The sequence below is a fragment of the Narcine bancroftii genome, chromosome 5 (genome assembly GCF_036971445.1).
Source record: "Narcine bancroftii isolate sNarBan1 chromosome 5, sNarBan1.hap1, whole genome shotgun sequence".
NCBI classification, from domain to species: domain Eukaryota; kingdom Metazoa; phylum Chordata; class Chondrichthyes; order Torpediniformes; family Narcinidae; genus Narcine; species Narcine bancroftii.
This window is the reverse complement of record NC_091473.1, coordinates 76,224,091-76,512,448: the sequence shown is the minus strand read 5'-3', so window position 1 is coordinate 76,512,448 and position 288,358 is coordinate 76,224,091. Positions and strand designations below refer to the sequence as shown.

Sequence of the window (288,358 nt, the reverse complement as noted above, 5' to 3'; positions counted from 1 at the left end):
TAAACTGGTTGACCTTTTTGAGTTTTGTGTGCCCGATGGAGATGTGGGGGTGGCTGGTAGTCATGGTGGGAAGCTGGCTGATGGAGGACCTCAGTTTTCTTCAGGCTGACTTCCAGGCCAAACAATTGGAAGTTTCCGCAAAACAGGACGTCAAGCTCTGAAGAGCTGGCTCTGAATGGGCAACTAAAGCGGCATCGTTTGCAAAGAGTAGTTCACGGACAAGTTTCTCTTGTGTCTTGGTGTGAGCTTGCAGGTGCCTCAGATTGAAGAGGCCTTTCATGGCTTGGTTCAGCATCATGCTGAAGAAGATTGAAAAGAGGATTGGTGCGAGAACACAGCCTTGCTTCACGCCATTGTTAATGGAGAAGGGTTCAGAGAGCTCATTGCTGTATCTGACCCGACCTTGTTGGTTTTCGTGCAGTTGAATAACCATGTTGAGGAACTTTGGGGGGCATCCGAGGCGCTCTAGTATTTGCCAAAGCCCTTTCCTGCTCACGGTGTCGAAGGCTTTGGTGAGGTCAACAAAGGTGATGTAGAGTCCTTTGTTTTGTTCTCTGCACTTTTCTTGGAACTATCTGAGGGCAAAGACCATGTCAGTAGTTCCTCTGTTTGCGCGAAAGCCGCACTGTGATTCTGGGAAAACATTCTCGGTGACACTAGGTATTATTCTATTTAGGAGAATCCTAGCAAAGATTTTGCCTGCAATGGAGAGCAGCGTGATTCCCCTGTAGTTTGAGCAGTCTGAGCAATCCACTGAAGAGGTACTGGGCTTCTCCTCCAGGAAAAACAAGGACTGGTTCGACGAAAACAGCCAGGAAATCCAGGAGCTGCTGGCAAAGAAGCGAGCTGCCCACCAGGCTCACCTTACAAAGCCGTCCTGGCCAGAGAAGAAACAAGCCTTCCGTCGCACATGCAGCCATCTTCAGCGCAAACTCCGGGAGATCCAAAATGAGTGGTGGACTAGCCTCGCCAAACGAACCCAGTTCAGCGCGGACATTGGCGACTTCAGGGGTTTTTACGAGGCTCTAAAGGCTGTGTACGGCCCCTCACCCCAAGTCCAAAGCCCACTGCGCAGCTCAGATGGCAAAGTCCTCCTCAGCGACAAGATCTCCCTCCTCAGCCGATGGTCAGAACACTTCCAATCTCTTTTCAGTGCCAACCGCTCAGTCCAAGATTCCGCCCTGCTCCAGCTCCCTCAACAGCCCATAAGGCTAGAGCTGGATGAGGTCCTCACCCGGGAAGAGACATATAAGGCAATTGAACAACTGAAAAGTGGTAAAGCAGCAGGTAAGGATGGAAGGCTGGCGGCAAAACTCTGCATGCCAAACTGCATGAGTTTTTCAAGCTTTGCTGGGACCAAGGAAAACTGCCTCAGGACCTTCGTGATGCCATCATCATCACCCTGTATAAAAACAAAGGCGAGAAATCAGACAATAAACACATAAAATTTTTTAAAAATACAGAATGAACCGTGTACAATGAGACTGCAATATTCTAAACATAAATTGTTTAAAAAAAATTACTGATTCTGAAAGATAAGTGTGGCATTGCTCAACACCATGCATCAGTATTTAACATTATTAAGGCTTTATGAAAAAAACTCTTTTTAAGTCTGGTAGTTCTCGAGCGAATGCTCCTATAACGTCAGCCCGATGATAGCAGAGTAGGTAGTTCTTGGTTAAGGAGTGTGGGTGCCTTTAGTGATATTCCTCACCCTGTCCAAGCATCGCCACCTATAGATAGCAAATTTCATTCCAACAATCCGTTGGGCAGTTTTCACTACCCGCTGGAGGGCCTTCCTATCTTGAGCAGAACAATTCCCAAACCACACCAAAATACTATATGTCAGCACACTCTCAATAGTACATCTATAGAATGAGTGACTCATTCCTGTTCAGAAATTATTCCTGCAGCAGCCCAAGACAATTTTGCAGACTGCCTGCAGTCTAAGCTAAACTGCAGGCAGGCCGCAACAATAAGTTGATGAATAGGGCCCGTATTTGTAAGTCCCACCTCTTTACATACCATACTTGCGGTATTCAGTATAAAATTGAGTAAGGGACCAGAGATTTTGAGTTTTGATTGTTCTTGTGTGACTGGCCACACCGGAAGGTAGGAAAAAATTTTGAACGGAAAAAAATTGTAATTTCTATGTAAAAAACATAACTGACTACTGTCCATAGAAGAGTTGTTAAACAGAAATACAGAGGCTACACTGCAAGATGCAAACCACTAGTTAGCCACAGAAACAGAATGGCCAGATTACAGTTTGCCAAGAAATACTGTACATTTCAGCATATAAAGTCGAGTCATAAAACCCTCAAAAAATCACTCAAAAATTAGGGATCAACTTATATGCCAGATATACTTTTGAGACCTTAAATTCAGATCAAAAACTATCTGACACTGACTTGGCATATAAGTCAACCCTGGAATTGACAATTCAGCATATTAGTTGACCCTGGAAGCACCTCCCCACTGCCTGCACTGCCATTTACCGACACCTCCCCACCACCAGGCGTTGCCATAACCCACCCAGACATTCTACAATTATAAAACCCAAGGTCCCCACTCCTACCCAGGAGCTTGAGGTTGTCACTTCTGCCACATCGACTGAGATTGCTGTTCCTGCCAGGAGAACAAAGTCGCCACTCCTGCTTGGGAGAATGAGTTCATCACACCTGCCACATAGGTCTGAGGTTCCTGGTCCTGCCCGGTAGGCCGAGATTTCTTTTTACTTGCTTTCGGTAATTTACAACTTTGCTACTTGGTGAGTGAGTGTTTTAAATGTTTTTGGGTTGCTGGGAGGCCCAGACAGCCAGAAAATGAGGGATGACCTGTATGCCAGATATTCCATTATATAATTAAAATTAGGCGAAAAATTGGTGGCCGACCTATCTGCCGATCGACTTATATGCCAAAATATACGGTACTTAAAAGAGCCTGCAGAATTCTGGAAAAATGTTTTTTAGACAGTTGAGACCAAGATCAACTGGTATCAGTGTGATGGTAAGAGCAAAGTGTGAAGGCGTAAAAGAACTGCCCAAGACCCAAAGCATACCACCTCATATGTGAAACATGAGGGTGGGGGTCTTATGTCCTGGTTGTGTTGGTCTGCCACAGTTACTGATGAACTTATTTTCTTGATGATGTAACTGCTGATAACAGTAGCAAAATGAATTCTGAGGTGTATATAAACATTTTATCTGCTCAAGTTCTAGCAAATGACTCCACACTAATTAAATAGCGCTTCATCCAACAGCAAGACAATGATCCCAAATATACTGCTAAAGCATCAAAGAAGTTTTTCAAAACTAAAAACTGGAAAATTCTTGAATGATCAACTCAGTCACTCAATCTAAATCCAACTGAGCATGCTTTCTTTATGCTGAAGAAAAAACTTAAGGGGACAAGCACCTGAAACAAGCAGGAGCTTAAGAGGCTGCAATAGAAGCCTGACAGAGCATCAACAGAGAAGATACTCAGCATCTGGTGATGTCTATGAATCACAACCTTCAAGCAGTCATTGCATATAAGGGATATGCAACAAAGAATTAAACATGACTACTTTAATATATATAACAAAGCTATGTCCCAAATATTATGGTGCCCTGAAATGAGGGGCGTAGGTATAAAGAGTGCTGTAATTTCTACATGATCAAACCAAAATGTACACAAATAACCTTGAATAAAATCTGGAATGTGCACTTTAATCACATGTGAACTGTTTGATTACAAATTTAAAACTGCGGAGCCCAAGGCCAAATAAAAGGAAAAAAATGTGTCTTTATTCCAAACATTATGGAAGGCACTGTAGATGCTCTCAATATGTGCCTACACATTACTGTCAGACAACCTGCTTCCAAAAAAAATTTTAAACGAATAAAATGCAGTAGACACTCCAAGCTCAATCAACTCTTGACTTGGTTCTCCAAATCCTTTCATGGCCCTTTCAGAATTAAACAGCATTATCCAATGCCATAACCTTATGATGATTCTGCATGAAAGATCATTTTAGTTTCCTGACTATATTCTCCCCCATGAAGACTTCAGGTCTTTGCCCATTTCCTTTGTCTCTGTGCTTTGTTCCTTGACCAGGATCACACCCTCCTATTATGCAGCCTCCCAGGTCCTCATGAATTTTTTTTCTCCCTTTCAACCTTTTTCCTTTGCTTCTCTTTTTCCTCTGAACTTTCTTTTCCAGCCTTTCTTCATCCAGATAACAAAGAGAATGGAATTGTTGTGTAAGGAGAGTAGATCTTCACTGCCGAGTCAAGTATTGATAATCTGAATCACCAGTTACTGTCAGAACCTTGTGACTGAAGAGCAATCCATCAACATACCAATCGTGACTAATCTCATTCCATCCAGAGATTAATCGACCTCCAACTCCATCTGCAGTTCCCATCCACAAGAAGACCATTCAGCTTCCTACCTTAGATTCACAAAAATGCAAAACTTGCTTTGCGGAAGTATTAGCACTGTGGATACACACATTTTTTTGTTATTACAGGAAATAAAGTTTGATTCTCCCCAAAACCACAACGTTCTGCAAGGTACATGGAATTTTAATCAACAGAGAAGTGGTTTCAAGCCTGAAGAGCTACAACACTGTGGATTCTCTTTCTGTTCAGAGAGTTGCATGTTACAATTTGCAGTGAACAGCCAATCAGAACAGTTTTATACCCCATGCACACATTGAGCATGGCTCCATGACACTAGTACAGCCAAATAAAATTGACTCTTCTTATAGACTTGTGAAATCACTTTGGCTTCTCATTCCAAAGGATTCCCCAGCTCCAGAAACTTGATTTCCATCCAATGGCCTTCACCTCTACTGCATTTGTTCCAATATTTGAGTGCTGGCTCTAGGGAATGGTCTAATTACCATGAATAATGAATGTTGCCAGATGATAGTTCCCAGATGGAAAGTGTGATCATTGCATTTCATCCAAAGGAAAACAGATAAACATGGGCAAACGGCCAAATCAGCTGTGGGGTCAGATGGCAGTACCTTCGCCTCAATGTCTGTGGATTGCCAGAGCCTTGAACACTGAAATCCAGACAGACTCTCCAATGGACTTTTGCAATTTTGGGGTGTGGCATTTTTCTGATCATGTATAAAATGGAGCTCCACCAGCTGTCTCGTGTGATATCAAAGTCTCCACAGCACTGACTTAAAGAGGAGCAGAGAAATTATCTCATTTAACCTCAAGAGAACAGGTAATTTGGGAAAATGCTTGATTACCAAAGTGAAGGATGACGTTAAAATTTTGGTCCATATTTGGTTCATAATTCATTAAGGAATGATATAGGTTTATCATTGTTCAAGGGAAGTCATAACATTTTATCGATAAAATGGATGGTTTTATGAAGGTAAAGTCATGCCTTACAAGCCTAATTGAGTTTCTTGAGGAGGTAACAAAAGAAATTAATGAGGGTAGGGCAGTAGATATGGTCTATGTGGATTTTAGCAAGGCATTTGAAAAAGTCCCCCATGAGTGAACTGTTCAAAAAGTCATGAGGCATGAGATCCATGGAACCTTGGCTATGTGGATAAAAAAATTGACTTGCAGGTAGAAAGCATAGAGTAGTAGTGGAGAGAAAATATTCTGCCTGGAGGTCGGTAACTAGTGGGACACTACAAGGATCTGTTTTGTGACCCCTGCTCTTTGTCATTTTTATAAATGACCTGGATGAAGAAGCGGAAGAATGGGACAATACGTTTGCAGTTGATATGAAGGTTGGTGGAGTTGTGGATGGAGTTGAAGTTTACAAAAGGATGCAGAGTTGGGCAGAAAAGTGGCAGATGAAGTTCAATCAGGATGTGTGAGGTGATGCATTTTGGAAAGACAAACTAGAAGGCCGAATACAGGGTTAATGGTCATTTACTTAAGAGTATGGATGAGCAGAGGGACTAAATCCATACATCCTTCAAGGTTGCAGCACACATTGATAGGATAGTTAAGAAGGCCAATTGGATGCTGGACTTCATTTTACTTGAGCCGATAATAAAAAAAATCTATTCCAGAATAAGAATCATGTCAAGATTAATAAAACAGAAAATCTTTTTCCTTAGGATTCAACCTTCTCCAAATATCATCTAAATCATTTCCTTCATTAATACTAAAATTTGTTTTGCCATTTTGGATCTAGTCAATATTTTTGGAGCTTTATCTAATAATGGATCCCGACAATAATTAAAATCCCCTCCAATCATTACCTTTTCATATGCCTGCGCCAAATTAAAAAATGAATCTTGAATAAATTTCTCATCATCAACATTTGGCACATAAATATTCATGTGTCCAAAATTCCAAATAAATTTGACAATGAATCACTAAAAGTCTACCCACTGAGTCACAAAAAATTGATTCTAATTTGAAAGACAATTTCTTATTAATCAAAATAGCAACACCTCTCACTTTTGTATTGAAAGAAGAGCTATAAGTTGACCAATCCAATCCCTTTTCAGTTTCTGATGTCTTTCAGTAAAATGAGTTTCTTGCAAGAAAGCAATATCTACTTTCAACTTTTTAATACAAGCCAAAACTCTCATTCTCTTAATCAGATTATTGAGCCCATTAACATTAAGCGTCAAAAATTTAATTTACTCACCATCATATTTAATATTGTGAATGTCAAACTTCTGCTGCCCGCTGGGATGGGACCCCTGCGCATAGTTAAACTGCAAAATAAAATATATCTCCTTGATAGAAAAGAAAGAAACCCTTATAAATATATATTTAAATACCCCCCCCCCACAAAAGAAAAAAACACCGACAAGCAGAACCAATGTCACCAAGTGGCCAATGACTTCGGAAGCAGAAGCAAACAACTTCCTCCCCTGAGCAGAACAATTAAATAAAAATAACAATACTTAAAGAAAACATTTCAAGTATCATACATAGCTTGCAAATCTGTTAACTTGGTCATCATCATCAATATCAGTTTCAGTTAGTTTTGTCATTCCACCTTCTGTGAACCATCTTTCTCTTCTTGGGCTGGCTTCAATTGTTGTGAAAGTTAATCTTGACCTTTTTTCTGTTTATTTTCAGGCAATGAATATGCAAATAGAAGAGCATCATTTTCATCATTAAAAAAACTGGGTTTGATATTCACCATAAAAAAAACTTGAGGGTAGCAGGGTATCTAAATGCAAAAGTATATCCTTTCTTCCATAATACAGCTTTAGTAGGGTTAAATTCTTTACACTTCTCAATAGTAGTTTGGCTCAGGTCTGCATAAAAAAAACACTGTTATTCTTGACTAACAAAGGGGTCTGGTGCTTTCTTGCATTTTGAACTGCAACTCTTAAAATCATATTTTTATCTTAATAATGTAGGCATCTAATTAAAACAGAACGTGGAAGTTGGCCAGGAAAAGGTCTCTGTGTGCTCTGTCTAATTCCAAACCCTTCGGGAAAAAAATCTCTTCCCAAAGCTTCAGGAATCCAATTCTGAAAAAACTGTGTCATATCTGAGCCTTGAAATTCTTCTGGTAAACTGACAATCTTAACATTATTTCTGCAACTCTGATTTTCAAACACATCAATTTTCTTTAATAAATAATTTCTTTATACTTCCCAAGCAGTAAAATAATCCTCCATCTTATTAATCATACATTGTACCACATCTTCACGACAGTCCTGAAACTCCTCTTCACTTTTCCGAAAGTTCATTTGCATTTTATCCACCAGCTTTGCATGTTTTGCCACATCAGTCTTAATAGTTGGCATTTCATCCTCCAAACTACTAAACTGTTCCTTCATAGATGAAAAACCTTCACTCATTTGAGTTGATAAAGTTTTCATTTATTTAATTAAAATATTAAACTGACTTTATGGGTCTGTATAAGTTGCAGGCCCAGGATTACTCTCAGTATATCAGGGCCTACCCTGATAAATTAGTTTCCTCTTCTTCAGCCACCCCAACGATGTCTTCTTCCTCTTCCTTTGTTGACACAGTCAGTGGCTCCATCTGTCCGTGGGGTCTAGGCCTCTCCCTTAACAGCCCAGCACTGCTGGATTGTGAGAAGTCCCCCCCACCACCACAGCGAGAATCAGACTTTGTGAACTGTGCATACGCGGAGTTCCAAGCACGCGCAGCTGCTCCTGAGATTTAGGAGGAGGATGTCTCCGAGCTCCAGTGCCATCTTCCCCAGAGCGATGAGGAGACGGCGCCAGAGTTACCTGACCACTAGGCAGCAACTATCGCATCGACCGGTGGATGAGGAGTCAGCACCGCAGGCTCCATTTGCAAAGGTAGGCCCAAGTTCTTCAGTAGTTGCTATTTGTTTCAAAGTCATTTTTTCCCCCAGTCTGTTGTTTTGCCTTTCTCATGATTGCTTCCAGTAATATTTATAATAGTTCCAAGAAATTTTAGCATTGTTATTTTATTCTTAAAAAAAAACTTGGTTGGGTTTTGAAAAGTTCTGCCGGGAGAGGTGTCTTCCCATGTCTCCCACTTAGGGGGATTGAGTTCAAGAGTCGAAAGGTCATGTTGTAACTCTACAAATCTCAGGTTAGACTAAAGTATTGTGTTCAGTTCAGGTCATCTCATTATATGAAGGATGTGGAAACGATGAAGAGGGTGCAGAGGAGATTTACCAGGATGTTATGTGGATTGGAAAACAAGTCTTATGAGGCATGGTTATCAGAGCTGGGACTTTTCATTTTGGAGTGTAGAAGGATGAGAGGAGATTGAATAGAGGTCTACAAAGATTCTGAGAAGCATAGAAAGGGTGGACAGCCAGCACCTGTTTCCCAGGGCAGGAATAGCAAACACCAGAGGTCATGTGTACAAAGTGAAGGGAGGGAAATTTAGGGGAGACATCAGGGATAAGTTCTTTTTTAAACTACAGAGACTTGTGGGTCCCTGGAATGCCTTGCCAGGGATGATGGTGGAGGCTGAAAGATTAGGGGCATTTAAGAGACCCTTAGACATGTGGATGAAGGAAAAATAGAGGGTTAGAGGGTAGGGAGGGTTTACAAGGAATACGTGGGTCAGCACAACATCGAGGGATGAAGGGCCTCTACTGTACTGTAGTGTTCTATGTTCTATAAATTGGTTATCTACAAGAGAATGAAAAAGGGTGCACTAGTCCCTTGACACTGATTCCATTAACATCAGAGCAAACTCACACAGTTAATGCAAGAGCTGCATTCATTGCTAAATAACGTTTTATTCTCAAACCTGAATGATGGTTTATTACCTGTGGCAATTGTGGAAAAGTTCATTGTGCTTACATTCATGAACATGATCACAGAAATCTAAAGAAAAAAAAGAAACTTTGCAATTACTTTTGGATACTCACCTCAAATTTGCAATGGTCAAATCTTTTTTTTTGATGTGAAAAATCAACATTCATTCATCACATACCTACTCAGATGTCCGAGGTATCTGTTCCTGGAAAAAAAGTAGTAGAGCTGAGCTGGAGATATCACTCCCTGAAATCCCCTGTTATATGTATACAACTATTGCAATAAAGTAAGTTAATGCCTCTGCTCCTCATTCCTTGGGATAGTTTGCTACAATTTTACCCAGGTTTCAACTATTGAAATCTGCACTGAGCTTTGTTGATACATACCTGGCTCCAGGATGTACCAAAGCAAACCCCAAAGTGCAAAAAGTGCTTCCTTTCTGAATTTTTTTTTAACCAAATAACATTAAAAGTGAAATTGAAAGTGATAGTGTAATCATCTGTCTCAATGTAGTCAAGATACTGGTTCAAATCATCAATGGAAGATTTTCAGTTTTTGCTGGATGTGTATGCAGAACTTATATATATGACAACAAACTCTCATTATTCATTAACTTTCACCCTCTGGTTTGCAGCCAACTGTTTCAATGTTTTGATTTGTTATCCAGACTTTATTCATAAGCAAAACTTAAAATCTTAATTTAACCCGCCCCTTGCAACAGAGACATTATCTCAACGATGGCACAATATTTGCGTGCATTGTGGCATCACAAGGCTGATAATGGAAACAAGACAAATCGTGCACGACACATAAACTCTCCATATGCAGCACCAAATGCAAAAACCTAATCATTAGAAAAGAATCCCATGTCATAAATAAAGTGACATTTATAGATCAACAATTATTTGAAGGAATTCACCTTAGCATTTATCAATATGTTCCAAGTGGTAAGTCTTTAGATGCGCAAATAAACCACCTTGATCATTATGGCCTCCTCTGGTAATCCAGAGTCATTTATACGTCTCCAAGAAACAAAGGCTGAGAACTTTGGTTTTCGAGGGATATTGGAGTTATGGTTTGGAAAAAGAGAGAGGTGTAAAGTAGGTATAGGCAACATGGAGCAAATGAGATATCTGAGCAGTATTTTAAAAAAAAGCCAGAAAAATCTAAGAAAGAAATCAGAAAGGCAAAAAGAAAAGACATGATGGTGCTTTGGCAAATAATGTGAAGGAAAATCCTAAGAGCAAAAGGATAGTAAAGGACAAAATTGGACCCCTTGAAGATTGGTCGGCTTTCTATGGAGCCAAAAAAGATGGGAGAGATCTTAATTTTTTTTCATCCGTATTCACTCAGGAAATGGGCACATAGTCGTGGGAAGTAGGGAAAACAAGCAGTGAAGTCATGGAACCTATACAGATTGAAGAGGAGGAAGTGCTTGCTGTCTTAAAATAAATAAGGTTGGATAAATCACCATGGCCTGAAAAGATATTCCCTCAGACCTTGAGGGAGGCTAGTGTAGAAATTGCAGGGGCTCTGTCAGAAATATTTAAAATGTCCTTAGTCACAGGTGAGGTGCCAGATAATTAGAGGGTAGCTCAAATTATTCCATTGTTTATAAAAGGCACCAAAAGTAACCCTGTAGCATGGTGCAGTGAATAAAGCACAACAGAAGTTGTCGGTGAACTGAACCAACAGAACTGTTTAATGGAATCTTCATGGGCATTTAAATAACTACAGTTGGTGCGCTATCACAATCACCCAACCTCTGAAGTCACGTGCATCCCAGAGTTATTTGTACCCTCTGGCGACGGGGACTCCTGATCCTGCAGGGGCCTGCAACTACGGACGCTGCTTTGATAATGGAGTGGTGAAGTTCACCATATAACCCCCCCCCCCCCCTCCAGTTCGGAGGTGACACCGCAGTTTCACCTATAAGGCTAGAACAGGCCAGTGGACACCCCCTGCACTGGTGGCATGCCACCGGTACAGGGTGATCTAGGTCCACATGCTGGCTTAAGGCGATCTAACATTGCCTGCCGCCAATGTCAAAAACAAAAGTAGAACCATCATTCCATATCACCTTGAAAGGACCTTCAAATGGCCATTGCATTTGAGTTCAGGTGGAATGAATAAAGTCGAAGACCCATGCCGGGTAGCTATGATAGGCACCAGTGAACCTTCTCCCTTAAGCATGTGAGTACCAAAGTGGGAGATTCCCGCTGCCCACGTGCTACTGGAATGAAATCATGAAATCCACTGGGATCTTTGTGGGGAGGGGGGGGGGGGGCCTCTGTAAACCAACTCTGCAGAGAATATAGATAGATTTTTCTTCAGTGCAATTTAGATACCTAGAAGTACCTAATCTGGTCCCTTAAGACATGCCATGAGAGCCATTTTCATATGACAGTGAAAACGTTCCACTAAACCATTGGACTGGGGATGAAAGGCCATCAACTAATGCAGTTGTGTAGCCAGCAACTGTTCAATTGTGGACCATAACCCAGACATAAATTGAGCTCCTCTGTCAGAGGAGATATGCATGGGTAGTCCAAATTGTGCTATCCATTTGGTGATGAGGGCTCTCACACAAGCTGAGACCGAGGTGTCAGAGACCGGGACAATCTCTGGCCATCTTGTGAACATGTTTACAATGGTAAAGGGAGCAACGGGCCAACGATATCCATATGGATGTGATCAGATCTGCACTGTGTGCATGCTAAAACCTGTAATGGGACTTCGGTGTGACTCTGAACTTCTGAGATTTGGCACTGGATGCATATTCTTGCCCAAGCACCAACTTGCTTGTCGAGGCCATGCTGCATGAATTTGCCCACCACAAGCCTTGTTGTCCTAATCAAAGGGTGAGCCAAATTGTGTATGGTGTCAAACACCTGTCGTTGCCACACAGGAGGTAAAATGGGCTTCGGTTGGCCGGTGGATACGTCACAAAGTAGGGAGGCATTTGCTTCACCAAAACGTATGTCCTCCAGTTTCAGTCCCAAGATGGCAGCGTGATACATGGCCATCTCTTCATCTTCCTGCTGAGCTGCTGCCAAAGCCATGTAGTCTATACCAGGAGCAGGTGAATGGAGGGAAGTGATGGTGGTGCAGGCTAGTGTGTCGGTGACTTGATTGTTCTTCCCAGTGACGCATTTTATCATAGTCATAAACTCTGAAATGTAGGAGAGTTGTAATTGTTGAGGTGCTGACCACAGATCTGACATCTTGGTGAAGGAAAAAGTCAACGGCTTGTGATCCGTGTAGACCATGATCTCTCTGCCCTCCAGGAAATAGTGAAAATGCCATATGGCCAAGTATAGAGCAAAGAGCTCCCTATCAAAAGCACTGTACTTTTACTCCGATGGTCTCAAATAACAACTAAATAAAGCCAGGGGCTTCCAGATGGCGTTGATGAGCTGCTCCAGGGCCTGACCAATTGCAGTGCCTGACATATCCACTGTCAGAGCTGTGGGCATGTCAACCCTTCAATGCACGAGCATAGCACTCCTTTGGCAGTCTCGAATGCAGCCGCGGCCTTGACATCCCATTTCAGTTCCTTGGAATGGATGGACAAGAGTTTGAAAAATGGCTGTATAACTTTGGCAGCAGCTGGCATGAAATGATGGAAAAAATTACTCATGCCAACAAACTCCTGTAGGCCTTTAATGGTAGAGGATCTTGGAAATTTGTAAATGGTCTCGACCTTGGAATGTAGTGGAACCGTTCCGTGCTGATTGATGCGGTGGCTGAGAATATCAATTGATGTGAGGCCAAACTGGCATTTGGCCAGGTTGATCGCTAACCCATGGTCATCTAGCCGCTGACATAATTGATGGAGATGGGCCCGGTGCTGCTGGCACAAGTGGCTGGTGTTAAGGATGTTGTCCAAATAAATGACTACGAAATCCAGGCCCTGGGTAACTGTGTCTATTAGATGTTGAAATGTCTGGGCTACGCTTTTTAAACCAAAAGGCATATGATGCAACTCAAATAGCCCAAACAGGGTAATCAAGGCAGTCTTAGGAATGTTGTCTGGGTGAACTGTGATCTGATGGTACTCATGCACCAGGTCAAATTTAGAAAATCTTAATGCCATTAAGGAATCCAGAGAAATTCTGTATATGGGGAACTGGGTAGCGATCTGTCTCTGTGATGTCATTCAGATGCTGATATTCCCCACAAAGTCTCCACTCTCCAGACACCTTAGGTACCATATGCAGTGATGATGCCAAGGGCTGTTGAAGTGATGAACAATCCCCATTTCCTTCATGTGTCAGAATTTGTCTTTAACCAATCACAATTTATCCAGAGGTATCCTGCGCGCTCAAACATGCAGGGGACATCCATGAGTTGGAATGTGGAGCTGTACTCCATGTTTCAGCTGGGCTGTCGAGAACTGCAGAGTAATAATGCTGGGGAATTCCGCTATGATTCTGACGTATTTATTGTTCAAGAGCATCACCGAGTTGAGGCGAGGTGAGAGCAATGCCATGGGGTGCAAGGCAAGGGACTTGAAAGTCTTCTAATTAACTAGGCAGAGACCTTTGAGATCTACTAGAAGGGTATGTGCTCACAAACAATCAACCCCCAGGACTGGCTGTGATACATCAGCAATGAAGGACTAGCTGAACGGCGACGAGCCGAAATTGAGTGGAATTGTCCGAGACCTTTACATCCAGATGGTGTTGTTATTGGTGGACGTGAGAGGAGGGTACTTCTTTACTGAATGTACGTCTGGGTCAGAGGAGGGAAACACACTAACCTCCGCTCCAGTGTCAACCAAGAACCAATGGCCTGAGTGTCAATCCCAGAGGAAAAGGAGGTTGTTCTTGTGGTCTGCTGTCGTGCTCACTATCAGTAGCTGGCCTCAGCATTACCCAGATGCATGCAGTGGGGACGGCACAGACTAGAAGTGCTGAAGGGACCTGTTTCTGTGCTGTAATGATCTGTGGTTCATGACCTGGGGTGGTGGGGATCCTTAAGGATAGAGGCTGCTTTCTTAAGACACCACTTCTTTTAGATGTCCTTTATGGAGTGAAGATTGGTGCCCGTGATGTCACAGGCCAGGTTAACAACACTCTGGAGTTTTTTTCTTATCCTGAGCATTGGCGCCTTCATACCAAACAGTGAAGCAACCAGATAAAATATTCTCCACAGTACATCTGTTGATGTTTTCAAGAGACTTTGTGATTGTATCAATGTGGAGGCTCAAAGTCAGAAGCTCAGAGAAGTTGACACCCAGGAATTTGAAGTTCGAATGCTGACTCCTTGATGAGGACTGGGTTTTGTTCTGATTTCCTCCTGAAGTCCACAAACATCTTCTTGACTTTGCTAATATTAAGTACAGATTGATGTTCTGACACTGTTCAATTCGTTACTATATCTCCCTCCTGTACGCTTCCTCATAGACATCTACTATTCTGATGACAACAGTGGTGTCATCAGCAAATGTGCAGAGAACATTTGAATTGTGCCTGGCTACACATTCATGGGTATAAAGTGAGTACAGCAATTGGCTAAGCACAGATCCCTGAGGTGCGGCTGCATTGATCGTCAGTGAGGAGGAGACATTGTTTCCAATTCCTACTGACTGTGGTCTTCCGATGAGGAAGTCAATCCATTTGCAGAGGGGATGAGAGGCTCAAGGTTTGGATCTTTATAACCAGAATTGAGGGAATAATGTTGAAGGCTGAACTGTAGTCAATAAAGGATGTACAAGTTGCTGTTCTCATGTCATCCAGAGCTGAGTGGAGTCCAGTGACATTGGGTTTGCTATGACATTGTGATGACCTTTACTTAAGTATATGTTAATTCTGACAATGAACAAACTCTCAAAGAATTTCATCACAGTAGATGTATGTGGCACTGTGCGATAGTCATTGAAACTACTCACTCTGGTCTTCTTAGGCACCGGAATGATTGATGTCCTTTTGAAGCAGGTGGGAACCTTCGACTACAGCAGTGAGAGATTAAAAATGTCTGTGAACATTCTGACTAGTTGGCAGGTACAGATTTTCAATAACCTGCCAGGTACACTATCAGAGCCAGAACCTTGCACGGGTTCGCCTTCTTGAATGATGTTTTGTCGTCGGCCTCAGAGACAAATATCACAGGGTCGCCTGCCTTTGAAGGGATTCTCGTAGGCACTGTTAAGATCTCCTTCTCAAACTGACCATTGAAGGGGTTCACCTCATCAGGTTGTGAAGCATCATCATAATTTATGGTGTTTCACCTCGTTTTGCAAGATGTAATGTTCTGCAATCTCTGCCGTAGCTGGAGAGTATCTGTCTCTTGCTACCTCCAGAATTACTTCTTTGTTGCTGAGATAGTCTTCTGCAGGTCATATCTGGACTTATTTTGGAGAATTGGATCATTGGCTTTAACTGCCCTTGATCTCACCCTCAGCTGGTTGCAAATCTTCTGATTTATCCAAGGATTCTGGTTGGGAAACTCCCAGTATGTGTGTGTGGACACACGCAGATCTTGACTAAGTTGGTGACACATGCTGTATATTAATTTGGGTCTAAGGGTGAGTCCTTAAATATGTTCAAATCCACCAATTCAAAACAATCCTGTAGGCGGTCCTCTGCCTCCCTTGACCATATATCTCTGTCTTCACCACCAGTGCTGTAGTCCTCGGTCTCTGCATGTATGCCAGAAGTAGGTACATTAAAAGTAAAAGATTAGTGAGGGATAAAATTGGACCCCTTGTGTCACGTTTGTGGCCCGAAATGTGAAGTTAATAAAACATTAAACACAAGTTTTATCAGGTAAACTTCTCAGTGGCTTTATTTTCCCGTTTCCTTTGTTCTCCTGCTTGTGTTCTTATCTCTCTCTCACACCACGTGACTTCCGGTATATCTCATATATATTCATTATCATGACATCCCTCCTTTAATCAGAAATAAACTATACCTTCACTAACCAATATCCCTCGGAAACATACAAACATCGTAACTAATGGTAATACTATAACTCAACTACATAAAATTTACTTCCTACAGTACTCATACATGCACTTTATGATATAAGATTAAAATACTGTCCCAAAGTTCTTATTAAAATTATGGCACAAAGTCTTCGTATCGTTTGGGCGCTTTCCGGTTTCATTTCGGCCTGCCTGCGATATTGTCGTCGTTTCTCGGTTGTTCACTCTCAGCGTCGGAAATACTGCTCGCCACGGCTTCGGGTGTTTCTGGCGCTCTAGTCACTTCATCATGAGTGTTTGTAACTGCCTCTGGAACATCATCAGGTCTCTCAGTTTCAACATCTCGTATTGGCCTTTCAACCTCTTCGCTCGATGTATCTCTGGACTGGTACCTTTTTACACCTGATACATTTCTCTTATACAGGACTCCAGTCGGAGACTTGACTGTCACCATACTGCCACTTCTGGATACGACAGGTTTGATGGTAATAAGGTGTGTCTAGCTTACCACCAGTTTCATGCCTCACTAGAACATTATCTCCTGGCATGATGTCTGAGTACTTGGCTCCACATTTCGAATCTGTGTACAGTTTTGCTGCACCTTTCTTTTCAGCATCATGGTCCTTCATCTCCTGGTCGTCTCGGATTTCCTTTATTTCTGGCATTTTTGTGTGGATTTTTCTCCCAAAAAATGCTTCTGCAAGACTTTTTCCAGTGGTTGCATGAGGCGTTGCTCGATAGACAGCCACATAAGATAGCAATGCTTCTCGCCAATTTTGTCCTTCTGCGTGTGCAATCCTCAATCGTTTTTCAATGGACTGATTTTGTCTCTCTACTTCCCCGTTGGCTTGCGGCCATTTCGGAGTTACTTTATGATGGTGGATACCTGTGGTCCTCATGTACTCCGCAAATGTCTCTGAAATGAATTGTGGACCATTGTCAGAGTATAATGTAACAGGTAATCCATATCTTGCAAATATCTCTGCTAGTGCTTGTATTGTTTTTTCAGTGGTTGTGGACTTCAACACCACGTACTCATAGTATCTGCTGTAGTAATCTATCACTACCATAATTGATTCACCCGTCGGTAAAGGTCCAAGAAAATCAACAGCTACGTCGATCCATGGTCCTGTCGGGAGTTGCGTACTCCGGATCGGTTCTGGCGGATTACTCCTACTTGTGATTTGACATCCGTGACAAGTTTTAACAAATTTCTCTGCGTCTTTATCACAACCTGGCCACCATACCTTGGTCCTGAGGTTTTGCTTGGTACCAACAATGCTTAGGTGTCCTTCATGCACTAAGGATACGATCTTCGGTCTCAATATTTGCGGTATCACCAATCTGCAACCTCTTAATACACACTGTCCGATGCAACAAAGTTCGTCTCTAATGGGAATGTAAGCCTTGTGAGTACACTTGTCCCATTGTCCACTCTGTATGCATTCTCTTACTTCCATGAGTTCTGGATCACGTTCGGATTCTCTCTTGACTTCCTTCGTAGTCACAGCTTTCGGTGTCGACTGAATAGCTACAAAGCGTACAAAGCTCTCTGTTTCTGTTCCCAATTCTGACTTGGATTGTGGACCACCATCCTTCACCAATCTGGACAGCGGATCAGCAATGTTTGCTTTCCCTGCAATGTGGATTACTTTATATTTGTAGGGTTGTAGTCTGAGTACCCATCTTTCTATTCTGGCACATGGTTTGGATCTAGGTGCATAGATCACCTCTAATGGCTTATGATCTGTGATGAGTTCAAATTCAATGCCGTATAAATATGCATGGAACCTCTCACAGGCCCATACAAGTCCGAGTGCTTCTTTCTCTGTCTGAGAGTATCTTCTTTCCACATCTGATAACGATCTGCTGGCATAGGCAATGATTCTTGGTCCTCCATCATGCATCTGGACCAACACGGCTCCTAAACCAACCGGGCTGCCATCCGCTATGACTTTGGTTGATGCCGCTGGATCATAATATCCAAGAGTTTTTGCATCTGTCATGCTTTGCTTCAGCGCTGTGAACGCTTTCTTCTGCTCAGATCCAAAATGAAATGGTACACCTTTCCAGGTTAGTTTCCTTAGTGGTTCTGCCATTGTAGCGAAATTAGGAATGAATTTTGCACAAAAATTGACCAATCCCTGGAAACTCCTCACCTCTGTTGCGTTCTGAGGTGCACGTGCCTCTTCAATAGCTTTCACCTTGGCCTCTGCAGGGTTTAGTCCTTCCCGTGTAAGTCTGTGTCCCATGAAGTCCATTTCTGACACACCGAACTGGCACTTGTTTCCATTCACGGTAAGGCCTGCCTCCTGTAGTCTAGATAGTACACGCCTCAACCGTTTGTCATGCTCTTCCTTCGTTGGTGCATGGACTATGATGTCGTCAGAAATGTTGGCAACTCAGCCTTACATTAAATACAATAGCGAAAACCTACCGGGGACAAACATTACCTAAGTTGATGGAAGGAGAAGGAAAGAAAAGAATGGACTCAGTAGAATTTCTGGTGTATTTTTGTTGAATGACAACATTGTCTGACTGGCTTAATGCAACCTAGATTGTATACCTAAAATGGATGAGAGGGGGGGGTGGGGGGGTGGCTTGGAAGGAAGGGGGAGGAGAAAAAGTCACTGTATATGTGTGAAAAAGAAATAGTGTATATCATGGCTAATGTGATTTATGGTGTGAAAAATAAAAAATTAAAAAAAAAAAGAAATGTTGGCAACTCCAGGAATGCCTTGAATCACTCGATGGATTTCATACTGGTAGATCTCCGAAGCTGCATTAATTCCAAATGATAGTCTCTTGTAACGATACAATCCACAGTGAGTCTCAAATGTTGTCACATCTCGGGAACCTGGATCCAGCTCTAATTGATGATAGCCCCACTTCAGATCAATTTTTGAGAATACCTTGCTGGTAGTTAGTTCTTGAAGTATTTCCTCCACTGTTGGTATAGGGTGTCGTTCTCTAATTATAGCTTCATTGGCCATTCTCATGTCAACACATAGTCTTATGTCACCCTTTGGTTTGGGCACAATCACTACGGGACTGACCCATTGTGTCGAATGTTCCACAGGTTCAATAATGTCTTGTTCGATCAATTCTTTAATTTTGGCTTCGACTTTCCCACGAAGTCCAAACAGAGTTTGGCGCATTGGTTGTGCCTTGGGTTTGACCGTTTCATCTACCGCTAGCTTCAATTGTCGACCTTTCAGCTTTCCTACTCCTTGGAAGACTGCGGGGAATTCTTGCTTCATATCCTCGTATGACTGAATTGAATTGACACAAGCTCCAATATGAAGTATTGCCAGGTCTTGCGCTGTGCTTCTACTCAGCAATGGGTCTCCCCTCTCTTCTATGACCATAAACTCTGCTTCAGTGTACTTATCTCCAGCTTCAACAGTTGCAGTAAAACATCCAATGGTCTGCAATGGCTTGGTTGCTGTGTATGGATACAGTTTCTTGGAACACTTCTTTGAGGTACAGATGATCTTTTTCCTTTTCAACTTCTCCCATAAATGTCGATCAATCACATTACTGTCACTGCCTGAGTCTACAATGACGTGCATTGTCACTCCACCAATGATCACTGGGACCTTCTCATGATGTACTTCATTCAACGTAAATTGGTAACAACTCTGTCCCTCCTGGGTATCATCATCGTCACCGTCTATCTGGTGAATGGTATCTTTCTTTCCAGGATACTTTCCTTTCCCCCAGGCTTTGCCTTTGGAAGTTGTACTCTTCCTCTTCTGGTCTGCATTGGACTTGCTTTTGCACTTCTTTGCAAAGTGGTCCTTACCTCCACACTTTCTGCAAACTTTGCCTTTGGCCGGGCAATATGGGTCTTTTCCAAAGTGACCTCGGTTTCCACATCGATAACACTCCACGTCCTGTGTCGACGTATATCTGGGCTGGTTATGGCGATGTGAGAGCCTCTTAATTTGCTGGCTTGAGTTGTCTTTCAGGGTCATGGTATGAAATTGCCCTTCAACAGCCTCTAATGCAGCAGCAATGGCTAAAGCATTGGTGAGTTCCAACTCACTCCCTCTTTCCAGTAGACGTCTTCTGAGTTTATCTGATCTACAGTGCTGTACGACTTGATCCAATAATTGGTTGTCCAAATCAGCTGGCATGTAATTGCATCCAACAGCTAGCTGGCGTAGTCTCGTCACGTACTGAGCAATTGTCTGGCCATCTTCTTGTCTCGTTCTCCGAAACAAATGGCGTTGAAATGTAGCATTCGGTGTCACTACATAGTGTGCATTTAATGCATCTACCGCTTTCCGGTACTCATCCTTTCTTCCAGTATTCAAAAGTGTCTTAAATGTTTCCCGAACTGCAGGTCCCGCAGTGAAAAGAAGTAACGCCCTTCTCTGCGCTTTTTGTTCAACTGTACCGGTATCTAAAAATAGGCCACGACTGTCGGCGTAGGATTCAAATTCTTCCAGCCATGCCTTCCACTTCACACTTACAGTACTTGCATCACCAGTCGGGTCAAAATGAGCAATTCCACTATGCGTTAGAAAGTCTGCCCCAGCCATGAGGAAATATTCCAGACCCAAAAGTACTGAGTCACAGAGAAAATTCTTATCACCTTGAAGTTGTCTGTAATCCTCTGTAATCTTGTTTAGTCTTTAATTTTCTTCAAGCTTCTTTCATCCTCATCGCCAATGTCACATTTGTGGCCCGAAATGTGAAGTTAATAAAACATTAAACACAAGTTTTATCAGGTAAACTTCTCAGTGGCTTTATTTTCCCGTTTCCTTTGTTCTCCTGCTTGTGTCCTTATCTCTCTCTCACACCACGTGACTTCTGGTATATCTCATACATATTCATTATCATGACACCTTGTAGATAGCGAGGGTAGGCTGAGTGAGAAGTCAGAGGAAATGGGGGAAATTTTGAATGATTTCTTTGCCTCAGTATTCACTAGGGAAGAAAATATTGAACCAGTTGAAGTAAAGAAAAATAGTGGGGAGGTCATGAAGCATATAAAGATAACTGAGGAGGTAGTGATGGCAGTGTTGAAAAAGATAAAGGTGGATAAATCTCCGGGACCGGACAAAATATTCCCAAGGACACTCAGGGAGGCTTGTGGACAGATAGTGAGGCCATTAACAGAGATATTTAGGATGTCACTGGTCATGGGGGTAGTGTCAAAGGATTGGAGGGTGACACATATGGTTCCTCTGTTTAAGAACGGGTCCAAATGTAAACCTGGGAATTATAGGCCTGTGAGTCTGACGTCTGTGGTGGGCAAGTTGATGGAAAGTGTTCTGAGGGATGCTATTTACAAATATTTGGAGGTACAGGGATTGATAGGGAGTAATCAGCATGGTTTTGTCAGGGATAGATCATGCTTGACAAACCTGATTGAGTTTTTCGAGGGGGTTACAAAAAAGGTCAATGAAGGGAAAGTTGTGGATGTTGTCTATTTAGACTTTAGTAAAGCTTTTGACAAAGTTCCCCACAGGAGGTTAGGAAAAAAGGTGGAGGCATTACGTATAAATAAGAAGGTAGTGAAATGGATTCAGCAATGGTTGGATAGGGGGTGTCAGAGAGTAGTGGTAGAAAATTGTGTGTACAATTGGAGGCCGGTGACTAGTGGAGTTCCTCACGGATTGGTCCTGGGTCCACTATTGTTTGTTATATATATTAACGATCTGGAAGTAGGGGTGGAGAATTGGATAAGCAAGTTTGCAGTGGTGTTGTGGACAGTGAGGAAGATTACCGTAGATTAAAAGGTGATTTAGGAAGGCTGGAGGTGTGGGCTGAGAAATGGCTGATGGGATTTAATACAGATAAGTGTGAGGTGTTACATTTTGGAAAGGCAAATCTAAATAGGTCATATGCATTAAATGGTAGGCTATTGAGATGTGCAGAGCAACAAAGGGATTTAGGAGTGATGGTAAATAGTACCCTCAAGGCTGATACTCAGGTAGATGGTGTGGTGAAGAAGGCATTTGGAATGTTGGCCTTCATAAATCGGAGTATTGAATTCAAGAGTAGGGAGATTATGATGAAATTGTACAAGGCATTGGTGAGGCCAAATATGGAGTACTGTGTACAGTTTTGGTCACCAAATTATAGGAAAGATATAAACAAAATAGAGAGAGTGCAGAGAAGGTTCACGAGAATGTTGACAGGATTTCAAGGTTTGAGTTACAGGGAAAGGTTGTGCAGACTAGGGCTTTTTTCTCTGGAGAGTAGAAATTTGAGGGGGGACTTGATAGAGGTGTTTAAGATTTTAAAAGGGACAGACAGTAAATGTGGATAGGCTTTTTCAATTAAGTGTGGGGGAGATTCAAACTAGAGGGCATGGTTTAAGATTGAAGGGGGAAAATTATAAGGGGAACATGAGGGGAAATTTCTTTACGCAAAGGGTGGTAGAGATGTGGAATGAGCTTCCGACAGACGTGGTCGAGGCGGGTTCATTGGTTACATTTAAGGAAAGACTGGATAGTTACATGGATAGGAGAGGACTGGAGGGGTATGGACCGGGTGCTGGTCAGTGGGACTAGGAAGGTGGGGATTTGTAACGGGATGGACGAGTAGGGCGGAACTGGCCTGTTCTGTGCTGTAAATAGTTATATGGTTATATGGTTAAGTAGAAGTACAGCCAGGTGATCAGACTTGCTGAAGTGTGGTTGTGGTATTGCTCAGTAGGTGTTCTTCATGGTGGAGTTGCAGTGGTCAACTATGTTTGCTGTTCTGGTCTCTCAGGTGATGAGCTGGTGATAGTTTGTCAGTTTTCAGAGTGACTTGATTGAAGTCCCCATCAATGATGGGGAAGGCATCAGGGTATTCTGTCTTGTGGCTGCTGATCACATTGCTTAGTCCCTTCAGTGCTAGCCTTATGTTAGCCTGAGGAGGAATATACACTGTGACCAGGATGATGATGTTGTACTTGCTCATCAAATAGAATGGGTGGCACTTGATCGCCAGATGTTCCAGACTGGGGGAGCAGGACTGGGACGTGACCATCACGTTTATGCACCAAATGAATTGATGATGACATAAACACAACCTCCCCTGGTTTTCCCTGACATCGGTGTCCATTCAGCACAGTGGAGGATGAAACTTGTGGGCTGTAGCGCCATGTCCCAAATGCCCTCATTTATCCATGTCTCGGTGAAGCACATCACACAGCACTCCCTGATGGCCCTCTAATGCTGTAATCTGGCTCTGAGTTCATCGCATTGGCCCACTGTCTTAGCACCCCTCTCGTGTACTCATGGTCAGGCCTTCTTTAAATGACCCATGGGTCAGTTGCTCATAACTCCATAGTGTTTAATGCTTAAATGACCCATGTTTAAAACTCTCATGGAGTTTAATCATTTTGTGCATTGACTACTTGTAACTCCCACAGTGTTTAAATGGCCCATGCGCTGGGTGTTTGAAACTGCTGCAGTCCAACAGGGTCTGCCATTCCTGACAATCACAAGCTCTGCTAGCATTCTTAGAACATCATTATTCACAGGTAAGTTATTTTCTGTGGCTGTGAATTTGAATTTGAATTGTTCTGAGTGGGAATATGTGATAATTCCCTTCGTTGTACTCAAAGTGTCGCTGCTGTAAGGCGCCATTTTGAAAAAAAAATGTTCCTGTTAGAATGAAGGGAAATGTTGGCAGGATTATGGAATCCCTGTTAATGAGGCCTTAGTTAGGATAAAGGACAGGGTATGTGTTGGGTACAGACAGCTGGGATCATGTAAATGATCAATAGAAGGGATGCAGGAATACATTTAAAAGGAAAATAAGGATAGCAAAATGAGGGTAAAATGAGCATTTGCAAATATGGCAAGGGGGAATCCTAATGGATTCAACAAGTACATTAAGTGTAAAAGGGTAACATGGGAGAGAATAGGTCCCGTTAAGTACCAATGTGACCATCATGGATGAAGGAACAAGAAATGGGCAAGGGCTTAAATCTTGTCTGTATTTACCATGGAGAAGGTCATAGAAGTTAGGGAAGTTGGGGACGAGCTTGAATCATATCCAGATTACCAAAGAGAGGTGCTGCTAATTTTAAAAGGACATTAAGGTTGATAATCCCCAGAACATCACCAAGAGTATCTCAGAACAATGTGGAAGCTGTGAAAGAAATTGCTGGGTCCCTGCCAGACATATATGTATTATCATTAGCCACGGGTGAAGTATCAGAAGTCTGAAAGGTGGCTTCACCTTTAAGCCATTACATAAGCCCTGCAAGGACAAGGCAGAGAATTATAGGCCAGTGGGAAAAGTCCTAGAGAGGATCTACCTGCATTTGGAAAGGTAAGGGCTGATTAGGGATAGTTAATTTGGCACTGTGTATCAGAAATGATTAGGTTTTTTGGACAAGGTCACAGTTTTCTTCCCAGGTGGGAGCAGGGAAGGAGGTGGTTATCTAAAACTAGAGGACATCAATTTAAGCTGGGAGGGGAAAAAAAAATTAAAGGGGACCTGAAGGGTAACCTCTTCACACAGATGGTGTTGGGTATTTGGAACAAGCTGACAGAGGAAACGGTAGAGGTGGTTAGAACAACAATGTTTTAAAAAGTTTTAGAAACATTAATGAAAATGTTTTAGAGGAAAAGGGCCAAACACCAGAAAATGGAATTAGTTTGGGTAGACAACTTGGTCAACATGGACAAATTAGGCTTAAGGATCGGTTTTGATGATATATAATGCTATGACTCTACGATAAGCCTTCATTTTCTAACAAAGATGGATTTGGTTTAACTCCTTTTAATTAAAAAAATGTCCTGTAACAGATAAGGATATATCAGACATTGATTTCTCTGTATTAATTTGTCAAAATCTTTTGTCTGCAGTGTGATTTTCTTTGCTCAAATACAACTAATTAAGGAATCATTCCTGTAATTGATTTCAATTAATCCATGCAAGTGTCATTGATTGTCCTAAGTAAACCCAGTTAATCTATTAATGATGTTTAAGATAATGGACCAGTGAAATAGTTCAGATTAGGGTAAGCGCAATGCAGTATTGCTTCAAGACTATAACTCAGTGGTTCTCAACCTTATTCTTTCACATACCATTTTAAGTATTCCTTATGCCATAGGTGCTCTGTGATTAGTAAGGGATTGCTTAAGGTGGTATGTGGGTGGAAAGAAAAAGTTTCAAAACCACTGTTTTAATCGTACCTAATTGACTCGTTATGTGCACGGCTTCATAACTCCAAAGGAAATGGGCCAATGACAATTTCTCTCAAGCAAAATATTTCAGTAACAATTGGGTTTAGAGCAGTGATTCTCAACCTTACCTTCCCTTCCCACTCATATACCACCTTAAACAATCCCGTATCAATCACAGAGCACTTATGGCAAACGGATTACTTAAAGTGGTATGTGAGTGGTAAGAAAAAGGAATAACTGATTCAAATAATTGATTCAAGATCACGTCACCAAATGTACTTGGCATTGTTCATGGTTTACGGATGCTTCCACAACTGGACAAGTCTGATACTAGTTATCCATATCAATAAGTATAAGGTTCAAGGTAAATGAAGATGGGACCGGAAGACAAGCAATTGGGCTCTGGTTTCCAGAATTGATTTTTTTTCATGGATCAAAGGCCATAATTTAAACAAACATATTTAAGAAAATTATTATCATTCTTGCTTTGTAAAAAAAAAACTCTCTACTTTTCTGCACAAATATTTTAGCCAAGGTTTTTGAGAGCTGAATAGGCCTCAGGCAGAATATCCTGAGGCCTTGCCACCAGAATGTCCAACAGCCTTTCTACAGTTCACTGCTGCAAAGAGTTTCAAATGTCTCTCAATCTGCAATTTTTAAAAACCCCAAGATACCAACAAATAACAAAATTTAAAAGTAAAATAACTCAAATATTTACCTATATCCAGAGTTAGATGAGATGGCAGCTTTAATAATGTCTGTCTGAAGGCTTCAGACAAGGTCAGACATGAATAAAGTAAAAACCCATAAAATAAGCTCTTTTTTGTTGCTGTTTGCAAATACAAACAGCACCTTCCTTAGAATGGGAGTAAACTCTCAATTAAACAGAAACATCTGTGTGGTGGAACCACTGTATAACTATTACCACTGTCTGTATGAATGTATTGTATGGGCTGGCCTGCTCCCTTCACCTGTGACTCCTTCCCTCAGAATCCTCATAAAGGCTGTTACGCCCAAACTCCTCCCTCAGCACCTCCCTTGGAACCGGGCCAGCAACATGTGAGATGTGTTGATGTCTTAAGGTGATTAAAGCCTATTAATCACAACTCTCACTCCAATGTGATTGATTGATACCGTTACAATCTGATACAACATGACACGAAGGCAATACCTTGTGGTATATACTGCTCTGAACAGCAGACCTACGCTTGTAGATCAGTGACAGGATGCAAAGGATTGTACCTGATGGTGTTTTTGCAAGTTGAAGGCAGTTCCCTGTCCTTTAGTCTTTGTAATATGTTAACTATACAGGTTCAGATACAAGTCTGAAAATGGAAGTTTGCAGATGATACAAAATCTGGATGTGTTGCTAACAGTGAGTGGGAAATCATTAGACTGCAGGAAAGTCTGGATGGTAGGGAGTGGCAAATGGAATATAATCCAGAGAAATGCAAGGTAAAATGTTTAGGAAGGTTCAGAATAGCAAGGGAATAAACAATAAATAGAAAAGTAAGTGGCAAGAAGGTGCAGGGGAACCTTGGAGAAAACGTCCACAGGTCCTTCAAAGTAACAGAAGAAATCATTTAAAATATACTGGGGAGTTTTTCTTAATTCACTGTGACTTGGAATGCAAGTTCCAGAAGGTTGTACCAGAGTTGTACACGTTATTATTTAAGTCATAGCTCAAATACTGCATGGATTTCATCACCAAATTACAGAAATAAACTGGAGAGGGAGACAAGAGAACATGGTCAGAATTGGAACATTTTACTTGTGAATCAACTGAGATTGTTTTCTTTGGAATAGTTAAGGTTTGAGATGTTAGATGTTATACACCCAAATAAACAACTAGAGGACGTATTTCCCTCAGCAAAGGAGTACAAAATCAGTGAAACACTAAGTTTGCAGGTGCTGTGATTGGAGTAAAAACACAGAAATGCTGGAGGAACTCAGCAGGTCTCGCAGCAAACATAGGAGGTAAAGGAAATAATAACCAAGGTCTGGGTCCTGAGCCTTTCTTCAAGGTATGAGTAAAAAGCAGGCAGGTGTCTGAATTAAAAGGAAGGGCAAGGGGAGGAGTACAGACTAAAATACGTGTAAATTAGATAAGCAGTTGAGGCCGTGAGAGGAAAGGTGTGAATTCATGGGGGGGGGGGTGTTGGTTCTGTGACTGCAGAGCTGGGGTACAGACAGAGGAGAGAGAGAGATACAGGGAAATATGGGAGGCCGAATAGAAACTGAAGAAATCGATGTAAATACCATCTGTCCAGACGGAATATGTTGTACTGTTCCTCTATTTTGTGTGTGGTGTCAGTCTAGCAGCATATGACCAAGTGGACAGACATATTAGCATGAGAATGGGGCAGGGAGTTGAAATGAATGGGCACTGGGAGATTGCAGCAGACAGAGCCGAGGTGCTCGATGAAGCAATCTCCCAGTCTGCATCCAGTCTCTCCTATGTAGAGGAGACTACAATGTGAGCACTTGATGCAGTAGGTGACCCCAGCGGATTTACAAATGAAGTGTTGCTTCATGTGGAAGGAGTTTTTCGGGCTCCAAATGGTGGTGAAGGAGGAGGTGTGGGCACGTGGAGCACCTCCTGCAGTCACAGGGTTAGGTGCCAAGGGGGTGATTGGTGAGACAAGGATACAGTCCTTGTGAAAGGCAGAGAGAGGATGAGCATGTAAGATGTGTCTGGTGGCGGGATCATGTAGTAGGTGGCAGAAATGTTGGAGGATATGTTGGATGTGGAGGCTGGTGGTAGCTGAGGACAAGGGGAATCCTGTACTTGTTGTGTGTGGGGGTGGAGGGGACAGGGCAGAAGTGTGGGTAATGGAGCATATGCAGGTAAGGTCCAAGTTGATGATGGTAGAGGGGAGGGCACAATATTGAAGAAGGAGGACATCTCTGATGATCTAGTATGGAAGTCTTCGTCCTGGGTGCAGATGAGATGGAGATGGAGGAATTGAAAGAAAGGACTGGAATCATTACAGGACACAGGTTGTGAAGAGGTGAAGTTGAGGTAGTTGTGTAAAATAGTAGATTGGTAGAAGATGTCTGTCGAGAGTTTGTTTTATGAGATGGAGCCAAAGAGATCAAGAAAGGCAACAGCATAGCTAGAGATGGACCAAGTGAATTTGAGATCAGGGTCCAAGTTGGCGGCAAAGTGGATAAAGTCAATGAGCTCATCATGGGTCCATGGGGCTGCAGCTAAGTAGTCATCAATGTAGCAGAGGAAGAGTTGAGGGGCCTTGCCTGTGTAGGTTAGCAGCATGGACTGGTCGACACAGCCAATAAAAACGCAGGCATAGCTGGGGCCTGTGTGGGTATCCATGGCTACCCCTTTGACTTGAAGAAAGTGAGATGAGTCCAAGGAGCAGTTAATGAAGATCAGGGCAGGTTCTGCCAGCTGAGGGAGGGTGGTGGTGGATGGGGACTGGTTGGGACTATATTCGAGAAAGAAATCCCCTTCAATAAGGAGGTTGGAGCTGTATAGTGATTGGACATCCATGTTAAAGATGAGGTGGTTGAGTTCAGGGAACTGCAAGTTGTTGAAGTGATGAAGGGCATGTGAAGTATTACAATGTAGGTGAGAAGGGACTGCACTGGGGGGACCAAACAGAGTTGAGATAAGTGGATAGCAGTTTGGTGGGCCAGGAGCATTTGGAATCAATGAGTCTGCTGGGACATTTGACTTTGGGAATTTAGGTAGGAGGTAGACCTGGGTAGTGCAAGGTTGGAAAAAATGAGGTTGGAGGCTATACATGGATTTTAGATTTATTGTTAGAGTCTATGCATGACATCACATACAAACCTGAGATTCTTTTTCCTGTAGCAGAATTACCACTTATTGGTAGTGAAAAAACACCTGTACACAACATACACATGTAAACAAATAATTAATGTAAACAACTCTGCAATTGAGAGAGAATGAAAAGAAAATCAATAATGTGCACAGGTAAGAGTCCTTAAATGAGTCCCCTGATTGAGTTTGTTGTTGAGGAGTCTGATGGTAGAGGGAAGCAGCTGTTCCTGAACCTGGTGGTGCAAGTCTTGTAGCACCTATACCCCTTTCCTGATGGTAGCAGCAAGAACAGAGCATGTAGTGGGTGGTGCAGATCCTTGATGATTGCTGCTGCTCTCCGATGTCATCATTCCCTGCAGATATTCTCAATGGTGGGGTGAGTTTTGCCAGCTGGGAAGATGATCAGAAGTTATGAGTTTAGAGAGAATGCATGAGACAGTGGTTTAAAGAGTTTTGGTGGAGTCCCATTGGAGGAGTAAGTAAGATGAGGTGATTGAGAGTTGTCATCTGACTTCTGCAAGATAGAGGTCAGTACACCAGACCTCAACAGTACCGCCCTTGTCTGTGGGTTTGATGGTAAATTTGGATTAGTGCAGAGAGAGTGGAGGGTAAGGAATTCTGAGGGGGTGAGTTTGAAATGGATGAGGGGAGTGGTGAATTCGAGACAGTTGATGTCTCAACAGCAGTTGGAAATATAAAGGTCTAGAGCAGGTGAGAGGGCAGAATGAGGTGCCCAGGAAGAGGAAGAATGTTTAAAGTTGAAGAAAGGGTCTATAGTGCAGGGAGAATCCTGGTTGTAGAGGTGGAGACTGTGCCAACAGAAGAAGAGTTTGGCATCATGGTGTGTGCCGATCTCATTGAGGTGTGGACAAAGGGGAACGAAGGTGAGGAATCTGCTGAGGAGAGAGCGTTTCTTCTCAGAGAGGGAAAGGTTGGGGATAGTAAAGACCATACAAGAGTTGGAATGGAGATCAATGGGGTGGAGGGTGTTGAGCGGGGGAGGAGGATGGTGTGGGGTGGAAGGTAGGAATGACCCAGGGGAGGAAGGGGGAGGGTTGGGGACATTAGAAGGGGGAGAGCAGAGGGTAAGAAGTGCCAGAGAGAAAGTTCACAATGGATGCTTGGTCCTATGGGCTGCCGGGGCCAATGTGAGAGTTTGTGTCATTGGCTCAGACCTGTAGGGCGCCGGGACACTCTAAGTTATTGGTGGAAGGATAAATGAGCAGATGAAGAGAAAACATTTCTACCAGAGGGTGCAGTGGACCTGGAACTCACTACCTGAAATGACAGGAGACAAAATTCCTCATCACATTTATTCAGTAATGAACGTTATATCTGAAGAATCCTGAGCTTCAGAACAATGGAGCTCGTGTTGTTGGGTGAGGTCAGACTGGATAGCTCACTTGTGAACTGCATGGACATGTACAGAATGGCCTTCTAAATGTTCTGATTGTGTGATCTGTAGCCTCATTTATAATTGTACTCTACATCTAGGTGAGCCCTGGCATTCGATGCTTGCGTCACTACCGCAGTATTCCATCACTGTCTCCAGCTGTGAAGTATGAGCTCAGGTGCACCAGCAACTGTGTGGACTTCTGCATTGGACCAGTGTGTACTGATGTTTGAAATAACACAAGTATCAGTTTGATTCTACCTATCACAACACAAAGGACAGGAAATAGCAAAAATTTACTTTGCACAATATTAATGCACAGTTCAAGTCACATAAAACTATTGTAATCCACCCACTTAAAAATTCCCTTTGCAAAATAGCATATGTAAATAATTTAGAAGTATGGATTGGTTGTGCCACTAACAGTGAAGAAGAAAGATTTAGACTGTAGAAAGATACAGTAAATAGAATCTGTTTAGTTGGGCAGAAAATCAGCAGATGGTATTTAATCCATGAATGCCTGAGCTGATGTATTGGGGAGGTTCAACAAGGCAAAAGAATGTACATTAAGTGGTAGCATACTGAGATGTGTGAAGGAAGAGAGGGTCATCATGGCACAAGTCAACAGTTACTTCAAGATAGAATCTTACAGTATAGAAGCAGGCCACTCAACCCAACTGGTCTTGTGAGTGTTGATGCTCCACTTAAGCCTCCCTCCATTCCACTTCATTCTTCTATTCCTTCCTCATTCATCTTTACTGAGCATTTCTTGAAATCCATCAGTGCTCCTTGACTCCATTCCTCCACCGCAGCCGCAACTGTTTATGTGCAAACAAGTTCCTCCTGAATTTCGTCTCAGGTTTGTTAGTGAGCATGCTATATTGTTGACCTATGATTTTTCTCATTGGAAGACCACAGTCAGTACAAATTGGAAACAACGTCTCCTCCTCACTTTATCAACATAGGTGCACTCAAAGGATGCTTAGCCCACTGTTCTCTCATCTCTGAGTGGCCAGGCACAATTCCATTTCCATCTATAAGTTTGCCAATGACACCACAGTTGTCGGCAGAATCACAAACGGCAATGAGGAAGCGTACAAGAGGGAGATGGATCAGTTCATTGAATGGTGTAACGACAACAACCTTGCACCCAATACTAGCAAAACTAAGGAGATGATTGTGAACTTCAGAAGGAATCAGCAGAACATGGCCCAGTCCTCATCGAAGGCTCAGTAGTGGAGAGGGTCAAGAACTTCAAATTCCTAGCTGTCATCATCTCTGAGGATCAGTCCTGGAGCCTCCAGTTTGATGCAATCACAAAGAAGGCTCGGCAGTCGCTATACTTTGTGTGTTGTCTGAGGATATTTCGATACATCACTGAAAACTCTCGTAAACTTCTACAGGTGTACCATGGAGAGCATTCTGGCTGGTTGCATCACTGTCTGGTATGGAGGTGCCAACTCTCAGGACAAGAATAAATTCCAAGAGGTGGTTAACTCGGCCTGCGACATCACAGGCTCCATCAAAGACATGAGGCAGTGTCTTACAAAAGTAGCCTCTATCCTCAAAGACCCCACCACCCAGGCCACGTCCTCTTCACTCTGCTACAGTCGGGAAAAAGGTGCAGGAGCCTAAAGACGAGCCCTCAATGGCACAAGGACAGCTTCTTCACCATTGCCATTAGATTCCTGAATCATCAGGAATGAACCAAAGACACTGCCTGACTTTTCATGCATGGCTATTTTTATTTTTGTAATTTACAGTAATGTTGTAAGATGGTTGGAATATGAATGTTTGCACGATAATACTGCCAATAGACACCAAACTTCGTGACCTGTTCGTGAGAATAAATTCAAATTTTGATTCAAACTCCCTCCAGGCAAAAATATTTCCTCTATTTTTATTCCATAAAGCAGGTTCAGAATTCTGAGAAGAACCACTCCTCCTCCTTACAAAGAGTCTGCTCAGCTCTTCCCTCATATTCATCAAGAATTAATACTTGAAGATTTTCAATTATCAAGGTTTTCATCATCAGTGGTCAAAATTAAATGATTTTAAATTACAAATCAAATAACAAACATAAATCACTTGGTGATGCGCTATCGAGCAGAAAGCAGGCATAAAACATAAAGTCTGTTCAACAGGCTTTATTCTACACAAACTTCCACAGAGCTGGCTGTGAGAGTAGCTGTGCAAGCCCTGAGACTGACATCAAGAGGCCGGATCAAGCTTATATCCCGGAGGGATTGACAGGTCGGCTGATTGACAGCTGGCCAGGTGTTGCCTTGTCCTCCAGTGTTCTTCTGCAGGTACACAGGTTGCCCCCTGCAGTAGGCTAGTGGTGTATCACTACATTCACCCTCTTCTTTAAAAATTGTTCCGGGGGTGAGGTTACATTCCATGTTCTACCAAAGCCCCAAACATATACACATTATTTACATGTTTAGATGGGCCGGTGACCATTTGAGTCTCTGCGACTGTCGAGGGGTTGGCTCCTCATCAAAGGTCGGCAAGGGTAATTGGGGTCTAGTCAGGGGTGCAGGGGCAGGGGTTCGGAGTGGCTGGCGTGGTGCAGTGCGGTGGGGTGGCTGGGGCAGCCGGAGTTGAAGTTTGTGTGAGGCATTGGATGGGTGGAGGGTGGGTTCATCCCCCACAGTTGGAGTGAGTCCAGGGTGCTCGGGGTGGTCTTGGGTGTCCCACAGCTGTCTGGGGTCAGGGGAGTGCGTCAGACCAGCATGGTCCTGGGATGAAGGATGCTGTTGTGCTGTGATGGGTGCTCCTTGTTGGTGCCAGGGTCCCTGGTTGAGACAGTGTTCTTCCTGCCACTGCTGAACCTAATGTAGGCGTAGTTATGGTTTGTGTGTAGTAGGAACACCTGCTCGACCAGGGGTTCAGCCTTGTGGACCCACACGTGTCTAAGCAGGAGCCCAGGTCCCAGGGATGTGAGCCACGCTGGGATTGATGTTCCTGTCATTGATCTCCTGGGGAACAAAAACAGGCATTCGTGAGGGGTCTCATTGATAGCCATGCACAGGAGTGACCTGATGGCATGCAGTGCCTCGGGATGACATCCTGCCAGTACTCTATGGACCACCCCTTAGACTTAAGGGCCAGGAGGACTGACTTCCAGATTACCCCATTCTCGCACTCCACCTATCCATTATCTCTCGGGTTGTAACTAGTCATGCAACTAGTTGTGATTCCCCTTGTTGTCAGGTACTGGCGCAGTTCCTCACTCATGAAGCTAGACCCTTGATCACTGTGGATGAATGCGGGGTAGCGAACATGGTGAATATCTGCGTGAGTGCCCTGATGATGGTGGCTGTGGAGGTGTGTGGGCATGGGATGATGAAAGGGAAGTGGGAGTACTCGTCTATGACTACAAGGAAATAGACATTCCGATTCGTGGAAGTCAGGTGGCTCTTGTAGTCTATGCTGAGGTGCTCGAAGGGATGAGTTGCCTTCACGACGAGGGCCTGGGGCGGGCAGAAATCTGGCATGCCTTGGTCATGGTCCTGACATCCCTGATGGTGTATGGGAGGTTTTGCAACTTGATAAAGTGGTATAAGCAGGTGACGCCTGGGTGGAAGAGGAACATGTGCAGTGCCTTCAGCTGGTCATCATGGAGCAACAGCAGATCTGGGAGAGGGCGTCAGGGGAGTCATTAAACTTCTCTGGACAGTACTGAATGTCATAGCTGTAAGTTGCCAGCTCGACTCTCCAGTGAAAGATCTTATCATTCTCGATGTTGCCTTTGTAGATGGTGTTGAACATGAACGCCACTGCACGGTGGTCAGTGAGGAGGGTGAACCTCCTGCTGGCCAGGTAGTGGAACCAGTTTCGGAATGCTTCCATGATTGCCTGGGCCTCATTTTCAACGGTGGAATGTTCTAGCTTGGAACTGTAGGGGGTCCTGTAAAAGAACGCGACAGGGTGCCCCTCCTGGTTAAGGGCCACATCGGAGGCATCGCTCTCCACCTGGAAGGGGGAATCCTCATCCACGGCATGCATAGGGGTGTCTGCGATATCCTGCCTGATGTGCATAATGGCTGCCTGTGCCTTGGGTGGGAGAGGAAAAATTGTGGCCTAGGCCAGTTGGCGGACCTTGTCAGAGAAGCAAGGAACCCACTGTAAGTAATAGGAGAACGGGTTTGCATCATGGTCCTGCTGGTCATGGGCGCAGATGGTGATATTATCCAGATATGGGAAAGTCGCCTTTAGCTTGTACCGGTCTACCATGCAATCCATCTCCCGCTGGAAGACTGAGGACCCAGTCCGTGACCCCAAATGGAACTCGGCGGAACTGGTAGAGGCGCCCGTCCACCTTGAAGGCAATGTAAGGCTTGTCTCGCAGGTGGATAGGGAGTTGGTGATAGGCCGACCTCAGATCAGTCGTGGAGAAGACTCGGTAGTGTCATTGGCTATGTTGGCTATCGTCGGTAAAGGCGTTCAGCTGGATGTAATCCATGACCATTCTCAGTTTGCTGCCCCCCTTGACCACCAGGACTTGGGCTCTCCATGGGCTGTCGCTGGGCTCTATAACACTTTCCAACAGAAGCTCCCACACCTCTGCCCTGATGAAATCTCTGTCCTCGGTGCAATAGCACCTACTTCTGGTTGCTATTGGCCTGTAGTCTGACATGAGGTGTGAAAAGTGGGAGGGAGGGGCGATGTGCAGCGTGAAGAGGCCGCAGATTAGCCAGGGCTGGTTGGACCATGCGCTGTGGAGCATGAGTGGGGGTACGGTCCCCCCAAAGGTGAGAGTGATGCTCTGCAGGTGGCATTGGAAGTCTAAGCCCAGGAGGACTGGGGCGCAGAGTTTGGGCATGACCAGGAGCCTGAACCCAGTGTATGTCTCCCCCCACACCACAGTTGGATCGGCAGACCAGCACCCAAGGGTATTAATAGTTTAGTCCTGGGCGGCGAAAGTGATAGAAAAGGTGGTGGGGTGGATTTTGAGTTTTAGAGAGTGGGGCACACTCGGCTGAATAAAGCTTTCGGGTGTTGCCACTGTCGATTAGGCATTTCGTTACCTGTCCGTTGATTGTGACGTCCGTCATAGAGCGCCTGAGGCCATGAGGGATATTCCTGGTCAGTGTGGTGACTGCTAGGATCATCTTGGGGTCAAAGTCATCATTCTCCAACGGCAGAGGCAAGTTACGTCCGGTGGCATCTACTACAGGCATGGGGTATGTCGCGAAAGGTGATTGTTGGCCAGTGGCACTCTCTGTAGCCGCGGGGTCCCTTGGTAGGGCAGCCTGGTCAGTGCCCATGTTGATCACATCATCATCATCATCATCGTTGCTGTGCTTGTTGTAGGCCTGGGAGGGCTCAGTCTGGCACAAGATGGTGGCGCCGCATAGGTGTGCATGGCAGCGGCATGGTTGGCCTTCTTCCTCAGCTGTGCTGGTTGTGCTGGGGGAATTGACGTCATGCCATTGGCTGTCTGTGCTGGTAATGTCATCACAGGCGGTGGACGTGACGTGGACCGGAAGTGACATAATTGTAGTCCATGGGCATGGCATCTTAGCAGGGCAGCACTGGCGAGGTTGAAGGCTGGTCTGGGCACATGGTGTGCACACAACAATCGTTGCCAGTGAGGCCGGAAGTAGGGCTACCGAGATTGTGGAGGCCGGAAGTTGCTACAGGGGCAATGGTGTCGCCCAGCAATCGCATGTGGCCGGGACCAGGTGGGAGGGGGCTGCTCATAGAGGGCCACTAAGCTGCTGGCAGGTTTTGAAAGACATACTTTAGCGAAATGGCCTTTATTGCCGCATCTTGAGCAGTACTGATTTCTGGCCAGGCAGTTTTGGCTCTGACCTACACCGGGACCCACAGAACTTACAAGGGCGTGGGGCGCCCGCAGCAGCGATGTTCTCGTCCACCATCTGGTTTTGGGACACAGCTGCTCTCTGGGCTGACCACGTGAGACCTGGGGGAGCCTGGAGTTGAAGGTTTCTGTGTGCAGGACTGGTGACTCCAGAGTTCAGACCACCTCTATTGTTTTGGCCAGGGAGTAGATATTGTCCTCCAGCAGCTTCTGCCTGATGGCTCTTGAGTATAGACCCTGGACATAAGAGTCCATGATCAACATGTCGACCTCCCTTTCATTCATCCCGGGTTCTGCCAAGTATGGTCGGGCTAACTCACGTAGGACTCCCAGGTAGGACTCGGCTGTCTCTCTGGGCAGCTGGGCATGAATACTCAGAAAGTGTCTTGTGAAGACCATGTTTGTGGGAGGTTTATATGGTTTCTAGGGTGTTCATTGCTTCAGAGCACTCGATGCAGTCTTTGAGGGCTTGGAAAGCTTGGGGACCCAGGTGCGAGCAGAGTAAGATGAGCCTTTTTCTGTTGGAGTCTAAGATGTTGTTGGCTTGTGCCTCGATGATGGCTTCGACCGTGTGCTTCCAGATCTCAAAGTGTGCCTGTGCTTCTGGATGGCATGGGTCATCTTTGAGGTTCCTGGCGCTCAGGAGTTTCTCCATTATTCCAATTCTTCAAATTTTATGTAGAATAAATTGTGATGTGCTTCAAGCAGAAAAGCAGACACAAAACAAAGTCTATTCAACAGGTTTTATTCCACACAAACTTCCACAGAGTTGGCTGTGAGAGTAGCTGTGCTGGCTCTTCGACTGACCTCGAGGGGCCGGATCAAGCTTATATCCCAGAGGGTGATTGTGAGCTGACCGGATGGGGCTTGGCCATTCAGGTCAGCTGATTGACAGCCGGCCACGTGTTGCCTTGTCCCCCATTACTCTTCTGCAGGTACACAGGCTGCCCCCTGCAGTAGGCTAGTGGTGTATCACCACACTCATGTTCCTGCAATGTTCTGAAAGCCCACTGCTTCCCAGGTATAGGTGTGTTCCTTAAAATTGTTCAATACAGTAAAACTCCTAAAATTTGCACTGCTCAGGTATTGGGTCGGTTCAGATCTTATGGCTTCTCGGGCAGTACTATTAAAATACAAATTTATGAAGAATAAACAAGAGATGAACAGGTAAATTTTGAGTTTATTAACAATAAATTTTTCATATACAATACAAAATATGTATTCATTTATTTCTGCAGTTTATATTTATCTGTGGTGCTTACACACCACCACCCCACCAGACTAAATTTAAAAGTTTGAGACTTTTCAAGAAGTCCTGATTCTTAGATGGCCTCGATTTCTGGCATCCAAATTAAAATATTTTTTAAGATGCTAACCGAAGTCCCACCAATGACACCACATAATTGGCTTGTTAGTATGGCTCTCTTAAATGTATTAATTTTAAAAATTAATGCAAATATAATGATAGTACAACTCAGATTATCCAAAATTGAAATATCCAAAATTCTCATTTATCCAAAATTTTTATGGACTTGGAAGTGATGTCTGTTCACCTCCAAAAAAATTTGGATAAATGAGGATATCCAAAATAATCAGAAATCCTCAGTTCTCAGAAATATTTTCAAAGCCAAACTGACCTCAGAGGTTGAAGAAAAATATTCACCCAACATGAAATTAGAACAATTGTCCTTGTTTCAGGAAACTCCCTCCCCTCTCTCTTTCCATTTCTTCTTTACCTACCCCTATTGACTTTTCTCTCCAACTCTCCCTCAGAAACTGTGTGCCACCCTCTCCCAGCTACGTGGTCGGAAAAATCCTTTGTCCCAGCGTCATCAAGGAGTGTGGCATCCTGGGCAGGAGTGGGACCTCAGGCTCCTGGGCAGAAACAGGAACCCAGTGGGGAGGTGTTGGTGATTGTCGGCATTGGTTGGGAGAGGCATTATGCGCAGGTGAAGACTGGGTCTGTGATGCGCTCCAACATTGAGAACCAGGATGCGAAGCTGGAATAGACCCTGCCGGAATCATTCTACAGGGAGTCAGGTAGGGAACCCTCCCTGGGCATCGGCGGCAGCGGTGGGGTCATGTCGGGGATTGGTTGCAGGGGTTAGGAGGTCTTGGTGATTGGCGGTAATATTGGGGACATGTCGTGGATCGGCAGCAGCCACCATTTTTTTTGGTTAGTATTAAACATTATTTTAATGCTTTAAAAGTCTCCCCTTGTTGCTTGTTGCTACTGGGCTATTTTTTTTAAAAAGACCAGTTATCAGAAAATTCAGTCATCTGAAATAGATCTGGTCCCAACCAGTTTGGATAACTGGAGTTGTACTGTATATTAATTTAAACAGGTATTGTCCAGAAATCTAATTTGCTTGTATTATTAATGGACACAATTGCAATTCTTCCCAGATGTTCTTAAATTCACAGACTTTAGTGGTCAAGAGTGAATCTTAAAGTCCAAAACCAACAAACATCATTTTTATATTTTCTTTTCTGATGCACACTTATCATAACCTGACAAAACTGTACTCCCAGCAAAATATTCACAAACATAAATATGTCTTTAAAACCAACAGGAAGTGTTAGATAAACAATTCAAAAATGTTTCTTCCTCATAGCATTTAAATTTGTGTTACTAATTCAAGACACATTGTTAATACAGCTTAAGGCAGGATATTTCTGTCTCATTAATACTGTTTAACTTACATGGCATTACCTAGCTTTTACACCACAGAACATTGTCCCTTGATTGCTCCTCTTTCCAAATGTCATAATCAATTTTGCATGTTGATGCATTTTCTGCACTGGGAAATAAATGAAGGATTTCCCCATCCTGAAATCAATACTTTTGAGGTTTATTTTGATGCAAGAATAACTTCTGAGGAATTGATAAACAAATCCAATACAAAAATACACAGGCCCAATATCATTGAATAATTTCCCACTGAAACAATATACATGCTTAATTTAATAATATTAAATAATAAGTTGATTTAATAATATCCTTCCATAAAACAAAAATAAGTAGTGAAGATATAGAGGACTTGTTCAAAACTACAGAGGAATAAAAATTTTGAAGTTTACTCATGCAATTCAAGAAATCATCTTTACAAACTCAAATACTAAAATAGGTTAAAAGTGAATAATCCACTAAACAACTAAAAGGCACTTCATTTGCTTTCACTTATAAGTACAACTCAAGAATTATGATTCAACCATTTTCATCAAACAATGGTGAAGTTGGATTATATGGAAATGCTTCCTTCTGTACACACAATAGTGAAAAACCTTATTTCATTTCAACAGCTCAAAACATTGCTCAGAACCAACACCAGAGCAAATGCATTTAAGAGAAAGGGTGACTGACAATTGACAAGGGATATCCTTTTGCAAATAATGATTCTCCCCAACTTGTGACCTATGAGGCTTAAGCCCATCCACACATTCGATGTAACCTTTTAAAAAAAACAAGAAAAAATATTAAATTTACATGTTTATGGTGTATTTAACAAAATATAATAGGGATACAGGCCATGTAAGATCCAAAATATGCCTTGTTAGTAGGTGTCTGGGTGTTCATAGGCTGAGCACGGCCATCTTGATTCCTGTGCGTACGTGCGACTCTTTGGCTGGCGCACGTGCGGTGGGTTCGTGTATTGGAGTTCGATTGGTGCATGCCCGAGAGTTAAGGGCATGAATTCAATATCGTCAGGGTGCTTAACTCTCGGGCATGCACCAATCGAACTCCAATACACGAACCCACCGCACGTGCGCCAGCCAAAGAGTCGCACGTACGCACAGGAATCAAGATGGCCACACCCATCTTATGGACCCCAGGACGCCAGCTAACAAGGTAGCATGGACAAGAACGCAAAAGGATTTGTCAAGATTGATTGACAAAATCAGGAAGCTTTAAGTTCTTATCATCAAATCTACGATGAATAAAAGATTAGATTAAAATTTGCTTAAAGATTTTGGTACTCCACGCATCAGAGCAAAATTCTGACTTACATCCATTTCAAGACACAACCAATCCTTTAGTCCCAATTAAGGTCATAAGTCAGGGAGTACCTTTACTGCAGATGATTAATTATATGTGCATGTGCAATTCATATTTTCTCTTAAATTTACATGGACTGTAAAATTTATGCAGGTTTTAGGAAATTGTGGAAGCAGAAATACTGGAGGAACTCTGCAGGTCTTGCAGTATCCATAGGAGGTAAAGATGTATAACCAATGTTTCGGTCCTGAACCCTTCTTCAAAACAAATTGTTGTCAGTTTTTGACTCACTGGCTGCAGGATAGTTAGTGATGATGTTAACGGACACGCAGCTCATTATTGATTCAACAATTGTGTTTTTTAATGAGAATATTCACTGAGAAACAATGTGCACCTCAAAAGCAGGAGCAGAGTTTCAACTGAAGGCACCAGAAGATTAAAAGGCCTCAACCTGCCATTTCAGGAATTCCTCAGAGGCTTCTGTGTTGATCTAGTGTAGACTATTGTTATCCTTCCTCATCCTTTCCTCATCCTTTCAGTGGGGATCTCCTGCCTCATTTGGGATACTTCTCCATTGGCTTGTGATGCATGATGGCTTTTCTTATCATCTGCCAGTATGCCCCAAAGTATGCCCCAAAGCAACCAAAGGATGAGATGGAATTGCAATTTACAAGTCTTTTTTTTGCATGTTATCAAACTGAAGGGCCAGATGGTCAGGATTTGTGATTCTAGCATGCACAACATTGCACATGCTGGAAAATCACTGCCCTTCCGATGAGGTCAATCCAAATCTGTGACGGCTCATGACCTGTGTGATTAGCAGGATTGTCTGGGTCAGTCTTTTCAGCAGCTGAGAGCATATCAGCAATTTTAGGAAGGGAATTCTGAAATTTGAACATGGAAGGAATACCAATACTAAGTCAACTTTGTGCACGAGTTAAGCGTGCCTGTTGGTTGTCGTGACTCATGGGGCTAATACCCTCATACTTTTGTAAGTGAAGGTTTGAAATTTCAATCAGTGGTGTAGCTATCGGGGGTGCAGGGGAGTGACTGCTTCCCCTGAGCACATTTGTCCAAAAGTGCTGCCGTGGTCTCAGTTCCAAAGCAGGCATCACTGATTTGCCCTGCCATCTCCTTGTGTGTGCTCCCTGCTAATTGGGCTATTAGCTGGCATGAATCACATGTTGCGCATGGGTGATTTGCCACAAACATGATGTGAAAAGAATTTGAGGTTTATGTTTGAGCAATAAATCGAAGAGAGAGAGCCCAAGAGGTGAGAGGTGTGAGTAAAATGTTTGATTTATCTAAAAACTGAATTGCACATTGTGCCCCATTTTAGGTCAGCTGAGGGGAGAGTTCAGACTTCAGAGTCTGGCATCATGATCTCAGATCACCAGAGCTCCCGACGCCAGAATCTGAACCCTCCCCTCGGCCTACACTAGAGCTCCTGATGGCCAACTCTAAACTCTCCCGTGTGTCCCCATGGGCTACCACAGATGCACACTGGAGTTGGGTGTACATGTGTAGTAGTAAGCTGAGAATGTTTGTTATTTTGGTACCATACCATTAGATGTCAGGCTCAAGGAATCATCCCAAACACTTTTGCAGAAAGATTGCTTTGCCTTGTATGATAGATCATTCAATGTAAGATGATGCCAGAGCTTCCCGTGGCCAATTTAATAAGCATACACGTGTGTGGTCATTTTTTTTGTGGAAACCTGCTCTGCACAGAGTGTCCACCATGTTTCCTCCATCAGTTCAGCTCCTTCCCCCTACAGGAACATCAGTGATTGTTCACCAGCTCGAAGGAATTGGGAGGGGCGTAAGAGAAAATTCATTTATTGTTTCTTTCAAGGAAGGACAGAGGAGGGGAAAGAGGACTAGAGGAGGGGAGGAGAGGGAGAGAGAGAGGGGAAGGAGGGAAGGGGAAGGGAGAGAAGGGGAGATGGAGGGAGGGAAAGAAGGGAAGAGGGAGGGAGGAAAGAAAGGGAAGAGAAAGGGTGAGAAGAGTAATAGCAAGGAGGAGCAAAGAGGGCATGGAAGCTTTGTGCACCAGTTGCAAAACCTGTGTGCGTGCGCACAGCTTTGGGCGCTGTGCCTTTGTTATGTGCACTCCCCACATCCCCCCTGCACCCCCCCCCCCAAAAAAAACCTGGCTGCACCACTGGTTTCAGTGGTGGAATAGGCTGTACATTTAGTACACACTTGTAACCGTAGTGGGACAGGAATGATGGAAATGCAACATGCAATTCTAAACAGTGCTGAGCTTATTCAGTCCTGATGGAACTGCAGTCATTCGGGTAGGTGGACATTATTTTATCACACTCGTGCCTTGGAGGTCATCTAAAACCTTGAAGGCAGATGCAAGTGGCCAAAATGGGGTGGCTTGTCATGAGATTCTCAGTCACTGTCCTGCTTTTGCAGTTCAAGTATTTACAGGACTGCTCTCATTCAGAATACATTGGACTTGCTGAATACTGCTGCAGATATTCTGTCATGTTGTTAACGTTGATGGAGAGGTTCTCTAGCGAGAAGCCATCACCGTCGAGCACCATATCCTCCTTTTTCTCTGCATACAAGATCTGTCTCTCTGGCATCTGAAATACTTTTCATTCATTTATTTGCCCATTGGGCATCACCACCTAATTCCACTCAATCTTGCCTTGCTATTGTACTCTGCTCAGAATCATCAGATAATTTGTTCACATCTTTTGTCTGTCTTCAGAGCTACACCAATCATCTCACATAAGTTACATTTACAGCCACTTCTCCTTATGACCACCCTTACAGCATCGTTCTATTTTTAGTAGAAACTATATTCCTGGAACACTCAACAAATCAAGCAGCATCCATGGAAAGAGAAATGGTGCTAACGTCCATGGTCAAAGACCTTTCTTCAGTACTGGAAAGAGTTTAAAGTTGGCATGAAGATGGGGGAAGAGAAATAGGACAAAATAAATTTCTTGTAAAAGAGGCCATAGAAAGCTGCAAAGTAATCCAATTAATAGATTCCCAAGGTAATTTGGAGAGAGAACAATAACAAAGGAATACAAAAGCCGCAAAATGTAGAGCTGCAGGAAATGCTCGGTATGTCAGGCTGGACTAATGGGGAAATAGTATTCTGATAGAAACAGTTCAGCTAAGAAAAAAATGTTTTTATTTAAACATTGTGTTAATGAAGGTGAGTGGATGATTTAATCTCCCACTCCCCCCCCCCCCCCCCCCCCAAACAGGCAAGGGCACAGATTATATATTTATTAGAATTTGGCTCCTGTTTTTATTTCTAGTTCACTTGGGCATTCTACATCCTTGATCTCAGTAACTTAAAAATTGCCTCCAAGTATAATGCCCAGAATATTTTATTTGTATCATATGATAGACTCGGTGATCCAAATGTGTTGCCCTTCAGCGAAGGTTATGTATGCTTGTTGTATATGGATTCATCAATAATAGTTATAATTAATAAAAAAGGGTTCCTTTATCCTTAAGGCTGGTCATGGGCTCATTGTAGTTATTATCAAACAATCAGTCTTGAAAATTTGTGGTCAAGTGCAAGATTCATTTATTCATAACCTGTCCAGCCATTTGTACATCCAACTTGGCAAGGTCAGGAAGAGATAATTAATTGTGCTGATATAGATGAGCGACAGATATTCGATTGTTTTGACAACAAGCATTGATTATGTGTAGCCCTAGAGCAGTTAAAGGCACTGGTTACGCATTTCTGCATGCAACTAGATTTCAGATATTCCCCACAATATAGTTTTCAATCAGGTTTTTTACATGCAAGGCAATGAAGAAGTTATATTGGACTATTTTCCACAATAAAATGCTGTGTTCAATTGGATATTTGCTGCAGATTTGCAAATTTCTACCTCCCATCATTACTCTTTTTTTCCTTTGTTTTTCTGAGAAGCATATTGTAATTTTTTTGAAGAATGCTGTCCCATTCCTGGGTTCTCCAAAGGACATAGTTTCCCACACTGCTATCAGATGCACTTAACCTAAAATTGGTGAGAAAACAGGGTCAGGATCATGTAAATAATTTCCTTCCCAATCCCTTGGGCTTTGATGTAGCCATTGGTTATGAAAGACTTTCACAAATGCCCTCCAAAGTTCAGATTAAGTAACTTCCAGAGGCTCTCGCCTATCCATTACCCGAGTTGGCTCCTTTAAAAAAACCATTTTTCTTAGTTGATTCATTCACTTCAAATCCCTATTTCTCCCTGCCCAGCAAAACAACTTTTTTCATAACATTCAGCATCTCCATCCTTAATTATTGACCAGTAATTTCCTTAAAACACACATTAGTCTCACTGGATTATTATAATCTTATATTTTCATGTAAAAGTTGATTTCATTTAAACTCTCTATTTTTGGCCAAAAAATGTGGAATTTTACATATATAGTCATCCCTAGTTCTTCATGGATAACAGATCAACAGTTGCAAGTACCTGTACAAAAATCTTACGATGAGGAAATTATTTTTTCTCCTTTGTTACTGTGTTTTGATGTACAATTCAGACAAATGTTAGGTTACAGCTTCCCTAAATGCATTTTCAACCAAGCACTAGAATTGCAATATCATGTAAAATTCAGACCATATTACATCCATTCAGAAGCACCCAACATTTCCTTTGTAGGATGCCATCGTGTGATTTTACTGTCAATCCCACTTAATGTTCTCGATGGGAATTAACATATGAAACATGTTGATCCTTTTTAAGGATCAGGCTTAAATTTGATTGTACCTCATCTGGAACATTATCAAATGGTCAGTGATTGTTCTTGATAGGGAAAAGGCATGCTGGATTTAACATGCATGTAAACTTAACTGACACAAATGATGCTGGGAAAATAGAAGATAATCCACAATATTTATCCTCTTGTTCCTATAACATTTTCCAACCCCATGCTAATCCTTTACCTAGTATACTCCTAGATCTGAACTCCTCCAACTTTGCAGTCACATAACTATTTATCATCACTTCTTTAACTTTGCTTGGGTTCACCTCACCTCAGCTCATCTGTTGCCATGCTTATTCCACCTACATGGGTGGTTTCCCCTCCCAGTACTGACCAGTTCTTGGAAACTAAGCAAGCTCAGAACTGGTCAGTACTTGGAGTAGAGACTGCCGAGGAATACCAGGTGCTTCAGGTTTCTGTGAAGGGCACTGAACAAAGTGGCGTCTCTTTGTCTGTTAAAAGTTAAAGAATTTCATGTATGTTACATTCTAAATGTAGTACTACATGACAATAATGGAACCGTTACCTTTTATTTCAACACATTCTTGGCAAATCCTAATTGAAAAATCCCTGGTTGAGATCATCTAAAAAAAGCTTTGTTCACATACTAAATAGTACCAAGTCCTGTTCATATCACCCACATGCATTTACCTGAATTCTATCAATTTTAAGATATTAAACTCATTTTCTCCAAATCCCCCTGCCCTTCTCTTCTGCTCTTGTGGTTTGGATGCCTTTCCTCTTCAATTCTGGTCTCTTGTTTACACTGATATTTTATTGCTACTTGGTTGGAAGTTGTGATTTTATCTGAGCTCTGGAATATTTCCTAGATCTCTTCCATTTTAAGAAACTCCTTAAATCCTACCTCTTGAACCAAGCTTTTCACATTTTGCAGTGTCAAATCTTACTTGATCCTGCACCCCTTGGTGGCTCGGGACCTCTTTTTTTTTTACATGAAATACATGTTATTGCGGATGTATATTCTCTGCTTTGTTCTGTACAAAATTCCTAAAATCAAAAGGCAAAGAAATAATTGAATGTAGCACCGTTTTTCAGTTTGAGGACTTTCCTTGGTTTCAGTAGCAATGAAGTTCTTCTGATGTAACAGCACATATTCCCGAATAACACCTGTGACATGAAATTACCTGCCCTTCATGAAGAGAACATCAGAGAATTTTTATGTCTATCTGAGAAAGCAAATCCTCATCTCAACACCTTCACAAAAAACCATCTTTGACGGTGCATCATGCCTGTGCACTGTGCCAATCTGGATTTGTGGTCGCCTGCCTTTTAACCTATATTAATTTCCTGTATTTCACCAGCTGAAGTGAAATTGTTCACATTTCATGGTTACATGGGGACCATCACAGCTGCATCAAATGCTGGTTAATTACAGCACCCACATTACTGTGAAAAGAAGGTAGTAGTCTTTTTCATTCTCTGCATATAGGTAGCTACTTACCCGCAGATTGCAAGAATATCCAGCACCCACTTTGGAAAAATTAAGAACAAGTGCATAGAAAATAACTATAATGATTATTTTTAAAATTTTATTGGGTTAATGATAAACTGACAAAACAGATAGGTCAAAAGTTACATACAGATTAAAGACAATTGATGAGGATAACATATTTTATTTGGAACCTGATATTACTTGTAAGGTGCACTTGGTGATTCAACTGGGTTATGTTTTTATATGAAACAAACTCAGGTTGATTAAACAATACCCTAAAGTGGCATAAAAGTTATAATTTTAATGATTAAGCACCTGCATTTAGAATCATAAAGAAAACATTTACTAACATTTGTCTGGATGTATACAGATGAAATATACATAAAATACTTTTTTTCAGTTACAAACAATACTTCATTTTTGGCAAGAGTTGTCTTTGAAGTGCAATGTAACCGTGCCACCACTAGGTGGCAATGAGATAGTAAAATTGTTATTGCCACTAGAAAGGATTTCCATGGCATACAAACTGTTGGGATTTAACAAAGCAGAAATACAATGGTATAATTAACCTTCCATACATTCAAAACATACTAGAACATCAAAAGACTAGTAAAACTCAGATAATTTGTGCATTTTAGGTCATGTCATTTGATTTTAATTTCACAGAACAAGCAAATGCATTTAATAGTCACAGTGTATGCATTAAAACTATTTGTCAGAATCAAATCTTCCTTTGCTTGTATGCTACCCTGTACAAATTAACAACATGCTTTCAAAATAATAACTTCTCTCAGAGAACGAATGCATGAATTCACAAATTTCTATTTAAGATTCAGGCACTCAAAATGATAAACTTGTGAAAAAAATGCACTCTTAAAAATATTTGGATTGAATCAAATCTCAGCCAAATGCAACTTTTCAGAAAGAAGCAAGTGTTTAAGTATTTACAGGTGACTTTTCCATCTCTAGAAACACTGCATCCTCAAAACTAGCATCATTATCCCTGCAATCCAGTGCTGGGTTACATATGGTTATACTCCATGCAAGATTCATTACTCCAATCAGCTATCCTTAAATAATAAAAAGTGGAATCAAGCAGATTTAACAAAATCAAGAAACACAAACTATATTAACTTTACTGGGAGCATTAGTTGTACCTGTACATTTCCTGATTATTTTCTTCTCTTAGTACTAAACAATCATGAAATATTATACAGATACAAAAATGCAAAGTAGTCATTTTAATTATGCATTTATACAATTTACATCACAGCAAACTATGCATTTACATTGAACAGTCCAAAACCATATTATGAATAATTCTAATTATGTTCATCATAAGGAAAAATTGAGTAGAAAAGTTTAAGTTTGAAGATCACTATTTAGTGTATATTGGCTTGCAAGGAATGGATTTACTCCAATGCAGACACAGAGGAAAAAAAAAGGGTAGCGTTTCAGTATTGGAGGGAAAAAACATATTTTCTTATTATGGCTGTATATAATCACACATCAAATAATGCGAAAACTGAAGAGTCACACAAATCAACTTGGAAACAAACCTGGAGGCCGGCTTTTGTGATCTCACTTGACTAAATTCCATTACAGATTATACAGAGAGTTTCATGAATCAATTAAAAAAATCCAGCAAAAAGAATTAGCTAACTAATATTAGTTCAAATAGTCCATGATAGGAAAAAGCATGAATTCGAAATAAAATCTATTGAAGTCTTTAAAAAAGGTACTAATATGTTGTACTGGATGTAAAATTATCTATTAATAATTACTAAGCATAAAAAGCAGTCTGTTAATATTCATCTTGCCATTTAATATCCCATATATACAGTATCTGATCAACAATTGCAATCAGATAACAAGTTTCCAGGTTTTTCTTGACAGGTTTCAGAAGAATATATGAATGCCATTAACACATCACCAGGTACTAGTATCAGTCCTGAAACTAGAGTGAGGTGCATGACGATGTTAAGAAAAACCTACCGTGCTGCAAAGGTTGCAATGACTTTCAAAAGTAGTTGGAACAGAATTTTGAAAAAAAAAAAATTATGGGCAAGCAGCATGTTAGATTTTGCCATGAATAAGAATAAATTAAAACATTAGCAAAATCCATCCTCAAATCTTACCTGTGGATTCATAATAAAATGGTATTTCAACAGTTTAAGCAAACTATTCACTGAATTTTTCTTGTTAATATAAATAGAAAGCCATGGAGATTTCTGCAGTGGAATATGTAATGCATATTCTTTTATCAACATGCATTTAATGATAATTAAGCACCATCAATAACATCTCTTTAAAACATATTATACTTGGGTTTTTCCTACAAAAATTCTTGCCAAGGAATATGGAAATCTGGAAATAATTTACACCTGGATCCATAAATAGCCCTAATCAATGTTGAAAATTAGAAAAAGTGTTTTCTTTTTCTAAAGCATCATTTAATTTTCAAAAATTATATTTCTAAATTCAAACAATAATTTGCACAGACTACAAAGATGCAGTACGAAGCAAGAGTTTAGAAATGAATGGTGTATGATCATGTGAGTCTATTAAATTAGTACCAAAAATGCAGAGACAAAACAAATTCAAATTTATCGCTACCTGCTTTTAAAATTGTGCACAGCGTCATATCATCTTGCACTACACAAAACAGTGTTTGAATGTCATCTCGCGCCATCCAAAACAGAAGCTTCTTTTGGGCTGGAGATGATCACTAAAAATTAACCTGTTTTGCTTTAAACCATGGAATACACATCATCAAAACCTGCGGAGGATGGTTTTTAGTAACTCCGTGTAAAATCTCAAAACGATGAGGGAAAAATGAAAAAAAAAATTAAAATGTTTGTAAACTGGACACGTGTTCTGAACTTTATACTGACTACAAGATGAACTTTTTTTGTCAAGACCTAGAACTAAAACCAAGAAATTTTAATGCTGTTGAAAGTTAACATTTCATTACTGCTCTTTAGCTATGCTTCTTTGCAAATGGTAACTTTTGGAAAGGCACTTCTTGTATATTAAACCACACTGCACATATAGAAACTAGTTCATAAGCAAGTGAATTTTACAATACTGAAGAAAATGCGCAGAAGAGATGTCTATCCTCCTAAATTCTCCAGTGCTGCTTTTTTTTCCACCTTGCTTCTCAAAAGAATCTAAGTATTGCACAAGTTCTGTCAACTTTACAATATTGTGTAAACAACTCATCTTCATCTGTGAATTCAGATGGCTTTTTTGGCTAGGATCATTGCAATTATGGATGTGAACAGTGATCTGGAGCAGAAACTATATTATTTTCCCTACTTAATTCAAAGCCATCATATCCCCCCAGAATTAAACTTAATGAGGTTAGGTCATTTTTGGCTTGCATAATTAAATACAATACATTGTAAGAAATTTTAGTAATGGATTATCAAGAAAGCCTTCCTATACTGACAAATGTCATCTTTTAGCTATAGAATGTTCTGTATTCTCAAAATAAAGCATTCTGATCTGGTGCACGACTATACCAGTTCCTTGCTGATTGTTCTATTTAATGAAAATGATCGCATTTGCTTGGCACCATTTTCATTCACTCTCATTCATTCAAATGTCTAACACTGTACAATTTATCCAAGTTCACTGCAAAAGCTTTACAGGAGTAGATTTTTAAAATTCAAGTGATTGCAGTGAAGTGAAACAATAAACATTTTTGTGTGAAAGTACTAAAAATAAAATCATGGTAAACACAAATCAATAATAGACAAGTTGAAATCCCCCTTTTCAGCTCAGTTACAAATCTCAGCAGATTCGCTGCAAGAACAAAAAAGAATGTCATTTCCAAACCACTCTTGTGCATTTACTAGCAAGCTAGCCCTGAACAACAATGGTGGAGTGTTGTTAGCACATTACCTGGTCTGAATACAGACTGGCAAATCAAAACAGGAAAAAAAAGTAGGCTCATAATTACAGCTAAATGTCAAGGTATAAATTTATATGGTTTTCTGTAAGCCTTTGAATTTATAAAATATTTGTAAATGAACAATAATTGTTCTTTTTGGTGGTTACTCATCAAAGGGCAAATAAAATTACTGCACAAATCTGCACATTGTGTTTAATGAAACAAAAATGAAGGCACCTATTAGAAACCATAAATGTTAATGAACATTTTGGTTAGCATTATGTGACTTACAAGGAACATTGAAACCATTGAGAATTTGGTCCATACAAACCAAATATAACATAATAAAACCTGCTGCAAATTCAAACAATGCCACCAAGCAGCAAAGGGTCAACGGAAAAAAAAAACTGCAAAGGCTACAGCATGCAGTTAATGCTATAAATAATAGCATGTGTTATCTAACAAGGCACAATAAAGTCTGGTCCAACAGGAAGTAGATTTGCTTCTGATTGTTAAAAAAAAATCTGTAAGCACACTGAATTCAATTTCAAAATATCAAGCGTGGAAATAGAAACTGTATAAATATGAACACTGAAGGCCACTGAGAGGATATAATTATATTGAAAAATGCAGTTCAGCAAACACAACCATGTCATTTCAGAATTTTTTGGGGCATTTATAACTTTCAATTAAACCAGTGAATTTTGAACAGCTCCCCTTAGACTAATGATAGAATACAGAAAGGCTGAAATCTTATGTTCAGATCTTCTGTTCTTCCATCTTCACAATGCTTGACTTGCTTTAACTTGCAGAAGAAAGTGCATGCATGCGCTTTGCTACCTCATACACATAGGCAATATCTGGTCTCTTCTCTGGGTCTGGATTAATGCAGATATTAACTAACTGACGGAGCTGGAAAATAAAACAGTTCATTAATAAGAAAAGAACCATTATCAAGAACAAATACCATAAAACAATACAGCAATGTTCTACATATTCTTGGGGCAGGGGTTCATTTCCTCAGATTGAGAAAAATATACATCACAAAGTATAATATTGTGAGTAAGATATGAAGTCTTTTCAAGAGTGCAATGCAGTTCCCAATCAAAAGCTCACCCATCTGGAAATGGTAAACTAAATCACTAATAGATAGCAAACTAGAGTCACCATATTTCTTGATATTTTGTCACCATATCAGATCTTTGGATTTGAAATGATCATAGGTTCCCTTTAAGATGCATTTGACACCATGACGAGCATAATTCTCCATTTCAAATTGTGACTGATTTAATTTCCATTGTGTTTCATTACAAATGTGTTAAGTAGTGAAAAATAACAGTCAACTGAGAGAGGAAAAAATAATTCCATGCAATCTATTAGAAATTCAATAAGAACAATCAACATTTCATCAGTTGTATTTATTTGGCAAATATTTTTATACTACCTCAATTTCATGTGTTACATTTGATTTTGAATTTAACATTTTTGATACTAAAGAAATCAGGGGAGTAGATAAAAAAGTGGAACTTACAATATCAGTCACAATTTTTCTGAACAGCAGAGCTTGCTCAATGAAGCACATTATCTGCACCTGCTCATTTTCTTCTGCTCTCATTCTCCTACAGTAGCACCCATGGTTATATTATTTGATATATTTTAATGAATTGCAGAGGCTGAATAATCCTGCCCTAATGTCACATGTATAAGCATTCAAAGGGGAGGCTGGTTTCAGAATGTCACTTATTGTTGAATCTGTTTTACACATGATAAATATGACTTGGGATTTGCACAGAGGACCAAGTCAATCTTCTCCTGTGTTATCTAACTTGCCTTACAACTGAATAAAAAAAAAATCAAAATTTTATCTTGGAGAAAATAGTTGGTATGTTATTCAAGTACCACTGTTGCTCTCCAGTTATATTAATCACTAATTATCTATAACCAGCAATATATTAATATTGCTACAGAGCATTCTAGCTCTTGCAATAATTTCACGCATTTGGAAAGGAACTCCTGATCACTCGGAACACTGCAACCAACTATAATGCTTTGAGTCCCACGTGTTGAGTTTCACTCTCATTTCACATCACAAATTGCTCTAGAGGAATCATTGGGTCATTTGAATCTTTGCATTTCACTTATCCTGTTATATGGCAATGAATCTTAGAACTTCCTGAATTTCTTCTGAGAAATATTGGACTGACAAAGTTACTCCTCTGTGTTGTGGTGTGCTCATCCCCACTACCACCATTGGACCCATGTAACAAATAAAAGCCTGCCTTAAGTGGGTAAAAACCATACCATTAGATTTTTTACAAAAATAACAAATATTTTGCTGCAAGACTGTGCCTCATTTTTAGAATTGGCCTTGCTTTTATATTTTTAAATATAACGTTACCGATTTTTGTAGTTACCCCAAAATTCAGAAACGTAATTACAGTTGAATAATATTGTTTTGTTTTCACCTTCCGAAGAGTTCCAGAGAAAGTAATACCCAAGGAAATCAGCAGCTTAATTATTTTGAGCAGCATCAGATGGCTCATAGAAATGCACACAATTTGGATTCGATTCAAAAGGCTCCATGTATTTCTGTTATCTGCACTGATGAAGTAGATGCCAAAAAAAATTAGTGTAGGTGCATTAATTGTACTTCATAGTGGGATCAGTTACATTTATCCCTTGACTCGCATTTTATAGTGCAACCCTATTAAATAAGATACCGAAACATGAAAATAATTGTAAAGAGTTAGATGCATAATATGTCAGAAAAATATGATAACCAAGATCCCCATATGTTTAGAGATCATCCAAATAGCTTGAAATAGGTTCAAATGTCAAAATACCAGTCTTTCTGATTCTTGCATATTGAAATGAAACATGCTTATTAGGCTACTGTAAAAACAAGCACAGCATGTATTTTTAAAGTATTTGCACTTTTTTCATAAAATAATGAGTAAGCGTGGATAGCAGTGACTACACAATAACTTCATATTTGGAAACCAAACAAAGTGAATCTTTCTCTCATGCCTCTACAAAAGAAGCAAATGCCAAGAATACTAACAAAACAAAGCCAATCTATTTCCATACACATTCACATTGTGTCAGGCTGGAAGGAAAGATAGGCTCCTGTTTTGTGCTAATTATCTCTCCACACTGGCATTGCTGAAGGTAGGGGAGGAATGGATCGGATTCAGCCTTTGCCAGCTCTGGGACCTTCCATCTGGGCCGGTCCCTGATAATTGCCCCTTGGCTGCGAATACACAACCCCCACTTCACACTTAGCCGCAATAAGAGGCTGAGCAGAGTAGCCCTGCAGGCAGGCCGACTTCAACCAACCACTAGTGGCATCATCATTAAATCCTGCTGAAGGTCGCTATAGCAACCGCCTGCTGAGGCTCCTCTACAACACTCAACATCTCCTAATCAGCTACCATGTGAAATGCAAATTCAGACAGTCTGAAAATTAGTCAAGAAGAATGGGGATGAAGATGCAGATACGTGAAATATTCATGTGCATCACAGCAAAAGCAGACAGTCTGAATGACACAATAAAGAACAACCTATGACATTTTTGCCATCTTTCACATTATTGTTTACACCTAGCTCTACCATCTAGACCACAAAATTCAGCAGGCTACATTGACAGATTATAATATATATTATATAATAAATTATATAAATATAAATATTTCTTGGAAATACAAAGAATTAAAAGGGATTTTCTGAACAACTAAAAAGCAAAAATATTAAGTTACTGTAGATGAAATACATCTTAATTCAAAAGTAATACAAGAAAAGAAAAACTGAAATTTTGCATCAAGGATTTCCTGCTGTCCACTTCTAAATATGGTTCTATACTGCTGCCATCACCCTAACTTATTAACTCTAAGTCTTTAATAGAGTTCTGTAAGCACAATTCAAATAGAATCATCCACAATTGCTATGGGATACATGTTTAGCTCATTTACATGTATGAGACATAATAATACATTTTACAAATTTCTGAAACAAGAACTATTCTATGAGTACATACTCATTTTTTGATAAACACTGAAGGAGACAATATGTAATTTCCATCACTCTAGAACAGAGCATCAGAGTAAGATTCTTTTTTTTTCCCTGTTTTGCCATTTTTTTCCAGATGGCCAAGCAAAGATCAGCTCAGATGATGAGAATACGTCTACAATTCAAAGCCTGACTGAAATCAGTGTGTATGTCATGAAGAAAATGTACAGGAAATGCTGTGCAAAAAAACACAATAACTGTGCTACTAGAATATTTATGGTGATTAACTTTATTACTCCCAATTTATAGCAAAATACAGTTCACTGCAACAAGGCAGAGTCCTTTCAATAGTTGATTTCATACCCCAGTATTATTTTTTCATCATAATTTATGTTGTTCAAGCCAAAAGCCTGTCAATAGCCTGAGCAAACTCGAACCTACCTCTTCTGAATAGTGGTCAGAAGGAAGAGGGGGATAATCACACTGTTCGATCTTTTTACATAGAGAATATAGGTTCATCTTATCACCATAGAATGGACTTTGGAGAGCAGCCATCTAAACAAAAATAAAGTAGAAATCATACAAAACATTAGTGCTACAGAAATTAAAGCATGTGAGCACATTGTGTTCAAATGGAATATTTGTTTTACTACGATCAGGATTGTAATGTGCTTTTTCATTATTCCTTTTCAAAACAGATCCCAATATTTGCTTTTCATTCATCCTTCCAAATAATATGAATAGATCAGGATACATTCTACTCAGACAAAGGGAAATCCAATTCAGAATCCACAATTTGTTCAATTCCACCTCTACTTACAAGTGGATATTTGTGATTAACAGAGTACAATAAATGTGTCATTTCTTTTCATTAAAATAAGTGTCACGGCGGCACGGTTGGTGTAGCCGTTAGCACAACACCTTTACAGCACCAGCAATTGGGACCGAACTTGGGTTCGAATCCACGCTGTTTGTAAGGAGTGTGCATGGGTTTTCTCCGGGGACTCCAGTTTCCACTCAACATTCAAAAACGCTCCGGGGGTGTAGGTTAATGGGTGTAAATTAGGCGGCACAGACTTGTGGGCCTGTTACTGTGCTGTATGCCCAAATTTAAAATAAAATTTAAAAATAAGATGCACCAGTTTGACAATTAGCACTTGTGCCATTGATGTTATGTAAGTAACCAAAGAATTGAACGAGTCAATGCAAAACCCAACATAAACTTCACATATCCTGGTTTGCTGAAATTTAAGTCATTAAGTTCATCATTTAAAATGGAAGATTTTAGAGTGGCAAGATTAGATTGTTGTGTTTCTAAATGTGTTTCTATTAAATCTACTTTATTGACTTTTTCACTTTTTAAACAGAAATTGTAAAGTTTCATTTCATCTTATGCTTAAGTGAGAGAGGCATGGGTTAGTTGAACCATGATTTGTGATGCAAAAAATTAATTGCTAACCAAAGTTATGGAAAGGCAGTCCAGATTGGTAATTCAAAGGACTGCTTTTCCTTTGCTGGCAATTTGACATTTTGAATCAACTTTCATTATGAGCACAAATGCAGCAAAGCCTTTGACCAAATAGAATTATCTAATTTGCTGTTCAACTACAATAAAAGAAATACTGCAATGTGGCAATTATCTTTGTAATTAAATGAGTAACTCAGGGTAGCCTCCTTTTCAAATCGATGCAAAACCCACCATTTTGCACAAGAATTCATGACCAATCTTTGTGCATCTGTGCATGTGTAAAATCACAATGACAGTATATAAAACATTTTTTCTGCCTTTTTATTTCCAAGCCTCAGTGTCTAGGCAGGGGAAAAATATAATCCAGAAGTCCCACTGACCATTCCCTGAGTTTTGTAAGGTTTTCCAGGGCTTATTCTTTCCTCTATTTAACGCAAACTAGATTGGAGAAGAAATTACAATCTACTCTTGAAGTTTTAAGCAAATGAAATAAAAAGAAGACATTGGGGAATATGTGGAATGACTAATTTATGAAAAAAAATGAAAGGCGGCAACAGATTTCTTACTTATTTCTGTTTAAAAAGTGAAAAGATCATAAGACCAAATTTGATAGAAACACAACTATCTCATCTCGCCACACTAAAATCTTCCATATTAAATGATTCTTTAGGAATAAAAAAAATGCAACTTACTGGTTTAAAAAAACACTGCAACAATTACACTTTTGCAACTACTCATGTGCCATAAATCACAGAACTATTAAAATAGACAAACTTTGTTGAACACATTATGCCATTATTGTACCATTGCAAAGAAAGATATCTATTTTAGCTCATCACTGTTTTGAGCTATCCCAACTTCTTAATGAATTGAGTTTTAAATTTCTATTATGCTCAGTAATACAATTAAATGAGTGGCACCATAGATTAGTGCACCCATTAAGAGATTCATAAATTCAAGAACTTTAAATAATAAATTTTCCAATTTAACTTAATACCAGCTATATCAGAACTGCAGGGGGTTTTAGATCAACTTGTCTGTGTTAACAAAATTTAATCCCTTAGATTTGGCCTCTTCATCTTGTTATTGGCTGGGATTTTGTTCTGAGGATGATCTGATATCAATGATGAAGTGATACATTTAGGGAGCTATTATTTAGTTCTGTATTCTTAAACTCTGGTCACTACAACAATTATGAAATGTCAAGAACAAAACCTCAGTTTTTATGGAAGTGGCTCTTTGTGACAAACATTTTGGAATAAAACTTTTGATTTTTTTTATATCATGCAGTAAGTACTGCACGTCAGACCTGTATTTTAAAATTGGTTTATTTGAATCACTGGAACTATATGAAGTAGATACATCCTTGAAAGATAAAGGAATCAAGGGTATGAGAAACTGGAAAGGAAAAGGACAAGAATACGGGCAGTTCAGTCATGATCACATTGAATAGTAGGGTTGGCTTGAAGTACCACTTGGTCTAATCTACTTCTATTTTTTAACATTATCATATTCTTGTATTTGATTTGGTCACAAAATCACCCAATAATTTATTCCTCTTTTTCAGTCGTACTATGTATACCATAATTCTTTAATCTAATTGAGGAGGTACAGTACACAGCTACTTGCCCTGGTTTCTCAAGTACTAGAAGCCTATTTCAATCAATGGCCTGGTCTTTCACCTACTTGCCATGCAAATGTTAAACTAACAAGTGCAAGTTTAACGAAAGGAGTTTGCAATGAGCCAATAGCAACTTGTACCACCTTACAAAAAAGATGCCATTTTTAAATGTGGTGCCATTTTGAAAACTGCTCGAGATAATTTCACGCACAATTCACTAAACCATACAAAACATTACGTTTTCTTTGAGTTCTACCGCTAGAATGAAGTAACATTTCCATAATGTAAAGTTGAAAAAAACTCAAATTGCTTCATAAAAGTGAAACATCATGCAAACTTAAGTAAGGTAATAACATACAAACAGCTAAGAAAGAAAGACTTAGGATAGGAGGAAGACTGACAAAATTGTTTTAAATACAGCAAAACAACAAAGCTGATGTTAAAAATGGTGAATTCTAAAACACAAAATGAGTTCTTCTCTTGATCAAACCAGAAAAATATATGCAAGACCAAGTGTTAAATATCCCGTTAACATAACCTTTTATCTTTGACATGGAAGGTTATGTATCATGTTTGATCACTATGGCTAAAATATACTTAATTAGTGGCTATTATTGTAAATGTAGCATTCAAATTCAGCAGAATAAGTTCAACAAATACATTCAATAACAATTTATTTGTTAAGAAATCCAAAATCTGTGGAGGAACTAAGCAGGTCAAGCAGTATCCAAGGGTAGAAATAGTCAGTCAATGTTTCGGGTCAGGACTTTTTATAGAAACAAAAGTAATAGGGGTAATATTAATTGTATAGAAGTAAAGAGGATAGGAAGGGGCTAGGAGATGTTAAGGTATTGGATAGAAGGCAGGAGAAACAGAGGGAGAGACCAGTAGGGGAGGGGAGGTGAGAAAAGAAACAGTAATAGGTAAAGATGAGATGGAAACAGTGGCATCAAGAGGCAGATGTCACCTAAGAAAAATAAATGGTTTTGCTATTGGATTTAAAGCTGTCTAGGAGGAACATGATGCAAAGTTCCTCAAGTTTATATTTGGCCTCACTCTGACAATGGATGAGATTGAGTTACAGACATGTCTATGTAGGAATGCTGCAAGAATTTAAATAATTTGCTGTTGGGATTTCAAGCTTAGACCCACAGATAGAGTGCTAGTGTTTGGCAAAGAGGTCACATTATCTACATTTGGTTTCACCTATCTATCGGAACCCACACAGAGCATCCCAAATCTAAACTCTCCAGTTCATAATCAAAGATGATTCTCAACACCTGCCCCATCATTTCTCCAAGAGCCTTCAAGTATTTTAATAGGATTACTTTAGTTATTTAGTACTTTAGTAAACTCTACTGAATATATTTTAATCTCATTCAATCTCTGTTCACGGTCATTTCCCTCCCATGCAAGAATCAAACTGCTCAATTTATACTGCATCAAAGAATAAGAAATGAAAGTTTGCTTGTAGAAATTTTTAAAAAGATTTGTAAATCTGAAATAAATATCACCATTTCATAGTCTTTTGTCAGAAGCCTAAAATAAAGGTGAAGAACCCAAAAAGTTAATTCTTAAAAATGATCCCCGATAAAGAAATAAGAATCCTTCTTTTTAAATTTCAAACATATCGCTTTTGATCAGGGAGATTTTGAGTTTAGATATTTGGGTCTCAACAAGACTGTCTTCATCCATTTTGTGCCCTCCAACTTGTTTCTTCAAAACACCAAGATAGCAGTTGCCATCTAATTGCTTTATCTAATTACCTTAAGGTTTACTTTCTGCGTCTCACAATGAACCCACTAATGTCTCTGTTCATTTATTAGTTTCTGACCATTTAAAAGTATATTTTACTTTTCACATGCAAAGTGAAAGATCTCACAAGAGACTCTCACATCCTTCTTATTCATCTGCCTCCATTTCTTTGAAGACTCTGCATCTTTCAGTTCACATTCACCATCTAGTTTACTAACTTCATCATTCTTGAATATTTTACACATACTCTTTCATGGAATTGTAATAGTTGACAGTCCAATTGCATACATTTTCTTTGGCAAAACTAGCAACAGACTACAAATCTGAAAACAACTCAATTGTCTCTGTTCTTAAACTCACCTTGTTTCCATGCTTTTAAGTCAAACCAAATACCTTGGGACCCTTTTCAAGCTATAATTCACCTGGCACTTTGTTGATAGCACTTTTGAACATTCAGATAAAGTACATTCACAAGTTCCCCGTTATCTATTTTGCTAATTAGACCTTCAAAGAAAATCTTGTTAGTCATATTAAGCATGATTTTCCTTTCAGAAATCCTTATTGCCTTAGCTTGAATGTGACAAGACATATAATGAGCAACAAAGCTTTTACTGATCCTTACTGGCATTATCAAGATCCTTGGATATTTAAAAATTTACATTTCTAGATTCTTCTCTGAGTTCTGAAATAAAAAGCTTCAGGTATTTTATTCCTGCCTCTAGTGTTAAAATTCCAGTCTGACATTCCTACTGTCCCAACCCCCACCCAAGTTTATTGTGAGTGTTAACAAGTTGAACTCGTCTTCAAAGGTTGATGAAACCAATATTTTGAATAACACAATTCAATAAAATTAAGTTGCTAAGTGAACCAGATAAAACTGAAACAGTAAAATGATATACATTTCCATACTTCAAGCAATTGTGAATTTGAAAATCCAAATTAGCAGTCACATCAATACAGACCAACTCATCATGTACATGCCTTATTTCAGTGTTTCAAAATGATACCTACATGTAGAATTTAAGCTTAAATGATACTATCATAGCTAGTACATGTGCTTAAAAATCTTATCAAGATTGTTAACCTCAAATTAGAAGAATAGTTCATCTCTTCCAACAAATTGGTTTGTTAAGTTCCTCCTGGCTTATTGCAACACATACATTTCTCTGTTTGTTTCTTTGACTTTGGCATTTTTAATGTCCATACGTCTATTAAAGTTGCATTTACCATCCAGTTTAATTCTAATCTCTAAGCCAGTCCAAACAATCTTCATAAATCCTCAGAATTATACTATTGACAGAACGCTGAATCAAAGAAATGCAATTACATATTTTTAAGTAATACACAAAAATATTAGGAACTGCTCTTTGCTGAAAACCAGAACATTCATGGGTTGTTGATACAAAACAGTGGTTGCTCTTTGGAAAGAAATATAATTAAATCTTGATCTTCTTGCTCATAAGCAAAACAGCGATGCCCAAAATTGCAACCAGTATAGTGCAAAATAAATAGTCTAATTTTCAGAATTTTAGTCAAAATATTTGGCAAATACTTCCACTTTGTCAAAGGCATTCTTATTGTTTTGAATGTGACTCCAAGAATAAGTTTAGCAAAGTTCGAAACTTGTAATTGCTGCATGAACTGTGTGGGCTCTAACATGTATGCATCTTTAAAGCAAAAATAGCAGCTGAAATCTTCCAGACATTTTTTTTTGTTGATGGTAACATTGTCCTCAGAATTCAGTTGTGGTACCCTTTTTATCCCTTGCCATGGACGGCATCAACACTGCAGTGTGTGATAATGATGCCCTAAAGTCAGTCACCCTTTTCTGCATGTGCTAATAAGTTTGATTTTCAAAGGACAATGTGTACATTCCCAAGACACGCAGACCTTCTGCGAAACACGCAGACCATCCTGTGCTACTCAGTGAGTTTTAGCAGGGACAGGACAAGCTGAAAATGGCTCTCATCTGTCGGCTGCTCTTTGAAACATATCCTTAACCGTTTGTTTCCCAGAATTAGTATTTATACTGAATCAACAAAAAGCATCTGTCATTAAACTATTCCACTGATGTAATCTTCTAATATCACTAAACTTTTAACTGAATCTTCAAGAAATTAGACTCCTAAACTTTCCAACAAATGCCTAAACATTATCATCTACAAGCATTTAAAAATATAATTAACAGATGAGAAGCTTATTCAATAAAGAGTTAAACTGGGTCTATTTTCATGCATCTTGTGCTTTGACAGATGAAAAATGTCAACTGTCCTGTTTTTATTTTCTAGCTTTTGCACTATTCATCTGGTTCATTAGTGCATATCCGCTGCTGCCCCTGACAGCTGCTTGCCCTCTCTTCCCAGCAGCTGAATTTTTCAGGCTAATTTGATTCTCCTCACTGAGACGATCACTGAAATGATTGACTTGCTCCCTGACCTCAAGGGCCCGACTTTCCTTATTAGTATTCTGGATATGTTCAAGGTAAGGGAGCATCCTGTCTGTCTTCAGGGCTGGTGGCTGCACTCTCTCTTTTACTGTAAGCCACCAACCTACAACCTTCTAAGGAGGCAACTGCTGCTCTGTACAATGAAGGAAACATGTAAAACCTCATCTTCAGATGTCAAGGTCCATGTAGATGAGTAACTGATTTATATTATCAATTTATGCAAATAATTTGTGACAATGAACAACAAGGCATTAATTAATACCAAGAATTATTTTATTGCAGGTTGTTTCCAGAGCAGTTACCTATACATTTTACTATTAAATCATCTTCATTTAAAATCTTGGTATGTTCATTCAAAATGAAAATCCTGTTCCATATTAAAAGATGATTACCTACTTTCAACAATGACTTTAAATTGTGTATCAATAACAGTCACGTAATTTAATTACAATATACTTGTGGCACCCCTCCCCCTCTATAATGCTCCAGCATTATAGAAATAAAAATAGAACTTTCCATCAGTAAAGTATGATTATGACCATTTCTAGGTTGTTTGGTGATACTGTAACATTCAATTAAGCATTTCCTGGTGTCAGTTACATATGATCCTGATGCAATTTCTGCATCAGTGCCACAGAATAACTATCTCCATCATGCAACACTCCCTTTTGGAGTATTCCCAGGGAACAGCGTCTTTTCATTGGGCACTTTCAAGACAATGTGGGCTTACTGTCACTGCAACGGTTTTGGTAACTAAATCCTAGCCTCTGCCTGAGACTGAATCTACCTCACAGAATTGCTTTATCCCTTCCCACTAACTCCAAGTGATAGTACAGATTGTATCACCAATGTGTATATGTACAGATTGTAGTATAGGATGACTGTGATTGGCTGAGAGTGTAGCCACGCCTACTGATAGGTCTTAAAGGGTTGCTCCTAGCCAGACCAGGTCATTCTGGACTGGTCGACCTACAAGTGATACGCTCCAGTCTTCTAGTTAATAAAAGTCTTGGTTTGGATCAACAAGCCTTTGATTCTTTCGACGTGCTCTACACCCCACAATAAACTACCAGCAAAATCCAAGAGTTATCCTCACTTCCAGTCCACTCCAGTCTCTGATCATTGCCCTCCTCCTCCTCCTCCTCCTCCTCCTCAATCATTACCAATATTGACCCTCCCTTTCAACACCATTAGTGCAATTTCTCCTACACGAATCTAGTGTTAGATTGTCCTCACTCCCTCCTTTGCACATTCAACTTCTATTCCATCCTATCAAAAACCACCAATAAATTCCTTAAACTCTCCATATTTTATGGAGGCTCAATTAACTTCCTCAAATGTACCTGAAAATTTCTCTCTCAACTGAATGTAATAGTGATCCAATAACCAATATGGTGGTTGAACCACTATTACTAATGGGTGCAGTAGAATATCTGGGCTGATATTTTATTTGCAGCAAAACATAATAATTCTTTCAATACGTTAGGAAGTGATAATAACCGAATGATTGAGTGAGATAAAGCAGAGGCATTTTGCCTCTTCCCACGAAACAATTCTATTATAAACATTGAAAAGTAGACTCTTGAAAAATTTCACAAATATTGTTTACATCAAACAAAATCTTCATGGCATGGTTTTACTTTGGTTTTAATTGCTATTTTAAATTGACCATTCATATGGCAGATTGAGATAAGCTTTCAAAATGAAATACTGCATCTTATTTCTTAATCTGCAATAAAAATTTACTTATCCAAATGCATTTTCAAACAAACAACAGGAAATTTGCATTTAAGTTTGTCCTGTTTGGCTTTACCCTGACATGTATTGTAAACTTCTGTACTGATGCTATTATTCAGTCCCAAACTGAGCCACTTTCTGTCTAAGCATGGCAAATGAGAGCCAACACAATGTTCTCTGTGGAAAAAAATACAATCAAATAAATATGCAGCAATTCAATACCAAAATTACAAAGAGAATTTTATGAAGGCCATTGTGACATGCTCCTGTAATATAAGTTATGCCCTGTACGGCTCAATTGCACATCAACTTAAGACTGTGGAAGTTCAAAATTATATCCCTTTCCTCTGTAAAAATTATTTCAACTATACCCTATAACTAAGATACCAATTTCCTATCAACAAAAATAAAAGATGCATCCTGTCTCTTCAATGTAATTTTAATCGTTCGTTCAGGTGCCTTGCCATTTGATGTGGGCAATCATATCTCACCCAACCATCACAGTCTCTGATCCTCCAAGTTGTGGTTGTTGCCTTCCCGGTTTCTAACCATGATGTTAATTCATCTCTCATTCTCATTCTCTGTCTGCCTCTGTTTCTTTTTCCTTCCAGCTTTCCTATTATAACTAAATGGTCTAATGTATCTCTTCATATGATGTGTCGAAAAAATTTTGATTGCTGTTTTCTGATTCGAATAATGCATGTTTTGTTTTCGTTCTTTGCAGAACTTCTTTGCTTGTAATCCTGTCCATATAATGGTATGCATAGCATTCTTCTAAGAAACCACATCTCTGCTGCATTGATTCTTTTTTCCCCCATTGCATTTGTGATGGTCCATGACTCACAGCATACTTCAAAATAGAAATTTTAATGGACATGTTAAAAATACATCACCACTCTTTTTTTTGTTTTTGTTAATTATACTTTGCGACCACATAGGCCACAATCTTCCTCATCGGCAACAAATCTTCACTTGAGCCAGTTATCTTAAAAATGAAAGACTGTCCCAGAAAATTCAATCACAGCTTGTCAGCTAGGAGCTGAGTGTCAAGGGGTTGATATCCTTCCATCTATACCTTCTTCAGATAATGTTAATCAAGTAATCTCACAAAAATAACCACCCACTCCAGTCATTGTTCTCCAATTAATCCAAATAAAAACATCAATTTGAATTAAACATCAGAATTTATTGCCATGAATATGTGCCACAAAATTTGTTATTTTGTGGCAGGATTACAAGTGCAAAAATTGCTATAAATTATATAATAAAATAAATATATTGTTTTCAAAAATTAAATGCTGTAGGTCCTGCTCCCAAGCTTTTTAAAAAAAAAATTATCTGAGGGAACCTCTCTTATTCTCAACAACATATCATAAAGGTTAGATATTGAACCATTATAGAAAGGTTGTAAATTAAAAATTGCGTCAATTAAATTCTTATCAGGACTCTTAGGAAATGTATTTAATTGAGATTGTAAAAAAAAATCTCTAATCTGTAAGATAACGAAAAAAAATGAGTATATGGTTGTCCATATTTAACTGAAAGTTGTTCAAAAGAAGTGAGACTTCCCCAAACAAAAAAAATCTTTAGCCCTTTTCACACTTGTGTCCCACTAAACTGGCCGTTCAGTGTCCCGGGATAGGAATGGGGGTTTGGCTTTTCACACTTGACCATTCCTAACTGGGACACTGAACACTTTCACACTTGCAAGGAGCCATCCCTGGGGTTAGGACTGTTCTACCTTCTAATGGTGATGTCATGACGCATCAAGTGATGGACGTGCCCTAAATCCTGATCAATGTATAATGATCTTATATTTGAAAAAAATTAATCGTGCCAAATCATAACATAATTAAGCTTTATGTACAGCACAGTATGAGCCCTTCAGCCCCTGTTGTTGTGCCAATACAGCTATCAATTTTTCCACACAGTTTAAAAATTGTCTGGTATTGCTATTTATTTCCTCTGTCTCTCTCTCTCGCTCTCTCCCTCCCCCACAGCAAAGTTTATACTTTCAGTTTAATCTTTTGATCCTTCACGTTCCTGCACTCATGTAAAAACTTGGGTCATTCCAATCCCATAATGCAATTGCTCGCTTCACACTTGCCTGATTGCAACGTTGGCGTCTGCAGATTGTACAAGGGGTCAAGGCCATCAATCCCCGGTGTGAGATAACATCATCTGACCACGATATTGAGCTGATTTTGATTTCACACTAGGTGCTTTAAATGCGGATTGTTGGTCAATTCCTGGGACCACTTGCAAGGGGCTTTTTAAACACTTAAACCCTAATCTATATCATTCTTTAAAAGTTTCATTAATTATGGAAGGTTTAAAGAAATAATTAGAAAAATTAGGACTAAAAAGAGAAAAATCTCTTTAAACCAAAAATGTTTTCTACATTGTATCCAGATCCTCAAAGTATTTAACCAACGGATTATTAGTTAATCTATTTAAAGACATATGGAGTGAGAATCTAAGAAGAGAAATAAGAGAAAATTTTGTAACAGAATTAGATTCCAAAGAGACCCATATTAGACAGTCTTCACAGTTAATAAATATAACCAGAAATGTAAGATTTCATATATTGACTGCCCAATAATAAAACCTAAAGTTTGGGAAGGCTAAACCTCCATTCTTTTTAAGTTTTAATGGAATAATGGAGATGCTTCATTAATTCATATGTTTTGGACATATCAGAGTCTTGAGAAAGATTGGAATGAACTTTCTCTGCACTTGTTAAAGTTAATCCCTTAACTGACTTATTTGATATTGTTGGAGAGAATGGCATAATTTTAACAACATCTGATCTACATGTATTAGCTTCTATTTCTCTTATGGCTAGGTAAGCAACGTTGATCAGATGGAGGGACATCATGTCATGTTTAAATTTAGAGAAGATTAGATGCTCAATTTTCAATTTGAATTCAAATTTTCAAACACTGTGTGGACCCTTTTTGAATTACTTTCACATACCAATCATATAAGAATGGATTTGACAAAACTGTGGCTGAACTTGACACTTCAATTCAAGGAACAAAATACAGAGGATTTTTGATGATTTACAGATTCAATTCAAATAAACCTGCTTAAATTACACAACCTGGCCAGAAAGGCCATTTGCATTGCAGTAACATTCAATTCTTAATTTTTTTGATATAATTTTTTTTAAATTAGGAAAAAAAGTATTAACGCCATAAGAACAAAATAATTATTGTAAACTAAGTCATGTTGCCAGGCATCTGTTTAATTATTACACACTTCCTTCATATTTGTTATTCAAAAAAATATTTTTATGAAGTTAACGCCAGTCAAAAAAAACGTTGTGCAAAAAGTTTTATAACAGCAATTACTATCGATTTTCCCCATATCTTTATCAGGTACAATATAAAAACACATTTTTTTCCCACAATGTGGCAAAGCTGAAAATTAGAGAATGAAACACAATATTCCAATATTGTGTTTGGTATGAATCTTCAATTATGCCTGAACATTAAAAAGAAGAAACAAATTACATTGTCAGTTTAAAAGGATACTCAAATAACTTTTCATCTATAAAATAGGCACAACTTGCATTTTGTACCTATTATTTATCTTGTAAATATTTTTATTTTGTCATTGGCAAAGAACATAATTGTCATGGCAGTTTTTATTTACATTTCATCCAATTTCTGTTAAAATGCTATCTTTTTCTAATTGTGTGTTATATACTCACTAATGATTAATAAACAAAAGGAAATATGAGAAATATATTTTAATATTCATTATAGGCTGGAGTTCATTTATCAATATTAGCTGAAGAGCAAAGCAGATACTAATAGCAATCCACAGTAAAAGGAAAGGTAATACTTTGGCTGGTTTATCAGTGAATTTATTCCTTACTTTGAATTCCAATAAATAATTGTGAAAGTTTTGAATAGCTCATTATAAAAAAAATCCTGGTGATGATTTCTGTGTGTCACCTTGAACTAATCTTCCCAGAATTATTTGGAAAATTTGTGTGAAGAAAGCATTTATGAGGCAATAGGCTTGCCAGGGTTTGGATGAGTTTTAACACTATTTGGCTGGTATCCAAACACTGAATGCACCAAGATGTCAGCAAATTCAATCTCACATGTAAGGAAAAGACAGAGAGCAAGATAAATACTGTTATGTCACCCAGCAATTAACACACTGTTCACTAATCAGGAAAAACAAGAGTGCATTTGTACTTTGGACAATCTTGACTTCCTGGCTAATGACTGCTATTATTACACTGAATGGGGGTGGGGGGACTCGTAAAAAGCAAGTGCTCAGGAAAATGTTATTTTACAAGAAATTTTGTTTTTTCTATTTTCCAAAAAATAAAGAGGCTCACTTCCGCATCATCCTATTTACCATTAAACTCCTGTAATCTGCGTACTTGTAGTGGTGGTTTGATACAACTGAGGGAAGGTGCTGAATCTTGTCAAAATCTAATTAATAATTAAAGAAACAGAAGTCAAGTTTGTCATCTGATTGCACAAGTACAACCCAATGAAACAAGGTTCTCTGGTCCTCTGTACATAACACACAGACACACCACCAGACATAACACACCTACAGACACACAATAGATATACAGGACAAGTATTCATAAATACATAAATATTGTTTTATGAGAATGAGTCTTGGATGGTTCATGTGAGCAGTTCCGTAACTGGTGTTCTTTCAATTCTTTCTGCCATTAAATACATTGTGGCTATCCTACAACAGGTCTATTTTCCAGACAATCTTCATATCCTCCCTTGATCTGTTTAACCTCCAAATATTTATAAAACTGAAAATTCTTGTCCAAATTTTAAATTGCTGAGCCCCAATCCAGAGATTACAATTGCTGCTTTCATACTCTCCAGCATGCAAAAGAGGACCATCAGTATCTACCCTGTCAATCGCCTTCAAAGAGATCATGTTTTAAAACTTGTGAATGTAAACTTGTGAACTTAACCATTGGACAAAACTTTAATCCCAGGAATCTATGTAATGTGAAGAAGTTTATCCCTTCCTTGATGCAGAGTCCAAAACTGTAAATAATACCCAGTAAAGAACCCTACACTTTCCTTTACTCTCTTTTTGCCCATTCATTTAGTAATTTATTCCCCTGTGTAGTTTCTGTTATTTGACTAATATATAATTTACTTCAACTCGGGTACCTTCATGATAACCACTTAGGAGCAAATCCAAATGCATCATATGCAACAAATGCTCTAGCACCAACAGAAAAGCTTTTCAAACTTATCATGATCTATAGCTATGTAATACTGCCACCTTCCAATTTTCTAGGACCCTTCCGTATGAAGATTTTATTTTATTCAATTTAGATATTTTATGAAGCTCATGATTTAGATTTTATAATTTGCAATTGTTTATCCACTGGAAAAGCTTTTAATGTAATTACCCACTCTACTTTGACCTAGTTGCCCTTCTTATTCAAATAATTACCTTTATTTAAATTCAAAATTCTAATTTCTAACTGAATTTGCCCCACTCAAACTGCATAAAATGTGAACATTTTTCCCTCTAGAATCCTTAGCTATGAGATTGTTAATTAAAAGTGCCTTGCTCCACATGTGCTAGAAAAGCATTTTCCTTAATTTGGATAAATAACTTAACATTTCACAAATTTGTCCTATACTATCACCTACCTGATCCTCCACATCAATTCTGCCAATTTGATTTCCCATACTCTTGTAATTAATGTCTTATCTTTGCAAATGTTCTTTGATCGTCTTCAGCTGCTATTACCAGAGGAACTACAACCAATGCATTCTGTTCCTTTTTATATCTTAACTCCATATTCTAAATGTTTTTCATTTGGTCCAAGATTGTTCCTTACTAGAAACCCTCATTCTCATTTATTACAAGGACTACCTTCCTCTTTCTCCATTTTGTTCTGAGTCATGAGCAAAAACAGGATTCCTTCCATCAAAATTTTTTAAAAATGTTAAGACTTCAAGGTTTTTCAGCCCAATGTTTGTTACCATGAAGATATAACACCTATCATCAGTCAAAACTCTGATTACCATTTAATGAACATAACCCTTGTATTACCATACTCTCATTTTGGATAGAAAGCTGAAGTGATTGGTTGATTTCCCCTCCAAATTAATTTCAGAAAAAGTTATTATTTCCAATTCAAAATGGCGCACACTCCTCTAAAATCAGAAATAATAATAAAATGGAAACTAATTACAAATTTATGAAACAAATGTATTGTTGAAAACTTTCTCAAGAAGAGTGTGTTCTAGACCAAACAATTATTTTCTAAATAGCCAGGACTGAGATAGAATACTTCACTCAAATGTTTTCCTCATTCTTGACAAAGTTAAAAGTCTTGACTGATCATACAATTTTCTCTTTTTGTTTGAATTGTTCATTACAATAAAATTGTGGATCTTCGCATGTTTTTCAGGTCAAGTCCACGAGATCTTTGTGACCACTGATAAACATGATGAATTAATGAAATAGGTGGGTGCATCTGGAAGTAGAGGAAAATATCCTTGGGTGCAATCCTTTGAAATTCCTTGTGCTATCAGCATTTATCTGATATCTGCAGTCCAGTTTGAATTCACCCAAGAGTTCTGCTGCCCAAGATGTGTCAGTATCACTTGATCTCAGCATATTAAGCCCATCACTTCACTCCCACAAGAAATCAACTGTCACTTCCATGCAAATGCCCTCACACAAGTTAATGACATGGGTTTTCATCCTTTCATCACTTAGTGTCTTACACCCTCTTCCTTCCCTTCCTGTTGAAGTTCTTTCATGTCATTGTCCCACACCAGTTGAACCTTTTTTGCACCTGTATTTCTGAAATACCATTTTACTCTTTACAGACCAAGTTTAAAACTAAAGCAGTATATATTGCTTAAAAAAAAAACAATATATAATTCTTTAAGTGTCATGGTGGTTTAATAGTGACTTAAACTCACATTATCCTTTTTCCTTCCTGCAATAAATGTAGTTTATAGTTTACGGTGCATGGGTTAGTGTTAGGGTTAGGGTTAGTCCAAGTCTAGAGACATACAACTCAGGGGAGGCGCTTCAGTTTAGCTTGGCACTTACCTGCATTTGATCCATATCCTTTTCAACCCTTTTTTAATCTGCATATCTGTCCAAGTGTATTTTGAATGGTAATATTGTTTTAAAACTTTGATAGCTTGTTTGGCAGCTCTTTCCAAATATGGACTACCATCTGAGTGAAAAAATTGCCACTGAGGATGTTCTTAAATTTCTAATGCTCACCTTAAAATGATGCCCACTCTTTGTAGAATTGCCTACCCTGGGGAAAAAGGCGATGAACACTTTATCCATGACCCCTCATGATTTTATAAACTTCTAAAAGGGCATCTCTCAGCCTACTATGTTCTGAAGAATAAAGAGCCAGTCTATCTGCCTTTATAATTCAAGCCCTCCAATCTCCAGAATCATCCACCACCCCACAACCCTTCCAACATATGTTGTCCTTCCAATAGCCAGGTGACCAGAATTTCACACAGTACTCCAAGTGTGGTCTCGTCAATGCCATTCAGCTGTATCTTCACCCCCATCTTTTGTACACAATATCGCACCTAATAAAGGCAAGCATGCCAAATGCCTTATTCATTATTATATGTATTCATTTTTCAGCTGTTGGTAGAAAGGAGTTGAGTGATAGCTCTCTATTGGAATCAGTTACAATAAATCAAACTTCAGCTTGTATTGGGCATGGGTCATTTACAATGTGGTCTTTGGCAAGATTGTGGCTCAGTTCTTCTTGTTGGCAAAATCATATCTACTTTATCTTTATTTTAGTTTTTAGTTTAAAAAACACCATATTTTTCTTTATTTCCATAACATGCCATTGCTGCAGACGCAAAGAAGACTACAGATGCCAGAATCTGGAACATAAAGCAATCTGCTGGAGAAACTCAGCAGGTCGAGCAGCTGTGCTGTATTCTGTCAGAGTGTATTACCAAATGTAGAGACCAAGGACTGAAAGGACAAAGTTATCAGATATGGATTGGAATTTTGGCTAGGCCTATAGGCATAAGTACATTTTCACCAATTAAAAAAAAAGCTTTGGTCGAGCAAACTTCCACACTTTCAATTTACTTGAGCAATAAAATATCTTATGCAAAAAAACTGCAAGAAGTCTGTACAAATTATGCGATGGAGACTCATGCTACATTTAACCAATTTTAAAATTCTGCTCATTCACATCGGCTCCAATCAGAATCTCTCATTCAGCCCCATACAAGGGTGATTTACAGTTGTAATTTAACATCCAACCTGCATGTCTTTGGTATGGAGGAAGAAACCAGAGCATGCAGAAAAAAAACCCCAAGGATATTGTGCAAACTTCACACATTCATCATCCAAGGTCAGGATTGATACTGGGTCTTTGGCACTCCAAGGCAGTGCCTCCTACTGAAATATACAGTTGTCAATCTGAGAGAAGTCATTGAATATATCTTTTGAAGAAAAGAAGAGAGCTTTATTTCTAGAGACTATGTTCACAAAGTGAACAATGAAAAATCAACACACTCATTCATATCTTTCGCTTTAAAATCTTACAAATTCAAGCCTCCAATGTGCAGCTTCACTTTATTCATCATTACTTATTGTGGCAAACTATCTGCATTATGGGAACAAAAAAAATCTTTTTTTTCCCCGAAATTAAGTTTTGAGCATTCATACACAGATCATTTCTGAACAAGAGTCCCAACAAAAATATTAAAATAAAGAAAAGCAACATTTGCTTCAGTTCCTTCTCAAAGTCACTGTAGCATCTCAAGAAAACCCCATGAGCACATTAAGTTCCTTCTACTTTATTAGGCCTACCTCATATAACAGACAACCCAATGACCAGATGTCAGATTTGAAGTTGTATCCATTTTCATGTATTCTCTCTGGGGACATGTAGTAAGGAGTACCCACTGTAAAAGAAAAAAATATATAATTTGTACGGCAATGGTTAACAAATACATCTCAAACTTGGTCATTTCAAATATTGATTTTTTTCCCTTGTAAGCTATGTCATTACTGTGTGCCATATACAAATACGTGTATACACAAGCTACTGAAATATAGATTTAATCAAATTTTTCAGCTATCTGTTAATATTAATGCATGCATTTCCAACTGAACATTCTTGGTCAACATTTCAAATATAATGCCTTAAAGGATCAGAGCAGAACCCAAACCATTTGCTGCAGTGCTACGAAGTATAGGTTATCATATCTAATATAACATGATTTAGTGACCTTTAAATTGATGTTCAAGGTCATGTGAAGGAAAGCATGCACAGTTTCAAGATTTGGGATAATTTCTGTTGCTTCTTCTCAAATGTCCAAAGTAATTTCCTCTTCAATTTAACAAGTTTCAGTTAACAAAAAACCTGCTTCAAGAAGTTTTGAGAAAATATAATTTGTAGTAATGGATAATTGCTTGAAATATTTTTGCCTGAAGCAACATCAGCTTTGATGCAATCCTTTTGAAACTGCTTTAAAACAATCACTATTTCTTCCTTTTGCCAAAAAAATGAATTGTAGACTATTATTAAGTGGAAGCCCTACACAAACAACAATTATGAATATTTTCATAAAATACAGATATACTGTAAAACCTTTACCACGTGTAATAAAATAGAATCAATGACAGGATAGGAGAAACAAACTATATTTAAGTCGAAGAACTGTTTAACCAAGAAAGTTAATGAAGAAAGCATTCTGGAGACAGTGACCACAACTCCCTGACCTTAATCATTGTTATGGACAAGGACAGAAGTAGACAAAATGAGAAAGTGTTTAATTGGGGTGGGGACTAATTACAATAGGATTAGGAACTAGGGAGAGTAAACTGGAAACAGATGCTCTCAAGGAAATGCACAACTTTGATTTTGACTGAAATGAAAAATTTAACCAATGACAATACTATTATCATACATTATTTTTATCTGTTGATTACATGAGTCCTTTGTCATATTGTCAGAGAATAGCACAGCTCAGAGATGGGCCCTTTGACCCAATTATACCATGGTGTCTGAGATGCCTAATCCCATTTACCTGCATTATGCCATACCCCTCCCTCCACAGCTCTTACTATCTGTCCAAATGCCCTTGAAATGTTGTGATTGATTCTAATATTGAGCAATCTACAGCCCAATGGCATGAATATAGAATGTTTTAATTTCAGGCAATAAGTCCACTCTCCCTCCCATGTCTGCCCTTCCTCTTCCCCCCCTTCTTTTTTTGACGCTTTCCCCAACCACCTCCACCCAGCAACCCCATCCATTCTCAATCCCTACCAACATTCTCCCACTGATTTCCCACCACACCCCTCCCCTTTGGTTCCATCTAGTCTCTCCACCTTCTCTTTCATCAAATTCCAATGATGGGAGCTTTGTCTTCTCATTACCCACTTCATCCTGTATGACTCATCTTCTTCCACCTGACTTCCTTGTTTTACTGCCTCTCTCTCCATTTGTCCTGTATCTGCTAATCTACTGCCTCTGTCTGTCATGTTTCACCTCTACCAAGATCACCAATCCCACATGGGGCCCTGCCTGATTCTTCCCTCCTCCTCTTGTCCTCTTGACACAAGTTGACATAAGCTTCCCTTCTCCACATCCCCTGTCTTGATGCTGCTTGACTTGCTGAGCTTTCCCTAGCTGAGCTGAGGAAACAAGTTGACAAATCGAGAGCCATAAAATAAATTTGTATATATCATGCAGTTCAGCAGCAAGTGAAGTTCCCTCACAACAAGCGCTGGACTATTAATGTACTGAGAGGACAATATAAATTCCACCAAAATTTTCCATATTGTGAATTTTATTTTAGAATGATTTTCAGGGAGATGAATAAATATATTAAATATTTAAAAAGGAGTGTTATAACAAAGCTTAGTTTCTTGCAGAAATGTGGAAACAACTGTGGCTCTGGAACAAGGTACAGTAGATATGGGATAAAGCAAATTGTCACATAACTAGGGAAGCCAGGTAACTAAGAAAATGCAAAATATAGGACTTTGCAGTTCCACAGATCTTCCTGAATAAATATTGAAGTCCATGACTTTGGATGGCGAAGCAACTAATCTTGCCACTTTTTTTTTGCTTACAATTTTACCAACTATTCTTTGCAGCTGAATAAAGTAGAATTTTTCAAACGTTGTCTTTTTTTTAATAAAAAATGACAAAAATTAAATGGAGGTGGGAAATTAAACATTTGAAAAATTGCAATAACAGTTGGCACATTTGTAAAGTAAAAAGCATATTCAGGGGCATACACAATAGATGATTTTCTTTCCCATTTAGCTCCAAAATTTACAACTGAGAAAGGACATGACAATAATTGATTTTATTTCCTGGACAATTTATTATCAATGTAGTACTTTAGTCATGTACACTATTTGTTAATTGTCTATTCCTAATCTGTGAAATCTTTCTTTTGCAGCCTCTTCTTAATAGTATAAATTTATGAATATTTAATATGCAGATGTAGCCAAAACAACTATCAAATTGCTCTTCTGACCATCCACTGAGGCTACATCCAGAGAATTTACCATTATTCCCAAGTGAAACTTCATATGAGCTTTGCCAGCGAAGTTACCAGCGAAGACTTACTAATAATTGGATAATGTGAAGGCAGGTAGTTTCCAGCACAAATCCTTGAGAATCGATGCTCCTTTTTCATGAGGATAACCAATGTTGGCATCAGAAGACTTGACTTACCCATGAATTTTTTTAAATAATTGTCCACAGAATTCATAGGGTAATGATAACACAGATTAGATTTACATTTAGTGATAGCCTCCTGCAACAATGCAAAACTAGGTTTTGATCACATTATAAAAGTAGATGCTCATAATAAAATTTGGAAGAGAAGGTAATATTGCCTTACCTCAGAGGAAAAAGCCTGATTGCATTGACTCTGTCTATACCCATAATAATTTTGATTTTTTTTCTATCAAATCTCCCCATATTCTTTTATGGTCTAGGGTAGTGATTCCCAAAGTGGGTGCTATTGTCCCCCTGTGGGCAGTGGAAAGATCCCAGGGGGTGGTGATGGTAAAGGGAGCAGTCTGTGGGGCCGTGTGGGAAATAAGGGCATTCCAAATCTTCAGTCTTGTTATTATTCAGTCTGCTGCAAAGTTTAATGAAGAAGCCAGTGCAGTAATTTTCTGGCCAGACTCACAATGCCAGTACTGAACAAAATAAATGGCGACAAGGCATTCTAGTGTTCTTAGTGACCACCAGGTTATACTGGAATCACTTCCCCCCTCTCAGCGCGGCAGCCACATACCCTTCCCCCACCCCCGCTCAGTGCCGACATTAACCCCCCTACTCAGCGCTGCCACTAACCCCCCACCCCCCCCACCCAGTTCAGTGCCGCAACAAACCCAATCCCGCACTGTTGAATGGGGGGGGGGGGGCGGGGGCGCTCAGGATGTGGCCTGGAGGTCAAGGGGGAGAGAGCCCAAAAAAGTTTGGGAACCACTGATTTAGGGAATAAAGTCCCAGCCTGTTCAACCATTCCCTGTAACTCAGTTCTTCAATTCCCAGCAACATTTTGTAAATCTCCTCTGCACACTTTCAATCTTATTGATATTGCTCCTGTATTTGGGTAATAAAAACGGCACACAATACTCCAAATTTGGCCTCACTAATACCTTATACAACTTCACTACAACATCCCAACTCTTATATTCAATACTTTGAATTATGAAGGCCAATGTATAAAAGGCTCTTCTTCTGACCCTACCTGTGACACCATTTTCAGAGAATTATGTATCTGCATTCCTAGATCCTCTGTTGTACCATATTCGTCAGTGCCCTACCATTTACCATGTATGCTCTTCCTTGGTTTGTCCTCCTAAAGTGCCATGCATCACCTTTGTTGGCATTAAATTCCATCTGCCATTTTGCAGCCCATTTTTTCCAGCTGGTCTAGATTTCTCTGCAACCTTTGAAAGCATTCCTTGCTGTCTATGACACTTCCAGTGTCATCTGCAAACTTGCTGATCCAATATAAATGACAGAACCGATCCTGAACCACGCACTGGTCACAGACCATCCAATTACACTACTACTCTCTAGCTTCTCCCATAAGGCCAATTTCTAATTGAATTTACAATCTCACTATTAACACCCAATCTTCCTTACTAACCTTCCATAAGATCCCACATGGAAGGTCAAAGGGCTTACTAAAATTCATATAGATGACATCCATGGCCTTTCCTTCATCAACTTCCCTGGTATCCTCTGAAAACTCTATATGATTAGTTATCTACCATGCATAAAGCCATGTTGACTATCTCCAATCCATTCCTCTCTATCAAATACTTGCATATCCAGTCTCTTAGAACAACTTCCAATAATTTACTCACTACTGATGTTAGACACACTGACCTATAATTTCCCTGATTATTTTCAAAGCCTTTTTGTTTACACAAGGGAACAACACGAGCTACCCTTCAATCTTCCGGCACCTCAACCATAGCTAAGGATATGTTAAATACATCTTTCAGAGCCATTGCAATTTCTACATTTGCCTCCTCCAGGTCTGAGGGAATACCCTATCAGGACAAAGGAATGTATCCATCCTTATTTGCCTTAAGACAACAAGCACCTCCTCCTCTTTAATCTGTATTGGTTCCTCATTTCCATGGACACTGTGCCAATTTGCTGAGTAAACAGAGATGTAAAAAACATATAGCTTTCCCGATTCTCATTTGGCTCCATATTCTTTGGCTTGGCTTCGCGGACGAAGATTTATGGAGGGGGTAAAAAGTCCACGTCAGCTGCAGGTTCGTTTGTGGCTGACAAGTCCGATGTGGGACAGGCAGACACGGTTGCAGCGGTTGCAGGGGAAAATTGGTTGGTTGGGGTTGGGTGTTGGGTTTTTCCTCCATATATAGTTGATACAAATCACAACCACTACCAGAATCACAATTGTGACAAAGTTGTAGATTCAGCAAAATTAGGCGGGAAACAAGAATATTTCGTCCTCTGTGCTTCCCTATTCACCCAATTAAATACTAACTTGCTCTCTCTCATACATATCGACCGCATCCAAAAGACCATTGGAATAAACAAAAGGAATTGTGCAGTGTCTCGTTCAGTGACGAGAGCATATGGAAAAAAAGGTAGGTATGCAGAGATTTCAAGGGATTCAGCATCACTCACTAGTGAGGGATAGTTACCTCATTAATATTACCCACTCCCAAAGCCAGGTTCACAGGATTGTTTGGACACTTCCCCACCACAGGTGTGAGAGGCAGAAAAGCAGCTCCTTGGTCTGCATTATCAGTGCAAGGTGCTGTGGCATTCAGTTTAGACTGCAAGGAAGGATAGTAGCTGGCCCTCAACCTGGAGTGTCACAACACCGTTATCAGTAAAAGACTTTAATAGGAATAAAAAAGATGATTTTGGTTGTGATGTTTATCTCCCTTGACTCTTGCCTGCTTCCCTTCAGAAATGAATGCAGCGAATATACTGAAAGCTACTGCTATTAATCATTTCTTTTCCACAATTTAGATGGTCTTGACAATTCAACTGTAATTTTTTGAAAATCATCATCCAATTCGGGTAAGTTCCTATCTATATGATAGTGAAGTTTTAAATTTAAGTTCATCTATTACATGTGTAAGGAACAATGAAAAAGCTCATCAACCCATACATGGTGGAGCAGTAAAAGCACAGAGCAAAGTCCCAGACCAAATTCACTTAGAACAGAGCAAATGCAACATTGTTTTACTGAAATACACAGAAGTACTTGAACAACTTAGCAGGTCATGTAGCTTCTATATGAAGCAAGGTTTAAGGGCTCAGGCCTGAAATGCTGGTGATATCCCTTTGCTTCTTAAAAGAAGCTGCGTGACCTGCTGAGTTTATCTAGTACTTTTGAGTATTGTATTGCAACGACAGCATCTGAAGATCTTCCTGTTTAATTGTTTTACAGGAGAGGTTCTTTCAAGAGTTTGATTATGGTAGAAAAGAAACTGTTCTTGAATCTAGTGCATATCTAGATTCTGCTTCCTGATCGAAGGAGGGTGAAGATTGTATGGCCAAGGTCAGGTGAGTTTATTATTATAGTGGGGTGGGGGGAGGGTCATGTGATGGTCATCTGCTTTCACAATTCTTTGTAGTTTCTTGCTGTCATGGACAGAGCAGTTCCTGTACCATCTTAATTCATCTTAAAAGGTCTGTTTCACTGATTGTTATAAGTATTACCACTTATATCAATACTTCTGCAAACTTATTTGGGAAAAGTAATTAATTCTTCCAAGAGAACCAAACCAAGCTTGATATACCAAATGGTATTTACTTACTTTTCATGTCACTGTCAGATACATGCTGACTCCCAGCAGAGCAATTCCATCAATCCCTTCCACTCTTCTTATTTACCATGCTGCTTAAAAATGTATTCTCTCTGTGACGTGCCCTTCAACTTCCCTTTGATTTTATTTTGTCTCGACAGTTTTAGTTTACAAATGCCAATCAACTTCTCAGCACATCATGGAAGGGAGTCTCCACTGTCACAGAGAAAACACCAAATACAGCAGGGCTCATAATCAAATCCTGGTCTTGGAGTTATGAGGTAGTACTATATGATCCTCTTAATCTATTCAAAAGATATGTTTTTTTTGTGTCCTCAATTTGGATTTTTGAATCATCATTAAAATAATCACTGTTTGTACCATCAAATAGACCCTGGAAGATGGTATTCGCTCTATTCTCATTATGTGAGACCTTCCTGTGTATATTTGACTGGGTATAACAGCCTGTAATCAGAAATGAAAACATCTATCACTTACAAAAGATTTATAAATAATCCATGGTGCCCTTGCCCTCCAACCATCCACTGCTGCTTGATAACATTTAGTTGTTCACTCCCATGCGAGGAAGATGTTAGTCAGAAATAAAATTGAAGTTTGAGAACCAGGATCTCTGAAATGTTCTGGTCCAAATGACCCAATGTCCAATACAACTCAATTTCCATGTGGATCAGGACTGCTGAAAGATCACTGTTAACTTCATTCTTTTTTATAGCTCTAGTTAATTATTCAGTGACTTGATTTAAAATTTTAGTCAAGAAGCAAAATATTAAATGCTAGTTGAACTACGTCTTGAAAGTTTGAAAAATAATGTAGCAATGCAATTAAAAAGAAAACTCTGTTCAAGAATTTCTGCATTATGAACCTCTAGAAAGATCAATGGGTCAGCCCAGCATGTAGTCTAAAAGCAGACTATTCATCATAAACTCTTTGGACTTTATTAAACTGTTGTGTAATCAGGGTTTTGTATCAGTAGCAGGACAGGACGTGTCACTTCCAGACATGCCCTGTGTAAAGGCAAAGGTCAACGAAACAGGAAATCTCTAACTGCACAATGAAATTGATAACCCAATAGTGGTTGGGGAGCTTGCCTTTTGTTGCTTACATATTAAAAACAGACACATGGTTTTGCACTCTTAATCAAATACATCCTACCTCTGTAATTAGATGGGTTCGTGTTGTGCAGGATTGCTCACCTAAAGAATGTGCTGCTGTAGTTTTCGAACTAAAAAATCTGCCCAATCCAAGGTCTCCCAGCTTCACTACTCCAGTTGCTGTAATGAATACATTAGCTGGTTTTATGTCTGCAAGGAACAGAAATAATTGTGTAAATGATAATGGAATTCTTGACATACTACTATTTTACAACAAGAAATATTTCTCGACATTAATAATTTCCAACTTCTGTTTTCAAACCAAATCTGCTTCCAAATATTATCAAAAGGCAAAGCATAGAACCTTGCTCATTCATACAAAAAATTTTGAATTGTGACAGAACAGGAAGTGATTAGATCATCATGTCCACACTGGCTCTTTGTCAAACAGTCCAGTTATTCCTACTTGCTCTTTGCTTGGAGCCCAGTAAATTGTTTTTCCCTTCAAGTGCCTATCTAATTCCCTTTTGAAACTACAAAGGGACCCCATTTCCACCAAACTTCCAGATACTAACTGCATAATGTATACAAATGTTTTTTCCCCTCATATCCACTTGTATCTTATGTTCAAGACTTTACTAACAGCACTCAAGTTTTCAAAGTTCTTTGCTCGCTTTATTTCTAATCTGTCAAAGAAATAAACATTGTTTTGCATTATATATATAGATATGCATGTTAAAAAAATACAAAACTGTTCCTCTCAACTGCTTCAAAATTATTTTACTTATAATTTATATTGCCAAGATTACAATTCCTCAGACATACAAGGGTACATACTAATCAATATCCAACATGAAATTGTTAACAACACAGTCGAAGGATATGAGCTGTTTTCCAGTTTGTGCCATGCAACACAGGAAAGCAAATTAAGAAGGCATTAATTATTGGTTGAGTGCTTCATTTTGCTCAGCACTGACACAAAGGGTCAAAGGTTGTCATAAATTCTCAATGATGCAGTAAACCTGGAATATGGAATGAGGATGGGATTTTCCAAAGTTTCATCAATTTTTCCTTCTCCCCCCAACAATGGTAACACTATGATAACATTATTAGAATTTTGTTGATACCTACCTTCTATCACTGATAGAAGAATCTAAAGCCCTTTTCACACTTGCCAGTAATCCCAAGAATCAAATGCCAATTGGCCTTTAAAGTGGCAAGTGTGAAAGCAAAATCTGCTCAACGACGGCATCAGATGACATCATTTCATTCCGGGGATTGCAGGCCTCAACCGCTAGTACAATCCCCGGCATCTGCAGGCGCCTGTGTTAAGATCAGGCAAGTGTGAAACAGGCAATTGCTTTGCAGGCATTTCCTATAAAAGGTAGAACAGACCAAACGCAGGGGATAAATCCTTGCAAGTGTGAAAATGTTCAGTGTCCCAGTTAGGTGTGGTAGTGTGAAAGGCCAACCCGGGACACTGAACAGCCGATTTACTGGGATGCAAGTGTGAAAGTGTTAAGAGTCCCCACTGTTGACTTCAGAAAAGTTTTTTTTAAAACCCCTATTGTGAGCCGAACTAGGTGTGTCTGATGGTACTGAAAGACATTACTGGCATTCAGATGTTCACATATTACAGATGTGCTGTAAATCTGGAACAACTGTTACAAATTGGGTTAATACAATGATGATAAAATATATCTTAAAAAGGTATAGATTGTGGGGGTTTAGTTTAGGTGACAAAAGACATCTCATTTAAAATGCGAGATATGCCTAAGGTGGAGCCTTGACTTTGCAGAGACAATGGAAGAGTTCTTGTGAGTTTCACAAGTAGGTGTTAATGGATCACCATGCTTCTCCAGCACCTAGGCTCAAGAATTGAAAATCTTGTGCTTTTAAGACTGGGGCTGGAAGGTTGAATTGCTGGTTGAAGATTGCTATTCTAAGAGGGGTTGTGTGGTTTTGCAGAGAGAAGGAAAAAACGTGATTCTTGGGGGGGGGGGGGAGGGGAGATGAGAGAGAGAGAGATAGAGAGTCAGGTTTATAGCAGGAGTTGGTATTGGAAGCTGCAAGCTTTGCACTCCTGCTTTAAGACCCCATTGAAGACGGAGTTCAGCCAATTCTCAACCCTTGTAATCAATTACAAGAGGAAGAGGCTGGTTAATGTGCTTTTCCTTGAATAGGGGAAAAAGATAACCTCTTCTTCCAAACACCAGGACCTTTATCATTATGCTGCCGCTGGTCAACATGGAATTGACCTCACACCATTTAAGAAATTTGTTTAAAACATTCTTTAATGTTTTAAGATGGTGTGTTTAATTTATATCCATCATGTACTTGATTCTTGCCTCCAGATGCATACTCAGCCCATATTGCTACTCTTCCCTACCATGCACCCTGCCAGCTCTGATCATGTCCCAAGACCCTAATTCGCTTTGATTCCTCTCCTGTCACACAACTAGCCGACCTGACTGACCACACCGACACAATTCCTAAACTTCATCTTACACACCTGGCTTTCCGTCTCCTCCCACTCCAGCCATACACAGCCTGCATTCCTGAATTCCACCTAGTTTGCCAAATACCAACAACCTCCACCCATGTATACTAATCCCCTCGAAACCTAATCAACCCCAACTCAAGCACCACTCCCCTCAAGATGTTCTGAATATACCATTACATATCTTTCCACAAAGTTCTCAAAAACACTGGACCAACATCCATGTTCTCTCCCAGCCCAAAATTCTCAGCATTGTGGCCAATTGCAGGATCCTCACACCTTTATACATGTGCTGCCAGACTCCTGAAATACACATTATATTCCATTCTCCTCTCTTGAATTACTCCAGAACACATAAAACCAGATTGGAATCAAGCCATCTTTGAGCCCAATGGACTGCCAATGGAGGAGGAATGTTTTTTAATACTTTTTGATAATAAAAATAATTCATTTTATCCATTGAAACCAATGTTAACCTTTATAAATAACTCCATACAATAGATATTATGAAAACTTTTAAGCCTTTGACAGAAAGTAAGGCTTGCATTGAGCTATCTCTCCTGTCAAATGATTCCAGGAATCACCAAAGTCACTGATTCGGACATTTTGGAGCCCGCAATTTGGCACCGGATAATTTGGCACCGCATTTTGGCGAAAAAAATGACTTTTGAGCCCTTCGGACATTTTGGCACTGGCCTGGCTCCCTGCCCCACTCAATGTCTACTACTGCCTGAACCCCTGGCATTGCAGCACTGCCTGAAATTCTTTCTAGACAATGGGAATGGTGGGGGGGGGGGGGGGTGACACTGGGTGAGCGGGAACTGGGAGTGGAGGGTGATCAGGGATCATGAGGGGATCAGGGTTCAGTCCCCAGCCCCAGGACAACCTACCCCGAAAGGGCTCGGCAACAGGTTCCCACCCATCGGTCGCCGCTTATTCATCGCCAAGCACTGGTAAGCCTCCAGCTCCCATGGTGCCACATCGGTCAGTTTGACATGATAGAGTGACAGCGTCCCACACCACAGCCTGAAGTGCCACTCCTCGCTTCATAATAAATGAATAAATTGTTGTAGCCTATTAGCGCCAAAATGTCCAGCCCCAAACTGTGGACGGCAAAATGTCCAGTGCCAAATTGTGGATGCCAAACTGTGGAGGCAAAAATGTCCTACACCCCCAAAGACAGACATGACCTGACCCACTATTGTAAGAAGTATGAAGCAGCAAAATTTACCTTATTGGAAGTTAAGGGTTGCAAAACATGGAAGCAGTAAAAATGATTTATCACAGCTTAAAAAAAGAAATAATTTCAACTCTGTTGACTATGGCCCACAGTGTTGATCAGAATTTTGAGTTAAAAAAAATTGAATCTATTGACATTATAGAATTAAGCTTATGGTTTGTCTTCACCTTTCTAAAGCCCAAAATCCTTTCCTTCCACATTTGTTCACCAACTCAAATTGTCAATCTTTATACTAGTTATCAGCAATGCCATTCAGGCATTGGAAATAGCTAACAACTGAAAGGCATCATATGCTAGCCAGGCAAGCTTCTTTTGGGCTCTCCATAGAACTAGTTTTGGATGTGTAACGTAACAATCATTCAATTCCTAGTTTATGATAGTGCAACAGTTTATCAGTGTAAAGATTTACAGTCCACCTTTATTTCTCAGTATTACCTCTATGCATGACACGCCGAGAATGCATGTGTTCCAAGGCACTGCAGAGCTGAACAAAGTATTTCCATATTGTTCTTTCTGGAATCAGCCGTTTCTGCTTCTTAAAATGCTATAAAATATTAAATTTAACAACAAATTGAATGCCATAATACTATGCATGACATTGAAACACTAATAATTCACATAACATTTTGAAAAAAATATCCTTTTTGAAACAGAGTTTCTATTGGAAACTAACATTTATAAAGTTGATAACTGTCGGGGTATTTATCCATTTTAGTTTATTTTTTAAAAAAAAACAAGGAGTCAGGTAGCACCAGATATAGTTTACTGCCAAGAGTTAGTAATTCCTGATGCCAAAGGCTGGATGACCTGACACCACTCACCAGGCAGGTGCCTGCAAAGTGAAAGAGGTTGCAGGTAGAGAGTAGGTATCAATTAGCATCTTATATACCTGTTTCTAATATATTCTTATAAACTTTGGCAACTTGTCTTTCTTAAAAAAAAGGCCTTACATCCAAGTACAGCCCAATGTGTACACTGAAATGAAGGGACAATATTTGTTTGTTTGGTGTGCAATATGCAATATTATGTAAAAACAATTCAAGTGACTTTAAATTAAGTTTTTGAAATTTTAAAATTCACAAGTAATAAAAATGTTAGACTGGAAAATGCTAAACAGGAATTCAAATCCGATAAAATAACTCAAACACAGAGTTCAATGCACTTCCAACATATCAGTATTCTAGCAGTAGGATCCAAAATGGGTCCAGGAATATAACAGGAGGTTAGCTACACTGACATCTCACCACAAGGTCATTTTTAGAAAAATGTGCCAAGTTCAAAACAGATAGAATTTAAATGATTGACCACTGTCAGCTCCTTGTGGAACCACTTGTTACCAGCCAACTGAAATTGCCCCACGCAAACTTAAAATTGTGCATTATTGATCATGGAAACGTGGATAGGAAAAAATGCTGTAAATACTAAACAGGTCAGTCAGCATCTGTGGAGAGAGAAATAAATTAATACTTCAGATCAATGACCAGGGATACTAAAGTTTTAAGCCACAGAGGTGGATGGATCAAAAAAAAGGTAAGGCATGCAATAGAGTGGTGGGCAGTGCAGATGGACAACAGTACTAGTCGTTCAACTGTAACAATGAGAGAAAGGGCTAGAGGGAAGAATTAGGTGAAGCTATTGAATTCATTCCAGAATAAGAAAAGTCTATTTTTCTCAAGACCACTCTTGCCACAGAGCATATTCCACTTATTTTAGCCTGGACATAATATTTATCCCTCAAAACATTGGAAATGTGTTTCCAAATAATCATTAATATCAAGATAATCAATCCTCCCCCACTGTTGATTGGGCCTAAAATTTTTAAAAGTTTATACATCTATTCAGAAACCTAATTCTTGGTGAAATTACCATTCCATTCTTTATTGACTTTGTTGAATCATTTCATACCACACATTTTAAATACCTTTCAACATGTTTTTAAACAGATGCACCAGAATTGATCTCTTTGCCTTCAATCATCTATTCTGGTCATTATTCCTTCCTGTTGAGTTGGTGACTATGGTGTTAAAATTAAAAAAATTCTGTTATCTCTTAGAATCTAAATGATCAAGTTTCCCACTCTATTTTCTTCTGCTTGTTCCCCCTCTTGAGTGTTCCAATGTTTCATCAATAAAGGTTTTTAGACTGCAGGCATGTAATAGCACAATCAAGGAATTTTGCCGCAACACAGGCAATTTGAGTCAATTCCTGCACCCCGATTTATCCTGCAGGACCCCTACAACTTTTTGGAGAAAGCCTGCAGTGAAAATCATACCAGAAAAATTAATTGTCATTCATTCTACTGCAAGTCCAACCACTGGGACTGTAGCACTCGGGTACTTGCAGTCTAAAAAAAAGGTGTCCAGTGTGAACGACCACATGAGCAGTAATTATATTAATTTTTTTCAGTGATTTTCCCGACATTGGAGTCTAAAAACATTAATGTCCTTGTTTAGCTTTTTTTGGTGCAAAGCTGGAGTTCCATTCTGTAAGTGATCAGTCAGACTAGACTGATATAATGTAAAAACTCAGTACCACCTACTGGAACCCATGTTTCACACTTGCGCCTTTACTCTATTGCCCTTGTTATTAGATCAAACAAAATAAAATTATTCCTACTTCTATTTCTGTAGACAAATTATGATCAAGTAATACTTAGAATCTTTTCTTCTTCACACCTCATTATTTTATGCAACATAAGTGTGCATCATATTATCCAAAATTATAGTCTTGAATTTTTAGTCTATTTTTCCTCCAAACTACTAATATTCAGTGACCACCTTCTCAATTAATTTCTACTCTTTATCTGAAGAAATATTTGCAACTGATGTCTGCAGTTATGAACACTTTTATCCAAACACATTTCTTTTCTTCTGGAACATCAAGTTTCTTCACAAAATGTGCTGTGCTGACAAAAGATATGTTACTGAATTATTTTCTTGCAACCTACATTTTAATATTTATGACCATGAAAGGTTGCAGGAAAATTATTTCAACACTAAACCTCAAACCAGACAGAAAATAATATTTATTCTGTCACCCAGAGGCAGCAATTTGAACTTCTCTAATGTTAATTTCTGACCTAGCAGAATCAGGATATGTAATTCCTGTATTGTAAATGATCGTCACATCAAGCGCTCATTGTAACCTGCATCATGCGCCTCTTTGGTAGTGTGCTTACAAAATATTAGCTATTTTATCATTTTTTCAAAGTGTTTTGCAGCCAATAAATTACTTCTTAATTGGAGTTAACGTTATTTTGAAAGTAGTTTATTCAGGTTAACAAAAAACCTTTAAAAAAACTCATTGGATGGAGGTGTTAATGTAAAGTTATCAGCACAAATAAACAAGAAATGGAAACAGAGACAGTAAGAATGAGCTAGAGGCAAATACAGAATTAAGAATAAAAAAAAAATAAGTATTTCACATACAGAATTTAAAAATGTTATCAATAAATAAATAGAATTATTTGGACATCCTCTAAGGCTGTTCAAGTTCACTGTTCATTCAGAAAATGTTTCAGCTTCTTTTCCCCCCTTTTCCATAGTCTAAGCTTATTTTTGTCAGTTCTGGTATAAAACTTGCTATCAACTTACTTTCACAATTTATTTTATTTTTCCCATTACGTTCGATAGCAAGACTTTATGTTGAGGTTAGGGTGACAAAAAGACTCAGCATTTTAGGTAACTGAATTTAGCTAATAAAAAGACAAAAGAAATCATTTTGTGATAACTCTGGCCAATTTTATCCACCTTAACTATGTACGTTAATTACAATATCACCAAACAGTGTATCAAGCTAACTCAAAACTGACTAGGAATTTAATCCAAGTCTTTCAGTTGCTTGTAAGGTGAACTTATGAGAATTTGGGAAAAGATCATAATTTATTTAAATTGTAACGACAGAGAGAATGTCTTAGACAGAAATATTGTTTAAGTTTCTTTATTATATTCTGCTCCATATTAGTTGGTCATGTTTCAGTGTAACATCAACCCAGACTACTAGATATTTGTCAGGTTTTCCTTCAATCACTAAAACAGTGGTTCTCAACCTTTTTCTTTCCACTCACATACCACTTTAAGTATTCCCTATGCCATAGGTGCTCTGTGATTAGTAAGGGATTGCTTAAGGTGGCATATGGGTGGAAAGAAAAAGTTTGTAAACCACTGTTTTAATCGTACCCATTGACTTGTTATGTGCACAGTTTCATAACTCCAAAGGAAATGGGCCAATGACAATTTTTCTCCAGCAAATATTTCAGTTACAATTGGGTCTAGAGCAGTGATTCTTAACCTTCCCTTCCCACTCATATCGCACCTTAACCAATCCCTTACTAATCACAGAGCACCAATGGCACAGGGATAACTTAAATTGGTATGTGATAATATAAAGAAAAAGATTGAGAACCACTGCTTTAAAATGAATCAGTACACATTTGGCTAAAGTCATCACTAAATGGTTTATATTGGCTAACTTCATTTACCTAAAAATATTGCATTTAGCTGTAAAAGATGTTCATGAAATGGCCCCTCACTAAGTTATTGCCATATTTTTCCCAAAATGGAGAACTTATTTTTTCTGAATCACACTTCTCTAATTATGTATTTCAGTCTCTTCAGTCTGTGATTTGAGCTCCTTCCTTTAATTCTATTGCTGCTTCGAGTTTGGTGTTATCCAAAAAGCTCATCAACTTATTATGGCATCCGAATCCAAGCCACTAAAATAATTTACAACAAATAGTGAGTCAGATGTCAAATGCTTCATGGACAGTGTTTCCAAGAACAATGCGTTGGGCACCATCCTAGTCTTCTCCACAAGTTCTCAGTATTCTCCACCATTACGTCTGGGGGACCTAATTTTGTATTCTCCTCAAATCAATTTGTGGAACTCTTCAATACTACACTAACTTGTTTGCCAATCACTCTGACAACAGATTTCTGATTAGTGACATGAATGTACATAGTAACCTAGATTAATTCAATGAGTGAAAAAAATCATGTTTTGTCATATTTAACCTCAGAGGCAATTATTAGAAAAAACAGCTTATTTACAATGTTACAAAAAAAGCAACTCTCAATCACACATCTGGTTTTCAACTGAAATGTAATAAAAATCAGCAAAATTGTCAAACAGTGGAATTATAAAAATACTCTTGCACAAATGCAATTAATACATTTAAATATTTGTATCTCAAAATGCAAAAATATCCCAATTTAATTTTTCTATTTTTTTCCCAAAAGGTACAAGACCACAGCAGTCCACCAGTCAAATTTTGCCTTCCAGTTGTTTTTTAACTTGGGTTCACATGTAAATTGTTGGTCAGCTGCTCTTCTCATGTTTCAAACACAATTCAAAAAAAAGAAAGTTTTGGCATCCATCCAAAATGAGGCTTTGCATCTATTCTTCCCAAGGCTGCATTTACATATCAGAGATTTGTTTGATGTCGGAAGGGTAAGGATATGAAACAGCTTTCCTTTCAGGAGTTCTATTTTATATAACATGTACAGCCAAATGAAAAATAAAAGCATCAAAATTGAAATTTCTATTGAGACTGGAACAAAGGATTTTCAACAAAAACTGTGAGAGAGAATATTGCACATAATAAATAAATAGATAAATAAATAAATAGAATCGCATTAAAATAAATATCGCATTGAGCAGGACTGAATTCAATCCTACATAAAAAGGGATTAGTACTCCTAGCAAGGGGTAAAAATTAACCTCTGCAAATGATACCCATTGCATCATCACAAGGTGTTCAAGTGTAGTCTGTAAAAAAAATGACTGGAGGCTGGTATTTTACAATCACTACAATTATAAATATAAAAGAACTGATAAGGAATATACTGTGTTCTCACATTTTGGTTTTGAGTGTTCCATCAAAACAACATGGCTCTTGGAATTCTGTGCTCTGGTAGAAAATTTAAAACTTAAGTTTCTAATGCCACACTTTATCTTTAACCACTTCAAAAGTAATGTCTGTGGGTTAACTGAAAATTATTCAACCAGTATAACCTTGACAATAGTGGACTGCCAATTAAACACATTTGGAGTCACCCAATACCTCATCCACAATGCAAATTACTTTAAATGGGATTAAATGTTAATGCAAGATCTAAATTAACATCACAGTTGTTTGTAATCCAGACAGATATTAAATTTGAAAATAGTATTGACTTTAATACCTGATGTATATTTTGATCTTTAATATTTGATTTAATCATGTGATACCTGCAATTTTGTTTTAAGTAGAGAACCCAGTAAAAGATAGATTTATGTATAAAGGAAGTCTTTTCCTGCAAATCTAACATGATCTATATGAAAATTAACTGAGTTACAGGCACTCAAAATAGCTGCATCGTGCTACTATGTAATTCCATGCACGTACATCGAAATTAATTCGATCTGAATTTCTTGTTTGTATGGTGAATCACTGAATTGTTCAGATCCAGCAAATAAGCTGCCTCTTGACAAAATAAATAACAAGATATTGCTGAAAATGGCCTGGAATCCAAGAGTTAAGGGCATAACAAAAGTAAATTATATAGTTGCTTTTTCAATAATAAAAAGTAAAATAATTGCAGGTAAAAACAAACAAAATTACATTTTCTTGGCTACCCTTTGGGATGAAAGAAAACAAATGATGCTGACTCACAATGGACCTTAATTAAGCGGAAGCACTCTCTTTTTTTTTAAATTTTTTATTTTTCACACCATAAATCACAATAGCCATGATATACACTTTTTCTTTTTCACACATTTACAGTGACTTTTTCTCCCCCCCCACCTCCTCCCAAGCCACCCCCCCATCCCCCCCCTCTCATCCATTTTAGGTATACAATCTAGGTTGCATTAATTCAGTCAGACAATGTTGTCATTCAACAAAAACACACCAGAAATTCTACAGAGTCCATTCTTTTCTTTCCTTCTCCTTCCATCAACTTAAGTAATGTTTGTCCCCGGTAGGTTTTCGCTATTGTATTTAATGTAAGGCTCCCATACTTGTTCGAATATTTCAATATTATTTCTTAAACTATATGTTATTTTTTCTAATGGAATACATTTATTCATTTCTATATACCATTGTTGTATTTTCAAATTATCTTCCAATTTCCAGGTTGACTCTCTTAGAAAATTCTGAAGGTAAATAAGCAAATTTCAATGCTATAGTCAAACCATTATAAACAGAAAAGGAGAATAACAACGTCCTTGGTCAAGGTTTTTTCAGTGTGTCAAATCACAGGTTAATTTTGATATACAATCTAAACCAACTTTCAAAAATCTAAATCATGACTAATCCTGAGACTAGGGCATAATGGGACGTCATGATTTACGTCGTGGTTAGCACAATGCTACGCAGGTTCGAATCCAATGCTGTCTCTAAGAAATTTGTAGGTTCTTCCCACGTCTGCATGGGTTTCCTCTGGCTGTTCCGGTTTCCTCCCACCTTTCAAAAATAGGTGGGTTAATGGATGTATTTGGGGCAGCACAGGTGTGTGGGATGCAAGGGCCCGTTGCCATGCTGAATCTTTAAATTTTTTTTAAAAACCTATGAAATGGGAAGTTAAAAGAGGCACAAGGGGATAGTTCTTCATTCAGAGGGTGGTAGACAAATGGAGTGAACTGCAAGAGGAAGTGTTAGAGGCAGCTACCTCAGCTACCTTTATGAAACACTGATAACTATGTGGATGGGAGGAGATTGGAAGGGTTAGGGCCAAATGCAGGCAAGTCAGAGGGCATATTGTTCAGTGTGGACAAATTGGGCCTGTGGGTCTGTTTCCATGCTGCAAGATGATGATTGTGAGAATGTCTGGAAAATACTGCAATCAAGGTAATTAATTACAAGGCCTTGTAGTTCAATAAAAAAGAAAATTCAGCAGTCAATATTTTGAATAGACAATTGCAAGAGATTGAGAAAAGATAATCAAGTTCATAAACTCAAAGAAGAATCTCACTGGGGGAATCAGAGAGCAAATTTAACTTCTTGGGAGTAACTATCTCAGAGGATCTTTCCTGGACCCAACACACCCTTAGCATAGTGAAAAAAGCACGTCAACATCAGGAGTTTGCGGAGGTTTGGTGTGACATCAGAAACCTGGCAAATTTCTATAAAGCTGTGGTAGAAAGTGTGCTAACTGGCTGCATCACAGTCTGGTATGGAATCACCAATACCCCTGAGTGTAAAGCTGTCCAATAGGTAGTGGACACAACCCAGGACATCGCAGGCAAAACCCTCCAGAATGTTTAATACATCTACGGGGAACGCTGTCTTCGGAGAGCAGCAGCACCACCCACCGTATGCTCTGTTCTTGCTGCTGCCATCAGGAAAAAGGTACAGGTGCAACAAGACTCACACCACCAGGTTCAGAAACCTGCCACCCCTCCACATTCAGACTCCTCAATGGCAAAATCAATCAGAAACTCATTAAGGACTGTTACTTTTGCACTTTATTGATTTTTTTTGGTTCTCTCTGTATTGCACAGTTTATTTACATTCGTTATCTGTTTACAGTTTTGTTTGTTTACATGTTTACACTGGGTACAGTTTATTTTTTTCACTATAGTGGTAAATCTGACACACCCACAAAAAAAAGGAATCTCAGGTTGTGTGTAATGCCATGTATGTAATCTGACAATAAATCTGAAATCTAATCTAAAAATGGACTGGAATAAACAAGGTGCTGTGGCGGTACGCCATTAGGCAGGCAAACCGGCCCCATTTGTCATGTACGTGGCGGGGCAGCCAGCCAAAATGGCGCCACCGGGGGTTTCCTCCTGACCTTGGCACCAGGCTTAGAAGCCTATGCTTGGCGACCCACATGACACCCCGGTGACGTCAGGGCCCCCCAGCGCGGTTTTCAGCCAGGTCCGGGGTGGGATTATAAGACCAGCCAGGCAGCCTGCAATAAATCAGTTTTGCTCATTGAACTCAACCCGTCTAGTCGTGTGATCCTTCAGTTAGCAGAGTGTAGCCGCCACTACAGTGAATATAGTCGCTATATTCTCTATTTTTCAAAGCTGACAAAGTCTGCTTTAGCTATGTGTAGGTGCCAAGGTTTCTCAGGTAATTTAAATGAAAGGGGAGTAGAAGACTTTTTAAATAAGAGGTCCCTGAAATAATAAAAAAAAGACTGGAACTCAAAGCTTAACAAAATGTAAACAATTAAGAGTGCAACTTGAACAGGGTGCAGATCAGGAATTTAGTCAGCATGAAATTCACTGCAAAGAGGGAAAGAACTAGTGGCTGGTATTATATATATTGATACACAAGGTTAAATCAACAAGATAATTTTATCAATAAGTAAATCAGAAAAGTCTCCAGATATAAAACTGAAAATGTGTTGGAATTCATTGCTGTGGCAAATGGAAGAACAATGCATACCCTTGTTTTATGTGAAATCCAAAACGCTTCTCACATCATGGAAAAACATGTACAAGAAGATTTATCAATTGAAAATCTCAAAATCTGAAATTTAAACCTTGTAACCCAATAGGTGTCAATTCAGCAAATTCACAAGCTTGTGTCTAGGGGACATGCACACCAATGTCAAGTATCAACAGTCCAAGAATGAATGGGTAATCACCAGGCAAAACAGCACTTGCCAGGCAGGTAGCGCTAGATTGCATAAATCGGAGGTGATGGGCTCCAGTACAGAGAAGAGGAAATCCATTGCATTGTAGGTTTAACAGGTTATTACAATGGATAGAGAAAACAGGACAATTTTTTTTTATTGGACGTTTCAAATGAAGACATTAATATAAGGAATAAATTGGCAGTTGTTGATATTCATTCAAGGGGATGTGGCTAGAAAAAAGTTATGGCCAACTTGAAGCTTTGTTCTCTCTCCAACAGGATTTATATTTGTTTACATCATTTAACTTGGTTGGTTTCTCTGATTCACCTATCTTTTTAAAAAAAATGATCATCAAAACTCACTTGCACTGCTAAATATTTCCTGAGCAAATGTCTCCTGCTGTTATGCATCTCCCATACACTAACCAAAACGCCAGCCTTCACATTTTGGATTCACCCATAACTCCAGCTATTTTAAATATAGTCAGTATTTCTTCAATATCTGTTCTCAGTCGCGTCCTGACATTTACATGCAATGCATCCATCAGCATGTGCATATTCTTGATCTCTCTCCAGCAGCAGCATTTCTCTATTTTTCAAAGCTGACAAAGTCTGCTTTAGCTATGTGTAGGCCTTCAACAGACCTTATTCTTTTAAGATCAAGGATGGTAAACTTCAATAATTTGACTATGAACAGTCCTCTAGATCTTCCTCCATTTGCAATTTCCTCTGCCCTATTCCTCACTCTATTTTCAGTAAACCTTCTATCTCCCCCTCTTTTCCAGATTTATCAATTCTCATATGAAACTTATGTTAATCTTACATCAATGTGGCATTGAATTTTGAGAACAAAATAATTGTTATAAGCCCAAAAGACCCCAAAAACTAGCAGCAATGGATATGCACCACAATATAGGGTTACTTAAACAAAAGTAGTTTTTAATTATATTTTAACAAGAAAACAGAATTAAACTTTAACTTATTACTTAACCTACTGAACCCACTTAATCCCCCCCTCTAATACTAAGTGTCGGTGTGTGTAATGTATATTTAAGATTAGAAAAGTTCTTTGGATCACAGTCCAGTCTCACTGATTGCAGTAAATTCTTGTACTGTGCACAGATGTTAGCATTAATAAAGTTCACCAGTCTTTTGTTGCTTAACAGGCAAATGGTTACCACTCAGGAGGGTTCTTGCTAGTTTTCAGAGAGAGATTCCTTTTGTTCCAGGACATCCGCACCTGATTCCTTTCCAATTCATCTTGCTGACGAAACTTGCCCCCTTCAGGGTTCTCCAGATGATCCTCTTTCTTTCTTTCGGGTCACCTCAGACCAGACAGCCTTCCAAATGTTTGCCAGCTTTGTCCTTCTGGAACCGATTTCTGTGTCTCTCCTCCCTGTTTCACTCTCTCTCTCTCTCTCTCTGAGAGCAAAACTGTTCTCTGTCTGCCTCCAAAGATCACATGCTCTCCCAGGCCAGCTGTATTCTGCAACTTTGATGCTCTTTCTGCATGGATCCTTTGTCGCCACTGTCGAATTCTTGATAGACCTGTCCCTTCAATGTTCTAAAAATACAAGCTCACAGATAAAAGGTCATGAAACTGAACCATTAACTTCCTTACTTTCTCCAAAAGCTACCTGAGCTCCTGAACATGGCCGACATCTTCTGCTTTCATACCAGGCTTGACAATATCAATGTTTTGTCATGGAACATTGGTTGGAAGGTTGAAAAATCAGTGGCCATTATTCTTATCAAATGTTCAGCCAAAAGGTTAAAAAAAACTGGGAGCTACAGATGACATTAAAAAGCAGGGCCTCAAATAACTATTCACTGGACTTGATATACCAATTAAAAAAATGTTGCAACATTATGTACAAATAAAGAGGTAACTCAGGAAAAGGATTTTAAATTCCCGGTTGCATTGGAGCCACTTGTGAGAATATGAGATATAAAAAAGACAAGTTACATTTAATTAGGCCCTGGACCAAAAATATTACATGAAGATTTGCTTCTGCCATTGGTGTGGGGTTAAATTAGTTGGGCAGTCTTCTTCTCTTCTTCTCTTCTTTGGCTTGGCTTCGCGGACGAAGATTTATGGAGGGGGTAAAAATTAGTTGGGCAGTGATTGGGAAGCAAAAGCATTTTCATAAAGGAAGTAGTCATTTGAGTTATTTAAGAGCCTGCAAAGCAGAGGAAACTGGTAAACAACAAAAATATTTCCAATATTTAATCATCCCTACCTTAATGCAAATTGAATTCATGTTAATTCATTTAAGTATAACTAAGTGGGGAATAACTTGAAGATATTTTGAAAGGAATGGCTTAAAAACCAACAGAGATAGGTATGACTTTCTTTTACACAGTCGCTGCATTCTGGGAAATTAATGCCTTTTGTCCGGAACACGTGTGGTATAAAAATCACAGAACCAGAAGGGAGGTGTCATTCTAGTTCTGACTAATTTTTTTTTTTTTTGCCGAGATCCCTTGTGTCATTTTCCTAGAACGCCTGCAGTGCAATTGTGTACTTTACTTTTCTTAGTGGTTCCTGCACTGCCGTGGCAGTCGGCTGTCTGCTCTCTCCCGCAGCCCCGCTGTCCTGGCGATGTGCTGCCTGCTCTCTGTTGCTGTGGGCCGCTAAGCCTAACCCTAACCCCTCACTTAACCCTAACCAGAACCCCAACCGTAGCCTTAATCCTAACCCAAATCCCACACCTCACCCTAAGGTCTGAATCTTGATATGAGCCCAAAGGACTCCAAAAACTAGCAGTGACAGAAATTCACCAAGACAATGGTTACTCAAACAAAAACGCCTTTAATTCAATATTTAACTTATTACTATTAACTTAACCCCCCTTCTAATTCTAAGTGCACATGTATATAATGTGTATGTGTTCAGGAAAGTTCTTTGTTCCACTGCCCAATCATTCACTTTTCACTTTTTCAAGTTTACTGGTATTAGAAATTGTCCATACTATGCATAGAATTTAATATTTATGACCTTCACCAGGCTCTGGTGCTTTAAATTAAATTGTTACCACAAAGGAAGGCCTTTGTTGGGTTGAGAGAGAGAGATATTTGTTGTTCGTTGGATGGACACACACACACACACACACACACACACACACACACACACACACACACACACACACACACAAATTGATCTCCTTCAATCAGCCACTTCAGTGTTTTGCCAAAGAAACTTTCCCCCTCATGGATTTTTCAAAAGATAATCTCTTCTTCCAGATTACCACAGAGATTTCTTCTTTTTTCCCTACTTCAGGAGAAACACATTAACCAGCCACATCCTCTTGTAATTGACTACAAGGGTTTAGAATAAATAGGCTGAACTCATCTTCAAATGGGGTCTTCCTGCAACTCCTGCAGTAAACTGACTCTCTCTCTCTTTCCCTCCAAATAATCTTTTTTTTTGCTCCGTTTGCAAAACCACATGACCCCTCTTAGAATATTAACCTTTAACCAGCAATTTAAACTTCTGGCACCAGTCTTAATAGCAGAAGATTTTTCAATTCTTGAGGCTAGGTGCTGTGTAAACATGGTGATCCATTAATGCTTATTTGTAAAACTGTTATAAGTATTTTTCCATTGTCTCTGCAAAGCCAATTGGAGACATAGCTCTTGCATTTTAAATGAGATGTTTTTTGAGAAATGTTAATGTCTGTTTGGAAAATGTATCTAAATTAACAATCTATACCTTTTTAAGGTACATCTTATCATAATTTTATTAACCCATTCTGTAACACTCTCCCCCTATAAAAGAATTTTAACACTCAGGTAAAAATTACTTTATAACTAAACTAATTTCTAACTTTACAATCACTATAGTGATAACAATAGCATATTACAATAATGAATTCCAACTATGAGTTTTTCTTTTACATGATCATTTTAACATCTCTACAAGCAATCTGCTATTACATTATTTGTACCTCTGATATGATTAATTTGCAGATTATATTCTTGCAAGATCAAACTCCAGTTTAATAATCTGCTTTTAATTCTTCATTTTATTCAACAGAAGATTGTAGTCAGTAAATATCATTATCGGTTCATGGGTGGTACCCAAATACACATCAAAATTGGTACATCGAGTATTAGAGATAACAGTTCCTTCTCAATAGTGGAATTGTTCCTTTGATGAATATTGATTTTTTTTTAAAAAAAGGAGGCAACTGGGTGGTCAATTTCATCATCATGCTTTTGTAACAAAACTGGACCTGCTCCCCCCTCACTTATATCCACTGTTAAAGAAAATGGCCTGTCAAAATCAGATTTTTTTTAAAAAAGGCTAATGGCATAGTATCTCCTTTAAATTTTCTAAAGCTCTCTGACAAGACTTTGTTCACATTAATTTCTTCTCCTTCTTCAAAAGATTGGTTAAAGGAAGAGTAATTTCTGTAAAATTCTTGTAAAATTTCCTATAATATCCTGCCATTCCTAAAAACCTTCTCACTGCTTTCTTGCCATTGGGAATAGAAAATTCAGAAATCACATGCACTTTAGCTTGAATAGGCGCAACTTAACCCTGACCAACTACATGTCTTACGGATGTCACAGAGGCATGTCCAAATTCACTTTTAGCTAAATCAACTATTTGCCTTGGATAATCTTGCAAACAATTTTTCCAATTCCATCAGATATTCTTCCCATGTGTCACTTTTTGTGACCAAGTCATCAATATAAGCATCTTTATGTTTTAAACCTTGGATTACTGAATTTATCATCCTTTGGAACGTCACAGGGGCATTTTTCATACCAAAAGGTAGCAAATTATAATCGTACAAACCGGATGGTGTCACAAATGCAGAAGTATCTCTTCCTCTCTCTATTAGTGGCACACACCAGTAACCCTTCAACATATCCTCCTTAATAAGAAATGTAGCATTACCAATTTTATCAATACAATCATTAATTCTAGGAATAAGAAAAGCATCCATTTTGGTTACTGCATTAACCTTCCTGTAATCTATACAGAACAGTTCCATCTGTTTTAAGTACCAGAACACAAGGAGAACTTCAATCAGAGTTCGAAGGTCTAATAATATCATTTTTCAATATATATTCCACCTCCTGATCCATGATTTTACTCTTCTGAATGTTTATTTGATAAGGGTGTTGTTTTATGGGATTCACTTCTCCCACATCCACATTAGAACAATTAACTGAAGTCCTTTTTGGCACATCAGGAAACAAATTTGCATATTTCAAAAGCAACTGCTTCATCTGGTTCTGTTCTGGTAAATTAAGATGGCCTAACTTTTCCAAAATTGCTGAATTAGACAGGCACAGAGGAACCATGGTTTCTTTAAGGCTACTCTCACAAGATTCTATTTCCATAATCTTATGATCCATAACTTCATCAACCCTGTCAACAACTAACACTTCTGATACAGACTGTTCTCCACTAACCTTTTCCTCATAGCAAGGTTTCAACATATACCTGGGTTTTATTCTTATGATATAGAGTATTTATCACAGTTATCATTCAGTTTTGATTTCACTCCATATGGTCCAAAATATTTCGCTCTAAGAAGATTGTCTTACATTGGGAACAAAATTAATATTTTATTTCCTGGTTTAAAATTCCTCACTTGATCTTCCTGTCAAATAATTGCTTCAATTTACCCTGAGCATAGCTCTTGCATTTTAAATGAGATATCTTTTGTGAAATGTTAATGTCTGTGTGTGAAGTGTACCTAAACTAAACACGCACAATCTATACTTTTTTAAGATATACTTTATCATGATTTTATTAACCCATTCCATAACAATACAAGGTCACCCACTATGCAGACAATAAACTTATGCCAAGAGATATCAAAATGCACAACTGATCCATTAACAGCTAGAAACAGCCACATGGTAATGAAAGCATGGGACAAACAAAAGTGGCAGTTTATAGTGATTCAGAACCTCTGAGTGAGGAGACCAGTGAATACAAGAGGGATGTTTATCCTGCTGCCTACATATTGACAAACTAACCTGAACCCTAACCCTTATCCTAGATTTGACACTAGGTCTACTAGATTGTGAGCAAGCTTTGCCCTCAGTTTGAACAGTCTGAAACCCACTGCCTCACTCCCCCATCGACAGCCCACCACTATCCTCCAATTATACGTAGTGGGATTACTTAAGGTGGTATATGAGTAGAAAGAAAAAGTTTGAAATCCACTTTTTTTGGTCAATATTTGCAGTAGATTTTCCCACACTCTTATAAATTGTGTGTGCATGTTTTATTAAATTGTGTGTGTATTTTCCCATGCTCCTTTATACATTGTGCACATATCTCTTATTAAATTGTGCACTTTTTTTTCCCCACACTCTTTCATATTGGGTATATTTGTGCTTTACTCCCACACTCTTCTATTAATTGTTGTGTGTTAAAAAGTAACATTTGATAGAAAACCCTTGTGTCCAGACTCATCTCTCACAGACCTGACACTTTCTCAACACAACAATGACCACTGCGGCGACCGATAGAGTTACAGTCGGCGTTACTCACCATTATCCCCTAATTTCAACCTGGCATATAAAACCAGTGGAATATTTTTGAGCCATTTTTAGGGAAAAAAAAACAAGTGGGTCTAACATGCCTTCAAATGTGGTGTGTTGTACATGACATTTGATGCAGATGCCGACACTGTTGAGTTACACGTCCTGCCTCTTTAGTTTGTGGACTGCTGGTATGCTGAATAAAATGGCAGGCTGAATAGAGATTTTCATTTTTGATTGTACAGTGTGAATGATCAATGCCAGGATAATGGAGTCTTGTTGGGGCCTATGCACAAAAACACAGACTGGCCCACAAAATGACCGACAAATGTGGTGACTGCACAGACCTGGGGGTGACTCTGGCCGTCATCCCAGGTAACCTCCAACACGGCAGGAAAATGAGGAACTCTGGCGGGAATGCCGGCCAGTCTCAGACCGGCGCTCTGATGAAGTGGGGCCTGGGGCCCATAAATACAACACCCAGAGCAATAAACCAGGCTTTGGAGTGTGTGTCATTCTTCTCCACACTTGTGTCACGTGAATGCTACAGACTCTTCATAATGGTAAAATCCTGCGAAGGCTGTGTAAAAATAATAACTGACAAGTTTCTGGAAGTGCAAATAAATGATGCAGTTAGTAGGAGATTTAAACTACCCAACACAAGTGGAAATTCTAGGTGAAGGGTATAGTATTTGTAACTGTATTTTTAAAATGAATTTATGCTAACATTGCAAGACAAAATAATGAGGCAAATAATTATGAGCAAATAAAAATGGGAGTAATAGAAGAATCGTAATTATTTAGCAGGATTTAACAATAGTTTTGAAAAAGGCCAAAGACAGCAAGAAGTTTTAAATTGAAGAAAAGCCAACTTTAGCTGGATGACATAAAATAATACAAAAATGGACTGCATTTACAATGGTAACTTAAATATAAATCAGCGTCAGATGCGAGGGAAATATTCAAGCAGTAGTCTACAAGGGTTCAGACACATTATTTTCTAAATAAATAGAGTTCATCAAGGCCAAGAAACATGTCGGATAGAATAAAACCAGAAAACAGGAAGCCAATGGCAAATACAACAGGAATAAAGAAAGGTCGATGAGTAAAGTTATATGGGAATTAGAGTCAGAGATTTCACATCATAGGAACAGCCCCAATACTCCAACTTGTTCATGTCGATCAAGTTGCCTACGCAAACTAGTTTCATTTGCCTGTGTTCTGTCCATAGCTCTCTAAAGCTTTCTTATCAATGTACCTGTCTAAATTAGAAAGGCAGTAAGAGGGTACATGGAAATAAGATCATTGGATTTGAAAAAAGTAAAAAAAAAGAACAGGCCTATTAAAGACCAAAAGATTAGCAGATGTGGTGGAGGGGGGGGTGGGGGGGTGGCGGGCAGAAGCTATGTTCATGGATTTAAGTGGACACTTTCCATCACCTCTCTTATGTAAAAACATTTAAAATCAAGGAAAATGAATGTAAAGTTTTGGAAATTATAAGAAGTGAGTTAAGACATATTAAATGATCTAATAACTGTAAAAGTAAATAAACTGGTCAGAAATGGACAAATACATCAAGCACTCAAAAACGTATGGCTAGCAGAGAGAAAGAGTTCCAGACGACAGGAAGGTATCAACAGACTGGTTAAATGGGTACAAAACAACAAATTGAATAATTCAATCCACAGAGGAGGAAAGTAATGCAGTTCATGAAAGGAAACAAGGCAAGGGAATAAGTTTGAAATAGCAAGGTACTTGGAAATAGAGGCATTGGAGCACAAAACCAGTTTCACAAAGGCAAAAGGACTGAGATATAAAGTGTTTAAAGCTACACATGGGATACTTGCTCGTATGTTGTGCTGTAGCTGATAAAGGCAAGGAGATAAGAACATAAACTAAAAGCAGGAGTAGGCCATCAGTCCCATTGAGCCTGCTCCGTCATTCAGTAAGATCAGGGCTTGTCCGTCCATGGACTCAGCTCCACCTCCTTGCCTTTACCACATAATCCTCAATAATACTACAATGCAAAATTTTATCTGTGTTTTAAATATATTTGAAGAGTCAGCCTCTACTGCTTCTTTGGATAGGGAATTTATTAGATTCACTACTCTCTGGGAAAAACAGCTTCCTCCTAATTTCTGACCCAAGTCTATTCTCCCATTTATGTCACCCAGTTTTGTTCTTGCCTACCAGTGGAAACAGTTTTCCTGCCTCTATCTTATCAATTCCCTCCTTTATTTTTGTATATTTCTATAAGATCCCCTCTCATTCTTCCAAATTCCAGCAGGTATTGTCTCAGGTAATACAATCTCTCCTCAGAAGCTAATCCCCTCATCTCTTGAATCAGAAATTGAGCCAGAATTATATTAAAGCACAAGTTAGATAACAAATTGGAGTACTGTTTGCATTTCTGTGCACCACACAGCAGGATGTGATAATCTGGCACAGAGGTTTGTACATGTATTGCAAGCTCTGGATGATAAAGTGAAAGTTATTTTCTTTGGAATAAAATAAATTAAAAATATGGGATACTCATTAAAGAGTGAGCAGGAAGGATCTATTCCACATGGCAGGGTGATTGACCACCAGAAAGCAGAGAATTGTTAATTGACAGAAATATTTAAATAGAACAAGGAAAAATATTTTTAGCCAGAATTATCCATGTATAGGAACCACTGTCCCAAGATAACAGTTTAAGCATCAAAAAAGTGAAAAAGTATGGCTAAGTACCAAGAGCAGATCGAGTGGTGATCCAAACATCTCTGCCTTTGACTGATATTAAGGCAACAGGTTACATGTCTCCACCACCACAAGGTTTCTTCATGAATTCACTTTTGCTTGAAATGGACCTGAATGACTACTTGAACTGGCTCAGGATCAATCAGTGGAGAATGTCTCTGCCCATCCAACTGCCCTGACCTACAAAGTACCCTCCCCCACCCACTAATCTACATACAAGATCCAAAGACTTAAAAATGAGACTGAAGTGCAATCAGAACTTGAAGGTTAACTTCTTCAAATACCATAAATATGCAAGTATATCCTCTCAATTGAATATAAACTGATCCCGTTCCACCAGTCAAATTTACAGAAATTTTACTCCATAGTTTAAAAAATGACAATAATAATAATTTAGCTCAGTGGTACAATAATAAAAGCAAAATGTAATTTTAGCCCGATCATAAGCTGCTTACAAAAGTTTCAATCCATGCAGCTAGGCTATAAACATTGTAACTTGCAAAGGACAAACGTGACATTTGTAACCTGAATCACTGAGAAAATATTTTGTTCCAAACTTTTTATTTCAATGCCAGAATATATATTCAGTCTGTTATTACCACTGGAGACCACAGGGTGGCAATGGCAAACAGTCTGAAGAGTGATAATTGAACATAATATACTGTCTCTATTGCAATAAAAATGGCCATGACTGCACAAAAGTTCCACTGCCCTTTATACAACACTTGTCACAACATTGGTAAGATCTGTTCATGTGGCAATAATTTCCAGAGATATTTGGCATATCTAATAATGAGCATTTTCTTCAACTGATTTTTTTGTTCATAAAATAAAAATTCTTTAAAAACAAGAATTTGTAACAACTTGCCAGGATGCTCAAGGGGCCAATTCCCAATTAGCCAGTTAATAACCAGCAGTAAATAAAGTGACATGTAAATCCCTGAGGGGCAGATGCAAGTCTAAAATGAATAACTGGTATTTCCTTCGTTACGTGTGAAACATCTGGAACTCATGATGCAGTGGTTGACTCAGGTTTGAGTTTCATTATGGGCCAACTAATTTACTGGAGCACAGAAGAATATGTATTTTTGGTAAATTTATTGATTCAATGCATCCATGCACAAATATTAGCTTTTTTTGGTGGGTGGGGGTGGTGGAAGGAGGTAAATGATGGAGTGGTGGAGTTAAAGGACAAATATCAAAAGTTATCAGGAATAAAAACCACAGTCTGAAGGAATTCTGGGAAGTGAGCAAATCACTGAGGAGATAAAAATGTAAATTGAGAATGAGCAATTTTCTGTAAATTTGGAGAATTCTGGCTCAAAATTTGAAAGAAATCCAGTTTAAAGCTCGCTGCCCCAGTATTTTATCAATATTTTGCATGAACTGATATTTAAGGCATTGAAGTCATAAAAGTATGTTTTTTCCCCCCAAAGAGGCATTCTGCGCAGACCTGGCATGCCTCAGTCATGGTCCGGACTTCCTGGACGGTGTACGGGAGGTTCTGTTAATTTGATGAAGTGGTAGAGGCGCGTAATGCCCAGATGGCAGAGGGACTCGTGGAGTGCCTGTAGCTGGTCAGCCTGGGCCAACTCGCAGTTCCGGGATTGAGTGTCGGGAGAGTCGTTGAACTTCCCCAGTTGGTAGTGGATGTCATAACTGAACGTTGCTAGCTCAACTCTCCAGCGCAAGATCTTGTCATTTTTGATCTTGCCTTTGTGGGTGGTGCTGAACATGAATGCCACTGCACACTGGTCGGTGAGGAGGGTAAATCTCCTGCCTGTCAGGTAGTGACGCAAGTAGCGGACCGCTTCCATGATCGTTTGGGCCTCTTTTTCAATGGCGGAGTGCCCGAGCTTGGAACCATAGAGGGTCCTTGAGAAGCCAAAAGGACGCCCCTCCTGGTTGAGGGTGGTGGCAAGGGCCACATCTGAGGCATCGCACTCCACCTGGAATGGGCAGTCCTCATCCACTGAATGCATCGTGGAGTCTACGATGTCCTGCCTGATGCAGGTAAAGGCTGCCTGCACTTCAGGTAGGAGGGGAAAGGTGGTGGGCAGACTTTGTCCGAGAAGCAGGAAACCCACTGGGTGTCGTAAGAGGCCAGGCACCTGTGGAGGGCCTTGAGCGTGTGTGGGAGGGGTAGCTCCATTCATAGGCGCATGTCCTCTGGATCGGGGCTGATGACACCATGTGTCACGCTATACCCCAGGATGGCGAGGCGGGTGATGCTGAACACAGATTTCTCTTTGTGATAAGTGAGGTTCAGCTCCTCGGCCATCCGGAGAAATCTCTCCAGGTTGGCATCGTGGTCCTGCTGGTCATGGCCGCAGATAGTGATATTGTCCAGATAGGAGAAAGTTGCTCTCAGGTTATGCCGGTCTACCATGCAGTCCATTTCACGCTGGAAGACAGAGACCCCGCTAGTGACCCCGAACAGAACTCGGCAGAACTGTTGAGATGCCTGTCTGCCTCGAAGGTGGTATAAGGCTTGTCCCGCACCTGGATCGGGAGCTGATGATAGGCTGACTTCAAGTCGATTGTGGAGAAAACCCTGTAGCGGGGTATCTCGTTGACCACATTGGATATCCTTGATAAGGGGTAGGCATCCAGCTGGGTGCACTGGTTAATGGATTAACTGTAGTTTATGACCATTCGCGGTTTGCTGCCCCCTTTGACCACCAGGACTTAGGCTCTCCATGTGCTGGGTTCTATGAACCCCCACAACCAGGAGCCACTTTAACTCCACTTTAATGAATTCTCTATCGGTTGCACAATAGCGCCTGCTTCTGGCTGCTATAGGTTTGCAGTCTGGCATGAGGTAGGAGAAGAGGGCAGGAGGGGTGATGCACAGTGTGGATAGGCTGCAGGTGGGCTGGTGGTGGTCGGATGGTGCGTTGTGGAGCATGAGTAGGGGCCCAATGAAAGCGAGGGTGATGCTCTGTAGGTGGCACTGGAAATCTAAGCTTAGGAGGTCCGGGGCACAGAATTTGGGCATGACCAGGAGTCTGAGCCCATTGTATGTCTCTCTCCCTCCCACCCCCTCCACCCCCCCCCCCCCAAGAGTCACATCAATGGAGCAGTATCAGGCGGTGAAAGTGATAGCAAAGCTCATAGGGTAGATTTTCAGTCTCAAAGTTCGGGCCACGTTCAGGTGTATGAAGTTCTCTGTACTGCCACTGTCAAATAGTAATTTTGTTACCTGACTGTTCATAGCGACGCCCATCATGGAATGCCCAAGGCCGTGTGGGATGTCTCTCTTTAGTGTAGTGGCTGCTAGGACCATCTCAGAGTCCAAGTCGCTGTTCCCCAACTGTTGAGGAGAGTGGCGGCCGGTGGCGTCCTTTGCAGGCATGGAGTGCTTCGATGGAGGTGAGTGGTGGTTGGTGGCATCCGCAGGCTTGTGGTGCATCAGGAGGGGGGTCTGGTCAGCGCCCATGTTGACCATGTCATCATCGTCATTGCCCCGTTCTGTGTGGGAGGTAGGGTTGTGCACTGTATCAGCCAGATAGGCCCAAGATGGTGGCAGTGCTTGGCCGACACAAGAAAGCATCACCCTGTGGGTGCACATGGCGGCAACATGGCTGGCTCTACCCATCAGTGATGCTGCCTGCTCAGGTGGAGATGACATCATTGCCCTCTGCATCGGAGGAAGTGATGTCTTTGCTGGCCTTGGCTGGTGAAGCTTTGGGTAGGGCGGCGCTCGTGGCGAGCATGCGCAGTAGCACCCATCAGGGCCAGAAGTGGGACTGGTGAGGGGGACAGAAGATGCTGGGCAAGTAATGGCGGCTCACGGGGAGGTAGCAAGATGATCGTAGAGGGCCGCTGAGCTGCCGGCGGGCTTCGAAAGACGTACTTTTGCGTAATGGCTTTCTTGCCGTTTCTCTCCGGGCAGTTTTGGCACAATCATCAATCTGACCCACACCAGGACCCACAGTACTTACATGGGTGTGGGGTACCTGTGGTAGCGAAGCATTCATCTACAAGCGGTCCCTGAGTCACGGCTGCTGTCTGAGCTGTTCATACAGAGACTTGGGGAAGTCAGGAGTCGAAGGCTTCGGCATGGAGGACTGCAGCCTCCAAGGAGAGGACTACCTCTATAGTTTGGGCCAGGGAGTAGATATCCTCTTCTAGTAACTTCTGGCAGGTGGCTCTCGAGCGCAGACCTCGAACGCAGGTGTCTCTTACCAATATCTCGCCTTCCTTTTTGTTCACCCCGGACTCTGCCAGACACGGACAAGCTAGCTCACGCAGGGCTCCCATGTAGGCTTCAGCTGTTTCACCTGGCTGCTGTACCTGAATACTCAGGAGGTATCTGGCATAGACCCTGTTTGTTGGGGGCTTCTACCATAGCTTCTGGGTACTCTGTACAGTCTTTGAGGGCCTGGAAGGCACGGGGACCCAATTTCGTGTGAAGCACCACAAGTTTCTTCTGATCAGAGTTCACCACATCGTAGTGTGCCTGGATGACTCCCTTGACTGCATGCCTCCAGATCTTGAAGCGTGCTTGGGGTTCCGGGTGGCGAGGATCGATCTCTAGGCACCCGACGTTTAGGAGCTTTTCCATAGTAGGTCTACATTTTAACTGAATTACGATGTGCTGCTGCAGCAGTAAACAGACACAAAACTCGAGAAAGACTGTACAAAAGGCTTTATTCAGTTAAAAGTCTCTACTATAGTGGTAGCTGTACTGGTGACTCCTGAGTGACTGCCTCAGGAGGGGTCGGCCAGGTGTGTTTAGTCTATTCAGGTTGGTTAATTGACAGCCGGCCAGGTGTGGTCTGTCCTTCGGTGATCTTCCTGCAAGTACAGAGATTGCCCCCTGCAGTAGGCTAGTGGTGTATCACCACAAATACCTTCTTCATCGTTGCCTCTATGAATGTTAGCTCCAGAAGTCTTTTGAAATGTGGACTCCTCGGAACTTGAAGGTACTAACCCTCTTTATCTCCATCCCATCAATGTGGACAGGTTACTGGTCTCTCAGGCTTCACTGACAGAAATCAAGAAATAGCTCTGTGGTGTATGTGACATTGAGAGCAAGATTGTTGATATGCCACTAATCAATCAGATTCCTGATTTGACTCATTATTTCCAGTTATTTGACCAACAAAGGCATCGACGTCAGCAAATTTAATGTTGGAGTAGAATTTGGCTATGCAGTCAGGAGACAACAGGGAATAGAGCAGGGAACAAAGCATGCAGCCTGATGATGTCCATGCATTGACAGTCAGGGAGCAAGAGGGAGTTGCTGACCCACATTGATTGGGATCTGCTGATGAGGAAGTTAAGGATCTAGTTGTAGATCCAAGATCACTTGGTTTCATCAAATTTTTCTGGTATGATGGTATTGAATGCTGAGCTAGTCAATGAATAGCAGGTCTACTTGTGGTCCAAGTGAAATAATCCCGAATGGAGGGCCATGACAGCATTTGCCATTGACCTAGTGTGTATAACAAAATATTTAAAAATATAACATTACGGAAACAGGCTATTTTGGCCCCTCTAGTCCATATCAATTTAAGTGATCTCCTCTAGTCCCACTTGCCTGCACCCAGCCCATAACCTTCCAATCCCCTCACATCCATGCACCTATCCAACTTTTTCTTAAATAACAAAATTGACATGCCGCAACCACCTCTTCCGGAAAGTTATTCCGGAAGCTCCCACTCATGTTACTTCTAAACTTTTGCCCATTAACTCTTAACTCATGACCCCTCGTTCCAATTTTACCTATCCGCAAGTAGAAGAGCCTATTCACAACTGCTCTATCAATCCCCTTCATAATTTTAAATACCTCTATCAAATCACCCTTAACCTTCTACACTCCAATGAATAAAGACCCAGTCTAATCAATCTTTCTTTGTATTCTTGATACTGCAATTCAGGCAACATTTTAGTAAATCTTCTCTGCACCCTCTCTACCTTATTGATATCCTTCCTATAATTTGGAGATCAGAACTACACACAGTATTCCAAATTTAGCCTCACCAACACCTTGAATAGTCTCAACATCACTTCCCAACTCCTATGCTTTGATTTATAAAGACCAGCATACCAAAAGCCTTTTTTACCATTCTATCCATATGAGATTCCACTTTTAAAGAACGATGAACCATTATTCCAAGCTCTCTCTGTTCCTCTGCATTCCTCAATCCCCTCCCCTTCACTGCATATATCTTGTTTTGATTATTCTTCCAAAAATGAAGCACTTCAAACTTATCGGTATTAAACTCCATCTGTCACCTTTCAGCCCACACTTCTAAGCAGTTGAAATCCTTCTGCAGTCTCCAAAAATCATCTTCACTATCCACAACCCCTCCTATTTTTGTATCATTCGCATATTTACTAACCTAATTTACCACTCCATCATCCAAATCATTAATGTAAATGACAAACAACAACGACCCAATACCAATCCCTGAGGGACACCGCTCGTGACTTTCATCCTGACAGATGGTTATCCCCATGACTCTCTGGCATGTACCCTCTAGCCACCATTGAATTCATCTAACTAACTCAATATTAATACCTAGTGCTTAAACATTCCTTATCGACCTTCCATGTAGAACCTTACGGAAGACTTTACTGAAATCCATATAGACTACATCTACTTCTCTACCCTCATCAATCTTCCTAGTCACCTCCTCAAAAAATTCAACAAGCTTTGTCAAACATGACCTTCCCTGCACAAACCCATGTTGGGTGTCCCTGATCAGTCCCTGTCTCTTGAGATACTTATACGTATTATCTCTAAGAATATTCTCCATTAGTTTACCGACCACCGACGTCAAACTTACCAGCCTATAATTGCTGGGACTACACCTGGAGCCCTTTTTAAACAGAGGAACCATGTTTGCGATACACCAATCCTGTGGCACCATGCCCCCATCTAGTGACTTTTTTAAAATCACAGTCATAGCCTCCGCCATTTCCTCCCCGACTTCCCTCACTGTCCTGGGGAAAATCCCGTCGGGACCCAGAGACTTATCTACCTTTATATGCCTCAAAACTTCCAACTTCCCCCTTTCCTAATCCCTACATTTTCCATAATCACCCCTTTTGCTTCTCTTATCCTACACAATTCCATATCCTTTTCCCTAGTGAATACCGACGAGAAGAACTTGTTCAATATCTCTCCCATCTCATTCTGCTCTGCACACATTTGTCCGCTTTGATTCTCTAAGGGACCAATTTTATCCTTCATTCTCCTTTTGCTATTTACATATTTGTAAAAACCCTTCAGATTTACTTTCACCCTGTTCGCTATAGCCACCTCTTACTTTCTTTTTGCTTTCCTAATTTCTTTCTTAAGCTTCTTTTTACAATTTATGTTTTTTTCCAAGCATCTTGTTTATACCCTGTTTCTTATATTTAATGTAGGCCTCCTTTTTAATTCAAACCAACTTTCTAATCTTCCTTGAAAACCACAGCTCTCTCAAACTTTTGCCTCTGCCTTTTATCCTAACAAGAACAAAGATTCTGAACCCTCAAAATCTCACCTTTAAAAGACCTCCAATTCTCGTCTGCCTCCTTCCCATAAAACAAATCAGCCCAATCCACTCCTTGCAAATCCCTTCTCATTTCTTCAATCTGGCTCTCTCTCACTCAAAAACATTAATCTTTGGACCAGACCTAGCCCTTTCCATAATTATATTGAAAATAATGGTAGGACGATCACTGGATCCGAAGTGCTCCCCAACACACACATCAGTCACCTGCCCTATCTCAGCAGATCCAACACTGCCCCCTTCTCTAGTGGGTACCTCAACGTATTTCTGCAAAAAACTATCTTGCACACATTTTACAAATTCTAATCCATCCAGCCCCTTCACAGAATGTGTTTCCCAATCTATAATCAAGAATATTAAACCCCCCCCCCCTACTAACACAACCCTGTGCTTATTACAAATCTCTGCTATTTCCTTACACATTTGCTCCTCTATTTCTAACTCCCCACTAGGTTGTCTCTAATACACCCCTATAATTGTAACTTCTCCTTTTCCATTTTTTTAATTCCACCCATACCACCTCCCTTGACGAGCCCTCCAATCTTTCTCACATCAGCACCGCTGTAATATTTTCCACTTTAAAAATATAAGTGTAAAAACATGAGCTTTATTGAAGAACTAATGCTACCACCTGTACCAAGAAGTTACAAAATACAATGCAGATAAAGAAATTATGGTACAAGTCGGCAGCCTTTCTGTTTTAAACATCTCGGAGTGGTGAATCCCTGGGATTCAATGTCCAGAGAGTTGTGAGGGGTAGATCATTAAAAGATTTAAAGTGGAGATGGCTAATTTATTGAAAGATTGGAGAAAAGATGTCCATAGAGATTAGGCACAGAAGACATGAGGCTTGGGCAAGATCAGCCATGATCATGGTGAATGACAGGGCAGGCTTGGGGGCAAGGTGATCAACCTTGGCTTCTATTTTCTTGTGTGTTTACAAGGCTAGCTATTCATTTGAAGCTTTTTTTTAAACTTTCATTGTATTTATTTAACTTGTCTTATATTTTTCTACAATCAAGTTTTTTTTCAGAATTATACATATTTATAAAATTTTCAATTATTTTCAAACACAATATATATTGCTTCTATCAACCTGATAAAGGATAAGCAAAGATTGTGTGTAATTGCAAAACTAATTGCCCTTTGAACTTACTATCATGTGTTTATTGCCTATGTAAGGTATGTTTTGGCAAAGAAAAACAAGAACCATAAGTTGTTTAGTCATATTTTTACTTCAACAATTAAGTCTTTCTTTTTCCAATCTGTTATTTGAGTTATATTGAACATATATACAAGAATTACATTACATTCATGCATTTACAAGTGTATAAGAAAACATCTTAGTATTTAACAAATATATATTAACCATAAATTTCTCCTCCTCTTTTAAAACCAAAAGAAAAAAGAAAAAAAATATTTGTATTACAAACCCCTCTAACTAATCAAAAATGAAAAAGGGACTGGGTAGTCCATTCTGAGAGTAAAAGAGGAAAACAAAGCATTTCCTGGATAAAACTAAATTTACCATGAAGAACTATGAGAGAATCCAGTATAAAATTATAATTCTTAGACTATATGGAAATATTGAATGAACAGTTACCAAACCTCTTCAAATTTAAAATAGGTTTCAAATGTCCAACTCCTAATTTTCTCCACACATGACAGCAGAGAGTCACTGAAGTAGAGTAGGTGGGTTAGGGTCCTTCATTTAAGTAATATGGCTTTTCTAGCCAATAATGTTGAAAAGGCAATTATTTGCTGAGCGGAAACAAGCATATGCCCAGTATCTGCTGGTATGATTCCAAAAATAGCTGTTAATTGATTTGCATGTAATCTTATTCCGAGAATTTTTGTTGGGGTTTCAACGACACTTTCCCAGAAATTATTTAGTTTTGAACATGACCAGAACATGGGTTAAAGTGGCTACCTCAACTTTGTACCTATCACAAGTAGGATTTACATTGGGGCAAAAAACAGACCAGCATATATTTAGACATGTACCACCTCGAAATGAATCAAGGAATGATGGGCACAAATAGATGAAGTACTTGATTGTCTGAAAGCAATTCTTAACAGATATTTCTTTTATTGCAATGAAATTGTTACAGTAATAAGATACGATATCTGAGTGGACTTAGTTTTAATGATGCAACACAGCAGAGGCCCTTCTGTTCCATGAAACCCATTCTACCAATTTCACCCAATTAACCTATCAAACCCTGTCAACTTTGGAGGGTGGGAGTGAACCAGAGCACCAGAAAACCCATGCAGGTCACAGGGAGAACACCCATGCAGGTCATAGGGAGAACATACAATCTCCTTGCATACTATGGCAGATTCTAACCTGGGTCATTGGCCCTATGATAGTGTTGCACTAACCACTAATCTTCTTTAATCTTTAAGTTTCTTTGTCATATTATACCTTGTACAATGAGAAGAGTTCTTCTGTGACCAGATTTACAGATTTTCTCTCTCAGCTGTGCAAAGAGCACAATTTAGAATATTAGACTGCAATTAAAAAATAAGTTCAATTAAGATTCAGCAGTCTAATGGCTGCGGGGAAGAAACTTATCTTTATGTCTGTTGGTGTATGCTTTCACATTCTCAAGCGTTCTCCCTGATGGGAGGAGGGAGAAGAGAGCATATCTGGGGTATGATGGATTCTTCAGTACATTGGTTACCTTTTCTAGGTAGCAGAAGATGTAGATAGAGTCCATGGAGGGGAGTTATGTTTACATTATGTTCTGAGCTGCATTCACCATCTACAGTTGCTTCTTCCCATTTTGACTTGCGCAGCTTTTATACCACAGTCTAATGCATTCAGCAAGAATGCTTTCAGTGGTATTCCTGTAAATGTTGTTGAGAGACAAGGGGATATTTAAGAAAGTAGAGAGGTTGGTGTTGTTTCTTGACTGTCCTCTCAACATGCTTGACCCAGAACAGGTCACTGAGATATTTATTCCCAAGAACTTGAAGCTATCTTTCTTCTTAGTGTCATTCATGTGAACAGGGGTGTAGACTCTGCACCCTCTCGTGAAGTCATTAATCATCTCTTTTGTCTTATTGATGTTGAGAGAGGTAATCTTGGCACCATGCGGCTCAACTTGAAATCTCTTTCCTGAATTATGCTGCAAAATTATTTGATATCCAGCCCATATTTGTCGTGTCATCAGTGAATTTGAAGATGGAGTGGTATTTAGCCGTGCAATCCTGGATGGAGAAGTCATATAGTAGTGGACTACATACACATCCTTGAGGAGCACCAATGCTGAGTGTGATAATAGAGAAGATATGAAGTGAAGGATCCAGGAGACAAACAGCAGACTGCAGATGCTGGAATGAGAAACTAAACACAATCTGCTAGCGGAATTCATCAAGTACAAACAGCATAATTGGGAGAAAAATAATGGTATATGTTTCAGGCTGGAGCCCTTTATCAAGACTCTAGTGTAATGAGGACAAAAACCCATGTGAGGTTGATGGACCAGAGAGACACGTAGCGTGACAGATGGAATCAAAGATGAGAGAGGGAAATGTTGAAGAATCCAGTGGTAAATAGGGTTGGTAGGGAATGGAACCATAGAGGAGGAGGAATGCAAATGGACAGGGAGAGATGGGGCTACGTTCCATCTGGTCTCTCTTTATACCACCATGAGCACCTTCTCTTCTCATCTGACTCCAGGACTGGCAGCCTTTTCCTTTTAATCACCTTGTATGACTCATATTCTTCCACCTGACCTCTTGGCTTTTCTTGAATCTCTCTCCCTTCATCTGGGATCTGCCAAACTGCTGCCTGTGTCCACAAGGACTCCAGTCCAGCTCCTTCCTCTTGGTCCTGTCTGCACTGCCTTCTTTCTATTCATTTCTAGTCTTAATGATGAGACCCAGCTAAAATATTGACCATTTTCTCCCACCTATACTGCTCCACTTGCCAAGTTCCTCCAGCAGATTGTATTTTACTCAAGTCAAGGATCAAGTTATAAAAGGGGTCAAGAGTTCAGTCTCAAAGTTGGAGAATGAGTTTCCTCAGGACTATGGAATTAAAAGCAGAACTGCAGTCTACGAATAGTAGTCTAACATCAGTGTCCTTGGTATTCAGGCCTGAGAGGAGAGCTTGGTAGATGGTGCCTGCTGTGGATTTATTTGGACAGCTGGGAAATTGAAGTCACAGTTGGATAGGAGGCAACAGTAGATGTGAGCTCGGACGTGCCTCTTTAAATACTTCATGATAAATTCACATCATGTTTTCTTGTTCACATTTTCCTTTTCATTAGCTCTGTCTTTTAAAAAAGATGAGCATACTATTTGGGCACACAATACACCCAACACTTCTTTCAGAAATTGTGACACCTACTCTTTCTCCCACTGAAGTATTGATGATTTGAACAGATCTCTGTCATGGTTCAATATCACATCATGTTATGGCTTGTTAATTGCATCATTCTAATCATTCATGTCTATCCTCCACATCCAAAACACTTCAGCTGTTGGTCAGATTTTGAATGAATTCTATTAATCATCCATTTTCTGCCAAACTTTATCCCACATCACTTGGTGCCCTGTATGTACTGCAATCCCATTTCAGAATGACCTCTTGGACACAATTTTGCCTCTTATCTTCAACTTTTCCCTTCCACCAACTATTATTTCTCATCATATTGGCAAGTATCTGCACATTTGTTATTTTCTCAGTTGATTTAGAGCCCCATCTTACACTTCCACCCTTAGGAATATTAATAAATAAATGGGAATAACACTCCAAAATAGATTATTAAAGATGCATTCTTTTACTCACTCAGAATGTCAGCCACATGATCACCTGTAATGTGTGAGCATACATTGCTATTACTATAGTAAATACTGAAAGTTGGATAAACTAGGTAGCTTTACAGATGAAACTTAATGGGATTCCATTTTCCACTCCCTCTCCAGTAAGAGCCAGTTTCCCACTCCTTTTAACCTCATTGGGTTCAATGCAAAAATTATTATACTACAGTAAACCTCCTCGTATCTGGAATTCAAGCAACCAGCAGCCTCAAGGAACCAGGGGAAAAAAAAGAGAAAAATAAATTTTTAAAATCAAAATAAATAAGAAAAAAAATAATCGGTAAAATTACGCAAGTTTAAAATTATAAAAGTAAATGCTCTCTGAAGTAACACGTAAACCTTTGATGAAGATGGGAGCAAATATTCAGCCAGTGAATGCCTTGGCTGGGCTTTGCTCAGAGCAACTGTTTAAATAAAGTTGTGTAAATCAGCAATGGCATTGCCCAGGATGAAGACCTGGTTGATGCCGCTCATCATTGGGCTGACTCTCTTAAAGTGTCTCCTTATTTCTGTTTTGTAAGAGTTACCCCAGTCACAGGCTTTATCTGTGAACTTGTTGGAGGTGCAGCTAATTAACTATAATGTTATTGTTCTTCTTTCGGGAGGCTCCACAGAGGGGGAGGAACTTGCATATGCAGCAAAGGTTAAATGTTTTCAAAGAATGCGTCTGAAAATTAAAGTAAAATGCTTTAAGGTTTAGGAAGGATATACTGGTTTTAGAGGTGGTGCATAGAAGGTACACCAGGTTGATTCCAGACATGAAGGGGTTAGTCTATGAAGAGAAATTAAATCATTTAGGACATTACTCACTGGAATTTAGAAGAATGAGAGGTGATCTTATAGAAACATAAAATTATGAAAGGCATTGATAAGATAGAGATAGGCAAGTTGTTTCCCTTGGTAAGGGAGATCAAAATCAGGGGCCATAGTGTCAAAATTCAGGGTAGTAAATTTAGGACAGAGATGAAGAGGAACTGCTTTTCCCAGAGGGTGGTGAATTTGTAGAATTCGGTGCCAATTCAAGCAGTGGTGGCGACCTCAATAAGTATATTTGAGACAAAGTTGGCTAGATTTTTACATATTAAGGGTATTAAGGAATATGGGGGAAAAGGTAAGTAGGTGGAGATGAGCCTGTCATCAGATTAACGATGATCTTATTGAATAGCAGAGCAGGCTTGATGGCCTACTCCTGCTTGTATCTCTTATGTTCATGTATTCACACAAGTGAAGTTTGTTCAGTGCAAGTACAGTACCTGTATAGTATTTTTTGCCTTTTTAACTTATTCTTATGCAAGTACATTAGTTAGACATTGTAAGAGCAAGTCTCAGGCAACCAGAAAATACATATCCGGCATCTACCAGCCACTATAGATGACGGATTTCAGGGGTTTTACTGTACTAAGCTGTATGCTTTAAAGAAAAGTGAAACTGAACAATCACTTGGGTCAGCATCAAATCATCCAGAAGTCTGCTATCTGGAAACAACTCCCAAGGGTATGAGATGTTCAGTTTTAATATAATACAGGTTGGCACTATTTGGATCAGACTGGTCCTGAAAATAAACAGAACATCATCAAGATCAAAGGAAATCAATCACTTCCTTGAGCACATGACCAAACTTGAAATTTATGCCTGATTTAGCAGCTAGATCCAAATGAATTTTGTTGCAAAGCAAGAATGTATTCGTCATAACAATAAAACAGAACTGTAAAACAACACAAGCTGACAATTATAGCCAATTGATCTCATCCATAAAAACAAAGCTCCTTCCATCCATATAACTTGCTCGCCAAATCAGCCCAACTTTAATTGAAACTCTCCTTCATGCTTCTTTTATTATAACAGCATCTTGTATGACCTTCCATAATTCACCATTAACAAATGTAAACAATTGTAAATTCTTTGGCTTTATCCTTATCTATTCCCAGTCCTTTGGTATTCTGCTCAGCTACTCCATCTCCTTTTAGATAATAGTCTACATTTTGATATGTCCCACTGAAATGCATGACCTTATACTTTCCTATGTTACACTCCATTTGCTTAGTTTTCATCCTCTCACTCCAAGCTACCTCCTATCCTGATGCAGTCACAACATGCCTTCCTGTTTTTACACCTATAACTTTTTGACACCTCCCACTGTCATTTTTGTGATAACCAGTCTGCAAACCATGTTAATGCACTTTCCCATTATTCTGAACTCTTACTTTGTACACCAGCCATTTGTGTCACTTTAATGAATGCCTTCCGTAAACCAAGTACCCTACACCTGCCAGTTCCCTCTGCTGATTTTGCTTATTATATCCTCAAATTCATCAAACAGGATTCCATCAAATTGGTTTGAATATATTTGACTTCTCCTGATTAGACTAATCATCTTTCCAATAATGGACATTAATGAGCAATATGGGTTCTTATTTCTTGTCTCCTCTCTTCTTGAACAATTGTGTCACATTTATGATCTTCTAATCCTCCAGTACCCTCAATAGCTCTCCAAGACTTGAAAAACCAACCCATTGCTTCACCATCTCTGTTGCCACTTCCTTTAAAACTCTTGGATAGAGGCCATCAGGTCCTGACTACTTGTTAGCCTTGAATCTCCTCAGCTTTTCATTCAAGAAAGAAATTGTAATAATCGTTGCTTCCCAAATAAACATACTTTATGCAACCCGATATTCTGAAATTCGACTTGCAAGGTTCTCGTAATATCTCATATTCTTCACTCTTTTTTTAATTGTTTTTTTATTTTTCACACTGTGAACCATATCAATCAAAATACATACAAACATTTCCCTCTCAAATATACACAGTGGCATTTTCTCACCTTTTTTCCCCCCTACCTTCCCTCCCCCCTTCCCAACCCATTAAGCGTTCAACATATACAATACAATAAAACTATTAAACAATGTCATCACGCAATGAAAATAAACAAGAAAATTGTGTCATCTACTTTTACACACTAGACCAGGACATTTTGTCTTCTCATTTTATCATTTTAGGGGGTGGAGGTCCAAAGCAAGCCCTCTCTCTTATGTTCCATGTACAGTTCCCAAATTTGTTCAAATAATGTGACTTTATTTTTTAAATTATATGTTATTTTTTTTCCAATGGAATACATTTATTCATTTCCATGTACCATTGCTGTACTCTCAGGATCTCTTCTGATTTCCAAGTTGACATTATACATTTTTTTGCTACAGCTAAGGATATCATAATAAATCTTTTTTGTGCTTCATCCAGTTTGAGGCCTAATTCTTTACTTCTTGTATTACTTAGAAGAAAGATCTCTGGATTTTTTGGTATGTTGCTTTTTGTGATTTTATTTAATACCTGATTTAGATCTTCCCAAAACTTTTTCACTTTCTCACATGCCCAAATTGCATGTACTGTTGTTCCCATTTCCTTCTTACAGCGAAAACATCTATCTGATAATGTTGGATCCCATTTTTTTTAACTTTTGGGGTGTGATATATAACCTGTGTAACCAATATAACCTGTATCATGCATAACCTTGTGTTTATTATATTCTTCATAGTTCCAGAGCATAACTTTTCCCATGTTTCATTTTTTATCTTTATGTTTAAATCTTTTTCCCACTTTTGTTTGGGTTTATAGCTTATTTTATCATTTTCCTTCTTGCAACTTGATGTACATGTTCGTTATAAATCTTTTTATTATCATTGTTTCTGTAATCACATATTCAAAGCTGCTTCCTTCTGGTAATCTCAGTCTGTTTCCCAATTTATCCTTTAAGTAGGCTTTCAGTTGATGGTATGCAAACATTGTACCACCAGTACTGCATCATTTACTCAATATATGGAAGAAGATTTACTTAGAAAGGGAAAAAACAAATTACCAACTACCAAAATTATTATTGACGCAAAATCAGCTGATCCCTTTCACAATAGATAACCTTTCCTTTACAGAATGGGAGAGAAAAGGAAGTAAAAGATTAGAAAATTGTTTTTTTGGGAAATAATTTATTAACATTAGAACAAATGAGGTACAAATATGAAATAACTCAGGGTACAGTGTTTGCATATTCTTCACTCTTGATGCCTTTTTAATTTTCCAGACTTCAACCGATTGAACTAAATCATTACCAAGAATGCACTCTTCAAAACTGAATTAGTTTTGGATATTTGAACAATGTTTTAAATCACTTTATAGCCTAACATTACTCCTTTAAACTTATTTGTTTATTTTCACCAACATTGCTGATTCAAGGACCAATGAAATTGATCCACTTATTTTTCCAAAAATAAATTTGGGATCAGACTTTGTTGTATTTCAATAGATTTTACTGTGTCAATGAAGCACTGTTGACATTTTTACAACAATTAGTCTCTCATCTCCAAGTTCATTCAAATGACTGGGAAAATAATGAAATTTATTAAAACAACATCAAATTAAAACACTTTTGCTTTCACAGACCTACGAAAGTATTAGAATAGTTTCCATTGAGAAAAATTGGAAAATACACAATAGTGGCCCAGAATTGGTCGTTTGCTGTGGCCTTCAAACAAATAATAATTCCTTTGCAAAGAATTTTCTGTCAGGGATCATTTCAAAGGAATTCCTGGAATTCAGTCGTGAAGAATACCATCATGACAAATGAACAATGAATCATATAACCATATAACAATTACAGCACAGAAACAGGCCAATATGGCCCTACTAGTCTGCATTGATCCAAGTACCCTCCTCTAATCTCACTTACCAGGACTCTACCCATATCCCTCCATCCCCCCTCATCCATATACTTATCCAACTCTTTCTTAAATGACAAAATTGACCCTGCCTCCACCACCTTTCCCGGAAGCCCATTCCACACAGTAACCACTCTCTGAGTAAAGAAGTTCCCCCTCATGTTACTCCTAAACCTTTGCCAGTCAACTCTCAACCCATGACCTCTTGTATCCATCTCTCCTACTCTCAATGGGAAAAGCCTTTCCACATCAACTCTATCTATCCCTCTCATTATCTTAAGCAACTCTATCAAATCCCCTCTCAGCCTTCCACGTTCCAAGGAATAAAGACCTAATTTGTTCAATCTTTCCTTGTATTCTAGATGCTGAAACCCAGGCAACATTTTTGTAAATCTTCTCTGCACTCTCTCTATCTTGTTAATATCCTTCCTATAAATCGGTGACCAGAACTGCACACAGTACTCTAAATTTGGCCTCACCAATGACTTGTACAGTTTCATCATTACTTCCCAACTCCTATATTCTATGCACTGATTTATACAGGCAAGCATACTAAAGGCCTTCTTCACCACCCCATCCACATGTGCTCCTACCTTCAAGGAACAATGCACCATTATTCCTAGATCTTTCTGTTCCACTGCATTCTTCAATGCTCTCCCATTTACCACATATGTCTTGCTTTGATTATTCTTTCCAAAATGAAGCACCTCAGCATTAAACTCCATCTGCCATCTTTCTGCCCACTTCTCTAAGCAGTTTAAATTCCTCTGTAATCTTTGAAAAACCCTCTTCATCATCCACAATTCCCCCTATTTTAGTATCATCTGCATATTTACTAATCCAATTTACCATCCCATCCTCCAGATCATTAATATATATGACAAACAGCAACGGTCCCAATACCGAACCCTGAGGTACACAACTTGTCACCGGCCTCCATCCTGACAAACAATTATCTAGTACTACTCTCTGGCACCTTCCTTCCAGCCACTGTTGAATCCATTTGACTATCTCCAAATTAATACCCAGGGACTTAGCCTTCCTAACTAATTTCCCATGCGGAACCTTATCAAAGGCCTTACTGAAGTCCATATACACAACATCCACTGCTCTACCCTCATCAACATTCCTAATCACCTCGTCAAAAAATTAAACAAAATTTGTCAAACACAATCTTCCACATACAAATCTGTGTTGAGTGTCCCTGATCAGACCTTGTCCCTCCATATACTTATATATACTATCTCTAAGAACGCTTTCCACCAATTTACCTACCAAAGACGTCAAACTTACAGGCCGATAATTGCTAGGCTTGCTCCTCAAACCCTTTTTAAACAAAGGAACCACATGTGCAACATGCCAATCTTCTGGCACTATACCAGTCCCTAATGACATTTGAAAAATCACTGCCAGAGCCTCCGCTATTTCCTCACTAACTTCTCTCAAGGTCCTGGGGAAAATCCTGTCAGGACCTGGAGACTTATCCACCTTTATATGTTTCAAAAGCTCCAGTACTACCTCTTTCTTAAACACTATAGTCTCCATATATACCCTTTGCTTCCTTGACCCTGCATAGTTCAATATCGTTCTCCTCAGTAAATACTGAGGAAAAGAAATTGTTCAAGACCTCCCCCCATCTCTTTTGGCTCCACACATATTTGTCCTTTCAGATCTCTATTGGACCAATTTTATCCCTCACTTTCCTTTTGCTATTTACATATTTGTAGAAACCCTTTGGTTTTATTTTCACCCTGCTTGCTATAGCCACCTCATACCTTCTTTTAGCTTTTTTAAATTCTTTCTTAAGATTCTTTTTACATTCAATATAGTACCCAAACATCTCCTTTTTTCCGTGTTTCTTATATTTATTGTAGAACTCCCTCTTTTTTTGAACCAAGTTTCCAATATCCCTTGAGAACCATGGCTCTCCCAAACTTTTGACTTGACCTTTCAACCTGACACGTTTATAAAGATTTTGTACTCTTAAAACCTCTCCTTTAAAAGACTCCATTTCTTCATTACATCCTTCCCAGAAAACAAATTGTCCCAATCCAGCCCTCGTAAATCCTTTCGCATGTCCTCAAACCTAGTTTTTCCCCACTCAAAAACCTCAACTCTGGGCCCAGACCTATCCTTTTCCATAATTACCTTGAAGTTAATGACACTATGATCACTGGACCCGAAGTGCTCCCCCACACATACCTCTATCACCTGACCCATCTCATTCCCCAACAATAAATCCAACACAGCTCCCTCTCTAGTTGGTACCTTCACATATTGATGTAAAAAGCTATCCTAAACACATTTTACAAACTCCAACCCATCCAGCCCTTTTACAGAATGGGTTTCCCAATCAATATTTGGAAAATTAAAATCCCCCACAATCACTACCCTGTGCTTATTACAAATATCTGCTATCTCCCTACTAATTTGTTCCTCTAATTCGCGTTCCCCATTCGGTGGTCTATAATACACCCCTATAATTGTAACTTCCCCTTTCCCATTCCTCAATTCCACCCAAATCCAAAAAATTCTGGAGCACAAAGAAAAATCTACATTATTTTACTAACTGTTCAAATGTTAAGGGAGCTAATAAAATATAAATTAAAATGGAGTATTAAATAAGCATTTGACTTTCAAAACCTTGTCATTTGTATTTTTCACATGAGGATATGAGAAATATTACCCAAGGTCCATATATTTTTACCAAGCAACAGATAATCACTAAAAGTTCAATTGGAGCTTGTAAAACAAAGCAAAGAGCAAGTGCATTTTGCATTTAATTTCATTCATGAACATCTTAGACTCATATCTGTTGAAGTGGGCTGCCTTTATGATGGTAGGGAATCTAACAACTGTACAGCTGAGGAACACAAAATTGCTGACAGCATCTTTGGGATTTTCACTTTAAACTAAACATGGATGAAAATCCTGGAACTTTTGTCAGCTTCACAACTTAATGACAGGAAAATCTCAACAGCTCCACTGTGACTAAAATCATTAATATGTAAAATCTGGGCCATTGTCTATTTACAAAGTTTAACAAAAAAAATTCTGATTGTCAGGAAAAACATTACGTGCAAATCAAATGCCACTATCAATCCAATCCACAACAGGAAGTGCTGTTGTAAACACATTTCACTCTGGGCAGGAAAGCAAAAACCACATTTCACTCCTGCTATGGGGGTTAGTTGTGAAGGGAGTCCCCAGGGAAAACAGATTTCCCTGCAAAGAGCACTGGAAAAACAGTGCCATTAGATCAAATTTCTAGCCAGGCATATTTTGCACTAACTGCCAATCCAATCCATAAGATTTCAGATACACAACAGAATAATTAGCGAAGGTGAGAAACGACTGGCGTTTCCAAGTTGGCAATGAAAGTTGTATTTTTAACTGACAGGAAGTGCATTTTTCCATCGTAAAAGGTCATTCCATTTCCTTTCATATATTGTCATTTAAAATTTGTACTATCATGCATCATTTCAAAAGACTTGAATAAACAGTTCTGGAAATGGAAATCAAATAATGACCACATGATGAGGGTTAAAGATGGTATCATATTCCAAAGGCTTACCTTAATCATTCTAGAAAGGTCTCCAGCATCTGCCAGTTCCAATACAATATTTAATTCATTGTCTTCGATGAATGAGGCAAGATATTTTATCACATTTGCATGGTTTAATTGCTGTGAAATACATAAGCATAAATCCAGTTAATGAAACATTCAGAGAGGATTGTGTAGGCTTTTCTGATTCCCATGGATAAAATGAAATGATTGGTAATTTCAGTCTTTCCAGATTAATCTGATAAAACAATCAATCTTTAAAACAACATAATTCATGCATTACCCAGATTACAGAGGAGAGTCTGGAATGAGGGACATTGTTCTGAGCTAAGAAACTGGATATTGAAGATAGGTACCTACAATTTATTTTTGTAGAGGCTAGTCTATATCCAAAATTCTCCACCCAGAAGGTTGTGGCGGCTCAGGGCATGGTTAGATAAATGAAACTAGGATATTATAGCCAATAACAGAAACAAGGATGAGAGCGGGGCAGGATTGGGAACTCAATGCTCCAGGGTACAGATGCTATTGGCGAGATAGAGGTGGAGTTCAGAGGTGGGGGTGTTACGTTTTGATTAATGAAAGCATCACAATAGTACTAATTAAGGATATTAGTGGAGAGATTGTCCAGAAAGGCTCAGTTGATGAAGCTTATAAATAAGGATAATTACATTTATGGTTTGCAATCCCCAAATCGTCAAGAGAAATTACATTGCACTTATTGACTCGGATTTGAATAATCAATAGGGCCTGGGTGGAGCAGTATATTGTAAATGCATCCAAGAGAATCTCCTCAAATTGGGGTGGGGGGGGGGGGGGGGGGAGAGGGGGCAAAAAAGAGAGTGTGTGTGTGTGTGTGTGTGTGTGTGTGTGTGTGTGTGTGTGTGTGTGTGTGTGTGTGTGTGTGTGTGTGTGTGTGTGTGTGTGTGAGAGTCAATCTTCTTGCTATCAGAGCAGAGCAAGTGACTGAGGTATCAAACAGAATGCATTTTAGGACCAATGTGACCTTAATTATAGCCAAGATTTTTGAGAGTCTGCCTCTGGAATATCGTGTACAATTTTGATCACCAAGCTGGAAAAGGTGTAGAAAAGATGCACAAAAAGTTGACTGGGACTGGTCAGCTTGAATTACAAGGAGAGATTGAATAGGCTGGGACTTTTCTCCTTGCAATAGGGGACAAAGAAAGCTCCTTGAAGGCTTATAAAATCATGAATGGCAGAGATAAAGTACACAGTCACAGCTTCTTTTAGGGGAATATAAAACTAGAGGGTATAGATTTAAAGTGAGAGGGGAAAAATTTTAAAGGGATCTAAGTGGCACTTTCATCACAAAAAGGGCAGTGGGTATAAAAAGCAAGCTGCCAGAAGAAGAGGTAGAATTGGGAACTGTTATGTTGAAAAGAAATTAAGACAGATGCATGCATAGAAAACATTTGGAAAGATATGGGCCAAACACAGGAAAATGGGACTAATATGGTAGGCAGGGGCAAAGATGGGTGAACGACCTATTACTACACTGTAGAAATATGACTCCTCCATAAATATCCAACTACCTGTCCAAATGCCTTTCAAACAATGTAAATGTGTATGCCTCTCCTACTTCTTTCAGGATTTACTCCATATAACTATCAACTTTGACAAACTCTGTTCCCTTTGAAATTCTTCCCTCTCCCCTAAAGCCACTGCTCTCTGTTTTTAGACTTGCCTCACCCGAGGAAAAGGACTATCTACCCTATCCATCCTGTCATAGTTTAATAAATCTTTATCAGATCATCCCTCACAATCCTACATTACAGTAAGAATAAACTTAGCCTATCCATTCTCTCTTTATAACAACAGATCTCCATTCCAGGCTGCATCCTGGTGAATCTCTTCAGCACTCTTTTCTAATGCAACCACATCCTTCCTGTACTGTGATGACCAGAATTGTACACAATTCTCCAAGTGCAGCCTGTCCAGTGTTTTGGACAGCTGCAATGTGATATCCTAATTATTATACTCAATGCTTCAGCTATGAAGGTAAATCCATCAAATGCTTCCTACACTACCAAGTACACCTTGTCGCTGTTGATAGAGAGCAAGAAACTTGCATCCCTCTGTACATCAACACTTGTTATCCCTCTCATTGAATATAAATTTCCTGTTAGGTCTTCTTGCCCCAAAATGTATTACCTTACACTTGACAGGATTAAATTCCAGATATCACCACTCGACCCAACTTTGATTTTTCTCCTCTCTATAATCATTTCTCAATCTTTTCCCCCCATCTACTACTCCACCAGTTTTTGTGTCATAATTGAACTAACAAATCAATCCATCTTCATTCTCATCCCAGTCATTTATACCTGTGGAAAATAATATTGGTCCCAGCACGGGTCCCTGCTGCAGACCAATGGTTACACATTACCAGTCAGGGAAAAAAAAATCATTTATTTCCATTCCTACCATCAGTCCAATTATGAATTCAGTTTGCCACCACACCTTGGATCCAGGGAGTCCTAACCTCCTGGACCAGACTACAATGCAGGACCTTATCAAAAATACAATCAACTGCAACAAATTTAGAACTGCATACAAGATAGATATGTTATTGTGATAAATAAAGTAGGTAAGCAAAAGAGTTAAATTATTTAGTGAAGAGAGAAAGATAATTAATATGATTCAGTACCCAAAAGGACAAAAACATTACTTTTTAATAAATTGCCCTCCACACTCAATGAGCTATCCATTCTACATCACTGTTGCCTTTTCAAAAATTCAACTAATGAAGAAAGCTCACCTTTTATAACAACGTAAACTAATAAATATTTCAGTTTAATTTAAAATAGACTTATCACTGATAAAATTGTAAACAATAATCTCAAGATTAATTGTATCTAGTGACATGGAGTACCAGATCAAAATCACAATAAAAATTATCATAAGTTTAAAATGTTTATGCTTTCTGTTGTATCATGTAGTTACTGTGTACAACAATGGGCATCGTACCACCCATCACAAGCTTTTGATAATATTTTTTTAAATTCCAATGTATAGAGTCAAAAGATCAAGATTTAGAAAAGCATATTCTCCAGCATTTTTGGTTGAAAAACTGAATACCTGGCAAATAAATATTAAACATACAAATAGATTTTTTAAATTGCTTCTTCCTTTTTGTATTTTTGATTTTAGATGTCATTTTTACCTTTAGGAGATCTATTTCTTTTATGCAATCTTGACGAGCTTTCGCATCCATCATTTCAAATATCTAGAAAAAAATTCATGTTTTCCTTTCAGACCCAATACACAAAAAATACAACAAGGTTAATTCACTTTCTCCACATTGTGAACAGTAAATCATTGCAATAAAATTATTGCTGAATTTGCTGTAAAATACTCCATAAAATATAACCAAAAATCTGAGCAGAACTTAGCCAAACAAATAGACACCCTTAACTGGATGAATGACCTATCTGGGCCAGGCAGCAGCAGCAAGACAATAGCACTATGGTCAGCTCTCAGTTTTAGAAGGGAAGAATGAAAGTCAGGTAAAGCAATAGTCAAAGGGGACTTGATAATCAGGGGAACAGATAGGAGATTCTGCAGCCACAAAATAGACTCCAGGATAGTGCGTTGCCTCCCGGGTGCTCGGACCAGGTTGTCACTGAGCGGATGCAGAATATTCTTAAGGGGGAGGCTTAGCAGACAAATATTGTACATATTGGTACATTACCAAATGACATAGCTAAGAGTAGAATAGAAGTCCTGCAAAGTAAGTTTAGAAGGTTAGGAAAGAAGCTGAAGAAGAGCCTGCAAGGTGGTAATCTGTGGATTACTCCTAGTGCCATGAGCAAGTGAAGGTCAGAACAGGAAGACAGTGCAGACAAACATGTAGCTGAGGAACTGGCACAGGGGGCAGCATTTCAAGTTCTTGGATCATTGGAACCTTTTTACAGGGGAACCGATATCCTGCAGGGAGATTTGGTGGAGGATTTAAATTAAATTCACTGGGTGGGGTGGGGATGGGTGGGAGGGATGGTGGGAATTAGAGAAGAACCAGAACAAGAGGTAGTTAGCACACTAGTAGGGGTCCCGCATCGGACTTGTCAGCCACAAACGAGCCTGCAGCTGACGTGGACATTTACCCCCTCCATAAATCTTCGTCCACGAAGCCAAGCCAAAGAAAGAAAAGGACAGCTGGTCAGGAGTTTGTGTGGAAGGATAGGCAGATAGGGGAAAATTGCACCTATGGGGATGTGTTACCATGCAACAGGGATACAGAGTCAAATATAACAAATAAAGGGCTAAAGGTGTTGTATTTACATGCATGCAGCACAATATAAGAAATCAAAAAATAGGAGCAGGTGTAGGAACCTGCTCCACCTTTGAATAAGATCATGGTTGATCTGATGACAAGACTCATTTCCACTTTCTTGCCTTTACCCCATATCCCTCAATTCCTTTACTACATAAAAATCTATCCAACCTTGACTTAAATATATTATCGAGATTGCCTCCACTGCATCAATAGGCAGGAAATTCCACAGATTCACCACCCTCTGGGAAAAGCAGATCCTCCTCATCTCCATTCTAAATCTACTACCTCTATCTTATCTATGCCTTTTATAATTTTATATGTTTCTATAAGGTCTCTCATTCTTCTGAATTCCAGAGAGTACAGACCTAAATGACTCAATTTCTCCTCAAAGGTTAACCTCCTCATCCATGGAATCAACCCTTTGCACCACCTCCAAATCCAGTAGATGTTCCTCAAAGTAAGGAGGCCAGAACTGCAGGCAGTACTCCAGATGCGGCTTCACCAGTATCTTGCACAGCTGCAGCATAATCTCACTGCTCTTAAATTCAATCCCTCTAGTAATGAAGGCCAACATTCCATTTGCTTTCTTGATACACTGCTTCACCTTCAAACCAACCTTTCAAGATTCATGCACAAGCACTCCCAAGTTCTTCTACGTGGCAGCATGCTGCAATTGTTTACTATTTAAATAATACTCTCATTTTACATTTTCCTTGCAAAGTTGATCACATTAACCAACATTGTACTCTGTCTGCCAGACACTTGCCCAATCATTTAACCTATCTTTATCTCTCTGCAGACTCTGTATCCTTTGCACAATTTGCTTTTCCACTCAATTTAGTGCCATCAGCAAACTCTGATACACCACACACTGTCTCCTCTTCCATATAGTTTTTATATAAGAAATAAAGTGGATGCAGGCGTGGCAAGATGGCGTAGGAAGAAGACGTGTGGAAACACCTCTCCACAGGTGAATAATGAATGCCCGAACTATAAAGGCATTCAGCAGTTTTAAAACCTTTTCTGAAGTGGTTTAAACTTTGAAGACAGCAATAATGAAGAAAACAAGCAGTCAACTAGTGAAGAAACTAATTTTTAAATGGGCAGAAAGTGCAGGAGAATTAAGGCCTACCTTCCAGAAGAGTCCACGGGAATTGACTGGAGAAGCCCCAAAACAGCAGAGGACTTTGCAGACTAAACTGACTGTTACACCGGCGCCCTCGCTGCGTTCTGGGACACAAGATGGCACCAGTGCGGTGAGTTCATTGTCAGAGTGGGGGGGGGGGGTGCGAGCGTGAGATCTGATGCGCGCCCGACGAGGCCGGGGAGTGCGAAAGCACGAACGCGTGTGCGTGGCCAGCACCGTCACTAGCATAGGGTCAGAGGATATTCGCCTCTGAGCCCTGGCGGATCTGGGCAAGCACAGTGCGAAGACTCACGCATGCACACCACACCCCACCAAGTTGGAGCTGCGGGCGGGACCAGCCTCCACTGGGCCGAGGATGTCGGCTTGTTTTGGGGGGGGGGGGGGGGGGGGGGGGAGTCCAGACCCGCAGCCAAGTGGCTCAGGCTGAGGTGGTTACAACAGAAGAGGAGGAGGAAGAGATTGCAATGACGGAGGAAAAGGAGGAAGCAATTTTGATGCAAGCAGCAAGAATCATAGAAGGTAGGCCTCAAAGGTATAAACCTATTCAATTACAAACCTTCAAAACTTCAGCTGCTGAACTTGAACTGATAAAACCTTTACCAGAAGATTTTATGATGAGAATGGATAATATGGCTGAGCAAGTAACCCAGGGTTTTTTTTTAAGCCAAGACTCAATTTGCTGATTTGAGAGGAAAAATGACAAATATATATGAAGAAGTTTCTGCATTTAAAATGGCTGTAAATAAATGTCTGAACTGTAGATACTGTGCATGGTGAATTTTTTAAAATTGAATGAGCATTTCATGATTGCAATGATAAGGTGGAGAGATGTACTGAATGGATAGATTATCCTGAACATTCCATTACTGGTTGGGATATACAGAAACGAGAATTTTTGAAGAAATATGACTCATTGGAAAATCAGACACAACACAATAATGTCAAGATAGTAGGTTTGCTGGAAGATATCAAAGGAATGGATCCGGTGAAATGGGCGAAAAAGTGTTCCCAGAGGGGTTGGAATTAGATCGAGCACATAGAGCGATAAGGAAAAAACCCTTTCCGGGTCAACCCCCACAGGCAGTTCTTATTTGTTGCTTGCGCTATCAAGACCAAGAGATGATTTTAGTTCTTGCAGTACAAAATGCTTGTCAAAAACAGAGCTCTTTAATGATTCAAGGCAACAGGGTTTTCTTTTATGCCAATTTGAGTCAAGATGTCATTAGGAGGCACAAGGAATTTAATCCTGCGAAAGCGGTATTATGGAAGAAGGGGTATAGATTTGCTTTTAGATACCCGGAGGTTTTGAAAGTGTTCTATGGAAACTTTCAGGCTCGATTTTTTGAGAATGAGAGTGAAGCTTTAACGTTTTTAAATTCCTTGCCAGATAACCAATCAAGTTTTGAGTTGCAGAAGCAGTCGAAGTTGCAGGTATACTTAAAGAAGAATGGGAATGGGGATGAAAGAAAGGCACCAGAAGTACACCGATTGATCGAACCGATCACGGAATGGAGTCCGTGGGCTGAATGTCAAAATCTTGGTTTTTTTTTCTGAAGATTGGTTTGAGGGGGTGGACAAAACTGAAACTTCCAAAGTCATCTGTCACTAGTGGTTTCGACCACACCCGGTCCATAAAGGGGGGGTACCACTACGATGGTTTTTTTTTAAAGGGGGGAGGGGTTTATATAGATTTTAGTGTTTTTCAAGGAGCTTTTTTAAGGAGGTTTTTTTTTTACTTTGTGTAAGGGTTAGCTATGTTGGGTGCCATTCTAAAGGGAAAAACTAATAATTTGAATTTTGCGACATTTATTATTAAAGGGCTTAAGCACCCGATAAAACGGAAACAAGTATTGAATTATATTAAGAAGATGAAAATGGGCATTGTATTTTTACAAGAAACTCATTTGACTGAGAAAGAACATTTGAAACTGAAACGGGATTAGGTAGGTCATGTGATTCCATCATCTTTTAATTCTAAGGCCAGAGGGGTAGTGATTTTGATACATAAAACATTACCTTTTATTTTGGAATCGCTCTCTGCCAATGCAGGTAGAGTGTTGAAGGTTAATTGTAAATTTTTTTCAGAAGCTTGGACTTTGATGAATGTGTATGCACCAAATGAAGATGAGGAAGAATTTGTTACAGATACATTTTTGAATTTGAATCAGTCGAACGCGAATATTTTGATAGGAGGGGATTTTAATTGTTGTCTGGATCCATTATTGGATAAATCTCCAAAAACTATGAAAAAACTAAAATAGCTAAAAGAATAGCTGTGTTAATGAAAGAGTTAAATTTGGTGGAAATTTAGAGACAGTTAAAATATTTTTTGACTGAAAAATATTTTTCATTTTATTCTTCCCGGCATGATTCTTTTTCGAGAAATGATTTATTTTTGGCATCGGCACAATTACAAGGTAGAATTATTCGTGCTGAACATATGAGCAGGATTTTGTCCAATCATATGTTATTATTAATTTCATGTACTGGTCCTGAAGTGGTAGAAACTACTTATCGTTGGATATTTAATGAAATGCTATTAAAGAAACCTGAATTTATTGAATATGTCAGAGATTAGATTAGCTTTTTCTTGCAAATGGATAAGGGTCCGGTTCAGAGTAAATTTATTTTATGGGATGTTTTAAAAGTGTATTTAAGGGGTCAAAATATTAGTTTTTCCAGTGAGAGTTAAGAAACAGTATTTGGCAGAGTCAAAATTTACAGAAAGAAATAGCAGTGTTAGAGAGAAATTTCAGACAAATTCGACTGAAGATATTAAGGCACAATTATTTAAATTGAAAAAAACGTTATAATACTTTGCAAACTTATAAGTATGAGAAAATAATTCAAAGATCAAAACAACATTATTATGAGTTAGGCGAGAGGGACCATAAAGTTTTAGCTTGGCAGTTTAGACTAGACAAATGTCTCGGATAATTAATGCAGTCAGGAGAAACTCAACAGTTACATATAAACCCCAGGACATTAATGATGAATTTCATACATTTTATTAGGAATTATACAACTCTGGGGGAAACTCAGGATAATGAACGGATTGAATCTTTTTAGGATAATTTAAATTTACCTTCTTTAAATGAAAAAGATGTTAAGGAACTAGATGGTCCATTTACTGATTTTGAGCTTAAGGAGGTATTGCAGTCTATTTCTGGTGGGAAATCTCCAGGAGAAGATGGGTTTACAATAGAGTTTTATAAAGAATTTCATGATTTATTATTTGCAGTATTTACAGAAGTGCTTAAGCAACCGACACAAATGGGTCTTTTACCAAAATCGTTTTCAAGGGTATTAATAACAGTTATTCCAAAGAAGGATAGAGATCCATTAAAAGTGGCTTCATGTAGACCGACATAGTTATTGAATGTGGTTTACAAGATTGTGGCAAAGGTATTAACGAATAGATTGGCTAACTTCTTACCATAATTAGTACATGTAGATCAAGCGGGTTTTATTAAGAATAGATATTCAGCTGATAATATTACTACAATAATTAATGCATCAAGACAGCAACTCAACCAACCAATGATAGTAGAGTTAGATGCGGAAAAGGCTTTCGACCGTGTTGAGTGGAATTTTTTTATCTCAAGTACTAGAAAGATTTAAATTTGGACCACTCTTTACTGGTTGGGTGAAGGCATTATATACCAATCCTTCTGCACAGGTGGTGACAAATGGACAGGTATCATCTGCATTTAATATGACTACATAAACTAGACAGGGCTGTCTATTATCACCAGCCTCATTTCCATTAGTATAGAACCAGTGGCACAAGCGATTAGACAGGATGTTAATATTAAGGGAATTAAAGCAGGTGAGCATGAATATAAAATTAATCTGTTCGCAGATGATGTGTTGATATATCTATCACATCCCAGTAATTATTTAGGGTCACTACAAAATTTCCTGAATCAATATGGAGAAATTTCTGGTTAAAAGGATAATTAGGATAAAAGTGAGATATTACCGATATCAGATGAGGATTATTCAGACTGTAAACAGCTTACAAAGTTTAGATGGTCTAATAAAATTAAATATGGTCTAATAAAATTAAATATTTAAGTGTAATAGTAGATAGAGAATATCAAAATTTGCATGGATTAAATTATTACCATTATTAAATAAGATTAAATCTGATGTGAATAGATGGAAAGACTTGCCTTTAACTTTGATTGGAAGAGTAAATTGTATCAAAATGAATATATTTCTTCATGTTCAATATCTTTTTCGGTCTATTCCGTGTTCTACACCAGGAATTTTTTTTAAAAGGAATTAAATAGGGCAATTCGGTTGTTTTTATGGAAGAGTAAATTGTCAAGGGTTTCCCTGCAAAAGTTGACATGGAAGTACGAGTTAGGTGGACTTCAATTACCACATTTTCAAAATTATTCTGAAGCAGCTCAATTGAAGTTTATCAATAGGATGTTTGATATTGATCAACCTCCAATATGGGCAAAGGTGGAGTTGGTTCAGATATCTGAGAATAATGTACATCATTTTATATATAAATGGAATTCTTCTCTTTTGCAAAAGTATAAATTGCCAGTATTAAGACATTTAATGGATGTTTGGTATTAACAGGATCAAATTATAGGAACTAAAGGTAAAATTTCAGCTAAGACACCATTATACCATAATAAACTAATTCCTTTTTCTTTTAATAACCCCTATTTGAAAGATTGGGAATTGAAAGGTATGAAACTGGTGGAGGATTGTTTTGAAGCAGACATGTTCCTTTCTTTTATTAGACAAGAGAAATTTGGGATATCATCAAATTCTTTATTTGCTTATTATCAAGTTTGAGATTTATTGTTAGAAAATTTTGAAAGAGATTTGGTGTTTCCTGGTGAAACTAAATTTGAGATATTAATTGCTGACAAGGGAAAGAATGGGTTTATTTCTGAAATGTATGCGTTATTACAGGAAAAGATGATTAAGGTTGATGTATATAAAATGAAGGAAAAATTAGAGAAAGATTTATCCATTACATTATCACAGGAGAAATGGTCGAATATGTGTGTAGAGAGTGTTATGAAATTAATTAATGTGAGATATAGTTTGGTTAACTAAATTTTTTTTTTAAAATATCGGTTGTATTTGACTCCTGAGAAGCTGAAAAAATATGGTTTTAGTTCTTCGGATTTGTGTTTCCGATGTAGAGAACAGGCAGGTACTTCCTTACATTCAGTATGAGCATGTTCCAAAGTTCAACCTTTTTGGGAAAAAATTATTAAGGTTTTTGAAAGATTTATTTAAGATGGTTCTGCAACATGATTCGTTAGTGTGTTTAATGGGTTATACCAACACACTAACGACGGGTATGAGATTGGACAAATCTCAAATTGCAATTATACATTTAGGGCTGGCGGTAGCTCGAAAATGTATAGCGTTACGTGGAAGAATGATATCGAACTGAATATACAAAGATGGCATGCCGAACTATAATTGTGTCTTTGAGAAGATAATGTGCAGTTTACGAAACAATAATTATTTTTTGTTAAAATGTGGACAAGGTATAGATACAAGGTAAATGTTTTTTTTTACAATATAAAGGGACAGCATACCAGGCAGCAACCGTTAATTACCTGACATTTTTTTTGTGCTCTCTGACTGGGGGGCGGAGGCGGGGGGGAAGAGGTGGGGGGAGGGGGGAGGGACGTAGGGACTTAGTGAGCTTTTTGCAAAATTTATAAATAAAATTTTCCCCAAAAAAATAAAGTGGATGACCTTGTAGTACAGCTGCACATTGGAGCTATGATGGTCACATAGATATGGAATATTACAGCACAGTACAAGGCCTTGGGCCCAAGATGTTGTGCTGGCTGATATATACAACAAAAAAAAAATCTAAATCACCCTACCTCAGAACCCTCTATTGTTTTTTCATCTATGTGCCTGTCTATTGTTCCACCCTCCACCACCACCCCTGGTAAGGCATTCCAGGCATCCATAACTCTGTGCAAAAAACGTATCCCTGATGTCTCCTCTAAACTTTCCTCCCTTCAATTGGTAGATGTCCACTGATGTTCGCTGTTCCCGCCCTGCAAAAAGATGCTGGCTATCCACGTTATCTATGCCTCTCATAATCTTGTTGACCTTTATTAAGTCACATCTCATCCTTCTTCACTCCAAAGAGAAAAATCCTAGCTCTGCTAACCTTACCTCACAAGACTTGTTTTCCAATCCACAGCACATCCTGGTAAATCTCCTCTGCCTCCTCTCCATAGGTTCCACATCCTTCTTGTAATGAGGTGCCCAGAACTAAACACATTATTCTAAGTGGTCTCAGCAGAAATTTATAGCGCTCCAACATTACCTCACAACTCCTGAACTCAATCCCCCAACTAATGAAGCCCAGCATCCCATAGGCCTTCTTAACTATCTTAACTAACCTACATGGAAACCTTGAGAGATCTAAGGATTTGAACCCCAAGGTCTCTCTGTTCTTCCATTCTGTTAAGAATCCTGCTTTTAATCATGTGCTCTGCCTTCCAAAATCCATCACCTCTCACTTATCCAGATTGAATTCCGTCTGCCACTTTTCCACCCAACATCTTATCTGCATTTTGTAACCTACAACAACCATCAACATTATCTACAACACCTTTAATCTTCATATCGCCTTCAAACTTACTGACCCATCTTCATCCAGGTCATTTCTAAATATTTAGAAAAAAATCACAAAGTAGGAGTAGGGATCCCAGAAGAGATCCCTGTAGAACTTAACTAGTCACTGACCTCTAGGCAGAATACTACTACTCAATTTTCTACAGGCAAGTGAATTCTGAATCCATGCAGCCAAGGTTCCATTAATCCCCTGTCTCACGACTTTCTGAACAAGCCTCTCATGGGGGACCTTGTCAAATGCCTTGTTAAAATCTACCACTTACCTCTTTTCTTATCTCCTCAAAAAAATCATTTAGGCTCATGAGGCACGACCTTCCCCTCACAAAGCCATGATGACTATTCCCGAGAAGACTGTACTTCTCTATATGCTCATATATCCTGTCCTTAGGAATCCTCTCCAATAGTTTGCCCATCACTGATGTAAGATTCACTGGTCTATAATCCCCAGCGCTCTCCCATTACCTTTTAAAACAAGTGGGTGACACTTGCCATTCTCCAATGCTCTAGCAACTCCCCTGTGGCCAAGAGGGCCACAAAGATCATTGCCAGCACCCTAGCTACCTCTACCCTCCTTTCCCATAGTAACTTTGGGTATATCTCCTCTGACCCAGAGGACTATTCATTGTCTACTTTAGAAACTGTCTAAATGCCTAAATACCGACTTCTTCACCTCCACAAGCAGAGTGTTCCCATTCCAGATACAGGCACCCTTTGCACTACAGAATTCACAAATGACTACCCAAAAAATATGAGATTCAAAATAAAGTTCAAGCTCAGATTTATTGTCTGAAAACCTGCATGACGTCACATACAATCCTAAGATTCTTTTCCCTGCGGGCCATTGAGAATTTCTACTGTAAACTGTACTCAAGAAAACAATACATATACAAAACAAAGAAAAAATGTAAACAAACTGTGCAAACAGAGAAAAAAATAAATAAAGAGCAATAAATAATGGGCAAAGTAAGTGTTTTAAATGGGTTGCTTAGGAATCTGATGGTAAAGGGGTAGAAACTGTTCCTGAACATGGTGGTACAAGTCTTGTGGCACTATACCACTTCCTTAATGGCAGCAGCGAGAACAGAGCATATCCTGGGTGGTGTGGCTCCTCGATGATTGCTGCTGCTTGCTGACGATAGCATTCCATGTAGATTTTCTCGATGGTGGGTTTCTCGATGGTGGGGAAAGTTTTGCCTGGATGCAATGATCTGTGTTCACTACCTTTTGCAGCACTTTCCACTCAGAGATATTGATGCCCCCATACCAGGCCGTGATGCAGCCAGTCAACAGACTTTCTATTGCACATCAAAGTTTGCCATGATTTCTGATGTCATTTTGAATCTCCACAAACTTCTGAGGATTTAGAGACGCTAACGTGCTTTCTTCATGATGACATTGGTTCCAAGGAAGATCCTCTGAAATAGTGACTCCCAGAAATTTAAATTTACTCACTCTCTCCACCTTCGATCTCCCAATTCACTAGATGGTTCAACTCTGGCTTTCCCTTCCTAAAGTCAACAATCATCATTTATAGACTGCTCTTGAGCCGAACATGCCTGGACAGGAAATATACCTGGGGACTTGACACAATGCCTTGGGTACCTCTGCGTTAAAGTTAGTGAGGAGGAAGTTAAGTTGCAAATTTGCTCTGATTGAGATCTGCCAATGAAGAAGTCAAGATCCAGTTGCAGAGAGATGAAGAGAGTCACAGGTTCTTAATTTTGTCAGAAGTTTTGCTGGTTAATGATGTCCAATTTGGTAAATTCAATGACTGCAGAATGTTCCGATTGTTTCACTGTCAAACTTTTGATGGGCAATTACTGACAACAACAATGTCTGCTAGTCTGTTAATCTCAAAATTCTTATCACAGCACATGATTTATAAAGCACTCAAAGTCCCAATTAGTACACACCAGCATGCCCTTGAATCAATCTTTGAGTGATGAAAACTTCCTGATCAGAATGCGTTCAATGGCTTGATTTTTTTTGCATCTTAATTAACTAAATATGCAGCATTATAGTTTGTATAGGAGGTCATGGCACAAAACTAATAATGCAGAGAGCACTGGTTTGAGAGTAACCAGCAAGTGGCAATCAATGCAAGTCTTGGGAGTGAGACTCACATGACACAATAAAACAGCAATCATTGTCAAAGCCATTAAAAATGTTTTACTCAGCAAGTCATTTTTACAGAAACATAAACCACAATATCTTTAAAATCTATAATTTTTAACAATAAAGAAATATGTGTTTTACTTCTGATTTATGCATCTATAACTTCTGAGTGTTGAAGAACAATTAAACTTTATCCAAATGTATATACCTGTACTTTCTTCAGAGCTACAGGCATCCCATCCAGTAGGCATGATGCTCGATATACTTCACTAAACTGTCCACGACCAATCTTTTTCACGATTTGGAAATTTCCAAGTGTATTGAGGCCCAAATCAGGACGTAGAGGTTTCTGTAAATGTGAAACATACATGAAATTAAACCGAGAAAATTTTCTTTGTTATTCAACTCTGATCAAGTTTTTTGGAATTGGCATTGTCTGGCATCAGTAGTTCCTGGCAAATTGTAAAAATGATTTTTTTTTCAAATAGTTAAGCAGCCTATAACAAATGGCAAACTAATTAATGAAAAGTATTTTCGATGAATTTGAAAAAAAAATAAGCCCAGAGTTTTTGCTAGGCTTTAAAGTACACATGAGGCCTTTAAACAGAGAAACATAGAAGATAGGAGCAGGAGAAGGTCATTGGACTCTTCGAGCCTGCTCCGCCATTCAACGAGATCATGGCTGATCTTAAAGTTCAGTACCCCGTCCCCGCCGTAACCTTTAATACCCTTATACTGAAGAAATACATCTAATTCCCTCTTAAATATATTTAATGAACCTGCCTCTACTGCCCTCTGTGGCAATGAATTCCACAGATTCACCACCCTCTGGGTAAAGAAATTCCTCCTCATCTCGGTCCTAAATGGTTTGCCTATTATCCTCAAACCATGGCCCCGGGTTCTGGATTTTCCCATCATTAGAAAATCCCATCTGCATCCACTCTGTCCAGTCCTGTCAGAATTTTATAGGTCTCTATGAGATCCCCTCTCAATCTTCTAAACTCCAGCGAGTACAATCCCAATTTGCGCAATCTTTCCTCATAAGTCATTCCTGCCATTCCAGGTATCAGTCTGGTGAATCACCTCTGCACTCCCTCCATTGCAAGAACATCCTTCCTTAGATAAGGTGACCAAAACTGCACACAATACTCCAGGTGTGGTCTCACCAAGGCCCTGTACAGCTGCAGTAAGGTATCCTTGTTCCTATACTCAAACCCTCTTGATATGAAGGCCAACATACCATTTGCCTTTTTAACCGCCTGCTGTACCTGCATGCTCGCCTTCAGAGACTGGTGTACAAGTACCCCTAGGTCTCTCTGCACTTCCCCATCTCTTAATCTATTGCCATTCAAAGAGTAATCTGCCCTCCGGTTTGTATTACCAAAGTGGATAACCTCACATTTATCCACATTGTAGTGCATTTGCCATGTATCTGCCCAGTCCCTCAATTTATCCAAATCACACTGGAGCTTCCTGACCCCCTCTGCCGTGCACACAACCCCTCCTAGCTTAGTGTCATCTGCAAATTTGGAGATATTACATCCAATCCCCTCATCCAGATCATTAATGTAAATTGTGAACAGCTGGGGTCCCAGTACAGATCCCTGTGGCACCCCACTGGTCACCGCCTGCCACTCAGAAAACGAGCCATTTATCCCAACTCTCTGTCTTCTACCTGCCAGCCAGTTCTCAATCCACATCAATACTTTGCCCTCAATCCCATGAGCCTTGATTTTGGAAGCCAGTCGTTTATACAGGACCTTATCGAAGGCCTTTTGGAAGTCCAGGTACACCACATCCACTGGCTCTCCCCCATCTATTTTACCTGTCACCATCTCAAAGAATTCCAATAGATTGGTCAAGCACGATTTACCTTTTGTAAATCCATGTTGACTCTGTCCGATCCCTTCTCTGCTAGTCATATGCTCCGCTATTACATCCTTAATAATGGATTCCATCATTTTGCCCACTACTGATGTAAGGCTCACCGGCCTATAATTCCCCGCTTTTTCTCTACCCCCCTTTTTAAATAGTGGGGTAACATTAGCTACCCTCCAATCCATGGGTACTGATCCTGAGTCTATCGAGTTCTGGAAAATAATTCTTAAAGCATCTGCTATCTGAATGGCCACTTCTTTAAGTACCCTAGGATGTAGATTATCAGGCCCTTGGGATTTATCTGCCTTCAATCCCATCAATTTCCCCAAGACTATGTCCTTAGAGATACTGATTTCTTTCAGTTCCACCCTTGCATTAGTCTCTATGTTTCCCAACATCCTTGGGAGGTTATTTGTATCCTCTCTTGTAAAAACAGAACTAAAGTAAGAATTTAATTGATCTGCCATTTCCTTATTCCCCATTATATATTCCCCTGATTCCGACTGCAAGGGACCTACTCTGGATTTCACCAATCTTTTCCTCTTGACATATTTATAAAAGCTTTTGCAGCCGGTTTTTATATTTGCCGCAAGCTTACTTTCGTAATTTATTTTTGCTCTCTTGATTAATCCCTTTGTCCTCCTTTGGTGCATCTTGAACTGCTCCCAGTCTTCGGTTGTGGTACATTTTTTGGCCAATTGATATGCTCTCTCTTTGGACCTAATGCTGTCTCTAATTTCCCTTGTTAACCACGGTTGAGTCACCTTTTTTGGTTTATTTTTATGCCAAACCGGTATAAACGATTTTTGCAATTTCTCCATTAGATCTGTGAATGTTTTCCATTGTCTATCCACAGTCAACTCCGCCATAAACACCACCCAATCAATCTTATTCAACTCCCGTCTCATACCATCATAATTCCCTTTATTTAAATTCAGGACCTTAGTCTCGGTTTTAATTTCATCACTCTCCATGTCAAGTGAGAATTCGATCATATTGTGATCGCTCCTACCCAAAGGGCCTCATACAACAAGATTGTTGATTGCATAATACCCAATCTAAAATGGCCTGCACCCAAGTTGGTTCCTCGACATATTGGTCTAGATAACCGTCCCGTAAACATTCAAGGAATTCCTCATCCTCAGTATTTTTACCAATTTGACTAGTCCAATCTATATGCAAATTAAAGTCTCCCATGATGACAGCTGTTCCCTATTGCACGCTTTTCTAATTTCTCTTTTAATGCCTTCCCTCACCTCTACACTACTATTTGGAGGCCTATATACCACCCCCACTAACATTTTCCTCCCTTGCTATTCCTCTGTTCTACCCATATAGATTCCACATCTTCCGAGTTGATATCCTTTCTGTCAATCGTGTCGGTCCCTTCTCTCACCATCAATACTACCCCACCCCCTTTTCTTTCTTGCCGATCCATCCTAAATATCGTATACCCCAGGATGTTAAGTTCCCAGGCTTGCCCACCCTGCAGCCATGTTTCTGTAATCCCAATCAAATCATATTTGTTTATCTCAGTTTCCACAGCTAATTCATCTACCTTGTTCCGAAGGCTTCTTGCATTAAGAAATAAAGCCTTCAGATTTGCTTTTTTCACCCTCCTTGCTCTTTCTGATTTTTTTACTTTCGCTGCCTAACCTAACTTTTCCTGTTTCATCTTTTCTGTCCTTTGCCCTATCATACAGGTTCCTATCCCCCTGCCAAATTAGTTTAAACCGCACCCGACGGCTGTACCAAACATAGCTGCCAATATATTGACCTCTTTTGGGTTTAGGTGTAACCTATCCTTCTTGTAGAGGTCATGCCTTCTGCAAAAGAGATCCCAATGATCCAAGAAGCCAAAACCCTGTCCTTTACACCAGCCCCTCAGCCACACATTCATTTTTCTTAACCTTCCATTTTTGTCCTCAGTTGCACTTGGCACAGGTAGCAAACCAGAGATCACCACCCTGGCTGTCCTATTTCTTAGTTTCTGTCCTAGCTCTCTGTAATCCTTTTTTCAGTACTTCTTCCTTCTTTTTATCTATGTCATTGGTACCCACATGTACCAAGACATCAGGCTGTTCGCCTTCCCCTTTTAGAATACCCTGGACCCAATTTGTGATATCCCGCACCCTTGCACCAGGGAGGCAGCACACCATGCGGGCATACCTATCTGGCTCACAGAATCTTCTGTCTGTATTTCTGACAATAGAGTCTCCAATGACCACTGCATTCCTCTTTACCTTTTGGTCCACCATGCCAGGCTCAGTGCCAGTGACCTGGTCACTGCTGCCAGCTTCTGTCAGGTCATCTCCCTCAACAGCATCCAACAAAATATACCTGTTACTGAGAGGGATATTCACAGGTGTACTCTCCATTTTCCTGGTATTTTTCTTCCCTCCCCTGACAGTTACCCACTTACCTGACACATCTGGTCTTGGGGTAACTATGTCCCTGAAAGTTGAATCTATCAACTCCTCACTCTCCCTTACCAGCCATAGGTCCTCAAGTTGCAGCTCCAGTTCCCCAACTCGGTCCTTAAGGAACTGCATCTCGGTGCACCTGACGCAGATGTGGCTATTTGGGAGGGTGGGACTCACTCATGGTTCCCACATCTGACATCCAGTACAAAGCACTAACCCCATAGGCATGACTGAGCTAAAATAATGCCACTTACCTTTCTCCTCGCCTGCTTTTGCCTAAGCCTGTTGAGCCAAAGGTTGGAAGTTCCACTCCTTCAGTGCCCCACTCACTCAGTGCGCCGCTCCTCGCTGGCCACTCCCTCCCCTTTTACTCCTTTTACTGGCCCCTTGACCAATTAACCTTTGACCAATTAACCCAGTCACTCTCTCCAAGCTCCTACTCCTCTGACTCACAGCTCAAACTCCAGCTGCTGCCTCCTCAGACTCCCAGCCCGATTTGAGTAGGCCCAAGCCCCAGTAAGCCCTTGTATTTAACTGCTTACCTCCACATCACTCTCTCCGAGCTTCTCCTCCTTCCACTCCCAGCTTGAATTTACATGTAGATTGGACCAGCCAAATTAGTAAGTCCAGCTATTTATTCTATTTATTCCTATTTATTACGAGCCTATTATTTCTGAGACAATCATGAAATCCTTATTTCATACATTATACAAACAAATTTATTAGTCTAAATAGCTCAAGCATCTTTCATCAAATGCAACTGATTGTTTTCAGCATACAGAGCATGCATTTAAATTATTGCTCAAAGCACAGTGTTTATCTTTATTCAGCTGATGTTTATACTGGGGTCCAAACCAGAGGAGCTAACAAAAACAACAGAAACATCTCGGTTGCTAAATTCACAAATTATAGAGTTAAAAAACTACAGTAGGTTGTTGCAAATCTTGTCAACTTTACTTCAAAGGTTGGAACTGTTTTCAGCTTGGTTATATCAATCTACCAAGTGCTGGTGATATTTTCACCTCACTAAGCACAATACAAATTTAGAGGACAAGGGCTAGGCAAATGCCATACATACTGTAGTTTATTACCTGGGATCTCAAGATTAGCATTCTCGATAATTCAGTTTTATTCTCAAACAAAATCATGGATTATTCATCTCAATATAATAAATTTTCAATTGCGTTCACAATTTCCTATTTTAACCTCTCCCCAAGTCTGTCGGCTTTCCTTCCTTCCGTTTAGTCAATGCCAATGTCATACTGTTTCTCATTCTGATCAAGTCTTGGATCCAATGATTTCCAGCCGGCTTGAATATTGGACCACTTCCTTCCTACCCTTCCTCCAAGCTTGCCCTTGAATCCTTCAAACCTTTAATTCCCTGATTCTATATATAAAAAAAATACTTGGAACACAATTTACGGATGTTAAAATTTAATATGAAATAGAAAACATGATGTACAAGGCTCCTGCCAAGAAATGAGAAAAATACACTTGAAAATTATTTCACAAGTTCCAGCAAAGGATACCTGTGAGAGATGTAAACATTTCTCACATTAAATACTGACAGATTTGTTCAATATTCCCATTAGTTCAAAAAATTTCCAAAACTTAAAAAAAAATTCACTGAAAGCGATGTTTCAATTGATGCATCAATGGACATACACAAATAGTAGAGTTCTCAAAATGGACTGAAAACAAAAGGAAATTCAATTGATATATTTAGAATGAGATATTTAAAATACCATGCGACAGACAACATATGCCAAAAAAAAAGAAATTCAATAATAATTGTTTTTGACAGATGCAAAACTCTCGCATTTAGCATTACTGCTTTTAACCAATTTTGTTGTTAAGGGGCTGCAAAAAAAATCAATGAACCAATAAAATTACGTATGAAGCACAGATTTTGAACAATTTTTTAAAATTTCTGCTATTTTACACTATCTTAGAGCACTGTAAATGGTTACCACAAATGATTAAAACACCACATAATAGTGGAGATATTCCCCATATTTTGTCTTTTCATTCTTTAAGGCCAATAATAATTATTCTCCATTTCTCACACTTCAGATTTTGTTTAAACTTCATTTCTTGATTCATCTCCATTTAAAACCAATTAGGCTTTAGCTGTTTAAAATTAAATCCTGCTTGTCCTTATCATTCAGATACATAGCAATCCAACTCCAGCAAAGGAATCCAGATTTTTTTTATTGATATTGATTTGCTTTTGTCAAGTTCCATGTTTTATTAAACTCCTTCACAAAAAGAAATTTATGCATGGACAAAATATGCAAAGAGAAGACATTTTCCATGAGATTAACAAGGATTGAAAAGTTTCATATTGCCTAGTTAAAAAAAATAACATTACATAAAGCAAACCTTATCTTGAGTACTTTATCATTTCCCTCATCATGACTACAGTTAATATTCTGGATATGTGAAGAAATTGCTTGCCTGTTTGGATTTTTTTTCCTAAGGAAGTCACAGATTCAAACGAGCCCATAATCTAATTTAAATTTCATCTCTGCAAATAGAAAGGGAAACTCCTGTACATTCATATTTTTTATACAAGCAACAGAAAGAGTTAGCAGAACACTGTTACAGCGCCACTGATTGCTGTTCGAATCCGGCACTGTAAGGAGTCTTTATGTTCTCCATGTGACTACATGGGTTTCCTCCAGGTGCACTGGTTTCCTCCCACCCTTCAATAACAATCGGAGCTTGTAGGTTAATTGGAGTAGTTTGGGGAAGCACAAGCTTGTGGGCTAAAAGTTCTTTTACCATGGTACAAGGACTGCCTAAAGAATTCTCTTGTTGCCTGCTACATTGACCACCGCCAGTAGGCTGATATCGCCTCAAACCGTGCATCTTGGCGCCTCACAGTTCGGCGGGCAGCAACCTCCTTTGAAGAAGACCGCAGAGCCCACCTCACTGACAAAAGACAAAGGAGGAAAAACCCAACACCCAACCCCAACCAACCAATTTTCCCTTGCAACCGCTGCAACCATGTCTGCCTGTCCCGCATCGGACTTGTCAGCCACAAACGAGCCTGCAGCTGACGTGGACATTACCCCTCCATTAATCTTCGTCCGCAAAGCCAAGCCAAAGAAGAAGATGTCTACATTTAAAATTCTGAAAATGATTGACAGCTAAAATGCTACCATCATTATTTTGGTTAAAACAAGGAAAAGACAAACAAAAAAAAGTCATGCTTTTAAAAGTGTATGAGCTATGAATGCCAACTATCAAATGAATGATAAACTATTTGATAATATGGTTAACAGTGTGAGCATTGAGGCTAAGTACATATATTTTTGGTTTGTTTTATATTCTTTAAGTAAATCCAATCTATGGCACAATTTTTGTCTTATTGGCGCATGTGATAACTTGACAAATGTTAGCATCAGCTTTTGAGGAACTATGACAACCACATGCTGAGAGCAAAGTCTCACTAATGTGTTCTGGCATGCAAGTCTGTAATCACACATTTACATATGCAATGACCTACATTTGCATGTCAGATCACACACTGTCTTGGTTTATTAAAGCCAGGCACCTCCCAGTACACTGTGAAGACATTGGTGATATAAGGCCAGAGGGTGGTGTTTCTTGGCAGCTGAGGGACAAACTGCCACCAAGGATTAGGCTGATACAGGCTGAGCATTAGACACTTCATTAGAGGTAATCTGTTTAACAGTGGGCAGTGTATGTAAACTTCACAGCCTATTTGCAGCACCTTTTCCTCTCATGGCCTCTCTTCAAAAGGCCAGAGTAGCTGAGCGACAGCTTGTCTCATCTGCTGCCATGTCCTGTCATACAATTTAGACATGGAGAGGTGACGCGAGGAACAGCATAACTGTACATCACCAACCACCACTGGGTCACTTATTCATGATACAATTTTGTTTCTTGTTCCAAATTCTGAATTTTATACCAACAAGGACTTTGATTCAAGTCACTTGTATGCAAATCTAAAACACTTCTCATTTCTGATTTGAGTGCTAATACATAAATTTAATAAAAACAAACATGTGTTTGGTTGCACAAATTTTATAAAATATTGCAAATGAATCATCCATTTAACGAATGAAAACAGCTGGAAATTTAAATTGAGAAAAATTCTCAATTTATTAATTTACTTTGAATTCAAATCAGAAAATAAGTTTCATATAACATTTTTTGTCTATAAATAATCTATAAAAGGCATAATTATTTTCCTTCCCATTGTAATTACTTATTTATGATCATGTTTCACTCCAATGACATAATGAGAATAAAACCCTTTGGTATGTTTACATCAACAGTGCAAGAGCTGTAAATTCCAAGCAAACACATAAAATAAATAGGACAGTGAAAATTTGATTCAGTGATCTTACCAGTATGAACCAAAAGTGTATTCAGTAAATTTATAGGACTTCTAGTTCAAAATTATCTCAGCTCAGCAGAAATAAAAATACCCATTTTCCAATAGATCATGCCCATGTCCATTGCTTTTTTCTTTGGTAAAATTGTAAATACAGAAAACATGCCTAAAAAAATCATTTCCCTGTAATTCAGAACATTTTCCTGTAAAATTGCATGCATCGTATCCCTGTCCCAACGGCCAGACATAGATATACACCAGAATACTATCCACACCTTGCCACTATTATTTAATACAAGACACATTCAGAGCAGTCATTAAAAAAAGCTAATGACAGTAAACACAGCATAAAACTGATGCACCAGCATTGAGCGCTGTAACGTAGTCATAGGGTGATGATGAAATTCTAAACTGCTTGAGCAGTAGTCTCTCAGTTCAGAAAATCATCAAAACACCTCAAGTGTGTTGCACCTTGTAATACTCTCTCACTATAACAAATTTAAAATCTTCCTTCAGACCATTATATCACTGTTAGTGATCTCATGCAATCAGCATGCATTGTTTTCCAACAATAGATTATTCACACTTCAATGCATCTTGAGAAATATTGTTATGAAATATGATAAGTTCACAACTATGCGACATCAATGTGACACATAAAGCAACGGAGTATATAGATAAAACAAAGCAGCAATTTCAATTTCAGTTAAGGTTACTTTCTTGAAAAAAAAATCACGTACATAAATCAATAATGCCAGTTGAAATTACATGAACTCAAATTGTTCGTCCTGCAAATCAGGAAACCAAATTACTGGTTTGACAAGTCTGTAGGCATAAAGGTAAATATCACAACAGCTTTATACTGAGAAGATTTTACAAATCACATTAGAGCTATCTTTCTGAATTAGATCACATGTTATTCATCAAGTTGCAAATGTGGTAATGCCAAATGTCAGTCAGGATTTTGACTAATTATGAAATGGTCAGCCTCAAGCAATGGATAATGTAGCAAAGGTTAAGTAATTCTCAGTATCATTAACTTGGGTGTGAAAAAGTGAATCTCAAAATAAAGTCATGACATGTGCAAATAGTTGAATTCCAGAAGGTGCAAAAATGTGCTCGTTTCAGTCAGCACCAAAGTGGCTAACATTTTTTTCCCAAAAATTGCAATCAAATGTTTAGCTCAGTCTAAAACAATAGGCTATAGGCATAAATATATATTTATTCCAAGAATACTATTCATAATTCTCCACAATAAACAGATTGCCATGACTTCACTCCTGTTGTACATAACAGGTCATTTAAAATTCTACTGTATTATCTTTCTAAAGTAACCTATAAGGCATGCGGCGATATTGTAACTGCCATAATGAATCACAATAGATTCCAATCAAAATTTTAGGTGATGAAAACTTATAGGAGTTGTGCTTATGGCGAAAGGACACAAGTTCTCATAAAACTTTAACAAGACAGACCTCAATATACCATTCTTATAATGTATACCTGTCTAGAAAAATGTTCATTTTTTTCCAGCTCTCTGGAGCTATATGATACAAGGAATCCACAGACACACTGCAGGTCAGCAGATTTATTTTAGCATGTTGCTGCTGTTCTCGTGTTAGTTGCCGAAAATAGCCCTCTCAACAGTTAAGGCATTTAAGATGTAGGAATGATCAAAACATAGGCAACTTGAAAAATGGTTAAAAACGTAATTTTAAAGCTCAAATCCCTCAAGCCATGTCAATAAATCAGTGGAAAGTAAAATGAGGAGGTCATATATAACATTGTTACATGGAATCAATGCAAATTTATCAAGCAAAATGCAAATTTGGTACAAGTATTTAGCAGTGCTGCTATTTGAATGTGGTATAAGGGATGATTAACAAGGTTTTATAATGATTAATGTGCTTTCAAACCAAAGCTGCCAAAATATTGCAGTCAATTTACTACAATTCCAAGCCATCCTAAGTTGAACCAATATTCTTTTCAGAAATAAACTTCAATGGTTTTACCACTCAATATTTCAGCTTGTGCAAAGTTTGCTAGTATTTCAGCTGTATTATTATGAAAATAAAAATGATTAATTTATTTCGTGGAACATCAATGTGAACACCATTTCCAGAAATTCTGAGAACATATCAAGATGCATTTGTCAATCTTTCTCCATATTATTTTTTAAACTAGTAGAGCCTTTCAGTCTTTCCTCAGCAAATGTATATTGTATTTTCTACAAATACTGTAAAACCCCTGGCGATTGGAAAATGACGGATAAGCCAGTTTTCTGGTTGTTGACATTCACTCTTACAATGCTGAACTCATACACCTGCATTAAGAATAAATCATTTAAAAGACAAAAATACTATACTTACACTGAACAAACTTCACTTGCATGAATATATAAAGCTTAAAGCATTTTTAGTTTATTTTCAGTCACATTCTTTGAAAACATTCAACTGTCTTAGCATCTGCAGGTTCCTCCCACTCTATGGACCCACCCAAAAGAACAATAACAGTCTAGATCACACATGTCAAACTCTGGCCCGCGGGCCAATAATTATATTTGGCCCGCAAGATCATATTAAATATATATTAGAGTTGGCCCGCTGGCCGCCGCGCCAGTTTAGCGCATGCACACTGAAGGTGAAAATGAAGACGCCGCACTCAGCCCGCCCGGCTCCCGGACACACAGATGCGGCTGGAGTTGGGGACCATCCTCGCTGGGTCTGCGCTTCAGCGGCGACGCCGGACCGAACGTCTCGTTGGCGATGCCTTCCCCCTCGCTCCGTGCGCGGCAGACCCTGCCTCCCGGTCCTTTTGTTGGAGACGAGCCCGGGTCCGTGAGATCGCAGTTTAATCCCTCTCCAACCATGGGAGGGGGGTGGGAGCAACGCGCTCTTCTCAGCCAATTCCTCCACTGCCCCGGACGCCGGCGTTTCAACGGGGGGTTCGGGTGCCTTCGTCAGGCGACCGACCTGTTGGTCCAAGACAAGGGGAGAGCGTACAAACTCCACACAGACAGCACCTGAACTCGGGTGAACGTGGAGCTGCGACCCCACATTCCACATCAGGACTGTGTGTAAGATTGGGAGCAGTGAGGCGGAAGCTTATTTTGTTCCTGTGATTTAAGCCTTTCTTGGGGTGGTGGGGGGGGGGGGGGTCCTTCTCTGACCACTTGCCTAACAATTAACCTAATCAGATGTGGAGTTACCACAATACAACAGTTCTCAACCTTTTTCTTTCCACTCGGGTCCCTGTGCCATTGGTGCTCTGTGATTAGTAAGGGATTGCTTAAGGTGGTCTGTGGGTGGAAAGAAAAAGTTTGAAGACCACTGCTTTAATCATCCCTCATTGACTCGTCATGTGCACGGTTTCAGAGCTCCAAAGGAAATGGGCCAATGACAATGAAAGAGTTTATCCAAAACTATTATTAAACATTTATTTTAATAAGAAAAAGTTTAACATTACATATGTTGAAAGAAGAGAAAACATGCAGATGTTGTTGAAAATTTTCAACTTAGTCCAAGTTTTTAATTTTGGCCCTCCGTGAATTTGAGTTTGACACCCCTGGTCTAGATAATTAACCACCCCACCCCCCCATCCTAAATTTTACAGTTAAAGCCTCTGACCGGGGCGACTCTTATTAAGCAGGGATCAGAAGAGTCATCCCAAAGTCAAGCGACATCAACTAGCTCTTCATCCTGGGTGACACCACTGCTTTTTCACACAACTTTATTCAGCTGCTACAAGCAAAGCACGACCAAGGCACCAACCACTCCGCTGGGTGAATACTGGTTCCCATCTTCGCCATCACAGAACATTTACAACTTTAAACCTTTGTTTTAATTTTTATTACTCCTATTTTTATTTATTTTCCTTGACATTTTTGCCAGTTGCTTGAATCCCAGATAACAAGGTTTTACTGTATTCTATTACCCCCAACAGCTCTCTATTGTACCTGCAAATTTCCATTAGAATGTTTTCTGAAATAGCACCTGCAAAAGCACAGCACAGGGTGAGATGTTGAAACATTGGGCAATGCACAAAGTGCAAATCACCGTTAAGTGGGAAAATGTGCTAAATCTATTTTTCAAAACTTGGCTAAATCAATTCTAACCAAACATTTTAAAAGCTTTTGACACCTGCAAATTGGCAAACTGTTAAATTGGCTCAAGGTAAAAACAACACAGGAATATCCTATATACCAAAAAAAATTATAATGACCATATTTGCTGAATTAAAATTCTTAGAAACCAAATAGGGTGAAAAAGCCTATTAAAGAAAATTGAATAGCCTGAGTTATAATATTTCGAGTCAAAAAGTCAGAATTTTACAGGATAGAAATAAACTTTCAGACCATTTCATTTGTTGTCTACCTCAGTTGATTCATCTTGCCTTGGTTTGGTACGTATCCCTCTCAACCTTTCTCATCCATGTAGCTGCCGAAAAGTAAATTAAATGTTGTAATTGTACCTACCTCTTCCTTTCGCAGCTCATTCCATCTACCTACCATTCTCTGTGTAGATTCCTTTAAAATCTCATTCTCCCCTGCCTTAAATCTAGGCCCTCCAGTTTTGGACTCTGCTACCCTCAGAAAAACAGCGATGACTATTTACAGTTTTTATGTCTTTTATGATTTTATAAATCTCAACAAGCTTTCCCCTTGGGTTCCTGTGCTCCAGGGAGAAAAGTCTCAGCCTAACCAGCCACTCCTTAAAATTCAAGCCAGTCCTTGTGAACCTTTTTTTGCATTCTTTCCAGCTTAAATATCACATTTCCTCTTGCTAGGTGACCAGAACCACACAATACTCTTAAGTGTCTTCTATACTCAATGCCCTGACTGATGAAGGCAAGCATATCAAACGCCTTCTTCACCATCCTGTTTACCTATGACACCACTGATAAGGAACTATGCCCCTGTACTCTTGGTCTCTGTGCTCAACAACACAAGTCCTGATCTGGTTTAAGTCCTGATCTGGTTTAACCAACCAAAATGCAACACCACACCCTTGAGCAAATTAAATTCCATCTGTTATTCATCTCCCAACTTACTCATTTCATCCAGATCTTGTGTAACCTCTATTCTTATCAGTTTTGCTGTCTTCTGCTAACCACTCTAACAATATTGTAATTTATATCAAAATTACTTTGATAGCAATCAACAGTGGACCCAGCACCAATCACTGCATAACACCACTGGATTTGGTGATCTTCAATTTGATAAACAAACCTCTACCAACACTACCCTCTGATCATTAACATCAACCCAATCCTGTATCCAAAACACCAGCTCACTCTCGATCCATTCCAGATTCATCAATCATGTGAGACAGTCTCAATTGCTTTGAAATCAATGTGAACCACATCCACCTCGCCCTGCCTTCATCAATACTCTTTGAATAAAATCTTGATCAAATTGATGAGATAGAATTTCTCACGCAGAAGCCAAGCCTTTCCAAAATCTTGCCTTTCTAAATGGTGATTGACCCAGTCTCTCAGAATCCCTTCCAGTCACTTATCCATAACTGATGTTAGCTCTCCAGTCTATAGTTCCCATGCTTGTCCTTTTAGTACAGCATTTCTTAAATAAAGACATATTTGACACCTTCCTATCTTTGTCATATCACACATAAATATCTGTCTGGGTTCCTTTAATTTTTTCCCAGCTTCCTGCAATGCCCTTGGATATATTTGATCAGGCCCCAGGGATTTGCCTATCCTTTGGCATATTGATATGTCCAACACCTCCTTTTCTGTGGACCTACTAAGATATTACATTTAACTTACCAGAGTTCCCAGCATCCATCTTTCTCTATAGTTAACACATATGAGAAATACCAACTGAGGTCCTCTCTCATCTCTTGTGGCTTCATACATTGATCTTTAAAATGACCAGTTATCTTCCTCAATTCTTTTTTGCCCTTAATATATTTGATATATTCTGATTCACCTTATGCTCATCTTCCACAGCTATCTCATGTCCCCTCTTGGTCCCCTTGATTTCCCTTCATCCCTCTACATTTCAAGGGATTCACCATCTCGAGGACCTTTCCTAGACTCAACTAATGTCATTGGGAAGAAACCATGTCAGCACCTCTACTTCCTCAGGAGTTTGCAAAGGTTTGGTATGACATTGAAAACCTTGGCAAATTTCTACTGAAATTGTGCTGACCAACTGCATCTCAGCCTGGTATGGGGCACCAAGTGGAAAGCCCTGCAAAAGGTAGTGGATACAGCCTAGTATATTAAGGGAAAATCTTTCCCAACATCGAGAAAATCTACATGGAATGCTGCTGTTGAAGATCTACAGTAATCATCAAGGATCCACGTCATCCAGCACAAGATTTTTTTTTAAAAATTATTTAATTTAGAAATACCGCACAGTAACAGATTCTTGGCTCATGAGCCTGTGCTGTCGAATTACACCCATTGATTTAAACCACACCCCTCCAAACCCCAGTTCATTTTGAAGGAAGAGAGGAAACTAGAGCACCCGGAAGAAACTAATGGAGGCATGGGGAGAACGCACAAACTCCTTACAGACAGTTAGGGAATTAAGCAGCAGCCCCAACTGCTTGTGCTATAACTGTGTTGCACTAACCACTACACTAAGTGTGCCACCCTGTTCTCACTACTGCCATCAGGAAAGGGGTAGGGGTATAGGTGCCATAAGACTCGCACAACCAGATCCAGCAAGTTGCTACCCCTCCACGATCAGACTCCTAAACACAAACTCAATCTACAGCGCATTTCACATTTGCAAGTGATACCAGAAATTAACGACCAATCAGACTAAAAAGGGTCTGGTTTGAAAGGAAAATCTTCTCAAAGCCAATGTGAGAAGATGTCATCTCACACCAGGGATAGACTCCCTCGACGCCCAGTACAATCCCCGTGTCTGCAGACGCTGATGTTACAATTAGGCAGGTGTAGAATAGGCAATTGCATTCTGGGATAGAAATGACCCAAGTATATGCGTGAGTGCTGGAACGTCAAGGAAGAAATGATTAAAATAAAGATATAAACTTTGCCGCAGGGAAGTCTCAGCAGAAGGGGAGAGAGGGGAAATAAATAACAACAGCAGATAATATTTAAATAGCATGGGAAAGTTGATAGCGCTATAACAAACAATTATATGCCTTGCAGCAGAGAAAACACCCCCCCCCCCCCCCACCACATGACTGCTCCGTGCATGCAGCCTTTAGAGGCTACACAGCATTCTGGGAAGGCAGATCCACCATCACTTCCCCCCCCCCCCACAGTATTTATATATTGCACATGATAGCGCTACCAACTTTCCCCATGCTGTTTAAAAATTATCCACTATTGCTATTTATTGCTAGCTCTTTTCCGCAGTCCCTTTTATAGGTCAGTACATCAACAACAGGGGCTGAAGAGCTCATATTGTGCTGTATATAAAGCTTAATTATGATATAAGTAGGCATGGTTAATTTTGTTCAAATACAAGATCATAATACGTTAATCAGGATTTAGGGCAGGCCCACCAATGCTTGATGCGTCATGGCGTCACTGGTAGAAGGTAGGACAGTCCTAACCCAGGGGATGGCTCCTTGCAAGTGTAAATGCATGCAGGGTCCCAGTTAAAAGTGGTCAAGTGTGAACAGCAAAAACGCCATTCCTATCCCAGGACAATGAATGACCAATTTAGTCAGATGTAAGTGTAAAAAGGGCAAGAGACTCATTTAAGGGCTGTTTCTTGAGCATTATTTATTACTGATTTTTTTTTTTGCTTTGAGCAGTTTGTTTACATTTCTTTCTTTGTTTACAGTTCTCTCTTTTGTATATATATCTTTTCTTGAGTACAGTTTTCGGTACTACTGATAAATAGAAAATCTGCCTAGTCTGCAGGAAAAAGAATCTCAGGCTTGTATGCGATGACATGTATGAACTGACAATAAATCTGAACTTTGAGCTCCAGGACAGATTTAAGAAATTCCATCATATCCAAGCTCTTTGCACTATGGAAGCCGGAGTCAATGGATAGGAAGTCTACCACTGTGACCCCATTATTCTTTCAGCTAACTGAGTTCCCTACATTTTCTCCTCTTAATTCCCATTAACAGTGGTGGGGAGGGGACTCTATAACAATCCTATCAAAGCAACTATCTCTTCCCTCTCATTCTACTCATATCAGCTAACTGGATGATTCCCTATGAATATCCTTTCTATGTACTACTGTGATGCCTCCTTAATCGAGCATGCGATTTCCCCTCCTCTCTTTCCTATCATGCCTTTACTCTGGAATAATGAGCTGCCTGTCTTGCCCCTTACTCAGCTACATTTTTAATTATGATATTTATCGCCCAAGTCATGTAGCTTGCTGCAGGTCCTCATGACCTGCTCATCAGTCCTTTCAAATGAGAAATTACACACACTTCAACATCAATGATTAGGCTCAATTTTCCCATTTGCCACACTATTAATTTGATTTTCAGCCAAAAAGCACCATCAAATCTCTCCACCAGGAAATTGAAAGTCCTCCAGTTGAGGTGGAACCCATTCTCCTGTACTCTTTCACAGACCTACACATGTGATCCATGTATCTGAAGCTCTCCCCCTATATCAGCTCCCTAACTATGCATTTAACCTTGTTATCTTCTTAGTCCTTGATTTGCTGCCACATGTTTTAGGGGAGCAATCCAGAGATTATGGCCAGAGATTTGACAAAACAAAAAATATAAATTCAATTACTGCCTTTCTTTAAAAGAAATAAATCAATACACATTCAGTTTCAACAATATCTGGAAAGTAATTAACAATGTTCAAACTTTTTGTTTTACAAAAACCTAGTCAGGTTCAGACATTAAAATACAAGGAAAAGATTTTTTTTTAATGGTTATTCAGGCAGTGGATAATAGGCCTTTTCTCGGATTCATAATTACTGATATATGGATTATATTTCCATTAAAAGGCAATGAACCCCATCCATATGAAGAGTAGGATGATCATTTAGTAAGGGTTACACATGGCCAAATACAATTTGTGGAGGTCTTAAAAGAACAACAAAAACAAACCAGCAGTTACACATCTAATTCATAAATTGCTAAATATTTGGAAGTTGATAACAATCAGGAGGCAGGATTCAAAACCCAAACTGTGATCAAATCGTCAGGATTGTTAAGGCTTTAAGAGTAATATCAAGAACATTATATCATTATTAAATGTTTAAAAAGTCAGTCACAACACAAGTACACTTTAATAATGATTATTTTTATCATCCATTTGCTTGGTAACAAACTTGAGAATATATCTTCTAAAATATAATTAAAATGATCAGAATCTGGTTATGTTTAATTAAAAGTACTAAGGTTCCTGAGAATGGCCCTATGAAGTAATTTGGAATCTGGCCAGATCAAAAAACAAATTGTGCTCCACTATTTAATATCTGCGTCAAGACATCTGTTTTACATTTCATCCAACAGATGGCATCTCTGACAGCGCTGCACTTCATTACAAATGCACCCAAGACAGATTATAAACGCACACATATACAAATATATACATACACACCCATAATGATAATGAATTTATACCAACCCTTGATCTGAATCTCATACCATTGCACATAACAAATTTATTGAAAGAGAAATCTAACGGTTTTTTTTACATTTTTATGCCATAACAACTATGTGAATTAGACTTTACACAATGACCAAAAATGGAAATCTATTTAAATTCTTTGCATTTATCATTATTGAGTGAATGTCATTTTTAAAATGTGTCCATATAATAAATACCAAGAACAAGAGATGACTGTGACTCAATCAATCATATCTTAGAACTAATTGATCAAATTAGATGCTCACTGAAATAGGAGCAGCAAAACATTGCAAAAATTTCCAGTTAATAATTAAGTGCAACAAAAACAAATTTTAATTTGTCAGCATAGCAGTTTTTTTTCCCTCCCAAGAATTAAACAAACACTTGCAGATTACAAAACTATTGATAAAGTTACTGAAGTGATCAGTTAAGCTTCCAAAGAATTAACAGTTAAATGCTAATTTAAAAACTGATGATCCTTTTATCCTTTTTTTAAAATTACAATTAATTTAATTTTTAAGGTGATCATTTCAATAGAGTAAAAACAAATGCAAGATTAACGTTCTATTATTTAAGATGCATGTTGCAGCAACTTCAGTGGGGGAAAATACATGTTTCGATACAATTTTTAAAGTCACTAAGATTGCTATCAATGTTGCTTTTCATTGGCACCTCACTTTTCTAATCAATGACATACTGAATGAGAGGCTTCGTTTTGTACGGCATACAAATGAAACTCAAAATATGTTTTTTTTTAAAACATTGTCATACTTTCCTCATTATTGTTAATAAATTCTATTACTGAGAACGAACTCAATGAATTTGTCACTGAACTTGCACATTCTAGTTTACACTTTCTTCACTGTATTACTTCTATTTCTCAGTCCTTAAAAACGATTGGTTAAGGAGATACACAGTTACTTTCCCTGTTCACTTGAGTTCATTATGCAAACATGAACTTACAACTTCAGCAACTTGTGTCTTAAGCTGCACGGGACTTGGAAAAGTCAAACCAATGACAGGATCAGCAGAATCAAAATCTTTCCCATAGTCTCAAAATTCCAGCTTTTATATGGTTACATTATAACAAAAAATTTTTTTTCCAACAGTGCTACAGACTAATACAAGCCTGGACTTAATCTCAAAAGGCAACAACTATAATGCCAGTTTATATGTGTACATATAGAAATTTCACAATTGTGCAAAATATTTTCAGATTTGAATACTTTTTGATCAATTATTTTTCTTTTTATTCTGAGGGAAATTTTCAAAATCTCCCATGGGTTCATTAAAAACATCACATTCCACTTTCTGACCCCTGATGAAAAGGGAATTAGAGTAATCTTTAAAGCAGTTATGGAATTTAATCTGTGGCATTAACATGAAGGGAAACTGAGCACACAAATTATCATCTTAATTTTAAAGCAGTGAATTATTCTGTTGGGAGAGGTTAAATTATGATTAACAACCATATAATCTTTCACACACAGTAAATTAAAAGAAAGCTTCCCTTCTGTTTAAAACTCCAATTTCCAATATTGGATGAATAAAACTGAATAAGAAACAATAATAACACAATATTTGTCAAAAACAAATAATGTAATATCTGAACTCAAAATCAGAAATAGGAGGGCTCAGCCGTATGACCTGTCAAGCCTGCTACATTATTCAATTAAGACTATGCTTAATCTGGCCATGGACTCATCTCCACCAACCTGCCTTCTCCCATAACCCTTAATTCCCCAACTATGCAAAACTCTGTCTGTGTATTGAATACATTTAATGAAGGAGCCTCTTCTGCTTCCTTGAGCAAAGAATTCCACACAGTCACTCATCTGGGAAAAGGACTTACTCCACATCTCCATCCTTAATATACTACTACCACATATCTTGAGGCTGTCACCTAATCCAAATCTCTCCTACCAGTATAACCAACTTTCCTGCCTCAATCGTATCTATCCTTTCATAACAGCAGCGGCCCCGGCCCCGGTCCGGGCGAAGGGTAGACGGCGGCGGCCACGATACGGGCAGGAGCAAGGGGGAGACGGCGGCCCCGGCCTCGGTCGAGTGAGGCAGGCGGAGGCCCCGGTCCGGACAGGGAGTGGGAGGCGGCGGCCCCAGTCCAGGCACAGGGAGAGCAGCAGCGGCCCCGGCCCCGGTCCGGGCGAAGGGTAGACGGCGGCGGCCCCGATACGGGCAGGAGCAAGGGGGAGACGGCGGCCTCGGTCGAGTGAGGCAGACGGAGGCCCCGGTCCGGGCAGGGAGTGGGAGGCGGTGGCCCCAGTCCAGGCACAGGGTGAACTGCGGCGGCCTCGGCCCCGGTCCGGGCAGTATGGACCGACCTAGGAGGGGAGGCAGGCCCCTCCAGCCCGGGTAAGAAACCTGCATAGGAGAAGGCCACTCCGATATAAAACCTACGACCCAAGGACCTCGCTGCCACGTCCCAGCTTGCTTGGCCACGGCACACGAACCATGGGTGTAAAGGGTGGGGCCAGTACTGCGCGCACTGCACTCCACCTAAAAGCTCCTTTGCGCAGGCCCGAGGACAGGTCAACGTCCTCCCCCTCCACGTCCTCCCCCTCCACGTCCTCCCCCTCCACGTCCTCCCCCTCCACGTCCTCCCCCTCCACGTCCTCCCCCTCCACGTCCTCCCCCTCCACGTCCTCCCCCTCCACGTCCTCCCCCTCCACGTCCTCCCCCTCCACGTCCTCCCCCTCCACGTCCTCCCCCTCCACGTCCTCCCCCTCCACGTCCTCCCCCTCCACGTCCTCCCCCTCCACGTCCTCCCCCTCCACGTCCTCCCCCTCCACGTCCTCCCCCTCCACGTCCTCCCCCTCCACGTCCTCCCCCTCCACGTCCTCCCCCTCCACGTCCTCCCCCTCCACGTCCTCCCCCTCCACGTCCTCCCCCTCCACGTCCTCCCCCTCCACGTCCTCCCCCTCCACGTCCTCCCCCTCCACGTCCTCCCCCTCCACGTCCTCCCCCTCCACGTCCTCCCCCTCCACGTCCTCCCCCTCCACGTCCTCCCCCTCCACGTCCTCCCCCTCCACGTCCTCCCCCTCCACGTCCTCCCCCTCCACGTCCTCCCCCTCCACGTCCTCCCCCTCCACGTCCTCCCCCTCCACGTCCTCCCCCTCCACGTCCTCCCCCTCCACGTCCTCCCCCTCCACGTCCTCCCCCTCCACGTCCTCCCCCTCCACGTCCTCCCCCTCCACGTCCTCCCCCTCCACGTCCTCCCCCTCCACGTCCTCCCCCTCCACGTCCTCCCCCTCCACGTCCTCCCCCTCCACGTCCTCCCCCTCCACGTCCTCCCCCTCCACGTCCTCCCCCTCCACGTCCTCCCCCTCCACGTCCTCCCCCTCCACGTCCTCCCCCTCCACGTCCTCCCCCTCCACGTCCTCCCCCTCCACGTCCTCCCCCTCCACGTCCTCCCCCTCCACGTCCTCCCCCTCCACGTCCTCCCCCTCCACGTCCTCCCCCTCCACGTCCTCCCCCTCCACGTCCTCCCCCTCCACGTCCTCCCCCCTCCACGTCCTCCCCCTCCACGTCCTCCCCCTCCACGTCCTCCCCCTCCACGTCCTCCCCCTCCACGTCCTCCCCCTCCACGTCCTCCCCCTCCACGTCCTCCCCCTCCACGTCCTCCCCCTCCACGTCCTCCCCCTCCACGTCCTCCCCCTCCACGTCCTCCCCCTCCACGTCCTCCCCCTCCACGTCCTCCCCCTCCACGTCCTCCCCCTCCACGTCCTCCCCCTCCACGTCCTCCCCCTCCACGTCCTCCCCCTCCACGTCCTCCCCCTCCACGTCCTCCCCCTCCACGTCCTCCCCCTCCACGTCCTCCCCCTCCACGTCCTCCCCCTCCACGTCCTCCCCCTCCACGTCCTCCCCCTCCACGTCCTCCCCCTCCACGTCCTCCCCCTCCACGTCCTCCCCCTCCACGTCCTCCCCCTCCACGTCCTCCCCCTCCACGTCCTCCCCCTCCACGTCCTCCCCCTCCACGTCCTCCCCCTCCACGTCCTCCCCCTCCACGTCCTCCCCCTCCACGTCCTCCCCCTCCACGTCCTCCCCCTCCACGTCCTCCCCCTCCACGTCCTCCCCCTCCACGTCCTCCCCCTCCACGTCCTCCCCCTCCACGTCCTCCCCCTCCACGTCCTCCCCCTCCACGTCCTCCCCCTCCACGTCCTCCCCCTCCACGTCCTCCCCCTCCACGTCCTCCCCCTCCACGTCCTCCCCCTCCACGTCCTCCCCCTCCACGTCCTCCCCCTCCACGTCCTCCCCCTCCACGTCCTCCCCCTCCACGTCCTCCCCCTCCACGTCCTCCCCCTCCACGTCCTCCCCCTCCACGTCCTCCCCCTCCACGTCCTCCCCCTCCACGTCCTCCCCCTCCACGTCCTCCCCCTCCACGTCCTCCCCCTCCACGTCCTCCCCCTCCACGTCCTCCCCCTCCACGTCCTCCCCCTCCACGTCCTCCCCCTCCACGTCCTCCCCCTCCACGTCCTCCCCCTCCACGTCCTCCCCCTCCACGTCCTCCCCCTCCACGTCCTCCCCCTCCACGTCCTCCCCCTCCACGTCCTCCCCCTCCACGTCCTCCCCCTCCACGTCCTCCCCCTCCACGTCCTCCCCCTCCACGTCCTCCCCCTCCACGTCCTCCCCCTCCACGTCCTCCCCCTCCACGTCCTCCCCCTCCACGTCCTCCCCCTCCACGTCCTCCCCCTCCACGTCCTCCCCCTCCACGTCCTCCCCCTCCACGTCCTCCCCCTCCACGTCCTCCCCCTCCACGTCCTCCCCCTCCACGTCCTCCCCCTCCACGTCCTCCCCCTCCACGTCCTCCCCCTCCACGTCCTCCCCCTCCACGTCCTCCCCCTCCACGTCCTCCCCCTCCACGTCCTCCCCCTCCACGTCCTCCCCCTCCACGTCCTCCCCCTCCACGTCCTCCCCCTCCACGTCCTCCCCCTCCACGTCCTCCCCCTCCACGTCCTCCCCCTCCACGTCCTCCCCCTCCACGTCCTCCCCCTCCACGTCCTCCCCCTCCACGTCCTCCCCCTCCACGTCCTCCCCCTCCACGTCCTCCCCCTCCACGTCCTCCCCCTCCACGTCCTCCCCCTCCACGTCCTCCCCCTCCACGTCCTCCCCCTCCACGTCCTCCCCCTCCACGTCCTCCCCCTCCACGTCCTCCCCCTCCACGTCCTCCCCCTCCACGTCCTCCCCCTCCACGTCCTCCCCCTCCACGTCCTCCCCCTCCACGTCCTCCCCCTCCACGTCCTCCCCCTCCACGTCCTCCCCCTCCACGTCCTCCCCCTCCACGTCCTCCCCCTCCACGTCCTCCCCCTCCACGTCCTCCCCCTCCACGTCCTCCCCCTCCACGTCCTCCCCCTCCACGTCCTCCCCCTCCACGTCCTCCCCCTCCACGTCCTCCCCCTCCACGTCCTCCCCCTCCACGTCCTCCCCCTCCACGTCCTCCCCCTCCACGTCCTCCCCCTCCACGTCCTCCCCCTCCACGTCCTCCCCCTCCACGTCCTCCCCCTCCACGTCCTCCCCCTCCACGTCCTCCCCCTCCACGTCCTCCCCCTCCACGTCCTCCCCCTCCACGTCCTCCCCCTCCACGTCCTCCCCCTCCACGTCCTCCCCCTCCACGTCCTCCCCCTCCACGTCCTCCCCCTCCACGTCCTCCCCCTCCACGTCCTCCCCCTCCACGTCCTCCCCCTCCACGTCCTCCCCCTCCACGTCCTCCCCCTCCACGTCCTCCCCCTCCACGTCCTCCCCCTCCACGTCCTCCCCCTCCACGTCCTCCCCCTCCACGTCCTCCCCCTCCACGTCCTCCCCCTCCACGTCCTCCCCCTCCACGTCCTCCCCCTCCACGTCCTCCCCCTCCACGTCCTCCCCCTCCACGTCCTCCCCCTCCACGTCCTCCCCCTCCACGTCCTCCCCCTCCACGTCCTCCCCCTCCACGTCCTCCCCCTCCACGTCCTCCCCCTCCACGTCCTCCCCCTCCACGTCCTCCCCCTCCACGTCCTCCCCCTCCACGTCCTCCCCCTCCACGTCCTCCCCCTCCACGTCCTCCCCCTCCACGTCCTCCCCCTCCACGTCCTCCCCCTCCACGTCCTCCCCCTCCACGTCCTCCCCCTCCACGTCCTCCCCCTCCACGTCCTCCCCCTCCACGTCCTCCCCCTCCACGTCCTCCCCCTCCACGTCCTCCCCCTCCACGTCCTCCCCCTCCACGTCCTCCCCCTCCACGTCCTCCCCCTCCACGTCCTCCCCCTCCACGTCCTCCCCCTCCACGTCCTCCCCCTCCACGTCCTCCCCCTCCACGTCCTCCCCCTCCACGTCCTCCCCCTCCACGTCCTCCCCCTCCACGTCCTCCCCCTCCACGTCCTCCCCCTCCACGTCCTCCCCCTCCACGTCCTCCCCCTCCACGTCCTCCCCCTCCACGTCCTCCCCCTCCACGTCCTCCCCCTCCACGTCCTCCCCCTCCACGTCCTCCCCCTCCACGTCCTCCCCCTCCACGTCCTCCCCCTCCACGTCCTCCCCCTCCACGTCCTCCCCCTCCACGTCCTCCCCCTCCACGTCCTCCCCCTCCACGTCCTCCCCCTCCACGTCCTCCCCCTCCACGTCCTCCCCCTCCACGTCCTCCCCCTCCACGTCCTCCCCCTCCACGTCCTCCCCCTCCACGTCCTCCCCCTCCACGTCCTCCCCCTCCACGTCCTCCCCCTCCACGTCCTCCCCCTCCACGTCCTCCCCCTCCACGTCCTCCCCCTCCACGTCCTCCCCCTCCACGTCCTCCCCCTCCACGTCCTCCCCCTCCACGTCCTCCCCCTCCACGTCCTCCCCCTCCACGTCCTCCCCCTCCACGTCCTCCCCCTCCACGTCCTCCCCCTCCACGTCCTCCCCCTCCACGTCCTCCCCCTCCACGTCCTCCCCCTCCACGTCCTCCCCCTCCACGTCCTCCCCCTCCACGTCCTCCCCCTCCACGTCCTCCCCCTCCACGTCCTCCCCCTCCACGTCCTCCCCCTCCACGTCCTCCCCCTCCACGTCCTCCCCCTCCACGTCCTCCCCCTCCACGTCCTCCCCCTCCACGTCCTCCCCCTCCACGTCCTCCCCCTCCACGTCCTCCCCCTCCACGTCCTCCCCCTCCACGTCCTCCCCCTCCACGTCCTCCCCCTCCACGTCCTCCCCCTCCACGTCCTCCCCCTCCACGTCCTCCCCCTCCACGTCCTCCCCCTCCACGTCCTCCCCCTCCACGTCCTCCCCCTCCACGTCCTCCCCCTCCACGTCCTCCCCCTCCACGTCCTCCCCCTCCACGTCCTCCCCCTCCACGTCCTCCCCCTCCACGTCCTCCCCCTCCACGTCCTCCCCCTCCACGTCCTCCCCCTCCACGTCCTCCCCCTCCACGTCCTCCCCCTCCACGTCCTCCCCCTCCACGTCCTCCCCCTCCACGTCCTCCCCCTCCACGTCCTCCCCCTCCACGTCCTCCCCCTCCACGTCCTCCCCCTCCACATCCTCCCCCTCAAAAGATGCTCACAAACTCAAGCTAGCATGCTGGAACATCAGAACCATGCTAGACAAGACTGACAGCCATCGACCTGAACGTCGGTCTGCCCTCATTGCACATGAACTCCTCAGACTTGACATCGACATAGCCGCTCTCAGTGAAGTCCGCCTGGCAGATGTAGGCAGCTTCCAAGAACGCGGCGTGGGCTACACACTCTACTGGTCTGGCAAGCCTTCGGATGAACGACGCCTATCTGGTGTAGGCTTCATGGTCAAGAGCTTCATTGCCTCCAAACTCGAAAACCTTCCGACAGGCCTCTCGGACCGAATCATGTCCATGCGACTCCCACTTCAAAACAAGCGTCACATCACCCTCATCAGTGTCTATGCTCCAACCCTCCAAGCGGAACCAGCAGAAAAGAACAAGTTCTACACCGACCTGCGCAACCTCATCCAACGTACCCCTACAGCCGACAAGGTTGTCATCCTGGGCGACTTCAACGCTCGTGTCGGCAAAGACTCAGAAACCTGGCCAGGAATCCTGGGCAAGCATGGCGTCGGCAAGTGCAACGACAATGGGCGCCTCCTGTTGGAGCTCTGCGCAGAACAGCGGCTTGTCATTACAAACACCCTTTTTCAGCAGAGGGACAGCCTTAAGACCACCTGGATGCATCCCCGATCCAAACACTGGCTCCTCCTGGACTACATCCTGGTGCGAGAAAGTGACAAACAAGATGTGCTCCACACCAGGGTCATGCCTAGCGCGGAATGCCACACTGACCACCGGCTGGTTCGCTGCAAGCTCAACCTTCACTTCAAGCCAAAGCCCAGGAACAATAAAGCCCCCAGAAAGAGGTTCAATGTTGGAAAACTGCAGTCAGAAGAAGCGAGAGGAAACTTCCAGGCAAACCTCAAAGCAAAGCTCGACGTTGCAACCCGCCTCACGGACCCGTCCCCTGAAACCCTCTGGGATCAGTTGAAGACTACCATACTGCAATCCACTGAAGAGGTACTGGGCTTCTCCTCCAGGAAAAACAAGGACTGGTTTGACGAAAACAGCCAGGAAATCCAGGAGCTGCTGGCAAAGAAGCGAGCTGCCCACCAGGCTCACCTTACAAAGCCGTCCTGTCCAGAGAAGAAACAAGCCTTCCGTCGCGCATGCAGCCATCTTCAGCGCAAACTCCGGGAGATCCAAAATGAGTGGTGGACTAGCCTCGCCAAACGAACACAGCTCAGCGCGGACATTGGCGACTTCAGGGGTTTCTACGAGGCTCTAAAGGCTGTGTACGGCCCCTCACCCCAAGTCCAAAGCCCGCTGCGCAGCTCAGACGGCAAAGTCCTCCTCAGCGACAAGATCTCCATCTTCAACCGATGGTCAGAACACTTCCAATCTCTTTTCAGTACCAACCGCTCAGTCCAAGATTCCGCCCTGCTCCAGCTCCCTCAACAGCCCCTAAGGCTAGAGCTGGATGAGGTTCCCACCCTGGATGAGACATATAAGGCAATCGAACAACTGAAAAGTGGCAAAGCAGCAGGTATGGATGGAATCCCCCCAGAAGTCTGGAAGGCTGGCGGCAAAACTCTGCATGCCAAACTGCATGAGTTTTTCAAGCTTTGTTGGGACCAAGGTAAACTGCCTCAGGATCTTCGTGATGCCACCATCATCACCCTGTACAAAAACAAAGGCGAGAAATCAGACTGCTCAAACTACAGGGGAATCACGTTGCTCTCCATTGCAGGCAAAATCTTCGCTAGGATTCTACTAAATAGAATAATACCTAGTGTCGCTGAGAATATTCTCCCAGAATCGCAGTGCGGCTTTCGCGCAAACAGAGGAACCACTGACATGGTCTTTGCCCTCAGACAGCTCCAAGAAAAGTGCAGAGAACAAAACAAAGGACTCTACATCACCTTTGTTGACCTCACCAAAGCCTTCGACACCGTGAGCAGGAAAGGGCTTTGGCAAATACTAGAGCGCATCGGATGTCCCCCAAAGTTCCTCAACATGATTATCCAACTGCACGAAAACCAACAAGGTCGGGTCAGATACAGCAATGAGCTCTCTGAACCCTTCTCCATTAACAATGGCGTGAAGCAAGGCTGTGTTCTCGCACCAACCCTCTTTTCAATCTTCTTCAGCATGATGCTGAACCAAGCCATGAAAGACCCCAACAATGAAGACGCTGTTTACATCCGGTACCGCACGGATGGCAGTCTCTTCAATCTGAGGCGCCTGCAAGCTCACACCAAGACACAAGAGAAACTTGTCCGTGAACTACTCTTTGCAGATGATGCCGCTTTAGTTGCCCATTCAGAGCCAGCTCTTCAGCGCTTGACGTCCTGCTTTGCGGAAACTGCCAAAATGTTTGGCCTGGAAGTCAGCCTGAAGAAAACTGAGGTCCTCCATCAGCCAGCTCCCCACCATGACTACCAGCTCCCCCACATCTCCATCGGGCACACAAAACTCAAAACGGTCAACCAGTTTACCTATCTCGGCTGCACCATTTCATCAGATGCAAGGATCGACAATGAGATAGACAACAGACTCGCCAAGGCAAATAGCGCCTTTGGAAGACTACACAAAAGAGTCTGGAAAAACAACCAACTGAAAAACCTCACAAAGATAAGCGTATACAGAGCCGTTGTCATACCCACACTCTTGTTCGGCTCCGAATCATGGGTCCTCTACCGGCACCACCTACGGCTCCTAGAACGCTTCCACCAGCGTTGTCTCCGCTCCATCCTCAACATCCATTGGAGCGCTCACACCCCTAACGTCGAGGTACTCGAGATGGCAGAGGTCGACAGCATCGAGTCCACGCTGCTGAAGATCCAGCTGCGCTGGATGGGTCACGTCTCCAGAATGGAGGACCATCGCCTTCCCAAGATCGTATTATATGGCGAGCTCTCCACTGGCCACCGTGACAGAGGTGCACCAAAGAAAAGGTACAAGGACTGCCTAAAGAAATCTCTTGGTGCCTGCCACATTGACCACCGCCAGTGGGCTGATAACGCCTCAAACCGTGCATCTTGGCGCCTCACAGTTTGGCGGGCAGCAGCCTCCTTTGAAGAAGACCGCAGAGCCCACCTCACTGACAAAAGGCAAAGGAGGAAAAACCCAACACCCAACCCCAACCAACCAATTTTCCCTTGCAACCGCTGCAATCGTGTCTGCCTGTCCCGCATTGGACTGGTCAGCCACAAACGAGCCTGCAGCTGACGTGGACTTTTTACCCCCTCCATAAATCTTCGTCCGCGAAGCCAAGCCAAAGATTCCTACAAGATATCCACTCATTCCTCTGTATTACAATGAGTATAGTCCCAGGCTACCCTCTCTCCTCATCAACTAACACCCCTCATACTGACAATTAAGATGGTAAATCTCCTTTGTACAACCTCAAAACCCAGTACATTATATTCTTTCTCAAGGAGACTATAACTACACAAAGGACTCCAAGTGAAACCTCACCAATACCCTATACATAGTTGCAGCAGATTCTTTCTGATCTTTAATTCAATTCTTACGGCAATTAATGCCAATATTCCATTTGCTTTTTTGATCACCTCTTGCATCTGCAAACCAACCTTTTGCAATTCATGCACAAGCACTTCCTAGGCCCTCTGCAAAGGAACATGCTATTAAAGATGTGAAACACCAAACTCCGCAGATGTTGTGATTGTAGTAAAAAAACTGAAATGCTGGAGGACTCGGTCCAAAATTGGCACTGTGAGGCCTGCTTAGTTCCTCCAGAATTTCTGTATTGATTATGGATCCATAACAGCTTTCTTTAATATGGATTCAGCTTTCTTTAAAATGAATTCATTCGAAAAATTGCTCCTCTCGATTGTGTCGACCAACTTTTTTTTTAAACTTTATTTAGTATTTTTTCATAAAGAATAAACAGACTTTTACAGAATAAGTAATCTAATAATAACAGTAAAACAAACCCACCCCTCCCCCTCCCACAACGGATCCCTCAAGGGAAGCATTAAAAATAAACAAAAACATTCAGTAATTTACAATATTACTAAATTCATATTCTTCATACAAGGTGTCCACATCTTAACAAAAAACATCATAATTATTATATAAATTATATGTTATTTTCTCCATATAGATACACAACTTCAACTCATTATGCCATCGAACTACATTTAACTCCATTTCATCTTTCCAAGACATAGCAATACATTTACGAGCAACTGTCAATGTTAGACGAATAAACGCTTTCTGAAACTTATCCAACCCCAAATCCACTAACGGAGTAAAATAACCAAACAAAAAAATTTTTGGATCTAAAGGAAATTGAATTTTAAACAAATTTTGAAGAAAAATCCTAATTTTAAACCAGAAAAGGATGAACTTTATCACAAAACCAAACAGAACGTAGAAATGTTCCAACACGTAATCCACACTTAAAACACAGCTCTGAATTACTAAATCCATATTTTTTTCAAATTTTCAGGGGTTAAATATAACTGATGCAAAAAATTATAATTAACCATACTATATCTTACATTAATTTAGTCAACCCATCATAACACATATTTTCCCAATCCACTTGACTAATCTCACAACTTAAATCATGCTCCCATTTAATTCTAGATGTATCTAATTTTTTTTAAACCTTGTAATAATGCATACATCTCTGATATAAAACCTTTATCTGAAAAATATGAAACCATAAATTCAAATTTAGTTAACTTAGAAATTTTCATTTCTCTTCCAAAATTATCTTTCATGAATGCCCTAATTTGGTAATAAACAAACATCTTGACCAACTTGATTTATCCCCTGCGTGATAACTGCTGCTCCATTCTTCCAGGCTTCAGAAATTACTTGGTCTGTCACCTCTGCTGCTGTTATGCTATTATTTGGTAGTCTTTTGATGACTCCTACCAGTGATTTTTTTTCTCCCTAATCTCTACTTAAATGGTTTCAACGTCCTAGTCCTTCAATCTTGTATTGTCTCTCACTACTGCCCTGATCTCATGCTTAATTAAGATCCCAACTCCCTGCGAATTCTTGCAAATTACACTTCAAATTTGCAGCATTCAACTTGCACAAACATCCAAATTATTGAATTTCAAATTTCCATGGTCTCATTCATTCTGCAATTTCTGTGTGAATTTTTGTGAAATACAGGCTTAGCTCTTTTATTTTTCCCTCTCTTTTTAAAAGAATACAACAGAAAATCCTGGATACAAACCTTAGAGTGAGCATTCGAACAATCTATTCAGCAATATTCTGAAAAAATATTTTCACTGAAATAAAATTCAAGATCAAATGCTGGAAACACTCTTCAGGGAAGCATCATGTGAGGAAAGGTAAACAGTTAATGTTTCATTTATTCTGGGACCCTTCATTAGAAAATGTTCCAATAATTAAAATAAAACCAAAATGTTACAAAGATTCCCAAGTCTGGCTGTTTTTTATTTAAATTTACAATCAAAATAATTCTCATCTATTCCCAAGAGACTCTTCAACTTAATCAAAATTCAAATTTATTGTCAGAGTACATACATGACATCACATACAACCCTCTAGGGAATTGAGGCCCAGGTCTTGGAGTTTGCCGATTAGTTTTGAGGGGATGATGGTGCTGAATGCCAAAATGTAGTCAATAAAGGGTATCCTGAGGTATGCATCTTTACTGTCCATGTATTCAAGGCCTTTGTGTAATGCCAGTGACATGGCATCTGCCGTAGTCTTGCTGGTGCAGTAGGCAAATTGGAATGGATCTATGTCACCACTCAGATGGGATCCTTAATCTTTATCCTCAAGGCTATTTATCTTCAATATTCAAGACTATTCAACTTCATCTGCTGCATTAGGACTAATGTAGTCTCAACTGAAACGTCAACTCTCCTTTTGCCTTCAGTGACTGTCCCAGACCTGCTAAATTCTTCCTGCAGTTTAAATGCAAAAAAAACTCAGACTTCATTATTTATTAAAAAATATTTATTTTTAATATATGTACAAATGTATGGCACTTGTCTGTATGTGTGTTTACATTGTTTTGCGCTGGGGCTGAAGAATGCTGTTTTGTCAGATTATACTGGTACAATTGGAAGATAAATAAACTTGAACTTGTATTTTTTTTGCTCCAGATTACACCACCTGCAATGTCTTGTGTCTCCAGTGCAGTCAGAAAGGGAGAAGTATTATGGTGAAAATTGAGAGGTTGGAGAGAAAGAGGAATAGACACGTGACCAGAAACATCAGAAACATTCAAAGATATTCACCATTTGAACACCAAATGACAGCTGGCTAAACCAGCACTTGTTCAATCATGGAAGTTTCAGAATATCTATGGGCTACTGAACTTGAAAAGGCAAAAATATACAAAAATCTAATTTGATCCAAGTAATGGAAAAATTATTTATCCAATAGGCTTTCATTGTAATTAGCCTTGGAGTATCCCATGTCCAAGAACTGGAAGAAATATTCCACACAAATTATTCCAAAATCATTTAGCTTTTTCTATAAATGGTTTTATGTAATACTTCACTGCATGAGGGCAGCAATGATTGTCAAGAAGCTCAACACCACCCTGGACAAGGCTAATTGTTTAATTGCTTCACCACCCTCATGAAAAAAATGCATGCCCTCCCCATGTGCGCAATGGTAACTACATGTACTATCTACTTCAGTTACTCAACCTTTCCCACCAAGAAAGACAAAGGGTCACCACCTCCAAGTCAGGTCCCACCCTGACTTGTCACTGATTACTGTGTCAAAATCCTGGAACCTGCTCTCCAAACACACAGTGAGCGTATCTTCACCAGAAGGACTGCAACAATTCAAGAAAGTGGATCATTGCCACCTTCAGGCCAATCAGGGATGGGCAAAGAATGTTGGCCTTTCCAGTGATGCCCAATAACAAAAATTGATTTTTTTTTAAATTAATAAGTATTATACAGAAATTCTTCAGCTCCAAATCGCTGCTCTCCAGTTTCTGGTTTGAACTTAATTCTTCTTTTACACAAGCAGAGATGTTAAATTAAAAGAGATAAAATTATGGCATTATACAATATTAATGAAAAAAATTAAAAATGTTTTCTGGTCCAATTATCCTACACAGCCTAATATTATTCTGTGAAATACTTGCAAATGGTGAATTAAATTTTTAAGATGAATGTTTGACACCTATTTAATTACACATGTATGAATTACATTTAGTTTTGCATGATTATTCTGCCATTCAGCAATATTATGCTCACCTTTTAACCATGTACCACCTTCTTTCCTGAACCGCATTCCCCAAATATCCCCAAATTTAGTCAATAAATGAGGCATCCATAGCCCTCTTGGAAAATGAATTCCAATTATTCACTACATTCTGAATAAATAAATTTATCCTCTTCTGTCCTCAATCGCTGGAGTCCATGTCACCCCAGCTATGGATAACATTATCTGTGTATCCAAATAAAACAAATGAACATGCTGTAAACCAGAAATAAGGATAGAAATTGATGAAAACACAGATCAGGCAGCATCTGTAGAAAGAAAATTAGTGTTTCGCTCAAAGACTGTTGGAACTAGGAATTAGAATTTTTTTTTTTGTCATACAGTATTTTAACAGACACTTCCAGCCGACGAGCCCGTGTCATCCAATTACACCCAACTGACCTTCAACTCCAATGCGTTTTGAAGGATGTAGGAGGAAACTGGAGCACCAAGAGGAAATCCACTCAGACATGGGGAGAAAGTATAAACCCCTTACAGACAGTGCAGGATTCAAACCTGAGTCACTGGCACTGTAACAATATTGTGCTAAACACTACACTAACGGTGCCTTTGCACTGAGCTTTGGAGAGGGATGCAATGAATGAAAAAATATCTTTAATTGTTCTTTTTGGAAGTATCCACGTTCATACTTTTTTGAAATGAGAGTATGAAAGATGTTGAGGCTAAATCTCTCCTTGTACACAGTTCACCAAAAGTTAATAATGTCTGCTCAGCAAGCAATTAGAAAGGCAGATCATATTGGTCTTTATTTCCCTCCATTTCAGTTAGTTCTGAATAGGTCAATATGACTCTACTCGAGGTGGGAAAGCAGATCCTACATGTGGTGAGATTTCAAATGTATTTATTGTCAGAATGCAGATATAACATAGCATACCACCCTGAGATCCTTTTACTGCAGGCGAGGCAAAATCACCACTTACTGTTAATGCAAAGAGAATGTACACAGAACATGCATAAACAAATAAAGAATTGTAAACAGATAATGAATGGAAACAAAATGACTGTGCAAAGCTGAGAATTTTTTTTTAATCAATAAACTGCACGAGTCCTTAAGTGATTGAGTTTATTGTTGAGGAGTCTGATGGTGGAGGGGTGGCAGCTGTTCCTGAACCTGGTGGTGAGAGTCTTGTGGCACCTTTATCTCTTTCCTGATGACAGCAGTGAGAACAGATCACGTGCTGGGTGATGTAGGTTTTTGATGATTGCTGATGCCCTCCAACAGCAGCATTCCCTGAAGATGTACTCAATAGTGGTGAGGATTTTGCCTGTAATGTCCTGGGCTGTGCCCACTACTTTTTGGAGGGCTTTATGCTCAGGGGTATTGGTGTCCCCATAATAGACTGTGATGAATCCTGTCAGCACACTTTTCACCACACATCTGTAGAAATTTGCCCTGACTTCTGGTGTCATACCAAATCTCCGCAAACTCCTGAGGAAGTAGAAGCACTTCGCGCCGCCATTGTTCGGTCCAGGTAAGATCTTTCAAGATTGTGACTCCCAAGAACTTAAATTTTCTCACCCTCTCCACTTCTGATCCTCCAATGATCGCTGGATTGTAAATCTCTGGCTTTCCCTTCCTCAAGTCAACAATCAGCTCCTTAGTTTTGGAGCAAAGTTGTTGGTGCATCATTCGGCCAAGTTTTCAATCTCTCCCTGTATGCTGACTCATCACCATACTTTATGCAACCCATTACAGTGGCCACATCAGCAAATTTGAGAAGATAGTGTTATTGTTGAACCGAGCAACACAGTCATAGATATAAAGTAAGTAGAGTATGGGGCTAAGGATGCAGCCCTGTGGTGTTCCAGTACTGATGGAGTTTGCGGAGGAGAGGTTCTTGCCAATTCTCACTTGCCGTGGTCTGGAGTGAGAAAATTCATGATCCAATTACACAGTAGGGTACTGAGTCCCAGGTCTTGGACTTTACTGATCAGCTTTAAGGGGATGATGGTGTTAAATGAAGAAATATTTGATAAAGAGCATCCTGATGAATGCATCTTTTCTGTCTAGGTATTCCAGGGTTTTGTGTATAGCCAATGAGACAGCATCCTCCGTGGAACTGTTGCTACAATAGGCAAACTGGAATGTATCCCATGTTACCACTGAGACAGGAGATGATATGCTTTAATACAAGCCTTTCAAAACACTTCATCATTGTTGATGTAAGTGCAACTGGTCGATTGTCATTAAGGAAGGTTATTGCACTCTTCTTGGGCACCGGTATGATTGATGCTTGTTTGAAACAGGTGGGTACCATAACCTGTTGGAAAGAGATATTGAAGGTATCTATGACTACACTGATAAGTTGGTCAGCACAGATTTTTAACAGTCGGTGAGATAGTCTGTCCAGGCCAGATGCTTTCTTCGAATACATTCTCTTGAAGATTGCAGCATGTCATCCTCAGATATGGACAGGATGGGATCATCAGGGGATATGGGAGTGCAGAGAGGTGGTTCTTTGTTGTTACTGTCGTAAAAATCGGGCTTAGAAAACATCGAGTTCCTCTGGAAGCAAAATTTTTCTGTCTGCTACTTCATTGGATTTGATTTTGTGGCAGGTTATGTCATTTAGGCCTTGCCACAGATGTCGGGAGTCCCTTGTTTCCATTTTCATCCAGAATCTCCACTTCACCTGGGAGATAGCTTTTCACAGGTCATACCTGCTCCTTTTCTATTGATCTAGATCTCTGGACTAAAATGTCTGTGATCTGGCTCTCAGCAGGTTAGATAGATTTCATTGTTCATCCAGGGCTTCTGGTTGGGGAAAACGCTGAACCATTTGGTGGGGACACACTTGTCCACAGCTGTTCTGATAAAGTCTGTGTCAGCCCTGCTATGATTGTTCAGAAGCTCAGATGTCCTTGAACATCGGCCAATCTGCTGACTCAAGGAAGCCCTGTAACCATTCTTCAGACTCCCGTGGCCACATTCCAGCTGCCCTGATCTCCAGAGCTTCTCTTTTTAGGCTCTGTCTGTACAAAGGCAGAAAGATCACAACCAGGTGATCTGACTTGCCAAAATGCAGTCTTGGGAACGAATAGTGGGCCTTCTTTATCTTGGTGTAGTAGTGATCGAGTGTGCTGGGACCTCTGGTGCAGCAGGTTATGTGCTAATGGTAGTTGGGCAGGGTTTTCTTCACACTGGCCTGATTAAAGTCTCTAAGATTTGTAGTGCATTGTAGAGATAGATCATTTGCAAAGTAGAGAATCTGTATGCTCCAAAAGAGATGTAATGTAATGTCATTTGCTTCCTCCACATTTTGAGTGCAGATGGGGCAGTGATTCCCACAAGACAAAGGGGATATTGCACATTTTCAAGAAGGCTTTGAGTATACATGAATTATTTTTATTTTTGCATGTAATCTGTTGTGACTCAAGTAGGAGGAGCATATCTGTCTCAAGAGACTCATGTCAGGCAGCCTACGTGAAAAGCCCATCAAAGCTTGCACTGTACAATTGGGGCCTCACTGACCTAGGAAGGGATAAGCAGTTAATGTATTTTGCAGAGGTGGTGTTAGTACCATCAGAGCCTTCAACTCAGCTCTCAGAATTTAACAGCTGGGCAAGTTTCATTGCTGTCCAGCAAACCACTGCAAATTGCTTATCACTGGTTTGAAGTCATGATCTTGAAACATTGTTCGTCAGACAACCAAAGACTTGTGCTTATGTATTTAAGCAACTATGAATTAGCATCAGTGTGCCTGCCTCCATTGAGAGGAGGCTTCTGAGATATGGGAAGCAGTGTTTTCCTGAAACTCTGAACCTTAATCAGTGGAAGTCATTGTTGTTCAAAAAGGGTAGATTGGAAGACCTTTTTTGCAGAAGGCTCATTTTCTCATGTGCATTTGTGAACAAGTCAACATGATATATAATTTGTCCTTTGTCCGTGTATTCCATGTACACTTCAGCTTAACAACTGAGATCAGAGCAGCCTTAGTTTTAATGGAAAGATAAATGGTGGCTGAACTAGCAACTGCACATGGGCAATAATATGCCATGATTTGTCAATATCCACAAACAACTGAGTTATTTGTACTTGTTACTTCGCAGAATCTACACCTTACTCCTCATAAAAATATTGGAAAAAAACTGCCAATTAAACACTCCACTTGCTTTTCAATAATTAATACCATCTATTCTCATGTAACAGTCAATCCCATGAATAGTTATGACAGAAATGTATCAACATCCATTGCTGCTGTTTTTCCACACACAAGCTTTAAATTAGCTTAAAAATACAATTAACTAATAAATCACAAGAACTCCAATTGTCCATAAAATGTTATGAGCCCAGAGGACCCCAAAGCCCAACAGCAATAGATATTCACCAAGACAAATGGTTACTTAAACAAAAGTTGCTCTTAATTATCTTTAAACATGAAAACAGAATTACACTTTATCTTATCACTAACCTAACTTAAACCCCTTCTAATTCTAAGCACACATGTATGTAATGTGTGTGTAAATTCACAAAAGTTCTTTGATTCACAGTCCAATCTCACTTCTCATTCCTCCAAGTTCACTGGTTGCAGGCAATTCTTATACCGTGCACAGAATTGAACATTTATAAAGTTCACCAGGCTTTGGTGCTTGAAAGAGAAATGGAAGGTTCTTGTCAGTTTTCAGAGATTCATTGTACGCTGACACACACAACTGATTTACTTCCATCAGGCACTTCAGTGTCTTGCCGAATAAATTTGCCCCATCAGGGTTCTCCAGATGATAACCTCTTTCTTTCAGATCACCATAGAGTTCCGTTTGTTTCTCTTACTTCAAATGAAACATTAGGTAGCCATTCCTCTCCTCTTGTATGGACCACAAGGGCTTTGACCAGGCTGAACTAAGCACTCACAACCTGTCTTCCAAATGGGGTTTTCCACAAGCTTCCCAGTTGTCCTGTTCCAGTTCCTGCTGCTAACTGCAAAACTGTAGAACTGATCTCTCTTTCTCTGTGCCTCTCTCTCTCTATGTGTGAGAGAAAAGCCTCTGACTCTCTCCATTTGCAAAACCACATAACCCTCTTAGAACAGCAAGTTCCACTGCAGACAATAAGCTCTTTCATCTGCAGCCTTTTTGTAAGCAACAATCCATTAGTGAAATCTCTTGGTCATTCTCCAAAGCTTCTGGCCCCGACATGTCTAACATGTCCAGTATTTTAAATAAGATCTGTTTTAAAGTGTTTGTTTGTTACCTACATTTTTTAAAAAACTGCCCCCATTTATCTTCCAAAAACCATATCTATATATTGTCACAAGTCAACCACCCCAAATTTGACCAAATTATAATGGTAACATGTCCTTTTAATGAGATGATCATTGTTAATGACTCACAATCAATTAAACAGTCAAAAGCTTTATATCAGTGAGTTTATTATCTGCTGACCTCCAAAACTTTCCATATTTGCTGGGCAGCAATCAGAATTATTTTGGAATTTTATCCGTTCCTGGATGCACACAGCTCCAAGTTTGAAATATCAGAGACAAAGCAATCTATTTAATTTGATACTCTGTCCACCACTTACATTTCTTTCGATCACTGATGCACAGCGGCTATAGGTTAGGCCATAAACAAAATGCATGGACTTTTCTTTAACATCCATCATCCTCATGAAAATTGGCAACAAATATTGATATTACAACTTGGATGTCTGCCTTAAATAATGCACCAACATTTAAACTTAAAGATGCATCCACAATCCTCCATCAACAATGGTCAAAATCCAGGAATTTATCTCAAAGCTCTTTGGAAGTACAGAGATGGTCTGCTCACAATACAAACTTTCTCACTCTACCTTGACATAAATGACAATGATCTTGAACTTGACCATGAGCATTGCTGGATTTTAAACCTCTATTTTCAAAATAATAATGATAAGCGTGCATTGCTGCCTTTCCAATAACACCCATTTTCCATGGGCAAACATTTGAAAAAAAATCCTGCACCACCAATGTTCAGTATATCACTGAAAACTCTTGTAAATCTCTTCAGTTGTATCGTGGAGAGCATTCTGGCTGGTTGTATCACTGCCTGGTATGGAGGTGCCATCTCTCAGGACAAGAATAAACTCCAGAGGGTTGTTAACTGAGCCTGCAACAACATGGGGACCTGTCTTCACTCCATCGAGGACATCTACAGTGTCTTAAGAAAGTAGCCCCCATCATCAAAGACTCCACTATCTGGGCTATGCCCTCTTCACTCAGCTACCATCAGGAGCCTAAAGATGAGCACTCAGCAGCAGGACAGCTTCTTCCCTGTTGCCTGATTCCTGAATGATCCATGAACCAAAGACACTGCCTTATTTTTCGTGCACATTTATTGTTATAATTATTTTATTTTTTAGTGTAATGTCATAAGATATTGTTTATCCAAAATTAAACCAAATCAACTAATTTTGTGAAGATACTCATTATCCATCTTCCATGTCCTTTCCATCATCCTGCTTCTCCACAACTGCAGCATAGATGGCGAGGTGATACTGGCACATCGTGATGTAGGTCACAAACCGTTTTCCAGAGTAATCTCAAGCAACTGCAGGTCCAGAAGACAGTTTCAGAAATCACCTCACCTGGTGAGTCCAACAGACAGGTAATATTAATGTGTGCTTCAGCAATGATGAGAAAATAATCCTTGTCATCCCAGTTGGTGTCCCTTCAAACCTCAGAATCAGAATTTATTGTCATGAACATGTCACAAAATTTGTTGTTTTTCAGCAACTTCACGGAGCAAACTATCAAATAAATAAAAATAGTGCAAGAAAATTAAAAAGACAAATGAAGTGACTATGGCTCATTGTTCATTCAGGAATCTGATGGCAGAGGAGAAGAAGCTGCTCTTGTGCCACTGAGTGGTCATCCTCAGGCTCCTTTATATTATCCCCGATGGTAGCAGAGGAAAGAAGGCATAGCCCGTGTGGTGGATATCTTTGAGGATATTTGTACACTTTACCATTATCATTTGCTCTTATATATATAAATATATATATATATATAAAAATATATATATATATATATAAGACCCCGGCAAGCCTTCCCTGGCATTCCTAATCACCTTGGTCTACCATCTTCAGTAGTCTGTGGATTTGTACAGCAAGGTTCTTCTGTACCTTAATATTCTCTCAGGTTTTACTATTTATCTTTTAGTTATCCAAAAATATATCATCTCAAACTTATCAGGATTAAACTCCATTTCATCAATTTATCATATATCATTCTGCTGCATATGATCACCCTCCTCATAATTAATGGCACCAACAATTTTGATGTCATATTTTAAATTTTTAAGTTTTTCTTAATTTAAATTTCCAAAAAAGAAATTTTAAAAATGTAGACACCACCTCTTGTTGATGTCCTCAATGGAGTGAAGACAGGTGCACAAGTTGTTGCAGGCCAAGGTAACAACCCTCAAGTTTTTTTCCTGATCCTGAGATCTGTCATTTTGCTGGAGCAGTGGCTTAGCATTTCTGGTCATCTGCTGGAGTGTAATGACATCAGGAAAGCCCCTTTGAATACACCTATGTAGAACTATTATAGCAATGATCTGAGACCAGATGCCAACAAGTTGACATTGTTTGGCTGATAAGAAGCACACATGTAATACTCTGATCCTGTCATGAACTTGCGCTGCAATGGAAGTGAAGACACCATCATCAAATACTGCATGATGGTTGAAACAGCAAGTGTCAAATAAGATGTGAGGTCGCCTGCCAATGCACCACACATTTCAATGTAAATAGCCAAAAGCCTTGTTTGCACACTGGAATAATCGCCATGTGTGACCTCATTCCAGAGGAAGCTTGTAACTGGGTTACACTTGCTCCCTGTCCCCACTGTAGGCCACATGTGCTTGATGATTCATAACATGCAGATGTCACCTGTAAGTTGCACCTTACTGTACGTTAAGTCCATGATTCTGACCTATCAGATAGAATCATCAGATATCTTCTTCATCATTGGTTTACTGATCAGATGACACTGCTTTAACAGGTAGGAATTCTTGTCTATCTAAAAAGAAAAGTGTAGGGATAAATTAAGAATAAAGGAAGGCGGAATGGGCATGTTTACACTACTACAGTTTGCAAATCAGGATAAATGCAAAATGAGGAGATATGGGTCAAGAGATTAAGAGTATACCCTTGTCCTGCTGACTAAGGATTCAGTGGAGACAGTTTCAAAACTGACCAGCTTCTGTCCTCCAAGCTTAGTTTGATGAAATTACATTTGTATGTCACTACTTTTCTGCTATGTTATATAGACTTCTGCAAAAAAGGAAGTGGTTAATAGAGATCTTGCAATGTGTCTGATGTACAGACAGCTATCAGCATTGAAGTGCTCAATAGTGTTATGTGTCTGAGGAGAGGGTGAGCTCATCAACATTAATTATGAATCCAGATAAATAATGACGCAAGGGGTGTATTGCATAGCATATCGCGTAATGATAGCATTGGTAGCCAACATTAAATCTCTTGTAATAATCTCAAGGACTATTCCTCATAGTCACCAGATTATCTACCTATTTTCCCGAGATACATTTTGGCTCTCTCGGGTAAAGGACACTATCCCTGCCTCATTAACTAAAGTCACCTAGTTATGACAGAAAAAATGTACCAGTCATCACTCATGATCAACCATGGCTTCCAGAAAGCTCCAAAGATCTGTGAAATGGCCTCTGCCACTGGCTACACTCGCCTTTGAAAATGGTGCAGGTATAACATTACTCAGTACAGCTAGATTTAATTGATGCTAGATATACATAAAAGGTAGAATTATGTTCATAAACAGCATGATTATCATAGTTGGTGGCCGAAATTATTTTAACAATTTTGCCGCACAAATTTTGTCAAATTCCTGATCATAATTAAACAGGTCTGTGTAAATTACACATTACCATCAAAGCTCTATTCAATTTAACTAAATAGTATTCATCCATCAAGATAATCTAAAAGATGCATTATTTAAGTAAAAATAATCAAAGGGCAGCTATTAGAATCAACATGAATCTCCAAGTTTCAGAAGCAGGGTTTATTTGCAACTGAAAAAGTTCAATTATTAGTTTTAGATCAATCACAACTTCACATATATAAATATTCCCCCACTTCACTTTCAAATAGATGTCACACACAAGTACAACCTTCATTTTCTTTTTAAAATCAGAAATCTTCAAGGGTTTTCCAGCATTTCTGAAAAGGTAAATTCTCAGACATGTTTTTTTAATAAATGATTTAACATGTACTTTAAAATTCTAGTCATCAATTCATATACGTTGTAACATGCTAAAATCCTGCCTAATTTTGGTGAGATGATCATCCGGAGCATACAGATTTTGCCTCCATATCTAAGCTGTTCATTCAGTTTAAAAGCAAGTGATTGCAGCATTTCAGAAGCAGTTTCTTGGATGAGATTCAAGGAGAGATGCAATGTCTTCCTCAAGCAGGCATGAAAGATCCCGCAACATTGTTCAATGTTTTGTAGGATATACTCTCCATATTCAGGCCAAGGTATTTCCCTCATATCCTGCGATAAAAAGCTGATCATTGAGGTACTATCACAAAGGTCTTTCTGGAATTAGCAGTGCAAAGGATACAGTGTTTCCCAGATTAGAAAAGCAACTTAACTTCAAGAGCACTTCAAAAGGAGGCAAAGACGGTGTAATGGTCTTAAGTTACAAAATTTAAACTTTACATTTCGTACCTGCGACTGAAATGCAGAAACTGCAACATGACTAGCAAACTGCTGTGGAGTCTGTTCATCCATAATGCAAAACAAATAGGATCCTTTTACCTAAGACATCAAAATGGAGTAAATTTACTGACATGGCATCATTATCATGCACAGAAATATTCTCACTTGTCAGCTAATTTTTACAACAGAGGTAATTACAAGCATTTTGCTTACTTGCAGTATTCACACCAAATGATTAATTGTAATAAATTGAAACAACTGCCTAATACTCTTGTGTCACGTTATAATGATACAAAAAATAGCAGTCAATTAAGTTTTCATATTTATAATGGATAAATACACTTCAAATCTCAGCATGACTCACTGCATGGCAAATGAGTTCCGTTTTTAATTTTTCCCTTTGAAACAAATTACAAAGAGACACCTATACTACCAAGGGAATGCTTTCCTGTTGAAGGTGAAACCTTCAGGCATGACCTATTCAGGATTTAAAATGAAGTGGCGGGGCAGTGGGAGCCAGAACAGCAGGGCAGCAAGTAAAGAAGATGAAGGGCTTGAAGATGCAAGGGCAAAAAAGTCTGAAATGAAGGATGAGAAGGGATTGATGAATGGTCACAGTAAGACTGAGAGGCTGAAGTGTGTTTATTTTAAATGCAAGGACTATTGTGGGTAAGGCCTGGATTGGTATTTTTGAAGTGGTTGCTATTACAGACACATGGCTGCAAGACAAACAGGATTAGCAGCTCAAAGTTCCTGAGAAAGAACATGAACAAAGTGGAGGCCTCCCAATTACTGAGAGGCCCACCATTAGGTCCACTCTGAGTACAGCTTTAGTACTCTCCCTGATTAGCAATGCAATGCCTCAACCTTGTTTATGTCCTTTATCATCTAAAACAGTGGTTCTCAACCTTTTTCTTTCTACTCACATATCACTTTAAATAATCTCTATATAGTAAGTGCTCTATGATTAGAAAGGGATTGCTTAAGGTGGTATGTGAGTGGGAAGGGAAAGTTGAGAATCACTGCTCTAGACCCAATTATTGCTGAAATACTTTGCTTGAGAAAAAGTGTCATTGGCCCATTTCCTTTGGAGTTATGAAACTGTGCACATAACAAGTCAATTGGGTACAATTAATAGTGGTTTTCAAACTTTTTCTTTCCACCCATATGCCACCTTAAGCAATCCCTTACTAATCATAGACCACCTATGGCATAGGGATTTATTAAAGTGGTATGTGAGTGGAAAGAAAGATTGAGAACCACTGATCTAAAATCTGCAAATATTCTGTTTGGGTTATACAAGATTTATACAGATTATGGAAAGTTGCAAAAGGAACAGTGTGGTTAGAATGGGAAACTTAAATTTCTTCAATTTTGACTGTGTCGTCCTTAGTACCAGAAGCTTAGATGAAGCAAAATTTGTTAAGTGTATCCAGACAAAGTGCACCTTGTTGGGTATAAGATCACCCTGCTGTACATCATTACACCCACATCATGATGTCTCCTCTTTCATATATATATATAAATAAACACACACAATGAACCCTACGCATGCTCCATGCACCAACCATGGGAAGAAAACAAAAGGATAAAGGTAAAAGGTGGCTATCTAACAAGGTCTACGAATTCCCCCCAAAGGATCAAAGCAAAAGTGCACCAAGATGGTGGAAGGAAAGTTTGGAGAATTCAACGAAGCAGATGAAAATTGGGGTAACTACGTAGAACAGTTTAACTACTACAGCGTAGCCCACAATATTAATTAAGCCCCGGTAAACAGAAAACATGCCCTCTTCCTATTGGGCAGCAAAACATTTGATCTCCCCAAAACCTTGCTGACCCCAGAGGACCCAGGGACAAAGACATACACCGATTTATGCACAGCACTGGAAAACCACAGGCCCCAGACCACCAATTATGGCAGAAAGGCAACGATTCCATGAAAGAAAACAAATGCCAGGGGAAGCTTAAGTGAATACCTGGCAGCGTTGCATAAATTGTCCCAGCACAGTCATTTCGAGCAATTTCTAACCCAAGCACTGCGAGACAGATTGGTGATGGGGTTGGCAGATCACTAGGAAAGCAGAAACTACTGGCCATTTGGAATGTGTGTCCACCACTATAAGGAAATGAATGGCCCCGCCAAGTCTACATGAATCCAATGCCAGGGTCTGTAGGACCATTTCTATGGGTTAGCTTCAGCCTGCAGCATTTTTGGCTGTATTGTCTGACATATTTTGCATTCTCTCACCCTGGTATCTGATTCATGTAGACTTTTTTGGGCCATTCATAGGAGAGATTTTCCTTATAGTGGTGGATGCACATTCCAAATGGCCAGTATTTCAGCTTTGCCTGGCGATCTGCCAATCCCATACCCAATCAACAGGTCGGAATTACAGTCCTTTCTAGGGTTTATAAATCACTATCAGAAACATTTCCCTAACATGTCTACACTATGTAGCCCCCTAAACCGCTTACTCAAGAAAGATCAAAAATGGTACTGGAATACGGAGACTAAAAACACTAAAGGAAAAATGAGGTTCTGATCCACTACGACCCAGACAAAGAGGTGACTCTAGCCGTTGATGCTTCACCAGTAGGACTGGGAGCAGTATTAACCCAAATCACAGAGAAGGGTGAACAACCAGTGGCATATGATTTGGGGACATTAACTACAAGTGAATGCAATTACGCACAACTGGAAAAAGAAGGATTAAGCAGTCATTTTTGGTGTAAAAAGATTCCATCCTAATCCCTGACGACAAACCTCTAAACTTAATTCTGGGCCCCCAAAAAGCCAGAATTCAATGATGGGCCATGCTACTAGCCGCATACAACTACGAGATAAAACAAACCAGAAACACTCAAAACAGCCATGTGGATGCCTTTATCACGCTTACCACTACTGAAAACTGAACAAAAAGAAATTATTAAATGGACAGCAGAGGCAGCATCCATCAACCAAGAACAACTACAACAACTGCCCATTACAGCTCAGATGATCGGTAAAGAAACCTGAAAGGAGGCAACGTTAAGCAAAGTCTTATACTTCACCCTTAATGAAAGGCTAGAATCTGAGGTCATACCAGAAGACCTGAAAACTTACTTCACACGCCACCGTGAACTATCAGTTGAAGAAGGATGTCGACTATTGGGTACCCATACAATTATTCCAGCCAAATGGCAAGCCACTATATTATCAGAGCTGCACCACAACCATCCAGGAATGGAATGAATGAAAGCACTGGCCTGGATGCATGTTTGGTGGCCATCCATAGATAGAGACATGCAGACAAAAATGCCACAGGCCAAGGCTAACCCATGGAAATGGCCTTCCAGATCCTGGCATCGATTCACATAGACTTCAAGGAGCCATTCCTGGGAGAGATATTCTTTAGAGCAGCAGAATCACATTCCAAATGGCCAGTAGTTTTGCATATGAAAAACACTAAAGCCGATTCTACAATTGAACATCTACGGCTCTGTTTGCCACATACGGATTACCACACGAATTGGTCACTGACAATGGACCCTAGTTTACATCAGAACCTTTTAAGAGGTTTATGTGCGACATGATCAGCACCCTATCATCCAAGTACTCATGGGGAAGCAGAACGCTTTGTGCAAACATTCAAGACAGCAATGAAAACGAAGAATCTTCTAAATGCCTCCTGAACTCACAAGATTGTAGATTTCCTATTGGGGTACAGAAATACACCACCTTCTACCAGAAAACACAGCCCAAGCGGAATTAATGTTTGGCCAAAACCTGTGGACAAGGCTGTCCACAGTTCACCTGGATCTGGGCCCCAGTTTAAAAAAATTCATATCACCACAAACTTTACCTACAGCACTGGAGGTGAGCGAGACTGGCACAAGATTACAGAAAATACAAAGACCCACGGGTGGTAGGAGGGATTCTACAAAAGTTGAGGCCCTGCTCATACTTTTTTGTAGTGGGGGACAGACTGGAGAAATGACACATTGACCAATTGTGAGTATTGTCTGACATTAAAGTTCATGAACTTACCTCACGACTTGGAGGAGGGAGAACCAGACCTGCCATAGCAACCCAACTCCTTTGGCTGAGTGAAAGGGAGGGAGGAGATGGGTAGCCCAGTAACTGTGACAAGCGGCCCACCAGGTAGAACCCCGAAGGTCAGCGAAGGCTGGCAGTCGCCATCAACCTGACTATCTATGGGTTCCACCCAGAGAAAGAAGACAACCCGAACATTTGAAGGACTGTCCCATAATTACTATTAAGTGCCTTTCCATATTATAATCACTCAATATATGTAACCTAATTCTGACGAACAGTCATGGGCCCGATGTAGTAATGGTAGGTAGTGAAGACCCATTCAACATTTATTGCACAAAAGGGAAGAGTGTTGGGAAAAAGCCCACCCTGCTGTGTGCCATGAAGCCCACGCCATGATGCCCACGCCATGATGTCACCCCTTAAGTAGCCGTGTTAGTCTGATGGTATTAAAAAATGAGAAAGCACCACGTCTCTGAGTCCTAACTGTGTAAGTGCAAGCACAACACATCTTGAAGCAGTGTGCTGGTAGCCCACCAAGGAAGAGGGCTACATTATACTTTGGATCAGCAAATGAGCCTGGCCATTGGGGGAAATCCTCCTCACCTTTCAGGATAGTTATGGACATGGACATGCTTGGACCTTGTTCAGAAGGAAAAAAAAACATTCAATTAGGGAGGACAAATTACGACACGATTAGACAGACAGATGATTCAAGGGGAAGTAAACTAGGTGCAACAGTCATCAGTAGGCCTTTTCACACCGCATTTTAAAATGGAGATTCCCTGGAAATTTTCCCAGGAACCCTCCTGTGAACCTCGGTGTGAAAAGGTCGGCGTGGGAATCTTAAACAGGTCTTTGGTCCTACTTCATAAGTAGGGCCATGGCCCCGGGAAATGTTTCCGAACCACCATCTCCCTGAGATGTGAAAGGGCAAATCGAGAATGGAAGCCTCATGGCGACAGCGCATGCATGCTGCATCATGTAGGCGATTAAAATTAAAAGATATTTACAGCCAGAGAACAGCGGGCCACTTTTGCCTATCACAACAGCAGCACAATGAGGGATGAATGACCATTCTTGTTAACCATAATCCCTCACGCAGCTGGATTTCCCAGAGCGGTTCCGCTGTGTGAGGGATTATGGGAAACAAAGTTGGGCATTCATCCAGCATTGTACCATCGTCGCGACATGCCAAAGCAGCCCCGAAGCGCTGGAGGGGGGTGGGGATGGCGACTGACCTACTGACAGCCGGGGGAAGGGAGCAGACGGGCGAGTGACAGTCTGCTGTGAGAAAGGGAGCAGGCAGACGAGAAACCGACGATCGGGTGGGAAGGGAGCAGGCAGGCAATCGACAGACCGGGGGGTGGTGGGAGAGGGGTTTACTGTTACTCGTGTGTGTGTGTAACGCAGCATCGGTTGGGGGAGGCAATCCCCCTAAATTGCTGGGAAGGGCAAGTTCCCAGGAATTTAGACTGCAGTGCGAAAGGCCTAGTAGATCCTTAATTCCTGAGAATTTCTCCGGGACAAAGTAGGGTCACCATTTGCCTGCGGTGTGAAAATGCCTAGTGAAAACACATGCTGGATGGAATACTGGAAGAACTCAGCCAATCTCACAGCGATCATCGGAGGTAAAGATATATTACTGAAGTTTCGGGCCTGAGCCCTTGTTCAAGGAATAAGATAGAAGACAGACAACAGTCATCAGACAAGCCCACAACTGATTGGTGGGAATAATTTAAGAATGATCTAATCAGGGTCCAGGACCAGTATGTTGATAGTGATGGCAAGTTAAATGTGGTGGAACACAGTAGTGCAGGTATGACCTCACTCAACTGTACAGGCCAGCCCACCTCCATCCCTGTAACTCCTTCCCGTAAGTTCCCCAAAAAAGGCTAATAGCCCTAGTCTCCTCCCTCCATACCAGCCTTGGATCTGGGCCAGCAGCATGTAGAGATATGCCCAATGTTTCAAGATATTAAACCCTTTAACCACTTGCTTTGTGTCTGCTTGTGGTTATTGATTGAGCTACAATTTAGTATCCAGATTACTTGCCATGGACAAGGCGATCTGAGTAGTGATGCTGGAGACCAACCCCAGGGAACCAGAGGCCTTCATCAAATTTGATATTTGGCTACATTGCTTAAAGGCCTACATGATGCACCATGAGATCATGACAGATGGCAACAAGTACGACCTGCTCTTTTCATCGGTGAGCCACAGAGTGTACTAAATAATACGGGACTAGGAGAAGTGCAATGATAAAATGGCCCTACTGTGAGAGCAATACAGCATCCCAATGAATGCCATATATGCCTGCTACCTACTGGTCACCCGACACCAGTGCCCTGGTGGGTCCGTTGACAATTTTGTTAGGGCCACGAAGGAGCTGGGGCGAGCCTGTGGGTGCTGAAATGTGACTGCGGCAGCCTACCAACAGGTTAGTAGCCGGCTTCCATTCCAACCATGTCTGGGAACGACTTCTCGAGAAGGGCAATCAGACCCTTCAGGAAGTCGTACAACTGGTTTGATCACTGGAGACAGCCCAGAATGACATGGAGGCCTACTCAGCAAGCCATGAGGCCACCAGATGGGGAGCACAGGTACAGCCATCTTGGGACTTGGGGACCCTAAATGCCATTGCCGCAATTACAGCGGCCAGGTCAAACACCCATGGAGGTACTGCCCAGCCCGTATCACAACCTGCTTGAACTGCCAAAGGGGCATCATGAGAAGGAATGCCACTCTAAAACTCCTCCAGCAGCACAACATGCAGACCACAACCAGTGTCGCCACCTTGAACCAACCTACTTCCGGCGTCACTTTCAGTAGCTGAGAACCAAACGGGGGGAACAGGAGGACGATGACATGGGATGATGTCACATCCAGCTTCTTTTTCAGACTCAACCAAGAGCAATCCATTGGGATGGCCATCTTCAAGATCTCCAAAGCGACCATCTTGGTGGCAGCCGTCTCAATGCTACAGCAGCAGGGACTCCAACAACGAGTTGGCTTTGGCCTCTTATCATGCTGGGCCAGGGCAGGCCACACCAACTGGCGTGATCTATAATGGACATCGAGGTAAACGGCTGCACCACAGGCTGCCTGTTCAACACGGGGAGCACAGAGAGATTTATACACCCAGACACAGTCCAACATTATTCCCTTGTAATATCCCCTGTAAAGTCGCTCTAGCGTCCAAAAACCACTCCAGGAAATCCACAGTTACTGCGCCGTGACACTAACCATTTTGGGCACAAAGTATAAAAACTTCAAGCTGCTCGTGATGCCCCACCTCTGAGCACCTGTCATACTGGGGCTGGATTTCCAGTCCCATTTTAAGAGCATGTTGATGCAGTTTCACAGGCCCCATCCTCCCCTCACAGTCAGAAATAACCAATTCCTGGGTGGGGGGGCCCTTCCTTCCGAACGCTGTCAATCAGATGCGGGAATGCCATCCAGGGCACCCGACCTGTGGTTTGGCCACCCTCTGGGTCCTTCACCCCCCCCCTCCCCTTCCTCCCACCATTCCAGAACCTCACCCCGGACTGCAAATCAGTCGCCACTAAAAGTAGCCAATACAGCCCTGGGGACAGGGAACTTATAAGAGCTGAAGTGGGGCAACTGCTGGCAGAGGGCATCCGAGAACCCAGTAACAGTCCCTAGAGGGCAAAAATGGTGGTGGTGGTTAAGAGTGGGGAGAAGCACCGGATGATCATCAATTATAGCCAGACCATCGAGGAGGAGTCACGTGATGGAGTAGTGGCCGGACGGTGAACTCCAGCCCTCTCCAGAAAAGTCGGGAAAAACAAGAGAAAACACAAAGGCACAGAAATAAAAGTTACAGAAAAGTGCGTATAAAGGTGGAAAGAAGATGGCGACAAAAAAAGAAAAGTCGAAAGCAACGGTAAGAAGAGAGGAAGAGAAGACAAAGGAGGAAAAAGGTGAAGGCCTTACCTGTCCGAAGAGGCCCGCTGCGGAGAGAGAAACCCGCTCCCTCAGGTCGGTAAATAATGGACTACAAAAATGGCTCGCAGAGCCGAACAAAAGTGCGCAACCGCGCATGCGCGAAGTTTCGCGCATGCGCGATGCGAATGAAAAAAAACACACCGACGGGAGGGGGGACCAGCTGGGGAGTCGATCTCCACAGCCGGCAACGACAGCTGCAGAACACCTGCAGCAAGAAGAGACCACAGAAGACAATAGAAACAAGATAGAAGAGGAGGAAAGGGCAACAAAGAAACAACAGATGGTCAACCCAGAGGAAGAAGAAGAGGAAGAGTATGGTGAAATAGAAGAAGAAAAGAGAGGCAAGGTAAAGGATATACTTGCTCTTATTAGAGGATACATGGAATCATTTAAAGAATGGCAAACACAGGAATTTAAGGATTTAAGAAAAAGAATAAACAACACAGAGGAGAAAATAATTAAAATGGAGATGACCTTAACAGAAATGGGAAAAAAAATGGACAAGATGGAAGAGCGGGCAGTAGCAGCAGAAATGGAGGTAGAAGACTTAAAAAAGAAATTGGAGAAATCTAATAGAAAAACTAAAGAGACACAAGAACTACTAGCTCAAAAAATAGATACAATGGAAAACCATAACAGAAGAAATAACATAAAGATAGTGGGCCTTAAGGAAGATGAAGAAGGCAAGAATATGAGGGAGTTTATAAAAGAGTGGATCCCTAAGACCCTAGGATGTCCAGAACTACAGCATGAAATGGAAATAGAAAGGGCACATAGAGTATTGGCCTCTAAACCACAACCACAACAAAAACCAAGATCTATTGTAGTAAAATTCCTAAGATATACTACAAGAGAAAAGGTACTGGAGAAGACAATGGAAAAAGTAAGAGAGGGCAACAAACCACTGGAGTATAAAGGGCAAAAAATCTTCATTTATCCAGATATAAGTTTTGAACTCCTAAAGAAGAGAAAAGAGTTCAATACAGCAAAGGCGATTTTATGGAAGAAAGGGTATAAATTTATACTAAAGCATCCAGCGGTATTGAAAATATTTATTCCAGGACAGCAAAACAGACTATTCTCGGATCCAGAAGAAGCACGAAAATTTGCAGAACAATTACAAAAATAGACTGAGGGAGGAAGACGGGTAATGAGAGTTAAAATGATCACGACTGATATGTATGTGGGTAAAGACAAAAATAGACTGAGGGATGAAGACGGGTAATGAGAGTAAAAATGATCAAGATTGATATGTATGCAGGTAAAGAGGTATAAGAGTGAATAGAGACAATGAGCATACATGAATGTATCTGTACTTAGAGGAAAATATAGATAGTATAGACAAGAATTAATAAGGGAAGGTAATGGAATAGAGAGAATAAGGAGGGAATTAAAAGAGGGACCTTTGTGACATATGAAAAGTGAAATCTTTTCTGGGGGAGGCGGGGTGGGGGGAAATAGCGGTCACTGCACAATCAGTTGACGCTTGCGAGTGGATTCGCAAATCCAAATGGAGAGGGGAGATGTGGTTGTCCGACAAGGGATAAAGGACAACTCAGGAGGTGAAGGGGAGATTGGGGATAAATAAGATAGAAATAGGAGAATAAGGAAAATGTTAGATGTTGTAGGAATGTTGTCTTATAAAGAGTTGAAAATAAGAAAACAGAAATGGAAAAGGAGGAAAGGTAATGATGGAAAAACGGAAAGAGAAGATAAACAAAATATAAAAGGGCTACGCTGAACTATATGTCTTTAAATATTAATGGAATACATAACCAAATTAAAAGGAAGAAACTACCAAATTTAAATGAATAAATGTATTCCATTAGAAAAAAATAACATATTGGTTAAGAAATAATATTGAAATATTCGAACAAGTATAGGAGCCTTACATTAAATACAATAGCGAAAACCTACCGGGGACAAACATTACCTAAGTTGATGGAAGGAGAAGGAAAGAAAAGAATGGACTCAGTAGAATTTCTGGTGTAATTTTGTTGAATGACAACATTGTCTGACTGGATTAATGCAACCTAGATTGTATACCTAAAATGGATGAGAGGGGGGGGTGGGGGGGTGGTTTGGGAGGAAAGGGGGGGGGGGAGAAAAAGTCACTGTATATGTGTGAAAAGAAATAGTGTATATCATGGCTAATGTGATTTATGGTGTGAAAAATAAAAAAAATTAAAAAAAAAAAAAAAAAAATTATAGCCAGACCATCAATAGGTTTACCTTATTGGACGCCTACTCCCTTTCCCGCATAACTGACATGGTGAATGAGATTGCCCAGTTCCGGGTCTTCACCATAGATCTTAAGTTGGCATACCACCATTTCCCACTCCGCCCGGAAGACCATCTAAACACAGCATTTGAGGCTAACGGCCACCTCTACCACTTACTGCGGGCCCCAATTGACCTCACAAGAGAGATGAACTACATGGTGGATGATAATAAATTAAAAACCTACGGCTCCTAGAACGCTTCCACCAGCGTTGTCTCCGCTCCATCCTCAACATCCATTGGAGCGCTTTCATCCCTAACGTCGAAGTACTCGAGATGGCAGAGGTCGACAGCATCGAGTCCACGCTGCTGAAGATCCAGCTGCGCTGGGTGGGTCACGTCTCCAGAATGGAGGACCATCGCCTTCCCAAGATCGTGTTATATGGCGAGCTCTCCACTGGCCACCGTGACAGAGGTGCACCAAAGAAAAGGTACAAGGACTGCCTAAAGAAATCTCTTGGTGCCTACCACATTGACTACCACCAGTGGGCTGATATCGCCTCAAACCGTGCATCTTGCCGCCTCACAGTTTGGCGGGCAGCAACCTCCTTTGAAGAAGACCGCAGAGCCCACCTCACTGACAAAAGGCAAAGGAGGAAAAACCCAACACCCAACCCCAACCAACCAATTTTCCCCTGCAGCCGCTGCAACCATGTCTGCCTGTCCCGCATCGGACTTGTCAGCCACAAACGAGCCTGCAGCTGACGTGGACTTTTACCCCCCTCCATAAATCTTCGTCCGCGAAGCCAAGCCAAAGAAAAGCCACATATCCATCTGATAATGTCACCATCTGCAGTGGCAACCAGGAGGAACATGACAAGAACCTACAAAAGTTCCTTGCTACCGCTAAAGGCCTCAATTTAATGTGCAACCAGAAAAAGTGAGTATTCAGCACTAACCATTTGGCCATTTTGAGGTACATGGTGGAACATGGTACCCTAAGTGCATGCTCCCCCTTCCCTTCTGGAACTCTCACTTAAAAAGGTGCCTCGGATTCTTCTCATACTATGCCCAGTGGATCCATAATTATGCGGACAAGGCACACCCCCTGGTGAAAACCACCATTTTTCCTATATCGGAGGAGGGCCGTAAGGCTTGCGAGGGCATTAAGGGTGAGATCGCCAAGGTGGCGATGCATGCCATTGATGAATCCATCCAGTTTCAAGAGGAGAGCGATGTCTCCGACTTTGCCCTGGCTGCCAAGCAGCTAGCCCATGGTATTCTTTTCCTGAACCTAGGCACTCTGCCAGTGAGGAGGCGGGAATGGCTATAGTGAAGGCTGTGGGCATTATTTGGCTGGCAGACTGTTCACCCTGCCGACGAACCATAAAGCCGTCGCTTTTATATTTAACAATAAACAGTGGGAGAAAATCAAAAATGACAAGATCATGACGTGGAGAAATGAGCTGTCCACCTACAATTACAAGATCTTGTATTGGCCATGGAAGCTCAATGACCCACCTGATACCCTGTCCCGGGGAACCTGCACCAGGGAACAGGGACCATCCTGACAAATGATTACTTGAACCCACCACCGCAGCCCCTCAGGCCGCCACCCCCTCCATCCCCTCCCCACCTTGAAATCTGTTTACATTGACACAGTTCATCCCCCAGATATTCAGCCCCGAACAAGTCAACGTTCCACAGGAGCCGACGATGATGCTACCAGTGCTGCGGCAATCGCACTGGTGGATAAAGCCACCAGACCGGCTGAATAATCTGTGAACTGTTATAGACTGCACGACCAGTGATGATATGGCTTCACTCTGCTGAACTTGATCTGAAAGGAAGGAGTGAATGTGGTGGAGCATGTTAGTGCAGGTGTGACCTGACTGGACTGTACAGGCTGGCCCACCTCTGCCCCTGTAGCTGCTCCCCGCAAGATCCCCAATAAAGGCTAAGAGCCTTAGTCTCTCCCCTCAATACCAGCCTTGGTACTGGGCCAGCAGCATGTAGGGACAGGTCCAATGTTTCTGGATATTAAAGCCTTTAACCACTTGCTTTGTGTCTGCTTGAGGTTATTGAAGAAAACTTTGGATGACAAGAGGCATCATGAACTTTGTCAAAAAGAAAAAAGGAGGATTCCAGGAAGCTAAAACCAGACAGGAACCTGCAAGAATATAAATATTGCAGGATAAAGCTCAAGCAAGGCATTAGGAAGGCCAAAAGGGACATGAAATGTCAAGCAGGATTTTTAAAAATTCCAGCATTTTATACTTGCATTAAAAACAAGTGGATGACAAGGGAGAGGATCGAAACACTAGAGGACAAAGAAGGGAATTTCTACTTGGAGTCAAAAAAGTGGACAAAGTACTCAATGAGTACTTTCCATCTGTATTACAGAGAAGGACATGGGCAGTGATTACAAACATAAAGTGGAGAATGTTCATGTGACAGGACATTTTGAGATCAAGGAGGAAATGCTATGTGGAATCTTTTGAGGAGCATTAGGGTGACAAGCCCCCTGGGCCTAATGAGCTATATCCCAAGTTATTCAACAAGGCAAGTGAAGAGATGCTGGGGCCTTGACAAAAACTTTACAACCTTCCTAGCAATACAAGAGGTTCCACAGGAGAGTAGCCAGTGTTGTACCTTTGTTCAGAAAGCATAAAAAAGGATAATCTAGAAAATTATAGACCAGTAAACCTCACATCTGTGGTAGGGAAACTAAGACAAAAGGATAATTCAGAATAGAATTTACACACATTAGGAACGTTTTTGTGAGACATGCGCCTTTGTGAGGGGAAGGTCTCGCATTACCAATTTGCATTTTTTGAGCAGATGACAAAGGTGATAATGAGGATCGGGCAGTGGATATTGTCTGCATGGATTTAGTGGCATTTGACAATATACCTCATGGTAGGCCAATTCAGAAAGTGCAGATTTAAGGGGATCAATGGTGAGTTGATAGCTTGGAGACTGAATTGGCTGGCCCATGAAAGTGGTAGAAGGATGTTATTCAGGCTGGTTACCTGTGACTAATTGTTTTGCAGAGATTTATGATGGAATCCCTGTTGCTTGTGATTACATGTATATGACTTAAATGAAGAAATAGGTGGATGGATTAGTAAGTTGGAAGATTATAAAAAAAGTTAGGGACTTGTGGACAGCAGAGAGGATTATCAAAGAATACAATGAGATATACATCATTGACAAACATGGGAAGGGAAATGTCAGGTGGAGTTTAATCAGCACAGGTATGAAATGTTGTACTTTGAGAGGTCAAATGTGAGGAAAATGTACACAGTTAATTGGGGACTTTAAGAGCACTGATTTTCAGAGGAATCTTGGATTCCAGCTGCATAGTTCAATTAAAGTGCTCATGCAAGTCAATAGGGTGGATGAGAAGGTGATGGGCAAGGCATTGAGTATAAAAAGTAGTGTTGAAGCGATACAAAACTTTGGAATGCTGTGAGCAATTCTAGTCACCCCATTACAAGAAGAATGTGGAAGTTTTGAAAAGGGTTTGCAAAGATGCTGTCTGGCTTAGAGGATACAAGTTTTTAGGAAGAGTTGGGATAAATGTTGATTGTTTTCTCCAGAGAGTTGGAGACTGATAGACATATAAAATCATGAACTTCACTGATAGTGTGGACTGTCAGAACCTGCTCTGCAAGGTTAAAGTGTAATTTATGAGAGGACACTCATTTTACATAGAATAGTTAAGTGTCTGTTTGGTCTGCCAGAAGTTGTAGTGGAAGCAGCTTTTAGACAGATACATGAATATGAATGAGATAGAGGGATATCTATCAATTACAAGCAGCAGAGTTTTAGAATGATTTAGACACCATGTTTGGCACAGATACATGGGCAGAAAGGCCTTTTCCTATGCTATATTGTTCCATGTTTTATGGTCTAAGATAGGAAATCAATGTCCAGTTTACCTGTTCAGTCGAAATCCAAAGATCTCATAGAATCAGTTCAAATTAAAGCTAAAGACGTTTGTGAAGATGTGGCCAAGATTCCTATCAATACCTAGGGGGCAGAGAAGAGAAGAAAATCTGATTAATAACTTATTATTATTTATCAGATATTATTGTTCACAAATCAAGAGATAAAATTCCAATTTTTGAGTATAAACAAACAAGTTGGAATTTGATAAGAAACATCTCTTTTTACAATTTCAAACAACTCAAATTTCTGTACTTGTTTTCATATCTCTGCATGACAGATTGGTTTGTTAAATCCAAAATATGGAACTTTACCTGATGACAGCAGTATTATTACAACAGCAGTATTATTACACAAGTTTAGAAATTATCCAAACTGCAGAGTGTCACACCTGAGCTTGCAAGGCATGTGATCCATATATTTGTTTTATTTCAAAAGATGAGGCACTGCATTGTTAGGTTTCTGTTTTCACAAAGCATGAACAAATAAATTTAAATAATTATGAAGAGCAAGCTTTTGGAACACTGCAGAATAGTCAAAATAAATAGAAAATATATTATTCACACCAAATTGGAACATTCCCAACTATAAACTGCAGTAATAAGTAAAACAAAATCTCTCCAACCATTGTGCCAAAAATTCATAAATTATGAGTTTTGACCTTTCAGGCTGATCATCTTTCATGAGGACAGATGCCTCTCTCCCCCCAATGTTGGCATCTCGTTAGCAAATTCTACAGCAATCATCTTTCTAATTCCCAATGCAGTTTGTTCCTACAAGTATTGTCATTTGAGGTACAGTATTCTGATAAACACAGGAATCAAAAAACCCAAATTAACTAATTGTGAAAGTAATAATTATTCTAGTCTCCTACTCACACTGGTTTACAATTGTTCTTCCATGCAACCGTTGGGTTCTGAGAAAGGAAATCTTTTCAGTTCATTAAGTTTACAAAAATCACAGAACAGTATACACTGTGCTGAAAAGGTTTAAATTTCATCTGAAGACACAATCTATTTTCTTAACATAAATAATCTGCAACTCACAAGATAAGCAGAGACAACCCAAAGTAAAACCTTTGTAGGAAGATTTCAAACAAAAAAAATAAAATGCATGCTCATCTACCTCATCAGTTGTCAAATGTGTTAGAATACAAGTAAACAAAGTTTACTATTTATTTTGTCCATTGATTTAAAAACTTATGACACATGGAGAAATGAAAAGGCCAGTGACTGGGTTTTCCTCATGAAAAAAAGCATCAACTCAACCAAATTACTTTTATTGCTCCACTGACCACACTGGGCTAACAATGAATGTCAAACATGCAAAACTTCCATCATACATACACTTTAATTGAAAGAACACCACAAAATGCAGTTAATTCATGTGGAAAGACCACAGTCTGTCTGGTTACAGATCGGTAGAATGTCCAGCACTGTCACGTTGAGCATTGGCACAACTCAGGGCTGTGTGCTCAACTCACTCCTGTTCACATTACTGATCCATAACCGCATCACCAAATCTAGCTCCAACAGGGGTTATCAAGTAGCAAATGACACAACAGTTGTTGGCATCATCAGGAACAACGATGAGTCGCACAACAGAGAGGAGGTGGAAATCGCATGATATTGTACGAGTGTAACAACCGGAGTCTCGACATGGATAAGACAAAGGAGAGGATTGTGAACTTCAGGAGGACAAGGAATGACCACCCTCCACTACACATTAACAACTCTGTACTGGAGAAAGTAGAGAACACCAAGTTCCTTGGAGTTCACTTAACTAGTGATCTATCATGGACACACAAATATCCTCACTTGTCAGGAAGGTGCAACAGCGACTGCACTTCCAGTGAAAACTGAAATAGGCAAGGCTACCAGCCACCATTATGTCAATCTTCCACAGGAGCTCTATCGAGAGAGTCCTGGCCAGCTACATCACAGCGTGGTATGTTTGCCGCAGAAAAATGGACCAGAAATCAATCCAGAGTAGCAAGTCTCCCTCCCCTCATCCCCACCAATGTGATCTTCATTGGGGAAGAGATACAGGAGTATTAGAGCCAGCACCACCAGGCTGAGGAACAGCTTCTTCCCACAAGTGAGAATGTTGAACGACCAAAGAAACTGTTCACACTAACCATCCAGGACTCTCATGTTCATTACATAATGTTTATTTATTTGTATATATGAATACCTGTCCTGCATATGTATTGTTCGTTTGTGTGTTATGTCTGGTTGTGTGTCTACATGTTGCACCAAGCACCCAAGAACCCTGTTTTGTCAAGTGTACTTGTGCAATCAGATGGAAATAAACTGGACTTAACTTGTTATCTTCTGACCAACTTCATTCATTTGTGAGATGGGTGATTAGTGACATTAAAGCAGTGAACAAAACCAAAAAGGCAAAACACAGGGAGAAAACACAAGATGCTTTGGATTTGCAAAAAGTCAAAAATAATCATCAAGAAAAATTAAATAAATCTCAAGTCCGCAATTACCACATTTGATAAGTTTTTTTTTTAAAAACTGCCTACTGAATTTTCAAACACCCACACACGTCGGCACATAAATTAACTGCAGCCTCAATCTGGGGCAACACAACTGTCACTTACAGAAACCTCAACCTGGAAAAACACCAGAACAATAGAAAGGAATCACCCATAAATTTGTGCAGGCAATAGTGCATTTGGAATGACCTTGATTTAAACAGATGGATCCCCTGGTGAGCTGTTTCGCAAGTATTCCTCCAATACACACACACCAGCTTTAAGATGTACTTGCCAGGATTTGGGAAATAATTTGAGAGGCAGCAAAAACATGGAGGATAGGATTAAAAAGTCATTTACCCTTGATAAAACCCCCTGAGATACAGGATGTTTCTGTTAAATTCTATGATGATGGGAACATAAATGAGGGGGAATACTTCATGGCCTATATGGAAATTGTGCAAGTAGGCAATTTTTAAAATTTCCACTACATTGTTCACACAAAGTTGTCTTGAATTGATGTTTCTCTTTGAAGAGATTTGGCACGCTACATAACCAATCCCAATTTGAGACTAGTATAGACATAAGACTCTTACAATATGAAATGCAGTGATGAAGATTGGACTTAACATTGCTGCTTTAAACCACAAGATTATAGGAGCAAAAGTAGGCCACTTGCCCCATCAACTCTGCTCTGTCATTCCAATAGTGAAAAATGGTGGTGCTGCCAGAGCTGTTGTATGACAGCTCTGAGGCTGGTGCAAAGCAGGGAGCAGAGAACAGCACTGATCCAAAGGAGGAATGGCCACATGGGGTTACAAGAAGCAGCAGACCAGCACAGAGCACCAGATAAAGGGAGAATGGCCCACACTGAGAAGGAGAAACAGAGGAGACTACCCAACAGGTTGGTGACCACATCAGTCGACCAACAAGGGGCTCAGCTGTTGATGAACCCACACAGGCAGTGGGTAATTTGTAGCCAGGGGATCCGTACAGGCTGCTGGAGACCGACTCATGGGAACCAGATATCAGAGCTGAGATTCAAGAGGATGCTGAGGAGCAAGAAGGGCTCCCAAAGGGCCTTGGGTGCTTGATCATATCGGAGATTTGGATCTGGAGCTCAGGTTGCTGATGAATTGTCTGTGCAGCTGCAGAGGTTGCAGGTGCACTGAAGGCAAATTCGCACACACTCTTTTGCCTCTCTTTCACTTACTGCAATGGGCGGTAGGCAACATTGATGGTGACTTTTTAATCTCTCTTAGACAGAAGGCAATTTCATGTAATATATTTTCTGTACTATTACATGACAATAAAGGAAGCTTGACATTTGAATCTTGAATGAGCTGATCCATTCTTCCACTCAGCCCCACAATCTTTGATACCCTGACTATTTAGATACACATCAATCTCTGCCTAAATATATCCAACAACTTGGCCTCCACAGCCACACATGGTTGCAAATTCCAGAGGTTCGCCATTCTCTGGCTGAAGAAATTCCTCCGTATCTGTTTTAAGAGTGCGTCCTCCAATCCTGAAGTTGTGCCCTCTTGTCCAAGAATCCCCTACCATTGGAAACATTTCCACATCTACTTTGACAAGTTCTTTCCACATTGGAAATGCTTTGAAGATGTTCCCCCTCATTTATCTGAACCACAAGAGGTATTTTCCAAAAGCTGTCAAATGATCCTCATATACTAATCTCTTAATTTCAAGAACAATTCTTGTGAATCTTCTCTGAATCCTCCCCAATAACTGCACAACCTTTCTTAAATGAGGAGCCCAATATGTAGCCCATACTTGGTGGCACCTCACCAGTGCCTTATAAAGCCTCAAGGTCTGGTAAGATCTTTGCAAAGCAACAAAGAGTAAGTAGTGGAGATGGCAGCTAGGGGAGCAGAATGCCTCCATTACAGGATGTGGGAAATCTGGGAGAGCACAAAAGGTGCATCCAGATGCAGCTCATTACATACAAAGTTTGAGAACTGGAGCTGGATGAATCTCAGTTCATTCAGTAGGCAAAGGGCATGATAGACACAAGTTAAAGGGAGACATTCACACCCAAGAGGCCATTAGTTGCATTAGGAGAGGGAAGAAGAGGCCGTTAGTGCAGATTACCCCTGTGGCTGTTCCCCTCAACAATAAGTATACAGTTTTGGATACTGTTTAGGGGAGGGGGGAAAACAATCTAGCAGGGCCAAGTCTCTGGCACAAAGTCTGGCCCTTTAGCTAAGAAGGGAAAGGAGGAGAGGAACAATAGTGATTGGAAATTCAATAGTTAGGCAAACTGACAGGAGATTCTGGAACAAGATCAAGACTCCCAGATTGTATGTTGCCTCCCAGATGCCAGGATCAGGGACATCTCTGATTAAATCCACAGTTTACTGAAACAGGAGAGTGAGCTGCCAGATGTCATGGTCTACGTTGATACCAGTGACACACATAAGAGTTAGGATGAGATTTCTAAGAAGGAACATAATGAGTAGGAAGGAAGCTGAAAACCATGACCTCATGGGTGGAAATGTCAGGATTGCAGCATGTGCCATGCGCCAGTGAGGGTAGGAATACGAAGTTGTGGCTAAAGAGTTGGAGCAGTGGGCAGGAGTTCAGATTTGTGGATCATCGGGATAATTTCTGGGAAAGGTATAACCTGTAACAAAAAGGGCTGCACCCGAACTGGAGAGGAACCAATATCCTGGCGGGCAGGTTTGCTAGAGCGGTTGGGGAGTGTTTAAACTTGTTTGGCAGGGAAATGGGAACCAAAATGTGATTGAAGAAAATAGGGCAGAAGGTGAAAAGGATGATGCAATGAGTTGTGGCTTTGTGAGGAAGGAAAGGAAGGAGAGGAACTATAAATGTAGTCAGTTAGAGGGGTTTGAAATGTGTTCATTTCAAAGCAAGTATTAGGAATAAACAAGATGAACAGAGCATGGATCAGCTTGTGGAATTGCGGTGTTTTGGCTGTTACAGAGACTTGGCTGATACAAGGACATGTTTTGCTGATGGAGGTTTAGGTGCTTTAAAAGGTATAGGATGGAAGGTAAAAGAGGTGGGGGTAGCATTACTAGTCAGGGATAATGTCATGGCTGTAGAAAGGGAGGGTGCTGCAGAGGAAGTGTCCACTGAGATGGTGTGGGTGGAAGTCAGAAAGAGGAATGGAGCAATCATTGGACTGGGAGTAGTATGTAGGCCACCAAAGAACCCTCAGCACACTGAGGAACAGATAAGTAAGCAGATTTTGGAATGATGCAGAAATTATAGGGTTGCTGTGATCGGAGACTTCCCAAATATTGACCAGCACCTCCCAACTGAAAGAGGGATAGCTGAGGCAGAACTTGTCAGGTGTGTCGCAGGCAGAATCTGTCAGGTGTGTCAAAGAAGGATTCCTAACACAGTATCCGACTGGAGGAGAGGTAATGCTGGATCTAGTACTGGATAATGAACCTGGTCAAGTGACAGACTTCTTGTGTGTGAGCATTTCAGTGATAATGGTCTCAACTCCCCGTATATTGTGTGGTGCCAGGACAACAATCTTTCTTTCAATTTCAATAAGATTCCACCTGCATTGAATTTGCCCATCGTTATTGAATGAAGATCTACGGGACCAATGCCTGAAGAGGGCGCACAAAATCAGTGAACCGGTGCGGACTCAAAAGGCCAACATGGCCTGTTTCCGCTCCGTAAATGGTTATATGGTTATATGATTAGCAACCACTTGCTAATCCACTGGTTGTGGATTTCCAGGGAAAAGATGGAAGGAAAAGAAAACAGTGGTTGACAAAACAGGTGAGGCAGCTAGAGCACTGGAGGTGAATCCACAGACACTCAGAGACTCTGAAAGGACCCTCTTTTGCTTCTCTTTCTCTGACTACAAGGGGAACCAGGCAATTTCTGCTGATGGTGAATCTTCAGGCAAAGATTTGCTATCAGCAGAAATTCATGTAAATACTACATCTGTTTTTATTACATGACAGCAAAAAAATCTTGGCTTATATCTGTCTGTCTCTCGCTTCCTCCAGTATTGCCTCTTTGTTTCAGAGATGGCCTTCCACAGGTCTTACCTGGACTTGTAAAGAGTTGGATTCCTGTCCTTAAACGCCCTTGATCTAACCCTCAGCAGGTTGCAAATCCTCTGATTCATCAAGGGCTTCTGGTTGGGGAACACCCTGTATGTGTGCACTGGCTCCTTTCACTTTGTACAGATGTTCTCTGGTGTTTGCTACTCCTGCCCTGTTTTTTTTTTAAAAAAAAGGTGCTAGCTGTCTACCTTTATGCATTCTCAGAATCTTGTAGACCTCCTTAAGACACCTTGCCTTACAAGACATTTTCTATTTCATGTAATATCCTAGTAAATCTCTCTGCACCCTCTCCATTGCTTCCTGCACAGCAACACTGAGAGATGTATGGATTTGAACCCCAAGGCCCCTCTGTTCTTCCAAACTGTTAAATATCTGACCACTCAGTATTCCAGTTTAATCTACCAAAATTCATCACTTCATACTTATCTGAATTGAAATCCATCTGCCACTTTTCTACCCCACTCTGTCGATATCCTGTTGTCAAAAATTGCAATCTTCAACACTCTCCACAATTCCTCCAACCTTCCGATCATCTGCAAACTTACTGACCCAGCTATCTCTTTCTTCCCTTCTCACAGCAACCTGGGATATATCTTGTCCAACCTGGGACATCAATCTTAATGTTTTTAAGAAGATCCAGCACTTCCTCTTTCCTAATCACAACATGGTTCAGCACACAAGCTTGTTCTATTCTGACCTCACCTTGACCAAGGTCTTTTTCTCTGGTTAATACTGAAGCAAAGTATTAATTTAGGACCTCCCCACCCTCCTCTGTTACCAGGCACATGTTGCTTACTTTATCCTTGTAGCCCTATCTCTTTCTCATCTATCTCATCTTTATGTTCTTCACGTTCATATAGAACACTTTGGGGTTCTCCTTAATCTTACTTCCCAAGGACTTTTCATGCCGGCTCCATGGTCTCCTAAGTCCTTTGAGTTCCTTACTGATTACCATACAATTCTCATGAACCTTTCCTTCTTTTTGCTTCTTAAATTTAATATATGTTTCTTTCTTCCTTAACGAGCAAAGTTGAGGGGAGACCTCAGGGGTAAGTTTTTTCAAAAATACAGAGTTGTGGGGGCCTGAATGCCTTGCCAGGGCTGATGGTGAAGGCTGTAAGATTAAGGGAATTAAAGCGACTCCTAATGAGATAGACACAGAGATGAAAGAAAATAATGAGGGTTATCACGTACAGAGGATTTAGTTTTTTTGGTTGGAATGTAAAGGTTGGCACAACAGCAGGGGCCGAAGGGCCAGTACTGTGCTGCAGTTTTCTATGTTCTAACATAACATCCCTGTTCTATTTTTTTATTCCTCTCAATATAAATTCAAATATTGCATACACCTTCTTCACCACCTATTTAAACTGGAGGTTAACCTTTATGATATTCTGCACAAGGACTTCCAAGTCCCTTTGTACCTCCAAAGTTTGAATTTTCCCCATTTAAATAATTTCTTCCCATCTACCCAAGTGCAAAACCATACACTTTCCAACATTGTATTTCATTTGCTACCTCATTTCCTATTCTCCCAACCCAAGTGTCTCTGCAGCCTCTCTACCTGCCCCTCCACTTACTTTTATATAATCTGCAAACTTGGTCACAAAGCCATTGCTTCTGCAATCAAAATAATTAACACAACATAAAAAGAAGAGGCCCCAACACAGAACCCTGCAGAACACCACTGGTATCCAGTAGGCAACTAGAATAGGATCCCTTTATTTCCACTGTTTCCTGCCAATTAACCAATGCTCTAACTATGCTAGTATCTTTCCTGCAAGTCTATGGGAGTCTGAAGCAAGGAGCTGCTCTTCACATTTCCAGATCAAATTTCTGCAGAAAATGTCTCTCACTGATTGAATCATTCAAAGGTTCAATGAATAAAGTAATGCCATCCTGATTCAGCATCCCTTACCTGGATACCTATTCATCATTGATCTACCACCTATTAGACCAGTGGCTCTCAACCTTTTTTTTTCCACTCAAATACCACTTTAACTATTATCTATGCTCTGTGATTAGTAAGGTGGTATGTGGGCAGAAAGAAAAAGTTTGAAAACCACTGTTCTAATCTTACCTAATTAATTCGTTATGGGCACAGTTTCATAACTCCAAAGGAAATAGGCCAATAACAATTTTTCTCAAGCAAAATACTTCAGTAACAATTGGGTCTCAAGCAGTGATTCTCAACCTTCCCACTCACATACCACTTTAAGCAATCCCTTTCTAATCACAGAGCACAGATGGTTTAGGGAATTACTTAAAGTGGTATGTGAGTGGAAAGAAAAAGGTTGAGAACCACTGGGAAAGATGAAATAGCAGTGAAAGTACAAGTACTGTCAACATGCACCATGGAGAAGAACAGGTCTTCTGAAAGTTAAACAAACTTAATTTGCTAGAAACAACATTCTCACCACATATCCCAAAGATGGTGGCAGAGCAGCAAGTTTCTTGCAGATCTTCTTTCTCTTCATTTGCATTATTTACCATTTTTCCCTAAATGTTATCTTCAATACATGGCTGGATCATGGGCACCAGTTCAATTACGTAGAACCCCAGCCCTGCCCAACTATTTGATTTTTGTTTTCACTGGATCCCAAGTGTGGATCCTGGCAAAAGTTTAATAATTCTGGGCCAAATAATATTCTCCATTTTTCAGGACGTCACCAGTTTTTAATCTGCTCTATAATCAAACCAGTACCTTTAACTTGATCTCCAATCCCAAAAATAATACTTTGATCAATACATTTTTATATGTTCTTCAAAATAGTTTCTGGATTTCATTTATGATACCCATTTCTGAACTTTTAAAATGGTTTACTGTTGATTCATACTGACACCACCTTATCTTTGTCTCAATTTATCTTTGGATAGTAACTCAAGTTTCCCTCCCACCTCCCCCCCCCCCCCCCATCATCTCCTCTCCACAAGAATGTTAACCATTTTAAATTTAGATGTTCAGCATGGTAATAAGCTCCTCCGACCCACGAGCCCCTGCCACCCTAATACCCCAATTAACCTACAACCACCGTATCTTTTGGAGGATGGGTGAATACTGGAACATCCAGAGGAAACTCACACAGACACAGGGAGAACAGACATGGGGGGGAGAAGATGTCCTTTCCATTTAGGAACATAATTAAGGCCAGCACAGAGAACGCAATGCCTTTACAATCAGGACCAGGGTTTGAATTCCTAATTGTTTGTAAGGGGTCTGTACGTTCTCCCTGTGTTTGTGTGGGTTTTCACCAGGGGCTCTGTTTTCTTCCCACCTTGAAACATACTGGGGGTTGTTTGAAAATTGGGTGTAAATTGGGCGACGCAGACTTGTGTGCTGCATTGGCCTATTACCACGCTGTATATCTAAATTTTAAAAATAGTCTAACTTGGTACCATATTCCTCAATTGATTCAATATCGAGAAACCTCCTGACCTTAAATTTCTTTAGCACTATGATTAAGCCTTCACAATCCCAGCAGTTCCAAAGGTTCATCATCCTCAAAGTGAATAAATTTAAATTAGTCCTATACAGCCTACTCTTATTTTAAGACTGCGACCATGGTTCTAATCTCAGAATAAGGGATAGGCTCTTAATGACAGGGTATCTGCGTCTTGTCTGTCGTGCACTTTGAGCTTTTTATGATTCAATGGGATCATTTCTCGTTCTTCAAAACTGTGCATTCACTGGGCCCGCTTTCTCTAATCTGTCTCATGAAGCAAGCTTATGCTTTCTGAAGAGGCTAAAACAACAGATTATTTCAGGTGTGCTTTCTATCAAGGCACTGGATTATCAATAATTTCTACATTATCAGATTTATTGTCAAAGTATACATTCTGTGATTCTTTTTTTCCCCCTAAGGGTGAGGCAGAATCCCACAAATTTAAAATTTAATTTTTTTAATTTAGACATACAGCACAATAACGAACCATTTTGGCCCACCAGTTTGTGCTATAAAATTTTCACTCAATTAACCAACACTCCCAGCACACTTTGAACAGTGGGAGGAAACTGGAGCCCCGGGAAAAACCCCACACAGATATGGGGAGAATATACAAAGTCTTTACAGAAGCGCAGATTCTGATAAACTTGAACATCTGCCATGGGTAAATTTGGAATTGAAATCAGTCAAGAAATTTTCAATAGTTTCCCTATTGGGAGCTGCCCTTCCTTTTGTACTTACCAAGGTTAGTAAACGGATAACTAATCTTATACCCAAGCACACATTACAGATATGGTTTCAGTTCCAGAGGTTTTTTGATTTAAAAAAAATTACTTTATCTCGTTTTACTTTATTTTTTTCAGCCATCTGTGAATGACGAGCTTTTTCTTTTCGGAAGGTTAATGTTTTCAAAATTTGTTCATGAAAGGTTATCTTATGTCATTGAAAAACTTTCAAACAAATATGGTCTGCCTAATTCGCATTTGTTTAGATATTTTCAAATTATACATTTTTTGAATGCTATATTACAGTAAAACTCTGATTATATGAAATGGTCAGGACCGGACCTATTTAGGATAAATGCTTTTTTTGGAGAACTGGTCATTTTTAAAAAAGCAGCCCAGAAGCAACAGAAAATCACTTGTAAACAGTAATGTCTAATTCTCGCCAAAAAAAAAAATGCTGGCCACCACAGATCGCTGACATTTCCCCACTGAGGCCCCGCTTGTGCCGGGAGCCTGATGTCCCCGGTCAATTCGGCTCTGAAAAAATTTCAGATAAATGAGGATTTTGGAGAATCCGATTTCAGATAATTGGAGTTGAACAGTACCTAATTTTCCCCTTCTGTATCAGTCAGATATGGTTGTTGCTCTTTTTTGTTTGAACCCCTCTCAGAAGGGTTTAATAGCAATCAGATGTTATTAAAATGGCACATCATTAACTGTTTGCAGACAGAAACCTCATTCTTTTCTCTCACACATCCACACCTTCACATCTTGCAAAAAACCCAGATGATGAATTACAACCTCGCTACTCATTTTCCTCCAGAATGAAGGCCTAAACATTCACATTGTGAGTAACTGATCTGCATTAAGGTACTGTCAGAAACCTTCCCATGAGTGCTAGCATTTGAAGGCTTGCAAAATTTGGCCTGCCAATATCACGCCACTGACGATGTGGTTCTGTCAGTAATTCACCCCTCCTCTTGGACAGTACTGCAACTCTCCTAGCACTCTCTGCTTTTTCAAATATCTTAAGATGTTCCAACAATCTTATTTTTTTGTTTGAAGCAACCCACCCACAACCATTGTACTATCTGCATTTTCTGATGTACCTTCATTGCTGATCTTCTTCCTTGACCCTCTGGATCAAATAAATGTCTGTATAATTTCTATTCTATTTAAAAGATTCTTTCATTTCACTGTCCTCCGATTCCTTAATTTCCCCCCACCCCCTTAATATAAACTCACCATGAAAATGTCATTGGGCTTGTCAAACTTTCTGCACCTAACTTCTCAGAAACAGACAAGGAAGGCCTCATTAATCACTTTGATGTATCTATCCATATTCCCTACCATAGAATATTATAGCATTGAAACAGTTACCTTCGAACCTGCGCCAAACCATTTTTTTCCCTAGTCCCACCAACCTACACCCAGTTCAAAGCCCTCCATACCTCTCCTATCCATGTACCTGTCTAAATTTTTTTTAAATGTTAAAGTTGATCCACATTCACACGTCAGCTGGCAACTCATTCCACACTCCAGGTCTCTGAAGAAGTTCCCCCTCATCTTCCCCCTAAACTTTTCGCCTTTTACTCTTAACCCATCTCCTCTGTATCTCCCCTACCCTCCATGGAAAAAAGCCCATTTACATTTACTCTGTCTATCCCCATTATAATTCTATCAAATCTCTCCTCATTCCTTTATGCACCAGGAATTAAAGTCATAACCTGTTTAACATTTCCCTGTAACTCAGTTGCCGAAATCCAGGTAACATCCGAGTAAATCTTCTCTGCTCTCTTTCTATCTTATTGGGTAACCAAAACTGCACACAATACTCCAAATTTGGTCTCACCAATGACATATACAACTTTCCCATGACATCCCAATTCCTATACTCAATGCTTTTATTTATGAAGGCCAATATACCTAAAAGTTCTCTTTACAAAGGACCTGTATTCCCAGATCCCTGTTTTATCACACTTCTCAGTGCCCTACCTTTACTGTGTATGTCCTTCCAAAATGCAACATCTCACACTTGACTGTATTAAATTCCCTCTGCCATTTTTCAGCCCATTTTTCCAGCTGGTCCAGATCCTTCTGCAAACTTTGAAAATATTCTCTGCTGTCCAAAACACTTCCAACTTGCGAATCCAATTTACCACATTGTCAGCCAGATCATTGATATAGATGACAAATAACAATGGTCTCAGCACCAATCCCTGAGGAACAGCGCTAGTCACAAGCCTCCAATCTGAGAAGCAATCATCCACCACTACTCCCTGGCTTCTTCCCTCCAGCCATTGTCTAATACAGTATGCTACTTCACCATGAATACTAAGCATCTGAACCTTCCTGACTAACCTTCCATATGGGACCTTGTCAAAAGCCTTACTAAAGTCCATGCAAACAATATTCACAGCCTTTCCTTCATCAACTTTCCTGGTAAACACCTCAAAAAACTATCAGATTGGTTAAACATAACCTACCATGCATAAAGCCACGTTGACTATCCCTAATCAGTCCAGGCTATCCAAATAATTGTATATCCGATCTCTTAGAACACCTTCCAATAATTTACCTACTACTGACATCAGGCTCAACCAGCCTACAATTTCCAGGATTACTTTTGGAGCTTATTTTAAAACAAAACAAGAGAACAACGTGAGCTACGCCCCAGTCCTCCAGCACCACACCCATGGCCTAGGAGATTTTAAATATTTCTGCCAGAGCTCCTACAATTTCTACACTAGCCTCCCTCATGATCCAAGGAAATATCTTGTCAAGTCCTATGGATTTAACCACCATTATTTGTTTAAAGACAGCATGCAGATCCTCATCCATAATTTGTATATGCTTATTTTCTTTACTTCCCATGACTCTGTGCCCGTTTCCTGAATGAATACTGTTGAAATAAAAATTAAAATCTCCCCTATCTCTTTTGGCTCCATAAAAAGATGACCGCTCTGATCTTCAAGGAAACCAATTTTGTCCCTTACTATCCTTTTCCTCTGAATATACATGTAGAAACCCTTAGGAGCTTCCTTCAAATTGCCTGCCAAAGCAATCTCATGTCTTCTTTTAGCCTTTCTGATTACTTTGAAGTTTTTTCTTGTAATTTTTATACTCGTACAAGATTTGCTCCATGTTCCCTTTTCCTGCTTATCACCTCTCTTCTTCCAAACCAGATCCCCAACATCCTTTGAAAATGCCTACTAACCTTGCCTTCAATCCTGACAGGAACACAAACACCATACTCTCAAAATTTCAACTCTGTAGGTCTTCTACTTACCTCACACATCCTTGCCCAAAAATAACTTCTCCCAATCCATGCATTCTGGATCTTTTCTCATTTCCTCATAATTGGCCCTTTTCCAATTTAGAATCTCAACCCGAGGCCAAGATCAATCCTTCTCCATAATTAACTTGAAATTAATGGCATTATGATCACTGAACCAAAAATGCTCCCCTACACATACTTCTGTCACCTATCCTGTCTCATTCCCTGATAAGAGATCCAATATTGCTCTCTCTCTAGTTGGTACCTCGATATAGGATATAGAAAACTTTCCTGAGCACGTGACAAACTCTAAGCTATCCAGCCCTTTTACAACATCAGTCATTATGTGGAGAGTTAAAATCTTCTATCATCTCAACCTTATTTTTCCTGCAGCTGTCTGCTACCTCTCTACAGATTTGCTCCTCCGATTGTCATAATCATACCTTTCCAGTTCCCCAGCTCCACACATATAGTCTCAGTATAAGAACTCCCTGATCTGTCCTGCCTGCGATATTTTCCCTGAAGAGCAATGCCACTCCTCTCCCTTTCATCCCTCCCACCCCCACTGTTCTATAGCAACTGAAGCTCGGAACACTGAGTTGCAAGTCCTATCCCTCCTGCAATCAATTTTCACTAATGGCCACAATGTCATCATTCCACGTGGCAATCCACGTTATAAGCTCTTCTGCCTTTCCTACAATACTCTGAAATAGATGCACCTGAGAACATTTTCACCACATGCAACCCGTCAACTTCTTTACATAAAATTTTCACAATAATTTTCTCCTCCTCCATTGCTCTGTCTGCTCTGGTTTCCATCCACTTGCAAATCTAGTTTAAACCCACCAGAACAGCATAAGTAAACTTTCCAGCACAAGGATATTAGTCACGTTCCAGTTCAGATGAAAACAATCTCGTCAGAACAGGTCCCATGTTCCCTGGAAGAGAGAGCCCAATGATCCAAAAATATGAAGCCCTCCCTCCTGCACCATGATTTTAGCCACGTGTTAATCTATACAGCCATTCACTGACATATGTCTGAGTTCCATTCTAACCAACCAGTCAGATCTCGAAATGAATGCACGTCGGACGGATGTTAGCATAGAACGTAGTCCCCACACTGGATCCCACTACCCCACGCTCTCCCATCAGCCCGCAATCAGTCCCCATACTGATTCCATGCTCCGCGCTCTCCCAACATCATGTTATAAGCCCCACACTGACCCTACTGCCCAACACTATCCTGACAGCCTGCTGTACAATATTTTTTTTATTCTGAGAATTGAGAAAAATGCTGCAATATACACAATGCTGCGATATCGTCCGAGAGTCACTATCATGCATATGTAGCCATTAGCACTGATGGACACAAGACCAAAAGTAATTTTTATATTTACATATTTTTTCTTTTTTTTTAATTTATACAGCTTTTTTTTCCAGTCATGTGTACAGATTGCCAAAAGTCACATAGGTCGTTAGTAGGGGAGAGGCTGTATTATCCTCCTATTTCTAATCGCATTAGCATGTGGCAATGAAGTCCTGGATGTGCGGGACAGGGTACCAGTCAACTGTTGTGATATCATTTAACTGACGATAATCTCCACACAGCCTCCATCCTCTGGTAGCATTTGGCATCATGCGCAAGGGAGATGTCCATGGATTGTCCAAATGACTGACTATCCCCATGTCCTCCATTTTACAGAACTCCTCTTTCACGATTCATAGCTTGTCCGGAGGTAGTCTGAGCACCTTGGCATGCAGCGGTGATCCTCTCATGGGGACTTAATGCTGGACCCCATGCTTGGGCATAACAGTAGAGAACTGCGGGGTGATTATGGCTGGATATTTTGCCAAGATCTTGGCATACTCATTCAAGAAGAATGTAACAGAGTCCAAATGGGGTACCAGCAGAGTGGCCTGATATAAGGAAAGCGATTTGAATCTTCTGGAGTTAAACAATCAGTTTCCTTTTAGGTCCACTAATCGACAATTAGCTTGAAGGAAATCTGTGCCTAGGAGAGGTTGTGATACATCAGCCAATTTAAATGTCCATACAAATCGGCGAGGGCCGAATTCAAGTTCAATAGTCCGCACCCTATGTGCTCTCATATTGCTGTTGGCAGCTGTAAGGGATGGCCCAGACCTTCTATTATAGGTGTCCCGCCCGATAGGAGGAAAAACACTGACCTCCACTCCTGTGTCTACCAGGAAACGCCAACCCAAATGCCGGTCCCTTAGGTAGAAGCGGTTGTCTCAATGGCTGGCCATCACAGACACTAGCGATGACCAGCCTGGAATTTCCCTGCTATGTGCAAGGCAGGCGGCAATGGCGGGCCGCAGAACACCACATCTGATGATAGTAACAACAGTGGTCCTTATTTGGATTGTTGTCAACAGTTGTTCTCACTGCCCTATGTCCTGGAGGATTGACCCATCGAGCACTCTGGCATGGTTCAGCAACTAAATCCACGGTAGCGCTGCCATGTTGTTTTGCGTGCCAGAGGATATCAGTGCAGGCTTAGATAATGGCATTGTACCTGTTATCTTCAGGGGGTTGACTTAGGAAATTGACAATCCTTCCTGCGGTTTACTGGTCCAGTGACCAACTACATAATAATACTTGGTGGTGTTCACTGTGATCTTTCGAACATGGAACTGGGCCTTTTCCTGCTGAAACCAGACCATGGCCTGTGAGATCCAAAAGGTACGCAGTTAAAGTGTTACCACATTCTAAACGTTTTCTTCAGTCACCTTGGGTCCAAATTGCCATTTGGGTTCGTGGGGGTCACCACTATAGTCATTTACTGGCGAACTAAATTCATCAGTCATCGTGGTTAAGACCAAGACCCTTATTGAATATTGATGCGCATTTTTAAAACACCCTCGTTCCCGACAGCCTTGGTGATGCTCAGCCCAGAAATGACATCATCTCTAATGATTGGCAGCAAGCCCAATACTTTAGAGCTTCTTATTCGTGCCAACTCAAACCTCCATGAGCCAGTTTGTTGTATAGCGTGGTTCAGACTGCTACAAGGTACATATAGTATTAATAATAAAGTAAAATTAATATCGTTACAAGTATCAAATAGCAATGAACAAGGTGCATATGAACCGATGTTACTAAATGGAAAATAAGGAAAAGGAAAAAACATACATTCCTCAGCTAAGAATCAAACCCCACCCCGTAGGGCTGCTGGCCAAGTTAAAGAGTCGAACTCTCATAATAATAACAATGAGTTCATGTAAAAAAAAACCAAAGATTATTAATCTGCAAGTTTTGAAAGTAATTGAGAAAAAGACCCCAAAGAGAAAGAAAGTTAAGATCCACTGTAGTAGTGGAACACCTAATTTTTTTTTCCAGAGACAGATATGCCATCACATTTGACAACTATTTCAGCAAAATGGCTCTTCTAGCAATGAGGGAATCAAAGGCCTCTACCTAAGATTGTAAAAAAAAAGTCGATATTAAATCCATTGGCCCACTCACTCCAAAAATAGCAATGAAAGGGCAAGGAGTCAAGTTAATAGTAAGAACTAGTGATATGGTGTGAATTGCCCCTTGCCAGAAATTAAAGAGAGAAGACACAGCCAAAACATATGATACAATGTACCTTCCTCAGTTAAGCATTTATCACATTTAGAGGAAGTATTAGGATAAAATGTAACTTGCTGAACCTGGAAAAGTGTGAATTAATCACTTTTTAGCAGAGCTGCTTGTAGGGAAAATGTTCATCTGCACCATTGCTCTATATTTTGCTCCAGGACATTTTAGAACCACAGAATCAATAAACACTACAGCACAGAAACAAGCCCTTCAGCCCTTATCTGTGCCAATTATTCTGCTTCCTCCAACTGACCTGAACCTAGCCCATATCCCTCCATACCCCTCCCATCCGTGCACTTCCCCAAATTTTTCTGAAATGTCAAAATTGAACATGCATTTACTAATGCAGCTAGCAGCTCATTCTACTCTCAATACCCTGCCTGAAGAAGTTCCCCCTAATGTTCCCTTTGAACTTTTCCCCTTTCACCCTTAACCTACATCCTCTAGTTTTTATCTCACCTAAGCTCAGTGAAAAAAACTCTGCTTTCATTTACTCTATCTATATCCATCATAATTTTTTATACCTCAATCAAATCTCCACTCATTCTTCTACACCAAAGGTGGGCAACCTATGGCCCGCGATCCAAATTTATCCTGCCGGCAACCAGACGCATTCACCCATTCCTTCGAGTACACGAATTGGAGAGTGAAATGACTGCATTTACATGGAATGTTCATTGAAGTCTCTCCACATTGATATAACCAGGAATCGATTATCAACCTCATCATTTTCTGCCTCTGGAAAAATTACTTATCCTGGCGCTCCCAGGAACATGCTTTGCCCTCAAGATGGGCCTGAGACAAGCTGTGCATCAGTAGCCCACATCAGTGAAGCCAGGTGACCAACAGGGAGTACATTTCCGAGTGACCCCAAAGTACTCCCTCCCGAGCTGCCACCGCCACCCACCCAACCTCCTCTCCCAAGCCGCTCAAAAAGGCACAAAGCCAGATGTCTGTATGTGGTATGCTATGACGTTCCTTCATCCTACTCCAGCTGCAAGCAAAACTCATTTAGCACAAAGAAAACTTTGTTCACTCAGAAATAGGATTTACCTCACATCCTCATAGTTCAAAACATATTTTAGAGCAGTGGTTTTCAACCTTTTTCTTTTTACTCACATACCACTTTAACTATTCCCTATGCCATAGGTGCTCTGTGATTAGTCAGGGATTGCTTAAGGCGGTATGTGGATGGAAAGAAAAAGTTTGAAAACAATGGTTTTAATTGTACCTAATTAACTCATTAGGTGTATGGTTTCATATCTCCATAGGAAATGGCCCAATGTCAATTTTTCTCAAGCAAAATATTTCAGTAACAAATGGGTCAAGAGCAGTGATTCTCAACCTTCCCTTCCCACTCACATACCACCTTAAGCAATCCCTTATGAATCACAGAGCACAAAGGCATAGAGATTGCTTAAAGTGGTATGCGAGTGGAAAAAGATCGAGTACCACTGCTTTAGAGTTCAGAGAAATTAAATAAAAGCAGGGGATTTGGATCAAAAGCAGAAGTTGAGAGGAATGCACAATAGCTTTTGCTGAGAAAGATTCAAGATGTTGTTTTCGATAAATTTATTGATGTCCACAGTTTTGCAACAAAAATAATTGTTACTGATTATTTTTAAAACTTGAACTATTTGAAGAATTATTTAAAAGTAATCAAGTTTAAATGACTGCAGCAATCCAAATGCCTGTCTGAAAAATTGAAATCCAGCAAGGGATGATTTTATCCCCCCTGCTCAGTAGTTCATTGTACTGGTGGTAAGATCGATAGCAAATTCCTTGAGATAATGTCTTGCTGTTGGCATCAACAATTATGTCACCCAATATCGAAATGCTTTCAAACAACAAATAAAATCAAGTTTCGTACTGATCGAGCTGCTGCCTGTTTTAGGGTTAGTTATCTTATTTTCATTGTGACTAATATTTCTCCCTTCTGACATTTATGGTTCTTTTTTTAATTGGGTCATTTAATGACTAACTAGTGATTTTTGGTGCATTTCCAGATTTGAAGATGTCTTATCTGACCTGAAATGCATCATCGCAATTTTTGGAAGACATACGGTTGATCTCATTGCTTGAACTAATTCTGTGGATTATTTTTTGATAAATCATCATCAGTTATGTTCATACATTGTACATTATGCACTTTAAACAGAGACAATCGAACACTTAAATTACATAATGTTTGTGTTTCAGTATTCATTTTATTTATGGTAGCATCAGTGCAGCCTTTCGTTCAACCACTGACAGATCACCCAGCCCATGCATGGTTAAAGGTTGTCCACCCTGGGTTATGAGCCAAATCACCATCTCAGAGGATCCCAACACACGAATGGCATAATGAAGAAAGCACATCAGCACCTCTGATTCTTCAGAAGTTTGCAAAGGTTTGGTGTGACATCAGAATCACTGGTAAATTTCTACCAATGTGTGGTTGAAGTTGTGCTGACTGGTTCCATCATGGTCTCGCATGGGGACACTAATAACCCAAAGCTGTAAGGTCCACAAAAGGTAGTGGACACAGCCCAAGACATCACCATCAAGTACATCAGGAAACTGCTGTCTGAGAGCAGCAGCAATCATAAGGATCCACATCACCAAGAACATGTTCTGTTCTCGCTGCTACCATCAGGAATTAAGTTTTGGTGCCACAAGACTCACGCCACCAGGTTCAGGACGAGCTGCTACCCCTCCACCATCAGACTCCTCAACAACAAACTCAATCAAGGACTCATTTTAGGACTCTTACTTTTGCACCTTGTTGACTTTTTTTTCCTCTCTGTATTGCAGTTTGTTTACATTTCTTTATTTGTTACATGTGAACATTGAGTACAGTATTGTTTTGCACTATCAATCATTGGTAATTCTGCTTAACCCACGTGAAAAAGAATCTCACTTATTTGTGATGTTATTTATTTATGTACTCTGACAATAAATCTGAAATCTGAATGCGAAATCAAATGCTCTCTTTAGGACTCCATCTACCTGTGGCACCATTTTTGGGGACTTGTGCATCTTTACTCCCAGATCCCTCTGTTCTACCACACTCCCCAGCATTTCCTAACTTTGTTATGCAAGATTCAAAATTCTTTTATTTTCATGTCATTCAACACATTAAGTGTCTGTGGATTCACCTCCAGCAATACCACAGCCCCTTTCATCCCACCCCCTCTCTGGTATCACCTGGGAACACTGAGGTGCCAGTCCTGTCCCTGCTGTAACCAAATTTGACTGATAGCCACCAAGTTATAATTCCACATGCCAATCCATGCTATATGTTACTCTGCCTTTCCTGCAAAATTCCTTGCTCTGAAATAGATATGCCTCAGAACATTTTACCCAGCATTCCCAACCCTTTGATTCCTGCTTTTATATGCAGTCTCATCAGAATATTTAACCACACAAATCAGCAAACTGATAATCTCCTAATTATGGAGAACCAAACCTAATGAAAAATGCCAACTAGGAAATTTAGTTTCCAACAACTTTGTATACCTGAATCAAAAGCACCAATCACAAGAATTGTTAAATTTTGCCTGTACAAGTAAAAAAATAATATCAAAGTTTAACTTTCAACCTGAAAGTGAATCTAAGTGTTGGCCATTTTGAGAAACATTTTCTCAGAAAATATTTTCAATATGAAAGACTATGTACTAATTTGCCCCACAGGTGAAATAACAAACATTTTTTAGAAACCAGTCTACTTTCAAAAACATACCCTTCTTCCAATTCCAAGAGCAGCTTTGCTACATATCAAAAGCCTTCAATTCTCTGGGCATAATAAAAAATAAAGTTGCACAGAATGAAGTGAAACACCAAAGTCTGCAAATGCTGTGATTGAAGTAAAAACACAAAAATGCTGGAGGAACTCAGCAGACCAGCAAATTTGTAGTTTGCACAGAATGAATCCATTGCCCCGACAAGCAATAAACTTGCATACAGAATAAATAAGCACCCTGTGATGCAAAATTATTCCTTTCTCAGATGGGAAGAATGAAAAAAAGCCCAAATAATTAACAAAATTAAAATCCTCATTTCAATTGGAGACACACTTGGAAACAGAAAATTACAGCATTAGTACAGGCCTTTCAACCCTCGATGTTAAGCTGACCTATCTAAATTTACTCAATCTTAACCTTCCCTACCTCACATCCATAACCCTCTATTTTTCTTGCATCCACGTGCCTGTGAAAGAGACTTTCAATATCTTTATTGTACCACTCTCCACTACCATTTCACCAGAACGCCTTACCGATATCCAAAAGTAGGGTACTCTCCCGAAGACCAGCCAATCAGCGAAGTCAGTGAGCGGCGATGTCCCCGGGAGTAGCGATGTCCATTGATACCACACAAAATTCAAAAAAGAAACTCCAATGCGCATGCGCGAAGAGTTGCCCATGTGCAATACACATAACAACGAAGACAGCCACCAACAGCGAGATGATCCACTGACAGTTGGAGAGACTACGAAGAAGACATCTCCACACGTGCAAATAAAAATAGTGAAATAAACGATAATAATGAAAGCCAACAGCGACATGCCAAATTGATAGCAATAGAAAACCTAGAAATCGATAATGAGAAAGAAAATCAAGATAAAGATAAAAGATTACAAGAAGAAATACAAAATAAAAAACAAATAGACAAAGAATATTTTGATAATCAAAAAAAATTATAATGGACACAATTATGAATGAATTCCGTATTATTAAAAAATCTACACAAGAAACAAATTTAAAAATACAAAGAATGGAAAAAACTATAACAGATATGAGAAAAAGATGAGGTGGAAGACAGAGTGACAGGTATGGAAATGGAGGTGACTGAGCTAAAGGAAAAGTTAGAAAGAGATAAAGAAATTAATAGAACACACTATTTACTAGCCAAAATAATTGATATTATAGAAAACCTCAACAAACCAAACAACATAAAAATAGTGGGCATAAAGGAAGGCCAAGAAGAAACAGACATAAAAGGTTTTATAAAAAGATGGATCCCACAGATCTTGAGAGTGGAAGAATTTAAAGAGAAAAAATTGAAAGAGCCCATAGAGCATTGGCACCAAAACCACAACCAAATCAAAAACCACATTCCATACTAATAAAACTATTACAATACACAACAAAGGAGAAAATACTGGAAATGGCAAGAAAAAAGTGAAAAAAAATAGAGAACCTCTAGAACATGAAGAGATTAAAAAAATATTGACATTAGTTTTGATCTTTTAAAGAAACAAAAAATATACTTTGGAAAAAAGGTTATAAATTTGTATTGAGACATCCAGCAGTGTTAAAAATATTTATCCCTGGTAAACAAAACAGATCATTTTCCAACCCAGAAGAAGCTTATCACTTTGCAAACCCACTACCAAATAAACAAGATGAATAAAAATATTAAAAAGACTATTAAGATAATGTATATAAATAAGTTAAAATGTTAATAATTTGAATACACACATTTAAAGTTTTAAAACACTTGGTTATAGTTTAAAAAATATATATATATTATTTTCTCTGGGGGAGGGTTGGGAAAAAGAAAAAGGAAAGGAAAGGGGAAAAAATTTATATACTGGGAAATCTATTAACATTTGCGGTTAACACCACAACCCAAACAGAAAAGAGAGTTGTGGTTTTCTTTCGAAGCGGCAAAGATAACTCAGTTAAGGGGAAGTCAATATTTATGGTTTTTATGAATTTCTTATTAGTTGCGTTGTCATATACAGTAAAGAATGAGATCAATTGAAAGACTGATTTTAAAAGAAGAGATGGAGAGTTTAAAGAAATTGAAGAGAACTCAAAAAGATGAGTACGTTAAACAATATGACTATTAATATTAATGGAATCCACAATCAAATTAAGAGAAAAAAGTTACTGACATTACTTAAAAAAAGAGGATATCATTTATACAAGTATCACATTTAACTGAATTTGAACACTGCAAATTAAAGAGAGACTGGGTTGGTCATGTAGTGGCATCATCATACAACTCAAAAGCCGGGGAGTTGCTATATTAATTAATAAAAATCTGCCAATTGAGATTAATTAAGTAATAACAGACCTAGCGGGTAAAAACATAATGATGAAATGCCAGATTTATTCAGAATTTTGGAACTGGATGAATATTTATGCACCAAATAAAGATGACCAGGAATTTATGCAAAACACATTTTTAAAGATAGCAAACACACAGGGACAAATTTTATTAGGGGGAGATTTTAATTTTAACTTAGACCCATTGACTGATAAACCAGAAAGACAAAGATAAACAAATAAAGCAGCAAAATTTACGTTAAATTCAATGCATGTTAAAATAATTGACATATGGAGAAAACAACATCCAAAAAGAGATTATTCATGTTACTGAAACAGACAAAACTTATTCTAGGATTGATATGTTTTTGTTGTCAGCCCAGATACAAGGAAAAATTTGAAAAACCAAACATAAAGAAAATAATCTGACCACTCACCCTTATTAATGACATTTGATTTAGAGAATATTCCACCAAAAACATATAGGTGGAGGCTAAACCCTATTTTGTTAAAAAGGCAAGATTTCTGAGAATATATTGAACAACACTTCAAAGTATATTTTGAAATAAATACAAATTCAATAATAGATAAATTTATATTATGGGACGCAATGGAAGCCTTTATTAAAGGACAAATAATTAGTTATACGAGCAAGATTAAAAATGAATATAATTGAGAAATAGAACAGTTAAAAAAGAAATAGTAATTATATAAAAAGATTTAATGAAAAGGGAAGATACTGAAAAAAAATTAAAATATAGCACATTACAAACATACAAAGTGGAAAAAAATATTATGAAAACAAAACAAAGATATCATGAATTAGGAGAGAAAACCCACAAAATATTGGCTTTGCAACTTAGAACAGAACAAGCAAAAAGAACTATATTGGCCACAAGGAAAGAAGACAAACAGATTTCATGCAACCCAATAGAGATTAATGAAAATTTTAGAAAATTCGATAAACAGTTATATCAAACCAAAAATTCAGGGAATATGACAAAATAGATGAATTTTTAAATTAAACAATGAATTACCCCAATTACAATTGGAAGATCAAAATAAACTACTAGAACCCCTGGCCATTGCAGAAATACAGTAATGAAATTACCGAATAACACCAGGCGAAGATGGATTCCCCAAAGAATTTTACAGAACATTTAGTAATCTATTAATACGTCCCTTTTTAGAAGTATCGTACAGGCAGAAAAAAACCAAAATTTACCAAACTCATGTCTTCTCTTTGGCTTGGCTTCGCGGACGAAGATTTATGGAGGGGGTAAAAAGTCCACGTCAGCTGCAGGCTCGTTTGTGGCTGACAAGTCCGATGCGGGACAGGCAGTCACGGTTGCAGCGGTTGCAGGGGAAAATTGGTTGGTTGGGGTTGAGTGTTGGGTTTTTCCTCCTTTGCCTTTTGTCAGTGAGGTGGGCTCTGCGGTCTTCTTCAAAGGAGGTTGCTGCCCGCCAAACTGTGAGGCGCCAAGATGCACGGTTTGAGGCGTTATCAGCCCACTGGCGGTGGTCAATGTGGCAGGCACCAAGAGATTTCTTTAGGCAGTCCTTGTACCTTTTCTTTGGTGCACCTCTGTCACGGTGGCCAGTGGAGAGCTCGCCATATAACACGATCTTGGGAAGGCGATGGTCCTCCATTCTGGAGACGTGACCCATCCAGCGCAGCTGGATCTTCAGCAGCGTGGACTCGATGCTGTCGACCTCTGCCATCTCCAGCACCTCGACGCTAGGGATGAAAGCGCTCCAATGGATGTTGAGGATGGAGCGGAGACAACGCTGGCGGAAGCGTTCTAGCAGCTGTAGGTGGTGCTGGTAGAGGACCCATGATTCGGAGCCGAACAGGAGCGTGGGTATGACAACGGCTCTGTATACGCTTATCTTTGTGAGGTTTTTCAGTTGGTTGTTTTTCCAGACTCTTTTGTGTAGTCTTCCAAAGGCGCTATTTGCCTTGGCGAGTCTGTTGTCTATCTCATTGTCGATCCTTGCATCTGATGAAATGGTGCAGCCGAGATAGGTAAACTGGTTGACCGTTTTGAGTTTTGTGTGCCCGATGGAGATGTGGGGGGGCTGGTAGACATGGTGGAGAGCTGGCTGATGGAGGACCTCAGTTTTCTTCAGGCTGACTTCCAGGCCAAACATTTTGGCAGTTTCCGCAAAGCAGGACGTCAAGCGCTGAAGAGCTGGCTCTGAATGGGCAACTAAAGCGGCATCGTCTGCAAAGAGTAGTTCACGGACAAGTTGCTCTTGTGTCTTGGTGTGAGCTTGCTGGCGCCTCAGATTGAAGAGACTGCCATCCGTGCAGTACCGGATGTAAACAGCGTCTACATTGTTGAGGTCTTTCATGGCTTGTTTCAGCATCATGCTGAAGAAGATTGAAAAGAGGGTTGGTGCGAGAACGCAACCTTGCTTCACACCATTGTTAATGGAAAAGGGTTCAGAGAGCTCATTGCTGTATCTGACCCGACCTTGTTGGTTTTCGTGCAGTTGGATAACCATGTTGAGGAACTTTGGGGGACATCCGATGCGCTCTAGTATTTGCCAAAGCCCTTTCCTGCTCACGGTGTCGAAGGCTTTGGTGAGGTCAACAAAGGTGATGTAGAGTCCTTTGTTTTGTTCTCTGCACTTTTCTTGGAGCTGTCTGAGGGCAAAGACCATGTCAGTAGTTCCTCTGTTTGCGCAAAAGCCGCACTGTGATTCTGGGAGAATATTCTCGGCGACACTAGGTATTATTCTATTTAGTAGAATCCTAGCGAAGATTTTGCCTGCAATGGAGAGCAACGTGATTCCCCTGTAGTTTGAGCAGTCTGATTTCTCGCCTTTGTTTTTGTACAGGGTGATGATGGTGGCATCACGAAGATCCTGAGGCAGTTTTCCTTGGTCCCAACAAAGCTTGAAAAACTCATGGAGTTTGGCATGCAGAATTTTGCCGCCAGCCTTCCAGACCTCTGGGGGGATTCCATCCATACCTGCTGCTTTGCCACTTTTCAGTTGTTCGATATAATTACAGTAATCCCAAAAACAGGAAAAGATCCATGATCTCCAGCATCATAAAGACCAATGTCCTTGCTAAATACAGATTATAAATTAATTGCAAAAATATTAGCAAATAGATTGACAGATTATATACCAAAATTAGTAAAATTAGACCAGACAGGATTTGTAAAAAAAAAGCAGCAGATAATGTTTGTAAGTTCATTAATTTAATCCATGTCAGTAGTTCCTCTGCTTGCGCAACAGCCGCACTGTGATTCTGGGAGAACATTTTCGGCGACACTAGGTATTATTCTATTTAGGAGAATCCTAGCGAAGATTTTGCCTGCAATGGAGAGCAGCATGATTCCCCTATAGTTTGAGCAGTCTGATTTCTCGCCTTTGTTTTTGTACAGGGTGATGATGATGGCATCACGAAGGTCCTGAGGCAGCTTTCCTTGGTCTCAGCAGAGCTTGAAAAACTCATGCAGTTTGGCATGCAGAGTTTTACCGCCAGTCTTCCAGACCTCTGGGGGCATTCCATCCATACCTGCTGCTTTGCCACTTTTCAGTTGTTCGATTGCCTTATATGTCTCTTCCCGGGTGAGGACCTATTCCAGCTCTAGCCTTAAGGGCTGTTGAGGGAGCTGGAGCAGGGCAGATTCTTGGACTGAGCGGTTGGCACTGAAAAGAGATTGGAAGTGTTCTGACCATCGGTTGAGGATGGAGATCTTGTCGCTGAGGAGGACTTTGCCGTCTGAGCTGCGCAGCAGGCTTTGGACTTGGGGTGAGGGACCATACACAGCCTTTAGAGCCTCATAAAAACCCCTGAGGTCGCCAATGTCCGCGCTGAGCTGGGTTCGTTTGGCGAGGCTCGTCCACCACTCATTTTGGATCTCCCGGAGTTTGCACTGAAGATGGCTGCATGCGCGACGGAAGACTCTTTTCTTCTCTGGCCAGGACGGCTTTGCAAGGTGAGCCTGGTGGGCAGCTCGCTTCTTTGCCAGCAGCTCCTGGATTTCCTGGTTGTTTTCGTCGAACCAGTCCTTGTTTTTCCTGGAGAAGGTCTTTGCCCTCAGACAGCTCCAAGAAAAGTGCAGAGAACAAAACAAAGGACTCTACATCACCTTTGTTGACCTCACCAAAGCCTTTGAGACCATGAGTAGGAAAGGGCTTTGGCAAATACTAGACCGCCTCAGATGCCCCCCAAAGTTCCTCAACATGGTTATCCAACTGCACGAAAACCAACAAGGTCGGGTCAGATACAGCAATGAGCTCTCTGAACCCTTTTCCATTAACAATGGTGTGAAGCAAGGCTGCGTTCTCGCACCAACCCTCTTTTCAATCTTCTTCAGCATGATGCTGAAACAAGCCATGAAAGACCTCAACAATGTAGACGCTGTTTACATCCGGTACTGCACGGATGGCAGTCTCTTCAATCTGAGGCGCCAGCAAGCTCACACCAAGACACAAGAGCAACTTGTCCGTGAACTACTCTTTGCAGACGATGCCGCTTTAGTTGCCCATTCAGAGCCAGTTCTCCAGCGCATGATGTCCTGTTTTGCAGAAACTGCCAAAATGTTTGGCCTGGAAGTCAGCCTGAAGAAAACTGAGGTTCTCCATCAGCCAGCTCCCCACCATGACTACCAGCCACCCCACATCTCCATCAGGCACACAAAACTCAAAACAGTCAACCAGTTTACCTATCTCAGCTGTACCATTTCATCTGATGCAAGGATCAACAAAGAGATAGACAACAGACTCGCCAAGGCAAATAGCGCATTTGGAAGACTACACAAAAGAGTCTGGAAAACAACCAACTGAAAAACATCACAAAGATTAGCGTATAGAGATCCGTTGTCATACCCACACTCCTGTTCGGCTCCAAATCATGGGTCCTTTGCCAGCATCACCTACGGCTCCTAGAACGCTTCCACCAGCGTTGTCTCCGCTCCATCCTCAACATTCATTGGAGCAACTTCATCTCCAACATCGAAGTACTCGAGATGGCAGAGGCCGACAGCATCGAATCCATGCTGCTGAAGATCCAACTGCGCTGGGTAGGTCACGTCTCCAGAATGGAGGACCATCGCCTTCCCAAGATCGTGTTATATGGCGAGCTCTCCACTTGCCACCGAGACAGAGGTGCACCAAAGAAGTGGTACAAGGACTGCCTAAAGAAATCTCTTGGTGCCTGCCACATTGACCACCGCCAGTGGGATGATCTCACCTCAAACCGTGCATCTTGGCGCCTCACAGTTCGGCGGGCAGCAACCTCTTTTGAAGAAGACCGCAAAGCCCACCTCACTGACAAAAGACAAAGGAGGAAAAACTCAACACCCAATCCCAACCAACCAATGTTCCCTTCCAACCACTGCAACCGTGTCTGCCTGTCCCGCATCGGACTTGTCAGCCACAAACGAGCCTGCAGCTGACGTGGACATTACCCCTCCATTAATCTTTGTCCACGAAGCCAAGCCAAAGAATTTAATCCACACAGCACAAATAAATAAAACATCAACTATAGTAGTAACTCTAGATGCCGAGAAAGATTTTGACAGGGTAGAATGGAATTATCTATTTAAAATACTACAAAAATTCAAATTACCCCAAAAAAATTTATATAATGGACCTTTAGCAAAAGTAATAACAAATGGGTACATTTCAGATCACTTCAAATTGAGTAGGTCAACCAGACAGGGATGTCCATTATCATCTTTTCTATTTGCTTTGACCATAGAACCATTAGCAGAATTGATAAGAAAGGAACCCAAGATAAAAGGAATAAAAGTAAAAGATGAAGAATTTGAAATCAACTTATTTGCAGATGTCATTATAGTATATTTAACAGACCCAAATAAATCAAAAGAAAAATTGAAAGAATATGAAATGTCAAGATACAAAGTTAATACCAATAAAAATGAAGTGATACCAATGTACAACCTTGATTATACAAAATATAAAAAAAGTTATCTTTTAATGGCAATCACAGGCTATACACTACCTTGATATCAAGATAGATAACAATTTAAATCATCTATATAAATTAAATTACACACCATTATTAAAAAAATACAAAAAGATTTAGAAAAATTGAAAAATTTACCAATAAATTTAATAGGAAGAATAAACTATCAAAATGAATACATTTTCACAGATACAATGTCTATTTCAAACATAACCGATTCCCTTGACAGATTAATAAATTAATAAGAATTTCTATGGATGGGTAATAAAATCAAGAGTAGCTTTAGAAAAATTAACACAAATGTATAAACAAGGAGGACTACAATTACCAAATTTCAAAAATTATTATAGAGGAGCACAACTAAGATACCTATCAGAATTTTATCAGACTGGAGAAAAACCAGATTGGCTTGATAGATTTATATAAATTAAGAGAAAAAGTCCCGGAACATCTATTTCATAAATGAGATGAAAAACTGGTACAACACAACAACTTACCAATATAATATCATATACTAAAATCATGGAAGAAAAGACAAAGAACAAAGGATAATAAATTATCAAAGATCAAAAATGCTACTAATGCAAAACCTATTAATTCCTTTTACAATAGATAATTTATTTTTTTAGAGAATGGGCAAAAAAAGAAATTACAAAAAGATCACTTTTTGGGAAATAATTTATTAACATTTGAACAGTTAAAAGACAAATACGGAATATCACACAGCACAATATTTTTACGCTATTGGTTAAAAAAAGTATTTAAAAGAAAAACAGTGAACTAGCTTAAAATTATCTGAAGATAGCTGCTATGAATATTTAATTTATAGACACAGTGATATTGAAAAAAAATTATTACAATTATGTACATAAAATTGCAATACAAGGAAAATGATGAAACAATATATAAAACCAAACAAGATTGGGAAAAAGATTTAAATATACAAATGAAGAATGAAACATGGGAGAAACTATGCACAGGAACCATGAATAACAGTATGATACAATATAATTGGCTACATAGATTATACGTGACACCATAAAAGTTAAAAAAAAATGGAATCCAACAATGTCAGACAGATGTTTCCATTGTAAACAAGAAATTGGAACAATATTACACACAATTTGGGCATGTACAAAAGTAAAAAGTTTTTGGGAAGATTTAAACTTAATATGAAATAAAATTACAAAAAAATAAGACACCAAATGATCCAGAAATCTTTCTGTTAAACAACATAAAAGATAAAGAATGAGGCCTAAAATTAGACAAAACTCAAAAAAGATTTATTATGATTGCACGAACAGCAGCAAAGAAAAAAAAATGCATAATGACAACTTGGAAAACAGAAACAACCTTAAAAATACAACAATGGTACATAGAAATGAATAAGTGTACCCCATTAGAAAAGATTACCTACAATATGAGGGACAAATGTGCTTTATTTGAGCAAATTTGGAAACCATACATAGAGTATACTAGAAACCACCAATTTCAAACCTCCATCTCTTAAAATAATAAATGATAAATATAAAAATACTTAAATACAAAATGTAAGATGACACAACCTCTTTTTCTTATATATTCTTTTACTGTTTATTTATTTTTCTTTTTTTTCTTTTACTTTATATTATAGGGGGTGGGGAGGGTGGTAGGAAAAAAGGGAAAAAATGTCACTGTGTATATTTTAATTAATGTATATATTATTATTGTAGTTGACAGTGAACTATTAAATAAATAAGCAAAAAAAAACTTAGTACAGATGCTCTCGGAAAAAGGTGCTGCCTGTCTACCTTATCTTTGCCTCTCGTGATCTTGTATAATCTCTATTAAGTCACCTCTCATCCTTCTTTGTTCTGAAGAGAAAAGACCTATTTTTGCTAACCTTGCCTCATGAGACACATTTCACAATCTTGGTATCATGCTAAATCTCCTCTGCACCCTCTCCATAACTTCCATATGATTCCTACAATGAGGTGACCAACTGAACACAATATTGCAAGATGTATAGAGCTGCAACATCACCTCACGACTCCTGAACTCAATATCCCGACTAATGAAGCCCAGCATAACAAAGGCCTTTTTAACTATCCCATCAACCTGTGCGGTAACATCGAGAGACATATGGATTTGGACCCCAATATTCCTTTTGTTTTTCCACACTGTTAAATATCCTACCATTAATCACGTACTCTGCCTTCAGTTTTGGCCTTGCAAAATACATCACCTCACACTTACCCTGATTGAAGTCTATCTGCCATTTTTCCACCTAACTGCATCCTGTCTATATCTTGTTATAAACTATGACACCTTTGAACACTATCCACAACTCCCCCAACCTTTTCATCATCTGCAAACTTGCATCTTCATCCAGGTCATTTATATAAATCATGAAGAGCAGAGGTCCTAGAAGCGATTGCTGCAGAACTCCTATATTCACTGACCTCCAGGGAGAATACTTTCCATCCAGGACTACTCTCTGCTTTCTACAGGCAAGGCCATTCTTAATCCACAACACCAAGGTTCCATGGATCCCTTCCGTCTTGACTTTCTGAACAAGTTTCTCATGGGGTACCTTGTCAAATGCCTTCCTGAACTCCACATCTACTACCCTTCATCAATTTATTTTGTTAGCTCCTCAAAAAACTCAATTAGGTTCAGGTGATTATCCCTCAGATAATGGTACTAATGTTCCTAAGAATCATCTCCAAATGTCTACCCACCACTGATCCAAGATTCACTGGTCTATAATTACCAAAATTTTCTGCATTACCTTTTTTTTTTAAAAAAAAATGGAAATCGCATTTGCTTTTCTTCAATCCTCTAGCACCTCTACTGTGGCCAAGGAGGGAACAAAAATAATTGCCTGATCCCTAGCTATCTCCTGCCTCCCTTTCCACAGCAATCTGGTGTATATCTTGTCCAGTCCCGGGATTTAACAATCCTATGTTTTTAAGAAGATCCAGCAATTCCCCTTTCTTAATTTCATCATGGATCGACTCTCAAGGTTGATCTATTCTGACCTCATCTTGACCAAGGTCCTTTTCTCTAGTGAATAATAAAACAAAGTATTCACTTGGACCTCCCCAACTTCCTCTGTCTCCAGGCATATGTTACCCCTTTTATCCTTAAGCGACCCAGCCTTCACTTTCATCATCCTTCTGTTTTTCATATATGCTTTGTGTGGCTTAAGCTTTTCCTTCATCCTGCTTGCCAAAGCCATCTCATACTGTCTTTAGCTCTCCCAAATCTTTTTCTAAGTTCCTTCTTGGCTACCATACAATTCTAATGAGCCCTTCCAGTTTTTTGCTTTTTAAATCCAATTAATGCTTCCTTCTTCCTCTTAACTAGCTACCTCATTTGTTTTGTCAATCTCAGTTTCTTTTTCCCCATCATCTATTCCATCTCAGTGGAAGAAACCCATCTATACAAGTGGTCCCTAAACATCCTTCACATTATTTCTGTTCTTCTGAGAACATCTGTTCCCAATTTTCCTCTCCCTAATCCCTTTGTAATTAGACCTCCCTCAATTAAACACTACTATTTTGTCTGCTTTTATCCTTGTCCATAGCTATGCTAAAGTTCAGGGAGTTGCAGTCACCATCACAGACATGTTTCCCACTGTCACCTGACCAGGTTCATTACCTAGTACAAGGTCCAGTACTGCCTTTTCTCTCATCAACCGATCCAAATACTGCATCAGGAATCCTTCTTGCGCACAGACAAATTCTGCCGCATCTATCCCTCTTGCAGTAAGGATTTGCCAGCCAAAACTTGGGAAATTGAAGGCTCCCATAACAACAATCCTGTAATTTCTGCACCATTCCAAAATCTGTCTACTTATCTGTTTCTCAATGTCCCAAGAGCTAGTTGGGGGTCTACTGACTACTCCCAATTCAGTAATTCCCTCCTTTGTATTTCTGACTTCCACACACACCAACTCAGTGGACACTCCCTCTAATGCATCGTCTCTGCAGCTGTGATACTATCTATTCTTGACCAACTGACAAGTATTGCTACTCCCCTCCCTCTCTTTTGCCTCCTTCCCCTTTTAAAACATCTAAACCCAAATACCTGTATCAGCAAACCCTTTGTAATGGCAACAACATTGTAATTCCACGCACTGATCCATGCTTTATGTTCATCTCCTTTATTCTTCATTATTTCTTACATTGAAATAGACACAGTTCAAACTGTCCAACTGACCACATTTATTCTTCCTCTCTTGCCCGTCCTTCCTCACAAACCCATGACACTTTGCATCATCCTTTCCATATTCTGCTCTATTCTCTCATCGTATTCTGGTTCCCATCCCCCTACCAAACTAGTTTAAATTGTCCCCCAACAATTCTCACAAACATGCCACCTAAATATTGGTCCCTCTCCAGTTCAGGTGCAGCTGCCTTTTTGTACAGTTCATACCTTCCCCAGAAGAGATCCTAATGATCCACAAATCTTAACCCCTGACACCTGCACCAACTCTTCGTCTATGCATTCATCTACCACAACTTTCTATTCTACCCTCACTGGCACATCAAACAGGCAGCAATCCTGAGACTACCACCTTCAAAGTCCTGCTTTTTAGCTTCCTTCCTAACTCCTTCAAAGTGATTGGCACATGCTCAGCAATGACTGAAAAATTCAGCTTTAGAGAAGGCCCAACTATAACACATGACTTTCTGACCATCATGCCCTCAGTCACCCACATGAATCCACTTCACCCTTCATCATTTGAATACATTAAACTGAGAATGTTTTAAAAAGCTCTTCCTAAACGTAGCCCAATTAAAACTGAAATAAAATTTTAGTGTTTACGAATTTTACATCAAGCAGCAATGAAATCTGAATGCACAACATAATTCAGAACTAATTTCTATACATTTCACACAAAACATCTTGCATACAGTGCTCCAGACAAATTAGCTGCTATACTCTCACGAATTTAAAGCAATATTTTTCATAGCAGAGGCAATGACTGTTCATGTCAAACTGATATGCAGTCATCAACTATTTTTTTTTTTAATTTTATAGCCTGTGTGGAGTAAGCTTCATGGGAATGGACAGTATCTAGCTAGAAATGGGTCATCTATGCCCCAATGGAGAAGTTGTAAGGGCTGAAGGATGGGGATGTAGAAGGACAGCAGGTAGTCAAGCTGTGAGGAAGGAAGGGTGGGGCAGGGGGAAAGAAGAAAACTGTAGAAAAGTTTAGTGGAATGGAAGAATGGATGTGAGGAGTTCAGGAATTGGTCAAGTACATCAGGGTGGCCAAACTACAGCCCCCAAGTCAAGTGCAGTCTATTGCCCATTTTTAAGTGGCCCAGGGTGAATTTTTAAAATTAAATGAAACATGGTCTGTTAGAACATAGTCGCTAATAATAAATTACACTGTATGCACATTGCACATCTTAGTTTCAACACTAGATGCCACTTCCATTTTGAACAATACTAGGCCAATAGTTGCAATGTTACTCATCGACGAAAACGTTTACTTCAGTTAAAATAAACATTGACCTCAATTGATTAAACAGTGTGGAACCAAAAAGGCAGAAACAAGCAAGGGAGTGCCAAAAATTTCAGACAAGGTGGGAAAATGAATACCTTTTTCACACATGTCAAGTATTTGTTTGATTTGCAAGAAATTGGTTAACTTTAATAGCCTTTCTACAGACTTTGCATCATATTTAGGTGGACACTTGGGCCATGAACTACAGTCTATTCACAGAGTTGATGAGGAATATTGGAGACTGCCTTGTCCCTTTCTTCATCTTTTTTCCTGTTCTTAATTTGCACCCAGCTTTTTACTTTGCACTGCTTTTTGAATGAGGGTTTTAAATTTAATTTAAATGAAAACAACAAAACTCTAAGAGCAGCAGATACAGACATGCCTATTGTAATATGAGAGCATATCAATAAACTACTATAATGTCAACAGTTAAACTGTAGAGTAGTTTTATATGGTTATTTTGACAGAAAATGAATTTTCAATGTCATAGAGGTTTTCTGGCCTAAAAACACTTTTTTTTGGAGTGTAACTAGTTGAAAACTGCCAAGCTTTATAGTGTTTGGTCCGTTATAGTTGTTTTTTAAAATGTGGTCCTCAATCAAAAAGTTTGGCCACCCCTGCTCTAGGCAAAACTTGTTGTGTATTGTCTGTTCAGAGGTCTGGATGCCTTTCTAATTACATGTGGTGGAACTATTTTATTGTACAAGCAGGTTTTATTCTGTTCCACAAGTTGCTCTGTAAAATTTATAGCAATGAGTTTGAAACTAAGTGGTTAATGTTGCACTCACATTGAAGATTATTTTTACGGAAGTGCCTTCTGCATGAAAAGGAGGAAAGACCAGTGATTTCGAAGAATGAGAGGAGATCTCATGGAAATGTACATAATTCTTCTGCAATTTGACAGGGTACATGTAGAGATAATGTTTCCCCTGGCTGGTGTGTCAAAACCAAAGGTCACAGTCTCAAAATAAGGAATCAGTTATTCAGGACAAGGAGACATTTCTTTACACCAAGGGTAACAAAACTGGAATTCTGCACCCAAAGAACCAGGGAAGGCTCAGTATGTTATTGAATATCAGATTTTTGAATGTTAATAGGCAAGTGCAAGAAAATAATGTGAAATAGAAAAGCAGTCGAATCTTATTATACCTTTGTGGCAAGTTATTAAAATGTGGTATACCAGAGGAGGTTAAACAAGCAGCTCTGTTCACATCATTTTATTAATAAGCAGTTACAATTATGAAGATGGATTTACTACATATAAGTAAATTAATGGAATGTAATGCCATTCAATAAAAGAACTAGATTTTTTTTTTAAAATCTTTATTTTTCACCAGATAATTTACTCCACAATCTAAATGCCTAGCTTGGAATTCTTAATAATTATTTGTCCCTCCCTTGCACATCCAATAACTAGAATTTTATTCCAAACCAGGTAATAAATAGGTTATTTTATAAAAAGCTGCCATCTCATTAAGTTTTACTTCTGTATCTTGGAATTTATTATTCTAACATTAAACTTCTGTTTAAAACTGTGTTTGAAACATGCAGTATGAATAGACTGGCAGTTTCTAGCATTTTCCCTACCATCAATATTCCCCATTTCGTCAAGTCACCTTTATTTATCGTTCATACCATGCTCACACAGTTAAAAAAATAAGATAGCATTTCTCCAGGACCACGGAGTGTATTTACACAAGTTAGAATAGAAGTTAAACATATTAAAATATTAAGACATATACAGTAAAATCCACAGTACCCTATCCATAAATGTTCTGTGAATTCAGGAGTCTGATAAGCTTGCGGGGGAGGGGGGGGAAGAAAACTGTTGCCCAATCTGGGCATAAGGACCCGAGTGCTGCAGTATCTCCTACCAGTTGGCAGAAAGGAAAAAAGTTTACATAAGGGGTATGTGGAGTCCTTCACAATGTTTATTGCCTTTCACCTGCAATGAGTGTTGTAGATGCCCTTCATGATAGGAAAGAAGCCCCCCAAATGATCTTTTCCGCTGACTTCACAATCTTCTGCAGGATCTTGCAGTCTGAGGAGGTCCAATTGCCTTTCTCCATCCTTCCTTAAAATTGGCAAATCTCGTTTTCCGGAAGTCCAATCAAATTCAAGTCAAAACAAATTCAGAATCGAAAGAACTTTGGATGACAATAATACCTCTAAAGTTGTATCTTTCTTAACTGAGATGTAATTGATCAGGTTCTTTGGATTTATCAGTGTTCAAGTTGACAACTTCTCCAGTTCAGGGACTCCGCAGATTATGAATTTCCCAATTTAGGGACATCAGACTTCAGAAATTCTCCCCTATACTTAATACTGAAAAATATTCTTATCATTTACTTCTCCCATTTTCAACGTTTTTCCTTGCTGATACTCATTTAACTTTTGAAATTAATCTAAACACAACATTTCTATTCATCACCTTGCCTGTTTTCTACCATGTTTTGGCATCAAGTATAAGACTTACAAAATTTCAGCCCAGCTTCAAAAAACTTCACAGGAAGATTTGTTAAACATAAATTCTTACCAAATCATGGAGATATTTGGAAAGATAAGTGCGCAAGCAAACAACAAGTGGAGAGTCTAAAGGATACTCCCACCAAATGTGGAGTGATTCAAGTCAAAATTCGAGAAAAATTAGCAGCAAAGACATATCAAGAGACCCAAAATATAAAGCTGAGAAAGTTATATGAAAGACCACAGAATGGTTAAAAAACAAAAATCTGAGTCTTAAAATTAAAACAAATTAGCCAATGCAATTCAGTGCATGAGATTAATTGTTGAACAGATCTCATTGTAGGTTAAGATACGATACAACAGCTAAGTTACACCAAAGTTGGGGAAGGATTTAGGATACAAAAACATTTAAGTATTTTGTTAAGGGTTCAGAGAATATTATTCTGCAATTTGGTTCTGAGTTAAGGTTTATTTTGTGCCAACATCTGACAATTGAAGATTTTAGGAAGAAACCATTCACAATATCAGCAAATAAGGATGCCAAAATGGGAAGTTAAGTGGAAAGTAGAAGAATTGAGTAGATGAGCCAAGGAATGTCAAAAATGCAGTGTAATAAAGCACAGCAGATACAAAAATCACCTCACAATTTAAAATGCTTTGACGAAAATAATTCAACATCACAAGCAAAAAGTTAAATTTAAACTGATGTTTATTATTATAGCAAAAATGATCTAATTATATTACTGCTCAATGGAAAGAAATTATTATAAAATTGCTGCTAAAGTTTTGGTTAATAGAGTAAATGAATATTTACGAGAGTTGGTTCATTTAGATCAATCCGGATTTATTAAGATATTCTGCTAATAATTATAGCTAAATTAATTAGTTTAATACTGTGACAGAGCATATAAGTATGTTTTTGTGAGATAAACTGTAAAAGGTTTGTTAGAGTAAGTTACATACAAACACTTTAAAACAGATCTTATTTAAAATACTGGAGCTCTGCCCCATGCTAGAAGACACATCAGGGCCTCAGAGCTTTTGCAAGAGCTTTGAACAGTGCTCAAAAAACTTCACTAATGGATTGTTACTTACAAAAGGCAACAGATGAAAGATCTTGCTGGAGCTGCAGATTGTCTGGAAGAGAACTCGTTGTTCTAGGAGGGTCATGTGGTTTTGCAAGAAGAGGTAGTCAAGCAGGCTTTTCTCTCTGTGAGAGAGAGAGAGAGAGAGAGAGAGAGAGAGAGAGAGAGAGAGAGAGAGAGAGAGAGAGAGAGAGAGAACGAGAACTTGTACAGTGTTAAAGGACAAGCTGGAAAGCTGAAAGAAAGTCCCCTTTTGAAAGAAAGTCTGGTCAAAGCACTTGTGGTTCATGCAAGAGGAGAGGACTGGCTGTCTAATGTTTCACTTGGAATAAGAGAAACATAAAGGCACTCTGTAGTGACCTGAAAGTAAGAGGCTATCATCTGGAGAACCCTGAAGGGGCAAGTTTCTTCAGCAAGACACTTGCTGATGGGAGTACATCAGTTGTGGATGTCCTGGAACAACAAATTTCTCTCTGAAAACCATCAAGAACCTTCCCGAGCAGTAACCATTTACCTTTCAAGCACCAAAGCCTGGTGAACTTTACAAATGTTAAATTCTGTGGACAGTTCAAGATTTGCCTGCAACCAGTGAACTTGGAGGAATGAGAAGTGAGATTGGACTGTGAAGCAAATAACTTTTCTGAACTAACACACACATTACACACATGTGCGCTTAGAATTAGAAGGGGGTTAAGTTGGGTTAAGGCAATGGAGATAAGTTAAAGTTTGATTCTATTTTCATCTTTAAAGATAATTAAATGCAACTTTTATTTAAGTAACCATTTGCCTTGGTGAATATCTATTGCTGCTGAGTTTTGGGGTCCATTAGGCTCGTAACAATACATAGTTCTCAGAGACAAATCGGATTTAGAATTAGTTTTATTGATAGGCTTTTGATAGATTAGAATGGAATTATTTATTTGTGGTTTTACAAAAAATTGAATTTGAGTCAAAATTTATGAATTTGATTAAAGCTTTATATAGAAATCCTTTGGCTAAAGTAAGTTACCAATGAACAACTTTCTTCTTTCTCATTAACACGATCGGCTAGACAAGACTGTCCTTTATCTCCTGCACTATTTGTTTTAGCAATTGATCCATTGGCACAATCAATAAGACAAGATGTCAGTATTAAAGGAATTAAAATGAATAAAGAGGAGTATAAAATTAGTTTATTTGCAGATGATGTATTAATTTATATAACAAATCCTGAAAATTCTTTAGATTCTTTATATAAATAGTTACGATTATGAAGAAATATCTGGTTATAAAATTAATTTGGGATAAAAGTGAAATTATGCCGTGAGTATAAGGAAATTATGATTGTTGTAAATGTGTAGCTCAATTTAGGTGGACATATAATCCAATTAAATAATTAAATATTAGAATTTATAAAAATTTAGATAATTTGTACATTAATTTATGTTCCATTACTTAATAAAATTAAAGATGATTTAAATAAGTGGAATGATTTACATATTACTTTAATAGGCAGAGTGAATCGTATTAAAATCTATTTTTTCCAAGGATTCGATATCTTTTTCAATCTATTCTTTGTTTAGTACCCCCAAAAAATGGTTAAAGACCTTAACTTAATTGTAAGGAATTTTTTATGGAAGGAGAAAATGAATAGAGTATCTTTGGAGAAATTAACTTGGAAATTGAATTAGGTGATTTACAACTTCCATATTTTCAGAATTATTATAAGGCTGTGCAATTGAAATGTATTAATGCAATGTTTGATTTAAATAAATCTTCTATTTGGGTGAATATAGAATTAGATAAAATTGATGAGAAATATATGTCTGAATGTATTTATAAGTGGAAATCAAAATTGTTAATTGATATATTAATTGAAATATGCAATAAAATTGATTATGAGATAGCTGGAAAGTGAAAGATCTCAGCGAAAATGCCTCTATATCAAAATAAATGTTTTCCTTTTATTGTAACTAATCAGTTTTTAAAGATATGGAATCAATTGGGGATTTTAAAAGTTGAAGATTGTTTTGAAGCAGGAAAGTTTTTATCTTTCAATTAATGAAGAAGTTTCAAGTTCCCACCAATACTTCATTTTTGTTATTATCAGGTTAAAACTTTTTTATTGGAAAAATTAGGCCATAATTTAAAATTACCTAGACAATCTGCTTTAAAATTATTGCTAAGGAAGAAACAAATTTATTTCTGAGATGTATAAGTTATTACAAAATAAAATGCCTAAGTTGAATGTTCATAAATCAAGAATTAAATGGGAACTTGATTTAAACAGAAAGATAGATGAAAATGTTTGGAGAAACTTATGTAAGGATAGTATGATTAAAGTTTGGCTGTATCTAAAAAATGTTTGGCTATTTCTTGGAAATCTGAGTTAATTTTAGAAATGCAAAGATGGCATGCTGAAATGAAATCCTGTATTCCTCTGGAAAGGATAATGTATAATTTTAGGGATAAATATAATTTTTTGTAAAAGTATGGAGCCCATAAAATTTACTCTGGTCTGCTCCAGTGGATGTCTCAGTCTCCACACTAAAAAGTTGATCATTTGTTGTCTTTAGTGATGATCTCCTTTCTCTGTAGGTGGGTAGGAGAGGAGGGAGGGTGTTAGCTGGGTGGATGAGGGAGGTTGGATGATTTTATTCAATTATAATAATGTATGTATCAATATGTTATAATTAATGTCATATGATTTAAAATCATAAATATTTTTTTTAAATGGAAAGAAATGCGGGAGTGCTGGAAGTGAATCCATGACACATGGTGACCCTGAGGGGACCTTCTTTTGTTTCTGCTTCTGACTGCAAGTGGCACCAGGCCATTTCTGCCAATGGTGAATCTATCTGCCTTATGGCAGGTGAAAACAGATTACATGTAATATTGCATTGTCTTCATGACTTGACAATAAATTGAATCTTGAAATGACACTGAAAACTACTTAGCAACAATACACAAATTAAGCTTTATCTTGGTGTTTATGGATTTAAAATAAATAAAAAGCAGATGAAACCTTGATGACGAGCCACTTCCAAAATTTTCTATCTTGAAATCTCCCAATGAAACAAATAAACTTATTGCATTAAAAGCGAACAGATGTATTTTTGAAGATTATTACAGATACATAATGATTTACTGAAGTAATGCTACATGTCACATCCCTCATATTCTTTTACACAAGAATCCCATACTAAACTCAAATCACATTTAAGCAGTCATCATTTTTTTGTTTGATTACCGTACTTACTAAACCAGATAAGCCTAGGTCAAATTATCTTGTTTGAAAAGTCTAACAACAATTTAAAACCTGGCTTATAATAAATCAATTAATTTTATAGTGAGCACCATTGCTCAAACAGACTTGCACGTCACTTCGTAATTTCTGAATCAGCGAATTCAATGAAAGAAATAGTTTGCAAAACAAGAATTAAAAATATTCATTTCAAGTCCACTTGAGTTGATTAAAATGTTGTAATACTTTCAAGTCAGATATCATGTTCCAGCTGTAATGAATAGCCAGCTAATTCTTCAGTTTCTTGGACAAGCAAATATTCCCACTGTTTATACAGTTGGATCCACTTGAAGATATTAACCTCAATATCCAAGGTTACCTGAAAAAAATCCCAAAACTCGCCCTCTCATTGCCTTGCCAGTATCCACATCCCACAAAATTAGACTGAAACAATCTAAATGCCAGATTCACACACAGGTTAAAATTGCATTATGTGGATCACTATTTTTTCCCCCCCTCTCTTAACCCATTGTGTGTTCTTTCAGCAAAAACAATACAATTGATAGCTTGCGATAAAAATAAAGTTACTGCTTTTTTTAAAAAAACATCTTCTGTTCATTTAAATCGATCAACATTACGCAAAGTGCTGCATAATCTCATTAGGTTTCAGCTATAACCTACCTGCCTGTCTCATCCCACCCTGCCAATTATATACACTGGCTATCTTCCCTATCTATTCTCAGTCTTGGTGCAGGGTCTTAACTCAAAACATCAATCATCCCTTTGCCACCACAGATGCTGCTTGACCCAAAGTTATTCCAGCAGATTTTTTTTGCTCCAGATTCTTGCTGAAGTTATGAAGCAATTAAAATAAAGGGTTTATTGTCATACAATGCACCAATCCACTGATATTCAAACTTGCTGCCAACAAACAGGTGCTTCTGGTTTTGAAAAAGCTACAATAGTATACATCAAATTACCCCACTTTGGAAATGGATAGATTAATGATAAATATTCACAATAACAATTACTGTAAGTAAAAGTTTCAGTAAATAAAATTGTGGAATAGCGTGAACAGCTTTTTTTGTAGTCCCGGGGTAGTTTTGTGGATCAGACAGTAAGGGAAGATTCAAGAGTCTGATAGCCACTGGGGGGGCAGGGGGAAAATTTTCTCAAACCTAAAAGGTGCTGGACTTCAGGCTTTTATACCTTCTTCCTGAAAGTAGCAGTGAGAAGAAGTTGTGATCAGTGACGGGGGCCCTTTATAATGCTCACTGCCTTATTTTCTACCAAGCTCAGATGGTTTGATTAAAGAACACCAGATTTATTACAGAATTCAGCATCATGAGAGCCTTGGATAGCTTGTGCCCTGGAATCCCAGTCAGTTCTTCCATCATTTCCTTTAGCTTGCACTAATTCACAAAAAAGAATATGTTGGTTTCTTACAAATTTTGTATGAAACGCAGAAAACTACGTTGACACTAGATCTGGCTGATGCAAAAGATGCACCAGCAACAAGTTACCTTATCAACTTGTTTTGATTAAAATTAGGTATCAGCATGGAGTTTGTTGTTTTACTTTATTCGTTAACGGGCTGGGATGGTATCAAGCCTCTTGTGCCTGGCAAACATCACCATATCCTCCAACTCATTAGCAATTTGAAATTGTTAAGAGTTTGCAGACACAGCTGACATGGTTCATATTGAACAGCCCACAACTCAGACACACTCAGTTTCCTCCAAACCACACATGAAAAGGCTTAAAGACAATTGCTTTCCTGCATCTATCAGACTCCTGAATGAACCCCATAACAGTGCCAACATGCTGCCTTTGCTTGGTGCTAATTGATCTTCCTTCTCATTGCAGTCCTACACTCTGTAATTGTGCTCATTAATAGTTAGAGATAACCTTTTTGCTTGTTCTCAGAAGAACCAATCTCACTGGACAAATAAACAAACCATCATACTTCCATTCAATACATATGCATACTAACATTTAACTCAATTAACTCTGGAAAAAGTAAACAATAGCTCTTTTAAAATGGATTTTCTTGGCACATATCTATCTTAGACATACAGCAGTGTAACAGGCCATTTTGGCCCACAGTCTGTGCAGCCCAATTTACACCCAATTAACCTACACTCCCATTACCTTTCAAATGGTGCAAGAAAACTGGAGCCCATGGGGAAAACCCATGCAGACACGGTGAGAACATACAAACTCCTTATAGACAGCATGCGATTCGTATCCAAGTCCTGATCTCTGGTGCTGTAAAGGTGATGCACTAACCGGTAGGTAACTGTGCCGCACAGGGGTAATGGGAAAATGACAAAACATACTGAAATTTTGTTTCAGGAATATGGGGGCAATAAAAGCATTCCAAAACACCATTATTGAACAAGGTTTTATTGAACCAAATGGTCTCCATGATTTAAAACTAATCCAGAGAGGGGTCCAAGTTATATCAGTTATGATTTCATTAATAAAACACCGTTTGATTCAAATCTATGACAAATGGCCAAAAGAACAAATGTGTGGAGCACAAAGTTCTCACAATGTGTGACCGTTCTCTGGAATACTCTTTCCTAATTAGTTGAGGAGACAAGATTGTTCATGAGATTTAAAAAGTAAGTAAATACATTTTTGAAAGAAAAGAAAAAAGGGGACTGGGGAAAAGCTGGGGAGGAGATAAGACGTGGGGTAAATCTGCCATAATCATAATGAATAGCTGAAACCAACTGGAAGATGCTGGAAATGCCAACAAAATCCTAATTTGGGCACTGAAATAAGAGCAGTGTGAATTGGACACGAGTAATGTCTGCTCATGCTTCCTTTTAAAATTGAATATCCAGAATTTCTGTTTTTCTATGCTTTGTTGCCCTGAAGATCATTTTCCCCATTGCAATCCTCAAGTGTTGCTCCTTCCTTTTAAATTAAAAAAGTGCAAGAATAAATGAGTCCCTGATTGAGTTAATTGTTGAGGAGTCTGATGGTGGAGGGGGTAACAGCTGTTCCTGAACTTGATGGTGCGAGTCTTGTGGCTTCCATGCCTCCTTTTAGATGGCAGCAATGAGAACAGAGCATGTGCTGGGCGGTGTGGATCCTTGATAACTGCTGCTGCTCTCCAACTGCAGTGTTCCCTGTAGATTTTCTCAATAGTGGAGAGGGTTTTTCCTGTGATGTCCTAGGCTGTGGGTCTACTACCTTTTTCAGGGCTTTACACTCAAGAGCATTGGTATCATTATACCAGACTGTGATGCAGCCAGTCAGCACACTTTCCACCACACATCTGTAGAAATTGCTGGTGTTTCCAATGTCATATCCAAACTCTGCAAACTCCTGAGATAGTAGAGGTGCTGACACGCTTTCTTCGCCATGCCATTAGGGTACTGGGTCCAGGAAAGATCCTCTGAAATAGTGACTCCCAAGAACTTAAATTTGCTCGTCATCTCCACCTCTGATCCCCCAATGATCACCACTCTGTTGAATTGGAATCCAAATGGAAAAACCAATCTCAACCTGAAACTCTTGAGATTGTATTTCTTAGTTTACCAACTCTTCAATCAAAAAAAAAATCACCATAGTCTTCAAATAATTTTGCTTCCAACTGCCTTCAGACTTTTTTCCCCTCTTACTTTTCTACTCCTGTTTCCAGCTCTCAAAACCTTCGAGGACAATGACATTACCCTGCTCCATGACCGTCAGCTGCATCTTCATTTGTCAGATCTCAAGATATGGAATTCCAATTCCAAATTTCTCCAATGCTCAAGCTGTTTCACTGCATTACAAGAACTGAAATCCAGGTTTGTTTTTTTTAAATTGTAAAATTTGATTTTCCTTTCATTCAACACACTGATGTGAAAGAACTTGTGATTTACTTCAATATTCTAAGCACTGTTTCACAAGAACTAAATTCCATTCTTCATTTAACATCCATTCCTCATTTTCTAAACAGTTGTCCATATAAAAGTGACTGTGACAAGGAAGTGGGGTGGAAAGCAATTCTGAAAATTGACCACAAGTTTGAATTGGGTCATTTTTTTGTCATTAAATAACTTCCACAATAGCAATCTTTAAAAAAAATGACCAAATTTATGAAACAAAGAACAAAATGCAATGTGCTAAGGATAGAAACATCTAAAACTTCACAATAGATGCCACGAATGACAGTGCAAATGAGTCATTGTCAGTACTTTACAAAATGGAATACAAGAGTTGAAAGGAAGTCGGTAAAATGAGATTTACAGCTGAAATACAGTCCAGGTCAAGCAACAAATGCAAATACTCTCGTCTATTTCAAACACAGATCAAATCCTAGTTCTTGACAGTCAAGTGACAGTTTCTTGCTAGAGGAGCAGCTGCTGATCTAAAACAAAATGCCACAATATTGAATGTGTACAATTCATTTGTGGCAACCAAATATAATATTTAAAGTCTGTTTAAAATTACAATCTAGGAATTTAAATATTTTAACTAAAATACAGTACCGCAGAATATTTTGGCCTTTAAATTTCAATATGGGAATTTCTATTTAAATTAATTGATGACATTTTCTAAGTGTGCATTAAATTCCTTTTGCAAAGAGCCACTCACAAATTATCTACACCTTTCTGAACACTGCAAAGGTTGTGTTTTAGATTTGCAAAAATGAAACAACACCATTATTCCTACTGATTTTTTTTAAACCGTGCAATTACAAAGTGAAAAGGAACAGCAACTATCCACATTAAAGGTATGCACAAATGGCTATGGTCAGTCTTTATCAAAATCTTTCTATGAACTCATTTGACGAAAGGCTTCCCTGGTATTAAAAATATACTGTTTTTATACCTTCAATATCTGAATAGTACATACTTCTGCTTATTCTCTGTCCACAATTCAGTAATTTACCCAATATCCTGATAACACTTAGATTTAAACCAAACTAGGTTGGTCAACTTTGCAAAATAAACTGTAAATAACATCGGAGATTTTTAATGAAAAAGGAGTTTCAAAAAGAAACATTGTAGAAAGTCACCTAGCAACTACTCAAAAACAAACTTATAAAACTAGATAAAAATCAAAGTAGTCCTATTTGCATGACTGAATGAAAAATGCACTAAAACAATAGCCCCTTTTCCACTGGCATCCCAGATAGTTGGCTGTGCAGTGTCCTGAGATTGCAAGCCCTTCGTGCCATTTCCACTGGGCCACCCTTAACTGGGACATTAATTGCTTTTCCACTGAACACGCTTGAAAAAATGACTTTCTGCTGTCCCTTTTCCACTAGTTTTATCAGCATGCCGGCATCAGCAAAACCCCTGGGATAAGAGTATGGGTGGAGGCAGTTAATCCCCACCGTGAAATAATTCGGACAGTGTTCCTTTTCCACTGGACCCTGCGGCAGTAAATTCCTAGGACAGGGTGCCAGTGGAAAAGGGGCTAATAATATTTCAACTGTGATCATTCTTCACTATTCTTTCTTAACTGGTTGGAGGCTAATCATTATGAATTTAGTTGTCAACAGAATGAATATACTCCCACTATCCATCTTAACCTTGCCAGAAAGCTTTCCTTATTATGGAAAGTAACAGAATGCAAGTATAATATTACCTAAATGATTGAACTTTACTTCATTGCTGCAATCAGCAAATTTCTCAAAAAAGAATACAGAACAATTAACAGAAATGCAGCTATCTTTTTCCTTCAGAAAGATGATTGATATTACAAAAATAGAAAACAACCTCACTCCTTTCAGAACCATTTACAATTGTTCCAATCCACATTAAATTTCAATAATCAGCCATTATGCTCAACACCAAAACATTAATTCCTCTCTCCTGGTCATTGAGGAATTTTACCATCACCCATACTCAAACGTTCAATTTTATTTTACTCACCTTGGGCACAGCTCCATTCCACAAGGTTTACATGAATGTTTGCACCATGATGCTGCCAAACAACAAATTTCATGATTTGTTCCTGACTCTACCGATTTTGAAGCATCCTTGAGCACTTTTCTATGTCATCATGGGTAGATTTTATATATTTTGTTCTACTGGAATCAAAACTAATACAATATTGAAAAGGGCCAAAAAGTCAGTGTCAAAGCAATACCCAAAATATAAAGTAAAATGGATCCATAGAAACACAGAAGATAGGAGCAGGAGTAGGTCATTCGGCCCTTCGAGCCTGCTCCGCCATTCAACGAGATCATGGCTGATCTTAAAGTTCAGTACCCCGTCCCCGCCTTCTCTCCGTAATCTTTAATACCCTTATACTGAAGAAATAGATCTAATTCACATTTACAATACGAGGGACCAGGAAGCCATTGAATGTTTTATCCTTTGCATACTGAAATTAAATACATTTTCACATGGAACTTACTATCCATTATTTATGATTCATTATATTAAAATCAAACATTTCCCTGCTTGAAAAACAGAAATTTGATATTGACAGCATTAATACTGCTAGTTGCCATGACATATACTTTTGTACCTTCCGGATCTAGTTGCATTCTCCAGTTTCACCACTGAGTTTACAAAACATTCACAAATGTTTAAATGCCAACATAACTATGAGCTTCATACTTACTCAGACTATATAACCAATAAGAAACGGCTACGCAGAAGCACTGTACAGAATCCTCTAAAAAACATTCAAGTGCACCAGTGTTCTGTCCACAAAACTGAACATGCACCCAAACAAATTAGCTCCCAGTCACATCTTGATACTTCATCTCAGGCAATTGTGAAACGGACAATTGCATTGCAGGCAATTCCTATTGAAGGTAGAACAGACCAAGTGTGAAAGCATTCAGTGTCCCAGTTAGGAGTGGTCTAGTGTGAAAGAACAAATGCCCATTCCTATCCCAGGACACTGAACGGCCAATTTACTCGGACTCAAGTGTGAAAGGGGCTATAGTGTTCCATCAACAGTATTATCACATGCACCCACAAAAGGAACCTTGTAGCCAAAATGAACAAAATTGTGGTGCTGCTCTCAAAAAAATATTTTTTATGAAAGAAAATATTTTATATTGTTAATGTGAAGTACACAATAAGAAAGAAATGCCAGATTAATGTTATTGAATTTCACACAATTCCAACAACCATTTGAATCAAATTTTTCTTTGAGTTAAAAAAAGCAATGAAAAATGCATTCATTTCAACATTTTGCAACATGCGATTTCCTTGGAAATGCACAGATACAAGACAATATCCCATACTCCACAAGCTTCTGACTGTTCCACAGTGTTCAACAAACTAAACTGTTTATTACATTATGCACCAAAGTTATACTTCTTTATGCATTCTATCAAACCAAATTACATTTGGTCTCAACACATGCTAAAGTTTCAAGAAAGAATTGGAATAACTGGAAAAGTTTGCTCTTTATGCACGAAACAGGTCTTAAGAAAAATTCAAATACAATTAATGGTCTTTATTAACATGTTGAATACCCATAAAAATAAAATTAACATGACAACTGAACAATACTTGATATTAATCTTCAAATAATTTTAAACTTAATTGTTGCATAACCAAATTATCAAAATGTTTCAAAATAACAACCATCAATGCTGCCATCATTGAAAAATATATTCAGCTGTTTAGGAATTTTTCTCATTCCAAGCCCAAATCCTTGGTGAGAGATGTCCTTTAAAAGGGAGTCTCATCAGGCAGAGCCAAATAAATATATGCAGGCCATGTGCATTTTTAAGACAGCTAATAGAATTTGCTTGGTGCTATTCAAAGTTTTTCATGCTCATTTCCTTGAAGGGTGTCAACATACTCATCAAATTGGATTCAAAAGTTATTGTTAAAATTGTGAGAATTACAAATGTTTCCTACATGAATATCAGCAATCAAACTAATTAATTTAAAAATAACTTGCGCTATTGAGCAATGTCACTTTTAGTCAAGATTTGTAACATGGTTTGCATTACACTAGAGTTCTGAAATGCAGCTGCCACCAACAGAACTAATGGTACAAGCTCATTGTGCAGATCTCACTACAATAATTCAATAATAACCAAACAATAATTCAATAATAACCAAACAAGATTTTGTTTCACAAACAAAATCAAAATTTTATTAACTATATGTGGTTTTAAAAAATTAGCTGATTTATACACTGTTGTCTCACATTCATTGGCAGGACCACAGAATTAAGTATTAAATTTTGTCTGGTAAGCACCAGAAACATTGTTGCACACTACCAACAATCACATCGCCAAAAAAAACACTACCAATAGGTGGATTGTGCTATTCAACTTAACTTGAAAAGATATCATACAATTCCAACTAATAAATACAACAAAATCTACTTCTACAAAAGGAAAGAATTCTCATACATTATTGTCAAGATATAGAATCATAGAACAATTGCAGTACAAAAACAGGCCACTTCATCCCCTCTAGTCTGTGCTGAACCACTTTTTCTAGCCTAGTCCCACTGACCTGCACTCAGCCCACAACCTTCCATACCTCTCCCATCCATGTACCTGTCCAAATTTCCCTTAAATGTTAAAATTGAGCACACATCTACCATTTCAGCTGGAAGCTCGTTCTATACTCCCACCACTCTCTGTGAAGAAAATCTCGCTCATGTTCACCCTAAACTTTTACCATTCACCCTTAACCCATGTCCTCTTTTTTAAAATCTCACCCACCCTCAATGGAAAAAGCCCATCTACATTTACTCTGTCTATCTGCCTCAATTTTAAACACCTCTATCAAAACACTCCTCATTCTTCTATGCTCCAGGGAACAAAGTGCCAAACTGTTTAACCTTTCCCTGTAACTCAGTCCTTGAAGTCCAGGCAACATCTTAGTAAATTTTCGCTGCTGATATCCTTCCTGCAGTTAGGTGGCTAAAACTACACACAATACTCCAATTTAGCCTCACCAACGTCTTATACAATTTTAACATAACATCCCAACTCCTGTACTCAATGCTTTGATTTATGAAGGCCAATATGACAAAAGATCTCTTTACAGCCCAATCTACATGCGACTCCACTTTCAGGAAATTATGCATCTGTATTCACAGATCCCTCTATTTTACCTCATGGCTCAGAGCCCTATCATTTACTGTACATGTCCTTTCTTGGTTTGTCCTTCCAAAATGCAACACCTCACTGTATTAAATTCCAGCTGCCATTTTTTCAGCCCATTGTTCCATCTGGTCCAGATCCCTCTGCAAGCTTTGAATTTTTTTTACCTTCACTGTCCACAACACCTCCAATCTTACTGTCATCTGCAAATTTGCTGATCCAATATACCACATTGTCATCTATATCAATGATTTGGATGATAAACAACAATGGTCCCAGCACTGATCCCTGAGGCACACCACTAGTCACAGGCTTCCAGTCTGAGAAGCAATCATCCACCACTACCCTCTGGCTTCTCCCGTCCAGCCAATGTTGAATCCAGTTCACAATTTCACCATAAACACCTACTGTCTGAACTTTCCTGACTAACCTCCCATACAGGACCTTGCCAAAGGCCTTACTAAAGTCCATCCACAGTTTTTTCTTCGTCAACTTTCCCGGTAACCTCCTCGAAAAACTCTAAGATTGGTTTAGTATGATCTATCACGCATAAAGCCATGTTGACTATCCCTAATCAGTCCCTGGCTGCCAAAATAATAATATATCTGATCTCTTAGAACATCTTCCAATAATTTACCCACTACTGATGTCAGGCACATCAGTCTATAGTTTCCAGGGATACTTTTGGAGCCTTTTTTAAACAATGGAACAATACATGCTACCCTCCAATCCTCCGACACCACACCTGTGACTCAGGGCATTTTAAATATTTCTGTCACATCCCCTGCAATTACTACACTACCCTTCCTCAGATCAGAGGGAATATCTTGTCAGGCCCTAGGGATTTATCCACACTTATTTGCTTCACGTCAGCAAGCACTTCCTCATCTTTAATCTGCATAGGTTCCATGGCCTCACTGCTTGTTTTCCTCACTTCCCACGACTCTGTGCCCATTTCCTGAGTGAATACAGGGGAAAAATACAATTTAAGATCTCCCCCATCTCTTTTGGCTTCCTACAAAGCTGACTATTCTGATCTTCAAGGAGACCAATTTTGTCCCTTACTATACTTTTACTCTTAGTATACCAGTAAAAACCCTTGGGATGTCTGGCATTGTCTGGCAAAGCAACATCTCATCTTCTTTTAACCCTCCTGATTTCTTGAGATGTTTCCTGCATTTTTTATAGTCCTCTAGTACCTCATTTTCTCCATGCTCCCTATACCTGTTATAAACCTTCCAAACCAGATTCCCAATATCCTTTGAAAAGCAAGGTTCTCTATACCATCTAGCCTTGCCTTTGATCCTGACAAGAACACACAAACTCTCAAAATTTCAACTTTGAATGTCCTCCACTTACCTCACACATCGTTACCAGAGAACAACTTATCCCAAACCATGCATTTTAGATCCTTTCTTATTTCCTCAAATTTAGCCTTTCTCCAATTTAGAATCTCAACTCAAGACCCAGACATATCCTTCTCCAAGATTAACTTGAAACTAATGGCATTATGATCACTGAACCCAAATTGTTACCCTACACATACTCCTGTCACCTATCCGGTCTCATTTCCTAATAGGAGATCCAGTATTGCACCATCTATATTTGGTAAATCTATACATTGGTTTAGAAAACTTTCCTGAAAACATCTGACCAACTCCAAGCCATCCAGCTCTTTTACAGTATGGAGCCCCAGTCAATATGTGGAAAGTTAAAATCACCTACTATCACAATGTTATTTTTCCTCCAGCTGTCTGCTATCTCTCTACAGCTTTGCTCTTCCTATTCTCGCTATTGGGTGGTCTACTTTCCCGTTCTTCAACTCCACCCATACAGCCTCAGGTATGTATGCCTGAGCACCGCTGCAATATTTTCTGACGAGCAATGCCACTCCTTCCCCTTTCATCATCTCCCCCTCCCCCCCTCCCCCTCCCTCCCCTCCCCCCCCCCCCAAATCATTGGAGGATGCTATTAACAGGATCTGTGGGGCGAGAGCCATTTTGTTCTTCTCTCTGGAAGCTTTTTGGGACACAGATGAATTGTCTCATTGACGATGTCAATGCAGTGATGCCTTGTATCACATGTAAATTATATGTCACAGGCGACGTCGACCCATGTCCAGCCTACGTAAGAACCACACTTACTGTACTTTACCTAAGTACATGGCAATATCCGTACGCAGGTTGTTCTGCATGAACGGTCACTCCAGAAGCTAAGTGTGAAAACTGACTATGAATAAATAACAATTTTTTATGTGCAAAAAAAACCATAAGAGTCACCATGAACGTTTTCTCTTATTGCTGGAGGTGCTGGACAGGGAAGCAAAAAGTGTCTTTTCAGAAACACAGTGTCTGTAGATTCACCTCCAGCACTCCCACAGCTTCTGCGGTCACACAATCCATTGGCCATTCAAGATCCAGGTCCAAACCTTCAACGTGATAGGGAGGCCTTCAGTGCCCAAGGCCCTTCTTGCCCTCAACACCTTCTCAAATCCTGGTTTCTATGACTCAGTCACCAGCACCCTGCTGCCTGTGCAAGTCCTACGATTGTAAATCACCAAAAGCCAGCAATCTGTGCTGAGCCCCTTGTTGCTCTGGTCACCTTCCCCGTTAGGTCTTCTCCCATGCTTTTCTTTCTCTTCAGGAGGTGTTCTCTCTATTTCTAGTGCCCTGCATTGGTCCGCTATTCCCCCAGAGTACACAACCCCTCGTGGTATGCTGCACAGCACAGGCACCACCACCTTGAGTACAGTTCTCAATTGGTTGTAGTATTTTTTTTTTTTTAAACAAAATATTGTTGGCTTCTTTAGCAGGCCATTTAAAGCTTATATGGAGCCACTGTCATCAGGATCAGGCAATTGGGCCCTGTAGACCAGTACTGTATCTTTGCTTCCCACTCTCCCAAGTTTGCATCAGTGGCAACACTGCCATTATGGCAGCTCCAGCAGTAGTGAGATTAAACTCTATTACTAAGAATCCTTCCCAAAAAGTTCTTGTACAACAAGAACTCAGCTCCATTCTACATTGCTGGCTCAAATGTCTTCTGAAATAACCTTGCAAGCCAATCACTAGAAACCCAAAGATGAAAAATGCAGAATTGCTCAGACAGGGAATAAATAGAACCCAGATAGCCAATTAAATTGTGAATCAATGGCATCTAATTTTCCACCATTAACTCATTCAAATAATTATTCATGGCTTCTTTTGCAAGGATTAACCCCAAATTCAAAAATAAACATCTTCCAAGTGCTTTTTATAAGAGTGGACATAGCCAAAAATGTTGTTGAACAATAATGAGTCATTAAAAAAACAGCCATCAGTTTACCTCTATTTTGTAACCTTTAAAAAACCTCTCAGATTTTTTAGACCTGGCAAAAAATGAGGCAAGACTTTGCTGGTCATTGAAGTCTCATGATGAGAGCAAAGATCACTTTGCTGAACTCCAGGAGATATAGGGCAAGCAGGATTGTCCCTCTGCATTCAATTCAGGTATGGGAGATGTAAACATGACAACTCCAGTTGGGAGACAATCTCCAAAATATGGTGCATTAAGGCCTTACACGGACATTACTCCAGATCATAGGCCACAAGCTGTTTTCCTCTCTGTTGGAATAGTTCTTCGTCAGGAAGACAAAATGTGCCTGGTCTAGATCACAAACATGTTAGCCAATACTCTGGTGCCAAAATGATTTATTCTCGACAGTACTGGTTAAATGAGTGGCAATATAGCAGGAAATATAGAAAGTCAGTAGTTTGTCTTCAAATGCAGAACCCATTTTAATTTCTTATAACAGCTACAATCAAATTACATTAATAAAGGTGCAAAGTATGAAAAAGCTTGCTGTTCATTTTGCATTTTAACTCAGTACAATTATATACTCATTAAATCACTCTGTCTGAGATCATATTTGCTTATCCAATAAGGCTGGAGAGAATGACATACACAAAGGGAAATGTGCATCTGTCTCAGTAATCACAGTTACTGGATTACTAACCAGTTTAATTCAACAGCTGAGAAAGAGTAACCAGAATTTAGTCCTTTAGACACCATGTTGCTTACTAGCTCCTGTGATTCAGCATTAAAACATAATTTTATATAACAAACTGCATTTGCATTTAGTGATGTAAACTTATTTCTAAGATTTGTACAAATGTTTTTGCCAAGGCCCACAACAAAAGCGATTCCAGCAACTATTTGATGTACATTCATAAAATGAAAGGGTTACAAGCTTTGAATAGGTAGCCTCATTCTTAAGCCCCAGAAAAGGAAAGATTGGTTGTGATTTTGCAGTCCATGAACATACAGAGTTTATAGATTTTGATGCCATAATTTTTGCCAATCAGAAATAGGTGCAAAATATTTGACAGGAATCTAACAATTGTACAATGATTACAGAAAAAAAATTCTACAGCAATCAGTGAAGAATGCTCAGTGATAAAGTCTGAATCAAGAAGTTAAAAATCAGAATATTTCATATACATGGCTGGCATAGTGGCTAGCACAACACCTTTACAGCAGAAGTGATTGGAACCGGGGTTCGAAATCCACACTGTTTCTAAATAATTTTTTATGTTTTTCTCATGTCTGTGTGGGTTTTCCATGGGGGCATCATTTTGCTCCCACCATTTGAAATGGACCAGAGGTGTACGTTAAGTGGGTGTAAATTGGGCGGCACAGATTCGTGGGCCGAAATGTTCTGTTACCATTGCTAAATGAAGAGGCACAGAAAAAATATTGAAAGGATTTTGTTTTAAATTTTCCACAAAAACAAACTATCAGAATGAAATTTCACACTACAATAATAAATTTTCCATGCCAGGCAGGATGTTGTTAAAGGTCAAACCAAGGAAATTTGCTTATATTTTAATGCACCATTTGTTACATTTTCAGGCTATTTTTAGTGAGTAATTAATTTCATAGGCCAGATTATTCTTAATTTAGCTTTTGCCTGGTGTTTGACCTCCTCAAATAGAGACATATTTATATCGATAGATAGATATATTTTGGTGTACAAGTTGACCAGCAGATAAGTCGACTCCACTTTTTCCAGCCTCATTTTAAGGGTTTTATCATATAACCGGGTATATAAGTCTTTCCCCCAAAAATTACAATGCTTAAGATGTTGGGCATTTGTCAGCGCGTGAGTCAATCCCCAAAAATTGCAATGATTGATCTGCTGGGTGTTGGCTGAAGGTGATTGTTTTCATGGAGGCTCTATCAAAATGACAACGTATGGAATGAGTTTTAAAGTAAAAGTGATAGAAATGGCCAAGAAAACTAACAACTGTGCTCCAAAAAATTTGATATGTATGAGAAATTGGTAAGAGATCGGAGGAAAAAAAGAGACTAAGAAAAAATACCAAAAGGCAATGTTCAATGAGAAGAGGAATCACTCATTGGCCAGAGTTGGAAAATCATGTTGCACAAAGGTATTACTACACAAGCACCTGAAATAAAATCAGAACATTTGCCCTGCAGAGAGCAAAGCCACACCCAGACCTCAGTGAAGATTCTGAGACTCCAGTAGGTTGGTGCAACTGTTTCATGAATAAGAAAAGTCTGGTATTACAACAAAAACAAAATTGCTCAGAAACTACCAAAAGGTCATGATAATACATAAAAGTTTTTAATTTTCACCAGTTTATTATACGTAACCCACAGAAACACAAGTTTGCATTGGCAAATTTTGGAAACATGGACAAAACTCCAATGAATTTCACCATGATAGGCGATAGAATAGTGGAGTGGAAAGGTGTGAAAACTGTGCAAACCAGAAGTACAGGCCATGAAAGGACCAGGTTTACAATGGTATTATCGTGCATGAATGACAGGACACAGTTAAGATCTATGGTAATCTTCAAATGCAAAATTAAATCTAAAATAAAATTCCCTGCAGGTATTTTTGTACATTTTCATGAAGGATGGATGGATGAAAATGGTGTAAAACTATGGATAGACAATGTGTGGAACAGGCAGCCAGTGGTTTACACAAGGAATGGAGTTTGCTGGTCTGGGATATGTTTTGCAGCCACTTAACTGAGAACACTAAAAGTAGATTAGCATGACATAATACTTACATGGCAATTATCCCAGGTGGGTTTGATGTCTTTTTTGCAACCTCACAATGGCTGCTTGAACAAGACATGTGCACGAGGAATGGGATACATGGATGTCGAGTGCAAAAAAAGTTCATAAAACGCGGAGCAATGCATGCTGCATCACTTGATGGGCTGTGTGACTGTGGTCAAGGTATGGGACAAAGTTAGAGACTATAATAAAATAGTTTAAAAAGTGCAGTATATTTTGAGCAACTGATGGCACAGAAGATGATTTATTATGGAACACTGAAGAAGCTGAAGCCACCTCATCAGACACAGACTGGGACACATATGATAACTTTTTAAACAGTGAAAGTATAGGCACTTTCAGGTGGCCAAAATATCCCAATTGTAAAGCCACATATTCTATCCCTATGCAGCTGTCGGGAGGCCACCGGAAAGTGGAGAACCCGGCCAGGAGGAGCACTTACCTAACCCTCCTCCTGTAGCACATTCTCCGGCTCCGAGAATCCCCCGTTGCACCTGAAAGCAGTGGTGGGACTACAGCCACAGTCCACAGGAGCCAGCTTTCGCTCAGACGCAGCTCTCCTTCAGCTGGCACGTTGAGGTGACCAAAAGGCGTCTTCTCCGCAGCCACCTGAACGTCCCAGCTGCACTCCCCCAGCCGCATCTGCCGGCACATTATCTGTGTCTGAGCACCTGAAAGCAGCTTATGGTTGTGCTTGCTGCAATTTTTGCATCAGACAATACTGATAGTGATTTTGAAGGGTTCGAAATGTGTTGTTTTCAATAAAAATTTCAATGAAAATCTGTTGAAGCCAATTTTTTTGGTTTTTCAAGGGTTGACGTACACCGAATCAGCGTGGAGTGTTTTTTGAGCTGATTTTAAGGTCTCAAAAGTATATCTGGCATAGAAGTAAATCCCCCTCCCCCCCATTTTTGAGGTTTTTTTTAAGGGTTTCATGACATGTCAAAATATTTAGTGATGTAACATTTTTTTAAATGTTAATTACAATTTAAAAAAATAATCACCAACCAGTTCACATAGCTTCTTCATTTAGAACAATGACCCCATTCGTATGAGTAAGACTGTAAAACATAGGCCAGCCATAGGTCAGATACCAAATATATACAGCTCTGGACATTTGTGTTTCTCCTTGAACTTTTTGCAGAGTCCGGCACCAGCAGCTGATTTCTAATATATCCACGCATAAACACTAAATTACACAGGGATGGAAGTTGCAAATGTGGCCCATTCCCCACAGTTATATTTCAAACTGTTGTCAAAAGACTAATGCATTTTAGCCCATTTCGATGCTGAATCTCTCTACAAAAGCTTTTGGACAGAGTAACACAATAAGCCAGCAATTATGCCAACACAAATTGAACTTCAATCAACTTCATGACAAGTACTGAGACTATTATTTTAGCCACACAATCTAGTATAGCACCTGCACTAATAATCCCTCAGTTGTAAATTTCATTGAAAATTCTAAAAATACAAAATAAATCTCTTGGGAGAAGTACAGTTAAAGCAAAATTCAAGCAACTTTAATTAAAATGGGCCCAAACTGTATAAGAGACTGCAGATCCTGGAATTTGAAGAAAAAAAAACAAACTTCTGGAGTAACTGTGAATCAAGTAGGACCTGTGGTGGCAAGGGAATAGGCAACATTTTGAGTCGAGCCTCTGTATCATGACACAATGCAAAGAGGAGATAGAAAGAGAGTGAGGGAGGGATGAAGGTTAAAAGGTAGACCAGGTGAGGGATGGACATGGAGCCACTAGGGCAGTGGTTCTCAATCTTTTTCTTTCCACTCATATACCACTTTAACCAATCCCATGCCATCAGTGTTCTGTGATTAGAAAGGGATTGCTTAAGGTGGGATGTGAGTGAGAAGAGAAGATTAAGAATCAATGCTCTAGACCCAATTGTTACTGAAATATTTTGCTGGAGGAAAAATTGTCATTGGCCCATTTTCTTTGGAGTTATGAAATAGAGCACATAATGAGTCAATTAGGTACGATTAAAATAGTGGTTTTCAAATTTTTTCTTCCCACTCACATCCCACCTTAAGCAATCCCTTACTTATCACAGAGCACCTATGGCACAGGGAATACATAAAGTGGTATGTGAGTGGAAAGAAAAAGGTTGAGAACCACTGCACTAAGGGATAATTGTGAGATACAGGCTGGTGGATGATGGCCGGATATAGAAAGGTTGTGGACAGGTGGGGTCAGTGGGAAATGGAAAGGGGGAAGCTATAGAAAGCGGGAAGCTATAGAAAGCTGGAAGATGATTTTGTGGAACCCCATAGGGATGAAAGAAGAAAGGAAGGTCATGGAAAAAGAAATCCAGGTGGATAGGTGTTCAGGTAATGGCCAGATGAAACAAGGTAGGAAGTGTAATTATCTCAGTAATCAGGATGGGGGAGAATGAAAAAGGTCAACAAAGGGAGAGAGGACCACGCTAGATTGTGAGCAATGGGAAAGGAGCACAGGTAACCTGAAACTAGAAAACTCAAGGTTTAAATAATTGGGATCTTGGCTTGCCAAGTGGAATGAGATGTTCTAGTTTGCATTGGCCTCACTGTGGCACCATAAAAGGCAAGAGAGAGATAGGTCAGTGAGGAAATAGGAAGGCAGCCTGAAATAACATGCAACCCAAAGTTCAACACAGCCATTTGACCACTGCATCCAGAGAAATCGTGCTCTGCAAATTGGACACCTAATCAACATTTGGTCTCATTGATTTAGAGGTCATATTGAGAACACTGAATACAAACAATGGATTTGGAGGAGAAGCACATGTACTTTTGCCAAAGAGTAACTTGGATTTTCATGGGGGAGGGGGGAAAAATAGGAGAGGGGAAGGGGTTTGGCTTTTCACGCTTGACCTCTCCTAACTGGGACAATGCAAGGAGCCATCCCCGGGGTTAGTACTGTTCTACCTCCTACCGGTGATGTCATGACACATCAAGTGATGGTGGACCTGCCCTAAATCCTGGTCAATGTATTATGATCTTGTATTTGAACAAAATTAATTATGCCTAATTATAACAAAATTAAGCTTTATGTACAGCACAGAGCGAGCCATTCAGTCACTATAATGTTTTTGTGCTGACCGAAATAAACCTTTATACAAGTATGTGGAAAAGTACTAGCATCCTGGAAAATAGTGTCCGCTATCACTATTTCCAATGGTATTTATAAATTGTGCATGATAATGCTACAAACTTTCCAACACTGTATAAATTGTGCACTAAAGTGCTCCCGCTATTGCAATTTTCCAGAATGTTGTGCACCAGAGAAAGGGCTATATGCAAGGACACATGAATGGAGCACTCATGGAGGAGTTTCTCTGCCGCACAGCATTCTGGGAAGTCAGGTCTCCCATTGCTCTTATCCCACCGTCTTTATAAATTGTGCGTAATCGCACTACCAACTTTCCCACACTCTTTTAAAAATTGTCTGCTATTGCTATTTGCTCTCTTTCTCTCTGTCACTCTCTCTCTCTCACCACAACTTTCCCACAGCAAAGTTTATATTTTCATTTTAATCTTTTCTTCCTTCACAATCCTACACAATCAAAAACTTGGGTCATTTCAATCCCACAATATAATTGCCCATTTCACACTTGCATGATTGCAATGCCAGCGACTGCAGATGCCGGAGATTGTCCTGGGATCGAGGCCGTCAATCCCCGGCGTGAAATGACGTCATCTGACACCAGCGATGAGCTGATTTTGCTTTCACACAAGACACTTTAAAGGCCAATTGGCCATCAATTCCTGGGACCACTGGCAAATGTGTAAGGGGCTCATGAAACAAGACTGATGGAAATCACTTTAGCACTGGTCATAATCTTTCCATCCTAATTAGACACAAGAATGCTACCAGAGAATTTGAAAACATTGTATTCATGTTGAAAAATACATATAAAGAAATAGACCCCAGCTCAGAAATACAAACTCAGAAATAATGGCCTGGAAATTCTCTTGCCACTTTTAATTATATCAATTCAGTTTGTGTGTCATCTTCGATGTTATTTTTCCAAGTTCTATAACCAAAATTATATCCAATTGCAAAGTATGCAACAAACCATTGCAAGGTTTCCCTTCAACAGTGACATACTCGACCAATTTCTTGAAAGGTGCTGCAGCTGCTGGCACTGAAACCACAACAGCTGCAATCTCTGAAGCCAGCTTTTAAAAGGGAACACATAACACATGCTGACCTACTGGGGCATATCACTGCTTATCAAATACCTGTGCTGCAATAACAGAATCAGCCAAGTGTAAGCTCACAAGAGGTCAGCAAGACCCTCTTAATGTGCATTTGATTTTCTCCAGTTTAATAATGAAACTGATGTCCTTAATCCATTATGTAATAGAAGGACCCCTGTCAAACATTCAGTATAACTAGATGCTTAGTCAATTGAGACACAAGTGCTATCGCGTCTTTCTGCAGGGAATTTAGGGAGTTGTCAGATATTCCAAATATTGCCGTCAACGGGCAAGGTTACAAATTGACTTTAAATATTTCAGTTAGAGTGTTGAAGACTCCACTCCAGAACCCTTGTATTTTGGGGCACTGATAAAATATGTGACTTAGGTTGCAAGGAGAGCCATTACACCTATTACATTTGTCCTCTGTTTTAGGATAAATGGATGAAAATTTGGATTTTGAAAAGTGAAGCCTATGTAGCATCTTAATTGAATGAGTCCCAGGGAGCACGAGAGGTGGTAGAATGAATTCTCTCAATAGCCTCCAGTTTCTCCTCAATTTCCATTTAACCAGTTCAGACGCGGGAAAACTTTTGATCTTTTGATAGAGATTCATATTCCTCTGATTTTCCAATTGAGACACCTGACAGGCATTCCCCCACACCCCCCCCCCCCCCGCCCACTCATTTTCATTGAATTGCACAGATTCATTGGATTGCACATTTAGTTCTTGTGGCCTGTACTGCCCTAATTAAGTGGAAGCATCAAGGTAGTTCCCCCACCAACATACAGAAATTAATCTGCATACACATCCAGATACTGATTACACTCATCCCCATATCAAGACAAAGCCCTGGGGACAACACTTTACATCCACGTCGTCAAAACATCCTTGCCCCTAACTGTCAAGGAGCTGAAAAAACAACCATTTTCACCCCCTCCCCCCCATAAATTATGAATTGGGTTTAGAGACATATTGAAAGTCCCTTTGATCAGCTCTATGTCACATAGCTCAATAACTTAAATTTGCTCAACCTGTCCACCTCTGACCCCACAATGATCACTGAACTGGCTTTCCCTTCTGGAAGTCAGCAATCCGCTCCTTAGTTTTGGTGACATTAAGTACAAGGTTGTTGGTGCACCATTCAACCAACTTTTCAATCTCCCTCATCACCTTTCTTTAAACAACCCACTACAGTGGTATCATCATCAAATTTGTAGATGTTATTATTGTCACACCAAGCCATGCAATTGTAAGTGTAAAGTGAGTCGAGCAGGGGGGCTAAGAACCTAGTCCTGTGGTGCTCTGGTACTAAGGGAGATGTTCTTACCAATCCTCACTGATTGTGGTTTGGAGGTGAGGAAATCTATGATCCAATTACACAGTAGAGTGCTGAGTCCCAGGTCTTGGAGTTTGCTTATCAGTTTTGAAGGGATGATTGTGTTAAATGCCAAACTGTAGTCGATAAAAAGTATCCTGAGGAATGCACCTTTCCTGTCCAGGTGTTCCATAGCTTTCGTGCAAAGCCAGTGAGCTGTTGTTACAATAGGCGAACTGGAACGTATTCATGTCACCACTTAGATAGGAGCTGATATGCTTCAACACCAGTCTTTCCAAACACTTTATCACTGTTGATCTAAGTGCTACTGTCCGAGAGTCATAAAGGCAGGTTACTACACTTCGACTATGATTGACATCTGTTTGAAACGTGGGCACCACACCCTGTATTCTTAAATACAATGGTAAGTTGGTCAGCACAGATTTTTAATACTAAACTAGGTATTCCATCCGGGCTCGATGCTTTCCTCGGATTCTCTCTCCTGAAGACAGCACACACACCATCCTCAGACAAGGACAGGATGGGATCATCGGGGATGTGGGGGCGCAAAGGGGTGTTTCTTTGCTGTTACTATCATTAAATCGGGCATAGAAGGTATTAGAGCATCGGAGATTGAAGCTTTGCCATCTGCTACTTCATCAGATTTCTAGCAGGTTATGGCATCTAGGCTCTGCCACAGCTGTCAGGTGTCCCTTGTACACAGTTCTGCCTTCAGGCCACTTTCACGGTAAGGTCAGGGAAAACAGAGATAGTCATCCCCTTCAGTTTTACCTCATAGCATTCTCTGGCTTGGCATAGGACATCCACACAATCACTGTAATAGTGAAGTCTGACCTCTATGGCCCGGGGACACTCTCCTAGCCCTGGCATTGACCTTAGGGTGTGGTGTGCTCAGTCCACCAATGGCGCTTTCAATAAAGCGGATACTGTATTTTCACTCAAGCAAGAACCCTCCACTATCCTGATGTTATTTCTCCAGGACCTTCCTTCCAAATCCTTACATCTGTTTTCTTGCTTTATCATAATAGATGATGAGAGTTTGACTTTTCTTTTGCATTGAGTAGGTCATCAGTGCACCATGGCTGTACATTCTATCTCCCCAACAGCATCTGAGAAAAATTAGTCCATGGTTACTTTTTAAGCCATGGATTGTGTTTTATTTTATAGTCTGAGTTTTGACTTAAGGGCAGCCAACTCTTCTCCAATATGAATTCTTATCTCCATTTTAATGGACTCTACAATATCTTTGCAAAGTTCAGTCAGCACTGCGAGCTTTAGCCAGTCAAAGTCAGTTACCTTTTCTTTCTGGTCTGACAGTGAGCTGCCTGGGAAGACAGGATCAGGCAAGGCCCAGCTTTCAGTCTGCAAGGTAAGCTTCCGGGGCTGCTGCATTCTGTCTTTACTTTTAGCCTTCTTATTAGACATTTCAGCACTTCAAAATCCACCCCTATTACTTCAAAGCATTGCCAACGATAATCAAATGGTAGGACATTGCCTGGATTGCTGTTAAATAATATTTTATTACAAATCACAGGAGCTCTGTAGGTCGTGACTTACCCCATCAACTGTTCTCTCATACACGCCACCCCTCACCCCACCCTGCCCCCACCTTTAAAGACACTGTCATGTAACTAAACTAAGTACCAGGACAAAATGAACTTCTTTATTTCAATCATGAACCCAACCTTAATTAAGCATTCAGTTTTTGTGAATGTGAATAAATCACATTGTACAGAAATGACTAATTGCAATCTAACTATTTTGCACAAAAAGCGACCACAAGTATAGACAAAAAAAGTTCCATTAAAGAGCAACTTCCATTGACCTTGCAACAGCAGTCAACTTACCTGACACAAAACAAAAAACAAACACCAAGGAACAGCACAGATTGGATACCAACGACAACAATGATACTGGCTCAGAATAGTTGCCGAGTGGCAATACACGTTGTCCCCTAGTTACAAGTGCCCGATTTATGAAAATCCCTACGTAATTACATTCCAAAGTCCAACATCTGTACGTACATACTGCACATTCATTCTTGAGTATGAAAGAATTAGTTTAGTCTCTTCACTTTCAGTAATTGTTGTCTTTTTGGCTTTACTGCAGAAATATGGTTGCCATATGAAGTGTTTTGTATTTATTTTTCAACCAACAGACAAAATCAACCCATTGATGTCTGTAATAAATGTCCCCACTGGTTACCCAGGTATGGCCTGTAATTGTAGATAAGTCTTGCACTAAAAAATGCACAACTTATGTTTCAATTACTAAAAATATTACTGAACTGGGATTCACAGGACCAAAAGTCAAAATATTTTAAGTACTCTTTTTAACCTATATTTATATCAAGACATGATGTTGTTCTTAAAAGGGAAAGATCACAATTGCCCAAAGGCAGCACATTTAAAGGACAGCTAAACATGCCTAATTAATGATACTACTCACATTTCACATTACTAATGAAAAATGAGTTTACTGGGGGGAAAAAGTGCCTTGTACTGACACACATTCTCAGTTTTATTGGTGCAATTGACACCTCTCAGCAGTTCTCTAAAAATTTGCCTTCACAGCAACATTAATAAAATCACGAAAGAGAAAAAAATTACTACAGGCTACCTCACATGACCAAGGGAATTGCATTCTTGAAAACAAGCCATATTGCAACTCTCATTGACACAAAGCCATGTCATTTGTGCAGGTGTCAAGAACACAAGGTGTACATTTGATTGTTTTATATAGTTTTACTCTCCCATGACAGCAAATTTAATTCAGCATCTCAAATTTTTGGGTAGCAATTTGTGAATTCTACAGGGGCCAATTTCATAACATGGGGGTTGCCTGTATGGGGAGATAGTTTCACACAAGAATTCAACAAAATATTCCCTTGGACCTTGAGGGAGGCTAGTGTAGAAATTGCAGTGGCTCTGGCAGAAATATTTAAAATGTCCTTACCCATGAGTGTGGAGCCTGAGGATTGGAGGATGACTCGTGTTCCGTTGTTTAAAAAAGGCTCCAAAAGTAACCCTGTAAATTATAGGCCAGTGAGCCTGTTATCAGTAGTAGGTAAATTATTGGAAGGTGCTCTAAGAGATCAGATATGCAAGTATTTGGATAGGCAGATTATGGACAGTCAACATGGCTTTGTGCATGGCAGATCATGTTTAACCAATCTGATAGTGTTTTTCGAGGATGCTACCAGGAAAGTTGATAAAGGAAAGGTTAAGGATATTGTGATGGGCCCAGAGGATCCCAAAACCCAGCAGCAACAGAAACTCACCAAGACAAATGGTTACTTAAACAAAAGTCACTTTTAATTATCTTTAAAAATGAAAACAGGATCAACTAAGGATCAAACTCTAACTTATTACTACTACTATTAACTTAACCCCCTTTTAATTCTAAGCACACGAGTATGCAATGTGTGTGTAAGTTCAAAAAAGTTCTATGATTTACAGTCCAATCTCACTCTTATACTGTGCACAGAATTTAACATTTATGAATCTTCACCAGGCTTTGGTGCTTGAAAGGATACTGCTCAGGAAGGTTCTTGCCGGTTTTCAGAGAGATTTGTTGCTCATTGGACACACACAAACTGATTTCTTTCATTCAGCCACTTCAGTGTCTTGCCATCAAGATTTTCCAGACAATAGCCTCTTTCTTTCAGGTCACCACAGAGTTCGTTTGCTGTTTTCCTCATCTCAAGTGAAACATTATTTACAGCCAGCCATCTCCTCTTGTTTGGACCACAAGGGCTTTGAACAGGCTGAACTAAGAATTCACAACCCATCTTCAAAATGGTATTTTTTTTTCCACAAACTTGGCAGCTTGTCCTGTTCCAGTCCCATCTGCTGCTGCTGAACTGTAGAACTGAATTCTCTCTCTCTCTCTCTCTGGGAAAACTACATGACCCTCTTAGAACAGCAAATTGCATTCAGACATTCTGCAGCACCAGACCCAATCTTCTGAGTTTGTTCATCTGTTGCTTTCCTAAACAATAATCCATTACAACATGTCCAATTATCACTTACTTGTGAAGTCCTTCAGCAAAGCAGTTTCCATTGTCTTTACAAAGGCACTGGGAGCCTGGACTGTATGGCTTGAGTAGAGCTCTGGCATTTTAAATGAGATCTGTGTTGTGAAGGGTTTGTGTGTGTGGCCTACACTAAAACAGGCCCCACAACTTATCTCCTATAAAACAACATAATTTGTCACAATATTGTCTGAATGGAGTTTAATAAGGCCTTTGACAAGGTTAGACAGAAAGGTTCAAAAGCTTGGTATTCACTGTGAGGTAGTAAACTGGATTCGACAGAAAGTATAGGTGGACGATTGCTTCTCAGACTGAAGGCCCATGACCAGTGGTGTGCCTCAGGATTTGGTGCTGGGACCATTGTTGTTTGTCATCTACATCAATGATCTGGATGATAATGTGGTAAATTGGATCAACAAGTTTGCAGTTGATAAAGGTTAAAGGTTCCATTATTTAGAATGTAACAAACATGAAATTCTTTAAATTTTGTCTCCACAAGGAAGACAGAGTCGCCACTTTGTCCAGTACCCTTCATAAAAATTAGGCCCCAGCAAGGACCAAACTCACAACCCCTGGTTTACAAAGCCAGTGCTCTAACCACTGAGCTATCAGGGCTTCTATAGAATACTGCAGCACAGGATCAAGCCACTTTGGCCTTTCCAGCTTGTACCAAACCATTTTATTTGCTTAGTCCCACTGACCTGCACCCAGTCCATAGTCCTCAATACCTCTCCCATCCATGTACCTGTCCAAATTCTTCTTAAATTTTAAAATTGAGACAACATTCACCACTTCAGCTGGCAGCTCATTCCACACTTCCACCACTCTCTGTGTGAAGAAGTTCCCCCTCACGTTCCCCCTAAACTTTTCCCCTTTCACTCTTAATCCAAGTCCTCTGGTTGTATCTCACCTATCCTCAGTGGAAAAAGCCGACCTACATTTACTTTGTCTATCCACGTCACAATTTTAAATACCTCTATCAAATCTCCTTTCATTCTTCTACACTCCAGGGAATAAAGTCTTAACCTGTTTAACCTTTTTCCCTGTAACTCAGTTCTTGAAGTCCAGGCAACAATATAGTAAATGTCCTCTGCACTCTTTCAATCTTATTGATAGCTATCCTGTCAGGTAAACAAAACTGCATACAATACTCCAAATTTGGCCTCACCAATGTCCTACACAATTTTACCATAACATCCCAGCTCCTATACTCAATACTTTGATTTATGAAGGCCAATATGCCCAAAGGTTCTCTTTATAACCCTAACCACCTGTGACAGCACTTTCAGGAAATTATGTATCTGTATTACCAGATCCCTCTGTTCAACTGCATTATTCATTGCCTTACCATTTACCGTTTATGTTGTTTCTTGATTTGTCCTTTCAAAATGCAACTCCTCACACTTGTCTGCATTAAATTCCATCTGCCATTTTTCAGTCTATTATTCCAGCTGGCCCCGATCCCTCTGCAAGATTTGAAAACATTCTTCACTGTCCATAATGCCTCCAAATCTTACTGTCATCTGCAAACTTGCTGATCCAATTTACCACATTATCATCCAGATCATTGACATACATGACAAACAATAATGTACTAATCCCTGAGGTACACCACTGGTCACAGGCCTCTAGTCTGAGAAGCAGTCATCCACCACTACTCTCTGGTTTCTCCCATCCAATTCATTACTTCACCATGAATACCTTCCTGACTAACCTCCCATTTATGTGGGACCTTGTCAAAGGTCTTACTAAAGTCCACGTAGACCACATCCACAGCTTTTCCTTTGTCAACTTTCCTGGTAACCTCCTCGAAAAACTCTACAAGAATGGTTAAACATGATCTACCATGCACAAATCCATGCTGACTATTCCTAATCTGTTTCTGGCTATCCAAATACAGATTTAACCTCTTTAATCAATCGATGACAGGACCTGGCCAGAACTAGAGCACAGAAAATGCCAGAAAAACAGAAATTGACCCCGAAGGGAACCCCCTATGTAAACATATCAAGGAAGAACAAAGCTTAAAACAAGAAATAATACTGTTGGCGGAACGGTTAGCACAACATCTTTACAGTGCCAGAGATCAGGACTTTAGTACAAACTCCTTAAACAGCATTGGACTTGAACCACAGTCGCAAGCATGGCAGATTTGACCTTGACAAGGCTAGCGATTGGGTCTGGGGTTTGATTCCTGCCATGCCTGCAAGGATTTGTACTAACGGCAGCAGATTCAAAACATGCCAGACCACAGGAGTTGACGGACCACAGAGTGCTGGATAGGAGGTTCAACTTGTCATTGAATATCAAATCTCAGAACACCTTCTAATAATTTGCCTAGTAGGCTCACCGGCTGAACTACCCTCCAATCCTCTGGCACCACACCCATAGCGAAGAACATTTTAAATATTTCTGTCATAGTCCCTGCAATTTCTACACTAGCATCCCTCGAGGTCCGAAGGAATATCATACAAGGCCTTGGGGTTTTATCCACCCTTATTTGCTTTAAGACCGCAAGCACTTCCTCCTCTTAATGACCTCACTGCTCGTTTTCCTTTTATCCCATGACTCAGTACCTGTTTCCTGAGTGAATACTGATGAGAAAAACCTTTTATGATGTTTCCCCCCTTCTCTTTTGGCTGGGTACAAAGCCAACCACTCTGCTCTTCAAGGGGACCAATTTTATCCCTTACTGTCCTTTTGCTCCTAATATACCTATAAAAACCCTTAGGATTTTCCTTCACATTTTCTGCCAAAGCAACCAATTTCTTCCTTGAGGTTTTTCTTGCATTTTTACTCTCAAGTACCTCATTTGCTCCACGTTGCCTATACCTGCTATATAGGCCTCTCTCACTTCATCCAAACCAAATCCCCAATATCCCTTGAAAACCAAGGTTCCCTATGCCTGCTAACCTTTCCTTTAATCTTGACAAGAACACAAACTCTCTATTCTCAAAATTTCACCTTCAAAGGTTCCCCACTTACCTTGCACACCCCTGCCCAAAAACAACTTATCCCAATCCACGTTTTCTAGATTCTTTCTCATTTCCTTAAAATTGGCCTTTCTCCAATTTAGAATCTCAATCTGAGGCTCAGACCAACCCTTCTCCATAATTAATTTGAAAGTAATGGCATTATCATCACTGGACCCAAAATATTGCGCTCTACATACTTTTGTCACCTGTCCGTTCCTTCTCATTCCCTAATAGGAAATCCAGTATTGCATTCTCTTTAGTTGGTACCTCTCTATATTAATTTAGAAAACTTTCTTAAATATATTTCACAAACTCCAAGGCATCCAGGCCTTTTACAATATGGGAGGCCCAGTCAATATGTGGAAAATTAAAATCTACTAAAGAAATACAAACACACACCAAAGTAGTCAACTCAAGACTGGTTTATTGAGGCTTTACAAGCAGCTTTTATTCCCGGGCTCCACGGGACGAGGTGGGACCTTGTTAAGTGACAGCTGTTGGTCCACAGGACCAGCATGTTTAAATTGAGACATGTTAACGTCCCGTGCCTTTCAGCAGGGGACCCAGCTGATCAACATACCGTCCCTTGGCACTCAGTACCACTAGCATGCCAGCCCTTAGGTAAGTCCGTGCACTGCACTGATGGTGGCGGTTTGCATTACCGTGCTGAGAGCCTGCTTGGCCTGCTACACAGCCGCTACAATCTGAATTTATTGTCGTGAGCAGGTCACAAAATTCAGAGCTTTGCAGCAGCATCATAGAGCAAACATTCATATTATAAACCATCTTACAACAATAATATTTAAAAAAATAAAAATAGTAGCACACTAAAAGTAAGGCAGTGTCTTTGGTTCATTGGTTATTCAGGAATCTGATGGCAGTGGGGAAGAAGCTGTCCTTGTGTCACCGAGTGCTCATCTTTAGGCTCCTATACCTTTTTCCCCAATGGTAGCAGAGTGAAAAGGGCATGGTCTAGGTGGTCGTGGGTCTTCGAGGATAGAGGGTGCTTTTTTAAGACACTGCCTCATGTAGATGTCCTCAATGGAGTGGTCTGGTGCCCGTGACGTTGCAGGCTGAGTTAACAGCCCTCTGGAATTTTTCCTTGTCCTGATGATGTGGGGCTTGAAATCACAACATTGTAGTTGAGTGTAAAGAGAATTACAAACTATTTGTAAACAAGATGTGGATACAGATGCAAGATACCTCATGTGCCTCAATTTTGAAACTACTACTTCCTTACACTACGTGCCACTTGGTTAAAATATTATTGAAAGCACCTCTGCTTCCACTGTATCAAATTAAGGATCCATCAATTAAACCTACACTTTATTCTCTCGACGCAACAGATAATTTGAACAATGACAATATGAAAGAACAGAGATATTTTGAAACAAAATCTAAATCCTGCACAAAATAATTAACACTTTCTTCTCAATGTATTGTAAAATCAAGACCATTGGGGATAGCAGAAGGGAGCCCTGATCTTGTACGCATACAAACATTCTAGGACCAGCAGGCAAAATTCCAGATAGCTGCTGAGAGGTTTCAATTACACCCAGGAAAGATAGCCAATATAGAAAATACAGGAAAGGTTCATTAGACTTTAGTTTACATTACTTCAAGAGTGAAGACATAGTTCTACACAATTTCCTAGGCGTACAGAAAACTGCAGAAGGTAGCAAACATAGTCAAGTCCATCACAGGCTCTGACCACTCAACAACAGATGATATGTGAGGCACGAAGACAGCCAACATCATAAAGGATCCCTCATCAACCTAGTTACAACCTCTTCTTGCTGGTATCTTCATGAAAAAAGTTACAGAAGCCTAAAGTCCAGTTTAAGATCAGTTGATTTCAAATGGCTATTGGATTTTTGATCTTCCCCTTATTAATTATTCCAACACCACAAAAACGACCGACTGCACTATTGTAAAGGCACCTTTTTTCTTGTCCAACGGTATCTGCGTATTTATAACCTCTCATTTGCATTTATTATCTTTTTAATTTAATTAATGCATACTACTGCAAGAAAAAGGAACAGGAAAGTACCTGTTCAGCAACAAGAATTGAAGTGCATACAATTATTGTACAATGTATATGGCAATAAACTTGTTATACACCCTAATGTGATTTTTTTTTCTGGAAGAAAAACAATTGTCTGAAAACAATAATTGCCTCAAAGATATCCTATTTCAATATTTTTCTGTTAAGACTGGAGGTATCAAGAAACCATAGTAGTTTGCTTTGAATAAGAACTTGATGTAAGCAACAGTAATAAATGACAAGTATGTAGGTTGAATCTATGACAGTGAATCCTAACATTTTTATTCATCAGATCACTGGACATAACTGTTCAAAAGGATCAAAACTTATGGCATAAGTTCAGTATAAAATTAAAAATACCTCAATTATCCAGCCTTGAAAGTCAAAAGAAGATTTGAAGTGTATGAAATTAAAATAGCTCTTGGGTGGGGGTGGGAGGGGGAAAGAGTATGAAGGCAAACATCAAAAAGTATTGTCTAGAATAGATGCACTTTTTTAAAACATATGAAAAGTAGTCAATATTTAGAATAAGGTTTTTTTTAAAATGAAAAAGGCAACACATCAGTAATGCAAATGTGGTCAACCCATTTCTGGCAGAACAACTTCAAATAACACAAATATAACTTTCAGTCATGGAAAATACCAACAATGCCCTACTTGTTCACTTCATGTAAACTTTGACAACATGGAGAAAATTATCAGGTACTTGCAGAAGTTTGAATTGAACACAAGACAGCAGAAATTTCAAAAGCAGTAAAAATAGAGCTTAACTAATTTGATTGAATCTTTTTGTTAATTGACAAGGTTGATATAAAGAATTTAGGTGCTGCTTCAATGGAGTTTCAAGCTATTTTGCACAGATAGGAAACTGGTTATGTTACAAACCGCAGCAATAGACAATGAATCAGTGTTTAATATTAAAACACTAATTTTATTTCTAACTCTTAAACTATAGTCTTAACTTTTAAACTATCCTTAACACTAAATCTATCCCGTGGAGAGATCATGTGTGTGTCTGTGTGTTATACCCAAATCTTTACAGTCTAGGCCAAAATCCAGAGGTTTCTTCAAAGTTCAGTCTTTTAAATTCAGTGTTGAAGTGCAGGCCTTTGAAATTTGATGCCCAAAATTAATGTTGAACTGATGGAAAGACTGGAGTTGTGGCTGCTACACTCACAGATTCTTGCGTTGCCTTTGAAAAAATGTCCATCCATACGAGCTGTGGTCGCAACATGTCTGGTCCTTTTGGAGGCAAGACCCAATTTGGGTGACCTCCATAAAGCTTCCAAGACCCTGGCACCACTCTCTCCAAGTACCTTCACTGCTAGTCACACTTAAAATGAAGCAGTCTCTCCAAGTGTCCTCCACTGTTAGTCAATCAAAATTAAGCACTTTGGTTCCAAAAAAGATCCTCCTATCACAGGTCAGTCTACTGAAAAGGCCCAATCATTCACAGAGCATGCTTGCTCTGAATTCCACAAAAATGACTGGTCACAAGAGGTGTTTTCAAAAGCTGCTTCCTCTTCAACAACCAGAATGGTTCTCCCTTGTCTTTGCAAATATATCAAATTTTGGAACAGACTGTGACAAGCCTTCCCTCAGTTCTTCTAATGTATTGAATTATCGCTGGGGTTTGACATGTGTTGTGCCTGTGGGAAATGTTAACTGTGACCATTCAGTCCCTCCTGATTATTCTACCTCTTAGTGATAATCTCATTTTACTAAAAGGGGAGTTCGCAATAGTTATTAGACAGAAGAATGGAATTGCTCCAAACAGTTGTTTTTCCCCCCCCCCCCCCCACGCTGGAGGAGGGAAGACCATGATTCTTCACTGAATTCAACTATGAATTAGATGTGGTTAGTAAAAGACTGAGAATATAAATAAGGGGGCAGAATGAGCATACAAGCAAATTAAATGTAATTCAAAAGATAATGATAATATAGTATTTTAACATGAAGTAGTATGAATGATACATCCTGACAGAAAGAATGCAGGACAATAAAAGATCAATGACACAACATTATAATTATAATTTATAATTAAACTTAGATTCAAGAAACAAGGGAGAGTGAAAAATCAAAACAACAAATCAGTTGGAATTATATCAGTAGTAAGGTAAGTACCAAAATATCTGAAAAGTAGTAGCAAAGAACTTGTTCTGCATTGCTACAGTGGGTGTAATTGTTTTGCCTTGCAAAGTCTTTAAATAATATGCCGCACAAGAAAAACAAATATTAAACAAGACTGGATACGACTGTAGATAATATACTGGCATGGACTGAGGATAAATTGAGGACAAGAAAGCAGTCAAAAATAAGACTAATTTTCGCATTGAAGGCTGTGTAGGGCACTGCAGGGTTCAAAGCAGAAGCATAAACAGTTCACAATCTACATCATTAATTTAGACAGAGACCAAGTGTTATTTATCCAAATATATTAATGATACAAAGCCAAGTTGCAAGTATGGGCTTTGAGATTTCGGACACAAAGTAAATGCACAAGAGTTAGTCTGAAAAATGCTGGATCACTCATTTCACGAGAAAAAAAGAGCAATTTTAAATTGTGAGATATGGAAAGGTATTAGCATTCAGAGCAAACTGGAATCTTTTTGCACACGTCAGTACAAGTTAACATGCGATCACTGCATGCAAATAGCAAGGCAAATTATGTTGGTCTTTAATGCAAAAGGGTTGGAATAAGAGTAAAAGTGCCTTGTTAATATTATATATGCTCCAATGAGTCCGCACTCAAAATAGTGTTCAGGTCTGCTTTTCCTACCCAAGGAAGGATAACATTGCCATAGAGCAAATACAAATAATTTTCAACCAAAATGATTTTTGAAATTCACAGGGATGGGTAAAAGATCAGTAATTAAGCAGGATCTACTTCAGAAGAAAGCCACACAACTTCAATGAAACACTGACCTGTCCAGGTGGATGCCAAGATAATACGGCTACTAGCCAGAGTGTCTAGAACAAGTAATCATTGTCTCAAAGTAAGGGGACCAAGGTGAGAAGAATTTTCTGCACCAAGAGTGTAAAAAAAACCATAAAAGTCTTATCCAAGGACTGTGGATTACATTCAAGATGTGATTTGCCATATTCAGAAAACCAAGATATCGATGCGGTTCTTCCAGAAAAGTGGCACGAAGGTTTAAAAAAAGCAAAGCTGACGCAAAGCCAAAAGGCTTTTATATTCTTCCATTCTCACCTCAGACAGAACAGAGGATGCATACAAGTATAAACCTTTGACAGAGTCATAGCATTTATAGCACATTAAATCCTGGGAGTCATTAAAAAAAAAGTACAAAAACAGTGAAATTGCATTGAAACTATAAAGAGCACAGGTCAAATGTAATTGGAGAATGGCTTCCAATTCATATCATATCATTTAGGATTCTGTAGAAAGTAATGAAAAGCTTTACTAAGCTAGACATAAAATATGAGCTAAAAAAATTAAATTGATGAAGATGGGATCATTCTCATCAGACCAAAGAAAATTGTGAAAATATATGAAAGGTGTACCAACTCATCACTGATTTTGACACATTGAATAGAGAGACACTGTTACTGCAACAAGTTCAATGCCCAAAATGCATATGTTTAAAATTTTGGAACACAGTTGTGAAACTTCCTGCTTGTTAAGAAGCAGGCATCAGAATAAATCAGGGCTTACAAAAAGTGAATTGTGTCTGGTCTTGCGAGAGAATAAATTGCACCTATATGGAATAAGAAAGAACATGGGACCAATGTGTTCACTCCATTTGGAGCAATCCTGCATTTCATAAGATAAATAGCCTGCTCCTTACAACAGCAATTCATATTAACAAGGCTCATAACAAAAATGAATGGTGTGTGGCGGACAGTTGCAAGAGGCAGTCTCAAAAAATATTTAAAATTCAATCAAGCTCAAAATACCAGGGATAAACTTGCAGGCAAAATTTAAATGGTACATTACCCATTTTTCAACTATAAATATGCATTATGAACTCACGTTTCTCAATAACTGAAGAAGTATCTGAACATTTTGATTGGAATGAATTATGAAAGATAATATGCTGTAAGTACTGTAATGCACATTTTTTTTTTTAAAAAGCTGCTGTTTCAATGTACCGAAAAACAATCTACCCAAAGAATAACGTAATTGTCTATGGATTTCTGGTTTGCAACTTTTTTTTTCCCCCAAGTTTTAATTCTGCTCGTTTCCAAACTTGTTCTTCTTGAACTAATGGACTGGGTATGCTGATCCATGCACACTTAATGTTAAAATGATTGTACAGATGTATTGGAAATGTTCCATATTTGGGCTAAAATTGTTGAAGAATCTGAATCACCTACCCAATTAAGATAAGCTTTTCCACCACCCTCCATGGTGCTTGATAGATCATCAATTTTTCTTACAGTACTGGAAGATAATGTTTCAGAAAATTAAACCTTTGCTCATCCCAACAACTAAATATTAGGTATTGAATTTCTAACTCAAGCAACCGAGTTGAGTTTCAAAAATATACAGAAGAAAAAGAGAAAATAGGACGATCAACAATCTCTTCAGAACGCAAGCAGCAATAATGAGGAGCGGTCAACTCCTTAAATCTGTACCATCCAAAAGATCATGGCTGAATCTTGGACTCCTCTCCCCTTGACACCAGTATAGTTCACCTGTCTTTCAATGTCTACTTTAAATACCGGTATATCGGATGATTGAGTCTCCACTGGTCTCTGCGGTGGAGAACCTCCAGGCGGTGAGTCACAAGCCTCAAAAGAAATCCCTCCATATCTCCAATCCCAATGAAACAGGATAACCCCTTACTCTTGAAGTTCTAAATTCTTGTTCTCCCCCCTACCAAACTGGTACTTTCAAGAATTCTCCTTCCCAGTGACTTGCCCTACCTGCTCACTGGGTTTGGGTTCCAAAAGTGCCCTCTGAAATCACAGATGGCTGGAAAGCACCGACCAGTTCAACAACTGGCACATGCCTGGCAGCTAAAGAGCCGGATGGATGAGCAGACCCACCAATGACGGTAAAGCAAGGCGGAGCACTGGTGCAAGCGGTGCCCCTCCGTTGACGGGACATGGAAAGCGGAGCAACTGAAGGTTGGGGCACCGGCCGGGCCAGCTGCAGCTCAGTGCCAATGCCCACGACGTGGAGCGGCTGAGGCCGATGTCAAAGGAGGACCGTTCGATGAAAAGGCCGGAGCACGGCGTTGACCTAAATTAAAACGGAGTGGGAGTGGGGGGGGGGGGGGAGGGAGAGTGGCCATCGAGCGGATGGATGACAGTTCCCCGGGGGGCGGCAGCCCGCCGCACAATGTCCTTACCAGGAAGTAGCCGACTTGGCTGAGCGGCCGACGGCGCCGCCGCCGTTCCTCGGTGGCTGCCCTCGGCCTGGAGAGCCACCTCCTTGCGCCCGCTCACACGCGCGTGAAGCCGCCGCTCGGGCGGCTCGCGAGCTGATGTCAGTGCAGCAATCACGCGCCTTCGCCCGGCCGCCTCCGTGCCGCCATCGGTCTCAACGTCCCAGCATTCCCCGGCGCTTCAACAGAGGGCGGGGCTGCTCCTGGAGCAGAGCAGAGGTGTATCACCCGGGTTAATCTTTACAGCTATCAAATTGCCTCAGCGTCTGTAACCCGGCATCTTTAAAATCGCCTCGACTTCTTCAAGCTGTAACATTGCGGCATCGCCTCCTGCCCATCAACGTGAATTGCAAGGTATGTTGCTGCCTGCCTGCCCCCACTGGTTCTCTTCCTGGAGATGGTTTTTGAATGTCCTGGACAGTCATTCTCGCCTTGTTCTATCTTCTCTGGTGAGCCCGATCATTCAATAGAGCTTTGTCAATCTCCCACGTGGTGAAATACATCCCTTGCTGTCTCCCACATTTGGTGCAAACGCACAATTGAAACCTGGTGATTGTATTATCATTTTGGTAAACAGCTAAGACAACATATTAAACTGATAGAATTCAAAGAGTCCTGTTGAAATGATCGGCAGAGAAATGCACTTTTAAGTCAAAGAAAGTAAACAGGAGACTTTGCAAAACACTTTATTTTCTACTTCATTGGAGAAATTCATAAAGTTGCTGAAACCAAAACAATAAAGCCCTCTATGGCTAGCCAACTTGAATGTGATTATAAATCTCTTTTCAAGCCTATAAATGAAACAGCAAATATTGTTTGGAGTTCATTTAGATCCGTAAGCTGTTTGTATGTTACTACTGTCATATCAGATCTGACTCAAATTTTACTCCAGTTACAAAGGTCACCAATCTTACACTCGATGATTTTGTTATTTCCTATGAATCACCAAAAATCCTGAAGTCAGCTCACACTTGAGTCCCACTAAACTGGCCATTCAGTGTCCTGGGACAGGAATGGGGGTTTGGCTTTTCACACTTGACCACTCCTAACTGGGACACGGAACGCTTTCACACTTGCAGGGAGACATCCCTGAGGTTAGGACTATCGTACATTCCACCAGTGATGTCATGAAGCATCGAGCAATGATGGACCTGGCCTAAATCCTGATCAATGTATTATGATCTTGTACTCAAACAAAATTAATCATGCTTAATGATGAATAAGCCCGTTATTGTTGTGCTGACCTATATAAACCATTATAAGGGACAGTGGGAAAGTAGTAGCAATAAATAGCGATAGCACACAATTTTTAAACAGCGTGAGAAAGTAGGTAGCACTATAGCACACAATTTATAAACACCGCGAAAGTTGGTAGCGCTATCTCACACAATTTAAACGGCATAGGAAAATTGTAAGCACTATCGCGCACAATATAGAAATACCCTGGGAAAAAACATGCCCTCCCAGAATTCCATGCAACAGAGAAAGAGCTGTATGCAGGGAAGACTCATGAAGGGTTTCTCTGCTACACAGCATTCTGGGAAGTCAGGTCCACCATCGCTTTTTTTCCCCATGGTCTTTATAAATTGTGTGCTATAGCACTACCAACTTTCCCATGCTGATTAAAAATTGTCCACTATTGCTATTTATTTTCTCTCTCCCACCCCCCGGCTGTGACTTCCCCAAGGCAAAGTTTAAACCTTAATTTTAATCCTGCACTCCTGCAAAAACTTGGGTCATTTCAATCCCACAATGCAATTGCACATTCTGCACTTGTCTGATTGCAATACCAGTCTCTGCAGATGCTGGGGATTGAATTAAGGGTCAAGGCCATCAGTCTCCAGTGTGAGATGACGTCATCTGATTGAGACAATTTTCCTTTCACACTAGACATTTTAAAATCCAATTGGGATTACTTGTAAGTTTGAAAGGAGCTAAACATTCTATGTTGCAGTACAACCAGAAGTGGGGATGTTGGCTGGTGATTGTACAATATTCAATTCCAATTCCTCAGCAAATTAAACAGTCCATCCTCACTGAAAGATCAGGCCAACATTCAAACATCAAGACACGCAGATGCTGGAATCTGAGGCAAAATGCAAACTGCTGGTGGAATTTAGCCAAAAACATCGACCATTTTCTGTCTCAAATTGATGCTGCTGACTCACTGAATACCTCCAGCAAATTGTGTTCAACATTCAGGCATCGTTTGGTTTTCCTAAAAGCTATCCATGCCAAAGGATGATGATAGTTCCTTTCAGTCAGATTGTGGGGTTTGATATGAAGATACCCAACTCCTCAGAAAGGAACAACGTGCGCGTGAATGGATTTAGGTGAGTAGAAGTTGCACAGGTCCAGACCCACCCTCTTGACATCCCCTCCTGGATCTAGCAGCCTGAAGAGGTCCAAGATGGCTGGGGGAAGTTCTGTTGCAGTAAATGGCCAGACCAAGCTTTGATGCAAGGGATGCCTTTTCCATGCTTCACAGCACGTGTTTGCTAGATGGCTGTTGACCATACGAGAGGGTTCATCCGCCATTGACTGGTCTTGTTTTTAATCATGCAGGGTGTCTAGCCACCCTCCGCACCAGGTAAACCTAGACAGGAGCCGGTTTAGTCACCGACCACCTGACCATGCGACAGGTAGTATCAGTAGCACTCAGACAAATGACCTGATCAGGCATCAGTTGGTAACTGGCAAGTAAAACTCACAACACAATGTACCAGATAATGGCCATTTCAAACAAAAGAGAGTTTATCAACTGACCCTTAACATTCAACGATGTTAATATTGCTGAGTCTCCCACCATCAACATCCTGGTGGTCATTTGTAAGAAGCTCAGTGAACCAGGTGTATAAATATTAGGGCTACATGAGCAAGTGAATCCTATATTGAGTTAACTTACAGCTATAAGTTCTGGTCTTGCCAGCAAAAGCAAGATTCTAAAAAGAGGCTTTGTTTAAAAAAAATCAGGAAATTAAAGAAAATCCCTAGTTGTGTTCACAATAGGTTCAATGGATTCAAAGAGAATCAAGTGAAATATGAAAGTCTGCAGATGCTGAGATTGTAGTAAAAACACACTGAAATGTCGGATGAATTCAGCCCGTCTTTTGAGCGATTATCGGAGACAAAGATATATTGCTGACATTTTGGGCCTGGACCCTTCTTCAAGGAATAAGCCAGAAGCAGGAAATCTCAGAAAGTTTCCATCATCGACCACAGCTCAGGATCTGGAATGGGTCCATCATAATTGACCCCATCCATGATAAACTCAAGGCAGCAACAAAAGGGGACGAGTAAGCTCCATGAGGCCCCATTCATGTGACCTGTTCGGACCATTTATTTGTCAGCCTCACAGGTGGACAGATCTAACCCTTGATTGGTCGGTGAGGTGACTTCCGACTAGGTTTACGTGACCCTCCACAATCCACACAACATTCCACCCCTCAAAAGTCACCACGCCATGCCAATCCACTCACAGGCGAGTACCCCACGGATGTATCTGCACGCACCCCATACTCTCAATTGGCCCACCAAACCCCACAGGTCCACCAGCTTGCCATGGGTGTTGTGTTCAAGGTTCTGGTCCCTGGCTCATTTAATTTGTTCACCTACCTTCATATGTGATGAGTGAGTGGTATTTCCCAACTGACCCGGAATGTAAGTGCAATGCCATCGTACCAACAACAACACTTGTACTACCTCCATCTATGAGCAGGTAGCCCAAGGCCATCCTGAATTCTCCTTATGCCGAAGTACCAGGGTCATCTCGTTGCCCAGCGTCTCCATCATAGTGGCCATTCATCCAGGTGCTCCTTCAGAATGATGAAACTTATGGTGGCACACATCACAGATAGCAGCTGCCGTACCATCCCATGGGTAACTGGGGGTCGCACCGGCAGCCACACATCCAGGTCATACCATTCAGCACCTATGGAGCACCTATCTTTGCTGGACTGTTGGCTGCAGACCCTCCCATGCCTGAATACTGTTCCTACTCGCACTTCCACCTATTGCTCAGACCAGTGTTGGTTCTACTGTCTACTCACACATTCTCAAGACCTGAGAGTGTGTGTGTGTGTGTGTGTGTGTGTGTGTGTGTGTGTGTGTGTGTGTGTGTGTGTGTGTGTGTGTGTGTGTGTGTGAGAAAGTAATTCCTGTTCCTCCCATTTATGCCATCCTTTGCATATTTCCCAGGCCGTGTGCTACCACCTCCACAGTCCACACTACAACGCCCAACTAACATAATTGGCTAATACAATAAACCACTTGTCGTAATCAGATGAACACACCAAACATAATACATTTATTTTGTGTACTCATCACTCTCCAAATAAAATGCATCAAATCCGTAACAAAAGTAACTGCATATATAAACTTAAGTTCAAGTTTATTTATCATCCAATTGTGCAAGTACTCTACAACCTGACAAAACAACTTTCTCCGATTCAATATAAAACACTGCAAGCACACATAGATATAGTATGCACAATAAATAAGAAATAAATGTTAAAAGAAATAAATATTATTGGAAAATAATGCTGTATGTCTACATTTTTTTTCAAATATTTTCCCTTTTGGCTTCATTCTGTTTCACTGTAGCTCTCACTTCAACTCTCTGTGGAAATCCTTCATGATTTCAAATGCCTTTATTAATTCTCCAGGTAATTTCCCATTGTACTATCCACTTCTTAACTCTCAGGTTCCTTAAAGTTTTTAAATCTCTTTCTGAACCTATCCTGCCACTTGAAATAACCATTTATACTCCCAGATAGCTCTGTTGTTCTCCACCTTTTAGATTTCATTGCTTTTTTTTTAGATTAATTTGTTAAATATGGTTGTCATATATCATATTAAATTAGACAGAACTTACCCTTTGTTTAGCTCGAGGGATTGTCTAAAATGTATTTTCACTTAATTTCTGTCCAGAATTATTTTTAAATAAATATTATTAAATAAACAATTATGGATAGGTTTTCAATTTGCATTTATATTTAATTTGTGATACGTATATGACAGGACCTGTTATCTGTTTTATTAGAAGACTTGGTATGTAGGATTGATATGTTGAACTCAATAAAAATAATTTAAAAAGAAAAAAATGATTTGTGCATTTCAGTTTAGAGTGATCTTTGTTTTAAAAGTTAACATTTTGCATTTCTCAGCCTTAAATTTCATCTGTTCCAAATGTCACCAGGTCCAATCCATCCAAGCACCTAACATTCCATTTCCCAACTTCTCAGGAGAGACCTCGCTGCCTTCAGTTATCCTTTGTCCTAAAGATGCTGAAATTGCTGAGGACTGAAAACAGATTTCCATCATGAAGAGGTTTCACTCTGACCTACTTCTCGACCTCGCTTGTTGTTTCCCTCTGCAGGCTTGTATTGCAACCACATTAATGGTCCCCAATGAGACTTCCAGCATGTTCATCTTCTGCCCGAGTCTCTTGCTGTCATTGAACTGCAATATTTGTTTTACTTGGCTGCACTGTGCTGCAGTGAATATGTGCACCACTCTTTCTCATGGACAAACAAATTGTCAATTCTGAAAAACCTTGATTTTTTTACAAACGCTCTTAATGTCACACAAGATAGGTTCTTCATTCTGTCCTCAACTCACAACACAACCTCATAACAGGGATTGTCACCTCGCCATGCACAATTGTGATATTCCACTGCTGCCCTTGTCCACCCAATTATTGGATATTGTGTCTTCAACCATCTTGTGCACTTGATCCACTTCCAATTAAACCCAAATTTGTTCATTTCTCTCAATGTATGACGCAAAGCAGACTCCCTTCTTCAAATGTGTGTTCTTCGGCCATCGTGAGTCCTGGCGTCAACGCTTACCTGCCCTTTTGTAATCACCACACTTGTATCCATAAAAAGAATTACATGCCTTTTCCAGGCTCACTACCTCTCATCTTTCCAGCTGGTTGAACAATGACTCCTAACATTTCATCATCCATGGTCACATTGTTAAGATTGTTGTGATGGAACCATTATTGTTGCAACTGTGAGCTCTAAACCTTATACTATCAGCTTGAGTGGCTTATGGACCTTGTTACTGCAAGATAGCAATTCTTTCAAGAATGCAGACCTTCATCCCAAATGACTCAAATTGTTGCCCATGATTGCTTGATCTGGTTATGTGAAGCTGCAGGTGGGATAGGAAGGGCGAATATTCTCTGATGGAGTAAATCTATGGAGACCATGAGGATATATGTAGACATGGTTACTGGTCAATGAGTGAATGTGAACAGTCAGAGAGCAAGAACATGGCCAAAATAACATGGTGTGGTGAACCTTGCCACTCCATTATCAAACTGGTGTCCGTAATTGCGGGCCCCTGCAGAATCAGGAGTTCCTGGTGGCCAGGGGGGCACAAAGAACTCTGGGTGGCACGTAACTTCAGAGGTTAGGTGATTGTGATAGCACACCAACTTTAATTATTTAAACTCCTGCTAAGGTTCCATTAAACAGATCTGTTGGTTCAGCTCAGAGACAATGATTTCGGTGGATCGTCTTAAGCTGGCACATGTGGACTTAGATCAGCCGGTATGGGTGACATGCCCCCGGTGCAGGGAGTGTCTGCTGGCTCATTCTAACCATATAGGTGAGACTGCAGTGTCACCTCTGAACTCCAGTTCTGGGGGGTGGGGGGAGGGGTACGTTATGTGGCGAACCGCGCCACTCCATTATCAAACCAGCATCCATAGTTGTGAGCCCCCACAGGATCAGGAACTCCTAGTGGTTGGGGGTCACAAAGAACTCTGGGATGCACTTGACTTCAGAGGTCAGGAAATTGTGATAGCACGCCAACTGTAATTATTTAAACTCTTGCAAAGATTCCATTAAACAATTCTGTTGTGTTTTATTCACTGAACCACTCGCTACAATGGACAAATTAGCATTGGAGTCGCAAAATGCAGAGTTGGAAAGACATGCCTATGTTTCTTTTTTTTTCTTTCTTTCTTTGGCTTGGCTTCGCGGACGAAGATTTATGGAGGGGGTAAAAAGTCCACGTCAGCTGCAGGCTCGTTTGTGGCTGACAAGTCCGATGCGGGACAGGCAGACACGATTGCAGCGGTTGCAGGGGAAAATTGGTTGGTTGGGGTTGGGTGTTGGGTTTTTCCTCCTTTGCCTTTTGTCAGTGAGGTGGGCTCTGCGGTCTTCTTCAAAGGAGGTTGCTGCCCGCCAAACTGTGAGGCGCCAAGATGCACGGTTTGAGGCGTTATCAGCCCACTGGCGGTGGTCAATGTGGCAGGCACCAAGAGATTTCTTTAGGCAGTCCTTGTACCTTTTCTTTGGTGCACCTCTGTCTACTCCTAAAAAAAGTTTGTGTGTGTGTGCGTGTTACGGAGTCCAGAGGACCCCAAAAACCAACAGCAATAGATATGCACTACAACAGAGGGTTATTTAAACAGAAGTAGTTTTTAATTTGAACAAGAAAACAGAATTAAACTTTAACTTATAACTTGACCTACTTACTTAACCTACCAAACCCACTTAATCCCGCCTCTAATACTAAGCGTAGGTGTGTGTAATGTACATTTAAGATGAGAAAAGTTCTTTGGATCACAGTACAATCTTACTGGTTGCAGGCAATTCTTGTACTGAGCACAGAAGTTAGCATTAACAAAGTTCATCAGTTTTTGGTGCTTAACAGGCAAATGGTTACCACTCTGGAGGGTTCTTGCTGGTTTTCAGAGAGAGATTCCTTTTCCAGGATATTTGCAACTGATTCCTTCTCAATCAGTCTTGCTAACGAAACTTGCCCCCTTCAGGATTCTCCAGGTGATCCTCTTTCTTTCAGGTCACCTTTCAGACCGCCAGTCTTCTCCTTTGACAAGGCAGCCTTCCAAAGTTTGCCAGCTTATCCCTCTGGAACTGATTTCTGGGTCTCCTTCTCTCTCACTCCCTCCCTCTGAGAGCAAAGCTGTTCTGTCTCTGCCTGAAAAAATCACATGCTCTCCCAGGCAAGCTGTATTCTGCAATTTCTTTGCAAAAAGCATTTTGCAAAAGTCCTGCAAATATTCTGTTTTAAAATGTTTGTGTGCAACCTGCTCCCAAACCACCTCTAAATACTCTGTCACAGTGTGTGTGTGTGTGTGTGTGTGTGTGTGTGTGTGTGTGTGTGTGTGTGTGTGAGAGAGAGAGAGAGAGAGAGAAAGAGAGTTAATTTCTCAGAGGGATGACTGATAGACATAGAAATCAAATTAGCTGACATTGTACCCTCCTCTGTCTGGCAAAATTTGCCTAAACTTGATTCCTTCATATTTAACATGGATATCTAATCCCTATACACCTACATTCCCCATAATGAAGGCCTCAGAGCCCTTCATTTATTTCTGGACAATAGAACCAACTAGTCCTCCTCCATTATCACCCTCCTCCATCTGCCAGAACTTATCCACACCCTCAATAATTTCTCCTTTGACTCATCGCACTTTCTCCAGGTTAAATGGATAACTATGGGTATCCACATGGGCCCCAGCTATGCTTGCCTTTTTGTTGGTTACGTGGAGCAATCCATGCTACAAGCCTACACAGGCAAGGCCACTCAACTCTTCCTCTGCTACATTGATGAATACTTTGGTGCTGCCTTATGCACCCTTGATGAGCTCATTGACTTCCATTTTGCTTCCAACTTCCGCCCTGACATCAAATTCACTTGGTCCATCTCTAGCAATACTCTCACTTTCCTCAAACTCTGTCTCCATCTCAGGACACAAACTCTCAACAGACATCTTCTATAAACCTACCAACTCCCACAGCCACCTTGACTATACCTCCTCCCACCCTGACCCATGTAAAGATTCCATTCCATTCTCTCAATTCCTCCATCATATCTGCACCCAGGATGAGGACTTTGATGCCAGATCATCAGAGATGTCCTCCTCCTTCAAACAATGTGGCTTTCCCTCTACCACTATCAACTTAGCTCCCACACAAGGACAGATTCTTCTTGTCCTCATCTACCATCCCACCAGCCTCTGCATTCAACACATCCTCCTCCGCCACCTCTGCCACTAGACAAATGTTCCCCTCTCCTTCACTCTCTGCCTTCCATATGGACCATTCCCTCTGTGATTTCCTTGTCCACTCTTCCCTCCCCACCAATCACCCTCTTATCTCCTACCCCTGTGACCGCAGGAGGTGTTCCACTTGTACCCACACTTCCTCCCTCAGCATCATTCAGGGCCACAAACAGTCCTTCCAAGTGAAGCAACATTTCCCTTCTTAATCTGAAGGGGTTATCTACTACATTCACTGATCCCACTGTGGTCTTCTCTATGTCAGAGAGACTGGGTGCACTCCCGGAGTACACCTTGGCTCTGTTCGCTGCAATAGCGTGGATCTCCTAGTGGGGGCCACTGGGAGATCTCCATCCCATTCCCTTGCCAACATGTCAGTCCATGGTCTCATGTACTGCCAGATTGAGACCACCCATAATTTGGAGGAACAACACCTCATCTTCTGACTGGGCATCCTCCAACCGGATGGCATTAATATCTGGTTTTCATTAAATCCCTGCCCCCCACTCCCTTGCTTCCCCCACCATGTTTCCATTGCCTCTCCTTTTGCACAGACATTATAAATTCCAGCTAGACCCTTATTACAGCCAATTAACACATTTTGTTGGTATGAATTCCTCCCCTACTGTTTGAATTCTGAGCCTTTCTGATACAGGCAGATACCAGGTTAAAAAACATCCAATTTATGAACAACCGTAGATACAATCCAACAAGCCAACCGGAAGTAGAATGGCAACAACTTCTGGTTTAATCATGGTTGGGTCATAATTCTAATAGTAATGACCAAAAATTGTTAAATTTTATTAGTATTGTGTCACTAACAGTCCACGTATGGTCCCACTGCCCTGCATCCCCTCCCCGACACCCGCCATCAGCCCCCACACCAATCCCACTCCCCCTCTACCTCTCGATAGCCCACCACCAGCCCCCACACCAATCTCAGGGAGGGAGGGGGAGAAGAAGAAGCAGCAGCATGTGCCATCATGACGCCACTGTCAGACTAACCCACACGTGGCCTGGGCAAAGCAGCAGGCAGGTGAGGGGACAAGCAGCGTGGCGGAGGGGAGGGAGGAGAAGAAGAATCAACGGCGTGTGCGATCACCTGGCCAAAGCAGCAGGCAGGTGAGGCTCCACTGAGGAGGGAAGGAGGGGGAGCAAGGAACGAGTGAAGGAGCCGGGCACGGATCGGAAGGAGCGAAGATGCGGGATGGCCGTCGGGTACTTGTACTGTAGCCATCTCTCCATTATCTTCTCCTGTAAGTGTTACCTTATGTAGTTACTTTTATTATTGTGTATATTATTGTATTATTATGCAAGGATTGACAACGAGATAGACAACAGACTCACCAAGGCAAATAGCGCCTTTGGAAGACTACACAAAAGAGTCTGGAAAAACAACCACCTGAAGAAACACACAAAGATCTGCGTGTACAGAGCCGTTGTCATACCCATGCTCCTGTTTGGCTCCGAATCATGGGTCCTCTACCGGCATCACCTACGGCTTCTAGAATGTTTCTATTAGCGCTGTCTCCACTCCATCCTCAACATTCCTTGGAATGACTTCATCACCAACATTGAAGTACTCGAACTGGCAGAGTCCACAAGCATCAAATCCATGCTGCTGAAGACCCAACTGCGCTGGGTGGGTCACATCTCCAGAATGGAGGACCATCGCCTTCCCAAGATTGTGTTATATGGCGAGCTCTCCACTGGCCACCGAGACAAAGGTGCACCAAAGAAGAGGTACAAGGACTGCCTAAAGAAATCTCTTGGTGCCTGCCACATTGACCACCACTAGTAGGCTGATATCGCCTCAAACTGCGCATCTTGGCGCCTCACAGTTCGGCGGGCAGCAACCTCCTTTGAAGAAGACCGCAGAGCCCACCTCACTGACAAAAGACAAAGGAGGAAAAACCCAACACCCAATCCCAACCCACCAATTTTCCCTTGCAACCGCTGCAACCGTGCCTGCCTGTCCCGCATCGGACTTGTCAGTCACCAACGAGCCTGCAGCAGACGTGGACATTACCCCTCCATAAATCTTTGTCCACGAAGTCAAGCCAAAGAAAGAAGACATGTATTATTATTATTATGTACTTTATTATAATGTTTAAGATGTTTTAGTGTAGTGACACTAAATAAGGACCATATGTACAAATTCAAATTAAAGAACTCTTTTTTAACCCGGGGACTGCCTGAATATCCTGCTTCTGCCTTTTCTGATTTTCCTTTGAAGAAGGGCTCAGGCCCGAAACATCGGCAAAATATCTTTGTCTCCTATAGATGCTGAAAAGACCAAATGTTCCTCCAGCATTTTGGTGTGTTTACTAGCCTTCCATTTTTGCATGTTATACTCCATTTACCATCTTTCTGTCAACTTATTCTATGTACCTATACTCCTGTGGGAAGAGAATCAGATAACATTGCGACCTGATATAAACAAGAACACTACAGATGCTGGAGGACTGAAACATTGCACAGAACTGCTGGAGGAATTCAGCAGGTTAGGCAGTGTTTATGGAAAGGAACAAGGCAGTCATATTTCAGATCTGAGCCCTTTATTAGGATTGCTAAAACTCAGGCCGAGGACTGAATAAGGTTGTGAACACGGATTGTTGATTATTGAAAGCTGATTGTTGACTGAAGGAAGGGAAAACCAGAGGGTGAGCATATTTAAGTTCTTGGGAGTCCACTAGCCCGGATGATCTTTCCTGGACCGAACACTATTATATCAAGAAGAAGGGCTCAGGCCTGAAATGTCGGCAATATATCTTTGTCTCCTATAGATGCTGAACAAACCAGCTGAGTTCCTCCAGCATTTTGGTTTTATACTACAACAATCACAATATCTGCAGCCTACCATGTTCCCCTTGTATAATTCACTGCCAAAACTTGAAAGCTCCAAATGGAAGATGAGGTGTTGTTCCTCAAGCTTGTGTTGAGCTTCATTGTAACAGTTACAGGAGCCCATACATCGGTCAGAATGAGAGTGAGACGGAGAATTAAAGTGGCAGGCAACAGGAAGATGAGGCTCAGCCAAGGCAAAGTGATGGGCCAATCTATGTTGGCAACATCAAATGCAGTGAAATAGATGTGCAGGTGAATTACTGCTTCACCTACAAAGTTCATTTGGATTTATGGATTGATTATTTTATTTATTTTTACTTTATATGCTATATATTAATTGTCCTCAATTATCATTGCTCTATCTGGAGAATCATGTTTTTTGCCCCTAATCATTGATTACTCCTTTGTTGCTTCCCACCTCATGGCCAATGTATTGCATGCTGAGTGAAATGAGTAGCAAAGATAGAACCTTTAATCAAACATCCTTTTAATGATCCCAAAGAACAACAAACTGACAACAGTTGCTGATTCAGAACACATGATACAGATATACAGCTTTTACTGTTAAACACATACCCAATTTTCCACAACAACCTCTATCTCAAGGATATTTAGGAATGCACATTAAATGTTGGTCTTCCTAGAAAAACCCACATTCTATGAATAAAAGAAGAGAAATTGTCATTATTTCTATGAGAGTTTGTTCTGTCATATGCACCATATTTCCAAAGTGCTTTGAGAGATGCTGAGGCATTGAAAGGTGTTAGGTTAATGATAACCTGAACGAAAGTGTAACCGAGACTGCAAAAAACAAAATCTGTGCTATTAGAAATGTTGGTTTGTTGATTGAATCACTAAAAGGTTTGGACCAATTATATTTGAGTGCCAAAAACAGAAAGCAGACAACCATAGTCTAATGTACATACTCAGAACTAAGGTTCAATGGTTGTTCAAATCATATATTCAAATAAATGGTTTATATTTCAAAACAATTCCATACTGGAAATGTCACAACATACAAGTTTTGCTGCCATTTACAGAGGGGAGTTTCAGTTTGGTGCATAATTTTGAGATTGCTTTTCAGTATCAAATTTTGTAAAAATATTTTGAATAATAAATTACTACATTCGAAATTAAATTATTACGAAACAAATGCAAACATTTTAGGATGCATTATGCTAATTCATTGATAAACCACAATGTGTCTAAAATATTTACTTCATGTTTATCCTTTATAATCAACATAAAGAATGTCAATGTGTGTTGGAAATTTCCACAATTATTGAAATGGGATTCAAAGTACCATTTGTGGATGGATATTATTTAAATAATCATGATTCAATGTGTTTGTAGTGTGTATGCTACCAGGAAGTGGGGAAAGAAAACACACACACGAGAAGTTGAAGTCGAAGATTGATTTATTAAACTGGCAGCTCCACTTATATTCACTCCTCACTGGTGACGTTGGGAGTGACATCAAGGCAATGCCGATCTCCGACTGGGTGACTTTCCCGCCTTTGCTCACTGTTTCCTCCCGCCCAGGTGTCATCTGGGATAAAGATCGTTGGCCTCCACGGGATCTGCATGGTCACTGTGTTCGTCAGCCATTTTGTGTACCAGACTGCTACACGAAGCCCCACGCCCAGAACCGGAGATCGACTTGTTGTGCCTAATTACTTTATATGGTCCCTCATACAGCTGTTGCAGAGGTGTTTGGTGTGCCACCCTCTGCACGAAAACATGCTCATAGATCTCTAAGTCTTTGGGGACATAACTTTTAGCCTGGCCATGTGGTGTAGGCTGCAGAAGTGCTAGAGTGCCCAATTTTTCCCTCAGCATAGACAATGAGGCCATGGGGACCTCTGGGTCCTTGATGGTGGCCAAGTACTCCCCTGGTATTACCAACGGTATGTCATATACCATCTCAAGTCCTCTTTTGGTGCAGTGCAAATCCCCAGGAAGACCCAGGGTAACTCGTCCGCCCAGTTCAGCCCCTTGAGTCAAGCCATCAAGGCCACCTTTAGGTGCCTGTGGAACCGCTCCACCAATCCATTGGCCTTAGGGTGGCAAACCATGATATGGTGGAGCTGGGTTCCCAACAACTTGGCCAGTGCTGCCCAGAGTCCCAAAGTAAACTGTGTACCTCTATCGGAGGTCATATGCTCCAGGACTCCGAATCTCAACAACTAGGTGTTAATCAGTGCCCTAGCACAGTGGTTGTATCGGCCAGTGGGACTGCCTCTGGCTACTTCGTGAAGCGGTCAATCATGGTGAGGAGATATCACACTCCACGGGAGCCCAGCAGCGGCTATACAATGTCAATATGGACATGGTTGAACCAATGTTGCGCTACTTCAAAAGTCTGGGTGGTGGAGGGGGGGAGCCTTGATGTGGTCTGCACTTTGGATGTCTGGCAGAGTGTGCAGTTCTTGGCCCGCTGGCTGACCTGTTTCCGGAGGCCATGCCAGATGAACCTACCTACCACCATTTTAGCAGAAGTCCTGATGCTGGGTGTGCCAGGTTGTGCACTACATCGAAGACCTGCCAGCTCCACGCTGCTGGCATGATGGGGTGGGATTTCACAGTGAATATGTCGCAGAGGAGCACTTGGTTGCCAGAACTGATGATGACGTCCTACAATCTGAGGCTGGAAACTGCTGTTCTGTATGCTGGGATCTCAGGGACCTCCTGCTGTGTCTTAGCTAAGGCAGAATAGTCTATTTCCTGGGACAGGGCCTGGACAGACTCAATCTCAGGATGGGACAGTGCATCCGCCACCATGTTGGTCTAACCCGCAATGTGTTGAATATCTATGGTGAATTCAGACACGTTTGAGAGGTGTCAGCGTGACAATCATCCCCTTATTTCCTAGACCTTTACCTTTGGCAAGCATCCTCAGAATAATACTTGGGAATTTCCCAAGCTTAATCGTGGGACTTAATCCATTCCCACCATATCTTCCAAAAGCAACCAGTACTCACTGTCAATTATGGAGCTGTTGCTTGTTTTAACACATGCCACAAGCAAAGCTTCATCAATAGAAATGAAATTACTTCCCACCTGTATGTACTAAGGAAGAGAAGACACCAATAGATATTCTGTTTGAAACTCTGTAACCATTTGCTGTTCAGATTAGATATTGTAGCATACAGAACCTGAATAATCCTTTTGACAAAAGTTTTATTTTTCATATTTGTTTTTTCAGTGCCACATAACCTTAATTTTTTTTGACAGATCCATGTTTAAATATATGATATTCCCTTTTTAGCCAAAATGATCAAAACGTTCAACACAACTCTATTACAGCACCAGCGATCCAGATTCTGGCTGCCAGGAGTTTGTATGTTCTCCCTGTGTCTGCATGGGTTACTTCTGGGTCCTCCAGTTTCCTCCCACCCATCAAAATGTTCAGTAGTTGTAGGTGAATGGGGGTATTTAGGCGGCACAGCCTCATGGATCAGAAGGGCCTGTGTACTGCACATCAATCTACATATCTAAATTTAAAACTGTATCAAAGAACCACATGTGGCAAACATGAATGTCTATGCCTCTGCTGTGCATTCTGTTGTGGTTCATGTCCCACAAGCTTTACTTCTAACCACTTTGTTCATTTCACACAGACATGTCCAGAAATTCCATGTGATGAATGGTGACTGAGGATGTGACATATCAGCTGGATTTGTTCTCCCTATTTTTGTGGTCACCAATCCAACCTATAAGTCCTTTAGTCACGGTCTTCTTCATCACTACATTAACAAGTTCAATTTGTAATTTTTCCATAACCTTGTTCCTTGTTTTGTCATTTATTTTATTTTAAATGATATGGCACAGTAGAAGGCCCTTCTGGCCCACGAAACACATGATGCCCATTTACACCCATTTAACCAATTAACTTTTCGGAGAATAAGAGAAATCCAGAGTACCTGGAGAAAACCCTTGGAGGTCATGGGAGAATGTACAAACTCCTTCCAGACTGCACAGAATTCGAACCCGAGTCTCTGGTGTTATAAAAGCATTGTGGTAATCTCTATTCTAACTGTGCAACTTTGGTATCACTTACTTTACTTCAATGATTACGGTATTTAAAATATCTGCAGTGAAATGGCTGAATATGAATTGGACCATCCACTGATCATACGGCCAAACACTCAAAATCAGATCTTTTTTTTGTTTTGCACCATCTACTTCCCACTATGAATTTGGTCACTGAACTGAAGCTCTTATCAACATCCTTGAAGTGAAACGAGGCACAGATGGCAATGAAGAAGCATATAGAAGGGAAATAGATCAGCTAGTTGAATGGTGTCACAACAACAACTTTGCGCTCTTCCTTCACCTACCAGTCCCTTTGTGGTTAGTGAGCTCCCCAGAACATACTTTCTTTTTAATGATGTTCAAACTGTTAATTTTGGTAATCCTAAGGTTTGGATGGTGTCTATTTACTGTTTTATTATTGTTTTTCAGCCTCATAATGACTTCTTTGACTTGCATTGGCACAACTCTGGTCCACATGTTGAAAAATGGTAACTGCAAACTCCAAAGATGATCAAAAGCTTAGAAGCCTAGGTCTCTTATACCTGCACCAATTAAACAGAACTGAGTAATCACAAACACCTGTGAAGCCAAATATCCCAAACATACTGCTTCCCTGAAATGAAGGGATGATGTATAAAAAGTGTTATAATTTCAAATAGCCTTGAATAAAATGGGAATGTACACTTTAATTACATGTGAATTGTTTGATTACAAATTTAAAGCTGAGGAGCACAGGGGCAAATGAAGGAAAAAGTGTCTTTGTAGGCACTGTAGATGTTAGAGATACAGTTGATTCATTCAATGAAAAGCAGTGAATTAAGTAAACATTTCCCCTTGAATACGTGTACTTCAAAATTTAGCTCATTCAGTCTTTGTAGAAAGTTACGAGCTCAAAATGCCTGCTCACTTAATCATAGTATTGAAGTTGAAAGTCATTGATTTTATGTGAAGTGCTTTGGAACATTATAAATCATAATATCCTTCATATTTGAAAAATAGGCAACATTATTTCAGATGATAATTTTCTTTTCAAAAATTATACTTTATTCATAGCATAATAAACATAATTGGTAGTAATTGTGTTTGCTAGATTCATTGTGCCTGTAGATGTGCTCTACTTGAAAGAAAACACACACACGTAGTGTAGTCCGGTTAAGCTGAGTTTTATTAGGGCTCAGCCCGACTTTTATACTTGCACTGTTCCCGCCCTGGCCACCCTTGGCTGACGTTACAACATGCATGACAAAAGCAGGTTTCCTGCGCGCGCGGGTACTTTCCTGCATAACAATACCCTTCTTCCCCATGCACTGCCCCTGTCTGTTGGCTGCTCAGCAAGGCCAGTGTCATTTTGGGTGGTTGGCCTTTAGGTTGCCCTTGCCGTTCACCTGCCAGTTTGCCCATTAGGGACAATGCTGCTCTGCGGGCTGCTGGCCTTTGGTTGTGCTTGCCGCCGGAGCACCAGCTCGATTACT

The 288,358-nt window shown here is 40.4% G+C and overlaps 1 protein-coding gene across 3 annotated transcripts; it reads right to left on the bottom strand.

Moving 5' to 3' along the window:
• Positions 1 to 46,580: 46,580 nt before the first annotated feature.
• On the bottom strand, positions 46,581 to 271,169 carry nek7 (NIMA-related kinase 7). Of its 3 annotated transcripts, XM_069937880.1 has the most exons (12): positions 270,932 to 271,168; positions 269,952 to 270,018; positions 194,027 to 194,117; positions 179,870 to 179,959; positions 137,430 to 137,570; positions 126,205 to 126,267; positions 123,030 to 123,140; positions 84,027 to 84,135; positions 79,954 to 80,061; positions 72,266 to 72,360; positions 54,839 to 54,952; positions 46,581 to 51,304 (listed from the first exon to the last, which is right to left on the bottom strand). In XM_069937880.1, exons 4-12 carry the CDS (start codon positions 179,930 to 179,932, stop codon positions 51,194 to 51,196), a joined length of 915 nt encoding a protein of 304 aa, XP_069793981.1. In that variant the 5' UTR covers positions 179,933 to 179,959; positions 194,027 to 194,117; positions 269,952 to 270,018; positions 270,932 to 271,168; the 3' UTR covers positions 46,581 to 51,193. The 3 variants fall into 3 exon arrangements, with proteins under 3 accessions (XP_069793981.1, XP_069793983.1, XP_069793982.1); XM_069937882.1 differs by lacking the exon at positions 179,870 to 179,959 and having other exon boundaries at positions 270,932 to 271,169; XM_069937881.1 differs by lacking the exon at positions 269,952 to 270,018.
• Positions 271,170 to 288,358: the final 17,189 nt, after the last annotated feature.

Excerpts from the sequence above, each read along its gene's own strand:
- nek7 (XM_069937880.1), bottom strand. The coding sequence starts at position 179,932 with ATGGATGAACAGACTCCACAGCAGTTTGCTAGTCATGTTGCAGTTTCT. Across the intron at positions 84,136-123,029 it reads ACCTTTCTAGAATGATTAAG|CATTTTAAGAAGCAGAAACG; the intron begins GTAAGCCTTTGG and ends AATATTTTATAG. Across the intron at positions 80,062-84,026 it reads TCGGCGTGTCATGCATAGAG|ACATAAAACCAGCTAATGTA; the intron begins GTAATACTGAGA and ends TGTTCCTTGCAG.